At 37.0% G+C, this 218,505-nt stretch overlaps 1 protein-coding gene across 2 annotated transcripts; it reads right to left on the bottom strand.

Moving 5' to 3' along the window:
* Positions 1-10,504: 10,504 nt before the first annotated feature.
* On the bottom strand, positions 10,505-213,152 carry LOC149548155 (uncharacterized). Of its 2 annotated transcripts, XM_089792183.1 has the most exons (10): positions 212,704-213,106; positions 212,494-212,613; positions 117,232-117,321; positions 98,930-99,027; positions 12,096-12,209; positions 11,879-11,934; positions 11,446-11,645; positions 11,263-11,349; positions 10,950-11,060; positions 10,505-10,819 (listed from the first exon to the last, which is right to left on the bottom strand). In XM_089792183.1, exons 1-10 carry the CDS (start codon positions 212,869-212,871, stop codon positions 10,757-10,759), a joined length of 1,107 nt encoding a protein of 368 aa, XP_089648309.1. In that variant the 5' UTR covers positions 212,872-213,106; the 3' UTR covers positions 10,505-10,756. The 2 variants fall into 2 exon arrangements, with proteins under 2 accessions (XP_089648309.1, XP_089648310.1); XM_089792184.1 differs by lacking the exon at positions 117,232-117,321 and having other exon boundaries at positions 212,704-213,152.
* Positions 213,153-218,505: the final 5,353 nt, after the last annotated feature.

Below are 218,505 nucleotides of genomic sequence, written 5' to 3'. Positions count from 1 at the left end.
AGCCAAAGTCAAGGTCTGCGGGAAGAGCAAGGGGGCGAGGAAAGAGCATGCGCCAAGAGTGTTTCAGGGAGACACAAAGGGAGGAGTTGAGAGACCTCTACTACTCAAGGTAGAAAAGACTCTTCTTCCAGCAAAGAAAGCTACGGTAAGAGAGCCTGACCAGGGGAAATGAGGGATCCAGAGCAATGTGTGTAGAACGGAGCAAGCAATGGAAAGACTTGCAGTCATCATCAAACCACCAATTCTAAGGACATAAACTGGGGCAGAAGAGATGAGCAACAAGAGTGACCGACGAGTGATGGAGGGAGAGGGTGATCGACTCATGGATCATTGTGGAGATAAGGTCAAACATGTAGAGGCACAAGGCATGTTGATGAGGGAAGCAGTCCGAAGAAGGCACCGAAGGTGCTTGAGGAAGAGGTCAAGATCAACATTGGTGAAGGAAAAGGTGGTGCGAGTGGGTGAGGGCAAAGCTGAAGGGCAGAGGGGGTGGGGGTGTGGGTGTATGGTGGGAGAGAAAAGCGGGTTGAGTGGAGAGGCACGAAGGGTGAGACAAAGGAGGGAGTGGTTGGAAAAAGAGAAGTGACTAATGAGAGGGATGAAGGAGGTATAGACAAGGACATAGTCAATAACACTGGCCTCACCACAATGAGGCCAACAAGTAAACCAAGCTGAGTCAGCGAAGCAAGAGAGCCCATTAAAAACCACAAGAGAGGAAGATTTGCAGAGTTGAAGAAGGTGTTGGCCATACCATGTTAGTGGGCCCTCAATGTCCTTGGATGAACATTGTAGATTAAGATCATCCCTATTAAACTCAGAAATGCACATAAAGTTTGTCCGCTAATCATGAAAAGGGGCTTGAAGATTCCCGGTGCGAGCATTGAAGTCCCCTAAAATGATTAAGTTCCCTAGGGCAGAAAACCTATCAATCTAGTCACAAAGATCACCATAAGGGTCCCCCTTGGGATCATGGACTGTGTAAGGAGAGGTAACCGAAGGAAAATAACAAACCGCAATGAAAAGATCTCTAACCAACATGCCTCTAATACAGACCCACATGAACCTGGCAAGGTTGTTGGAATGCATAACGATCCTTCTACTCAGAAGGCAGTCATGGACGAGGTAGGTGACCCCACCAGATCCCCTAACACCTCCAGAAACCCTACGCTCATTACGATAAGTAAATAAGAAGTGAAATCCAGGAATCCCAAGAAGAGGGCGAGTAGGAATCTCATGAGTCTCTATAACGAGAATAATATCTACATTACCAACAACATCCATAAAAAGACCAGGAAGATACCAAGAGTACCATTACCATTCCAACAATGGACAATCAAGGAGTCCCTGCACTCCTTCCTTTCCTACACCTACCATTGTCATTTAGTCTTGGGGGCTAACCCAGAAACCCAACCAAGAGGAGGACTATTTCTAATCATTGCTTTCAGGTTATAGATAACTGCCCATTTACCCTCAAGATGGGCTGCTATGACTAGTGTTCGAATGTATTTGAGTTCAATAACCTGTGCTTTAGTGAGATCTTCATCAAGGTAGATTTTTGAAGTCAACAGGAAGAGTTTTCTACAGGCCTTTAGGACCTATAACCTATCTGATGTGTTGTGGAATTTGATGAAGAGTGTGGAATCGTACCCTATCCAAGCCCTATCAGTGAGAATCTCATGGAGCTCTAGTTGATTTTGAAGAAAGGTATACACCTTATCCACTGGGTCTGTAGTGGAAGGTGGGAGGCACAAACCTTAAGGTTAAGTTCCCTAGCCTGTCAAGCCCATTCATTTGAGAGCTTGGATTAGACAAGCTCCTCAACTCCCTTTAATGGAGGTTGAAGTTGATGTTGTTGTAGTCACTTAGAGTTACTTTTCAACATGTTATGGTAGTCTAGGAGTTCATCTTGCATGTCCTTAATGTATTTGATCTGGGCAGCCTAGATGGGGATCTCCTCATGCTATTGCTTCTGTTGTAATTCAAAGATAGAGGTATCATACTGAAAGATTTTAGTTTGGAGCTCTGAGTTCTCTATCTAAGAGCATCCATTCTCTATTTGAGGATTTTATTGTCATCTTCTAGTTTCTCTAAACTACTGGCCTTAGATTCAAGCGCAAGCACCTACTTGATTATCATGTGAGAGAGGTAGGAGAGAGAGCTGATAGTATCTGTTAGAGTTTTATTTTTGATTTCTACAACTTCTAATCGGTCAACTATCTACTAGAGACCACCAGAATCAAATGAAGGAGGATTCATTCTCTCAATTAGTCAGCGTGATACGCCTCAACTCACTGTGAATTTCCCATTGTAAATTTCCTCGTGATAACTACTACAAGCCCTTAGGATAATCGCTCAGATATCACATGCTATATTATGTCAAACAGTGCACCATTCTAAGCAATGGGTCAATTCCTTCGGCAGAGGTATTCTATCAAACAGTTGAAAAGTAATAGCAGACTATTGGTGAGGTCGTTGGACTTCCAGAGGACAACTGCTTACTTCAGCATTATGTCAAACAGTTCACACGTCCTGTCGAAGTTTTTGAGTTCTGCAACTGTCGAGGTCTCAGCTCACTAGTCAACGATAGGTAATGTTGTTGATATGCAATGCTTGTTTGTAGGGGAAATACGTATGTTGGAAGTCTTGAGGTTGACTGTAGGCAAGCATGGAGAGGGCGGCAGCAAAAGAAAGGAGGGTGAATGGCCCTACACGGACAACGACCCTGTTCACAGCTTCCTTAAGACTGCCCCAACCCGCAGTAAATATTTACAAATAGGGCTCCAACTCTCCTCCTCAGCGCATATGACTCCAAAACCAACACCTGCTCATAGCTCCAATTCTGCAAAAGTTTTTGAGTTCTGAGTCTAGCACTTGCTCATGGCCCACGACTCTTGCTCACGAAGGCAAATGGTTAGAAAGGAGGAAGTCAATAAGAGATTGCCAACTTGAAGTCAATAGGAAAAATGTATGCACTTATCTAACAGTTTTTTTAATATATAAATTGGCCCCTCCAGGGACACCTTATTAACAATCATTTTAGTGGCATTGCATGTTTAAATTCTTTATAGGTCAAGGTGAAGAAAGCATCACCTTTTTCCTCCATGTGTAGCTATAAAAACCCATGTGGACATTGAACATCACTAAGTATTATAAACCACAAATTTATTTGAGAGCGATGTTGGAGAAGTAGCAATAGAAAGAAGTGGCAACGAATGCAACACATTGAATTGGCAACCATATGACCATCATTAGACAACTAACCTGTAATTTCTTTTAAAATGAACCCTTCATTTAGAACAAATGGAACTACAAAAGGTACCTAACAATAGGATTGCCTTCAAAATTTAATGACAATTGAGTTTAATACCATAAGATTTGCAATTGACCAATTGCAAATTTAGATGTAACTAAATGGTGTTATTGTTTCATTGGTATACATCAATAAATTAACATAAATAATCTTTAATATTAAATTATATATATGGGAGATGGGTCAGTTGTCGTGAGAGTAACTTCATCAATTTGTAGTCATTGCATGGAACATTGTAGGACCTTCATTTTTCTAGAAAATGTAAAATGGACACTTAACTACCCACCACCAAGGTTTGAAGGATAGACTAATCATACAACTCATTAAAATAGCACATCTAGTCAAACGTGTCAAAAAATGACTTTTAAAAGATTCGACCAAAAGTTAATCTAAAAATTTCTAGTAATTGAACTAAAATATATAATTTGTTATTAATAGAATTGTGTATAACCATTTTTTTGCTTAGGACTTTAAGGGGGAAAATGGAAGAGGAATGAACCTATCTAAAACTTGCACGCTCTAATGGCAGAAACAAGGAGGAGAAAATGCTTCAGGAAGAGGATTTGTTGGAGATACAAATGCCCAAAGAAGTGGAGGAAGATGCAAACATGTGGGATAAGTTTGCAGTTATTGGGAGATTCATTGGCGAAAGGGTTTCGTGGGAACAAACCAAGAATTGGGTTTCTAAAAATTGGTGCAAAGCTGCCATCATTAAATTCAGGCCTAAGAATTTCTTTATTGTGATTTTCCAGAACAAAGAGTTCAGAAATTCAATTCTATCTGGCCAAATTTGGTATTTCTAACTATCACCTCTTTACATCCAACTGTGGCAATTGCTTTTCAATCCGCTCCCATTGGGTATTTACCAAAATCCCATTTGGATTTGCCTGTACAATTTGCCTCTCAAATTTTTGGGGATGTTCCACACTGGAACACATTGGTTGTTTGTTAGGAACATTATTGGAAATTGATGAGTCAATTGTTAGTAATGATTCTTACTTATATGCAAGAATCAAAATCACGACAATACAAAAAATTCCTGTAGTTATTAATCTGGTCTCAAGGGATTCTTGTTGGAAACAATCCATCAAAGTGGAGTATCAACCATTGGTTTGTATGAAATGTGGCTTAAAGAATCACTCCACAAATAGTTGCGGGATCTATGTCAAACCAGCCAAAGTGTGGAGGAAAAAGGAGAATCTAATGATTACAAAAATTGTTTCCAGAAATGAGGAAAAATCGATGGACAAGCAATCCTCTCCGCAGACCAAAATTGAGGAAAGATTGAAGGACAAGCCATCCTCTCCATAGACCAAGATGAATAGATCAACAAGAGAATGCTCATCAGGGAGGCAAGAAGTTGTGAGGGGAGAAAAAATAAGTATGGAGATCATCTCGTTGAACCAATGCACATCAGATTCAGATGTTGATTATGGTAGATGCTTAGTTGAAGATTTCATGATTGACGAATTGGATAACATTGAACCTAGGTGTATCAAACCAATTGACGAATATTCTTTTGGGAAAAGCCAAAGGAGGCAGAGGTAGAAGATTGAACAAACAATTGAGGGAGGAGAGAGTTAAGGAGAAGGGTATAGTCAATGTCATGGAATTTATGAAGAAAGCCAAGGGAGGAGGTTCCTCCCTTGGTGAGAAATGAAGATCACCTTTAGGAATGTTAGGGGTTTGGCTACCCCTAACAAAAAGCGTGTGTTTTTTAGAGCACTTTAGAGTCTGGATAGTGATATCATGCAAACTCAATTTGGATAGAGCTCTCAGCTTAATCCATTCTTGCAAAATCTGGGAAGGGTACTTTCAGGAAGCCAAAGGGGCCTCAGGTGGCATTGGATTTTAGTGGAAATCTTCTTTCATCAAAATGTCCCAATTGGAAAAACATGATAATTGGATGCTAGGTAAGGTGGAATGTCTTCAAGAAGATATCTCCTTTGTAAACTTTGAAATCTATGGTCCCATGAAAACTGAAGACAAATATGATGTGTGGAAAGAGCTCTCCTTAAAAATTGTTGGTCTAGGATCAATCAATTTCATTCTAGCAGGGGATTTCAATGCAACTTTGGCATTAGAAGAGAAGGTTGGAGGAAGTAAGAAAAATTCAAAGAATATGGATGACTTCAAGGATTTTGTTAATGATAATAAGCTAGTTGATGTGGTGACTTCAAATGCCTCTTTTACTTGGTTGAATTAGAGAGCTAATTTTACCAAATTTTTTGAAAGACTTGACAGATTTTTGATTAAATTAGGTTGGTTTGAATCAGATTTCAGGGTGGAATCGTTCATTATTCCAATGTAATTATCTGATCACTATCCAATTCAACTTAGTTTATCTTCCTCTTCAATGAAGTCCAAAAGTTGTTTCAAATTTCAAAATATGTGGTGGAGAGATGATACTTTCTTCAAAATCTAGCTGATTGGTGGAAAATCAATGATCATTTTAAGGGAACACCTAGTTTTGTTATGGTAAGAAAATTGAAGAAGATTAAGAATAGATTAAGGTATGGAACAAATTTTCCTTCAAGAATATTTTTACAAAAAATCTTAGAGTTGAATAGGAATTGGAAGAGTTGAATTCTATGGTGTTAGCCTCGGGGATGTCTAATGTAGAATTTGAAAAAGAAAAAGCATTAAAGGAGGAGCTTACGAAATTACTCCTTAGGGAAGAAATTTATTAGAGGGACAAGTCTAGAGAAACATGGATTCAAGTAGGTGATTGTAATTCTAAATTCTTTCATGCTTCTGCTAAAGCCAAAAGGGCTCAAACTAGTATCAATTGTGTCCAAGATGGTTTAGGTATGTGGCATGATAATAAGGATTCTATTGAAGAAGTGGCTATCTCCCACTTTAAAAACATTTTGGGTTCCTTAGTTGAATCACAAGCATCTACAAATTCTTCAATATTAGATGTCATTCCTAGTATTGTATAAGAGGAGGACAATGCGATGCTTATGAAGCCATTCTCTCTACAAGAAATCAAGATGGCAATTTTTGACAATCCTGCATTTAAGGTTGCAGGCTTGGATGGATTTCCAGCTGAGTTTTTCCAAAAATGTTGGGCTTTCATGGGTGAAGACATTCTTCAGGTAGTGTAATCCTTTCAGGTTAGGGGTCAATTTGTGAAAGAATTAAATAACACAATAATTGCTCTTATTCCAAAGAAAAGTGATTTGAATTCCATGGATGATTTCTGACCGATTGCTCTTTGCAACACTCTGTACAAAATTGTTGCAAAGGCAATGGTTAATAGACTAAAACCTATTCTTGGTAGAATTATATCGAAAGAGCAGCATGGTTTTGTTCTGGGCAGAGAAATCTCAGACAACATCATTTTGGCAGGGGAATCTATTCACAGCTTGAATATCAACAAGTTGCCTGGTATGATTATCAAGCTAGATGTTAGTAAAACATATGATAGAGTTCGCTAGCCTTTTCTATTGGAGCTTTTAAAAATGTTTGGTTTCTGCCTTGAATGGATTAGATGCATTCACTTATGTTTATCTACAGTTCATTTCTCAATTTTCGTTAATGGGGCCATATTTGGTTTCTTCCAAGCAACTAATGGTTTAAGGCAAGGTGATCCCCTATCTCCATTTTTATTTGTAATGACGAAAGAATCGTTGGGCCGTCTTATTAAACAAAACAATAGGATTGGATATTGGAGAGGAGTGTCTGTATCTAATTGTTTAGATCCAATCACACACTCACAATTTGCAGATGATGCAATCTTATTTGGTGAAGCTTCTATTCAGGAAGCCAAATGCATTAGATCAGTGTTGTCTTAGTATGAAATTGATTCAGGACAAGTTATGAATGCTCAAAAATCACAAGTTTTCTTTACACACACTAGCAAGAAATTAAAAGGCACAATTATTAAGATTCTAAGATATGAGGAAGGCACATTCCCAATTCAATATTTGGGAGTGCCCTTGTTCGTGGGAAATAGGATCAACAAAATATGGACAGGGATTTTTGATAAGATTTGAAACAAAATCTCTTCATGGAAAAATCGGTGGCTTTCACAAGCAAGGAGAATTACCGTGATCAAGTCTATGTTATCTGTTATTCCTATTTACTATTTATCAATTTATCAATTTATAAAGTTTTAGAGAAATATGCTTCCTCTATAGAAGGACTATTCAAAAAAAATTATGGGAAGGAGCTATACGAAGAAGAGGATACATCTCATTAATTGGGATACTGCATGCTTACCCATAGGTGATGGTGGAGCCAACTTACAAAGCATAATTAAGCAAAACACTGCTTTGGGGGCCAAGCTGGTTTGGAAAATGTATCAGAGCCTGGGAAAACCTTGGTGTAAACTAATGAATGCCAAATATTTGGATTCCAGAGATCCTGATAGAATTTTGACAGTTGAAACTCTCCTTCAGGATCATCTTTTTGGATGTTTCTTTGGGAATGTAGGTTTGTAATAACCGAGCACCTTACTTGGCAGATAGGCAATGGAAGGAAAGCTTAATTTTGGAGGGATTCTTGGTGTGGGGAAGTCCCCTTGGATTGTTTGTTGCAAGATAAGGATTGGGTTGATGATATGGAAGCAAAATATGGCAGAGGCGTGGTGGATCATATGGAACTAGACAACTCCTCTGCGAACGTCAGGTGGAAGTCTGTGGGGGTGTTAAGCTTGCTCAACAATATTCGCCTGAGAGAATAATTATCGAGCAGAATTATTTTGAGATCCAATGAGGAGGATCATTTGATATGGTGTGCTGCAATGATGAGTGTATACAAAGTAAATTTGGGTTACAAGCTCCTTAGAGGCAAACAAAATAGTTCATATGGCCCACGAAACTATGTTGGGGAAGATGGATTTTGCCAAAAGCAAGTGCTTTTTTATGGATAGTTTTACATGCTCAAATTTTAACAGGGGAGAGATTGAAGTCTATCGATTTGCTGGACCGAATTGGTGTATTTTGTGTAATGTTGATGTGGAATTGACAGATCATCTTTTGCTTTGGTGCCCTTTTGCAAAAGAATGTTGGGATTGGCTTTTATCCAAACTACAATGGCAGGGAGTTAGGAATGGGAATTTCAGGGATTTCATATTTTCATGGTCATTAAATGGTTTGCAATATAAGTGGGGTATCTTCTGGTTAGTTTGCCCATCCATGATATCTTGGCACATTTGGAAAGAGAGAAATTGATGGATTTTTAAAGATAAATTTTTGATGGTCAACCAGCTCCTAATGAAAACCCAGTCAACTATAGAAGTCATTAATTGTAGAATAGTTGGATTGAAATATAAATATTTATGTAAGTGTGATTCAGAGATGGAAAGATCTTAGAATGTCAAGCATAAAGTGGATCATTGTTTGAAAGGCACAAAGGCTGAGAGACTGGAAATGAGATGGCTAGCTCCTTCGAGGGGTTGGGTCAAATTAAATTTTGATGATGCAATCAAAGGTAACCCTGGTGTCAGTGGTATTGGGGCAGTGATCAAAAATGAAAAGGGTGAATTACTGGGAGAAATTGTCAAATATCTAAGTACTACTAATAATGTGTTTGAGATGGTTGCACTAGAAGCTGGATTGAATTGGTGTCTATCTAACAATCAGCTAAAAGTAGTAATCGAGGGAGATTCACAGGTGATCATAAATGGAATAGCTAATTCTTCACTGCAAAATTGGAAGTTGTCTAGTTGGATCCCCAAGATAAATTTTGCACTTACAAAGGTTGTCAGAATATAAAATTCAACATGTTTTCAGGGAGGGGAATTGTGTGGCAGACAAACTAACAAATCTAGGCACTGATTGTGATTCTTTTCTGAGTTTTGATAAGACCATATCTACCTTGAAGGATTTGTATGAACTAATTTGTGTAGAAGCTGACAGAACGGGGATTGGATGATCTTTTTTCGCCGACGCGGCCAGGATTTGGGTGCTTGGGCATGGGAGATAATAGAGTACGATTTGCTCTATTCTAGCTTTGTGTTATAAGAAGTGCAGTTCTAGGAGACTTGATGGGGCAAAAAATTAGGGTGTTATGGCTATATAACGTTTCACATTGATAATATATATTGACACTCGGACGTTTTCGCGAAGGAGAAGCATGGCAACTATGTTATGTATTCGTTGCAAATGCAATCAGGAGGTGGTGTTCAGGGAAACTGTGAATGAACAACTGCAACACATATTTCCTAAAGCCAATATGAGGGAAAGGGCGTCCATCATTTCAATTGTAGGGGCTAATTTTTGGTCGGACTCCCATGTTCATGATGGTAAATTGCTCCATAATCTTTTTCTGCCTATCATGAAAGTTATTGGTCAGCCTGCCTTTGTAAATGGTATGGTTCGAAGAATGATAGCAAATGAGTTGTTTGAACAGATGACTACAATATTAGATCTAATGGATGCCAGTCTTCCGAGGGGGTTGCTGAAGGCTTTATTTGCTCCAAAAAATGAAAAGAAGAAAAAAGTATGAAGAAAGCTTCGAAGATTTTCAAGAAATGTGTTGTTGAGGAAAATTACTTAGGGATTTTTTTGTCATTTTGTAATGAGAATGAGGGTATTTACTCTGTTGATGTAGTAGCTAGGTTGGCCTCTATTGGTGAGGGGATTGGATACCTCTTCCACTAAAAGCTTTGGTTTGTTTTGTTTTGGAGACTCCAGCATAAAAACTTTTGTACTTCTCTTTGGTTTTAATATAATGGGTACTGCCCCCTAGGCAGAGCTTACCTTAAAAAAAAAGAGAGAGAGAGATATTGTGTAAGGTATATCATTAATATTTGTTATATCTAACTTTTTATATCCAACACGAAAGAACAAATACTTCAACACAAATATTATGTGGTTATAAAAATAACATATGATTATATAAAATACAACCCATATCAAACACAAAGGGACCAGTAGTTGAACACTAAGACTTTTTGACAATCTCACACATTTCATGAGAAAATATAAGGCATTTATTGTATTCACCTTTTATATTTGTAATAAGGCAAATGGTTAATATGAAATACTCATATGCATATACATTTCTACCCCAATAGTTGTAGATATAAGAATAGTATTTGTGCACTAAGATAACAATATTTGTTTAAGTAACACACATATAATAAATAACTATGATATTTTATTTGAGGAAAAATGTTATTTTTTTCACTTGTTAATGTGCTTTTACTATAACATTTATAAGTTCTCGTGTGTTCAAGCATTAGTCTTTTTTTAATCAACATTTGGAATTTTTTTTATTTATATGTAGATAATTTAATTACAATTTATAGTAAAAACGTGTGGTAACATTGGATAATATGTTCACTAATGAGTGAACGACTATTGGACCCTGCAGAACTACTGGTCCCTCTCCCCTTATATTCATACCCTATTCAACAGTCAATTGGGTCATTAAGCAGAACAATGGTTGTGCGAAGTTAGAAGGCTATGCCTAATTATTAGTCAATTTGAAATGAATTCACAGTCCCAGTCCCGTGCACAAAACTTCCACCTGTAATAAAGCTGCTTCAACACATTTTCTCTGTAAGACAAAAAGGAAACAATCAAAAAATAAAAAATATAATATACTAGAGATCCAACTTCATTTTCAGTGATTCAGCCCTTAATTTCAAGGAAAAAACGACAAACAATAATTAAAAAGTCATCCACACCTCTTGATTTATAGATTCTAATGCAGATGTCGAGGAGTCTTTCAATCGCTGTTGTTTGAAATGTTGAGTATTTGCTCCCCAGGTTTTCTCAATCTCATGTTTTTCTCCTTCCTATAACAAGTATATTGTAAAATTTTGATGGAAAATAAATGGAGGTAAAAATCACCATGTCACTGGTACTCTATATGTTAGAAACAAAAATGTAAAATGGATAATGAGTTGAGAAAAATGAACCATAAATCATAAGGCTATCTGCTAAACCCACATCAAATCTTGCTAATGCAAAAAGTAGAAAATCTATTAAAAAGTTTACCATCAATTCTTCCAATTGTTGGTATAGTACTTGTTTTAATGTTTCAAGTTTATAAAGCTCGAGACTCTGATTACCAGCATGATGAGCCTAGAATTCAAGGATGGCATATAATTAATTGTAGAATTAAGTAGATAATCAATGCAATAGATCTTCCCTCTGATAAACATTTGTGCAAATACAAACCATAATGTCTAACATCCTCCCCATCCATGAAGGGTCTGCACTGCATGTTTCAATAGCCTTCATCACACAGTCGTTCAAACAGTCAATGCCATTCAAGTACTTGTAAAGAAGCATACAGCTCTGATTTATAGCTTCACTTGCTTTAGTTGGAAATTCTACATGCTGCATGTGATTTTCTTCAACCTGGATGACATTCTTGTCTGCAGTTACAGCATGGAAAACTACAATCAGACTCTACTAATTTGAAATCAATGTACAGCTTCATATAATACAATTCACAACACAAATGCCGTGGCTCTGCCATTTATCATTTCTTTAGAGTTTAATCCTGATCATTGCATAATATACTACCAAATAGTGTAAAAACTGAAATTGTCACACAAATAAATTCATGGATTCATCAGATGGTTAAAGGACAAATATTTAAGCTCACCAATCAAACATAGATGTTGCTGCTCTAGAAAAAGCTTATTGAGTACCTCCACAAGTCTGCAGCAAGAATAGAAACAAGGAATACTTATTTCTCCAAAAAGAATCTTCTTAAAGATTATGGTTATGATTTTCTTGGTAGTTACAATCACAAAATTAGAAACTATAACAAATTATTATAATTCAGAAAAATAATAGCAATAGCAAACTGAGGTACTTACTGGGGCAACGAAAGTGTACTCTGACATGTTTCACTGAATTGCAAACCAGCAAGTAAATTGAGTGCAACATGTTGTAATTTCAGAGTAATATGTCCAGGCACTTTTTCGCAGTCACTGAATGATTTTCCACCAAAAGAAATGAGGGGTCAAAAACTATACATCTGCCTAAGAAAGAAAAGATAACCTGCATAATGAAGCAATTATATCTGCCCCTAGCAAAAAAATAAAAACAATGACATCCTTTCCTATCCTATCTCTAAGTGTAAAAATTAGGCAAGAAAGATATAGATAAATCAATCAAAACCACTTTCGAAAATCACCAGAAATAGCACACAAAATGCAACAAGTCATCATTTATTGGGATTTATCATTAGGTTTTCGGGTGTAATGCTAACATGGGGAAAATCGAATTGGTGGACCAACCTCAAAAAAATGTGTATGCAGTTGGTTCAATAAAGTTGTGTGATGAGCAGAAAAATGGTCTTGAAACAGGCAATTGCTAAACACAATTAATATTTATATGGCAAAAGTATATCATTGGGGACATGCTAGGAAGCAATTGCATGGGTGGGAAAAATCTGATCATTAATAGTAACTGCATTCAGACACCTGAAATCCACACATATCCTAATTTGGTTTGCATCCTTCTTCAATGAAAAAACAATTGGGGATACCCACTCACTCGTCTGCACCCAAAATATAATGTCTACATCTACTGTTCTTTCAATCTCATCATTTTCAGTGGTAATGGCAATATCGCAAGGATCTGGGAGAAAGTTTTCAGGATTTTATTTTAACCACCACATAAATCTCAAAAATTCAATACATGCCATGGTGGAGGATGTACCTCTATAGGGATCTGCTACTAGGTTCTAAAATCTATTATTCAAATCCTCTAACATTTCCATTGAATCTCTCTTCAGAGTAGTAAGTCGCTCAACTAACAAGGTAGCATCAATTTATTGATCAGTGCTTGGTCCAACTAATCCCAATTAGTTATTGTAATGAAGCCAAGGATCAGTACAAGTCAAGCACCTTGCCTTTGACAGAAGCTGCAAGAAGTTCAGTACCAGTCAAGCACCTTGCCTTTGAATGAAGCGGAGAAGTCTAAGTGCAATTATTTTCTCTCTGATGTTATGACTGTGCAATGATTCACAATATCATGCAAATGTTCCATAGGAGTGATTGAGGCTTCTGCTGTGAAGTGTGGAAAGAAGCCCAATGCAGCATCTGGGATGGCTCCCCATACAAAAAGTTGCATGAAACAAATAAGCTGGCCTCTGGTATTCCATGCTAGAAAGTTCCTTGGTAGTTGTCAAGCTGCCATTGCTGGATTAGCTTGTTGGGTTTAAGTTTGTGGCTGCTGTATGTTTCGAGTTCTTGAAATGAATGCAGAGGTTTGCACAGGATATGTTGGTAATCTGTACTTACAGATCCCATGGTGGTTCTAGGTCGAAGGTGTTATAAGGTTTCCTTAGTGCGAGTTTCATAAACGAAGTTACTAGGTTATAAGTAAGCTGAATGGTGAAAGTCACACCTAAATTTGGCATTGTGTGGGTTTGAGCTTCAGAAGAAGGATAAAGCTTTGAAAGGTTGTGTTCAAGTCGCACTGGGCATTCCGAAAAAAATGTTGATTGGGTCTTTGGTCTTGGTCAAGATCAATGCAATCATGTGACCACCAACAATTGGAAAGACCTTCCAACGTGTGATGTCATGTCCCGTTTTCAATTAAGTTGTTTAAGATACTTATACCCTATTATTGTTTCCCTTAGGCTAAGGGGAAAAAATAGAAAAATTAATCAACATCGATATTAATATTTGAAATGGTCCAGTAACAACACAAGTAATAATATTTTTCTCTAAAGTGAGCTAAATGAAATATTTTATTAAAAAGTAGTTTTCAAACACTTTTGGAGATGATTTTGAGCAAGAAAAGAATTTAAGTTAGAAAGGTAAAAGAAGTATTGGAAGGTGAATATTCGTAATTTTGTGAATTTTAGAGAAAAAATTGCTAGTAACTTGGCTAATAATTTAAGATTTAACGCAACCTAAATCACCACATTTTTATTAAATTTAGTTCTAAAATATTTAAAATCACTCAATAATTTATTTTATTAAAAAATTTAAACTCCAAGATTCGCCACAATATTCGATACATGATTAGATTTGATTCATCTAAATATTATATGTTATCGAAGAAATTAAAATTAATTCACCAATCATTATCATAATTATTAGTTACTTTAGGGATATATTACCAATATTTAGTTTTCACTATTGATTTAAAATATAATGTAATTATCCTCGTAATTTCCATGAGATAAAATATGTTCAATTTTAATTTGTGATATTCCATGATGATTAGCTAACTTCCTATTATTATTGAGATTCACCAATATTTTCTACTCAAAAATTATGATTCCAAAATAATCGCCACTGTAAATAATATTTAAAATAAAAAATTTGAGAGATTCACCGATAAAAATAATTTGGTTTTTCAAAATAACGAAAGATTCGCCAATAATTTATATCTTTTAGACTTTTTCTGAAGGAGGGTTTCTTAAAATTACCCTGGAAAAGGGAAAAAGCATCCACTTTGTAATTGTTATTAAGCCCTTTCACAGATCTGTATTTTGCTCATCTCCACACCCAAGGATGAAAACCCTTTGGTGCAAAAATCTAGACAAAAACTCACTTATTAATTGAGGCGGTTCCCTTCAAGGCCAGATTTGTCCAGAAAGGTTGTAATATTTCAATCTACAAGTGAGATTCACAGTGAGTTTATAGATTTATTTTAATATATTTTTGGACCCCAAAGTGATTGTAGCACTTACCATACTGACTACCTATTCTTAAATCACAGCATATTAATATTGAATTTTTTGAATTCTTCATGAATTGAAAAAGTGTCATAAAAGTTACTGCCATGCATGATAGAATGAGTTCCACCTTTTTTGTAGAGTCAAAAGTTTATTATTTCAGTCACCCACTTTAATTTTCAACGTTGTTGCACTATGTATTACTTGTTTCTGCCATAAGCCTTGGAGATTGTAAGTGAGAAAATTATGTTGACTTGCCAATCAGCCTCAGCATGGTTGACCAGATGCGATCATAAATTGAAGGAAATATGTAATATCCCGAACTGTAATTCCACCCAAAACCTTTCCATTTGCTCAGAGATATTTTATCAAACGTTTTCATGTGCTCAAATAGTCCATCACATTATAGACATTTTCACAACAGTTTTCTTTCATTCTTAAGTTTGCAAGTTGGACATTTTACGTTTGCATAGGAAGTATTCATCATGACAATGAAAGTTCTAGGATCTAGAAATTATACTCTACATTCATGTCCTCCTCAACAATAACATTTTCATAGTATATAACAAATTACCAGTCAGCTGATAGCTGTAGATATAGTTGCAGGAAATACAGTTAATAATCAATTAATTCTGACCTGGAATGCAGACCTCCCCTCAATGAAAACACAGTATTGATAAAAGGTCTGAATACTGAGTTCTTCAATGCTCAGAATCAGAGGACCCTTACCAACAAAAGTCCACGCCTTGTCCAGAACTTGAACTTGGGAAGACAGCTCTGTGCATATAACTCCTGCCTATAGGAATAACGGAAATAGTGACCTCTGAATAAGAATTGGTCCCCAATAAAATATCAACTTCCAAACTCCCTCTATTATGTAACACAGGAGGAAGAAATTTATTTATTTGCTTTGATTTCTCCTTCACAGCACCAGAGACAACATAAATAAACTATGCTTTCAAATTGTTCTATGAGAATTGCATGCTAAGAAGATTTACGATTTATGATCTAGATGATGAAACGACACCAAGAAAATGGTTCACGGCAACAAATGAGCCAAGGGAAACAGTTCAATATGTATTGGGATGAAAAATTTATCCCGCAACAGTAGTTCCAACTTCCGACCTTAATGTAGCACCGCTAATATTCACAGTACAAACATTAAAATATGCTCCCGATAATTAGAAGCACAAAAATATTACTGACTACAATAACAAATATGATCTCTCGCAACAATGTTTAGGCCGGATGAAAAACCATACCCAATCCTAGGCCAATGAGAGAGCTCCCTTTGAGAAATTAATCTCCCGAGTATAGTTTGGCTAAATGTTTAACTTCATAAATTTCTGAATATCAATATTCCACCAAGATATCAAACTCATGGCATAAGCATAATCATGAACATTATCTTCTTATCGTTGATATGGCCCGAAATTTATTTGAAACTTAATCCATTTGCGAAGTCACGGGAAAGAAATATAAAATGGCAAATTATTAAATAAATCTATGGCAATTATAGACAACATAAATTTCAAACGCAATTATTCATCTTAATCGTTCCTTATTAAATAAGAATCAGCTTTTCCAGACTGCTGTAAATAACAAAATCTATGGTATTTCCAAATGTGCACATCTAAGTCTTTTATATATGGTATTTTCAGACGTGCACATCGAGTCCTTTAACTTCTATAAAATTGTCTATAGAACACGAATTTACCAATTTTCTCTAAAGTGACCACTGCTGTGCGATCACTCCACGGAGAAGAACCAGTTTCCGTCTAGCTCCTCTATCAAACTTTTGAAGGTTTTCGCCTCCAGAAATTTCTGTAAATGTTGAAACATCAACAAATTTATCAAACCTCACCAAATCACCTGAAGTTTTATAACATTCTCCTGACAATTCTTGGCTTCCCATCAGCTTATGTCTTGGCTTTCCATCAGCTTGTCTCTTGGCATTCTATTTCCTTGGCTTTTAAAGTGACTTTTATTTTATAAATACATTTGACATAAAAAGTCAATTTAATTATTCTGTTAAATAATTAATTGAATTGTCATTATATTTCAACAACTAAAATTGTATTTGACTATTTCATTAATTTTAAAAGTCCCATAGAAGGGACATTACAAAATATATAGTTCAAGCTTTTATTTAGAGCTGTCACACTCCCAATAAGGGAAAGCATGTGAAATATGGCTAATAGATAGTTGATTATCATACTTATTGAGGAGAAGCAATTCACTTTTTTGAAATTATATTTTGACCTGTTACAATATTTGAGGGTAGCTGTACGTTTTTGTGGAGATTCTAAGCCAGTTTGATATTATTCAAAAATTTTGGGCTATTGTACTCTTGAGCAGCCAGAGGCCAAACTAATGGGGTGGCAAATCTATCGCTCTTATTTAAGCTTTTAATTTTGTTTATATCTTCAGAGATAATTTCTGATAGTTGTGAAATATAAATATATACACACCAAAATAATGACATAAAAACTGATAATATACACATATTTTCACCAACACAACAACATACAAACTGATCATAATAACTAAAAAGCCACAAAATTTCAATATTGCAAAAAAATTAAACAAAAATGGAAAAAAAATACAACATTAAAACAGAAAAACAAAGAGACATTATTACATGCAAAGAACCCAGGACGAAAAATATCCAATATTAGAAAGTTGGCTCCTTATTTGTCCTAGGCTAAGCCTAAATAATGCAAGAAGCACGGAGAAAATTTGCAGATAAAAGTTCACATTGAATAGACCTATCCTCAAATTTAGAGTAACATTTAATAGCCCACAATACAGTAATCAGCAGATGAGTGCGCATACAACAGTTTGCAAATGAACAAAAGACAGAAATAGAATCACTTCATTACTAATTGAATACGGTCTTCAAAAACATTCAGTGTCTCCCTTGTATAGCTCTACGAAAGTCAAGATCTAGATCAAGGAAAGTTGGGAAGACGTCATGATTAAGAGTTGCATTGATCAAACTTGAGGCATAGGAATTTGTTGAAAAATGTGACCAAACATAGAGGTTGAGAAGGGTCAGCTAGGGCACAGTCACACAACCAAAATTTGTCAAAAAACAATGCAACAAAAAAAACCTTACCAACAGACAGAAATCTGTCTAAAATTGTTAAGTTGAGGGTTTTAAACATCATGCGAGAAGCAAAAAAAAGTGCAAGTAGAACATGATTCCAGTAGAAAATTGCCAAAAAATACAGTTGTGCAGGCAGAAAAACATGACTCTAGGACACATAATTTTGCCAGCCATCACTTATGCAAGCATGTTTCGAAAATCATGGCTAGGGCAAGACAACAAACTATAGAAGGATATTACGGTGCAGCTAGGTGTAATGTCCCCGATTTAGCAGGTCTCTGAAGTATGGTTTTGTCAATTCATCATTGCAACCCTCATGAGCTGACGATTGGATTTGGGGATCTTTGTCGAGATATTGCTATTTTTGAACTTGCTATTTTTAGTAAGTCACTCTTGGTCAGTTACTATTTTGGGTGAGCAGTTCAGGCTGGGTGATCATCTGGCTTTGATATTTGATCTCTCAATGAAATTTTGATGAAGTCATATTTATTTGGAAGAATGTTGGTTTTAATGAAATATTTAATGCCCACTTATTTATCATTGTGATTTATAATATAAAGTGTAAAAGACTTTATATTATAAAAGTTGTTTTTAAGTGAAAGGTGTGTGGGTGAAGCTAAATGGCTTAAATTGTATTATAGATATGGCTTTTTGGAGAATGGGAGAACATCTTGAATAATATATTCTCTTGCTCATATCATTTGGCTGAGGGTTTGAAGAATTTCTGAGATCTTCATTGACAATTGTGTTGAGGTAAACAATTGTCGAATTCTCCTACTGTGGCTTGGAGATTCTGATAGTGATTAATTCCTGAATTGTGGAGGTTTACGTTTTCCTTGCTGAGAGTCTATAGTGGTTTTTGGTGGTCGAATTGATACTGGAAAGTCTCCATACTTCTTAATACTGGCAGCTGTGGTTGAAAACGAAGGTAGACTCCATGAAGAGATTGGACGGCAACATCATATGAGCCCACATATCGCTCTCAGCCCTGCGTTTGAGTTGGGATGGCTGTTGAGAAGCCAACGTTAGCATTTGCTGGGCCTACGATTCATCTTAGCAGGCCGTGCTGTGGTATTTGGTAGTCACGTCTCAGCACCAGCCCCTTGCACGTCATTTTCACACTGCATTCTACATTTCCGTGGATGGCGAAAGGACAACCATTGTTTGTGGCTGGGTATTGGCTTTGAGGCGCCAACGTGAACAAGAGGGCAATTTGGTGGCACGGCTTGATAAATTTAATTGCAATCCAGGGGCCATTTTCATAATATGTATTTCTGATTTATGATTTTCCAAATAAAGTGCAAAGTATATCTATCCAGTTATAGTCTGATTTTTTATATTCTCATTTCAAACTTCTTGAAGTTGTTGATTCATTTCTACAAGGGAGAAATAAAAAAAATTAGAAAACTTTTAAACATTGCAAAACAATAAGTTGTGCATCAATATTCAAATTGGAAGCCAGCTCGGGTCTTTACACTAGGGCACAAGATTATAAGATTTTTTTTTACGTATTTTATTCTCTACCCTAAGTTGGATTTCTGGGTAAAAATTTGACCTTTGTCCAAATCAAAAATTGGATTTGAAGATGGTTTCGAGGACATCAAAAATTAAATTAAAAAATCAGATTACATTGAAACTTTATGGATCAAACCAAAAGGATTTTAGGATATTTTTTAGGGTTTTAAAGTAAAGGCCAAAACTTAGTGTTGCTGGAAGCACAGAATACTCATTGGGAAAATTATTAAATTTGATGTCATGAGATATGATTGCTGAGTATCAGATGTGATGGAATTATTTAAGGATTGAACTAGGCCTACAACCAACCCAAATAATTATGACAAGCGTCACAAAGAAGCCATATTATTACTCATGGTGTCTATATCTGACAATTTAATCCACCAAGTCCATAATCCAACAGCTGCATTTACATTATGGGAAATTCTGAAAAACAAATATCAAGTCTCTACGAAAAGAAAAGTTTTGTATCTGAAGAATTTTGTTGAACACTAACTTGCACGAGGGTGGGTGTATTAGAGCATCTTCTAAAATCATATGTTTTAGGGATTAGCTCACTGCAATCAACAAACTAGTGGATGAGAAAGATACGTTCACTCTAACCATCAATGACCTACTACCCTCCTATGAGACTTTTGTGTAATTTCTGAAGCTCGGGTGAAACTTTGACCTTTGATGATTCAAAAGATACTTGTTGCAAAAGGAACAATTATGAGAGTACACAACTTAAGCTTCTTCTAGGAGTTTAGAAAGCACACTTGTTGAACAGCCCGAAGGCACAAACTATAGTTTTATTTCTTCCACTTCACAACCATAGAGAAAAGTGTTTTACTTCTGTTGCCAAAGAATTGGGTATTCCTAAAAATGAATGCAAAAGGATAATATGATCTATCCCTCAAGCAATAGAATGAAGCGAACGTGGCAGATATTGATAAGGAAGGCTATGATGAGGAGTTTGCATTGATGGTTCTTTCAAACAATGTCAAAGTATTTCTTGGTTCTTTGATTCAGAGACATCTAGACACTTCATGTGTCAAAAGGATTGATAAGTAAAATTTATAGCTATGACAGTCATAGGACTCTATTTTGCTATATTAGAATTGCACTGAGTAGTGACAATTTTTAATTCAAAATATTACATGCGTTCTAGGTTTGAACAAAAACTTACTATTGGTCAGATTACAAAAATTCTAAATTATAATTCAATATCATGGAAAATAGTGTTTCATATGTGATGTACACCAAGATAAAACTAATTGTTCAAGGCACTCGGCCAGGTGGTATGTACAAAGCCTGTACAAACTTGATTATTCTTTGCATCCTACATTGAAGAAAAAATGATTCAATTGTAAATCTAAAGAAATCATTACAAAAGCTAATATTATGGCACCTTGAACAAATGCACCTTCCAATTCATTGTGTGTTTCAATCTATCAACCTTTGGGTGGTCCTTCTCCACCTATGCATCAATAATGTAAAAAATCAAAGGCATCTTCATTCTAGCTAAGATTCAACCCATATTGTAATGATCCGACCTACGCAACTACTCTTAACAAACTTTCTGTCAATATGGTAATCAGGTGACAGAACCTGTACACGATTCTGGAGGGCAGTGTGGTAAGATTGGAGTGATGTACAGATGCCAACTGGAGGCCGTATGGTATCTGTGAGAATGTACGGTGTGCTGGAGTTGAGGTGGTCGTACACTATGGTTGCGAAGGCCATACAGTGTATGTACGGTGGACAATGGACTCTGTACAGGGAAGAGGCACAAGGGTCGTACAGAGGAGGGAGGTGTGGCACAGTGGCCGTACGGTGGTCAAAGGGAGATGGAGGGATGGCGTACGGTGTCAAGGCCAAGTAGGTCATACGGTAAGCCGTAAAGTGAGTAGATGGAGGGTGCAAGGGAGGTACGGGGGTTTGGTGAATGGTCTGTGGAAGAGTGAAAGTCGTACGGGCTATGAGGGGGCATACGGAAATGCCTGGATACCACACGGTAGGTGTTTGAGCCACAACAATGAATGCAAACACGTTCATACAAAACACAAGTAGATCAGACACAATAATAGAAACTTGAATACAAATAATCCCTTCAATATATGTTGAAAGATGGTGCTCCGATTTGCCAGATTGAAGCAAAGTGTTACAAGCAACGGAATAGGATGAGGATTAAATCCCACCGAAACTGGATAAACCAAATAGGGAAGGTCTTTCACTTCCGAAATGGCGAACAACAGAGAACTCCAACAGGAATTCGCAGTGCAAAGAAAAATAATCCAAATTGCATAGCTAAAGACTACCTACAAGTCATGCTTAAATACCCGTCGGGAAACTTTCCAAGGGTGTACAAAGATAGCTGATGGTGACACAAAATACAGAAACAAAATAAAAATGGGTCTGAGATATGTTAAATCTGTCATGTCCCCTTTCTAGTGACATAACTTTTATCAGGGATTTGCCTATCATCGACTCTCGTAGGCAAATGATTTTGGAAAGAGAGTCATTTTATTTCCAGATGATTACATTCTTGCTCTCGGAGAATAATAATTCAGTAAGTGGGGCCTACTTGTTCTAATATTAAATTGAGATTGTACTTTTACTTTATAAAGTTATTTATTTAATTTTATAAAGATTAATAATAAAGTGCATTATAAAAGACCATTTCGGAAAACTTCCAGTAACTTCTAAACAAAGTGAATAAATAGAGGACATGGGGCACCCATTGGATAAGCGGTTTGTAGATTTGATCTCTATTATCAGTTGGAGTAGTTTGTAGACTTTTGGTCTGCAAAAATTCCTCAAGCTATCTTTGGGAACGAAAACTCCCATTGATAAGCAATTTTGAGGGTGTGGAATATCACCCGAATTATTGCACAACAGGAGGTGACATTTCAGTCATTTCATCAGATCAGAAATCTGTGGCCTGAGGCCAAACTTTGTGGTTGGATTGACAGTGAAGGAAGGAATTAACCAGTGCTGAATTGGGGAATCTGGGAAGGAAAGAGGAGATACATTAATTACCCGAACTTGGTCGAATCTGCAAGCGGACTATTACTTGGTATTTCCTATGCCCGGACAGCTTAACCACGTCAGGAATAGCATTCGTCGGGGTGGGTATTAATTCATTGGAAAATCGTAGTATGAGCCGAGGGAAGTGAAGGAACAGATCGGAGGCAAGCAGTGAAGTTTTTAAAAAAAGAAAACCCGTCCTCCCGTCCGCTCACCATCAGCCAAAGCGGAGGTCGTGACCCCCTCTTTTTAATACGGGCGTCTCCCAACAGTCCTTGGATATCATCGGATCATTTCAAGAGTATAAGGAAAAACAATATATAGCCAGAACGGAGTTATCTTCGAAAATGATTTGGGAAACGGGTTAAGATCGCGGGACATGCAACATTAAGAACCAGATCTAGGAAAGAAGGTTGCTGACAACAGATATAGCTCGAGGTACAAGGAAGTAGATTCATCTCCACCATTTTTCATCAGCGGATTACATCAGGAACAGCGTCATCCACCATGCTACGGCGAATATGGGGAGCCACAATAATTTTAGGTTCTTATTACCAATTCTATGAAAGTAAGGGCAGAATTTATTACACCAGGATTATTATTAAAAAAAAACTGTTATCAATACTGTCAAAGCTGGTAATACAAATTTCAGCAAGTCTTGGTGTTTCAGTTGTCATTGCATTTTTGGTGATAAATTATTTGAGGCATGTTAGTTTTCAGTTTTATTTTAATTGATTACTAGTAAGGTTCATTTCAAAATCAATCGGCCCATTAATAATAGTTTGATAAATGATTTATTTTATAACGAGAACATTACAGTCCTCCCATCCCAAATTTTGCTTGTCCTTAAGCAAATGCAATGCCGGGTGTTGGAGAATGTTCTCACCCTCCCACATCGCGTCATCCAATAGCAAATGTTTCCAACGCACCAAATATTCTTTCACAGTGCAGTTCTGCAGAGTCTTCTCACGTACTTCGATGATCTCAACTGGTTCCAATATGAGCTTGCCTTCTTCATTGAGTGGTGGAAGGTTTGTGGCTACCGTGACGTTTTGCCCTATGGCCTTCAAACGTGAAACACGAAAGATGTTATGAATACAACTTCCCTCTAGAAGTTCTAGCTTGTAGGTGACTTCACCAATGCGACAGACTATGCGATAGGGGCCATAAAATCGTGGCTTCAATTTTTCTTTTCCCTTTTCCTTCAATGAAGATTGTCGATATGGCTGGAGCCTGAGATAAACCAAGTCCCCTACTTTGAAACTCCTCTCCATTCGGTGTCTGTCGGCGTACATCTTTTGTTGATTCTGTGCCTGTTGCAAGTTTTCCTTCAAGTATTGTAGGATGTCTTGTCCCTCTTGAAGCCAATCCCTCGCCCTTGGTGCACGACTGTCTCCCAACATTGTGTCGATGAAGGAGAGGGGTCCGTACCCATACAGAGCTTTGAATGGTGCCATCCCGATGGACATGTGATACGTGGTGTTGTAACAATATTCTCCCAGGTGTATCCACTTGACCCACGCCCGTTGTTGTGCCAAGACATAGTTTTAAAGGTAACCTTCGAGCCACTTGTTCACAATCTCTGTTTGTCCGTCTGTCTGAGGGTGGTAACTAGTACTTGGTGAAAATTCTGTCCCTGCCAATCGAAATAGTTCTGTCCAAAAGATATTGATGAATCACCCATCTCGATCACTAACAATGTTTCGGGGTAACCCGTGCAAAGACTTCTCTAAAACACAGATCGACAACTTGTGTGGCTTGAAAATCTAAGGGGATGGCGAGGAAGTGTGCATACTTTGTCAATCTATCAACCACCACGAAAATACAATCCTTTCCGTTCACCTTGGGAAGCCCTGTTATGAAATCCATCCAGATACTTTCCCACTTATGTTCTAGAATTGGCAGAGGTTGCAGTAACTCGGAAGGTAGAGTATGTTCGGATTTGTTCTGCTAGCAGACCACACACTCTCTTACATACTGCAATACGTCTCCTTTGATTTCTTTCCATGAAAACCTCTCCCAGAGACTTCTATAAGTTTTGAGGAAGCTTGGGTGTCAAGCCAAGGGTGAGTCGTGTACTTTAAGATTTTCTGCTTCAATTTGGATTCTGGCACTAAAAATATCCGATTCTTATAGTAGATGATGTCATCTACCACTTTGTACCGATCGTCTTGGGTGTTGCCATCCATTAGCTCATAGGCAAATGTGTTTTTGGAATATTCTACCAACAAATGTGCCTTCCAGTCAGCTCAAATATGGTTTAGTGAGCAGATGGCGGGTTTCTTGGACAAGGCATCTGTAACCACATTGTTCTTTCTTTTCACATATTCAATGTCAAAATCAAAAGCCTGAACCTTGCTTGCCCATTTTTGTTGCCTCTCATTCAAGTCCCATTGCTCCAAAAGATATCTCAAACTGTTGTGATCCATACGGACGACAAACTTGGCACCCACCAGATATTGTCGAAACTTGGTTAGTGCATGTACGATGGCCAACATTTCTTTGTTGTAGATGGAATATAAGCGTTCCATTTGTGTAAGCTTCCTACTCTCATAAGCTATGGGGTGTCTATCTTGCATCAGTACTGCGCCAATGCCTTCTCTAGATGCATCGCACTCCAGAATGAATGGTTGAGTGAAATCAGGTAATGCAAGTACAGGACAAGTGTTCATTGCCTCTTTCAGTTTATCAAAAGTGAGTTGTGCCTTTTCATTCCAATGGAAAGACCCCTTCGTTGTCAGATCTGTTAAAGGTGCGCTGAGCTGAGAGAATCCTTTAACGAACCGCCGGTAATAACTGCACAGTTCGAAAAACCCTAGCAAATTTGTTAGTGATTTTGGGGGAGGCCAATCAAGGATAGTCTGAATCTTCTCCTGATGAACTTGAACTCCGTATTTACTAACAACATGCCCCAAGTACAATATTACTGTCATACCGAATTCACACTTGGATTGCTTGGCGAACAAAGACTGCTCCTCCATGATCCTTAGGACTTCATCCAGATGCTTCAGGTGCTCCTCCCATGTCCTGCTATAAATAAGATCATCAAAAAATACCGATAAGTACTTATGCAATTGTTTGTTGAAGATGTGATTCATGCATGATTGGAATATAGCAGGTGCATTTGTCAATTCGAATAGCATGGCCATAAATTCATAATGCTCGTAGTGGCAACAGAAGGCCATCTTTTCTATGTCTTCCTCCCTCATGCAAATCTGATGGTATCCGGAACGGAGATCTATTTTTGAAAAATAGACTGCGCCATGTAATTCATCCAACAACTCATCTATCCTTGGAATGGGATATCTATTCTTTATTGTTTTTTTTATCAACGCATGGTAGTCCACACACATGCGTATCGTTTCTATTAAGATAATATCTTATACTTTCTATAATAGTCAACTACTTGTCTGCAGTCCGTCTTTCAGTCTAGATAGGAATGTTTCCTATCCCGTCTCTTTTTTCTTCAGTCCAGATAGGAATGTTTCCTATCCTATCTCTAGTTTTGTTTCTAATTCCGTCTTCAGTCTACATTGTTTCTTTTAGAAACAACGTCCTTGTAATTCTTTATAAGGAACACATTTGTTCCTCTGTTAATCAATCAATCATCCGGAAATCCGTTAATCTGCCAACTCTTCTTGAATCTTGTAACAGTTTCTTCCTTCTTCTTGACTAATACTACTGATGATGCGAAGGGGCTAGAACTGGGACGGATACACCCTTTCTCCAACAGTTCCTGAATAGTCTTTTCAATCTCATCTTTGAATTTCTTGGGATGTCGATTGGGTGTAGTTATGACCGACTTGGCTCCATCTTCCAACTTGATAGTATGTTCAAACCCTCGATGAGGTGGTATGCCAAGAGGAATGTCAATGAAAACTTTATCATGTTTACTCAAAATATTCTCGAGATCATCATGGGGAGGTATTCGTTGTAATTTTATAGGTTCCGCTGAGACAAAACAATGTGCAGCCCACGCAACATCATCACGCCGAAAAATTGCCTCCATCTGATGTGCAAAAACTTCCTTCGAACCTTCATTTTCCATTTCGCGGAAAACAACCTTCTTTCCATCAACAACAAAAGTGAAGTCCATCCGTTTGAAACTCTAAGTGTATTCGTTGAGAGTCTCCATCTACTGTATGCCTAGAATAACCTCCATATCATCAAGGTCCACTATGAAGAAATTCTCAATCACCGTGTGATTTTCCATTGTGATACTTAACTGAGGAACAAGGTGTGTGCAGGGCAGGAGAGTCCCTCCGCCAACCTTGACCTAAAATCCTGCGTGTGTCTCCATAGGTAGACCTCTTCGTTTCACCAGAGAGGAGTTAATGAAGTTTACCATAGCTCCGCTATCGAGCATCACCATAACCCTCTATCCTCAAAGGGTTCCCCGTACACGAAACACTGTGCACCTCGAGCTACTGTCTAGGGCGATAGTTCCTCTATGTCGTACCAATGCTGTAATCCTTTCCGTACAATTCAAACTAACCAGGTTGGTGTCGTCGTGATGTTGATTGTCTTTGGTGAGTGTTTCTTCCTGTTCATCCTCATCATCGGACATGACCTCAATGTAGTGTATTTTCCCTTTTCCAAGGCATCTATTGCCAGGTTCCCAAGGTCCCTTGCAATTAAAACATAATTTCTTCCTTCAAAGTTCTTGTCTGGTAGCTTCATCCAATGATGGCTTCCTGGGTGGAGGTTTATTATCTTTGTCTCTCGAAAATGCCGGCAGTTTGGGGTGTGAGTAACTTCGAGAGGATGATGTCGATGATGATTCCATGCTCTATGTCTTCTTAATAGCTTCCGACAAGGTGGCAGGATTGAACCCTTTTACCCAACCTTTTAGTGGTTCTGTCAATCCGTCCATGAAGAGCACTATCCGTCTTCTTTTAGAAATGTTCGTGACCAAAACATAGAGTTTCTAAAATTCCACAATGTATTGGTCGATCGATCCAGTTTGCTTCAGCTATGCCAAATCTTTGAAATTGAGTTCCGGATCTTTACCATCAAATCGATCTATTAATCTCTCAATGAATTCCGCATAAATATTTATTTGATCATGCCCCAGTGCGATGGTGTCATAATGCCACCATTCATGCGCAACTCCCTCCAAGTGTAGCACCGCAAATTTGACTGCTTCTTCTTCTAGCATAGGATTTAGCTGGAAGTAAGTATCGGCCTTCATTACCCACGCTTGCGTAGATATGGATCCGAATCCATCAAATGTAAACAAATTTACTTTACTCAGCTTTCTTCTGAGATCATCGTTAAAATATCCTCGGTTTCCATCTCCCAAATATCTCATTCTCAGATCCGCGTAATCTTTGTAGGATATATCTTCCTCAAAATCCACATTCTTCCATTTTTCTCTCAGTTGTTCTTGGATCTCTTCAAAGGTTGGTTGTTTCCCTCCGTGTAGTGTCTAAAAAGACGGCATGGAAGGTCGAGAGCATGCTGGATGAGGGTTTGTTTTAACCAACACCGAGTTCGAGCTGTGACCATTTTGTTCTCCGGATATTTTATTGTCTGCCAACTTCTTGAGAGTCTCTTCTATGAGTTGCTAAGTATCGGTGATCTGTGCCTGATTCTTTGCGAGTTCTTTCAGTAGTGCCACGAGTTCGGCAGCTATTGGTTCCAGTTCAGCAGCCATTCTATCAACGGAATGGGTTCTTTGTCTCTTCCGACTATAAACTCTCATTCACTGTTCACAAGCTGGCAAGATCGAAGCGCTCTGATACCACTGTAATTATTCGACCTATGCAACTACTCTTAACAAATTTCTGTCGATATGGTAATCAGGTGACAGAACCCATACACGATTCTAGAGGGCAATTTGGTAAGATTGGAGTGATGTACGAATGCCAATTGGAGGCCGTACGGTATATGTGAGAATGTACGGAGTGCTGGAGTGGAGAGGCGGTTGTACACTATGGTTGTGAAGGTCATATGGTGTGTGTACGGTGGACAATGGAGTTTGTACGGTGGACAGTCCGTACAAGGAAGAGGCACAAGGGCCGTACAGAGGAGGGAGGTGTGGCATAGTGGTCGTATAGTGGTCAAAGGGAGATGGAGGGGTGGCGTATGGAGTCAACGCCAAGTATGTCGTACAGTGAGTAGATGGAGGGTGCAAGGGAGGTACAAGAGTTTGGTGAATGGTCTGTGGAAGAGTGAAGGTCATACGGGCTATGAGGGGGCCGTACAGAAATGCCTAGATACCACACGGTAGGTGTTTGAGCCACAACAATGAATGCAAATATGTTCATACAAAACACAAGTAGATCAGATACAATAATAGAACCTCGAATATGAATAATCCCTTCAATATATGCCGAAAGATGGTGCTCCGATTTGCCAGATCCAAGCGAAATGTTACAAGCGATGGAATAGGGTGAGGGTTAAATCCCATCGAAACTGGATAAACCAAATAGGGAAGGTCTTTCACTTCCGAAATGGCGAACAACAGAGAACTCCAACAAGAATTCATAGCGCAGAGAAAAATAATCCAAATTGCATACCTAAAGACTACCTACAAGCTGTGCTTAAATACCCGTTGGGAAACTTTCTGAGGGTGTACAAAGATAGCCAACGGCAACACAAACTACGTTAAAAAAATAAAAATGGGTTCGAGATATGTTAAATCAATCAGCCCATTAACAATAGTTTGATAAATGATTTATTTTATAACCGGAACATTACACATACAAAGTCTGTCTCTAGTTGGGACTTCGTCTTCATAGGTTTCTTTTATGCCTCAAAGGCCTCAATATTATTTTGAAGATAAGCTCAATAACAACTTCACCAAATTAGGGTGACCTTTGAAGAAAAACAAAGATTGATAACTCTGCGACACGGCATATTCACTATGTTCTTTTTGTGTGGCTCTAATGTGCCTACTATCATGAAGGTTTCTTGTGCAAAGTTTCTCCCCATTTCTACACATCTCAGGAAACATATTGTAATTTAATGATTGAACCTCCAAATCCTTCTACATTAGTCATTAGGGGGAGTATATACAATATATATTAGAATAAAAATGTAATGAGGTGTATTCAAACTTGAACATAATAAGTGTGATCAGCTTTAGGTTGGTAAACATTCATTAATATGGAAGTTGTAGCTCTTTAATGAGTTGGTTGTAATAGTAAATTTCTGAATTGATATAAACCAACATAGGTGATAGGTGATGCTAAAATTGCACTAAACAATGACAACAAACTTTTAATATAGAATATTTGAGCAAACATTTACTCTCGATCAGCCAAATTACTAAAACTCCTACCATTCTAGCTCAATTTCGTGAAAATAAGTACAATATTTGCAATGTAAACCAGATAAAATAATTTTTCGAGGCACTAGACCACATGGTATGCTACTATGCACAAAGACCTATCCAAGCTTGTCAAACTTGTTTCGCATGCTACATCAAATAAACTATGGCTTGATGATAAATCTGAGATCAAATAGAAGCTAGTACTGTTGTACCATTGATTGGATGTACCTTCCAATTCATGGGGTGTTCCAATGCATTGAGATTTGTGTCATTCTCCACTTTGCGTATACAATGCAAAACTAAAAGTTCATATATTTTGGCTAAGATTTAGCCCACACAAAGCTCCATTCAAATTTAGGCTGTCTCCATAAGATTCACGTATGATGCCTTAAAAGCCCCAATTTTATTTTAAAAGTCAGCTCAATTATAATTAACCAAATCAAATGTGCCACCTAGGAAGACAGATAAACCAATTGATAATTCTACAAGGAGATACATCCATTATGTTCTATTTGCATACCTTTCTCATGTACCTATTGTCATGACGGTTGCTTGTGCCAATTTTCTCCCCATGTCTACACATCTTAGGAACCATATAATTATTTAAATGACTAAACCTCCAGATCTTTCCACTTTAGTCATTAACAAGGTATGCCTAGTGAGCTTAATTATAATTCACCAAATCAAATGTCACCTACGAAGAGAAGTTGTAATGTCCTTGGTTCGATCCTTAAATATCAAAATTACTGGGTATATGTTTCGTGGTGTTAATGTTCGATGATCCTAAGAAAATGCTTTTGATATCACTTATATAATTTATCATGTTAAGGGTGTTAGGGTTGTAGCTTCAGTTGGATTGAATTGACCTAAAGACAATTCTTAAATGGTTATTGGCCAATCATCATTTAGACAAATACTCTTATATCTACTTTATATATATATATGTGTGTGTGTGTGTGTGGATATATGGTTGTATATATTATTGTTAATATATTATCTAATGATGATTAACCATAGAGACATGTCTCTTCATGAGATATGTCTCCTCTTCTCATATTTTTAAGTCATTCAAATCTGCATTTGGAACGCACAGAAGTAAATGGAAGTGTTATTACATTTGCAAAAAATGATCCACAAAACTTAACATGGTATTAAAGCGCTAGGCTGGAAATGTAGAAAATTGAAAGAGGAATTATAGAACTAGCACTAGCCCATATAGGTAGCAGGAATGAGAAATGGAAGCATAGGACAAGGAAAGATCATCCAATCAGAAATAAAAGAAGAAATTGGTTTAGCATATTATATCTGGCAGCCTAAGGAAAATTAAATATCAGATATGAGTTAAAATCACCATTGCTTACTATTAATCACCAGAATGGATAAGGGAAAAGATAAGAGGACAAAATATAATCTAGTTTCCGGCCTTCTTCAGGTTCAAGAAAATCGAACATAGGCAGAGTTAGAAGAGTTACAAAAGGTTTTGAATGAGCATTGCAAGCATTTTGGCGATGTCAATTTGTGATGGCATGGCATGGGTATTCACCATGTATGAGTTGGCTCACAATATGGCTAGTTTGAAAATGCACATCTCCTTAATGTCCACCATTTCATACCACCGACTATTCATTTGGAATGAAGTCTTCTTTTGCTGTTCTTATTATCCTGCTATTTGAGCGGAATTCTAGCTGCTTCTACTCATTGTGATTGAAGAGTTTTGAAGAGAATTGCATATGATATGATTTGACATCATGAGTGCGTTGTCTTGGCACCATGTGTATAATGATGCATATGCTGTAAATTTATGTCGTCCATTTATGGAGTTGTCGATTCATGGATAGTAACTGTCCATTCAATAAGGAGACACTTTGAGCTTTGTAATGAATTCATTTTATAGTGAGGTATAGAAGGACCAATACCATGGGGAGGACTCAATAAGGATATCAGATCACAAGAAGGACAAGAGATGCAGCGCCATCACAGTAGCATTACACATCAGTAGAGACTGACAGGCACACAGTGACCAAACCAATACCAAGTGTAATCTTTCCTATTTTTGCAGATATAAAGAGAACTTATGGATAAAAGAGGTTGTTTTGCTTTGCATCTTCATGTTGTCAAAAGTTCCTCTCGCATGTGCGAAAAGAACATTGGAGTTATAAATATTGTGGCCTTTATTGTCGTCCCATACACACCAATGAGAAGCTGGCCCACAAATGTAGTCCCTAGGGTCAACTTTTCTTCATCTATTCATGACATTTGCTGTGAGGTGGAGGCCTCCTCAAAGAAACAATAGAGGAGACTGTCGACGCGATTCAAATTGACAACAGTCATAATTCAAACTAAAGTCGATGTAGTTCAAACTAGAAGAAACGGATCCTACCCATTTTATAATCAAAGGTCGCTGAAAGTGGTGTAGGAGAGGTTTGCAAAAGTCTGAATACAACATGGAGAGGCTACTATTCTCTTTCAAATCTGGAGCTATGTTGGGAGCTACACTCAAAGACTTGGTGAAGAACTTGCAATGTTTGAAGATTTTGGCGAAGACAGTTACTTTGTAAGTTTGTAGTAGACAGTTGAGGATACAAGCAAGTTGTACATAACTTGGCTAAGCGATTTCTCAAGTCTAAACATGGAGAATTAGTTCCATTAATCCATTAAAATCGAAACATCAAAATCACAGGAAGTTGAAAATAATTAAGACGATTAATTCTATAACTGTTATTCTTTCCAAGAAACGGAAGAAAGATCCAAGTCAATGTATCTTGAGTTAATGTCTTAATTCTCTGCAGAGGCCGGAATACTTGATCTTGTCTCTATGAGCTATTTGTAAATGAACCACATATGATCCACAAAATCATGCCACCAAATAGACAGCCCACGTTGGTACTTATGGTGGCGGAAAGTGATATCCACTATGTTGAAGGTAGTTTGCATTGACTGAAGAATGAATCCCATGGTATGCAAACAAAATGAAAACCACGTGAAATGCATTGTATAGGTCTGTTTATAATTTTGAAGGGGAGATTCACATTCTCTGTGATGCATAACACTACGAACAAGGACAAAATGAGTCTCATTACGCTGCTTTTATCAGCAACCTATTGACCTGTGTGAAAATGGGAACTTTGGAACAAAAATAAAATTAAAAAATTTACGTGAAGGATTATTCAACTTCACATGTTTGCCTATAAAATACATGGAATCAATATTAGGAGGCTGCCTATATTTGTAGCAACTTATATTATCACATTAGTGACTTATGGAAATATGTAATATTTGAAGCATTGAGTATAGTAATAAGTACCACATCGAGCAAGAATTGAGCAACAGAAATATAAAATAAGTTCAGTTTACTAGTATAGTTGTCAACCATATGAAGGAGCAGCCATAATCGGTTAGGGTAGAGATTGGAAATAGTGTCAATCTTGGAATGCGTACAACACTAAAGAAAATGATTTAGAGATACGAATGTCGATTCTAACATTCTATTGTATTTGATAAGTAGTTTGAACCTTCGTTAAGGTAAGAAGAATGTTATTATCAATATGTGGATTGCAAAAGGTTTTTCAGGTTGGAATGCAGTTTATGATTGTGTTGAGTTGTTGTGATATCATAGGGTTGGTTGATTAATATTGCCACAAAGAATTGCTAAGACCGCCAAATGTTATATTGGCCAATATTGGAAGCCAAAAATTATATTTGAGAATGCTTCAATTTTCAAAATCATTGGGAATATTAATATGTTGGATGGTATTTTTCTAGTTATTACTCAGAATATAGGTATAGAACTAGAGCAAGAATGAGAGGATTGAATAGGAATATAATTATGGATATTCATCTACAAGTGGAAGCAATGTTCTTTTCAGAGCTATTGAACTAAACCATTTGATGGTTCAAATTCATTAAAAACTCCATAAAAATGAAGTATGTGGGAATTTTACATTGTGGGGTGATGAATAATTACCTTAACCAATCTTCCATTCCCATTGGAGGAATTTTTGAGTTGATGCATATGGGCTTTCATTGGAGAAATTAGTATAAGGATGTTGATGTACAGGGATGCTCTTGCAAAAAGAGAAGAATGATACATTAGGTATGCTGCCAAGGCATTAGTGCAAGACTCGATCTATGAGTTTTCGGAGAAAAATATCTTTGATGATTGGGACTATGTGAGCAGAATATCCTTCTGTAACATAGGGAGCAACTAGAGGATTTTCTTAAATTAAATGTCAAGGATCTTAATCATATTGACTCAGAGGGAATCTGACACTTCATTATAAGAAACCTTGGATGAGGAGGTCAAAAGATTGATATTAGATTCAAAAGAAGTCTAATAGTTTATCACAAGCATCTTTGGACAGAGAGCGAAGAAGCCATAACTTGAGTTTCTGAGGGAGCAGCTAGAGGACCAGACTTCCCAGGATCATTGTTCAGAGGGAGAATTTTGAGGTATGGTCCCTTGTTAATGAGTTCTTCTCTACAAAAGAAAAGTTTGAAGTGAAATTCCTTGGAATGCATTTTTCCCTATAAGAGAGAGGTTTAAGGTGAAAACCCTTGTTCCACCCTCTAGGAGCAACTATAGTGGATCCACCCTTTGACTTGGTTCATGGTGGATATCATGTGACGATCTTAACAATGGCTTGACCTATTATCATGCTAGACTACATTAAGTAGTTGTCTCGAAGTGTCGGAGATCATGATAACGAACGTATCATAATAGAATACGTTAAGTTGTTGTCCCGAAGTGTCGGAGATCATGATACTTGTTTTGATAGAGACTACATTAAGTTGATGTCCCTAAGATTATCTAATTGACTATATTCAGTTGCTGTCCTAGAGTGTATCGGAGATCAGATAACTCTAGGATATATAATAATATATTTGTTGGTAGGCATCATGATATTGGTGCTAGTGTTCATATCACATAATATGAGATTGATAAAATTGCTCAAATTCATATCACCATTTTATGAGATGATCGTATTGATCAAATCCTCCCTCGAGATCATGATGGACTTCATTAAGTTGGTTTCCTTGAGATCATGTTTGTTATCTGATAGACTACATACAATTGATGTCCCAAAGTGCCAAAGATCAAATAACTCATATCTTTCTAAGATATAACATATTCTTTTGGTAGGCATCATGGATTTGATGCTAGTGGACATTCCAAAAGAATAAGTATGATGAATATCATATGATTGATATTTCTTGTTGGATCATACTTCGGACTATATTGAAAGATAACATCTAAGTTGATGGATATATGGTGATATCCTTAAATATGTCATTCCAAGAATATCATATTGAGATGATATCTCTCTATATGCTTGAGAGCATGATGTGTTCTATAAAAATCCTCCCTAGCTAAGAGGGAGTGTTAAGGTTGTAGCTTTACTTGGATTGAATTGACCTAGAGATAATGCTTTTATGGTTAATGGTCAATCATCATTTAGACAAATTCTCTTATATCTACTTTATATATATATATATATATATATATGGTTGTATAGATTATTGCTAATATATTCTCTAATGATGAGTAACCATAGAGACATGTCTCCTTTTCTCATATTTATAAGTCATTCAAATCTGCATTTGGAGCACACAAAAATAAATGGGTGTTATTACATTTGCAGAAAACAATCCACAAAACTTAACAAATGGGTGTGTCATTAGTTTTAGTTTAATTTAATTTTTGTTGGGTAGATATTTTGCCACCGACAGATTTGGGTAAAAATTTAGTCGCAAAATAGGATGACTAGCCACAGCGTGTGAGACAGAGTCTCTCCTACCTTAAAGGGAAGGCTCCCCCTTCTCACTATTCCTTGGATCAACTCAAGGTAAGCAAGAAATTGAGAGATTTATGAACAGGGTGTTACTATTATCCTTTCTTCTTAAATTTCAAGAAAGGATCCACTTATTCATAAGGTGAAACATCGGCAAGGTGAATCTCTAATTACACTTCTATCACGAGCTGGAAACAATGATACCGATAAATTCTAAGTAACTCAAAGACTAGCCAAAACGTACCAATTTGGCTCTAAGTCTTGTTGTACTTCTATATGGTAAAATCTTTACAATTAGAGCACAAAGACTCCTAAAAGTAAGAACAATCTAACTATTTTGTGAATTAAGACGAACGCACAAGCTACAGACAAAGCTTATAGCTATGGATTTTCACAACTGTTCCTGGTCAAAGCTCGGGCTTCAATTGTTTCTTAACTCTTTTCTATCAATTCACAAGATACAATATCAATAACAAAAGATAGTACGAATCAAAGATAACTTGAATGAATTATAGACAAAGCTTACAATTCATACAAGTGACAATTTCACTTAATCAAAGTTCAATCTTAAATGCTCCTTTGTATTCACTTTCTCTCAAAATAATGCTCACACAAACAAAGTTCTACTGGCACAATTTCTCTAGAGCTCTCTTGCATAAAGATAATGATGATTTTACAATGAGGGGGGGCACTCCTTTATATAGGCAAAGAAGTTGAAAAAAAAGGGGAGGAAAAAGTGGGAGCAACTCAACCAACTTTGACCAAGTCTAGCTACAAAAACTAAAGGGTTACATGCAACTTGCATTACATCTTTTACATACACATGTAACTCGCATTACATGTAATTACACTTTTTCATGTAATGCATTTTAAACAACTATGAAATAGAAACTATACAACAATCTTAAAGATTGTTTCTTAATGCCTTGAATTTCACAATGACGTCACGCACTGTGGGAAGATCAACAATCTCCATAGTCTTTGATATGGCTTCGATTCTCACTGCATTTTCATATGCTGATTGCACAACTTTGCAATTTGCTATTGTATTATCTAACAAGTGTTTTGTCAAGGATTTATACAAAACGAACTTGTTCATTGTGTGTGAACCAAAATCTTCGGAATCTACATCAGCATTGATCTTGATTGTATATTCTGAATTGACTGAACAAAATTCAGTTTGCATTGTTGTAGGCATAGGAACATGTTGTGAAGATTCTGTCATAAAAAGTTCAAACATAGTCAAAGATGTATCAAGTTGTGAAACTTGACCACTAGTAAGAGTCGAAAAATCTTCAAACACAATTGCTAAGTGTTCATATTGATCATGTGCAGGAACACGAGGAATAGCAGATGAAATCGGAAGAGCCATGGTGTTAACTTCCGAGATTGGAATGGAGTGAGTGAAAATAGTAGAGAATGAATCTACATCATCATCAACCTCGTGCAAAAAGGGCTCTTCATGTGGAGAAGACATGCAAGCTCGTGTAGGCTTTGGAGGAGATGTGATCCTAATTTCTCCTTCATCTGAATCTTCTTTCTCGGATTCTGTTTCCAATTCTTCTTCTGATTCTGTCACTGATTCTTGAATTGGTTCAGGAACTTGGGATGATTTAGTTCCTTTTCCGCCCTTTAATTTGAATTTGAGAGTACTCTTGATATTTGAAGATGAAGCACCATCTTTCCTGGTAATTTCCAGTTGTGACTTCCTACCAGGAGGACCAAAGCTTCCACAATCCAGACCTATTTTAGGATTTACTCTTTTTAGGCCTTTATTTTTCAACCACTTGTTAGTGTTTGCTAAGATGGATTGAAACCTGTCCATAATAGATGTACATTCTTTTTGTTGCCATTGAATAGGAAAAGGGCACATTTTATCAAAACCGGCTTGATGGAATTCTGGATCAAGGATGTCGTCATCACTTTCAACTTGGAAATCTAGAGAAATTTCCAACATATTAAAATCGATTATTTGTTGCAAAGTTAACCTGCAATAATCCATCTTCATAATATCAAGCTCTGTTCTCATGTCAATCCAAATATCTTCAATGCGCTGAACATGAGTATAGGCCCTCTTTATCTGAGAGTTCATCTCTCGATAATCAAAATCAAATCTAGCCTTGAACCTCTTCAATGTAATCAATTGCAACTTTGCTTCCATATTCTTGGCTTTAGGCACAGAAACAATTGAATAATTGCCAATAGATAAAGGCCTAGCTGAGGTGATGCCAAATCCAAGCCTATGTGACGCATGCATCACACTTTGCACATCCATGAGTTGTCTGGCTAACTCCATTAGAATGATTTGATCTGTAGCATACCTAGGTAAGGCATATGGCTCTCCTTTGAAATATCCAACTCTCAAGTATGTGAAACTGGGAAATTGAAGAAAAATGCAGCCGTACTAGTTTACCTTTTCCCATGTTGCATCAGATACTCTTTTGATACACAACTGTTTGTCAAACAAACACCTGTAATGTCCAAAGAAGGCATCTTGGAATCTTTTGTAATGGTATTTACTATTAGCCAAAGTGATTTGGTCATAGTATTCCCAAACAGGTACTTGAAGACGATCACCTTTGGTAGAAAGACCCGAAAAAGATCCCATAGCAGTAGCAATGTAAACTACATAAGAATTCTTGTAAAAAGGTACTGATGTTCCTACATTACATATCTACTGATAGATCGCAGTACTGATAAGCTCTCCCCAAAAGATGTACTCTTTGTTCTCTATGATTTGAAACATAAATTTATACATCCATGGCTCAAAATCGGAAGAATCTTTAAGACCACAGATCTTGCTGAGAAGGATGATGAGATCCTTGTATTCCTGTTTAAAATTGAACCGATGAAGAGTCTTTAGCCACTTGGAAAAATTGCTTCTTTTGTTGTCTAACCAATAAAGGTTAACATACTTCTGATAGTTGCTTTTTTGTTCATTCCAGCAAGCTAATGACGATTCTTTGGTCAAATCAGCACATTCTAATTTTCGAGGAACTTTGAAGATTTGTTCAAACACTTCAGGATCAAGGCTAATGATAACCTTGCCGTCAGTATCTTTTATATTCCTTGTCTTTGGAGTGAAGCGCCGAGCACATCCGTAGACAAAATCAGGTTCTATGGCTGCCATGGGAAATGTAGAAACCAAATGGATGTTGCTTCTTTTAATACGTTTCATCTCATGCATAGCTGGAGCTTCAATCTTTTGTAGAAAATCAGCTACATCTACGTGACCAATCTTGGTGTCTAGCACGTTATCAAGAACAAACATAACTGAAGAAGGAACTGCATGAGTCAATTCTTTGTCATATTGGTATTTCATCTTGCCCTTTGATTTGGATGGCGAGGACATTTCTTGTGCTTGTACTGCAACACAAAAATCCCAAAACACAAATACATCATCAGAAGTAATCTCCATGCAAGTGAATTCCGGAGCAGTAGTGAAGATTCGAAAAGGAGTGACTTTCGAAGAGAAAGCATATGCATATGCAATGGAACGAACGGAATGTGGAATGAAATGAAATGAAAGTGTGGATATGGAAAATGAAATGAAATGGAAAGGAATGAAAATGTGCAAAGGTGAAATGCATAGGAATGTGTACAAAGTGAAAGTTGCTGATTTCAAAAGTGACTTAAAGTTTTCAAGGCTTTATTGAATGAAACATGCGTATATGTAAATGCAATATGTAATGGAAGGTGGAAAGTGAAATGAGGTGTAAGTGCGAATGAAAGGTACACTTTACGTGTATATGCGGATGTGGATGAAAGGTAACATGTAAAATATGTTATGAGGCGGAAACATGTATGGAAACATGTACTTATTCATGTAAATGCGAATGCACATATGAAGATGGAAATGAAACAATGGAGGTGAGATAATGAATTATATAGTCACTTTTGGAGGAAGAAAGAAGTCAAAGTACACGAAAAGCAAAAATGACATCCTTTTGTCTTTCAAAATATGACTTTTGATCAAAATTGGACCTTTTGGATGCAATTACACATAAGGCATTTCGTGTAATCGTGTTGTGTGAATGGAAGTGAAAAATGAGATGAATGAAAATGGAAATGGAAAATGGGATTACAAGCATGTGCGGATGGCGAATGAGATGAAAAACATGTAATCGCATTTATTCGATGAGATGTGAGATGTAATGACATGGAAACGGAATGTGAAAAAAGATAATGCTTTCGCATGTAATGAAGGAAAAACAAGTTTTTGGGAAAAAAGTTGCAACTTCTCCAAATGGAGAAAAACCGACAAACAAGCACACAAAACCAAAACAAAAGAAAAAAAGCATACCTTTGAAAACAACTCAAAACATGTCAAGATGCAATGCACTTCAAAGATGAAATTCGATTTTGGAACTTGGGGAAGAACCAAAAACATCAAAATGAAGGAGAAATTCATATTTAAAGGAAAAATACACATTCTAAGGCAAAGATTTTTACAAATGGCATACATTCAACGATTTCATGCATAAAATCAGCAAGGATAAGTATGAATTAAAATGCAAGAAAGAAGAGGTTCACTTACATGAAAAATATGTGCCAAAAATGAAAGAAAAGATGCTCTTTGTTTGAAATCTTCTTCAAAAATGGTGAGAACTTTTCAAATCTTCAAAATTTGAATGATGAAGGGCAGCAAACAAGGAGATTATTGTGCAAGATGCCAAAACGTGTCCTAGATTATCTCCTTTTTCCAACGTTTTGAAGATTGCATGTTCTTGAGATGTTTTTGCCAAAACAAGCAAAAAACATGATCTTCCAACAAAAACGATTTGATGTTTAACACCAAAATGATGATCTTCAAGCAATGTAATCAGCTAATGAGGTAAAAACGACTTGATTCCATACAAAAACGTGATCAAACTTGGCAGATTTATGAAGTTTTATGCAAACTCGTGCCCTAGATTGGAAGTTTTAAACACATTTTTGGGTGTAATAAACTGATTTTTGATAAGGGCAAAATGATCACCTCTCCAAAACGTTTTGAATGCAACTGATTTTATCCAAAGCCATGGAGAAAATCAAAAGTTATGATCAAAATCAGAGGTTTTTTGAGCAAGAACATGTTTTCTTCACATAATAGGGCATTTTTATGTTCATTACATATTTTAATACATGTTGGAAGGCAAAATCGGACCTTTTAGAGTCCATTGCATGTTTTAAAATATGTCTTGAGACATAATCTCACTTTTTGAGACTCATTGCATATTTTAAAATGTGTAACTCTAAAATCTCACTTTTTTGAGTCACTTACATATTTTATAAACATGTCTCACCTTTTTGATGCACAAGCATAAAAACTCAACTTTTCATATCATTGCATCAAAAAGGTCCACTTTTACAAGCTTTTGATGTAATGGCATGAAAAATGTCCTCAAAGTGAGTTTTTATGTGCAATATCATAAAAAGTTGCACTTTTCATAGTTTTTTTACATGTATATGCACATAAAATGTCCACTTTTAGGATTTTAAGTTATGTATTTCACTTATTTTTATAAAAATGTCAATAATATGAGTCAAAAATAACATTTATGCATCATATTAATCAATATAATTCATAAACATTAAGTTAATGTGACATTTATATAAGTATTTGATTTAAAAATTAAAAATTTTAAAAGTAACTATATAGTTCTATAGTCACTTTAAGTGAAAAATTAAAAAGCAACTCAACTTAAAATTATAACATAAAGTGCACTATAATCATTTTCACTTTAAGTTATAAATTTAAATGAAAAGTAACTTCACAACATAACAAAAAGTGAGTAAATGTTATATTTTTGAAAAAGTGAATGTCAAAATGAAAATATAACATCATTTTTTTAATTCGTGCTGATGCACCTAAAATGTCCACTTTCGAGGCACTAAAATGACCATATCTCTTGATTGACAACTTCGATCGACCCCTAGGTTAGAACGAATCGAAGGGGAAAACGAAAAGCATGACATGAGCAAATCCAAAGGACCAAAAACAAGCAAACAAAAACTCAAAAGCAAAGAACGGACTGTGAAGGCCTCAAAAATCAAGCAAAGGCTCGACAAAAAGCAAAACAAAATCAACTTGATGAAGGCCTTCAGTAAAACACTTTGATATTCGAATTGAAATGGATCAATCGATCAACATTAAGCAATTGAATATCAAATTCAAGCTTAGAGAAACGTGAAACTAGCTTGGAAAAGTTTCGTGCTGTTACCTACATTTTGTCACGACAAAATGCAGGACAACAATTTTATCATATTATTATTTATTAATATTATTAGTATTGCATAATTTATATTATATCATTTTCAATAAATTGTTATATTTGTATTATTATAAATGAAATGCATGTTTTATATAATATATACTTCAACTTATATATTTTGATTTTATACTGTAGTTTATTATTTAATCATTATCTAAAATTATATTTTTTTGTTTTATGTATTATATTTCTAATAATGATAATATTTAATTATCATTTATAATATTTATTTTATTATAACTTTATTTATTTTATATTCGGTCATTTTTATTTTGTTTTATATATTAACTATTACTAATTATCAAATCTTTACATGATATCGTCTTTAGACAATATTTCTTTGTGTCACATTTGTAATTATGCGAATATTGCCAATAGTCTCTTAAATAGGGACTATGACAATCCTCCGCTCCCAAAATTGCTTGTCCTCAAGCAATGACAATTTCATAGGTCTTTTCATGTGAGTAGTTTTATTATAGATTGTCATCGATTTTATGATTTATATCTTTAATTCATTATAGATTGTTTCAATAGAGAGCATATATAATGTAGATGCAAAGTGGATGATAGAAGACACAAAGCATACAAGGAGTATACACATTAATGCATGAAGACACGAAGAAAACAAAATGTAGATACATGAATGCATGAAGATACGGAGCATGTACGATGTAGACACATAATACATGCATTCATGATTAAACCCTACATTCTATAATTTGCAATTAGCTGAGATTAGGAAAATAATTTACAAGATTTACTTTTCCCTTTTACTTTTGATTTTGAAACCTGCAACCACAAAGTGATCATAAGTACATACATGTATATAAGTATAAACAAATTGGGTCTTGACAAATTATTCCAAGCCAATCCCATACTAAGCCCAAGAGTGGAACTTTGGCCCCCTTGGCCTCGATGGCAACTGTTAGGCATCTACAAGAGGCAACCCACTTAGCAAGATACTTGTTTTGCTTCCAAATTTATGCCTCATCCCAATCTAAGCCCAAGAATGAAGCTTTGGCCCTCTTGGCCTAAGTGGTAGGTGTTCTACTTAGATTCCTTCTAGGATCAGAGGAAGGACTACAATAGGCTTTCCCTGCTACCTGACCCTAGGCCCAAGGGAACATTCTATCCCCTTGGCCCTATGCTTCATCATTTCTAGTAGGGCTCGTTGTTCCCCCTTCCATTGCCTAACTCTAGGCCCAAGGGAAAATACTCAATCCTCTTTGGCCCCATACCTCATGAGGTGGCATACTTAGTGGGCCTCACTGTTACCCCTTATTGTTGTCATTTCCCTCCGAGGATCAATACTCCCAAGATAGTGCCTTTGTATGATGTAGCACAGTCCATTCCACTACAAGCCTTACCTTATCTTATAAAGAAATGATCTAATGTAATTGAAAATATAAATACACATAATATTGTTCATATATTAGACATATATCATTTATTATTTCATATTATTTGGGCACGTACCTTTCCTTGATCCTTTAACTATTTTTTAGCCAATCTTTGCTCCTATATACGGATCTTTGGAATGTCCCTTTCTGGGGACTACTCTTTTTACAAGATAAATCTTGATTTAAATCTTCTTGGAATGTCATTTCATAGGGAGAGTCATGTCTTCACTTTCATAGTGGGTGTCGCTTAATGGATGATAAGCCTTCTCTAAGTTCATGACCCTTGGTGTGTTTGTGGAGACCTTAAAAATTTACTTTTATTAACAAAAATGATCACTCCAATTAGTTGTTATTTTTTGAGTTCTTTTGTATTATCCTTCACTTCCTGATGTAATGAACGTGGACTAGAATCAATCACTCACCATCACTGCCTTTGATAATGCAATCACTATCAAATAATATTGTGCCTTCTCCTAACTTAATGACTAGCTGACCAGAATGACAACAATTGACGCTAATGACAATCACTGACCCATTTGTAATGTTCCTATTTAAGGATCACCTCACTCAACAATTTTGTAATGATCATCACACTGATATTCACCCTTTCTTTAAACTATTGCAATCCTTTGTATTCCATTCTTTTCATTTAACCAATTATAATATTCTTACGAATCTTGTCATAATCCTTCCATATAATCTTATGATAAATTCCTTATAAATATCATACTTCAATGAGAAGCCTCTGTAATATAGCATCTCTTCAAAATGAATAGTCATCTAAATGAATCGGAATTTTTTAGCCAAAGTTTATTTTGACTTGACAAGAAGCAAATGTAGTTACTTTTTGTAATTGCGCCCTTAATAAATCTCATCAATTGAAGGCTTAATGTTCCCAACTATGAGCTGATATATTTGTCTTCATACGTTTCATTAACCAGCTAGTTAGTTTACATTACAATACTTAATTGCTGTCTTACTTCAGTCATACCTTTTTCCTTGTAAACTAAACGTTTGGTAAGTAATAAGAAATATTATTATTAACTTCTCCTAAATCATTCACAAAGGAGTCGACCATATGCATGAATTGCAACTATCATATTTATTTGATGAATTTCTTATTTTGTAACTTACTAGTCCATAATATATCACTATTAGGGGTCAACGGTATTAGAAGCCTGATAGATATACTTGCTGCTTGTTACAACTATAACCGGCCTTTGTTAATTCTTTGGATGATTATATGATACCCCTTTTGTCATTCCTTTCTAGCTTGTATTTGTTGATTCTCCCTTAACATATACACCTTATATTTATTAATGTGGTTTCTTCACATATGCATTGACATAAGCTATTCTATAAATATATATTTGTTGCCTTCGATTTGCTGATTGGATTAGTCCTTTACTATCAATTGGATTAAGTAAAATATCCATCCAGTGACAATTGTTGATTGTGTATCGTGTTCCTCCTCATTCACTATTCTCTGTGCAATGATCGTGTGTATCTATTTGTTGTGTGAATTATCTATCCTCCATACGCATCATTGAGTTTGGAATATACTACATGTTTTTCCTCCAATTACGTGTGGATAAGTCCCTATATCTACAATTTTGAAGTGTGACTCGATCTCATCATATATATGTGTTTGCCCCAAGTCCATTGTGATCTTTGATTCAAGGTAAACTATTGTCGATTGCCAATATGTAGTCCTCTATCCTTGTTCGATGCTATAAGATGCTCAACTTGCTACTTCCTCTAGATATTATTGATTTCGTACTGATGAATAACAAGGTTCACACATATGATTGAAATTTTCCTATATTTCAGGAGGACTTCTACAATTTGGTGCCTAGGAAATTTGAATGATGTGTCTCCAAGTATCGCTACTAAGTGTATGCTTAGAGATTACAATGTCCATAAGAAGTCATTCTGGATTGAGACTACAGTTTAATAGTCAATAGCTTCATTTGATGAGGTAGACCAACGAATGACATTGCCCCTTGAAAATGTCATGGTTAGCAATAGCTAATACCCATCGTCAATGAGCTCCCAAATGTGAAGTCATGTACTTGTATCCTCAATCAGTTGTGATGATCCTTGCAAGAGGGTGCTTTGTTAAATCGCTTGTCCTCAATATCAACCTCTATTGGCTTTCTAGTGTCTAGGGACGGGACACACAACAAAGATGATGTGCAATTGCTGCTCCAACACACACTCTAGGCATGGTGTCCAAGATGTCTCTAGACCTTCTTAATCTCTACTTATTGAAGTTCATATACCTCGAGCAATGCACCTAAGATTGTTATCCCAAGCACTAATTCGGACTCAACAACAAATTCTCAAAAAGACTAAAAACCTTCATAACTAGCATTTACACCCAAAGGAGGTGCAATAGTTATGCCAATAGACATATATACGAATGACATTATCTTGTACATCCATGACATACTATAATAGGTAGACAATAGATGTGTAGTTATTTTTTCACAGTGTTAAATGCAAATTAAGATGAACATGGAAGGAATGATACTTTGGTTTTGTAGCCTCCACTTAATTCACACTGAAAGTTGCTGCAAGTAAGCTTCTTCTTTTTTCCTTAGCACTATATACATGTTACTTTGCATCTTTCTGTACCTCTCAAATGAAAACATGGATTGAATGCAGAGGTTGCTTAGTCATTTGACTCTTGACATGGTTGTAAACATTAGAACCTGCCTCTCAACCCTACCAATGTCAAGGTATGCCTTTTTAGTGCCTGCTCTTGGGATTTGCGTATTGTTATAGCCAACACCAGTGTGACTAGTATTTGTCACCAATTGCCTAGTGACATGGGAACTATCAACACAATTGTGGGGTCATTTTCATCCCATGTGGGCCTACGACAATTTTCAATTCTAGCTAAAACATACATTGGGACATCAAGCAGCCTGTAACCAAGACCGTAAACAACATGAGTTATTTCGTCAAGAGCCCCATTCATGAGGGTTGCTTCTGTCCAAATGTTTGTTGTTAGCATTATGCACTGGCCTTTGCAAAGTAAGATCTGCTTCTCTAGTTGTTCTTCATTCATTGCAATCTCTGTAGTACTCCTTGTACTTGTCACAATGATTAATGCTTCTGGGCAATTCAACAGTTATAACATTTTTCTGTTGTGAGCTTTACTACATCATTTGTAGCAAATAGGTGCATTGAGTTGTCAAATTCTTCCCTTTCCACTGATGCTATTTGTTTATCTGTGCATGCTATCAAGAGTTGTCAATCATCTTCTCTTGGCTCCACTTTCCATATGTATTGTAATATACAACAAAATTGTGTGTCTTGTACTTTCGCCTTCTTATTGAAGCACTGTCTTTAGGGTGACCATTGTCATGAACAATTGTAATACCCCCAACTGGATATTTTCCCCATTTTTAATCAAAAACACTATACAAAAATTTAACATCAAATTTGCATGTAATGATTTCCAATTCATTCTGCAAATACCAATATCCAACTGAAAATATATGTATTCTAAAAATAATATAGCTTTAAAATACCTCTACAAAACAATGCAATAACCAATCCTAAATGCAAAAACATATAGTCAAATTGGAAATAAGAGAAAAATATATTTAAGCACAAACGAGATACTCGTGTGCTATCTCCTGCCACATAATGGGTTTCCCTCCACTGCCTCCGAGTAGGGTTTATGTCCTCAAACTAGCTGAAAGTTGAAAGCTTCCTCAAATAACTCTACAAGAGAGAAAAATGAAATCTAGCATGATAATACTAAGCATGCTGAAAATGAGCTCCCTATTCCCCTTTTAAGCACAATAGGATGACTTCATGTTATTAATTCCCCTTTTTAAATTTAAGAGACATTTTATTAAAACAATTTACTCTTTAGGATTAAAATAAATATCCCATCTAACTCAGAAAGCCATGTATAATAGCTAGCTAGAAAGCTCTCAACAACACACTTAAAGTCCACTACTGCAAAGCTAGAAATACAAACCAAAACCGACTTACTATAAAGAGTAAGTATCACGAACCCCTGTTATCTTGAATCTGATCTGCCTAAAAGTGAAGATTCCTGTGTCGAAACTCATTAACCCCTGACAAAGACTTGGTTAGCTCATGTGACCATGATGGAAATGGTAAATGATGCATCAGAGGTTAATAGCTAGAAAAAAGGACATTACAGTCCTCCCTTCCCAAAGATTGTTTGCCCTAATGCAATTGGTATCTACATGCTGTAACCAAAATGCCTAGAACCCATTTCAATCTCAAGGAAGTTGCTCCACCAAGCCACTACCACTACTCTGATACAAATAACTTGTCTAGAATTGTGAAGCTGCTCATCAATTCCCTACAACAACAATGCACCAATCATACTAATACCAAGATCCTAGATCACTCCATGTCCATAATCTATTGAATCAGCGTAACATGTGCTGCTATCATATGTGGGAAAATCCTCAATCCAATTGAGAAACTCACCCCAACTGAGATCACAGGCACCAGTAGAGTCAAATAAAGGAGGGAGTTCAACATTATGCCAACCAGTTCTTTGAAACAATACTGACCGTGTGACTGATCCTCTCGAGTCCCGCAAACAAAAAGGCAATCCACCCTCCGAGCCATCGTGAATATCAATAGGCCATAAAGTTACCCCTCTAACAAGTATCCCAAACGGGATTTGTATTGAAGAAGCAAAGTAGCAAGACAGCTGGACTTGGCTTCCTCCTTCATGACGTGAAGTGTACCAAATCAAGTGTTATCATCATGCTCAACATCTGTGATGATAAAGTAACTATAGGCACTAGATAAAAGTGCTCGAGCCCTAGCTGTATGAGGAGAAAAACAAATCAATGAATACTCTGTAATATCCCCTCTAACAATAGAATCTAATTGTAATTAAATAAAAGAAAATATATTAAAATAATAATAAATATACCAAGGTAATTGAGTAATAATTATAATCAAAACAAATAAATAATATTATATGATCAATACAAATGATTACTAAAGAATTAATAAAATTATAGTAATAGATAAATAAATAATGATTAATTTATCTTACAAATAGGCAACCACGCCTTAACATATGTCATGGATTACTAAGCATCGTACCCTTCCATACAACGGGGTATAAATAGAAAATAAGTCAAATGACTTAGGCATCGAAAATGATATATGAAAATGAATATTCAAAGGGAAAATATCCATCAAATCGAAAAACATATAATCTAATAAATAGTGCAAGCATAAGAAAATAGAAAACAGTTCATCTTGTACCTCATTGGATAATATTTCATGCCACATGGGAATGACTAATTTGAAAGGGGAGTTTGCAGAAAAATATATATATTTGAAGGAATACATGTAAACAATACACATCACAATTAATTGGTAGGAGAAAAAAATACTTAACAATGCCTCTTTGTATTTAGCATACAAGGAAAGGAAGTACAGGAATATTATCCTCAAAATGTTATAAATATTATACCCCAACACATATAGAAACACCGCATACATTATTAAAGGAGAGTTAGGTGTTAAAAGAAGATAACCCATTAATTTATATCCCATACTACTACCTTATAACAAGGAGCAATAAACCCGAAAATATAGGGGCATTGCATTGTGAGGTAAGTAATATTAGAAGTTATACATTTTATTAAGTAGAAAAAGGTATCTTTATTAGGTTATGATAATATTATATGATTTTTACATATATATGACATATGAATATCAAAGTAAACATATGCATGAGAATATTATATGATTTTTACATATATATGACATGAATTTCAAAGTAAACATATGATTGAATATTTGATATTACCATATTTAAAATTTAAATGGAATAATTATTGTCATTGGATAACTAATATGAACATTTTGATTGATTAAATAATCATCTATCATAATGGACCCTAAAGGGGACATTACATACTCATCTGCACTAACCTTTCTCCTTATATGCTTCTTGGCTTTACTGTTAGCCCAGTCTCTTTCCAGATCTGATTTGTAATCAGCATTATATCCTTCTGTCAAATATTTAATGGAAGACATCTCCTGGTTGCAATCATTACCAACCTGGAAACTCAAATAGTGCAATCTTGAATATCCAACCCGTATCTATCTCAAAATGTAGATTACTATGCTCAACATTATGCTGGCTTAAAAGATTACCATCATAAGAGTGAATACCCTCACGTCTTTCCTCAAATGCTGCTACACAACTAGCTGTTCCGAAAATTGCCTCATCTACCCCATAGTCATCAACCAAGGGACATGAAGTTATAATACACGGGGACTCCTTCCAATTCCCATGTAGCTGATCCATAATTGTGTCTTTTTCAGCCGTCACCCCTGCTAAGCTTCCCATATGACTAAGTTTTGTCTTTCTTTTCATACCCCTCTATAGGCAGAAACAGATCTTCTCCCCTTCCTCACGCAATCTCATCCCTTGTTAAGGATGGTTTTAGTTTTTTCTCACATTGTTTGATGACATTAGTAACCAAGCTACAAGCATCAGAAAAGTAATGTGTTTGTTTCAAATCAGAAAATATGGTACATAAGAAATGTTGTGAATCATCATTTTACTCAATGATCAAAGATATAATGGACTGCATAAAAGATACAACATTTCGCTTGTGGTTCCTTTTAATGGCAATCAAGAACTGATGGAACATATTTGAATTAAGTCTTCACAACCAAGATCTATCATAATCACACAAGCTCTAAGCCTTGCAGCTGATACTAAATCTAAGTCTTGCAGCTGATTCTAAATTTGGACTACCTTACTAAAGGATGGATTATGAATATCGCTCGATCCTTGGAAACTTTCTATGATCAAATGGAATACCTCTTTCATTACTTCCCTGTTGTATGGATCATGTGTGCCATTATCCTCATAACATGAACAATATAGTGAGTAACTGCAAGTCTCACCTCTCTATCAGGATGTCTCAATAAAACTAGCTTAACCAAGGGAATCACATGAAGGACATTCATTTGATTACTTTAAGAAGCTAGTTGTTCTATCATAGATAAGTAGTTCTCAATCTCATCCAAATCACAAAGTAATCTATGCTTTGATTGAGGTAAATCTGCAAGTTTCCTTTCTATGTTGTAGATCTTTTCTTGAAGGACATGTTCCTTGTCCTTGACAAAAAAAAAATTGGTAGTTATCTAACATGTTTGTTTGTTGTCCCAAAAATCTGTCTGCCAATTTTTCCCTGACTGAATGCCCATGTTCTGGTGGTTTGATGTTTACGTTCTTACACCCACTGGTCTGTCTGTTGCTTGAAGTATTTTATCAAACAGCTCACATAATAACAGTGAAGGTTTTCATTTTGAACATGTTTCAGAACGATATATAATTTGGACCCAATAAGTATTGAAGAAACAACACCAACTTGAATGGATGCGCATTAGAAATTAGTGACTGTCTGAACAGAATTACTGGCTTTTATGCACATCAGAAATTAATGACTGTCTGAACAGAATTACTGGCTTTTAAGTATTGCTAACTTGACAAGCTTTTCTAGTATAGCTCGTCTTGTTCAGTTCTATGTTTGCTTCAAGACAATAGAATTCATTGTTTAATGAATTTTGCAGTTATTGAATCGTTTATAAACAGCACCAAAAATGCAAACCCAATAGGGACTGCCAGATCATGCGAGCGTTGACCATAGACTCACTGCTGACTTGGAAAAGTCTGACCCAGTTTGCCGGAATATCTATTGATAAAGGGAAAAATGGAAAATTTTATTTGAAACTCTTGCTTCCACATTCTGTGTCTCAAGAAGACATTAGACTTGTTACATCTGGCTCTTTACCCCCACACTTGAATTACAAGTGCAGCAAAGGGGTACAAACTGTCTCAACATTTAGAAAAAATTATCTGCAAGTGTCCCCTGTTTATGGACTGTATGTGAACAACAACAATGATATTTTGTTTTCTAGTTTCTGGAGGAATATATAGTTTTCGCTAATGCAGACAACCAACATTCAAACCCAAACACCATGAAAGCAATTCTCATAGCATTAGTCAGAGAAATCTCTGCAAATAAGCTAATACCCCTGTGTAATGATCCCTACTAAAAACTACTAACAACTACCAATGCTGAAGTACGGAATTTTGTCAAACACTTGGCATGCAATCTGACCTGTAGTGCTGTAGAATGAAACTGAATACGTACTATGGGAATTCTGTCAAACACTTGGCAAGCAACTGATTTGTACTGTTAAGGTTTAATACCGTACTCAAGAATTTGTTGTGCAACAAACCCACAGTAAACTAATGTAATGACAGTGCCAAAATGTAGTGATGTAAGAACCGTACCAAACAATGATGTATTTCAGGAGGGTTGCCAATTATAACATTCAGCTATTACAACTCCAATACATGAACAATGAAACTATTGAAATGTCAAGACCTCATTAATGCACTTCACATTTACTATGACATTCCAAATATATATATATGATTTCAATGAATAACAATGACTGATTTTAACACATATGCTGGATGGTTACAGTTTGTACTATGTTTTTGATCAGTAAAAACAGACTCTTATTGCTATTCGTAAGACTGAACACATTAAATTGGAACCTGGAAACTGATGCAAATCATTGTTGACGAATGCTGATGAAGAGACCCCTTCATTTTCGTGGCTGTATAGCCACGGGCCCCAAACTGGCCCAAAAACTGCACTGTACCCTGCTGCTGAACCTCACAATCTGATTTCCAGCAAGATAGCAATTACTGTAGCTGTGTCACTGTAGCTCGGCACTGTTGCGCTGTCACTGTAGCTCGACACTGTAGCGCTGTCACTGTTCACCATTCACTTTGCAAATTAGTTTTTGATTTGCAAGCACCAGATAAACCCCCAGACTGTATATTGCAATAGCGTGGAGATTGATAGCTGAGAGGGATTTCGTCTTCAAAGCCCCAGGAAGATTCTCTCCAAATTAAACAAGTGATTTCTTCAATCAACCAAAGCATACCCCCAAGGGAAGGTCTTCCACCTCTTTTATTTTGTTCTCACAAAACCCATGCCTTCGTCTTGTCAATGTGGGATAAAACATAACTCCCTTATGTAACTTATGTCTCCAATGTATTATAAAATAAAGGGGACTCTTTTATTTAAATATTTCCCACCAACTATAGTCTAAGCATTAACAAAGTTAAATATTTGAATTTAACTTTATAAAGTGACTTTATTAATGCAAAATAAATCATAAATGAATCTTTTTGTCGATTTTAAACGTTTACCATCGACATGTTGCTGCCATAGGATGTCCAATCATATCCAGAATGACTTACTATAAATAGTAAGTATGCCCAAAACTACCTCAAACCCCTCAGAGACACCTGCAACTGAAACTGTCTAGGTCAAATGGCCTCTAAGTCCCTTTGATGTCCTGGTTAGCCTATGGGACCATGGGGAAATAGGCTAACGACACATCATGCTATGAATGCTAGAAAGGGGACATTACACCCTACGAGCCAATATTAAATGATTTTTGCAAAGGATAAATTGATGCCCACAATACTCCCACCTCAAATCAAAAGCCTTGGTGATTAAGTTGCATCGATATCCACAGTGTTAGGGTTTGACAGATTCGGAACAATATAAGAATAAACAGTTATATGTAGAAACAAAAGAAGAAAACACAAAGAACATAGATAACACAGATATAATGTGGTTCGCCCAAAACCTGGGCTACATCCACCTACACAGCTTTCAACTTTTCTATTATCCAGCAAAAACGTACACCAACATTACAATGCATTATGCATCTCAGCCACTTATAACAGCATTTTAGGGCAACCTCTAAAATCGACACACAAAGCTGCATCAATGCCCACTACATTATCAGTTGCCACAATATCAAAACACAGAGCTGCATCAACTTGGTGATTGAGTTGTGTCAATATCCATGCCAATACATAGTCCAAAACACACTAATTCATGGCAGACATAGCCTTGCTATTGCAAGTCGACTAAAACCATTTAGAGATTAGTTATCCTTGAGCATTTTGTTCCAACTTAAATTCTCGCATCCGCTTGAGTCGAACAAACTGTAAATTGATGTAAATCAATTAAGCTCAATGGGATATCAATGAGTGATTATCAGGTCCGAGTATCAATCAGGTACACATGGAGTGCTGCAAAAGAAACATAAATGACCAAATGCGGTTATTCTCTGCAGCACCGTTAAATTGCCTAGAATGTCTTCCAACACATAGATAGCAACTGCTCTAAAATTAAACACTTTCTTAGACTGTAGGATTCTTTGTCCCTGAACATGGCAGAGACTGCAACTATCTGAAACAAAACTCTTAGTCTTCCATTTGGAAATTTCTCTGCAAACTCCCCATCTCCAAACTTAACAATTGTACTTATGATATTGACTAAAATCCTTTGTAATGGCTCGCACGAAAATTAAAGAAGCATACACTTCAAGAAGAAACTGAAAAAACTAACAGATATTACTCAACAATGTAAATAATTGATGTAGAAGTATTAAAGATTGATAACCACGAAAAAATGTCTTTTGATAATGTTGTCATTTCTTTTCTACTCTAGACTGTCGACTGAACCAAATTTGTTTTCTATCTTTTCCACTTGTCAAGGAACTAATTGCCCATTTGTCACAATTTGATTCTTCCTAATCTGCAATTGTCAAGCTCCAAGTCCTCACACGGGAAGAAAGAGGGAGACGACCAAAAATCTCTGATAACCAAGGGTCATTTGGAAAAAATCAAGGAGTCGCTTCCACTTTCGCAAAGGATTTCCAATCCTTCCTGCACCTTCAAGCCACTAGAAGGAATTCGATGCCCAAACTCATAATGCGAGGTTGAATAGTTCCACTTCTTCTAGTAAAAATCAAAACTATGGGAATTGATAATATATTTGATTAAAACCATTCTGCCAGATTCACTGAGGGTCCGTTTGGTTCGTGGAATTGTAGAAATCGAGATTTCTACAAATCAAGGTTTTGCAAATCTTCAATCCTATTTTTGGGATTTTACTTGAACTGTTTATTTCACTCGGAAGATGAATGGGAAGATACCTTTTTATGTGTAAGCTTGGAGTTGCAAGAAAACTCCAAAAAATAGTCCAATCTATTGTTATTATACTCCTCAAAAAGCATAACCAAGTTTTGATTTTCAATTCCTAGTTGCTAGTGGGAAGTTTGATAACCTAGTTTTGAGACAAAATTAGAAGTCTAGTATTCTAATTCCTTTTTGCCAATTTTGAAACAAATGCAAAAAATTTCAAATCTGGATTATGAAAAAGCTTATTCCCGTCATCTTCCACAAACCAAATGGGCCTGAAGTGAAGAATTAATATCCGTGATTTTATTACCTGGTATGAAAATTTGCAAGTAGCCACTTCAATAAGGTTTGCTATATATTCCTAGAACAATAAATTATTTGACTGCCCCAAACATTACTCCAGGCTGTAGGAATAGGTGAAATAATTATTAGTTCCTGTCTTTGGCAGGTAACTAATGGAATCATTAGATTTCATATTATTTTGATAGAGCACATTAATTTTTGAAAATTGCAGATATACATAGGTTTACCAAAGTTCTATAAATTTAAATGTTTTTGAAAAGTTGGAAAATATAATTTTTTTGAAATCCAATTGGCCTATGAGAAAAAAGCCAATGAGAAAAATATATTTATATAAAAACAATTATGGAATTTACCGGCAGGGTTGTTAGTGTGCATTTAATAGTATTATTAATACTATTTAATGTTATTAAATGAGCTTGATGTCCTTATTTCTCAGCATCGGCATCACAATTGCAAATTAAACAAGGAGATTTGGGCACAAATAACGCAACTCAAGTTTTTTTACAGCAGAAATTCCAAGAGTTAGCAATCTCATAACCCCCTCAGCATTAGCAGTGATCTGAAATTATCTCCTCCTCCCCACAATGACACAATTGGTATTATATTTGCAAAAGTAAAATGCCCTTTTTCTTTGTTCCTGAAACTGTTTACCCTCCACTAAATTTCTTGGGTCGGTATTTCTTCGTGGCTTTTTTATTTTTTGTTGCCATGGGGTTTTTAAATCTCAAGAAAAATTAGTCATAAAGAGACCAAGCAGATTTAATACTAAAGAAGATAGGGCAGGGGGTTGCATTTGTGCTGGAATTTACTATTGAGAGGAAGTCATCTCGAAAAGATTAGTACCAGAAATTGTTAGAGTCTTCATAGGAGGCAATTGATGGTGTTTTTGCACAATCTTTTTGTGGTTTCAAAGGGTATGCATACGATTTCTGCACAGATTTTCTTTCAACCCTTAATTGGATTTGCCAAAGCTAGGCTCGAACACAATCTAAGAAGCTGAATTTTCTGTCCGATCACCGATCTTTTTATTTAAGAATTGGTAGAAAATCCTCTACAGAACCAACTAGCCAAAAATATTTTACAGAAATCACCAGGCCACACCGTGACTTCTTCCTGATCCGGATGTGGCAAGCAACACATCTTCTGTATCAATTGAGGGCTTCGCCTTAGCTCATTATAATCATCTTCATTTGTTTTAATTTAAAATGTTGTTTTAGGAATGGGTAAAAAGGTTACAGTGGATCACAATAACTCTAGTTTGAGCCAAAGGCTGAAATTGCGTTTTTTATCTTGGTTATTGGCATGTGTAGAGTTTCTCGAGTTCTCTTTTATAACTAACATCCAAATGGGCTTTAGCTCAAAGATCTGATGGGTATCTATTTTCCAGAGTTCGACTTGCAAGGGATATTGAACCTATGAGAATGGAACTCTGGTGACTACCTTAAGAATCAAATGCCGCCAGTTGGTCTATAGGCTAGGAAGGATTGATTGTTGATTGAGTAGTGCATAGGTTCTTATGTATTCTTTTATTTGGAGCTTGATGCTAAACCTGTCTAATGTTGACGTGTCACAAACTGAGTATATTTTTTAAGAATATATTGCAAAACTGAAAAACAACTTATTTTTGCAAAAGCATAAATTCTCCAGATCATTGGTTCCTCGATTAGGTCTCTGTTTCAATTCAGTACCAATATGCTTTTTATTGTTATATTCTTCCCTGAAACGACATGATTGTTACTTTTACAGAAATTTCTACCATATAGCATTTGAAATTGAAACTACTAGAATTAAGGAGTTGTGTATGTTCCATGTTGCCGATAATGTGTCAGGTGAGCTCTTTTCCTTTCAATATTCTGCAAGATTCAGGGTACCATCTACTCAATGTGTTCATTTGTGCATGAAAATCATTTTCATTTCCATTTGAGTTAGGTTCTTTAAGTAATTTTTAATGACACTATATTTAGTACAATCCTTTATTGCAAGAACATTTAAAGCACAAAGTTGACTATGGCTATTAGAGTACTGTAAAGATGGGAACATTCCTTCTGTGTAATTTATATTATAGTTTTCAATTTATCTATCTGTCATAGCATTTCCCTTATGCTATTGTCCATATGACCATAGCTGCCACCAACATGTTTTGAATGATAGTCCCCAAATCTCTTTCCACAATCTGTAAAAATAGAGACACTGTATTTGGTCTTAGTTGCCAAATCGGGAACAGGAATAGGTTCGGGTACATGGGTACTAAACACTGGTACGACAAAAACATTTGTGGGTGTTTGGGTACATTTCTGGTAACATTCATACAAATATATATATATATATAGATAGAGAGAGAGAGAGAGAGAGAGAGAGAGAGAGAGAGACGTGCGTACACATGCATGTATGTATATGTATGTATGTATCTATATATATAGCTTAAAAATAGAATTAAACTTAGAATGTCATATACCTATACATATGCTAAACAAAACCATTGCAATTTTGAATATTGAACCATGTCATTCTAATTTAAATCCAGGTTTATGTATCAAGAAGATCAAGCCAGAATCTCATGGTAGATAAGTTCAGAGTTTCTTAATCAGCAGTCTAGGTCTTAAAAATATCTAAAAGATCAAACTAGAACACTAAACATTTCAGAATTTGAAGACACAAATCCCAGATGTGTACGCACAAGAGGTTTGTTTCAGAATCAGATTCTGGTACGTTTTCTACCCAGAAATGCCTAGAAAAGTCTCACAATTCAGCAACTTAGTATTTGGTAAAATAATTTGCTGCTGCAAATAGTAAACAACACCCTACATGACACTTCTCACATCTATTTGGTGGCAGATTAGGGTAGTTCATCAGCTTTTATCAACACGTACTAAATAAAACAATAACCAAGAACTGGATATTTGATTGTTCAGATTCATGCAGCTGAGTTGTTAATTTAGACAGATTACATCCAATTATTCACAGCCAACTGTAACAGCAATCAATCAGTCAAGCTTGCCTTCAACTCTTCATTCAATCCTCTACACTCAGTTTTCAAGGTATGCTTGCATTCATTTTTCTCTACATCTTAATTTATCACAAAATTAAGCTTTGGTTCATATTTGTAGACTTCAAATCTGAATTTAGCACTAAGCTGAAATAATGGTGGTTCATTTTAAGGTATTATCAATTGAGCACTTTGATTTTATAAATTTCTTGCTTGCTATTTAACTCACATATTTTCTTTATTTTGGTCCATGGATATTTCGACAGATTGAATGCTCTTATTTTAATTGGAACAGAGCTGATTTTATCTGCATGTTATATGCTCAAAATGTTGGCATTTGTGTCGGTCCATCCATGTTATACATGGTTCAGTGCTTCTAAACGCATATTACTTGACAAAAGAAGCACCAAACAATTGTGCATATATCTATTGTTCATCTACTACAAATATGTTTAATAAAAGTGTAAAAGTAATATCAATTTCAGATCTTACTATCTATGGAGCACAAATACTTTATGTCAAATATTTGCTTACATTTGCATTTTCAAAACATGTATGTTGTGTCAATAATTTCTCAATGCGAACATATTCACAAGCATCATGTCTCTCTATTCTTTGTTAATTATTCAAGCTAAAAGATTTTGTTTCAGCATATTGTTGGTTCCCAACACCACAGATTGGAAATCCAAGAGCCTGCCACTTCTCCAACAGGATTCCGCAATCAATTCTAGCCAACGAACGAGAATCACCTTGATTCCCCTGCACTTCAGGCTCTGCTACACCTAGGCAGGTAAACCTTCTCCTCGAACCTGATCACTTGGTTCAAAGCTTTTTTTCTATAGTAGGTTGGCAAGGACTTTGAACTCAATTAATGTGAAACTAAATGCTGAGTGTTTGAAAAGAATGGATTGTATAAGGTTTTAACAATGGATTTCAGGTTTGTAAGAAAGAAGTTATAGATTTTCTGGCTTCAAATATAAATACAATACTTCAATGATTAAAAGACCAATGCTTTAGCTTATTCGGGCAAAAAAGTCAACTAAAATGAAGATCATAACGTACAACTTTATAATGTTCTATGCACATAAACTATAAATAGTTTCATAATCAAGACACAACGGATCAAATATATATATATACGCAATTCTAAACTAGTCCAGATTGCGCTTTAACTCCTAAGATCGGGGAGACAGATTGGACACAGATTCGGAAACAATTAAATATTTCACAATATCTGCGATGATTGAGTTTAAAATGCCATAGATGACCACATCCACTTATCTGACATAAATTGTTTATGGAATTTTTTTAAAAATTATTATAAAGGACAAATCAACTACAATTTAAATCTCCATGCCTTTAATAAAAATAAAAAAACTCGTTTATTTTATTATTAATCCATATTATAAGCTCCTTGTCCCTCCATACAAATGTATATTTCTTTTATAAATGCTTCTCAATGTCGAATATGTCTTCTTATTCGTTCACCATCGCTCCTTATTTATACTTGATAAATAGAAGATGGTGACTTTTCAAAAGAATAGTCATATCTCTTTTAAGAATAAATTATATTTCTAAATGACTTTTCTCCTTAAATAATTGCTTCTTTTTATAAATTCCCCTTTTAACATAATCAAGAGGCCTTGAAATATTTTATCACTTAAAATCACCATAGTTTCAAATCTATAATAATATTTCCCGCGATATGGCCATCATATTCATATCGGATTAAAACCACGACATACACTCTCATCGCTTCTTATTCGCACGAAACCCACAATCATCGTGACTTGGTAGATAACATATAATTCATCCAAATAATTCCAAATCAATTGCTCCCGAATTTGATTGATTCTTAGTTATTATGCCCTCCACATAACCTTGAATATGTCCTTTATTTTTGTCTTCATATGCATCTCACAAATCTTACTTGGCAAGACCTTGTATCATGTGGCTTTTCTTCCTTGCGATGAGTGTATTCTAGAATGCATGCTAGTATCACAGATATTTTGAAAATAACTTAAGTATTATATATGCCACGACATCTTTGTTTGGATAAAAAGGATACTATAATAAATACCCTCAGATGAACAGGTTGTGTGCATATGACGTTAGTGTGGATATGGATATGCTGGTGTTGATGATTACCATTTTCATTGTCTCTGACCCACAGGCATTTCATACAAATTAAATATGTCATGGCTCGACGTCTTTGATTTCCTTATGAAAGTTTTTGCATCTGTTTGTTCTCCGTGGTCTAGACTAGCATACTATGTGTTTGTTCAATGCAAATATCTTAAATAATTTTATACTACCTCACTAGGTGATGATATGTCACTGATTGACTATCGTTCCTTGGTCTTCTTCTTTAGGTTAGATGTTTCATCGGGCTCCATATTATCCTTTGAAGATAGAAACATATCCTTAATCATTTTCGAAAGCTTTCCCAAGTGTGTAGAAAATCTGGCCCTTACCATAAATTCAAAACATTGAGAAGCATAAAGTTATGAAATATCCCTAAACAGATATTTCCTCGATTTCTTTCTCAAAATATATTCAAATCTTAAACATATGTAGATGTATTACGAAACACAATAGAAACCAATAGAAACTCCAATAGATATTAACTCCTTTCTCCAAATACTACTCAAGATTGAAGCATATGAAAATGCATTACATTTAACAATACAAAACCTGTAAACTCTCATAAAATCCCTCAAAACATGTTATTGCATTATACAACAGCAATACAATAACCAGCATTCAAAATCTAATCTTAAACACAGTTTTACAGTCATATTGGAACACTAAGAGAAGAACGTGTAAGCACATATGAGACACCTAAAGTGGCATCTCCACAGACAATGGGTTTGCATCCACTGTCTCCCGGCATGAGGGGCTACGTCCTCACACTGGCTAAAAGATGAAGCTTTCCGAATAACTCTCGCAAGAGAGAAACTGAAATCTAAATCTTAAATCAAGCATACCAAATGAATGAGTCTCTTCCCCTTTTATTCTCACAGCAGTGACTCTTCGACTCCCTTCCTAGCTTTTCGTCTTATCTCTCCTTGTCATTTTTAGCCCACTTTATAATATTAAATTGACCTTTTAATTTTTGAGTCCACGCTCTCAAAGTCAATTTAAGTATTATATAAATATGTCATTAACTTTTCTAATGTCACAAAAAAGGGACATTACAAATCTTCCCTCCTTGAGATTGGTTGCCCTCAAGCAATCAGTACCAAGATCCCATATGAATCTGCAAGTAGCCTTGTAGCCCAATCTAAAAACAAATCCAGCAACACTGTGAAGCAAGGTGTCAATCTGCAACCCATCCATCAACTGGATCCCTGAACCCCATACAAATCTATGAAAGATCGTTGCACCTATAGACTATACAACTCTAATTATCCTTGCATCCAGTCTCAAACTGAGTAGAACTACAACAAAATCCTCAACAAGCCATAGATACATCCTGTCAACACCTGGATCACAAACCTTGTTGTCATGACCAGCTGATATAATGAGGTAGAAATATATCCAAGGGCTATGTATAACCCAATAGATGGTGATGACCCGACCTAAAAAGATGATAGAAGAAATGAGCTGCTCAAAAGCTAAAACTAACACCACGAGCACATCAAAAACCATCCCATCATCACAAATCTAGAGAACCCCCAAGTACATAGGTGCTATGAGTAAGTATGAAGCTGAAAAGCTATTCGCTATGATTGAAACATAGCTCTTATCAATACTCCATCAAAATCTATTCAATGGCTGATGTTGGAAATCCATCCAACTCCTGTATGGGGTGAAATCGAAAACCATATTCGGACTGATCCAATGACAACCGACAGTAGTCAAATCACTACTCTCATCCTATGACCAAGATTCACTGCTAGGAACTGTACCAGGATCCCATATCTTGAATTTGGAATCATCTTCTTCATGACAATCAAAAGGAGTTCTCTCATTTATCTCAAAAAGGGGGTTATCGAAAGTCCAATCAGCATCCACTTGAAACATGGGGTTGCCTATAAGTTGAATGTGGTCTGAAACTTTGGCACTTTTTCTTTTGGGACAACTATCCAAGTCATAAGTCTGTTGGATGCTATAAAATTCCTCAATTACTTCTTGGAAAAACTCCTACCTCTGTTTACCCTCATGTTCCCGAAAATAGTTGGCGACTCTGATCTAATTTTCTGCTTCCTGAAGAGAAAACTGAGTATCATCTAATGCCTCACAAGCATACTTAAGCTCCCTGTTGAGCTCCTTAATCTCATTCCTTTCTATATTTGATTGATCAACATATATTTCAGCAACCTTAAGAATATAATCCCTATCGGAAAGCAAACATAAATAATCTGATTTCCTAATTTCAAGAGTTGTTTTGATCACCTGCAAATCAGCAACAAGCCAATCTCCTTCAACTCCCTTTTCAACCTTCCTATAGAGATCCTCAATCATCGTGTGAGTGTTGTCATAATGTACCAAAGATGCCATAACCATGTCTTTGCTAGCCTTCAATTGGTTCTTTAAGGTATGCATTTCATTATTGTCATGTTGAAGCGGTTCATCGTTTTGTACTATCATCTTAAATTATTCCTCTACATTCATGTCGTGAGCATAAAAAATATATGGTTCATCATACAAATATTCTAACGTGCTATAACCTCGTGTGCAACCAACCTCATCAACCTGCTTGTCAAAGCTAACCTCCAAATCACCAACATAGAAACTTGCACCCTATGTAACATCTTCTACAAGAGTCTGAGACGACTGCAAATCAATAGTAGTTGACTGCTCTTATTTTTCAAGACCCTCTATTAGATGACTTTGGTCTGTTGGAAACTCTTCATACACATTTTTGCACTGGTCCTTTGCAAGGAGATCCTAAACCCATTCCAAATACTTCCTTTTTGCCATATTAGTCTTATTTTATTGCTCTAGATGAAAATCCATGTAATCACTAAAAGGTAAGTTATTCTGAACTCAGGTGGGAAGTTTTTTATACTCTCTATAAATGTCGAGTATTTTTGTTCTTATATTTGTTGATTGTGGCACCAACGGTCCAAAATATTCAACTCTTTCTTCAAGATTGCTATAACCCATGAAGGGTTACCTATTGACTTGCCTTTCATCCCTTTCGTAATTACTCATAGAGACATCTTGCAAGAGAAATTTATTTGAATAATCTGACACTGGTGGCTGAAAAGGAACTGATTTTTTTATCGTTCAATGCTTAGGAAGTTGTGATAGTTGATGTTTTTCTTTTCCTACCTTCATATTTTATCACCATCATCACATTGCTGCAAACTGCTGTCATCTTTGTGAGTAAAAGTGGCTGCCAATGGAATTGAAATATTTGACAAATGTGCACTCTGCAATTTTGGCTCATGTTTGGTTAATGACTTTGTAGTCCTACTTGGTGCCCACATAAAATCCATCTGAGCATCATCCTCATTTTGACTCTTTGTCTATAGCAAAACACTTTCTCTTGGATTTGACATTGAGTCAGAAGAGCGGATTCCATTTTGCAGGATGTGGGTTTAAGCATTACCACAAGCTTTAGTTGAAAGATTCATTGCCCTTGGAGGCTCAAGAGGAAAGCCCATAGCACTATCCTCCTATTACGAATTGAATTGTTCACTCTTGCTCTTGGAGGTTGCTTGATAGACTTCAAGTGTTGGCTTTTGGCTGTATTGACTTTAAAAAACCTTCGAAAATTATAACTACTAGTAGATGCTCCTAAATTAGCACCAGTGGGTACATTATCAGGGTACACTTCTTTACTTTTTGAAGAATTCTTACTAGAAATAGTTTTTCTGCCAGATGCATTACTATTTGTGTAATTAGTCAAGTTAGAGCTCATGGATATGCTTTTCGTGGATGCAAAGAATGAACTATCGTGATGTATGTCCTCATCCAAATTAAAAGGTACGTAATCATCTTGTGGACCCTCTGCACTTTCTATAACTAGACTCTCTCTTGGTCATGTTAAGATATTCTCAAGATCACCAATAGGCCTTGCCTGAGATAATTCTTGATCTGTCTAAGCTTTCCATAAAAGATCCCACTAGTCTCTAGAAAGCTTATATAATAAACCCAACAAGATGATCCAATTTGTATAATCCGGATATTTTGCAAAAGAACCTAACACTTTTAGTTACATTCCAAAACTGAAAATCAACATCTTAACTGTTACACAATGCTCAACCATATTTCCAAAATACTACTGCAACTTAGTCACGGTAACCAACTCGAAAGTGAAATCTTCGAGAAAATAGATTATTTTGTGCATATTCCAAATGCAAAGGCCCAATTGGTGAGTTCACACGAATGCCTGCACCATAACCATAACCACTTCCAGGTTTTCCTTGAGCACCTGCTATATTACTAGGCATAGTTTGTCCTGACCCGAAATCAGTTCCATAATCCACAAAAACGACACTGTTCTCTGAATGTACACGTCTCACATTTATTCCAAGTTCCTGTAATACAACTCAGCTGCTCACAATTTCAAATTTTGATTAGTTTTCCGAATATGAAATGAAAACCATGTTATTAGAGCGTCTTCCACTTGGGAATATATATGCCAGACATTTATTAAACAAAATTTAGCGTGCTTGATGGGGCCTAATAACTTCCTGAAAGAATACTAAAACTATCATGAAATATCTCTTGCGCATGGAAACATGAAGTTGCCCCAAATATTAATTATCGTGCTTCTGGGACTTTATCTTTGCTTGCACCATTTAACATAAATCAAGACCTCCCGACATCTAAGCTGCAGTCTTTATAAAATAAGTTGCCATCTGCTACGTCCCTATTTTGTGTTTAGCTAAAGTCCAAAATTGTAGTTTCACAAGGATATCACTTGGCATTGTTTGTAACGCTCCAACAACTCACCGCTTCCTTCCTTGTCTCTCTTGGTTCGAATTTTGCCTAAGCTGGATTGCTGAGTTTGTAACATCTTTACCCAACACTATCTTGTCAGAATCTAACTACAATCTCCACTAGTTTACTTCAATATAACTTTTGTAGCTACAATAATTTCATCCGTCATGCATCACCAAAATCAGGAGTCGGCAAATTGGAAATAGCATCAAACTTCTTCTTCAGGCTAATACGAAGCCCAAGGTGTGGTAAAGATAATATGCAGATTACGAACTCTCTAAATAGATATCTATAAATGGCATTAGGATGTGAGTCTTCTACCCATATCAACTAGAAGCACCATTGGAGCCAGTCCCCTTGTCTGCTGACAAATGGTATTAGCATGTGGAAGGATGTCGGGAGTTCAGTATTGACCTATATTACTCCATCCATCTCTACGATTTCCCCACAACTCTTAGAATGGTTACTAACCGCTGTCCGGATGCTACTGCTACACCCATGCTACATGGGAGTCGAGAGTGTGGTATGGCCACTGATTACCACCCTTAACTCCTCACGGGAACCGAACTGGGCACTACCTGAGTAGCGAGATGTACAATCTGCAAGGATCCCGTTACAAACTGTTCCCCAGCTACACCTGTGTTCGACTTCGCTAGTTAACATGATTGCTAATGGCTGCGAGTTGATAGTCTGAGAGTAACGTTGCCTTAGTTGGACTTCTCACCTATCCAAAACTCTATACTCAACATCCTTCAATCCTCCTTGCTATCCTTGACGATGTACAGATTCAAAACTACTACTGCCGCACACAAGATCACCTTCTCGCAATTACTGAACTCTTAGACTTATGAAGTTATTTGCTAATTGATCAAAGAATCCGTACATACTAGTTCGTGCAATATAGACTACTCATCCAACGTATCTCTGCTGATATTATCTAGAAATTTGCTTTTCCTTCCTCATCCGGATACACTCTCACCCAAGAGACTCGACAAATTACTATCAAGACATAAGAACAAGCAAGCTTTGTAGTTGTAGGTTTTACCAATCCTTCCTGTAAGCATGAGTTATCAGATCTACCTTCTTGTGCCCCAATACTAAATAAAAGAACCTCTGATTCTTATCAGTATTCTGAATGCAAACACATTGATAATTCTAATAATGAACTTTATAAATTCATCTTTGATATCAATCTCATAGGTTGGCGGGAAAAACCAGCTCTAATACTACTATAATATCCCTAAACGGATATTTACCTAGTTTCTTTCTCATAATATATATAATCTTAAACATATGCAGATGTATTATGAAACACAATAGAAACCAGTAGAAACTCCAATAGATATTAATTCGTTCTTTCTCCAAATACTACTCAGGATTCAAGCATATGAAAATGCATTACAATTCAACAATACAAAACCCGTAAACTTTCATAAAATCCCTCAAAACATGTTATTGCATTATATAACCGCAATACAATAACCAGCATTCAAAATCCAATCTTAAACACAGTTTTACAACTAGATTGGAACACTAAGAGAAGAACCTGTAAAGCGCATATGAGACACCTGAAGTGACATCTCCACGGACAATGGGTTTGTGTCCACTATCTGCCAACACAAGGGGCTACGTCCTCACACTGGCTGAAAGTTGAAGCTTTCTGAATAACTCTTGCAAGAGAGAAGCTGAAATCTGAATCATAAATCAAGCATACCAAATTAATGAGTCTCTTCTCCTTTTATTCTCACAGCAGTGACTCTTCCAATCCCTTCCTGGCTTTTTGTCTTATCTCTCCTTCTCATTTTTAGCCCACTTTATAATATTAAATTGACCTTTTAATTTTGAGTCCAACCTCTCAAAGTCAATTTAAGTATTATATGAATATGTCGTTAACTTTTCTAATGTCCCAAAAAGGGGACATTACAAGTTAAGGGTTTTGTATTGGATGTCATAGTTGTGGTGTTGTCTGTGAAGGTCATAGTTTTACATCCATGCCAAGCATCTAGTGCAGAAATAGTAAATAATATGAAAACAAAGTCCTTATTTGCTCCAAGCTTTTTTACCAGAGCATCGAAGTCTCAAACTGTAAGTCAGTCTAGGCAATTAGTGAAGGATTGCAGTGAAGTAGTTCAGAGTGTGGTGAGAACGAATGGATCTGGTCCATTTGACACAATAATGTACTCTAATGCCAAATGAGTATTGAACAGAAATGGATGCACCCAGAATCCAACATCTGCTGTAGGGAATTTTTCTGAGTGGCTGCAAAATATGACAGTGTCAACTTTACCAATCATCAATCGATGCTACCTTAACAAGTGCAAGACCTCTTTGGTATAAATCGGGCCTCACAAACTCAAACATGAAATTTTAATCACCACATGTTTCAACAGCATGAGTAGAAAATAAAACATCAAATAGGCCTGCAGGTGTAATCTCTCAAGCAAAAAGGCAGTCTTCATCTGTTGTTCATTGATATGCCAAAACAACACTGCTGTATCTCTGCAGTATAATTTGCTGCCGTGTAGACAGAAAGTCTTTCTTACGTATCTTTGCAAATATAAATGATGAAGTGTTTGCCTCTGCTGATATCACTGTCTGTCATATCTCAACCCTTCTTCATCGCCTATACTATGTGAAACTCTTATAACTTCTTTCATTCTTTTATCATTTGCTGTTGTAAATGAAACTTCACCAAATCATGATGTAGATTGCTAACATTGTATTTTTTGTTGTACATTTTTACACATCTAATAGGTAAATGGCATCAGTGATAATACTTCATCAATCTCGAATATTATTTCACAAATGGAGACCATAAAAATTTGGACTCCATCACATACTACTAGGTTTTTAGCATAATTAATAATTCTAACATTTACTTGTAACAACTGTTGCTTACAAATTCATGATTTCTTATTCCAAAGACAAATTTCTATGTATTGCTGGTTTACTACTTTTTATGACTTGCATTTTATTAATAATTGCTGCTCTTCACAGTCTCATCATTGCTTAAAATAAATAATGCAATGTTATTCCAGTTATTTCAAACATACCCAACTACCAGCAATTTAATAAATCTCATTGTACTTGATGTTCATGTGCTTAGAACTCATGGTTACTCCGTGAAAATTTGTTCCATTCTTGATTCTCTAATTTGTTCCATTCTTGATTCTCTATTCTAACACATCACAAAAGCTACCTTGTTCTTGGTGTATTTTAAAGCTTCAAATACAATTTCTCTAGATGTTCAATTTCTGCTCACTATGTTCTCTACAACATATAAGTTCTTATCTTAAGCATAGCCCACTAATAGCAAAGAGACCACGACATTATTTGAGTTCATATATTTTCAACAGCCTTTCTGAAAATAGCTCAAGATTTTCTACTGTAACAAAGCAATTCTTTTATGATTTTCTGGAAACACCACAAATGCAACAACTTTGGCACTAGCACCCCTTGTTTCTCACACCTGACTAGTCTTCTTCCTCCACAATATTAGAGTTGTACCCGGAGTTGTACCCACTAAAATTTGTCGCTTTCACAGAAAGTCCCCTGGCGTCCAAACTCCAAAGTCTATCCACTAACTCATATGTTTATCAAGGCAAATTACAAAATGATTTCCCAATCCCATACCAATATTATTTCCTACTATACTTCCATAAACATTATTGGATCACAAGATTAATAATTCCTTTGTCTTCACTGACTTAAAATATAAAATCCTCCTAATACTTCAATACAAACACCGCTTTTGTACCTCATGCACCAGAATTAGTCAAACTCCCTGCAATAACCTTGTCAATTTGTTCACAAATGCCAAATATTGAATCTACCCAATACGATAGTAGGTTTGCTCTATGATACCATTGTAATACCCTAGTCGGATATTTTCCCCAAATTTGCTCAAACTATACAAAAATTTCACAACAGATTTGCATGCAAAGATTTCCAGTTCATTCAGCAAATACCAATATCCAGCTGAAAATATATGTATTCTGAAAATGATATTGCTTTACAATCCCACAACAAAACATGCAATAACCAATCTTAAACATAGAAACATACAATCGGATTGGTAATAAGAGAACAAATATTTAAGCACAAGTGAGATACGTGATATCTCATGTAAGACAATGGGTTTCCCTCCACTGCCTCCAAGCTCGAGGGTTTCCGTCCTCAAACTAGCTGAAAGTTGAAAGTGTAAAGTTTCAGCAAATTCTGTTATTAAATCAGACTTCAATAATCCCCTTGGGATTTTTTAGATGATCTTCTTAGTCTTTTGAATGTAGGAGGAGTTATCAGAATTTAAATGCTGTTCTGATTTTGTTTTATCTCTGCAATAAATTTGTATTGGTAGTATTCCTTGAAGGAGCAGATTTATGTTATTTGTGTGTCCTCAAACTACAATAACACCCACCCCTTATACCAAGACCAAAGGGCACGTCCCTTAAAGGAACATGACCCTCTCTAGGTTGGCCCATACATTACTTGTAGAAATTGGCACCTTAAGGGAGATAACAAAAATGTTTAACTAACATAACAATTAGTTATAGTTAGTACAAGATATGTTTACTCGCAAGGATCACCGTCCATCCTATTGCCAAGTATAGTGTCTATATTGCTTTTGCATGGTATAAGGGGAGAAGATTAAGGGGTGTGGTCTGCACTTCTCAGACCAGTATGAATATGTACTTTTCATTTTTGTCTTAAATAAATCTCTAAGAGAGAAAAAAGAAATCCAGAATAATAAAACCAAGCACGCTGAAAATGAGCTCCCTCTTCCCCTTTTAAGCATAACATGATGACTCTTCATATTCCCTCGCTTGTCTCTTCAATTTCTAATTCTCTTTTCCCTCGTAATTGTCTTTTTCCCACGTAAGAGAATAATATAACTTTATAAGATAAAGTAACTTATCAATTACCCTTTTTAATTTAAGAGTCACTTTATGAAAACAATTTAATCTTTAGACATTAAAAATAATTATCTTGTCGAACACAAAAAGCCATGTATGATAGCCTGTCGGAAATCTCTCAGCAAGATGCTCGAAGTCCAATAGTGCTAAAGTGGAAATACAAACTTGAACCTACTCTACAGAGTAAGTATTAGGAACCTGTGATGTTCCTAAGTAGGAGGGCTGAGACTAAACTTAAAGGAATTGCTTGTTGCTCATACAAGGTGTCTTGGTAGGAGTCATACGGTATGCAAGGCACAAGAGTGACCATACGAAGTCTATGCTCCAGCCATACGGTAGCAAGATGACAGCAAGGGGGTACGGTCAATGATGGCTGTACGGTGGAATGATAGTCATACAGTGGAGGGGGTCTAAGATGACTGTACGGTGGAGGAGAGGTGACGTAAGGTAGGGAAGTAGCAATCGTACGAGAGGGAGTTTAATGAGGCTGTACGGGTTGATGGGTTTAACAGCACGGTGAGGAATAGCAAGGCTGTACAGCATGGAGAGTTGTTGGACGTACGATGTGGTGAAGGAATGAAGAAGGATTGACTAGTTGGTTGTATGGATGGGGGTAGAAAGTCATATGGATGGGTTATGTCATGGAAGACGTGCTACGTGTTGCGATAGAAAATGGAGTACGGTTGAAAAGTGGTTTTCGTCTCTCAAACATAAACTTGTAGTCCCAAATTCATCAGACAAAATCTAGACAATAATGGAGATTGAATACGAATAATCCTTCAATATTAATATATGCCAAAGATGGTGCTCCGATTTGCCAGATCCAAGCAAAGTGTTGCAGGTAACGAAATAGGGTGAGGGTTAAGTCCCACCGAAACAAGATAAACCAAATAGGGAAGGTCTTTCACTTCCGAAATGGCGAACAATAAAGAACTCCAACAAGAATTCGTAGTACATAGAAAATAATCCAAAATGCATACCTACAAGCCATACTTAGCTACCCATCTGGAAAACCTTTCGAGGGTGTACAAAGATAGTCGATGGCCAAACTACCTACAGAAACAATTAAATTAAAAATGGGTCCAAGATACATTAAATCAATCAGCCCATTAACAAGGTTTAATTAAATACATTTATTTTATGACGGGAACATTACAGCCCTCCCATCCCAAAATTTGCTTGTCCTCAAGCAAATGCAAATCCGACTGTAGGAAAGCTTTTGTAATCAGCTTCTTCAGTCCCGGGTCAAGTACTACGTAGATCTTCCCAACGAAGTAAATGATGTCATCAATAATTTTGTATCTTTCATCACGTACATAACCATCCATCAACTAACATGCAAAAGTGTTCTTGGAGTACTCGACAAAGAGATGGGCCTGCCAATTATCCAAGGAATGGGGTAAGGTGTTGAATGTCGTGTTTTTACTTGCAGTGTCTGGGATCCAATCATGATTAAAAATGGCCTCCATCTTTTTGATTGTGACTTCCCTCAATCCTTTATTCGACATTCCTCGTAGCAGCACCTTCTTACCGTCCGTCTCGAATGAAAAATCCATCCTTTTGAAAATTTGGGTGTATTGGTCAAGAGTTTCCAACAACTGGATGCCCAAAATGATGTCAGTATCAACCAAATCTATGACAAAGAATTCATCTGTTAGGGTATAGTTTCCCATGGAAATTTGTAGCCATGGGATCACATGAGTGCAAGGTAACAAGATTCCTCCTGCAACCTTAACCTCAAATCCTCTATGCTCAATTGCATGCAAGCCTTTAGTAGTGACCAAAGATGAATTGATGAAATTGAGTGTGGTGCCACTATCAATCATGATTGGGACTCATTTTCTGTGAAGTGTGCCACAAACCCTGAAGATACCACTTCCAGTCGTTGTAGTTAGGGTAGCAACGGAACCCCCTTTTTTGTATCAGAGCATTTATTCTCTCCTGCTGGGTAATTTCTTCATCAATTGCTGTAGGTATTTGTCCTTTGTCATCATCAGGCACCACCTCAATGTAATGAATCTTTCCCTTCCCAAGGCAGCGATGACAAGGTCCCCATGGTTCTTTGTATGTGAAACAGAGCTTTTTCCTCTGGAGCTCTTGCCGAGAATCTTAATCAAACTGAAGTTTTTTCTAAATTGGCTCCTTGTCTGTGTCTTCTTGTGGGGATGGTATTGGTATAGCTGCGTGAGTTTTGGAGGAAGATGCGGCCATGTCACGCACCTTCTTAATAGCTTCGTTGAGTGCACACAAGTTGAACTATTTGATCCAGCCTCTCAAAGGCTCTCTCAGACCATCCATGAATAACACAATTCGATGTCTTTCAGAGATGTCTGTAACTAATACCGACAACCTTTGGAACCTAGTAATGTAGTTGTCTACCGTACCTATTTTCTTTAGCTAAGCTAGATCTTTGAAGTTTAGTTCAGGATCCTTCCCATCGAAGCAGTCAATGAATCTCTCAGTGAACTCAACATAAGATGTTACTTGGTCATGGCCAAGAGTGACCAATCAATGATGCCACCACTCATGTCCCACACCTTCGAGATGAAGTGTTGCGAATTTGATTGCTTCCTCTTCAAGCATCGGATTGAGTTGGAAATAGGTATCTGCCTTTAGAACCCATGACTATGCGGTAATGGCTCCAGATCCGTCAAATGGCGATAAGTTTACCTTTCTGATCTTTTTCTTGAGAACATCATTGAAATAACCGAAATTTCCCCCGCCGGAATATCTCATTCTTAGATCAACATAGTCTTTGTAAGATATATCACCTTCCATTTTTGCATTCCGCCAATCTTCCTGAAGTTTTTCTTGTATTTCCTAAAAAGTGGGCTCTCTTTCTTTGCGTGGTGCTTCCCTCCTTGAAAGGAAGATGGGTACCGAGGGTCGAGAGCAAGAGGGTTGAAAGTTTTCCCTTCCTGAAACCGAGTCGTCGCTAAGCCCATTTTGTTCTCTTGATGTCTTTCCCTCGGATAATTTTTGTAGTGTTTCCTACATCAGCCTTTGGGTTTCGTTGATTTGTATTTGGTTTCTTTTGAGCTCTCTTAAAAGATTCATAAGTTCTACCATAGGATCCTGATGATTTTCCATTCTATCAATAGGGTTATTTCGCCTTCTCCCTCGAGTATAAACTTGCATTCACTTCCACACGTAGGCAGGATCAAAAGCTCTGATACTACTGTGATGTACCTAAGTACGGAGGGCAAAGACTTAACTGAAATGAACTGCTTGATGCTCGTACAAGGTGTCTCGGTAGGAGTCGTACGGTATGTAAGGCATAGGAGTGACTGTACGGAGTTTATGCTCCGGCCGTATGATAGCAAGATGACAGCAAGGGGGTACGGTCAATGATGGTCGTACAGTGGAATCATAGTCGCACGGTGGAGAATGATGACAGTACGGTGGAGGAGGGATCACGTACAATAGGGAAGTAGCAATCATACAAGAGGGAGTTTAATGAGGCCGTACGTGTTGATGTGTAACCGTATGGTGAGGAATAGAAAGGTCATATAGTATGGAGAGTTGTTGGTTGTACGATGTGGTGAAGGTGTGAAGAGGGATTGACTAGCTCGCCGTACAGATGGGTTATGGCATGGAAGATGTGTGTTGCAGACAGCAAATGGAGTACGGTTGGAAAGTGGTTTCCATCTCTCAAACATAAACTTGTAGTCCCAAATTCATTAGATAAAATCTAGACAATATTGAATACGAATAATCCTTCAATATTAATATATGCCAAAGATGGTGCTCCGATTTGCCAGATCCGAGCGAAGTGCTGCAAGCGATGGAATAGGGTGAGGGTTAAGTCCCACCGAAGCAAGATAAACCAAATAGAGAAGGCCTTTCACTTTCGAAATGGCGAACAATAGAGAACTCCAAGAGGAATTCGCAATACATAGAAAACAATAAAAAATGCATACCTAACTACTACCTACAAGTTGTGCTTAAATACCCGTTAGGAAAACCTTCCGAGGGTGTACAAAGATAGCCGACTGCCAAACTACCTACGGAAACAATTAAATTAAAAATAGGTCCAAGATATATTAAATCAATCAACCCATTAACAAGGTTTAATTAAATACATTTACTCTATGACAGGAACATTACAGAACCCCTACTATCTTGACTCTAATCTGCCTAAAAGTGAGGATGCCTATGTTAAAACATTCATTGACCCCCAAAAAAGACTTGGTTAGTTCACGAGACCGTGATGGAAAAGGATAACAATACATCAGAGTTTAATGGCTAGAAAAGGGGACATTACAACTATTCCCATAATATTCTAGTAGTTGATTGTGTTGTGTAGATAAAGCTTATCCACCATAGATGGTAATTGTGTGAGGTCATGACAAGGATTATTGAGGCTCCTCCATAGTACATGTGTGGACAGTGCGGAAATGCCTGTCTTGGTCTATTGTCTATTTGTAGCAGTAGCTTTGACCCTATGAAGCTTAGTTTGTCGATTAAGATGTATCTAATATCCTTCAATTCTTCTTGAAATTTTATCAATGCGTTCCCTTGTAATACTTGCATTGGGGACTGAGTGTATTGTTGATGCATGTATGTTGAATGCGGATACCCCTGTAGATGCCAACGTGATCATTTGGTTTGTTCTTCCCAAAAACTCATTGTTTAGTGCATTCCATATGCAAGATATTAAGTAAGACTTTCTTGTGCTAGTTCCTTGGATGATTGAGGAGTTGGGAAAGGGATGTTTACTGTGGTCTGAAATTATTTTGAGTGCAAACTCTTGATCTGTTTCATACCTTGGAGTTTCAAAGTCAAACAAAATGTGTCCACCTTGCCTAGATGCTTTCTTTGTATTTATGAAGTATGATGCAATCTCATGCAAGTGTTGAGGTATTGCATTATGATCCCATGTTATATTCTAATCGAACTCACGCTTGCCAATGTGATCATTTGGTTTGTTCTTCCCAAAAACTCATTGTTTAGTGCATTCCATATGCGAGCTATTAAGTAAGACTTTTGTGTGCTGCTTGTTCCTTGGATGATTGTAGTAGTTGGGAAAAGGGATGCTTATTGTGGTCTGAAATTATTTTGAATGCAACTTCCTGCTTTGTTTCATACCTTGGAGTTTCAAAGTTAGACAAAATGTGTCCACCTTGCCTAGATGCTTTCTTTGTATTTATGAAATGCGATGCAATCTCATGCAAGTGTTGAGGTATTGCATTATGATCCCATGTTATATTCTGATCGAACTCACGCTTGCCAAGCATATCAAGCTCAACTATTCCATTGTCATTTGGAGGTCCCATTTGTGAAAACAACTGCCATTAATGTTTATTAAAAAACTGACCTTGTAAAATAAATATTAAATATTACATTTGAAATGATTACTCAATGGTATTTATTTTGACCATTCAAAATATGTAGATAACAGACTCCATTTGGCCTATAACTCGATCCGCCTAGGCCAAATACCTCCAAGATCCCTTTGAATTCCTAGTTAGCCCTCAAGACTGATGCAGGAGCATCCAGTGGTGTAAGGGCAATCCTATATCACCCAAAAATATGCTTAGTGTTAGTTTTTGTTTAATGTGTTTTCATTTCTAGATACCAATTTGGGTCAAATTAAGATTCCAACTCTCATAGTTCCACTATTGGTTTTCTAGGTTAGAGTTTTTGAGCACCTTGGAATACGTGCCAATGTAGAAAATAGGTTATTTTGTGATTGAGCCATAATGATAATGAGTTAGAGGGTGTAAGTTGGAGGGATGATTATACTTGTAATTTAAAGCACTCCAGAAAAAGAATCAGGTCAGAAGGCTTTACAGTTTGAAAGTTATTGCAATTTTAAGTTGCCTGGAGACCTAAGAGCACTTCAAAGTCAGATTTGAGGCACTAAACGACCTTGTACAGGCCCAAAAAATGGGGGATGAGCAAAGTTGTCCATAGGGCCATAGAGCACTTGGAGAGCTTTCCAAAAATGTAAACGGTTCATCAATCGAAGTCCTAGATCAAAAGTTATGCCTCCCGGAAGTTGGACTACCATTTCTGGATTCTTCTAATTTTACACCAACTTCTGATGTGGTTTTTAGAACCTTCTATTTTGGCGGTGGATGCCAAATGGCATATTCTAAAATGTATTCCTAACCCTAAACCAAATTTGGTTTACTTAAAGGACATTTCTGGCATTGTAAAGGCAATTTTTGGTGGAGTTTGGGAGAAGGTACTGTGAGAATGGTTTTCTCTAGAATCTGATAACATTGTAAGCCCATAGAGCATGTTGTGGAGTCTACTATTGTTGTACTAAATGTAATAGCATATCACTTTTGATAATAATAGTCCCTTTTTCCTATTGTGTTCATTTTCTCTTGGATTGTGCCCCCATCAAGTGGTATCAGAGCAGGTCTTCCTGAGTGTGTAGACAGAGCGCCGACTGTGAGGCAGTTTGCACTAGGACCGTGTGGTTGTGGGTTTTGATACAAGAAGATGCTTCCACGAAGGGAGCGTGGTGGAAGGGCCGAAGTTGTTACTCCTGAGGTTAGAGCCCTCCAGAGAAAAGTCCAAGCATTGTAGGAGGAGATCTGTAGAGGGATGAATGTTGCCATTTGCGATGAAAGTGAGGAAGAAATTGAAAAAGGAAATATTGGCCAAGAAAGGGAAGGAGACAAAGAAGTCCTAAACCAGGCAGAGGAGAGGCATCTTAGGACCATTGTCAAGCTTGAAAAAAGACCTAAAATTGATGTCGGCATGTTTTCGGAAAATCTAAACCCGAATGAGTTGATCGATTGGATCAATAAGCTGGAGGAATATTTTGAGCATGAGGATATCAAGGATCTTAATAGGGTTAAGTTTGTGAAAGCCAAAATGAAAGGCCATGCCAAAATATGGTGGCAAGAGAATCAGTTGGAAAGAAATAGAAGACGAAAGGAGAAAATCACAAGATGGGATCGCATGGTGGACAAACTAAAGAAGTAGTTCATTCCTGTTGATTACCAACTTGATTTGTTCAAAAAAATGCAAGGGTTAAAGCAAGCGGAAAAATCTGTCCAGGAATACAGAGAGGAATTTTACCAAGTCCTTAATAGGGCAGAGTATGCAAAAGCAAACAGGGAGAAGGTTGCCTATTACCTTAGTGGGTTAAGACCTAGCATTCAGGAGGAGTTAATTCTGGTAGAATGACTAGCATTGAAGAGGCATACTAGTTTGCCTTGCAAGTTGAGGAGAAGCTAAACAAAAAGTTTGATGGAAGGCAAAGAGGGCGCAGTCAAGGAGGAAGGGGCGGTGGCAGGTCATTTGGAGGCCGAAATGAAAACTAGAAGAAAAGTGAAGATGTGCGTACTAGCCAAAATCAGAGGAACGAGGGTTTCAACCACTCCCGTGATCAAAACTTTGGAGATCAAAGAGGAAGAAGTAGAGGACGTGAACAAGGTTCAGGAAGAGGAGGCTTCCGTGGTACCTGTTTTCATTGCAATGAAGAAGATCATCGTCATTTGAATGCCCTCAGCGCCAAGGAAGGACAGCTAGGAGAGCTAATGGTCAAGCAAGGGTTGCTCATGTAGATGATGATGCACAGTCATCACATTCAGAGGATGCAGAAAGAGGAGAAGTTCTAGTTAATGAAAGGGTCTTACTGAGCGGTGAGACTGAACCTAGACAAAGGAGGAGTTTGTTTCATACCAGGTGCAAGTGCGAGGGTAAATGTTGTGATGTGATTGTTGATGGTGGAAGCACTGACAACTTGGTGTCAGAGGAGATGGTCTCAAAGCTAAAGCTCAAGAGGGAGAAACACCCCCAACCCTATCGGATTGCTTGGGTGCAGGATGATCATAAGGTCCTGGTTACTGAGTAATGTTTGGTAAAGTTCAAGATTGGGAATTACCATCACGAGGCTCTCTGTGACATCATTCCAATGGATGTTTGTCATTTATTGTTGGGAAGGCCGTGGCAGTTTGATAGGCATGCTATACATGATGGTCATGCAAATACATACTCTCTGACAAAGGATGGAGTTCGCCACAAATTGAATCCTCGGATAAAAGGGGGTGAAAAGGTATGCAGTAGTGCTAGGGTATGTCTTGTTGATGGAAGAAAATTTTTGGATGGCATGAAACATCAGCATATGAGTTACGCTTTAATTCCTAGAAAAGATAAGGAAGGTAGTAATGAAATTCCACTTGAAGTTTCTGGTCTATTAAGTGAGTATGGAGATGTCATCTCTGATAATGTTCTAGAAGGGTTGCCACCAATAAGGCAAATCGGTCATCAAATAGATTTAGTCCCTAGAGCTAGTTTGCGTAACAAGGCTGCTCATAGGATGACTCCTACTGAGACTGGGGAGCTAAACAGACAAGTTCAAGAGCTGTTGAGGAAATGTTTGATTCGAGAGAGCCTGAGTCCATGTGCAGTACCTGCAGTGCTAGCACCAAAGAAGGATGGAGAGTGGAGAATGTGTACAAACTCTCGAGCTATAAATAGAATACCATCAAATATCAATTTCCTTTGCCAAGAATGGATGATCTTATGGACTGTTTGAGTGGAGCTCAGTACTTCACAAAGATAGATCTCAAGAGTGGTTATCACCAAATATGGATACGAGAGGCAGATGAGTGGAAAACTTCATTCAAGACCAACGAGGGTCTATATGAGTGGTTAGTCATGCTCTTTGGACTAACCAATGCGCCAAGCACCTTCATGCGGCTTATGAATGAGGTACTAAAGAAATTTTTGGGAAAATTTGTTATTGTCTATCTGTATGATATTTTGATTTTCAGTAAGTCTTTGGATGAACATTTATTGCACATTCGTAGTGTCCTTGAAAGGTTGAGGGAAGAGAAATTGTTAATTAATTTGAAGAAGTGTAGCTTTGTCAAAAAGGAGTTATTCTACTTAGGGTTTGTTGTATTAGCTGAGGGTCTCAAAATGGACCCAGAGAAGGTGAAGGTCATCTTGGAATGGCCTACTCCAAGGTCTGCCACTGAGGTGAGGTCATTGCATGGTCTGGCTAGTTTTTACAGGAAGTTCATCAAGAATTTCAGTAGTATATGTGCACCCCTAACTGAAACAATGAGGGGGGATAGAAAAGAGTTCAAGTGGACTACAGGAGCTGCAAGGAGTTTTGAGTTGCTGACGAAGAAGGTGACAAAGCAACCTATGTTGGCACTTCTCGATTTCAACAAAGCATTCCAAGTGGATTGTGATGCTAGTGGCAGTGCTATTGGGGCTGTGTTGAGCCAAGAAGGTAAGCCTATTGCCTATTTCAGTGAAAAATTGAATGATGCAAAGAAGTATTCGGTTTATGATCAGGAGTTTTATGCAATAGTTCGAGCCTTAAAGAAATGGAAGCATTGTTTGTTGCCAAAAGAATTTGTCTTGTATACTAATCACCAAGCATTGCAGTACCTAAATAGCCAAGGTAAATTGAATCAAAGACATTTGAAATGGGTAGAGTTCATGCAAAGCTATACATTTGTGTTGAAATATAGAAGAAAAAGGTCTAATAGGGTTGCTGATGCATTAAGTAGGAGACAGTTGTTGCTGACAGTAATGCAGGTTGAAGTGGTTGGGTTTGATAAACTCAAGAATCTGTACCCTGAGGATCCTGACTTTGCAGAGGCTTGGAAGGTTTGTAAAGAACCTGTTACTCTAGCCAGGACCAAGTGGCTAGATTACATGATTCAGGATGGTACGTTGTTCAAGGGAAATCAATTGTGTATTCCAAGGAGTTCCATGACAGAAAACTTGATCAAAGAGAAGCACAATGCAAGGATGGCATGACACTTTGGTTGAGATAAGACCATTGCCATTATTAGAGAACATTATTTTTGGCCTCAATTGTAACAAGATGTAAAGAAGTTTGTGCGGAGTTGTCAAGTATGTCAAATAGCCAAAGGATTTAGTCACAATATTGGACTCTATCAGCCTTTTCCTGTTCCATCAAAGCCTTGGGAGGACATAAGTATGGATTTTGTTCTTGGATTGCCAAGGACACAAAGGGGTAATGACTCAGTATTTGTGGTGGTTGATAGGTTCTCCAAGATGGCACATTTCATTTCATGCCACAAAATTGATGATGCGGTGCATATTGCAGATTTGTTTTTTAGAGAGGTGGTGAGGCTACGTGGTCTCCCAAAAAGTATTGTTTCTGACAGAGATACTAAATTTGTTTGGTATTTCTGGAGGATTTTGTAGAAGAAGTTGAAGACAGAATTGAAGTTTAGTTCTACACATCATCTGTAGACTAATGGACAAATAGAAGTAGTGAATAGAAGTCTAGGCAATTTGTTGAGGTGTTTAGTAGGAGATAAACCCCAAGGGATGGAATTTGATTCTACCACAAGCAGAGTTTGCTTACAATAATTCTGTAAATAGGAGTACTGATAGATCACCATTCCAAATTGTGTATGGGAGTAGTCCAAGGACTGCACTAGAGCTGAGGAAGATGGAGCAAGGGGAGAGGACAAGTGTTGAGGCAGAAGACTTTGTTGAACATGTCAAGAACCTACATGAGGAGGTACATGCACATATTACCAAGACGAACCTACAGTATAAGGCTAGAGCAGATCAAAAGAGGAGACATAAGGAGTTCCAAGTTGGGGATTTGGTTATGGTATACTTGAGGAAGGAACGATTTCTAGTGAGTACCTGCAATAAGCTGAAGATGAAGAAATTTGGCCCCTGCAAAATTTTGAAGAAACATGATTCAGGGAATGCATATGAAGTGGAGTTACCAAATGGGATTCACATTTCTCCTATTTTCAATAGTGCTGACTTAACAGAATATCATGATGATGGTGCAAATGAGGAGTTGATGCTAGAGCCATGTCCAATTCCTACTTCTGCGAAGGAAGAGATTGAAGAAATTTTGGATACTCGTGTGGGCCAGAGTACCAGAAACAGGCTGTATGAAGAATACCTGGTGAAGTGGAAAGGACGACCAATAGAAGACTCAACTTGGATATCTGCAATGGAGGTTGCCCATTTGGGTTTTCCTCTACCAACTTTAAAGTCACAGGATCACTTTTCAATCTACCCTGAGTGTCTGATGCAAGAGAATCCAATGGTGTAAGGGCAATCCTGTATCACCCAAAAATATACTTAGTGTTAGTTTCTGTTTAATGTGTTTTCATTTCTGGATACCAATTTGGGTCAAATTAAGATTCCAACTCTCATAGCTCCACTATTGGTTTTCTGGGTTAGAGTTTTTGAGCACCTTGGGATACGTGTCAATGTAGAAAATAGGTTATTTTATAATTGAGCCATAATTATGAGTTAGAGGGTGTAAGTTGGAGGGATGATTATACTTGTAATTTAAAGCACTCAAGAAAAAGAATAGGTCAAAACGCTTTACGGTTTGAAAGTAATTGCAATTTTTAAGTTGCCTAGAGACCTCCTAAGAGCACTTCAAAGTCAGATTTGAGGCACTAAACGGCCTCATATGGGCCCGAAAAATGGAGGACAGCAAAGCTGGTCCATAGGGCTATAGAGCACTTGGAGAGCTTTCCGGAAATGTAAACGGTTCGTCAATCGAAGTCCCGGATCAAAAGTTATGCCTCCCGGAAGTTGGACTACCATTTCTGGATTCTTCTAATTTAACACCAACTTCTGACATGTTTTCTAGAACCTTCTGTTTTGGCGGTGGATGCCAAATGGCATTTTCTAAAATGTATTCCTAACCCTAAACCTAATTTGGTTTACTTAAGGACATTTCTGGCATTGTAAAGGCAGTTTTTGGTGGAGTTTGGGAGAAGGTACTGTGAGAAGAGTTTTCTCCAGAATCTGATAACATTGTAAGCCCGTAGGGCATGTCGTGGAGTCTATTATTGTTGTACTGAATGTAATAGCATATCACTTCTAATAATAATATTCCCCTTTTCCTGTTATGTTCATTTTGTCTTGGATTGTGCCCCCATCAAAGACCATATTAGAACGAGCTAACGACTAGTCTCATCGTGACAACTCAAGAAGGGGGCATTACAGAGTACCTTCAGTCTTGTGCTCTAACCTTCAAGAAAATAAAAAAGTACTACTTTTCTTGACAATATTATATTCGCATGCAAATGATAATTATATAGTGCTATAAGTAGCAATCCAATTCATTTATTTTTTCAAGAGTAGATTAGACCAAGAAGCTTCCCTTGCAAATTCGGAAACAAGGACTTCTCACACACCATTCCTATTTGAGTACTATTAAAAACGACAACTTAAAGTGCTATAAAATATCAAGATAATTTGAAGCATAATTTTATGAGAACAATTACAAGCACCAATTGTGTTGATGATCAACATGATGAAGGTTCCATACATTCATCTATGGTTTAAAGCATATTTACCAACCTAGAAACCATTTTTAATTTCTCTATCTATGCATCAGATAGATAATCATGGTGCCACTATACTAGCATAGCATTTTGTTTGGGGTAGATGGGCTTGCAACAAGTTTATCTAGAACAGCCTAAATGCTTGGTCTCTGACAGAGATTAAAAATTTGCCTAATACTTGGCTAACTTTGCACAACTAACTAGTATTTTTTCTCACCACACCACATCAAAACTACCAAGTTTATCTAGAACAGCCTAAGTGCTTGGTCTGTGACAGAGATTAAAAATTTGCCTAACACTTGGCTGACTTCGCACAACTAACTAGTATTTTTTTTCTCACCACAGCACATCAAAACTACCGGTGAGCCAAGTCTGAGTCAACCAAACACTCAAAGATTATTATCAATGACTTGGTCAAATTTTCCATTATGACACACAAGTTCATGTCACAAACTTAGCTACAAGATTACATGATTTTCACTGTTTTAGTCCATGTTTGGATATTCTATGCTTTTATTCTGTTCAGTGCAAGGCAGCTTCCACATCCGCATGATGAACTCGCTGAAAGAAGGGACTAGAAGATTTTTAAGGTGCCTTCAAAGATTCAATCCAATATGCATCCATTTCTTTCCTATTTTTAATTTTGAGATATTACAAAATCTAAAAACCTATGGAAACTTTTTTCCATTACCCCCACCCTACACTCATCTCCTTACATTTTTCTCTTAGAAATGTTTCACTTTACAATAACGTTTTTAAAATAAATTGAAAATCCTACTATTTATTTTCTATGTTAAAATCAACAATGTCAAGTTCCACGCAAATGGTATAAAAAACCTTACATGGAAGTATAGGGCATTAGGTGCTATCAATGGCTAAGCTTGCTATAATGCTTACGATCTTTTTATGACGAGGAATTAATTGATAAAAAACCACCTTGCTAAAATGCTTGTACATGAAATGGAAGCATGCATTAAAATGTACGAAGAGTATAAAAGAGAAATCAATGGCCTACTTCCCAATTATGATATGAAAAACATCAAGAAGACGAGGGCAAAGGAAGATATGACTGTAGTGATAAATGCCACTCTGATTTCACCTAAAAAATTCTTTGCTGCTCCAAACATTATTCATCAACTTTCCTCTACTAGTGAATCTCCTAAGAGTTCTACTTCTAGCCATCTTCCTTGATCAATACTAAATTGCCTTATTCCACACAATTTCATAGGAGCAAAAACTTCACTTGAAGCTTCTGATGGAGCCTTAAAATTCAAAAAATTTAGGCATCCATTTGGACATATTTTATGAGTATCAGCCTTCATGATTAAAATCCATTTCTGCAATGCATCTGAAGATGATGACGATCATGTTCACAAACTGATGGAGTTATGTAAAGATGGAGAGCTCTTTGATCAGATATTGAAGTCAAAAAGATAAGTGCTAATGTTAATCTGATGCAGCCGGCCTGTTCATTAGTCAAAGGAAATTTTAGCATATGTTGTGCAAAGTCAGGATTGAAGGACTTACTTAGATCATGAATCCACTCTATAATGTCATATGGGTACATTTTAAATGGCGACCAGAGACAGAAGTTTGCTGAGAGAAAGATTTGAAGCATATCTAACTTTGGATAGTTGTATATCCTGAGCATCAACAGTAATACTTTCTGACTTTTGCTACCAGTCAATATGAAGGTAATAATGATGTAAATAACAGTCAGAGATAGAGCATGTGAGTGGAGTAACAAGTGGGCCTTGTTTAAGATTCTTCTGGCAATTAATTGTTGAAGTTCCTGAAGTCTGTTATTCAGATATGGAGATCAGATGTCAATACTGGTCATATAATATTAGAAATACAGGAATACAAAGCAAGGCACTAATGTTTACATAAAAAGTTATGGCATCAGATCTTACCTTACGTTATAAAGGTCATCAGGACAGAAGTATCGATACTAGCTTGCAGTGCTAAGCATGGTTTCCAGATTTTGATGGAGAGCAAATATCATTATGAGCAGTGATTACTGGAGACATTATTAAGCAGCATAAATACAATACCATTGTCGACAACCAGTAATTTGATTCTCCAGGTCACACATGGGGTATATATGTCATAATCAAATATTAATGTAAATCTTTAACTTCTTGATTTGTCCCCAAAGAAAGGTGAACACATTCATTTGAACTTCAAATCTTTGAATGTACCTGACAATTTTTGCGAGACCAATAGTTATAAACGGCAGAGGTAAGGTTAACTGCCATATGGAGAAATGGAAGCCAAACATCCATAGTTATGTTCTCTGAGTGAGTTGCACCAGTGAGGGAGCGAGGAATTTGAGCCATGAAAGTATTCAATACTCCATCTACAACCATGGCAGTCATCTGGAACTCAAGATTAGAACATGAACACAAGAGGTTGGTAACACAATTCCAGCCCAGGCAGATCATCTGCGACATGTTTGCTGGTATAGGGACCTTTGCTACTCCTGCAGCATAGACAGGTTACATTGTATATGCAAATGATTTGAATCCAAACAGCATGAACTATTTGCACATCAATGCAGAACAAAATAAGAGAAGGAGATGTTCTTGGATGCAGCCTGTTTGTTCATTGGTTAAAGGAAAATTTACCATATACCATGGAGCAGCTTAAGTTCTTAACAGATTTATGGATAGCGAGGTCAGCACCGAAGTAGTTTTTAAAAACACTAATCCATCTTACAAGGCTGATAATATTTTGGATGCCAATCATGGAGCTTAGTTTTGAGCCTAGGTCCATGGTCGAGGAGATACAACTAGAGCACACGAATGTTTCCAAGATATCAATTTGTGGAAATTGTTGTCCTTTCCTTAAGACTTTTGTTCTTTGAGACAATATGTATTAAAGGAGTTTGAAACCCTGCCGGCGATATTAAAGACAATAGAAGTTGAAAGCTGTGATGTCCTCAACGACATAAGAGGTGTCCGTGGCCTGAGGAAGCTTCAGCATCTGTGAATATATGGATCTAGAGAGTTAGATTGCCTTCAATGTTTTGCATAGTTAGTGTCTCTACAAACCTTTGTACTGATAGGTAGCACGACAGGCAGCAAGATGAAGAAAGTAGAAGGATTTGAAAATACAATATCACTGGAGGCATTCCATATATATGACAGTCCAGAACTATACGGCTTTCTGAGTCTTAGAGTTAATTTCGCTTAAGGAATTTGATTTGCATATGTGCCGCAAATCGGAGAAGCCAGAAGGTTTAGAAGATATACAATCATTTGAAATGATGCCCAGGCTGGCCTCCCAATTCAAGAACAATCATCTACAGATGCACAGTATTTGCTGTAGGTCTAAGAAGATATTCGATGAGAATAAAGACTAGCCTATGCAGATATGAAAACACTAAATCACTAATGTCTTCACGGTTTATAGAGTAAAGAATTGAAGCATAACTGCAGATTATCTTCTACCTTAATAAAATAGTATTAGTAAATTTGTAGGATTAATTATTTTATGAAGGGACACAATGGTTTGGGGAACCTTTCCGTCTTTCTTACTTGGTTATAAATAGGAGATGTAAAAATCAAAACGGGGGACAATATTCATTTTTGATATTTTAAAATTTTACCTATCCTATGCTCAATGATATATATATATATATATTTTGATCGATAAACGGCCAAGGCCTTGGATCATATATTAAATAAAGATAAAAACAAACTACAAAGAGTTACTCCGTTCAAACGGACACTGGTAGGAAAGAACGGAGAAGAAAACCTCCAGTCTTGCCCGGGACTAATGTCCTATATTATTACATTTCCATAGGGGCATACCCCGGATCTCATAAGTAACATGAATTTACGTAAAATTATATAAGAATTACATAAAAATCACATGGGCATTCCCATGAAAATCTGTCTCCGATTAGTATCCTTCTGTCTAAATTGGAAGATCCAATGTCAAAAACCTGTCTAGAGACTCTTACTTCAAGAAACAGGGATTGTTAATAGAACAAAGAGAAATTTCAATAAAAACCATAATAAAAACATATATATCCTGATAAAACCTTGAATATATATATATATATATATATATATATATATATATATATATATTTTATATTTGTTTTAACATTCTACTGATCATGATCTATCATAGTTTATTAATCATATTTATAAATTATTTAACCCTTTGCTTAAGCTAAGTTGAGAAATTGATCTAACATGAGTGTTCTATGATCACCGAGCTAAGACAAATGTCATTACTCTTAAATCTCTTATAAGTCATGGTTCGATCTTAATGTCAGTCTTTGAGTCTACACATTAACCTACTTCTACCTCATATACCTTCCTAACTGTAAATTATAAATGAAAATCCAGCCCCTCAGAGCTATCGACACAGTCAAAATTGATCTTTATGTAATGGATAGAATATAATTCCTGGTCACTAGGCAATACCCCTAATATATTATAATCAATTCTATTTACTGAGGAGATCTTACTGGTAATCTCCAATTCTTATGGAGTTATTATTATCAATTTGGAACCAAGATAGAGTAACAGTCAAAGAAGGAAGCCCGAGAAAACAAAATGTTAAAAAATAAATTGATGCAACCCAACAATTATTTATATTAAAATTATCCAAACTTTCAAATATCATAATCTTCCTGATACATCTACAAACCTTATTAATAATTAACGAAACAACCCTACTAATATATCTAGTCAAAGCCGGTAACATGAGTTCTACATCATTGTATACCAGCCCGACACACTTGGATCTAATAAGGAACGAAAACCAAAATCTTGAACAAAGGAAATATCATATAATGACACTTTGAAGCGATTCTAGGACACACCATCAAGGTTCCCATCTATACTAGTAACGATCAAATTCCTCAGTAACTTAAAAGAAAAATACCATTTCTTGAAGACACATCCCATATCTGAAATTCAAATACCACTGACAGAGCAATCCCTAAATTGATATCGTTCTAATCAGTCACTATATTCTTAAATCTCTTCCTAAAATTATCTAATTAAGCAAGGCTACAAATCTGATCCCTTCAAAACACCAAAACCATATGGAAATATATTTCTATTATCAAATTTACATTTCATTACAAAGAGGTCACAGATTTACAGTACCATGCTAATTACAAAACATTCTATATTGTCAAAGATTTACAAAAATAGAACAATATATTGCTATAACAGAGATCGACAAACACCCTGTATTATACGAATATAAGAACCCTATACAAACTGTAAGCTTACTATAAGAGCCCTAATATCTAGGGACAAAACAAAAGTCTAGTGCTAGAGACCAAAAATTGTGAACAGATTCTACTATTTCCATGAAACCATAATCACCTCTGGGACAGAGTCTGGATCATCCATGACCATATTAGGAGGGAGCACATAATCAACTCTTAGTCTGCTCGATTTTTTCGTGTTGAGAATGCAAAATTCCAAGGCGTTGAGGTCGTTGAATACTACTCCCGGGCTCACATAAGCTTTAAACATCTTGATGTACTTGACTACCCACTCCATGTTCTCTGCTACCCTAATTCCACGCCAGCCCAGAAGGAAATTGACACTTGCTTCCATTCGTGGCCAAGCCCTAAAAAAGGCCAGATTATCCCTAACCGTAAAACACTGTCGTCGAGGGGCCGTCCTTAACTCCTCCGCACCCAAGGGGAGACCCATGTATTTCTCAGGGTACGGGATTCTGCCCTTGTCATCAATACTGAAAACCGCCTTCTCTAACCCTCATCTCCATACAGGGTTAAAAATGTCTACACAGAGCCTAACAATCTCTTCTCTGTCAATCTTCGCCCTCACCATAACCCCAATTAATGATCCAATTATCGAACTGTTAGTTCTCCAGGTCGCCCTATAGTCAAACACATCCTCCCCTATCGCCCTACTCACGGCAAAACACGTCATATCATCTGCATTTCTCAGGAGACGACTCCATCTCTCTGGTGTTGCCTTCCCGAGAAAGGCCATCGTCTTGTTCTCTGTCGTATGGTAGACATTAACATTAGATTCCATCTTGACAACAGGCAAACACACAGAGTTAGTAATCAAAGACTATCACTCTCAATCAGTAATCCCTCTCAACATACATTTCTATTTAGCAAAGGAAAACCATCATGATTCGACCTCTCCTATGTGTCCTTTAATCAAAGGCTTCGATTTGGTGATGACCTCAGCCACTCACACTTAGCATTGAGTATTTGATCACATATTGTAGAGCCTTAACTTTATGAGCCAGGTGGCATATTCCGAACCCTCTCCATCCTAATCTTATAATCATAACTTGTTATGATATCTTCCAAGGATCTAAGTTAGTAATAATAGCAATTAACAAGATCTTGATCTGGATGACAGTTGGAAAGCACGAAATAGCTAGACTAAAGAGATGGTAAGTTAGGATAAAGATCAATTTGATTAATCTCTATACCTTAATGCTTTAGATAAGCCTTATGCGATTCATACTGAGTGTAGTCTCTATACTAAACCAGTCCGGTTCCTAAGGGGGAACAATTAGGAAAGGAATCGGGTTTTTTCCTCCATAACTGCAATAGGAACACTAATCTAGGAGACTTTGAATGGAAAAATCTCTGGTTATTAGTGTAAATATCAATAAAGCTACATACTAATATTATCTTTATTAATATAGGTAATTAAGAACTGATGATAAGGGTTTAAAAGATAAACTTTCAAATATCTTTTTTTTTCTTATCCTTCTTTCAGTCAATTTCTTGCGTATTTTGTTATTAGATATTATATTTAAATATATATAATTTGAGTATTTTCAAATATAAATATAGGATATATCTAAGAATACTAAATTTATATATACAAATATATATATATATATCTATATATATATATATATATATATATAGATTTTATGCGTATGCATACTTAAGTATTTATGCATTTATAAGAGTATATATATTTATAAAAGAATAAATGAATGAAAAAATAAGAAAAACTCTCTAGGAAACTACAGCAGGGAAGGAGGCTCAAAGTTGTATATCAAGAGCGATTCTCCATCAGCACCCCTATTGGCAAGTCCATCAGCCAACTTATTGCCTTCTCGGTAAATGTGTTTGATCAGGACATCCTCAAAAGTTTCCAATAATAGCAACACTTCTTGGAGTTTAGAATTCAAGGCCCAATTAGGAGTCTTTTTTTTCCTAATAGCATTCAGGACTATTTGAGAGTCGCCTTCTATGACGATTTTAGATAGACCTAAATTATGACAAAGTTGCAGACCTTTCTCCAATGCTTCAAATTCTACCATATTATTTGAAACCGGAGGAAGAGGAGATGCTAACTTTGCTATCCACCAACTATCTTCATCATTGATGATACAGCCAACACCAGCTATACCGGGGTTCCCTCTTGCAGCACCATCAAAATTCAGTTTATGCCATCCTGGAGGAGGAGGAACCCATTTGCAGTTGGCCCTTGCCTCCTTATTGCTGGCTGCATAAACTAGTGGAGGATTGATCAGATTGGTCCATTGTTTCTTCATCATTCCATCCCAAAAGGAGAAAGAACCTTCTTCATGAGAGGAATTCCTTAGGTAAGAATTGATAACTTCTGTAATAGATACTTCGAATTTTATCAGAAAACTATCTAGATTTCGCTCTTTATTTTTTAAAATACGATGATTCCTTTCTTTCCATAGTTCCCAAACCACTATGGATGGGCAAATATTCCAAAGTTTGCTATATACCCTGTGAACCAAATGTGTAGGCTAGGAACAAAGGAGCCCCTTAAGGGAATTCTGAAAAGGGGTTGACCACTTAAGTCTGTATTTAATCCATTCCCAGCAATTTTGAGCGAAAGGACAATTTAGGAAGAGATGGTCTACATCTTCATTGCTCTGTTTACACATGACACACCAGTTAGGGCCCATGATACCATATCTGGCTAATCTGTTCGCAGTTAGAGCTCTGTTTTGAAGGGCAATCCATAAAAAGAAACCTGCCTTGGGTAGACATCTAGGATCCCAACATAATTTTAAAGGGATCTCCACATAGTTCCACTGCTGTGATTGAATAATAGATAGATACCCAAGCTTCACACTATAACAACCATCCTTTGAACCAGCCCAGATGAGGTTATCCGACCTTTCAGATTGTTTAATTTTCCTATTTGAAATGATCTTTTCAAAGGCTGCAACTGAATCCGGATCAAAATCTAAATCCTCGATAGAGCGCCATCTCCATCGCAATTACCCATCCACCATCTCTTTAACTTTATAATCTTTAACCTTATTGCCCCATAATGTTTTCAACTTAGAAATAAGTTTTTTTAGGTTGGGGGATGAATGGATGGGGGGTAGTCCATCCCAAGAATCTTCCCAGAACAAAGCTTTATTCCCTGCCGCCACATCCCAAGTTAGAAATTTGCTAATAATTCCCCGGCATTTTGTCATGAAATTCCAACACACCAACCCTTTGGGTAATTTTTCCATCCTGAACACCAATTCCGGGTCTGTTGGGTCTAGATATTTATAATATAATATTTTGGCCCATTTTTGTTCATTTTCTTGATATAACCTCCATACTAGTTTAGCTCCCAAAGCCTCATTTTGCCATTGTGGTTTCTTAATACCTAAACCCCCCACTCCTTGGGTTTGCATAAATTGTCCCACTTAATGAGAGCAAGTTTCTTGTCACTTTCCTTATCCTTCCATAGGAAATTTCTAAGTTTTGATTCAAAATTCTTGGACATCCAATTATTGAGAGGAAGACATGCCATGGGAAAAATTGGAGTGGCTGATAGGACTGCTCGGATCTTGGTGATCTTCCCAGCCTTAGAGAGCCACTTATTCTTCCAGCTACCAATCTGCTTATCCACCTTATCGATCGTATTCATCCAAACTTTGGTGTACCTCGAATCCTTCTCCAGGGAGATACCTAAATATTTGCATGGGAACTTTCCTTTATTGTAACCCATAATTCTGCATATCCTATTTTCCATATCAAGAGAGGTATTCAAAAAGAAAATTTCAGATTTTTCTTCGTTAACCTTCTGACCTAAAGCATTCATATATTGCTGAAGTATGCTTTTAAAACCCAAAGCCTCTTGGACAGAGCTCTTGCCAGGTAAAATGGTATCGTCTGCATACTGTTGACGTGTAATATTAGGAAGATTCCTTGTAACTGAGATACCAGAGATCCTTCTTTCCTTATAAGCGAAGGAGACTGCTCTCCCGAAAGCTTCAGCCATTAGAATGAAGAGAGAGGGAGATAGTGGATCTCCCTGTCTAATACCCCTGGAGATATCGAAAAAACCTTTAGGCATCCCATTAATGAGAACTGAAATCTTCGGGGTTGAAATAAACTTGAATATTAGGTTTATCCATTGTTGCGAAAAGCCAAACGCTTCTAAGACTTTACAGAGAAAATGCCAATCAACCATGTCATAAGCCTTTTGTATATCTAACTTCATAAGCATACATGCTTCTTTATCTATGGAAGCTGAGTGGATGACTTCCTGAATAATGATTATACCATCCAAAATAGATCTTCCTAGAACAAAACCTGTCTGTTCTTCAGAAATCAATTTCTGCATGATGACCTTGAGTCTATTGGCTATAACTTTTGAAAATATTTTATATATAGTATTGCAAAGAGCTATAGGCCGAAAATCTCCAGGATGATCCAGACAATCCTTCTTGGGGATAAGAGTAAAGAAGGAATAGTTGATTTCAGCCAACAAGGATCCACCATTCCTTGATGCTTCAATTGCTCTCCATAAATCTTCCCCTAGAATATCCCAACATTTTTGAAAAAAGAAGGCTTGAAACCCGTCAGGGCCTGGAGATTTATCTGGACTCATATTAAAGACCACTGTCCTTACCTCTTCCAGAGTTATTGGTCTATTTAGGATTTTGTTGTCTTCTACAGTGACCAGTTTTGGAATAAATTTGAGCATTCGGGACTGTGCCTCCCTGTTAGACCCTTCATAATTATTAAGTAAATTCTTAAAATGAGAGACTATTGTGTCTGCTATTTCAAGTGGGTTTTCTGTACGTAAACCCTGCGGAGTTGAGATACTAGTGATTTTCTTTAAAAATCGGTTCTGTATAGTTGAATTATTAAAAAACTTTGTATTTCGATCTCCCTCATCCAACCATTTCTCTCTAGATTTTTGTCTCCAGAAGGTTTCTTCTTTGGATAAGATAGCTTCCTGTTTCATGAGTTCTTTTTCTAAAGTATATTTCTCATAATTCATACCATATTTTATAATTTCCTGATTTAGATTTGCCAGTTTTTCTTCAGTTTCCAATTTTTCTTTAAAAATATTGTTTAAGTGTTCTCTGTTCCACCTCAAAATATTTTCTTTCAGCAATTTAAGCTTGGAAACAAACACGAACATTTTGGACCCAGCGAATTTTGCTTGAGTCCACCATGTCTTAACCAATTTCAAAAATCTCGGATCTTGAAACCACATCTTCTCACACTTAAAAGGATTTCTGGGAGGTTTAGATGGTTCTGAAATCTCTAAACAAACAGGGAAATGATCTGATCCTGCAAAAGGCAGAATGGAGGATTGAAAATCCTTATTGTAAGAAGAGAGATTACCTACAATAAAGAATCTATCTAACTTTTTCACAATGTAGTCCTTATCCTTCCTTCTATTATTCCACGTAAATATTCCATTACTTGATGGGATTTCTAACAGCCTAAGTTTATCAATCCAGATTTTGAATTCTATAGATGCAAGTGACAGGTGTTTAGTTCCCCCTACTTTGTCATCTAAACTCAGAATTGTATTAAAATCACCTCCTAATATAATCGGACTATCTTTGTGCTTTGAAATAACCGTACTTAATTTGTCCCAAATAGTTTTTTTCCTTATTATGCTGTTAGGACCATATACATTGATAAGAATGAATTTCATGTCTGATTTTAGACTCTGTATACTGACACACAGCCAATTATTATTATTTACTAGATAGGTTAGACTTACTTTCCTTGAGTTCCAAATAATTCCTAAACCACCCGAAGCACCCATTGCCTCTATAAAGATTGAATCCCACAGTCACAGTCCCCACGTTTTGCTGATTTTAGCTCCTTCTACCTTATTAAGTTTTGTCTCTTGAATTAAAATAATTTCTGAGTTAAAGTTTTTTAAATATTGTTTGATTAACCTTTTTTTACTAGGGGCATTAAGTCCCCTAGCATTCCAAGATGTTATCATCATACTGCCTTAGGAAGGCACTTCCCCTTCCTCATGTTGAGAAGCTCATCAATTTTCCTCTGTTCTCTAGCTAGGCCTTCAGTTTCACGTAGTTCCTTCAATGATCTCCTACCCCTTTTTCCTTTAGGCTTACCGTAATTTGGAAAGATTAGACCTTCCTGATTCATTTGTATGCCAAGCTCTTGCTGAAATATACCCAGTTCTTGTTCTGTTAAGGCAAAGCCTTCCTCTGTTTTGTCAAATTCTTCCATTTCCAATTCCTTGCAAATCTGACTCCTAAGACTGTCCTCCTCAAATTCTTTGTTCGCTATTGCTGTCGACTCTCCCATGTTTGTCCTATCCATTTCCTGCTTGTCTTTTGACTTTGTACCACTCTGTTTGACTTGCTTCATTTCACGTTCCTTCAACTGGATCTCTAAAATATCCCTCTGGAGATCCTCAACTGTATAATCATCTCCTCCTAATTTAAGAATTTTTTGGATCAGCTCCTCTTTTTGAGAGGTAGTACTCTTATCTAGGTTATCAAAGTCAAAGACTTGAATAAGCTCCTCTGATAACTGCTCAAGATTTTTATCTTCAAACTTTGACACTCCAGTCTCTAGTGTAGATTCTAGATACTCATTTAAAAAGTGCTGAAGGATTTTAATAATAGAGACTTCAGAGCTCTTGCCTTTATTCCATATTGTTGACTGAATTTCCATTGGGGTGAAAGGCGAGGAGGGTTGTCCATCTGGAGTTTGCCAGAATTTTGAAGTTTTCCTGGCTCCTTCAAGTTGCTGATAGGATGACTCTTCTTCAGGGGTTAAATCAGAATTCAGCTGCTGAGTTTCCTGTATTTCTGTTCTTGAAACTGCTTTTTCCATCCTATCCTTGGGTGAAGAAAAAAGCATATCATTTTCTACTTCCCTTATGTCTTTATGATTCAATGATTCTGTAGTTCTATTATGTATCCCTCCTTGTCGTTCGTTTTCCTTATTCTCATCAAGCTCCATCTGATACTTATACAAAGAAGACCCCTCTATAGTATATGTTTCCCAATGACTCTCTTCATTTCCATCTTCCATATTATCGCTTCCTTTGTACTCTGCAAGAACCTTAAGTATTTCTGTGTCTTGCTCTGGACTTTGGTTTATGATCTTTGTAGGCATTGTGACACTCCTCACTGGGGCATCTTTGTCTTCGGTTACCAATTGTTCTGCTGAGGGATTAGAATTACAAGTCTCTATATCATGCTCAGTTGCAACCTTTCTCTTTTTCCTTTTCTGTCTTTTTGAGTGAGATCCCTTCAAAACCAGCTCTGTATCCTCTTTAGGAATAGACACTATAATGGATTTAAGTCTTCTATTCTTAGGTAATTTCTTATCTGAATCTTTTGTTTCTTTCCTTTCTTTCTGATCAGCCTAAATTTGGAATTCTGTAGGGGGGATCTGTTCTTCCAGCTTTTTGTTCTTCATTGCTCTCAACCAAGAGAATTGTTTGCTAATATCCGAGGTAAGGGGAAGGATCTTAGGCATGATTTTATGATATTTATCAAATTTTAATATGTTTACTATTCTTTTTTTATATGTCTGAAACTTAATATCATAAGATGTTTTACTAGTTATAAATTTTTTGTTAAATTCCACTAGGTGATTAAGCTTAACATTGATTAACACTTTAACATTATTACAGTAGTAGAAAGAAGCATCAATGCCTCTGACCTCTCCTACCTCCGACCCTATGGCTTTAATGACATCTTCATGGCAAAGCTCCGGAGGGAGGGATGTCAGGACAAACCAAGAGGGCATCTTGCAATCTATATTTTCTAATTTAAAATTATGTGTCCAATCTGTAAATTTAACACAGTGACCATTAAAAAACCATTGTAGTGATAGTAAAAACTCTTTTTTGATAGACTCATTTAAGCATTGTAGATATAGTGTACTATCTGAGAAAGTGGAAATACTTACCTGGTTTTCGCACAAATCCTCCAGCCAGTCGAGTAACAGAGGGAAATCATCCTGTGGACCATTCCATATAGCAAAAAGGCCTCCCTTTGAGCATTTATCCCAAGCGGATTCAATAGCCTTGCTTGAAATTTTGGCCGGATCCTCCTTTGTGTAGCACAGAGATGCCCTAGGCGATGGACTAGGGTTCACAGGATTGAATGAATCTTTGATTCTTCGATGAGGGGGAATATAAGATCCTGGAGAAGCAGATTTAGGAGAGAGATTTCTTGCCTGGGTTGAAACCGATTGGTATGAATCTGGTGCCATAGCCTTGTATTTCTTGGGGTGGGCATATCTTGTGAGGTTGAAGATGCGAATTTGATTGTCCAATTGTTCTACCATAAAAAACTGATGATTCGGACTTTTGTTCGCCTTAGATCGGATCAAGGGGTTCTGTGAGAGAGGGTTTTGGACATAATTCCTATGGTCTTCATTTTCTCTGTTACGTCGCTGGCTGCGAGTATCCTCTGTATCATTTTAAAATATTTCAAACCTATTCGCTGTTTTTACTGAATATCTCTTATCGGATGTGTTTTGTGGTTTTTTTTGCTGCCAATTCGTGTCTTCTATTGTTGAAGTCTTCTGCCAATTCGGCCCAAAACCGTTTGATTTTGCATACTTTCACAGGCTTTTCCTTTGAGACTTCGCGGCAAATCGGGAGATCGGCATTATTCGCAATATCAGAGCAGAGCGTAATTTAATAGATGAATATCTTATATATTTTTATTCTTTTATTGATAAAGAAATGATTTTTTGAACTAAGCCTGTGGATGGTGGATTATCGAATAAATTCTTATGCGATTCTAGAGTTGAACTGTATTGGATGGATCATCCGTAAGGAGTGTCTCCAATACAATTTTATTTCTGGATCAGTAAGAAATATCTATTTGATTTATTTGCATTAGAGTTTTAAATTATTATTAAGTTGTGTCCTTTATAAATGTTTTTTATTAATTTCTATAAATATTTTAATATTCGGATAAGTGGACTGGGTCATTATTGCATTTTAAATTTGATAGACATAGATATTGTGAAATATTTAATTGTTTCCCTATTTATGTCTAGTTTGTCTCCATAGGGGTTAAAGTGCATCCTAGACTAGTTTAAAATTGCATTTGTATAATTGATCCATTGCCTCTAAATTGTTAAAATTGTTTACAGTTTAAATATATTAGACTTTATAAAGTTGTATGTGTCAACTTATAATATTGACTCTGATTGCCCATTTAATTAAGCACTGGTTTTTTATTCTTGATTCATAATCCATATGCTGGCAACTGTTTCATTTTTTTCCATTGAGGAAATAATATATTCATTTGTTGCAATCATCTATAATAATCACTTTTATTTTAAAAACTCTCATATATTCTTTTATTATTCTTAATTCATAATTCACAAATTTGAAGTTTTCTATAATTCTTGCCATTAGGAAAACTTTCATTGTATTTGTGTTTTAACCGATTTGTTTTAAGCATCTTGGATATAAGGTTGTTGTCCAGGATCAGGTACACCCGCCTTGGTTTTGCAGAGCCAGAAGTGCAGGGGATTTGGATCGCATCGATCAATCCTGTCAAGTTGGCCTTAACCAGTTGGATATCCCAGCATTGAGCAGGCAAGGCTTGTAGGATTCCAATCTACAGTTTTGGGAACCAACAGCTACCACTTGGAATAAATCAAAATCACCATGATGCTAGGATGGCAATGGAAAAATTTTGGGTACTTCAATAATTTACCCTTCCATGTGGCAAATAATCCATATTAGGAAGGACCACGGAATGCATTAATAGTTGCTAGTAAAATATTTGAGTTTGACATTGCTACAAGAAGCTATAAAAAATCACAACTTGTAGTTCATAATCAAAAGGGCTATAAAATCTTATCATATGAATGGAAAGGTGGATGGAATACAACTCTCCTTAACTTTTTAGTCGCTTCTAATGGCACATTGGTGTTCTTGAAGTTCATAAATGTCTCGCATTAATTTGAAAATGTTCAGATTTTGTGCAATCTATTGGACAGGGTGATCTAGGAGGTGGGGTTAAGAATGTTGTCCAAATTATAACAGCCAATGCAATAGCATGTGTATTTTCTAAGAGACTTCATATGGAGAGGCGTCCTACCATTTCTTGGATTCCTTGTGTGGTGCAAAGTTTTTATTTAATGCTAGAAGACACTGGAACATTAGATGGGTCCAAAGGGTGGTTGACTTTGCTAATCAGTTTATCTAATTTATCTACAACTATATTTGATTCCTTCCTCTGATGAAATACCACACAAATGGCAAGGAGCTTGTGAAAGAAAGAGTGACACAATTTTCCACCCATTTCCTTTCTTTGCAAAACATTGTTACTGCAATTCCTTCTGTCAACCGAATGTCTGTATCCAATGTTTCATTTTTTGGGTGAGAAATCCTTTTGATCAATGTTCTACAATTGGTGGATAGAGATCATATGCTGATGAGTTACAACTATGAGATCATTCAGTGCCTTGTTGATCACATATGGACAGACTGACACCACTAGCTGATACATGCATTGACCTACTACTCGAACCCACTGTTCTTTGATACATTTAAATCTGATGAGGAAGTCATGGAAGACACTATTACATGCATTGACAAGATGTTTCATATAATGAGATGAGAGATTTAAAAAATTGATGAGATGCAAGGTTGCAAAGAAGAGGATCTTTTCTTTACCTCAAGTAATTCTATGGAAGATTAAACAGCAGCCAGACAAAACAACCAAACTTTTTTTCAGCTTTATACTAAAGTTTGGACTCACTCTATATTTTGCGCTCAATAATTATAGCTTTTTTACTCTTTTTGTAGCTTTGTGATCAGAGAATTATAGTGTTGACGCACTAAATCTTCAAAGACTAGCTATCCATGTTTTCTCCCAACTTGGCAGTGCTTCTTGATGTGAAAGAAAATGCATCTTATTTGTAAGTATTCACATGAAGAAGAGAAATAGGTTGATTCAAGAGCACCTCCATGACCTTGTCTTTCTTTGTAAATCCTAGATTGTAAAAGCAATAATAGTGAAGGTTTAGAGTCCTCCTAGTGATGTCATCAAACTGAATGACATCAATCCTTTTTCTGGTTGGACCATCAAAGAAGAATAATGTAATGCCATGCTTACTGATGAAGAGCTAGTTAAATTGGATTTAAATTTTGAGCTTTTAAGAGTGTTTGAATTATGACAACTTGATAAAAAAACATGGGTTTCATGTTCTTATTTTCTTGTGGGTAATTTTTTTTTTAAAAATTGCTGCATTTTGCCAAGTCTCGGTCATATTTTTGGATTGTTGAGTCCATGTTTTCAATCTGTCGTCTATAATAAACAAAATAATATAGATACAACCGAAAACATAATGATTCAGACCTATTCAAAGCATGTGGGGATTCATTACCGGGTATTTGATATACAGTACATTCTGGCCGGTCGAAAGCCACATATCACTAGACAGATGATTAAGATAATATTTTGACAGTCATTGATCAACAAATGATTATGAAGTTTTGAAACATACTTCAGATAGGAAATAAACGCATTTTAGTATATATCCACAAATGACAAAGAATGGGCCAGTGTAACATAAAATGTGTGCATTTATAATAGTAAATGCTGGGATAAAAGTTTGCTAAGTTGAACAACTGTTGTGTAATGAAAACTTACGAAATGTACACATAACAAGAGCATAAACCTAAAGCAATTAACCCTTGACCCATAAGAAATAAACAAGTGCAAGTAGTCTTGTTTGATCATACATGAATGAAATGCTAGTGTCAAGAAGAATGGTGGTACAAATAAAAAAGTTCAAGAGTTTTGTCATCCAAAAAAGATAGAAAAAACGTCATCAAAACTCCTTTTTGTTAGATTGATCATTGTATACATCTCAGCAATGTTTTCTTTCTATTAGTCTATTCAATTTCTTAAAAAAACTTTTATCATGATCCATTAAAGAATAAAAATGAAGAACTCTCAATCATATGATGCAGACTTTGGCACTTACCAAGCTTGAATGAGCTCACATATTTCTTTCTTAGAAACTGTTTTTAGTTGACATGAATGGCAGGCAATATCTTCAGAACTAGAAGAAATACTCTCAACCTGCAATGCCAGGATCAGATATAAAACATAGAAAAAAAACGATTACTCATCAATAAAAGAATAGAAATTCATAAGAATTCAGCCACATTAAGAACTGATGTCTGGGCCTTCAATAATTAAGCATAAATGTAGATAATGAAGCCATCAGAAGTGAAATTTTGAGGAAAATAAAAACTAAACAATTAGTACATACAGATAGGAGAAAGAAAACATATAAAATTAATAATAATAATAATAAATAGATAGTTAAAAAGTGTTATTGGGTCATAGCCATAGACAACTCAGAAATTGGAAAAGAAGAATGCAAAATACATATCAATAATGATAATCTTGGCATGTGTCAACCTTAAACATAATGTTCAAATGTAAAGGACAATCTGAAACAATATAGGTCACATTCAGAGATAATTATGTGACAAAGATTAAGAATTTACAAAAATATACAAAAACCCCCCGCAAAGGAACCTGCTGTGAATAAAGAATGCAAACTGATAGAGAATTTCATGCAAATGCAACCACATGTAACCAGGAGACATCCAATAGCAGAAATAATCTTTTGGGGAAAAATTTGGCAAACCAAAAAGTATAAAGATCTTTCTAAAACATAAGGAAGAAACAGATAATCAAAAAAGGTAGAAAAATGTAACAAAACAAAGGGAAAAATCTTCTTTTTTTAACTTGACATTCTAGCAGCATGGAAATATATAGAGAAAGTAAAAACAAGAATAGAGATCTAGGGTGGCAGCCCCTAGTACAGTCAAGAGGCAATACCTTTCGTAGGGTCTCATTGACAACCAATTATGTAGAGGGGTAATTCCCCACAACAGGGTCTAGGGGCAACAAGTTACAATGCCACATTCACAAGCATGCTATATGTAGAAGCTACCTCATCTAAAGAGACTTTAGGCAAGGTATGCAACAAAAACATTTAAGTAAACACACATAGAGATCCCAATAACTGATAGATATCTGGGAGTGGAGACTCCAAGGAGTTTGAGGTGTAGCACCCATCATGGGGGTCCACAAGAAATGCCCCAAAAAGATCAAGGATCAATGTCCTTGAAATGTTCCCTATGACAAATAACAAGGGTCCAAAGACATAAAAAACTGTTAAAGGTCTTAAACACTGGGGACATTGGGAATTTGAAAGTATTGGAGGATATTAAGCTCATCGTAGTGGAGATTTTCTTGAAGCCAATTAACAAATTTAGGGTGAATAGAAATATAGCTTCCATATTTATGGCATGGCTTTTGGAAGCTAAGGAGGACAAACTTTCTACTAAATTCCTAATGCTCGAGTTAGTTAAGGCTCAATGTAAACTTTATATGCAGCTTGTGTTGGATATGGTGTTAGGGGTATCGGGCCTTCATTAAAGTGGAGCTCGTGGTTGAAACTAACATTGCCATACAATGGCCCATGCGAGCAAGTGAGGAGGTGATGAGTGAAATGGATCTGTTGAAAGAGATTGTTGGTGCGTTGTGGCCACTAGAGTAAATTCAAACCCTACTACTGGCTACTGTTTACCATACAGGGTAAACAGATATTTATTGCATTCAGAGACCAGATTATGACACAGAACAAGATAGGACTTTATTCATTTAAGCGGAATGTACAATCACGAGTACAACTATATTGATGATCAATAGTTCAATAGGACGATATACATATATATCCCAAAGGGGCAACTCAACCGTCGCACAACCTTTCAGGTACTAATTAATCTCGTCGGCTTTGTTATACTTTTGTCGATAACATCATTCCCCCTCAAAAAGAAGAGTTGTCTCCGGACAACAAAATGAAGACCACTAAGCACATCAAAATATGACTAGGCAGGAAAGTGCAACTATGCTCGTAACTCGTCCACCTACTGGGTCCTTGTCTTAAGATCTGCCTCAGCCTACCTCTGAATCTCTAAAGCTTTCTTCATCATCTCTACTATATTCCTCAGCTCCACCTCTTTTGCTTCTAACTCCTTATGTAGCCTATTGTTTGCTTGCTTTGCTTCTTCAAGCTAAGATAGGAATTTTGCCTTCTCTGATTCCTTTTCCTGTTGAGTTGCCTCCCACTGGGCAATGAGTGCTATACATTCTGACTCTCAAGATGATTGTTGTGTAGCCAAACTTGCTTCTACTTCCGATAATTGGGTAGCTTTCTCTTCCCAAGCCCTCTCTGTTGCTACCTAATCTGTCTAACTCTTTCCTAGAGCATGGTAGGCATTTTGATACACCTGCACTATCTGTCGAGTGAGGTTCTCCACTCGACTCTCTACTGCTGGCTCTCTCGCAATCCACTCCTGTCACATCTTTGGAGTCTGTTTATTAGGCCACCCTCATGCCTCAAAGCATACTTAAAAGGCAATTGGGCAACCGACTCGCATAAAGGATAGAACATGCTCTAGCTCTTTCACAACTATCTCTAGTGCGCATCTCTATGTAGAAATCACCACTTCACGACCTTGAGTCACCATATCAACTAAGTATGTCTCCACATCTTCCCCCATGTCTATCGATGATCCCAATATGGGCTGCTCCTGTGTGCCCATCGCTATCTCAACTACTTCTAACATCCCCCTGTTAGTGCTCTCTATTGGAGGTGGAGGTGGTAGCTCATTTGTACTCGTGGGGTGACTCACCTCCTCTTGCAGAACTATAGGGTCCACCTCCTAGGACACTTCCCTCATAAGCGAGAGAATACTGGATGGTCACACTACTGGCATGATGTTAAACCTCTAACTCAAATAAGCACTCAATTCTTGTGTTGTTCTTTCCCTACTAGTATCCTCACTAGCTGGCCTGGCCAATAATGCAGCATCTATGGTTACTAAGCGTCTAAACCAACTACGTTCAATCAGACCTGTGGTGCCCTCTGACTCTCAGGTGCCTCCTCTTGCGCAGGTAACTCTGTCACCTCTTCTGGTAAGGTTGTAGGTGGTGATGGATGAGACTCTATCTGTGATGTAACCACTGTCTCCGGAACAACTGTAGGCTCCAGAATCCCTACTGGTACTGGCTAGGCTGCTACTATAATTGAGGTCATGACTATGGGCTGCCTAAACTGTCCACAGCCAAGAATGTGCATACCTACACGAGCCAAATGAGATGTCGCGGAGAGGGCAAGCCGCAGATATAGTAGTGGTGTCACGGTGATAACTTTGACCTCCTTGTCATCCTCCATACTTGTATCTTTAGATAACGTGTCCAACTTGCCGCTATATGTGTTCCCGTATTCTAAGGCTGCATCCTGTCTAAGTCGCTTATGTCCAACCGTGGCCTTTTGCCCGCATGGTGTCTAAATGCTTCCACTGCATAATGGGGGGCTCACTTGGAGCGAGTGGGCCAAGCTTGACCTCCAGCCTGTCAATCGGAATCATTCGTGTTGTAGCATCAACGAACAGTCCAATAGCGCAATGGGGCATATAAAATGTCTTATGTTGCAATGTCATGAATTCATACATGCATTCTACAAGTACTATTGCCAATCATACACCTTCCTATTCATGATTTCATTCATCATCACTAACTGTAGAAAAGAAAAATCTGACACGCAACTCAATACCAAGAGCCTACTCTTAACCAAGTCCATCAGGCAGGGCCACTCTCCCTCTTGAATGTTGGATTTTATCAATCGTCTGCCTTTAGAAGTGTCCATCAACGCTTCTTCTTCTGACTAAGATAGTTTGTCACACACCAGCTCTATAGGCACACCTTGCCTCCCGACTCAATTTCTTGGGTTTGCCATCAATCTTCCTACCTCCCTGTGGATCTACGAGTATACCAAATACCCTTGCGAAGTCTGCTACCCTGAAAGAAATTACCAGGTCCTACCCTAGGTATGAAAATGAGCTTGTTCTGGAAAACTTGTCATAAGTGTCTATCATCATGCATAGTGAAAGATCCCTGATGGATCTCTTCTGCTAATCTACTATAAATTTATATTTTTAAATTTGATTTCCCTATTTATTAAAATTTTCTTGCAGAGCTAGACAGAAGTTGCAGAAGGGTTTGATTGTTTTGTATTTTTGAAGATTTTCAATAAGTAATAATAGAAGAACAATAACATGAACCAGTTCTGAAAATGTATTCCGAATATATTTAAAACAAAATCGCTTCAAGCAGATTTCCCTGAACATACGGCTAATAAGTAACCGGATGAAGATTTATAATCATATCCAAATGAATACAACCAAGGACAAAGCCAACCTGAAGGCGTGAATGAGAAATATGAGCCCAGAAAGAAGTTACGGCCAAATTCCAACTCTTCAAGTGCTGCACATGGGAAAGAATATGGCTGCCCGGTGCAGCCTTACAGCTGCAAAGTGTCCACACATGGATAAAATGTCCAAACCCCAGCTAAAACTCTGACTCAATACTACATTCCCTTGAAGGAACAATGCACAATCTCCAAGATGCTTCTAACTGCTAAGAATCATGACCACTGTTTTGGGGGCTACGTCCCAAACAAGTAAAGCAAGAGGGTTTGGTGTCCCAAATGCTGAAAGCTCAATCAGAGCCCAAAATCCAAATCCAAAATGTAATATGTCAATAATGCCTTCGAACTTTGTCTTCATCTCCTTATAACCCACCAAACTTAGCTCAAACCCTAAAAGTGTCTCCATGTGGCGTTGGGTTATGAAATAATATATTTCTCATTTTTAAAGTGGTCAAGTATCAAGAAAATGACCTTTTTCCCAATAGAAAGAAATTCGTTCACCAAAATGCTTTGAGTCAAAAGAGAAATATTTAGAAAAGTTCAAGACCTTTCCAGCGACCTATTACACCAAGGGATAAGCAATCCAAATGAGGCCAAAAACCCCTTATTACTCCAAAATGGCTATAACTTAGCCTTATTTAATTATTAAACGCTAACTTAGGAAATATTAAAAATATAACCCAAATAGCCACAAAATGCCCAATTGACATCACAAACCATAAAATCATCTTGTCACTTGTCTGTGACTGAAGTTGGAAATCAAGAATCCATCGGCAATCTCATCCCTAAAATCTAAGGATGCTCCTAAAATTTAGGAAACAAGCCCTATCCTTCTGAAACTGAACCCAAAGAGTAATCTCATGGAGACCCAACCTTGGGCAAGATCATACCTCCTAAAAAGTAGGAACTGCCTCCTAAAAACAAGGAACGTCTCCCAACTGATCAATAACTACCAGAACATCAAGTCCCCAATACTGAATAACCATACTGGGTCTCTATCCAACCCTGTCAGCCTATAAGACCCCATAATAAGCTGACTCACATGTCTCTGCTAAACTGAGCTAAAAGAGGGGACATGACACGTAGAAAGCCCTCATACTCTCGAATGTAGGAGACCGGCATTCGGATTGCCCATTCCACCTGTGCCTTTCTTATATTATTTTTTACCGCGTGATCATTGAGGGTATCTTGCCATCATTTCCTGCACTCCAACCCATGCAGACCTTCAAATGGTACGTTCTGAGGCATGAGATGCACTGTTGCAGCTGTCTGCGCTTGTTGTTTGCCCTTCCTTTTGCTCGAGATTGTGCCTCCTGCAACACATACACCTGAGGGTAATGTCTTCACATTCTTATTCATCCTCTTACTAGTGGCCGAATCTTCTTCCAATTTATTTTTCCAAGCTCTCTTCCTAGCCGACTCCATAACTGTCTCCACTTTCATTTTTTTCTTTGCAAGAAAACGGTTAGGCTTTTTGCTTAAAAATAGCTCCTCACAACTCCTTCATACAACTCCTTTATTTCTTATTGCTCCTTCCCAACAAATTTGTATTGTGTAGTTCAATGGCATGTAACAGCTCCTTATACGTTTGTATTTTCTTTTCAACCTTCACTCATATGGTCGTACAATGTCCCATTGTTGTATATCTTGTTATACTTGTAAGTGTCTCCCAAATTCTATACGGTGTGTATTCCCTTGTGGCCGTACGACTACTTTCCTATGGTGTTCTCAATACTGTACGATCTCACCAATCCATGCCAACCCACACGTACGGTGTTTTCTCTTGCGTTGGCATGTGCTTATACCACACGGCGGCCCGTGTTGCTTGTCTTAATGTCGTACAGCCATACGACAGGTGTTTTCCCTCACTGTGTACTTAAGGTTGCATGGTGTCTTCTTTCTTCATGTGGTTATATACCAAGGCCGTACGGTGGCTTCCTTGCTCCCAAGTCCATGCGGTGTTGCCTCCTATCTTGATTTGGCCATATGGTACAATCATGTTTTCCCGCTCTATGTCTTGGTTGTAATGTGGTTTTTGCTTATCCTTTGTTGTTGTACAATGTGCCTTCTTAGCCTTGCGGTGTCCGTTTCCGAAAGATGGGATGGGAATGCCAATCCTCTAACTCTTTATATTGCTTACGTCTCATTCTTAAGATACTTTCGTCTAATGTGATGATTTAATAATACATATTTAACCTTTGCTCTCCCTATGCCTATATATCCTACTATATTATCTGTTATATTCCACTTTTTCTTCTACGCCCATCTGCCCTTTTCTTATTCTCTCCATATTTTTATTATTAACTATTTATTTATCTATTTAGTATTATTATTTATTTATTATAATTATTATTAAATATTCACATTCTCCCTAAATCATTTGTCCGGGTATCATCACCTTCCCAGGCTTCATTCCTCTGATGATAAATTTTTTACTATGAACCATTTATTGGGTCGACTACTTCTCCTCCAACGTCCACAACTTGAGCTCTTCGTTATCGCCAACTTCATGGATCTTATATGACCCAACCCACTTCACCTTGAATTTACCAGGTTTGATCTCATTGCACCCATTATATTTCAATACTAGTTGGTCTAGCATGAATTTGTTTTGTTTCAAATGTTTGTCGTGCCAAACCTTGCGCCTAAGCTATGAAATCTTTGTGCCCATTATGCTTGTAGTCTTTGTTTGTCAAGCTTATTTAGGTTGTATAGCCTCTCCTTGAGACTCTCCATGTCTCCCAACTTGTTCTCAATTGCTATTCAAAAGCTTGGTACCATAAACTATACTAGTACCATGACCTGCTGACCATACATTAACTGGAATGGGGTGTGTCCCATGGGGACTTTGTAGGAGGTATGGTATGCCCATAATGTTGATGGCAACTTCTCTTCCCAATCTTCGCCTTCAACACCGCAAGATTTATAAATCACTGTAACTAAGATTTTGTTTGTTGATTTTGCCTACCCATTTGCTCTCGGGTAGTACGGGCTCGAAAGGGAATGATAGATTTTAAATTCTGTCATGAGCAGTCTAATGAAATGGTTGACAAAGTGCCTCAGTCGCTTGTCAGCCGGGCTGGGATGTCATACCTTGTAATGATTTGTTCATAAATTAATTTTGCCATCCTCAGTGCAGAGTTGTTTGGTAAGGCTCGTGCCTCTACCCACTTTGTGAGGTACTCCGTTGCTATGACAATGTATTGACATCTACGAGCTCTGCTCACCTTCAGTGGTCCAACAAAGTCCAGACCCCACCGTTTGAAAAGTTCCTATGCTTGCGGAGGGTTCAAGGGCATAAAATCCCTCTTTAGTGACTTCCTGACTCTCTGACATGTATCACATCCAACAACCCACTCTGACGTCGTTGTGCACAGTAGGCTGCCATAGCCCTACAAGAAGCATCTTCCACACAGTTGTGTCTGGTCCCATATGCCTACCTGTTGGACCTTTGTGTGCCTCTTTTAATACTCTCGGTATTTCATCCTCAAGAACGCATCGCTGCAAGATTTGGTCAGGTCTCATTTTGTATAGTAACCCGTTAATCAACTGAAATGTTCGACTTCTCGGTATGAGTTTCCTTCTCTCGTTTGGTTGCATTTCTCTTAAGAACTGACCCATTGAAAGGTACTCTCCGATACTTGGGTACCAACATGGAAGTACAACGATTTGAAACAAATGTGCATCCGGAAAGTCATCATTGTCTCCCTCAAATGGTTCCCTTGACTTCATTATAGAAAGGTGATCTACACTCACGTGGCTTTTTCCAGGATGTAAAACAATCTTAAACGTGAACTCTTATAGGAGAAGTAACCATCTACTTATCCATCCTTGAATGATTGGTTTATTCACCAAATATAGCAACGCCTGATGGTCTACGTAAAACACAAACGGGTTTGCCAATAAGTAGTGCCTGAACTTCTATACAACATACACCATTCCGAGAGCTTCCCTCTCGGTCGTGCTATAGTTCTTTTCTACTTTTGACACGAGTCTACTTGCAAAGTAAACCGGGTGGTCTAATCCATGATCACTTATCTAAGGGAGTGTTGCTCCAATTGTGAAATTTGATGCATCAACATGTATGTGGTACTCCTTGTCCCAGTTTGGGTAAGCCGAGATAGGTGTTGTGACGAATCGTGTTTTCAGCTCCTGAAAAGCTTCATCCTGTTTTGCTTCCCACTTGTAGGGTTCCCCTTGCAAATCAGTCTATCAAGAGGGTAAGACACTTTGGCAAAAACTTTAATGAACCTCCTGTAGTACCCGATGTGTCCCAGGAATGATTTCACTTCAATCACGTCCATCGAAGGTGGCATCTCCAATATTACTCAAACCTTATCCGGGTCTGTCTTCAAGCCTGCCTTACACACGATGTCTCCCAATAGTTTTCCTTGGGGCACCATGAATCTACACTTCTTAGGATTTAGTGCTAGTCGTGCACGTCTACAACTCTCCATACACTCCTTGAGTGTGGTCAGGTATTTTGTCCTCTATGCTGAAAACCAAACAATCGTCCAAGAAAGCCTTCAAGTTACCTACTGACATCTTGTCAAAGATGTGCAGGATGAGATCCTTTGAAATGTTGTCGGGGCATTGCACAGACCGAACGACATCCGGTTGTAGTTGTAAACTCCATCTTCCACTACAAAGATTGTTTTCAACTTGTCCTCCTCGGCGATGGATATTTGATTGTAGCCAAAGAATCCATCCATAAACGAGTATATTTCATGCCCGACAACTTCCTCCAAAACACTATCAGTGAATGGTATTGGGAATGGATACTTAATTGTTACTACATTCAAACAATGAAAATTCACGCATATTCTTATTTGAGTGGTATCCTTTTATAGTGAGATTACAATTGGAGACACCCACTCACTTGTTTGTACTCGAAAGATAATCCCTGCATCAAGCATTCGGTTAATCTCATCCTCGACCCATGCAACGTAGTTTTTATTCATCCAGTATGGTCGCTTCCATACGGGCAATGCTCCTTGTATCAGTGAGATCCGGTGGACACACAATTCTAGTGGCACTCCCTTTAGGTCTTTGTACATCCATGCAAAAACATCCTTGTATTCCATGAATATTTTGAATGTTGTCAATTTCCATACAGGATTCGAGTCATCTCCCACAAAAATGTTTTTTGGGTTGGCATCATCCCCTAATTTCACAGTCTTCACCGTAGGTTCTTCATATTTAATGGGTTTCTCTTCGCTGAATGTGTCCGCAGGTGTTTCATCTATCGATGCGTTTCCTTCCTTGAATTCTCTGTATTTTGTCAGAAACTCATTCTTTTCATCCTCCTTATTTTCTTCTTCCACCCCTAACATGTGACAACTTGGGAAGAGTTCATAGTCCTCCATTTGTCAATGGAGTAGGCAATTCAATGAGTTTAAGTAGTCGTCGTTGGATCCTCCTCCTAGTTTCAGAATTCCTTCTTCATTGGGTTCCATCCTTTTCTTTCCTTTGTCGTCTCCTTCGCTTTCAGAGTTTGACGAGGACGCTATGTCTTCTCCCACCATTTGGTGTGTACGTCAATTATGAACCTACGACCCCCTCTTTCCATCGAAAGAGTGTTCCTTTTCCAGTCATGTTTTACCTTTTCCTGTACAAGCCATTCCCTTCTGAGGATGGCGTCATAACCCTTCCTTTTTAGCGGAAAGACCACAAAGTCGAGTAGAAAGGATTGTGTCCCAATTGCTATAGTCTACGCCATTACAGCCCCAAGGGGTTTGATTCCATGTTGGTCGATGCTAAGCAATTGGAATGTAGGCGGCCATAGGGTCAGTTGTCCTAACTTCTTCCATGTTTCCTCCAGTAATACATTTATGCCAGACTCATTGTCCATAATGGTATCCATCAAGCTGGTTTCGAGAATACTCATCTCTACCACAATCGGGTGTCAACCAGTGTTCAATGCAAATAACATTAGGTCTTTCATGAGGGCTTCACTTACACCGTGTGTATTCTTCCTTGGCTCATTCATCTTTGGGGATGGTGTCATAGGAACCTCAACATGCATTACCTATCGTATAATGTTTTGTTCTACCTGGGTCCTCCTTGAGGTACCCGCAATCCCATTCATTTGCATTCTTTCGACCATCGTCTCCTTTTCCATTTCTATTTTTGCTTGGTGCATCCTTCTCATCTCCTCTTCAAGATCTAGATATGTCGCCTTTTAAGCTTGTATGTAGGTGATTATTAATACTTCTTCCTTGCTTCTTTCTATAATCAATAGGTTCACCCCGGGCTTGGGTTATTTCAAGTCTTCGTGGTCTCCATGGCCACACCATCTGCACAATAGCTGCGGTGTTCCCTTCGTGGTACAATCTCTTGGGAAGTAGCCTCATAGATTGCATGTGTGGCATTGTATCATTGACCGTCCAATTGGATCATATTGTATCTGGCTGCAACCCCCTTATTGTTGTTATTGTTGCCGCCTCCTCTTCCACGCCGGTTGTTGTTTCAATACCCTCCTGAAGTTGCCATGTCATTGCTTGTATTTGTTCTAGCAACTCCCGAAGTAGACACTACTTGCATCAGTAGCACTTGCTGGTGACCTTTTGTTTTCATATTGAACGGACATTCTCTAGTGGAATGTTTGGCAATTTGGTAGATATCGCAAAACTAGTTCTTGGGGCAAGTGCCCTTTGTATGGCCTTCCTCCTTGCAGCTCGTACACCATAGTTCCCCATCTATTTTTTTCTTCCTGATTTTTAATTCTTTCATCATACGCAGCATATCTTTTTGTAATGCTCAAATCTTTTTATTCGATTCTTCATCACTGCTTTCGGAGGATGAGTCTTCCGAGTCAAAAGATCTTTTTCCCTATTTTGTGTTCACTTTCTAAATCCATTGCCCAATTATATGCATCAATGTACAATGTCGGAGGTACTATTTTCATCTTTTTCAGAAGTGTTGGTCCTAGCCCTTTGACAAACAATCGTTTCTTCAACCCATCAACTGGTGGGCTTTCCATCTTTCCCACCAACTCTTTCAATCTCCTTGCGTATCTGTGGACTGTCTTATTCTTCCCTTGCTTTGTATTGTAGATTTCCGCTACAATCTCATTGTCATCCCTTAGTAGTTAGAATTCTGCTGTAAATTCTTTCTTCAGTTCCGCTCATGTGACCACCTTCGTTTGGTCAATGTTTGAAAACCAATCGATTGCTACGCCTCTTAGGGTAGTTGGAAATAGACGGATCCAGTCATCCTCGTCCATTACACCATTTGCAGTCCATATCATTTCACACGTTTTACAATGTCAAATTGGGTCGATCGTCTTGTCACCAGTAAATTTAGGCAGTTTCTCCTTCCGCCTTGTCATCGTTAGCTTCTAATTTATTCCGCTCGACTTTTGTGCTTGTTGCACACCTCTATTGTTCTGCACATGCATGTTGTTCTGCGTATCTACGTTCTACACAACCGCGTTACTTTATACAACTGCGTTGGTCTGTACCGGTGTGATGAGTTATTCTAACAACCAAGTTGTACGATTATCAAATTATATCCATTCATCTGGTGTGTCGAGGAAGAAGAGTTCACCCCACGCTCATGCTCCTTCGGCACTTCGAGTTGTGTTGGTTCCTTCTCTTCTGTCCGAATTCTTTACCCTTGGCATATACAACTCTGAGAATTCCTCCCTCGGTTCTTCAATCAACCTCAATCTTTGGAATTCTTCCCTTGTCTCTTCTATCAGCTCCTCTCATGGACGGTTAGGCGAATGTACTCTGTCGGTCAGTGCTCCCGTAGCACCAAGGTCACCTTCAATGATGCCCCCTCAGTACCCATCAGCGAGCTGTTGAAGTCTATACCTTCATTCTGCTTGTTGTGTGTGAATTAATGCTTCATGTGTTGTGAGTACATCATTTTCTTTTCTTTTATTTCGATCCTTATTAAATAAATTCGGCATCAATCTTCAAAATACATCTTTGATACCAAGTTCGATAGGCAACGGCGCCAAATGTTTATCGTAGAGGGTAAACGGATATTTATTGCATTGGGAGACCAGATTATGACGTAGAACAAGATAGTACTTTATTCATATAAGCAGAGTGTGCAATTACGAGTACAACTATATTGATGAACCATAGTTCAATATGACGATATACATATATAACCCCCGAAGGGGCAACTCAACCATTGCACAACCTTTCGGGTACTAACTAATCCCATTGGCTTTGTTATACTTTTGCCGATAACAGTTATGGCATTAAAGGAGCATAAGGCAAAGGAGCTAGAGATGGATAACAAGGTTGGTCTAAGTCACTAGTAAGATTAGGTTGGTGGTGGGGTAGCAAATCTTGTTTTGTTGAACCCCACTTTGTATGTTTTTGTCTTCCATTCATGAGGAAACCTTTGTAACTCAGTGCAACCCCCTTAGCGCCACATTTATATATCAAAAAAAAATCAAATAATTATAATTAAAAATATATATTTATAATAATAATTAATTAAATATATAATGTATCAAATAAAAATATATATTAATAAAAATTTAATATTATAATACTATATAAATATGATTCATTAAATGGGATGTGCTCAAAATTTAGAGACAAAACCCAAGTTTGCCACATGAAAACCCCACTAAAATCTTTTAAAAAGCCAATCGAAATGCATTAAAAAAAATTGGATTTTTTAGGTGGAGAAATTTTCCTAGTTCACTACACAAAAGAATCAACTAAGATCTAAGAAAAAGCCCATTGAAATGCACTAAGAAATGTTGGAATGATGTGCAACTATTATTGCACTAGAAAGAACCCTAAAATTGTTTTTAAAATAACCAAAAATCGGGATAAAACTAATCAGAATCATGACTTATCATATTTTTCTTTCTCCTTTCCATTTTTACTAATTGCTTCATAGTCCAAGCACTCACAATTGTGAAAAGCTATCATTCAGATCAAATATAATATGACGAAATCAGGTTGATTGATTTCATAGAATAATATTTACTAATTGTACAAGAAGCTTGAGGTTTCATTTAATATTTAATAAAATACATTATTCAAAGTCTTTACTTGGTTTTAAATGTAATGGTTCCTAAAACCACAGATTGGAAATCTAAGAGCTTACTAATTCTCCAACGGGATTCCACAATCAATTCTGGCCAACGAACAGGAATAATTTTAATTCCCTCGCACTGTAGGCTTCACTACACCTAGGTAGGTAAACCTTCACTTCGAACATGATCACCTAGCTCAAAACTTTTATATAGCGAATTTAGACTTGCTGAGTTCTTTGGCTGGCAAGGTCCTTGAACTCGATCAAAATAAAATTGAATGAATGACTGAATGTTTTATATAGAATTTAACAATTGGGTTGATGCTTGCAAGAAAAAAATATGTAGATGTATAACTTCAACTATAAATCCAAATAATTGAACTTCAATAATTTAAAAGACCAGTGCCTTTTCTTATTCGGGTAATAGAGTCGACTAGAATAAAGATTATTACTTACAACTCTATGAGACTATTTCATCAAAAATATCATCAATTACTCCTGACCTTTGCAATAGATAATTTTTTAGAAGCAATTCTATGTTAGCCAAAAGGAATTTAACTTCTTAGGTAGGAAGCCCGATTAGCTAGAGACGTACAAACTTTATACGTTTCACATTATTCCCTATTTGTTGAACACGGAATGCAGAAAATACCCAATGCAAAAATAAAGCATTATGAGAACAATTCAATAATTTATTTATTGGTCATAAAGGACAAATCCACATTCTAATTGCAATCTCTTTGCCTCCAATAAAAATAAACATAAAAAAGGCCTTTTATTTTATTATTAAAATAAAATATTTGAATTTACATGACAAGGCATCTTTTATAATTTGCAACCCTCCTTACAAAGCCTTTTTATTATTTCTCCTTGTATTTTCTCTGATTATGTCTTGTTCCTCCCTTATGTTCTTATTTATATCTTCTAATATAAAAGAATATGACTTTTCAAAGTCAAAGGTCATATCTTTCCCTTTTTAAACAAATTAAACAACATTTATAATCGTGCTTGTGTTTTCCAATCAAATTAAAATAATATGACTTGTCTTAGGGCTTTTATAGGGCTTCCTCAAATAAACTGACACATTTTATCAATACTTCATAATTTCTTCTATCTGCATCATATGACGGATTTTGACCATGTTTATCTTTGTCATATATAAGGATTTGGTGAATGTCTTTGTGTCCCGTAAAGGCTAATCTTGCTCTCATTGCATTTACCACTAACCAGTGGCCATTACGATGTTGTCAAGATGGAAAGGCAAGTTGGGCGTGATTTTAATAACAATATACTTCCTCACACCTGTGGCTTCCTGACTTCTCTATGATTTTTGCTTTGTCCATGGCGTGCGATAATAGATGTTCCTCATGTTGTAAAACATCAAGGCTTTGGTTCTTTGAATCTCAATCCGTGATTGTAGTTCAAACTTCTAATAATGTCGTCTTTGCATGCTCATGTAATACTTTGACATCCACCGTATATGTATATTCAATCCTCTGCTAACGCCGCATATCCCAATCATTATTGTTAGCCATCGCTTCTTATTAATCTCCATCATTTCCTTCCGCTAAGTCTAAGTTTGGTGCAGATATTGTAACGTCCTTGCAAGCTCTTCACATATGATGTGCAGACTTTTCTTATCATAGCCTTTAGTGGTATCTTAACAGTGTAACAAATGAATTTTCTTAACTAAAAAGATTGAGCTACATTTTGAATTAAGAACAGATATGAAAACAATACTTCAACCAATTTACCGAAGTGAACATCTTTAATTCCATTTCATGTGAAATTAACTGAATTAACATTCAACTAAAATAACAACCAACTAAAATAATTGATTTCTATCATAATTACAAAAAGAACTTAAAACATTATATGATTAATTCTATGATATTCGATATTCACAAGAGAAAGTAAATGTATAGTACAGGATGGTAGAATGTCATGTCCCGAAATTTTGATGTAATTTTTTTAATTTAATTAATTAATTAACTGGTCCCAGAATTTAAATAATATAAGGACCTTTAATTAGTTAATTTAATTAATTAATATGTGGCCCAAGATAATATTTGTATGTGTGGTTCCGACTGATTTAGTATATCTCAGACCCATTTTTATATTAGTGTTTGTTGGTAAGTGTTGCCGTCGGCTATCTTTGTACACCCTCAGAAACGTTTTCCCCGACGGGCATTTAAGCATGGGTTGTATGTAGTCGTAGGTATGCAATTTGGATTATTTTCTCTGTACTACGAATTGCTGTTGGGATTCTCTATTCGCCATTTTGGAAGTGAAAGATCTTCCCTATTTGGTCATCTTGGTTTTGGTGGGAATCAACCCTCACCCTATTTCGTTGCCTATAATACTTCGCTCGAATCTGGCAAGTCAGTGCATCATTTTACGGCATATATTAATGAAAGTTTCCTATGTTCCAATCTCTATTCTTGCTGGTTTGTTTCAATATTGTACTGGCATTGTTGGTATCTCTAGCAAATACAATCACTTGTACGGATGTATCTGAGTACGACCTGAATATTTGGCTAAACAAATCCATTCATCCCTCACGGCATTACACCCTCCGTACCCTTTCCACACCCTTGCTTCCATCGTACAATCTGCTTCTTGCACCATATGGTCTTCTTGCCCATCATATAGCCTTGCACCATACGACCCACCCTCACCTTTCTACTGTACAGCATCCCTAACATGTGGCATCCTCCCACCTCGTCCATATGGACACTAAGATCGTACGGCCCTACTATTGCCTTCTGTCATTGTACAAAACCAAAAGCCTTGCATCCTACCATATGTCCATCACCTACTGACCTCCACACACCGTACAACACTACCATACGGATTCACAATCACCCCCACACCTCCATATAGTTTCATCCAAGGCATGTACGGCCATTTTGCCCACCGTACGCACCACAGTCTTTCCATTCATTTCTCTGGTGTCATACCTTGTAGTTAACATTTTGGGTCGAATTCAAAGGTGGAACATTACAATGGTATCAGAGTAGAAACTGTTCGGGAGCATCTCCGAAACATTCAGGAACATTATCGAAACTGTTCAAGAACATTACAGTGGTATCAAAGCAAAAACCGTTCGGGAGCATGTTCGAAACTTTTGGAAACATTACCAAAACTGTTCGGGACATTACAAAATCTAACTAGAAACTCTCGTAATGGTTGTGCAAGCCTCGGCTTTCAAATAAAAGGAGAAGCATTAGCTTAGGCTTAACCTCCCAACCACAGACCATATCAATCCCCACACAATCTTTTGATAAGAAAGGCTCTCCCTACCGTAGGGCTAGGCTTGGGGCACTATTAGTCCATCCATCTAAGCAATACTGGTATTTAGAATGTCTGCTCAATAAAAGACGGGCATGTTTGATTAAATGGCGCCACCAACCTCATGTGATCTGTAGAAGACAAGCATGTCTTTAATGACTTGGGCCAAGGTTTTTGGATGGGTTCCTAATACTCGATCACCACCGCTCGACTTAACAACAAGGTAATTAGATGGACATGCTTGAGCTATTGATTAGTTCTTTAAAAGAAATAAAATTATCATATCAATTTTGATTCCTGTTTCTTGTTGTTGCAGAACTTCCTTTTCACCTCTTTACCCTCTTTCTTGGCCAACCAGCCGGGTGAGTTCTAGGTGTCCAGTCATAGAGGATATCAATTCATTTGCCGAAACTCTGCTGATCGAAAATAATATTTTAGTACTGGTATGAAGTCATCCTTAAGACTCAAGGCCTACTCATAAGAAGTTTTAGAGGATTATAATTCAGACTTGAAAGACAAGCAGATTCGAGATGGAAATCGTAGCATGACAAATGTATTCAGTTCAGACAAATTTTTTCATTCTTGCATTCTCTCATCTTGATGATGGATCACAGAGTGTGATCTGAAATGTTGATGCTAAAAAAACGAACACAATCAAATCCAAAAGCAAAAGATAAAAAAGTCTAATGGATTGTGAAAATCTAATCAGATTGATGGGTAGATAACTTGATGTGCTTGATCGAATGAACTATTCAATAGACTTACTTTACTTCACAGCCAAGCATTGCTCATTGAAAATCTTTCAAACTATTTTGCATCTATATTTTTAGATGTAGTACATATACCAAAATAAAGAATAGAAAAACTATTCACATAATCTAAACAATGAAGGAATGGATCTTGATTAATTCCGAACGGCCGACTCTCAAAAGTCTGATTTACTAATGCGGATTTCAAATTGCAGAGATCCTCTAATCACAAGAAGAGTAGCTCAGTTTCACTCCAATCTCAACCATAAGAATAAGGAAAAGAAATGAGAAGAGGGAATGGGAAAGGACAACAATATCGATGCCTGCTACCAGACATACTCTAGACTTTTTATATAATGAGAACAATATAGGAGGCTCAAATAAAAGTCGTGGCTCTTAATAGCAGTTACAAGAAGATTATCGGCTTCTTAGTTCACTGATTCAAAAGAACGAAAAATGCAAAGTGTATTCCTCGTCTCTTATAGAGACTTATAATTATAAGAAAAAGAAATCGAAGGACTCCTTATGAAAAGAATAATTTATAATTTTATACATATATATATTTGCACATATATATGTTATTTTTGAATGGTGTCATCATATTATTATTGTGTCCAAGGTTATGCCTATTAGGATAAGCATATCTATATACATGCATAATTGGGAGATTATTTTATCTTCATATCCTCTCAATGTATATATATATAGTATGTTAATAGAGATGAGCTTGAATAATTTAATACTATGGTGGCACCATACTTCTATACTTATGTGCGCGCGTGTGCACACACACACACATATACAATGAAATGTTGAGAATGCCAGCATAAACCATTTCAAGGTATGTATTTTGATTATGTTTAAATATTTAATGTTTTATCGATTGTCCAAATAGCTCATGCGTGTCCAATGTATGTACCCAGTTATGCAGTCGCTAGGTCATACCTGTCGATCGAATAAATGGACTAAGATAGTACCCCATTCCGTAGATGCCATTAAGCAATGCTTCCCCTCTTTGTCTGCTCCTGCAACCACCTGTGCAACATTTTCCGCAATAATAACAAGTTCCCATGATAAATCCATATCAACATATAACATAGATAGTAGCAAAGAAATTAGTTAATTACTATCATTCAAAAAACAAGCAACTGCTAACTACCATCATCAACATATGACAAGTAACAGCTAACTACCATCATCAATAAATGACCATACATAATAATTGATAACAACCAAATTCATATGAAACAACGGTTACATATAACTACCCTTTTCATATGAACAGGGAAAAACAATGGTTTTTTACTAATCATCTCAACAGCTATAATAAGTTTTTAAATAGGTCAAAATTTTGGGATGTAACAAACGACATGTGCCCTCCTTATTATACAACCAATTTGATTGCCATAGTATTATCAAATCCATTCTTCAATATTGATACCACATATATGTTCTGAAGAGGTTAGTCAGCAACATACAAATAACACAAGCTTGTGATGTTTGAATGTTGAATTAGAAGAAACTGAACAAGTGAGCACCAAAATGCTTTCAGATATCTAGAGATGCATCCATTAGTTGATATACAAAGCTACAATTTGCTAGTGGATTCATACTCTGGCATTTTCTAATGGATTCACTATTTCCTCTTAATCTGCGATTACTATCCTATGCAATATTACTTTTCTAGTCCGTAAACACCATAGGAATTAATCTTTTTTCCTAATTTCTTTATACGCTAAGTTCATTGCTTCTGATTTTGTCTTTATCAGCATCCTTTATGTCGCTGAACATATTGGAGGAGTCATCGTTTTCAAATATGAGTGCAAGAAGATATAACGTTTGCACTTCCAAATTGTAATTTTGCAACAGCCTCATCTTGCAATTGGAGGGAAAGGCGCAAAATACTGCAGGAAAGATGACCGTAGATGTCTATTGCTATGATATAAATACTAGTCTTATCCTGAACAGAAGAATATTCACCTGATATATATATATAGGGTCAAGCATAGTAAGACCAAAACCACTTCCAACTATAAGGCCTTTCACAAGTCCACAGATCCATCTATCATTTTCCTTTGCAACGTACATTAAATTGAAATCAATTTTGGCATGGAGCAACTTTTGTCTATTCAACAAAAAACTCTGATGACCATTTGGTGTTGTCATAGAAAGTTAACTCTAAAGCTATTGCCTGAATTTTAAAGATAACGTTGTTTGTTTCATTATAATTATTTCCATGTTTCTCTAAAACACATGACAAATGATGGACTTTATCCTTTATAGTATCAGAATCAAAATAGCTTTCATCTTGGCTAACATTGCTGGTATCAAATATATTTCAATTAACTTGAAAGATTGTGTTAATACCTATGTTCTTCCTTCTGCCTTGAAATATTCTTTTGTATCCTAGACAATAATTTAAAAATTCCCATGCTATGTTTGACTTCAGATACTTTTGTATCATGCATTTATGAACCGATTTCCTTTTCCACATTCTCCTGGTCATGACCATTAGTTGTTTTAAAGCACATTGTTTAAATATAAGTAGTGGGTAAGATCTAAAGATTATCCCTTTGGCCTAGTTTTTGGGACTCTAAATTTTGCCAAAATTTTAGAGTTTTATCAATGGCTCTTTTTGGGGATGTATGCTCCATGTGAGCATAGCGAGATCTTAGTTATCTCTAAAGAAGCAAACCATATGCAACCTGTTGCAAGGTGAAATTTGGTGGCCCAGGGCCCCCCAAAAGTGAACATTAATTATTTCTCTATCAAAAACTTTATTTTCATCACATAATAGTGCACACCTCTTGGAGACATTATCCTCAGTTGTATCACCATTTGCACTTATTGACACATTGTTTCTCATTGTACGATCATGATACTTCTTACCTCTTGATCTGCTTTGAAATTGATTTGATAATTTATAGTTCCCTTTACGCATAGCTCCAAAACTTTTCATCAACCTCACTTGTGGTAATTTGAAAACATTTTTACTTTGTGATTCATCTTGTGATCTTATGTCTTTGAGCCCAAAAAATGTCCTACCTTCTTCAACCTATGGATTTGAGAACATAGGAGTCTCATGTGTGTATATTTTGTCAGGAGCCTCTAATAGTTTGCTGCATGAGGGGTTTGGAATAATTTTGAAGTCATTTTGGAATGCATTTTCTTCTTCTTCCTGTATGTTCACATTCTCCTCAAAGTCTAGAAATGTATAATTGCCATACTCTTCATTCCCCTCTGCTAGTCCATCATATGTGGGATATGGAAATGCTTTGAGATAGTATCCAAGTAGATCTCTTTCTATACTTTGACCACAATGTACATCTTCAACGAATATGTATGTTAAGAATGTAGCTTCATGGGATTGAAGCATTCGCAATGATGGACGAACACATATATATAAATGTAAGGTTGTCACACACACACACATTAGCATTAATGTCTTTCATTTATGTTCAAATATCCTCAACTAATCTGAATCGGCAGATTCAGTATATCGGCATTCACATTGATTTTGGTTAAGAGGAGTCACAATTATGAATGGGTGTGACTCCCCGTGACAATTTCCACAAAGGAAGTCACAACCATTCATGATCGTGACCCCCCAGCATTATACTTATATCTCTGATGGCTGTGGGAGAATACAATCAATCACCTAGGCATTGTACCTCTTCCAGCAATCATCGATCTCAAGACATTTAGCCTGTACTTCATTGATCCTCTATGATAGCAAAAGAATTAGATAATCGTCTGATCTATCTTATCAGCAAACAAAAGGAAAGGTGTTATGAGAATCACAAGAAAACATTGCTAATTGTTCTTCGAAGGTACAGATTATTCTCTAGAAAAGATCTACAATTAACATGGTATCAGAGCCTAACTAGAGAAAAATCGGAAATCAGATCTTTGCCTTATAGAAATCAAACTCACATTCAAATCAAAATGGTAAACGGAATCAAAGTAGAAGATCAATTGGAAGGGGCTACAAACTTCTCCTCATGGAAAATTTGAATCATAGCCTAACTTGAAGAACTCAAATTAGTGTCTTTTATAGAAAAAGACATTAAGATGCCTGAAAAAGAATCAGAAAAAATAACTTGGAAAAGACGAAACAATAAAGCTAAGAAGATCATAACTGATGTTGTAAGGGATCACATACTTCCTTCCATAGCAAGATTGAAAACAACATATGAAGTGTTTAAAATTATAAAAGATACATTTATAATAAACAATGCCAGCAGAATACTGACATTAAAACATCAACTCCTAAACATAAAAATAAACAAAGGAGAATCAATGAAAAATTATATCTTAAGAATCTTTGAGATAAGAAACCAACTTGCCACAATTGGAAATAATGCAGATGACAAGGAACTTACTCTAATTTCTCTAAGAGGCATACCTATATCATGGGAACCTTTCATTCAATGTGTAAGTCGTCCCTCTCTTCCAAAGTTTGATCAACTCAGGAATGAGTGTTTAAGAAGAATCTCAGTTAATCTCTACACAAATCAAGAAGGAGAGATTCAAGCCTTACTAACAACAAAGGGAAGAAGAGGAAAATCAAATCTAAAACAGGAAATAATTCTCAATACCACAAAGAAAAGGATCTATCCAAAGTTCAATGCTGCCGATGTGATAAATTTGGTCACACCCGAAGAGATTATCCGAAAAGAAAGAAAATTCAAGCTACCATATCAAAATCTCATAAAGTAGAAAATCCTCTATTCTATGTAGCATTGTCAATTGAATTAAATGCAAGTAATAATATCTAGATAATAGATAGTGGAGCTTCAAGACACATAATCGGGTTCAGAAATCAGTTTGAAACATTCAAAGAGTATTGCACAGAAGTCACAATTGGATATAATTCTACTCATCCAATAAAAGGAATTGGGACTTGCTCCTTACAACTAAAATCGGGAGTGTACTATTTGTACCAGGGATAAAAAGAAACCTAATTTCCATTTCTGGCCTAGCAGACCAAGGATACCGTGTCTCCTTAAATGAAGATAAAGTGTTACTATAGACTAAAAAGTCTAACATTAAAAACGTCATCAACATAGGATCAAGAAATGGAAGCTTGTACAAATTAAACATTAAAGCAAAATATCAAGCACTAAATCATGCAATTTATAATTCAAATGAACTCTGGCATAGAAGATTAGGGCACCTTGGCTTTAGTGCTCCGCCTACCATAGGGAAAATCACTACAGGTATACCTAATCTCAAAACTGATCATGTTAGAATTTGTAAAGGGTGTGCTCTAGGAAAAAACAAGAAAAAAAAAAGAAAGGATACTTTCCTTTAAGTAAATACAAGTCGAAATTTGCATTATAACTTGTTCACACTGATTTGTGTGGACCCATGTAAACACCTTCACTCGGGGGGTTATTATACTATGTAACCTTCATTGATGATTACCCTAGGAAAACTTGGATATACTTCCTAAAACTTAAAGAATCAAATGAAGTCTTACAAAAATTCAAAGAATTTAAAGCTCTAGTGGAAAACTACACTGGAAAGAAAATAAAAACATTAAGATCAAATAGTGGAGGTGAATACATATCTGACATCTTTAAAGAATTTTGTATTTCTGTTGGGATTAAGAGGGAGACTACGGTACCTTATAATCCTCAACAAAATGGGGTTGCAGAAAGGAAAAAGAGAACTATTATAGAAGCAGAAAAATCTATGATTCATGATCAAAATCTCCCTATATCTTTTTGGGCCAAAGCAATAAGTGCAATAGTTTACATTCAAAATAGAAGCCCTCATGTAACATTAGAAAATATAACTCATCTAAGAATTTTTGGTTATCCAATCTACATTCACATTCCCAAAGAGAAAAGCTCTAAACTTGAACCTTCCGGAAAGAAAGGAATATTCGTTGACTACAGTGAAACAACTAAGGGATACAAAGTATATATACCAGGACAAAAGTCTGTTGAAATCAGCAGGGATGTTCAGTTTGATGAAGAAATTGCTTTCAAAAAATCTTTAAATAAAGAAGATGAGGAAATGGAGAATCAAAGGGAGCTCATTACAAAAGATGATTAGAACACTGAGAATCAAAGGGAGAACACAATAGAAGATAATCAAACTGGAAATCTGAGAGAAAGTCTTTCCGAAGACAGAGAGACACCTACAACTATTGCTGAGAATGATGAAGCTTTAAACCACAAGAAAAGACCACTATGGGCAAGGAAAATGATTGAAGAAAACAATGTGGAACCAGATGAGATCTCTAAAGAAAATAAGAAAACAAGAAATCAAAAATGTTATGTTGCCTTATTGATAGAATTCACAAAAACAGAACCAACTAATTTAGAGGATGCCTTAAAATGCCAAGCATGGAAAGATGCAATGGTAGAGGAATATCAACCTATTCTAAAGAATGATGTCTAGGATATTGTTCCTAGACCTAAAGATAAAATTAGTTGTATCTTCAAAATGGTTGTTTAAAATCAAATATGCACCTGATGGATGCATTATAAAGCACAAAGCAAGATTTGTTGCAGGGGGTTTTTCTCAAAAGGTCGGAATTGATTATGAAGAAACCTTCGCTCCAGTTGCACGTTATACTTCTGTAAGAACGATAACTGTTATTGTTGCATTCAAAGGATGGAAAATACATCAAATGGATGTAAAGACAGTCTTCTTGAACGGCGTCATTGAAGAAGAAGTATATATAGAACAACCAGAAGGATTTACTACACATGATCAGAAACATTACATATGTAAACTAAAGAAAGCTCTCTATGGGTTGAAGCAAGCTCCCAGGGCTTGGTATGAGAGAACAGACAACTATCTTCTCAAATTGGGGTACTCTAAGAATGAAGTTGATTCCAATATATACTACAAAATATCTAATAATGACATGTTGATACTCATTCTTTATGTTGATGACTTATTGATAATAGGTGCAGATCGTCTCATAGCCAAATGTAAACAGGATCTCATAGCTGAATTTGACATGAAGGATCTAGGTCTTCTACATTATTTTTGGGGTCTAGAAGTACAACAGAAGGGAAATCACATCTTCCTAAATCAAGAAAAGTACACTACAGATATATTGACCGAATTTGGGATGATGGATTGTAAGCCACTATTTACTCCAATGGAAACTAATCTTCATAAACTTAAGATTGAAGCAGCAGACTCAGAATCAATAGATCCTACTCAATATCAACAAATTGTTGGCTCTCTTATGTATTTAGTAAACACTTGACCAGATCTCTGCTATGCTACAAATGTGTTAAGTCACTTCATGTGTGAGCCCAAGAAGATTCATCGAACAGCAGCAAAGCATATTCTAAGGTATCTTCAAGGAACAATTGGACTAGGGCTAAAGTATGAGAAAACTCAGCTACAACTTCAAGGGTATACTGATTCAGACTAGGCAGGTGATTCTATTGATTGCAAGAGTACAACTGGATGATGTTTTAGTCTTGGTTCGGCTATGATATCTTGGTTCAGCAGAAAACAATCAGCAGCTGCTCAAAGCTCTATGGAAGCAGAGCATATGGCAGCCTCCACAGGAGCATGCAAAGCAATATGGCTAAGGAAACTCTTATATGGACTATTTGGAAAATTGTTGGACTCCACTATAGTTCATTGTAACAATCAAAGTTGCATTAAACTATCAGTTAACCCAGTGTTTCATAATAGGTCCAAGTACATAGAGATTCCTTATCATTATATAAAAAATATGGTCGACAAAAATGTTATTAAGCTGATATACATCAGCACTGAAGAACAAAAGGCTGACATCTTCACTAAACCTCTTGGTAGGTTCAAATTTGAATACTTCGGGAACAAACTCGATATGATCAAAATGTAATTCAATATTTTTGTAAAGTTATCATTGAATATGTAATAAAATCAATATTGCAATATTGTGGATATGTTGTGGCAAGAAAGGCAATGATCTTTCATGTAGTTGAGGTCACTATAGTAAGGTGACGATCTTAACAATAGTTTGGCCTGTTGTTATGTGTCTACTAATGAATGAAACACATAATGATAGATGTATCAAGGTTGATTACATTGGGGGTCAAAACCCAGAAATGTATTGAAAATCTTAATATGGTAATGATCACTGCATTTAAATCCAGAATGGATATGAATCATGATAATGGTTGATTCAAATGCATTACTAGGAAGTATGCACTCAATCCTCCTTGTTCTAAGAGGGAGTATTAAGAATATAGCTTCATCGGATTGAAGCATTCATAATGATGGACGAAAACACATATATATATATGTTGTCACATACATACATACATTTATATATGTGTGTGTGTGTGTGTGTGTGTGTGTATTAGAATTAATGTCTTTCATTTATGTTCAAATATCATTAACTAATCTGAATCGGCAAATTCAGTATCTCGGCATTCACATTAATTGTGATTAAGAGGAGTCACAATTATGAATGGCTATGACTCCCCGTGACAAATTCCATGAGGGAAGTCACAACCATTCATGATCGTGACCCCCCAACATTATACTTATATCTCCAATGGCTGTGGGAGAATACAATCAATCACCAATGCATTGTATCTCTTCCAGCAGTCATTGATCTCAAGACATTCAGCCTGCATTTCATCGATCCTCTATAATAGCAAAAGAATTAGATAATCATCTGATCTATCTTATTAGCAAACAAAAGGAAAGGTGTTAAGAGAATCACAAGAAGACATTGCTAACTGTTCTTTGAAGGTACAAATTATTCTCTTGAAAAGATCTACAATTAACAATGTCATCCTCCTGAGAACTATATGCTCCTTCTAGTTCATTGGCTTCCTTCTCATGAAAATAATATGGATTTGTCATGATGAATGGCTTTCTTGTTCATTGAATATTTCATAGGACACATTTATTGTCTCTTCAATTCATTTCTCCTTGTGTATTGGAAGAAAGTTTTGACCACTTTTGTCAACATGTTTTTGTTACAAATGTAAATGGCGGAAAATTTGAATGAATTAATCAGAGATCAAACTGATCTATATATACAAAGAGGAGAGTCGAATAGAATAGAAACATTCTATTCTAAACTATACTAAATATTAGAAACATTCTAATATTTACAGAGATATAATAAGATACAATAGTGAGCATTAAAAGGAAACATGAAGGTTATTTTAATACCCCCCCTTAATGCTCAATCTATTTACTACACCAATAGATCCCCTGAATTTAACAAACTTGTCAGGACCAAGGGGTTTAGTGAAAATATATGCTGATTGCTCTGAGGTAGGAACATAGCGTAACTGAATAGATCCATCTTCTACTAATTGTCAGATGTAATGGCAATGAAGCTCGATGTGCTTGGTTCGTTCATGAAACACTGGGTTCTTGGCAAGTTTGAGTACGCCCTGATTGTCTGAAAACAAAGAAGTCGGACCTACTTGAGGAATATGCATATCTGCAAGCATCTGTCGGAGCCAAACTGCTTCACAAGCTGCCTTGACAGGTCCTCTATATTCTGCTTTTGTAGAGGAAAGTGCATGTGCCTGTTGCTTCTTACTGGTCCAAGTAACTGTTGTAGATCCAATACTAAACACATAGCCAGAAGTAGATTTCCTATCATCAACTGAGCCGGCCCAATCGGAATCAGTGAATCCACTGAGCTAAGGAGTAGTACTCCTTGTGTAAAGAAGACCATAATCTGAAGTACCATGTACATAGCGTAACACACGTTTCGCTGCAATCCAATGATCAGTCTTGGGGTTTGTCATGAACCGTGAGATGTAGTTGACTGCAAAATTGAGATCAGGTCTAGTAGTAGTAAGGTAGATGAGACTACCTACTAGCTACCTGAAGAGTGTTTCATCTACAGGAGGAGAAACAGATTGTGCGGACAATTTCAGACCAGTCTCCATAGGAGTGGAGGCAGATTTGCAATCCTGCATTCGAAACCTATCAAGCAAACTTCTGGCATACTTGGACTGAGACAAAAAAATGCTGTTGTCAGTCTGCCAAACCTCAATACCTAAACAATAATGAAGCAATCTGAGATCTGTCATATCAAAAGTTCTGCATAGATCCTGTTTGATTGCTGAAGTCAAATGTTTAGAATTTCCAGTAATGATCAAATCATCCACATAGACAACAAGAAAAAGAATATCATTACCAGAGTGTTTAATATACAGATTACTGTCTGACGGACTACGCTGAAATCCTTGAGTAACCAAGTAATGATCAATCTTTATGTACCAAGCCCTAGGGGCCTGTTTAAGACCATAGAGGGCCTTCTGGAGTCTACATACTTTGTGTTTTGAACCAGCAACCTTAAAACCTGGGGGCTGCGTCATGTAGACTTCTTCCTGTAATTCACCATTGAGAAAGGCGCTCTTCACATCCATCTGATGAACTTTCCAACCATACTGAGCTGCAATTGCAAGAAGAATGCGAATAGTGCTCATTTTGGCTGTCGGTGCAAATGTCTCCTCATAATCAATGCCTTCGCGCTGGGTGAATCCTCGAGCAACAAGTCTAGCTTTGTATTTTTCCAAAGTACCATCTGCATGGTACTTGACCTTATAGACCCATTTACAGCTAATGGGTTTCTTCCTAGGAGGAAGATCTGAAAGAACCCAAGTGTGGTTCTTTTGAAGACTCTAAAGCTCAGAATCCATTGCTTGTTCCCATTCTGGAATTCCTTTGGCCTCTGCATATATCTGGGGCTCAGGGATACTGTGGATGTTGGCCATAAGAGCTATATTAACTGTGTTGTGCTGAAGGCTCTTATTTCTGAAGGTTCTACCCTCAATGAGTTCATCAGGACGAAGATCACTAAGCGTTTGAGCCCACCATTTTGGTGGAAGAGTCGAGGAGCTAATATCAGATTCTGTCGGAATAGCTAGAGAAGCAGGAGCAGGAGTTGTATTATCTGGAAGTGACTGAGGTGGTGTATCAGTAGCATCAGATGACTCATATAAAATAGAAGAACCTAAGTCAGAGATTGCTGAAGGCTGAATCTCGGAATGTGGTGGGGAGTCAAAGAGCGGAAATGGTCCAAATTCCTCATCAAACACAACATCACGACTGAAGATTAAACGATCAGTATTTACATCAATCAGTCTGCAGGCCTTATGTGTGTGACTGTATCCTGTAAACATAAGTTTCTGGCTTTTGGAATCCAACTTAGTGCGTTTGGCATCAGGAATCCATACATATGCCAGAGAGCCAAAAACTTTCAAATGGTTGATCCTAGGTTTGCGACCAGACCAGGCTTCCTCAGGAGTCTTATGATTAACTGCAAGGGTGGGTGACCGGTTAAGAAAGTAGACAGATGTGGATACTGCTTCTGCCCAATATTTTCTGGGAACATTTCTATGTTCTAGCATAGCCCTAGCCATTTCTGTGATGGTACGGTTTCGACGCTCTACAACACCATTTTGCTGAGGGGTGTGAGGTGTGGTGAACTGATGTCTAATGCCATGAGTAGTACAGAAGGCAGAGAAAGCAGAAGAACAGAATTCCCCCCCATTATCAGTCCTAAGAGTACGGATGGAGGAACCAGATTCTTTTTCTACTAGAGCTTTAAACTGCTGAAATACAAGAAAGGCATCTGATTTTTGCTTAAGAAAATATACCCACATTTTGCGACTGAAATCATCCACAAAGAGTAAAAAATACCTGTTCCCAGTAATAGAAGGAGTATTCATAGGACCACATATATCAGCATGGACTAGCTGGAGTACTCTATATGCCCGCCATGTTTCACCATTCTTAAATGGTGTCCTATGTTGCTTCCCTGCTTGGCAAGCTCCGCAAACGCGATGGTTCTGGGTCTGAATATTAGGTAGGCCATGGACTAAATTATCTCGAGCAAGTTGTGCTAGATATTGAATGTTCAGATGACCGTATCGCTGATGCCAGAGACTGCTGAGAGCGGATGATTCGGCGATGAAGGCATGCTTAAGGGAATCGCCTGAATCTACAAGCCTATAAATACCATGATCCTCAAGACCGGAAGCAAGGGTAGTGCGAGAAGCATGATCAATAATCGAACACTTATTTCCACTGAAAACGACATCCAACTGAGGGGAGTGCTTTATAATCTGACTAACAGACAGAAGATTATGTTTCATGCCAGGAACATAACATACATTGAGAAACATGAGTTTTCTTCCTCCAGTCTGAATCTGAACATTGCCCTTGCCGACAATATTGTATTCTTCACCGCCTCCAAAGATTACTAAGTCAGAATAGGGAGTGAATTCAACAAACCAATCACGCCTATGAGTGAAATGTCGGGAGGCACCAGAATCGATGTACCAGGCAGAAGATTTCACATGATTTGCAGGTATGCTGGCCATAAAGGCATGGTAGATAGATTCTTTCTGCTCTAAGTGTTGGGTAGCATTGGCGTACTGTTTAATTGAGTCCGACTTCTGATGCTGCTGATACAGATGCTTATAATATGTGAATATTTCAAATGGCACAAACTTCGAGGTGAGAAAATGAAAGACCCAAAAAAATTGGAGTACCCAGAAAAGAGCTCGAAAAACCCAAAAATAAAGTGTTGTCGAAATTCGGATCCGCTGGCTCGAAAATTGAGGCACAAAAAACGAGGCACCCACAAAAATCTGATGAAGACCCATTTGAGATTTCAAAAAATCCACCAAGAATATGTGATCAAAAAATTTTTGGAGGTCAAAACACTAGGGTTTCGAGCAAAAACCTAGTCGGCACCTTCGAAGGTCAGATTTGCAGGAAAAATGGCAGATATAGGCAGATTTTGGAACAAGCGGATTTGAGATAGACGGATCCAGGCAGATAAGGGCGGATTGAACACGTTTTCACTCACACAAAATGCCGAGTTGCAAAAAAACGGCGAGTTGCAGAAAAACGACGGTAGAAACCCGCAATTTGTAGAAGATCAGACATGAGCCAAAGAAACTTGCGATTTAAAAAACGTGAACTCGGGATTTGCAGAATGAATTTCAGATTTCTCAGAATAGAAACCCTAGACGGGTTGTAGAGAAAATGGCAGAAATAATTTCGAAATTTAGAGCAGATAATTTTGAAAGAAATTATAAACTATTCAAAACCATTTGAAGCAATAGCTCTAATACCATGTTACAAATGTAAATGGCGAAAAATTTGAATGAATTAATCAGAGATCAAACTGATCTATATATACAAAGAGGAGAGTCAAATAGAATAGAAACATTCTATTCTAGACTATACTAAATATTAGAAACATTCTAATATTTACAGAGATATAATAAGATACAATAGTGAGCATTAAAAGGAAACATGAAGGTTATTTTAATAGTTTTTGGTATTCCACGTCCAACAAACTCGAAATATCTTCCATGCTGAGACAACCCTCTTCCTCATTTTTACATTCACCGGTATTTGTTGTCATACAAGTCTCACCGTGGGTGGATTCTTTTTCAATTTGGCTCAAAACTTCTTCTACACCTGAATTTGAAACATCATTTGATTCTTGTTTCCCTTTGGCATTTCTTTCTTCATTTTCATCAACTTCTTTTAATACCTCAAGAAGAAGCTTCAAATCAGGGTCATCTAGCGAGATTCCCAATTCTTTGACCTTTCTTATGAATTATTTTCATGAAAGTATAATGTCTGCAATTATCCTCTAATACATTTTTACCATCCTCATGAATAAGTGTGCAAAAGACTCCCCTTCAAATCTCTCCAAACTGAAAAAGTCATCAAGTAGAGACATGTTAGGATCTTCTTCCATGTTGCAGCTTTGGTCTTCATATGGTTCGTAACACATGTTATCTTCCTCACTTGTATCATGAAATTCATATAGGAACCATTGTTCAAATTCTTTCCAAGATGAGATACTTCGTGTAGGTAATGATTCATATGCTTGTCTAGCATTGTATTTTAACATCCTAATGAATAGCTTCATCATCTGATCTTCTGCACAAATCTCAAGATCTTTTGAAAATGTATAAAATGCATCCAAATGTTGAAGTTTTGTTCATCCCATTCTCCATGGAACTTTGGTACAAGTTGTGAAAGTTTCAGGAACAACTTGTTAGGCTTAAGATCAAAATTTCTGAAATCCAATGGCCTAATGCTATCTAGACTAAAAGGGTTTCTTTGAAATGATTGATACATTTGAAAAAAACTATCTACGATTTCAATCTAAGTCTTCTCCCTTAGCAGAGCTACCAACTGAAATTTTATTGAATAGAGTCGCAACCTCTTTAGAGGAATGTATTGATTTGTTGATCCTCTAGGTTCACACTTCTAGCAGAGTACGCTTCCAAACAAACTGAATACAACTACTTTTTTATTCTGATCTGTGAAATCTGAAATTCTAGGTAAATTCACAATGTATATTGTAAGCAATTCTCCCTAGTAGAGTTGCCAATCTATTGGTATTGAGTGACTTGAATGGGGAGAACAGAATTTTTAAAAATATTTGTAAATTAAACTAGGTAAACTTTCAAAGTATTTGATGGATAGTTCCCCAGCAGTGTCGCCAATCTATTGGTTCCCAAACCATAGATTTGAAATCCAAGAGCTTGCCAATTCTACAAGAAGATTTCACAATCAGTTCGAGCCAACGAACGGGAATAATTTTGATTCCCTTGCACTATAGGCTTCGCTACACCTAGGCGGGTAAACCTTCACTTCAAACCTAATCACCTTGCTAAAGCTTTTATATAGAGAATTTGGACTTGGTGAGTTCTTTGACTGGCAAGGTCCTTGAACTCAATCAAAATAAAATTGAATGAATGACTGAATGTTTTATATAGAATTTAACAATTGTGTTAATGCTTGCAAGAAGGAAATATGTAGATTTCTGACTTCAACTATAAATCCAAATAATTGAACTTCAATGATTTAAAAGACCAGTGCCTTTTCTTATTCGTGCAATAGAGTCAACTATAATGAAGATTATTACGTACAACTCTCTCAGAAATATTTCATCAAAAATATCATCAATTACTCCTGAGCTATGCAACAGATAATATTTTATATGCAATTCTATGTTAGCTAAAAGGGATTTAACTTCATAGATTGGAAGTTTGATTAGCCAGAGACACAAAAACTTTATATGTTTCACACTATTCCCTGTTTGTTGAACACAAAATTCGGAAAACATCCAATGTGAAAATAAAGCCTTATCAGAACAATTCGATAATTTCTTTATTGATCATAAGGGACGAATCCACATTCTATTTGCAATCTCTTTGCCTCCAATAAAAATGAACAAAAAAGGGCCTTTTATTTTATTATTGAAATAAAATATTTGAATTTATATTACAAGCCATGTTTTATAATTTGCAACACTCCTTACAAAGTTGTTTTATTATTTCTCCTTGTATCTTCTCTGATTATGTCTTGTTCCTCCCTTATGTTCTTATTTATATCTTCTAATACAAAACAAAATGACTTTTCAAAGTCAAAGGTCATATATTTTCCTTTTTAAACAAATTAAACAACATTTATAATCACGCTTTTGTTTGTTGATCAAACTAAACAAGTTTTATTATATAGTCAAGAGTTGATTATTGTTAATCTGCTATAATACGACTCGTCTCAGGGCTTGTATAGGGCTTCCTCAAATAAATTATCGCATTTTATCAATACTTCATAGTTTCTTCTATCTACATCATATGATGGATTTTGACCATGTTTATCCTTGTCGTATCTAGGGATTTGCCGAATGTCTGTGTCCCATAAAGACTAATCTTGATCTCATCGCATTTACCATTGACACTAGGCCTTAATGGTGTCAAGATGGGAAGACAGGCTGGACGTGATTTTAATAACAATATACTTCCTCACACCTGCGGCTTCCTGACTTCTCCACAATTTCTGCTTTGTCCATGACGTGCGATAACAGATGTTCCTCATGTTGTAAAACGTCGAGGCTTTGGCTCTTTGAATCTCAATCTGCAATTGTAGTTCAAAATTCCAATAGTGTCGTCTTTGCATGTTCATGTAATACTTTGACCTCCACTTTATATGTATATATTCAATCTTTTGCTAACGCCGCATGTTGCAGTCATTATTGTTAGCCATCACTTCTTATTAATCTCCATCATTTCCTTTCATGCCTTCCGCTAAGTTTAAGTTTGGTGCAGTTTGGTGCAGATATTGCCAACATCCTTGCAAGCTCTTCATGTATGATGTAGACTTTTCTTATCATAGCCTTTAGTGGTGTCTTAACACCATGTGCCCTCCTTATTATATGATCAATTTGATTGCCATATTATTATCAAATCCATTCTTCAATATCGATACCACATATATGTTTTGAAGAGGTTGGTCGGCAACGTACAAATGTCATGAGCCTGTGATGTTTGAATGCTCAATTAGAAGAAACTGAACAAGTGAGCACCACAATGGTTTCAGATATCCAGAGACGTGTCATCAGTTGATATACAAAGCTACAGTTTGCAAGTGGATTCATACTCTGGCATTTTCTAATGGATTCACTGTTTCCTCTTTAGCTGCGATTATTATCCTGTGCAATATTACTTTTCTAGTCCATAAACACCATAGGAATTAATGTTTTTTCCTAATGTCTTTATATGCTAAGTTCATTGCTACTGATTTTGTCTTTATTAGCATCCTTAATATCACTGAACATATTGGACGAGTCATCGTTTTCAAATATGAGTGCAAGAAGATATAATGTTTGCACTTCCAAATTGTAATTCTGCGACAACCTCATCTCACAACTGTAGGGAAAGGCGCAAAATACTGAAGGAAAGATGACCGTAGATGGCTATTTTTATGATATAAATACTAGTCTTATTCTGAACACAAGAATATTCGCCCGATATATCTACAGCGTCAAGCATAGTAAGACCAGAACCACTTCAAATTGTAAGGCCTTTCACAAGTCCACGGATCCATCTATCATTTTCCTTTGCAGCATATATTGAATTGAAATCCATTTTGGCATGGAGCCACTTCTGTCTATTCAAGAAAAAACTCTGATTACCATTTGGTGCTTTCATAGAAGGTTAACTTTGGAGCTACTGCCTGAATTTCAATGATAAAGTTGTTTATTTCATTATAATCATTTCCATGTTTCTATGAAGCAAGTGAGAAATGATGGACTTCATCCTTTATAGTATCAGAATCAGAATAGTTTTCTTCTTGGCTAACATCATTGGTGTCAAATATATTTCATTTAACTTGAAAGATTGCATTAATACCTATGTTCTTCCTTCTTCCCTGAACTACTCTTTTGTATCATAGACAATAATTTGGAAAATTCCCATGACATGTTTGACTTCAGGTGCTTCTGTATCATGCATAAATGAACCAGCTTCCTAGCTTCCTCTTCCACATTCTACTAATCATGACCTTTAGTATTTTTGAAGCATATAATTTAAGTATAAGTAGTGGGTAAGATCTAAAGATTATCCCTTTGGCCTGGTTTTTGGGACTCTAAATTTTGCCAAAGTTTTAGAGTTCCATCAAAATGCTCATGTAATTAAGGCATGATCATAATCCCAACTTTTAAACTGCATAATACAAATCTATGAGAGATATTACCTATCATTCGATGAATGGTAGTTTCATGGGGTTAATCTTTTGTAGTCATTATAAAAATCGATCAAAACATGCCCTGTTATATATGAATGAATAAAGTTGACTCACTCTTTCCAATCTTTTTTTCTCATTATATAATTTTATTTTTTTGATAGAGTATCAAAGCTCAAGGTTGTGATTCTTTGGGATTAGCATTTGGTAGATAGACTAAAATTTGCAACTTCAAGGCAGTGATAACTTTGCTGAATTTTACACAGGATAATAAAGTGATAGGGTGATGATTTGTAGTTTCCAATGCTAGAAAAAAGAGAAAAAGAATAAGAGCTGAGAATATAATATAACATAGCATAATAAAGGTGACAAAACAAGTAGATAAAAGGTCAATGTCAATATCATATTGCCAAGAATGTATATCAAATGATACAAAGGCAGTCCAGAAATTTGATAATATTTTGATGATATTTTTGAGGAACACAGGTTTTGTCAAACAAGAACAAGGAAATGAACATGAAATGAAAACTATCTGTAATGACCCCCAAGAGGAAAGGGTAGACAATTGATGGTGTTTCTCAATTTTGAATAAATAAATAAATTATTTTTGTTTTGACAATTATTGATCAATATAATAATGGTTGAACTCCTTATTTTTAACTTAATCCTGAAATAATTATTATTTTGGTTATCACAAATTATTATTAATATATATATATATAATATCAAATCAAACAATTATTATTCCAAATATATATTATTATACAAAATAATCAAATATAAATATTAAGAAATATACTTATATCAAACTATTAGATAACCATACTTAATAATCAGATCAATTACAAGGTTGGATAGTCACGACCCATATATTTGGTCATGACTACCGGATACTCAAACATCTTATTTATCTGAAACTAAAACCATGGGAAGGGGCATCGAACATGGGAAAAAGAATTACTTGCAAACTAGAGAAGTCGATAAGTAGAGGATTACAATAAGCGATCTAGCAATCCTACCCAACAGACACCATTCTTCAACATGAGTTATGTGTCAAAAAGGAAGCACTGGAGCTAAGTTCATAATGTCTGATAAAAGCATACATACCTTTGCCAACAATCAAGGACAATCTGCTAAGAAGTATAAGCACGGTTTGGACCACCTTTTTGATAGAGGAATGATAACTGTTCCATACTAAGCCAAATTGGGGAGGTGATGGTAGTGTAAGACCAACAACCGACTAGCACCAAAGTCATTGGATTTCAGAGCCTCTACGTCAAATTGCGCAGGAAGTATCAGAATAAGAGAGTAATATTCGTATAGAATTCAACGATTCTGGACATAGCACTCAACGTGAGAAGAATTAATTGATAACATCATCCCAATACCCAATCGAAGCATATAACCAATCAATCAGATAAACTTTGGCCTCTCAGGCCAACGCTGTTTTCTTTTTGTGATAGAAACCTTGTGGAGCATTGTTAATTAAAATTGGAATACATATATTATTGGACAAATCGCTGAGAAGACAATTACTGAAGGAAACCAAACATTGATTCAAATACCAAACCAGTATTCTCAGTCCAAGAAAGGTTGCAGGAGGAAACAATAGAAGCTCCAACAACAAGAGGAATTCCCTCATTGGCAATTAAGGAAAAGGTCTAAGGACCTTTGAAGGGCTTTAACAGTGACCTTGTAATTTCACATTAGAGCAAGGCAGGGATTAAATATCCCTGAAACGTCAGTATATTGAAAGAATTAGTCATATGCATATGATAGGATGAATGTATGCATGGTAATTCATATGGCTTAGGCAAAGAGGAATCTCTCCTAAGAAGGATGGATGTATATGATCAATCATCCATAAGGCTTATTCTAACAAATGGTATTTCAGACAGTTTAAACAGAGAACTTCCAACATTCATAAATATACAACTGAAAATCCTTTTCACATAACATTAACTGCCTTTAACAATTAACTGAAATAACCATAACCTTATCAATGTTCATCTGAAAATAACTAGTTTAATGATCAACTGATAATTGTATTTATGATCAACTGAAATAACTGGATTAACGATTAACTAACCATAATTGTATTCTTGGTTAACTGAATTAACTAGATTAACGATTAGCTAAATATAACTGTATTCATGATCAACTGAAGTAACTAGATTAACGATTAGCTAAACATAACTATATTCATGATCAACTGAAGTAACTAGATTAACGATTAACTAAACATAATTGTATTCATGATCAACTGAAATAACTAATTTAACAATCAACTATACTTTCTTCATACAAGTAAATGATTATCAAGGAAGAAGGGAAAAACATACAAGTATCATTCTGGAGGATCTTTAGCTAGTTGTACAAACCTCGACTTTGGTGAGAGGAGACGCATTGACATAGGCTTAACCTCCCAACCTCGGACCATACTTATCCCCACACATTCTATTAAATTAGAAAGGCCCTCCCTACCTTGAGATCGGACTTGGGATGTTCTTAGTCCAGCCACCTGAGCATCCTGGTGTTTAGAATATATGCACATTTATAGAATGGACATGCTTACATAACTGGCGCTACTGACATCAAGTGATCATTAAATGGCAAGCATGCCTATAAACTACCTTGGCCAAGGATTTCCGATGGGCTCAACGACACGATCACCACCGCTCGACTTGACAACAGGTCTCATTACAGGGATGAGCATGAGCTATTAAGTATATTTCATTTAAGTTATTCATGTCTGATTTCTCTTCTGTTTTTTTGCAGATTTATTCCACCTCTTCACCTTTCATGGCTACACAGCGAGTGATTCCCGAGTGTTTGAAAGATTATGAGCATTATGCCCTTTGCACCTCTTCACCATTTCATGGCTTCACTGCCGGTGAATCCCAGGTGTTTTGAAAAATTATGAGCATTCTTCTCTTGATATCTTTCATTAGGATTTGTGACAAAATAAAACTTGTTCTTGAGATCAGCAACATTCATGTAGGTTCTTATTACATTTAGAAACTCTTCCTTAAGAGATACTATTCAACTTCTTTTATGATGATTCTGGATACAATGAAAGTAAGAAGAAAATTCATTATAAAACACAAGGATTATTCAACAAGTTAAGTAATATGATTATAGATATAAAGAAAAAGAGGTTACTATTCCTAGCTGACTACTATAGAAATTGAATTTAAAAACTTTGGAAGGGTAACTCATGACCTGATAAGAATTCGATATTGTTTTGAAAAACTTGCAATCTGATCAATTCCCTCCAGTTGCTTGAGACGTCACTTTCAGTGCATAGTAACTTCTAAATCTTAGCCAGAAAAAGGGTAGAAAATGTTATGTTTGATCAAAGCTTAATAATCGATATGCAAGGTATCGACGGGAGTATTTATTGGGTAATGAGATGAAGTCAGGTGTTGTGGAGGCAAGGAGATTTGAAAACAAGCAGCAGATTGAAATCGGGACTGTGGGATATGGAATAATAATGTGTCTGACTCCTTTCACGGCTTCCATATAAAGGAACAAGCCGTGACTTCTTGGCTTCTACCGGTTTAAAATATTATGTGCCATTTCAAATTTCCAAGTGTTAAATCAATTGATAAGAAATGGAAAAATAAAAGGTTGGAAGAAAGAGTTGGAAAGATTATAATTTCAACTATTATTATATATATATTTACATACATTCGTGTAAGTTTATCAATGGGGTGACATCATTTTATTAAGTTATTATAATATAATGGTGCCATTTCATTTTTATATTTATATGTACGAATATATATATATATATATATATATATATATATTATAATAATGTGATGAAAGATAAATTAAAATCCCTTGAGGCATGCTTTTATATTTTAATTAGATTATTTTATGTTTTCTTAGATTATTTTCTTAATAGCTCATGCGGGTCCCACAAATGTATCCTGTGTTCAAGTCGTTGTGTCCTTTCCAAAGAAGTTTAAGGTCATACCTGCCAATCTTGATGATTGTACCTGCCAATCTTGATGATTGAACTAAGCGAGCATTCCATTCCGATGATCCTGTTTAGCAATGCTTCCCCCCTCTTCATCTTCTCCTGCAATCACCCATTAAACACTTTTGCCATAATAACAATTCTATAACAAAAGCACTGTTTGAGCAGGAATCCTTGCCTAATGTGAAAAGCATGAGATATAATATTAGTTAGAGATATAAAATATAATTCATGCAATATTAATATTTTAATATTAGTTCTAGATATTTTATATATTTGTTTTAGAATTTGTTTTAAAAGATAAACGATTTTGTATTATAAAATATATTTGATTACAGTTATGTATGAATATTAAGTTATTTTTTATGAATTTATAAATATATTAAAGTTAGGTTTATAAAAATATTGTTAATCATATGATTAACACTTATATATCAAGGCCTCATATGATAAGAAAATAAGATTTAAATCACTTAAACATAACTTTGGCATAGTAGAGAAATATAAATTTTCTTAAAATAAAAACATTCACAACTTAAATAAAATAGAAAACCTTTTGTATCAATTGATGAGCTAAAGGTGGAGACAACCTACCCAATAACAAATGTCATTTCTTTGGTACTTATACTTCCGTCAATGAGCCATGTATTAAATTAGTCTAAGCTTTCAAAAATAATAACATATCAATATATTAGTCTAGTATTATAAATATAATAATATTTTGATATTGATATGTTAATTTTTATATTTCGCTTAATGAAAAGCAAAGCATAAATAATTTCCCTTATAATAAAAATGTATATTAGTATAATTTTAATTTTAAAAATATTGATCTAAATTCAAAACTATTTTTTAATCATCATTTGTTAATTTTTATATTTCACTTAATGAAAAGCAAAGCATAAATTTTTCCCTTAAAATAAAAATGTATATTAGCTAAATTCAAAACTATTTTTATAATCACCACAATAAGAATGTTAGATTTCAGGATCGCTGCTGCAAATGTACTAAGCATTGCCTATAATAAGGTATATATTTTCCATATGCAACATCCTCTCATTTATATTGAGTATGGGTGAATGAATAGACATGTCTATTCAATAAATAGATAATTAATAATACAAACTTAATTATGTTATATATATATATATATATATATATATATATATATATATATATATATATATATATATATATAAGCTTATATCTCACATAATATTATATCTCATATATAATTATATGAATAACCATAAAGTTATCCGACAGAAGCTACCAAACATTAACACTCCCTCTTAGCAAGGGAGGATAAACACAAAACAAATATTACACCATTGGTAATATAAGGATATCTCAGACGTTTTCCACAATTTAATATTGCATACAATATCAAGAGTATTGATCTCCAGAATATCAACATATAATATTCATCAATTACTCAAACGAGGGTAAGATATCACATTTGATATCAAGAGTCTTGATCTCCCAGAATATCAACATCCGATATTCATCAAGTACTCAAAAAAAAAAAAATTAGATATCAGATTTGATATCAAGAGTATTGGCCTCCTAGAATATTAATGATTTTTACCACTTACTCAAAACGTTTAGATATCACATTTGAGATCAAGAGTATTGGCCTCCCAGAATATCAATGATATTCACCACTTACTCAAAACGTTTTAGATACCACATTTGATATCAAGAGTATTGGCCTCCCAGAATATCAATGATATTCACCAAGTACTCTAAGAGTAATGGCCTCCTAGAATGTTGAGATACAAGACATTCACCATTTACTCAATTTATTTGATCTCATAATACAAGTTTATTGTAAGATCATTACCTTACAACTTCTCCAATTACAAGTGACATCATTTGGAAGTCATCACTTCCTCGTTATGTACACAGGGGGTAGGCCCATATAAATGTCACATGGTCACAGTCCTCTTAACTGTGACAATTTTTTTTAAACATTAGAAAAACCGTCTTAGCATGATCTACTCCCTCTTAATCAATAAGATCGGGTTCACTGAAGGTTAACCAAATAGCATCCTTAGTCTTCTCCCTCGGAATCTTAATGTCCCTCTTTTTCCTGCAAGAACATTCTCAGAGGAAAAGATCAAGGCAAATAGCTCTTGTAAATAAAATTAAGGGAGAGACTACATTTATTAAATAAAATACTTAAGGATGATAAATACTTATCAATTTAATAATGTCAAATTTATCAAATCTCTTTATTAGATAAGACTATATTAATGATATAACAACCTTATGTAACTTATTTCATAAGAATGTGAAAAGAAAACTTTAATATGGTTCCTTACCAAATTAAAATTCTCACCCTACTAATCATTCAAAGCAGGACTGGAAATGTGTTCACTTTGGAAAAACGATAGGAATAGGGATAGTCTAGGGTGCAAAAATTGAGATTGTTGATGAGTGTCATCCATTCCTATTCCTCACGAGTTTTCCCAGCAAATGTATTAACAACTAATGTCTTTCTTTTGTTTTGGTTCAAACTTCATATTGAATTTATAACTTGATGGCATATTTGTGTTTTTATCGTATTGCATATTGAAAAAATTTGTGAGTACGGTTCAATGATTATGCCTGCATCACTCCCACACACTTTTCTTTCCAACAGACATCAACCTGGAGATATCATTGCCACTATTTTCTGAACTTTATATCATTGCGATCACAGATGATCCTGAGTTCGCGTTAGTTATCTTAGGATGTAATATGTCTGCAAATATAGATTGTACCTTAACCATGTCACAAATTCACGGACTCTGAAATTGATTCGTCACACACGATGGTCACGAAGAAAAGTGTAATCTGGTCCCAACGAACAATTTAACATCCTCATCTGTGATCCCACGCGAAAAACTCGCCTACCTGATCTTCATGATTACCACAAAACATAAGGATCAATCTCAGTGGGAGACATTGAAGCTACACATTCCAATGGGTAGTGACATTGGGTGCAACTAAAATTCCAACACAGAGACCATCAAATCTGCCTTGGCACGAAGGCATCAAATATACACATTATGCATGCCTGCGGTGAATTGGAGTCGGTTCATCCTTAAGAAGTATAGAACACCCACATCTATTTATAGTGGTTCCAGATCATTCAATTCTTCCCAGTGCTATCCCCTCTCACACGACTAGCATTTTTTTTATTTTATTTTTCTTCGTCTTTACTCTCGAGATCCACACATAAATATGACAATACTCAATATAAAGAGGAGATATCATTTCATGTGTGATTTAAATATTAGATCGAAGGAATAAGGATTTGCGTAGCATCATTATCAACTTATATAATCAGCAAATTTCTCCAACCTGCTCTAATACCATATTAGAATTCAGGATCGTTGCTACAAATGTACTAAGCATTGCTTGTAATAAGGTATATATTTTCCATATGCAACATCCTCTCATTTATATTGAACATGGGTGAATGAATAGACATGTGTATTCAATAAATAGATAATTAATAATACAAACTTAATTATGTTATATATATATATATATATATATATATATATATATATATATATATATATATATATAATAAGCTTATATCTCACATAATATTATATCTCATATATAATTATATGAATAACCATAGAGTTATCCGACAGAAGCTACCAAACATTAACAAAGAATATATTTAATAAAATTAATGCATATTTTTGGATTTCATTCTCTTTTTATGAATAGAAAAAATTGAAATATATTAGGCTTCATTGTCTTAGTATTTATTATTACAAAAAATTAAACTTTCCCAAAATTAAATATATGATGTCTTAATTTGATTATTACAAGTGAAGAGCAACATTAAACACATAATTAATACATGGGACCGCTTGCAATTATGAAACAAATTAAAAAAAACAATAGTTCATGTTATCTAATACTACTACTGTTCCATACAAGAAAGAAAATAGAGTAATTATTGTCGCCTTGTTGCCGCCTTGCTATCAATGACTACAGATAGCATAGCACAACCATTTGACAAATGTTCAAATATTTTTTATGGTACAGTAAATGCATATTTATGGTACAGTAAACGCATGTGTTAATAGATGGCTCCTCTCATATCAACTACTCCACCATTAATGAAATTGTACAATGCCAAAGGTGCATGGTGAAGGATCCAGATAGCTAGGAGTGTGAATGACCAGTATTAAATATGATGCTGTCAACTCTCTTTTTTTTCTCATTTTTTGAAGTAGAAAAATAGCATAAACCCCCAGCAAAATTGCAACAGACCAATTGGAAAAAAGTAATAAATGACCATAAATTAATTTAAAAATAAAAAGTTTGATAAACTTTAGAATTTGATTTTTTAGGATGTTGCACATATTAATTGTGGGGGTCTAATGAAAACATTAGTTCCTTGCCTATAAATAGGCAGGGACTAATAATTTCATATAAACATTTTAAAAGACTTTAAATTATTAATCATAATTTCAAATGAAGCAACTGCTAATCATTTATTAATAGTTAATGGTTAACAACCATCTTCATTAACAGTTAATACAACATCTATAAATAACTACCTATAATCACTATGATCATGAAAAAAAAAATCCGTTAAATCCAATGGTTATGAACAAGTTTTAAAACTAGGTCAAAATTTTGGGATGTAACACTTATCAAGAAGGAAAACTGTGAGATGATGTCACTTAGTGGAGAGTTGTTCCAATATAGGAGCCCCAGGAGGTACTCCCCCAAGAGTTAAGTGTTGGATCATGACCCCTCTTTAAGAAGGAAACACTAATTGGGAAATAGGATCTACGTTAAGACTTCTTGTAAGTAAAATATTTAATAATGCTTTATCATAATTGTAGGAGAACTAACACTACTGCGGATTTATTAGCCAAGAGATCCTGAAATTCTTTCAATCTAGTGACAAGGGACATTACGGTTGTTGGGTGGATATTTTGCAATCGACAACTTTGGGTAAAAATTCAGTCGCAAAATAGGATGACCAGCCACAGCGTGTGAGACAGAGTCTCTCCTACCTTAAAGGGAAGGCTCCCCCTTTTCACCATTCCTTGGATCAACTCAAGGTAAGCAGGAAGTCGAGAGATCTTAAACAAGGTGTTACTAATATCCTTTCTTCTTAACTTTCAAGAAAGGATCCACTTACTCGTAGAACGAATAATGGGCAAGGTAAATCTCTAACTACACTTCTATCAAGAGCTGGAAACAGTAATACCGATAAATCTTCACTAACTCAAAGGCTAGCTAAAACATACCGGTTTGGCTCTAAGTCCGGTCGTACTTCTATATGGTAAAAGTTTTACAATTAGGGCACAAAGACTCCTAAAAGTAAGAACAATCTAACTATTTTGCGAATTAAGATGAAAATACAAGCCATAGACAAAGTTTCTAGCTATGGATTTTCACAATTGTTCTTGGTTAAAGCTCGGGCTTCAATTGTTTCTTAACTCTCTATGCTCTTTTATTGAACACACAATAATAACATGAATCAAGACAATAGGCACAAATTATAGTCAAAGCTTCTAATTTGTTCTATCACAATTGCTTTTAGTCAAAGCTTCGAATACAATTGCTTTTATTCACTTTTCTCCCAAATTTGTACTACACAATCAAAGTTATGCTTGCACAAATGTGGCAGAGCTTTCTTGCATACAACAAAAGATAATTTTTACAATGAGAGGGCACTCCTTTATATAGGCAAAGAAGTTGAGAAAAAGGGGGAGGAAAAAGTGGGAGCAACTCAACCAACTTTGACCAAGTCTAACTACAAGAGAAAATATAGGGTTACATGCAACTGCACGTGCAACTCACATTACATCTTTTACATACATATGTAACTCGCATTACATGTAATTACACTTTTTCATGTAATGCATCTTCTCCAACTACAAACATGAAAGAGGAAGAAAGAAGACAAAAGAAAAAAGAACAATTCTGAAAGGCCTTGTACTTGACGATGCAATCTTATATGATAACAGGATTGGAAGTTCCTGTACCTTGTACTGCTGCATTCACGTTGATAACCATAGTGTTGCGTCTTTTGACAACCTCTAGCTCTCTTTGATGAATTGTCCATTATCATGTGGAAACTTGATGTGATCCATCTTTTCTCGCTCAAGTTGTCGTGAATTCTCCTTTGTAGATCAGCACAAACTAGAGTCTTTGACACTTTGAAAACCTTCTTGACGATATTCGGATGTACACTCGAAACAACTTTCCATCAGCACCTTTAACTCTTTTTCTTTTCTTTTTTTTGAAGTGCTTGGTGCATGGGAATGCGTGTAAATGGAGATTGCCGATTTTCAAAAAGTGACTTGGGCTTTCAAGATGTCACTGCACAGAAAATGGATTACATGTAAATGCAACATGTAACGGAAGGTGGAGGGTGAAATGAGATGCAAGTGTGAGTGAAAGATACGCTTCACATGCATATGCGGATGAAGGCTAAGATAGAAAGCATGAAAAGATACAGAAACATGTATTTGCTCATGGAGGTGTGAATGCATATGGAAAGAAGAAAATGACATCTTTTTGACTTTACAAAAAGTGACTTTTAGTCAAAATCGGATCTTTTAGATGCAATTACATATAAGACATTTCATGTAATCATGTCGTGCGAATGGAAATGAAAGGTGAGATGGGTGAAAACGGAAGTGAAAAATGGGATTACATGCATATGTGGATGGCGAATGGGATGAAAAACATGTAATCACATTTCATTGTGTAAGAGATGAAGTGTTGTGACATGGAAATGGAAAGTGGAGTGAAGTGAAACATGCTCAAGTTCTTGGGAAAGAACTTGCAATTTCTTCCAAATGGAGAAAAAACCAAAATGCAAACAAGCAAAACATAAAAACAAAGACAAAATAAACACATGCTTTTGGCAAAATACTCAAACATGTCAACAAGGAAACCACTTCAACATGCAAATTCGAATTTGGAGTTTGGGGAAATTCCAAAAGTGTGAAAATGAGAGTTTTCATCCTTTTTAAAGGCAAAATGCACTTTTCATGGCATATATATGGACAAATGGGCAATTTCAAGCTAAAATATGCATGGAAATAGCAAGATAAACACAAATTAAAATAGCGAGAAAGAAAGAGTCCACTTGCATGAAGATTAAGTGCCAAAAATGAAAGAGAGAGTCAAAATAGCAAGTTTTATAGTCTTAAGACCAATTCTCCCTTAAATTTGGATTTTCAAACAATCTTTTGACTTTTTTCGCACTTCCATGTAATGGACATTCAATGGTCGGATTTGACATGAAAGTGCTAAATAAATGGTCTCCAAAAACAATATCATGCATTTAAAACTCAAAAACAATCCCTTTTGATCAAATGTATGTGTTGAAAATGCAATTTTTGGAGTTCTTTTGAACAAAAACATGACTTTTTAATTCAAAAATTTGGGTCGTTTTTGCAAAAACGTGGCTAAAAACTACATGTTTTTGAGTCATTTTTGACTTGTGAATGCAAAAACGACTTCCCCAAATGGATATACATGGATCCAAATGCAAAAAAGTTGCTTTAAAACACATAAAAGCAGATTAACGGCATTCTAAGCAAAAACGTGTTTCTCCAAGCAAAAACGATTTGGTGTTTTAACACCAAAATAATGATCACAATGTAATGGAATCAGCAAATAAGGTCAAAACGATTTGATTCTAAACAAAAACATGTTCGAAATTTGAAGATTTATGGATTTTTTGTGCAAAATTGTGCCCTAGCTTGGGAGTTTTGAACACATTTTTGGGTGCAATAAACTGATTTTTGATGAGGGCAAAATGATCACCTCTCCAAAACGTTTTGAATGCAACTAATTTCATCCAAATCCATGGAGAAAATCAAAAGTTATGATCAAAATAGGAGGTTTTTGGAGCAAGAACATGTTTTCTTCACATAATAGGACATTTTTATGTTCATTACATATTTTAAAACATGTTGGAAGGCAAAAGAGGACCTTTTAGAGTCCATTACATGTTTTAAAATATGTCTTGAGACATAATCTCACTTTTTGAAGCTCATTACATATTTTAAAATGTGCAAGTCTCCAAAATCTCACTTTTTGGAGTCACTTACATATTTTATAAACATATCTCACCTTTTTTATGCACAAGCATAAAAACTCAACTTTTCATGTCATTGCATCAAAAAGGTCCACTTTTACAAGCATTTGATGTAATGGCATAAAAAAAGTCTTCAAAATGAGTTTTTATATGCATTAGTATGAAAAGTTTTCACTTTTCATAGTTTTTTACATACATGTGCACATAAAATGTCCACTTTTAGGCTTTTAAGTTATGCATTTCACTTATTTTTATAAAAATGTCAACAATATGGGTCAAAAATAACATTTATGCATCATATTAATCAATATAATAAATAAACATTATATTAAAGTGACATTTATATAAGTATTTGATTTAAAAATCAAAAATTTAAAAAGTAAGTATATAGTTCTATAGTCACTTTAAGTGAAAAATTAAAAAGTAACTCAACTTAAAATTAAAACATAAAGTGTACTATAGTCAATAGTCACTTTAAGTTATAAATTTTAATGAAAAGTAACTTCAAAACATAACAAAAAGTGAGTAAAATGTTATATTTTCAAAAAGTGAATGTCAAAATGAAAATATATCATATTTTTAATTCGTGTTGTTGCACCTAAAATGTCCATATTTGAGGCACTAAAATTGTTAGTGTAGTTTTTTATTTTTCCTATTTTGCTAGGTTTTTCCTACACTTTTTAATAATCTCGCTTAGGTTAATAAAGCATGTCTTATTAGGTGAATGGTTGTAAGGTGTCACCTTCCTACATGTGAGCATCCATTAGCTATCTTGGGAAGATACTTTGCTATCTTTAGTCCGATAGATGGTTGCTCCTCATTGGTTGGTGTTGCCACCTCCTCCCTCTTCCTAACCTATATAAGCATGCTACCTGGCTTGTATTTGCATCTCTTGTTTTTGCATCCTCTTAATGCTATTTTGCTTCCAGCATTTGCATTACTCTCTTGGAGACTAACTCTATGATGCTATTTTGATTTTGTATCATTTGCATTCATAGTTTAGATATTTACTCTTTGCACTAGTTTTCTGGGTTGTTAATCTTTTCAGATTCTAACATGGTATCAGAGTTTTTCTATGTGCAAGAGTAGATTTTAGTTTCCTTATTTGAGAGATTCGAGGGGGGCAAATAAACTTTATTGTAGTTTTTTGAAAAACGAAGTATGCTCTTCTCTTGCATCTTTGGATGATCCTGAGAATCAGAAAAGTTTTGACAAAAACAGTTTTTCTCTGGAGTTTCAATCTCAAATCTGACAACCAACTTGCATATTTGGAGTTTTCAATCAGTTTTGCAGGTTCCAGCGTGCCATTGATGGACTTAAGAAGTTGATCCAGCATTTGCATGTTACATTTTGGTTGCTGGGGTCGTTTTTTTATTTTTGGAGCCGTTTTTTACTATTAAAGGCGTCTGATTTACACTACAGCAACATCTTCTGTACATCAGCAAGAAAAACGCTTTATGGGTTTTGTTCACAGCCCCGAAAAACCATCTGGGTATCTTTTAGATTTTACATGCAAGCTGTATATTTTTCAGAATCGAGCATGCAAAGCTACAGCCATACCCCTCTCCGTTGGCAGTCGCAGATTTGAATGCAGTTTTCAAATGTCTCGTTCTTGCTCATACGGACTTCGATTTTGATGATTCTTATTATGAACTTGGCTATTTTTTTGTGCTCTATCCACTAGTGGAGTTGTTTTTTGATTTTCATGCATGAATTCTTCAAAAATTGCAGATTCTCAGTCGTGACTGTGCACAGTTCTCGTTTTGGAAACTTCAAAGGATCATAACTTTCTCATACGACCTCGTATCAAGGCGATTCTTTTTTTGAAAGTGCATGATTTTTTGAGTAGATCGCAGTGGTGCTATTTGTTTCCTTGATTATTGTGCCCAAGTTTCACTTTTAGCATATGCTCTTCATGAGGGTTTGTAATGCATTGAAATCAAGACCACTAAGTATCTCTTTCTAGTGGTAGTTGTAAATGCACTAAAATAAAGTGCCAAATCATATTTCTTTGGGGGGGTTCTTTGATCGAGTAAAAAAGGGGGGGGGCATTGTCGTGGCTGGGTTCTCTTCTTTTTAGCATTTCTTTGCATTTCTTCATCATGGATCAAACAAATATGCCCATCCTAACTCCATACAATTACTTTAAGTGGAAATCACGCATGATAATTCACTTAAGGAAAGTTGGATTAAATAGGATAACTATGGGACTTGAAACTGAACCTGCTAAAGATGAAGACAAGCCTAAGTGGTTTAACAAATGTGATGAGGCATATGGAACATTGTGTTTGTCTATTTCTCCTGACTTGCTATTTCACATTGAGTCTTTGGATACACCAAATGAAGTATGGACAAAGCTAGAAACATTATTTGGCACACAAGATTCAATGAGGGGTCATATGTTGGAAAATGAATTAATTAGTTTGAGTCCAGGCAATTTCAACACAATCCAAGATTTCTTCACCAAATTGAAATCACTAAGGTTGCAGTTAAAACAATGTGGAATTGAAAAGAAAGATGAACAACTGATTCTCAGTATTCTCTCTAAGCTAAGTTCAGAATATTTTGTGTTTGTCTCTACCTTCTATGCTACTAAGGGTGCACTTGGTACTCAATTCACCATGCCATCTCTAGATGATTTTGCTGTCAATCTCACTCGAGAACAGGACAAGCTAATCCAGATGGGCACTCTTAAGTCCTCTAAGTCACATGCCTTAGCAACCAACCAAGGCACAAAAGAACAAAAAGGACAAAGTAGTAACAACAATAGTAAGGATGAGAAACAGAATAATAGTGAGGAAAAGAAGGATCAGATACCAATTGCTTCAAAAGCAACTATTGATACCTCATCCTCTAAGGGCGATAAGTCTAAGAAAGAAAAGGTTAAATGTGCCTATTGTAAAAGACCCGGTCATGATGAACATAAATGTTTGAAGAAACAAATTGATCACTTGACATACATTCTTGAGAAGAATAATATTAGTGTTCTTGAGTCTATCAAACAAAGTTCTAATGAAGAGTCTAACAAGGCAAAAGAAAACAACAAGGGGAAAGGAAAAGGCAAAGCTCTTGTTGCAGTTGCTTCCTCACCATCCACTTGGGTTCTTGCTTCGGGTGCTTCGCACCACATGGCTTCATCTAAGGAAGAACTTGCATCCTTGGAGCCATGTACTATGCCTTCTATTTTGATGGGTGATGACACTCCTATTGAGGTGTGTGGGAGAGGGTCTGTTGATGTGGGGGATGGCACATTCCATGATGTTCTTTGTGTACCCTCATTATCAACTAATCTCCTATCAATATACCAAATCACTCACACAGGTTTAGGCAAGCAGGTTGAGTTCACTCCTGATTCAATGGAGATACATGAGTTTCATAGTGATTCTGTAGTTGCAGTTGGGAGAGCAAATCATCAGTCACGGCTCTATCTGTTTTCTCACTTTGTTCCTGATCCTCCTTCATCTGTTTTGCTCACTCACTCTAATGATGTGAGTAAATTATGGCATAAGCGGTTTGGCCATCTTAACTTCCGCTATTTGCATCAACTCAACCAGCAGAGCATGGTCACAGGGTTGCCTTCGGTTCAATTCTCAGGAGGTGTTTGCCAAGGTTGCATTCTTGGTAAGCATCCTAAGGAAAAGTTTGACAAAAGTAAGGCATGGAGAGCTTCACAGATACTAGAGTTAGTTCACGGTGATTTGGCTGGTCCATTTCAACATCCTTCTTTCAGCAGTGCCCGATATGTCCTCACATTCATTGATGACCTTTCTCGATATACATGGGTGTACTTTCTCAAACAGAAGTCAGAGGTATTTGATCATTTTCAAGACTTCAAAAAATTTGTGGAAAAGCAATCTGGGAAAGCCATCAAGGTTTTGCGCACAGACAATGGTGGTGAGTATGTCAACCATCGGTTTGAAAGATTTTGCACTTCAGAGGGGATTGATTTACAGCATTCAGTTCCATACAATCCTCAGCAAAATGGTGTTGCAAAACGGAAGAATAGATCCTTGAAGGAAATGGCAAACTATATGATTCACTCTAGATCTCTTGCACCACAGTATTGGGCAGAAGCCATTAACTGTGCTTGTTATATCCAGAACCGTGTTCCTCACCGAGCCTTGAAGGGAGTTACTCCTTTTGAAGCTTGGAGCGGTCGAAAACCATCAGTTAAGCACTTTTGAGTTTTTGGCTCCCCTGCATGGCCCCACATTCCTACAGAGAAACGTAAGGCCTTGGATCCACAAAGAAGACCTTGCATATTTGTAGGTTATCCTGATGGTGTGAAGGGTTATCGGTTGCTCCACCCTACTACACATGAGTTATTCATTGAGAGGAGTGTTCAGTTTGAGGAGGGATCTTCAAGCTCACTTTCTATCACTTCTCCAACTCCTTCTACCTTGACATTAGAGTCACTTGGAATACATGATAGATCTTCTGATGAGTCAGATTCACCTGAACAGTCTTCTACCTCTACTTTTGATGCAGAAAGTGATTCAGAGAACTCACCTCCTTCCTCTCCTAGTCATCATTCAGAGGTTAATGATTCCCCTCCAGATTCTCCATCTTCTTGCCCACTTTGGGCTAGACAGACCTTGCAGTCTGCAGGTCATTGGGTTGGGGATCCATCAGACACCAGGCGAACTCGTTCACAATTCCAGGATGCTCCACATGTCTTCATTGCTACTGCCTTAGATCCACAGTCCTTTCATGAGGCTTCTGGTATTTCTGAGTGGGATACAGCTATGCAGGAAGAGTATAGTTCCTTGATGAGGAACCACACTTGGGATCTTGTCCCTCTTCCTAAAGGAAGAAAACTTGTTCGATGTAAGTGGATCTATCGGACAAAATTTGCAGCAGATGGGTCAGTTGACAAACACAAGGCTCGCTTGGTCACCAAAGGATTCTCCCAGGTTCCTGGGATTGACTACTCTGAGACTTTTGCGCCAGTTGCCCGAATGAATTCCATTCGCATTGTTCTTGCCATTGCTGCAGCTAATCGTTGGGAAGTACATCAGATGGATGTGAAGAGTGCTTTTCTTCATGGTGACCTTCATGAGGAGATCTACATGGAGCAGCCACAGGGCTTCCTTCAGGATTCTTCACTTGTGTGTCGTCTTCAAAAGTCTCTCTATGGCCTCAAACAGGCTCCTCGGGCCTGGTATGCCAAGATGGACTCCTTCCTTCTATCAGTTGGGTTCACTCGGTGCCATTCTGATCCTAATGTGTACATTTTGCAACAGGGTGATTCACTTCTATTTTTGGTTTTGTATGTTGATGACTTGCTGATCACAAGAAGTTCTTCACCCACCATTAAGGCTGTCAAAGTGGCCCTTCAGGACAGTTTTTTGATGACTGACTTGGGCTTGTTGCATTACTTTCTCGGGATTGAGATCCTTCAGTCTCCTTCTGGGATCACCATCACACAATCCAAGTATGCTCTAGATTTACTCTCGAGGTTTCATATGGCTGACTGTAAGCCTGCTCCGACTCCCTTCCTTTCTGGAGTCAAACTTGAGGCTCAATGTTCTTCTCCACTTGTTGATGGCACTTTGTACCGCCAACTTGTTGGGAGTCTCATTTATCTGACTCATACGAGACCTGACATCTCCTATGCTGTAGGCATGGTCTCTCGATTCATGCAGGAGCCCCATGAGTTACACTGGAAAGCAGCCAAGCGGATCCTTCACTACATTCAAGGTTCTCATAGTTTTGGGATTCACTACGCAGCAGGTATTGAGCTTGATTTGGTGGGCTACGTAGATTCAGATTGGGCAGGTGATTCTGAGGATCGCAAGTCTACTTCAGGGTATAGCTTCTCACTTGGGTCAGGTCCTGTTTGTTGGTCGAGCAAAAAGCAATCTGCTATTGCTCTGTCTTCTACTGAGGCTGAGTATCGGGGGGCTGTAAATGCCGCCACTGAGGCCATTTGGATTCAACATCTTCTCACTGAGTTTGGTATCCAGATCAGACGGCCATCAGTCATATTTTGTGACAACCAGAGTGCCATTCAGATCTCACGGAATCCAGTTCATCATCAACGGACCAAACACATAGAGGTCCACATGCACTACATCCGGGAGCTCATCCATGGTCATGTCATTGACCTTCGCTATTGTCTGACTTCCGAGCAAGTTGCTGATATCTTCACCAAACCCTTCACTGAGAGCAAGTTCCTTCATTTGCGAGCTTTGTTGGGGGTGCGGGATGCTTCATCTTTTGGGGGGGCCTCTTCCTCTCACTCGGAGTCCTGACTTTTTGTGGGGGGGTTTCTGTTCTCTCTCTCTTTTGAGAAATCTTATGTACATGGGTACCTCATCAGGCTTGACTTGTCGGGACCCATTTCTACATCCACCTAAGCTTCACTTATGGGGGGGTGTTAGTGTAGTTTTTTATTTTTCCTATTTTGCTAGGTTTTTCCTACACTTTTTAATAATCTCGCTTAGGTTAATAAAGCATGTCTTATTAGGTGAATGGTTGTGAGGTGTCACCTTCCTACATGTGAGCATCCATTAGCTATCTTGGGAAGATACTTTGCTATCTTTAGTCTGATAGATGGTTGCTCCTCATTGGTTGGTGTTGCCACCTTCTCCCTCTTCCTAGCCTATATAAGCATGCTACCTGGCTTGTATTTGCATCTCTTGTTTTTGCATCCTCTTAATGCTATTTTGCTTCCAGCATTTGCATTACTCTCTTGGAGACTAACTCTATGATGCTATTTTGATTTTGTATCATTTGCATTCATAGTTTATATATTTACTCTTTGCACTAGTTTTCTGGGTTGTTAATCTTTTCAGATTCTAACAAAACTGACCATATCTCTTGACTGACAACTCTAGGTTACACCAAATCGAAAGAGAAAACGAAAGGCATGACATGAGCAAATCCAAAGGACTAAAAACAAGCAATCGCAAACTCAAAAACAAAAAACGGACTGTGAAGGCTTCAAAAATCAAGCAAAGGCTCGACAGAAAGCAAAACGAAAAAGACTTGACGAAGGCCTTCAGTAAAAGGATTCATTTTATCAATTGGTACTGATTGGTTGATCAATACTAACCAATTAAATAAACGAACTAAACTCAGAGAAATGCAAAACTAAGCTTGAAAAAGTCTCGTACTGTTACCTACATTTTGTGGTGACAAAATGCAGGACAACGACGGTGATAGCAGAGCGTAATCCTGCCATCCTGTGAAGAATAATTCATGCAAACTTACGAAAGGAGAACAAAGAAGACCACCATGAACGAAATGGCCAATGAACTAAGGACTTTCATGGAACAAACAAACCAAACCCTTATGAGTCAAAACAAAAGGTTAGATAAATCGAACCAAGCCCTTCTAAAGGCTTTACAAAATATAGGGAGCTCCATTAATAACCTCAAGAATAACTCTTCCCATGGGAGGGATATAAGTTCAAATGAACCAAACATTAACGAGAAATCATCTTCGCAAATTCCAAGACCACCTTTCTTGCCAGGGGAAGAAATACCAATGGAAGAGGAGGGAATAGACCAGCACACCAATAGCACTGTAGACAATGCAAGAGCCTATGCAAGCCTTGAACCTGAAATTAGGGAACTTATAACATTCGTTGAATTTTGTGAAGGTCAAAAACATGAGGCCCTAACAAGAACAATTATATAAACCAAGATCTTAAACACAAAGTTAACAAAGTGATACTACCAAATTTTGATGGATCAAGAAAAATGACAGCGCGTGCTTGGCTCCAAAAGTTAAATACTTATTTTACTCTTAGCCCGATGATCGGAGAAGATGCTCTCCAATTCGCCATGCTCCACTTAGAAGGAACTGCACATGAATGGTGGCACGATCTTCTCTCCCTAGGCCATCAAAACATAACTTCCTACCATGAATTCTCTCAAAAGCTTATTAAACGGTTTGATCAAGTTCAACACAAATAGTATTTTAGAGAACTAAACCATCTAAAACAACACCAAACAGTAGAGGATTTTGCATATGATTTCCAAAAACTTTCAGTCATGGTTCCCGACCTATCCCAAAGAAGGCTTACATACTTATTTGTAGGTGATCTAAAAGATTCTATCAAAAACATATTGAACCCTTTAGAACCTCAATCGGTGGAGGAACTCATCCAAAAGGCTAGGAACATGGAAACTAATACATCCAAGGAAAGATTTAGAACTTACCCTCCTAAAACTCCAAATAAGCATGAAGGATCAAAAAAGGAAAATAAAGATAAAACATGTTGTTTTTGTAAAGAACAATGGAGCCCAGGGCACCAATGTCAAGGAAGAGAAGTACTTTAAAATAGGGATGAATTATCTAGGAAAGGGTTGTGTTTTAAATGGAAAGAACCCTAGGCACACACCAATGTAAAAGAGGAAAATTACATAGAATGGAAGAAACAAGTAAGGATGAAGCACCAAATAAAAAAAGGAAGGTGGATGAAAAAGAATTTGGGACACTAGTAGTAGTTACTCAAGAATGTAGAAAAAGATCTTTTCGCTTTAAAGGTACATTAAAAGGACAACGGTTAATTGCATTAATAGACTCAGGAGCCTCCCACAACTTCATCAGCAAAGACCTAGTAGCAAGGAAAAGGCTAAAAACTCATGAATTCAAAGGCTTCAAAGTGATAATGGGCAATGGTACCATTGATCAGCATGGAGGTCATTCCTCAATTAGAAATCACTTTAAGTAACCACACCATAAAAGCAGAATTCTTTGTTGTGAAACTACAAAATGATATTATCCTTAGAATGCCTTGGATTGACTCCTTAGGGCATTTCACTATAGATAACCCAAATTTGGAAGTATGTTTCAAACATGAGGGGAAAGAGATAACATTAAAAGGGTTACCTAATGGATCCCCGAGAGTAGTTTCTTGCAATAGGATAGAACACATCCTTAGACATGATCAAGGGGAATGGGTAGTTGAATGTATGATTGTTGATAAATCAACCAATGATGAACTTATGAGATACACAAATATTCGCCCCATCCCGATGAAACACAAAAAGATCTTTGAAGATATCCCACCAGGTTTACCACCAAAAAGGGGTTTTGAACATTCCATAGAATTAGAAGGAGCCAAACCAATCATAACAACTCCTTACCAACATCCACATAATTAAAAAGAGGAAATTGAAAGGATTATTAAGGAATTAGTGGAAATGGGGCAAATTCAACCAAGTAGAAGCCCATTTGCCTCTTCAGTAGTACTCGTCAAGAAAAAAGATGGAACTATGAGAATGTGCATTGATTATAGAACCTTAAACAAGAAAACTATCACGAATAGATATTCAATCCCAAGAATAGATGAATTCATGGACGAATTACATGGTGCTCGATATTTTTCAAAAATTGATTTAAGATCTGGATATCACCAAATCAAAATGAGGAAGGAAAATATCCCAAAAACAGCATTTAGATGTCATTATGGGCATTTCAAATTCCTAGTACTTCCATTTGGCCTCACAAATGCCCTGACCACTTTCCAATCATGCATGAATCATATTTTTAGGAAGCAATTAAGGAAGTTTATTCTTATATTCTTTGATGATATACTCATTTATAGTAAAACTTGGGAAGAACATTTGCAACATATCGAAGAAGTCCTAAATATTTTAGAAATGGAGTCATTATATGCATAGATCTCAAAATGTGAGTTCAGATTAAATGAGATTCTTTACTCGGGACATAAGATTAATGAGCCAACAAATTGTAATACCACTGCACTGGATAATGAAGCCACAGATAACAGTTTCAAAAAGACTCCCTTCCTAGTCAACGAAGGTCTCCTATCATAAATAATATAGCTTGCTGCGAGTGACTTCCTTCCACCAAGCGTTGATTTTCCTCAGTCTCGTCAAGCATTGTTCTTCCTGACAAGATCCCACACACTACGTTTGACATCCAGCACACACAAAAATATATTCTTTAGTCCTGCGATATGAAAAAGACTTAGATTTCTACATTTTTAAAGCTTTGCTGCTATGCTAAAACCCACGGAAAATAATTTATTCGGTGTGACGGGTATACAAATTTCCTCTGATAATATTTTTCCCTAGCTTGTATGTTCCATTGACGTTACCCTTCAAATATTTTTGACCCTCGAAGCCGGAAACACCAATTCACCACAACTATCTCATTATTGGTAGGTACTACAACAATCTATCAGCAAAAATATCACTTCACAAGCACATGATTATTTTTGTTCTTGTCCTAGAAACATTAGAAGTGTTACTTTGCACCAAGTAAAGATTCTTAAAATCCAGTTTCCAAACACAATAAAATTCAGCTTCCATTTCATGCCAGAGAATCATGTTCATTTTATATGCAACAAATACAATTGATTGTCACATATTGCACTCCCAACAACATGTGGGGAATGCAGCAATGACTAGAAGAACGATTTTATACTACAGCTGAGATGTTTCCCTATTCACCACAAATGCTCTAAGGTGCTCTGTTATCATATGCAAATTACATTCTTGTCCCAACTCGACAGCAGGTTCCCACGTCAATACAATAGCATTGAAATCATCCCATCTTCTCCTAAAATTCTTACCACCATCCATAGTAGGTTCCCTCTCGTGGTCTTCATTATGTTGAAGCTGGATTAATAAACCCTCAACTTCTTCAATGTTGATCTGCATTTCTTGAGCTAACTCTTCCTCCTTGTTACTCTCACAAGTGTGACCAAGTGACCAAAAATGTCTACAACTAAAACAAATCTACTCTTTCCTCATTTATTTCTTGCTCATTTTCAAAGGACTAGTTGCCTGTATGCCTGCTGATCTGAGCTTGTGCTCTATCATAAGTTCCTTAAGCATGTCTAGTTTATGTTTGATTATTTCCTCCATAAGTTCATAAGCCATGGGTGAGACTCTATCCTCCTCCCTCCATATCGCCAGCAACTTTGATTTTAATTGCTTACATACATCATCATCCTCATCTAGAGTTAAGACATGATTGTTTTTATGCAAGTTTTCATCTTATCTGGATGATATCTCCTTACTTCCCTTAAGAAACATTGAAACATTCATAGCACCATTCGTTCACAATTGAGATCCAATATGATGATAAAAAATCTGGCCTCTTCCATGAGTTCCAAGGTCTTAGCCCATCTACCAAAGGTAGGGCTGGTGACATCATGAAATCCACATAAACTGTCCACAATTAGTAGTAGAACCTTCTTCAGGATGCTATCATTATACGGAGCAGTAGGAGCTGTTATTCTGATGATATCGCTGAGACAAGTAGCAACCATTAATCTCACCTCTTCACATGAACGCTCCATTAACCTGTGTTGGACTAAGGCAATCATGGAAGGTTGTAATTGCCAGTTTAAGAGCCTCCAATCAGAGAAATCCACTTTGGCTAAACAAGAACTCAACTCTTCCAACTCGGTAAGGACACCATCCATACAATGCATAAACTCCAATTGCTATCCCATGATGTACAACGTGTTCCCTATTTCCTTTTCCTTTTGCAAATCCCTTAGCTGCTCATGATTAAAGTTCTCGTTGAATTCTTTCAAAAAGACTTCACATTTCAAATTTTCCATGACACCTCTTTTTTTGTTCCTGAATCTGTGGGAATCCCTGTTATATGACTACAACAAGAATTTGCTGAAAGTGAATTTTCTGATACATGTTGCAATTGACAATTTGTCAAGCAGTTTGCATACAGTTTGAATTGGAACTTTGAATGATTTAACCCCAAATGATATTGGCCTAGTTTTGTCCAAAGGTACTGCTAGGAAACCTTTCACAGATCCAGTCACGTTCAGAAATGCTCTCTCAACTGCTGCAAACAAGTTTAGGTAATAACAACAACCAATCCAATGATCAATGTGTTCCTTCATTTTCAGTTGTAAACAAACTTTAAACAAGTCACCTTAAACTTGAATTATTCTCCCAATAATATAGAGCAGTTTTTACTCATGCAGCAATCATCCTTCTCAGAAATAAATTGCTCAGAAATTTAAGATTACTCCAACTGGTGATTATGCAACCTTGTTTTGGAATAGTGCATTTGGAAGAAGACTTCACAAATTTAATAGATAATAACAAAAACAAAGATATCCAATATCATGCACAATCTTCAATCAGAGATATTTTGCTCAAACAATACAATTCATAGCTTCTCCAACACTCAGAAAACACCCAGTGACTCCAGTTACCAAAAAAGGTAATAGTAATTATTCCTCAGCAATATATCAAATTTTGCTCACAATTCCTTCCCACGCATAGTAGTCTTACCTCACTATCGTATTGCTTTCCATGATTTCACTCAAGTCACTAATGTCTACACAATACGGTATCCTTCTAGTGTACATATTGAGATTTGGTTTTACACGACACCCAAATTTTCTTCCGCTGTGTAACTTCCGGCAAGGGCTGTCAAGATTCTAGTAACTGGTATTATTGACCTGCGGTGTAATGTATTCCCCACTGAGTTGTGTCCCCTTAGAAGTTGTTACTGGCTTCTTCCTCAGTCTTGTCTTATTTAGTGTGAGTGAAAAGTGTTGAATGTAACGCCCTACTGTCACTATCTACCCATTAACAATTGACATCACCAACAGAACTCAGTATTCTTCAACCCAACTTCACACAAGGAGCACATACACGATATTCTGGAAATTGCAGACAACATATATCTTCATCAAATACACCTTCACTTGTATACAGGAATAACTACTAAACATATCGTTCATATGTTTTCATGACAGTTTTCAAGTGTTTTACAGTCTCAACAGAATGCACATAAAGAAGAAATATCAGTTTGATTTACTCCAACATGAACTTCATTACTGGAGTTGTGCATTATTCCACATCACATGCAATAGCCATACGTTCAAGTCCTCTTTTCACTTGTAACCATCAGTTCTATCTATCCGAGCATCAGAGCTCTGTGCCTGCAGACACTAGTCGTTACATGTCCCCAATTCCCCAATATGCTTGTTGCTTGTCGCTTGAGGCTCCAAATTTATAAATAAACTTCCTGTGATATTTTTCTCTCTTTCAAATGGCTCTGAGATGATCCTACCAATTAAGGAAATTGCAACGTCAACTGCCAGAAGGAATGCTAAAGGTTGCCTCCCAAGTGTTTGATTCTTTACGAAACATATATATCAAACTCAAATGTTTTGTTTACCGTGCAGGTAAAGTAAATGAACTCATACAGAAAGTAACAGCAGAACAGTAGCATAATATTCGCAATAGTAAGTGAATGATGATTTACAATGATCCCAGACGGGATATAAATATTACCGCCGAACCTTCCCGAAGGAGTCCGTCGGTCGCAAATATTTTATCCGTTACAATTATTTACCGCCGGACCGTCGGCTACAAAACACTGTCGGACCGTCGGCTACAGAAACCTTGCCGGAACCAGCCAGTCGACTAACACCATCCCCCCCCAAAAAAAACAGTCGTCTCCTGACGACTCACAAAATTAGGAGACAACTTACATACTACAGAAAAAACTAGAGAGAAGGGGGCGTCCCAGAAGTGTGTTGCTGGCGACGTAACTCATACACCTGCTCTGTCCTGATACGGAGATCTGTCTGGATCTGAGAGTTCACTTCGACGGCCTCCTTTAGAAGAAGTGCCGCGTCCATGGCCTGCGTCCTGGCTAACTGCATCTCATACTCAGCCGCATCCTTATCTCGAACCGCTACCTCCATACTTTGCTTAGCCAAGTCCTTCTCCTGCACCGCGGCTGCCAAATCTGCCAGTAGTGTTGTCCGCTCTGTGGCCCATGCTGCCTGCTGGGCGGTCAAGTCGGTGGCTAGTTTTTGTCTAGCCTCAGTTTCAGCTGCCAATGACTGCTCTGCTGCAACTCTGTTCGCCTCCGCACGCTGACGACCGTAGTAAACATCTTTGTACAGTCCCACAATCTCATGCGCCAGCTTCATCATAGGAGTGTCAATGGGTCCCAATTCCGGCTCCGTGGCCCAATCTGCCAGCATCTCCTCTGTCTCCGTTGCCGGCCAGCCCCTATCTATAAAGCAAGTCTCAAATCGTCGAGGGCAAATCCCACGGATATATGCTCTGATCAAGTGCCATTCCCTCCGCCGAGTCAGGGCCTGAATTGCCACATCGTGGCCCTTCTTTAATGCAGATTTCATAGTCTTGAGGTAATCCCGACACCTGTCTTCATCTTACCCATAGTCCTCCTTGGCGAAAGCCTCCAATGACCATTCAGCATCACTGTGTCCCCCCTCGTCAGTGGGAGCCATGCCCACATCCGGTGCTGCCGTCTGTGTTGTTGGCGCAACCACTGCATGTGGCATTCCCTCCTCCTGAGGCTGGGGTTCCGCCGGCCATGTTTCGAAATGCCCAGGAGACTGAATGGAGGGACCCCACTTCGCCGGAGTGAGTCCGAACTGCTGCCTCAGAAACTCACTAGCTCTATCCATCACCTCCGGTTATTCGACCCGTGCAAGCTCCATATTCATCTTCTGTACTGGCTGGGCTGACTCGGCCTCTGCTAAAAAGGATGATGAAACGGTGACCACTGCGTCACAATCAATGACCTCCAACCGAACCTGCGGCTCAGACTGTGGTAGTGGTGGCTCTACGACAGTGACATCCGTTGGTGCAGCTGGAACCACTTCTGCTACAGCCGTCGGCAGTGGCTCGGCAACTATCTGTGGGACGGTATCCGGTACTGTGTGCGGAACCACCTCAGCCACTGTCCGCTGGAGGAGTCATAAGAACTGGGGCATGGCGCTGACCAAAGGCCGGAATGACCGTCGAAGAGGTAGTCAAGTGCGCTGAGGTTGACAGCTGAGGCGGGGTAAAGAATGTAGGCCCACCACCTGCTGTCTCTCCGTCAACTTCAGCCGATGTGCTCTCCTCTTCTTCCCCAGATTCAGCCCCGTCACTCATTGAAGTGCCCTCCCGCCCGCTATCTGTTTCTCCGGAAAGGGCCAATTCGCGGAGTACTTTCCTGTGTCCAGCAGCTGACCCTCCTGTATCCAGGTGTCGCCAGTAGAATATGGGAGGCTCCCCGTCTGCCAACTTGCCCCGTGGAGGAGCCTCAAAGCCATCCATAGGGATCTGATTAGTTGCTGCCTCTAAAAACAACCCGATGGCATGGTGCGGCATAAAAAATGTTCGGTGCTGAAGCGTCATGAATTCTTCCATTCTGTCGGCAAGCACTAAGGCCCAATCATAGACCACTCCCTGCATGATACCATTCATAAACACAATCTGTGGCAGTGCGATATCTGAAGCTCGAGTGGCACCTGTCAACCTGCTCTTGATGACGTCCATGATACAACGCCAATGGCCCTCTCGAATAAAGTCCCTGCGAAGCCCTCTGCACTTTGTCCCCTGAACTACTGCCTCCTTCTCCATGGGTGTAAGGTCCCTGCATACTAGGGCTATCCAATGCTCCTTCCGTTCCTGCGACAGTTTATGATTCTTTATTTCCACTTTCTTCCCGTCGGGGCCAGGAATGCCGAAGACCCTGGTGAAATCTCTCGGTTTAAAGGACACCGTCATCCGCTGCTTTTTGTACAAGAATGTACTTGTTCTGCTCTGGACACTATATGTCTCTATCATGGTGCGCAATACTGATTCAAACATCCGAATGGAAAAGATGGGAAGCTGAATAGCCCAATGTACCTGTGCCCGCATCAAAATCTGTTTAATTTGGTCTACCTCCGGGGTCTCCTGCCACCACTTCCGGCATTCGCTTCCACTAAGACTCTCAAACTGGATGGTGAGATAAGTGAGTTCTTCCTTGGTCTTCTGTTTCTTGCTACTGGAACCGGAGGGGCCTGCAACTCGAATTCCCGATGCCAGAACTCTTGAAGTCTTCTCCATATTTGCCAACTGACTCTTCCACGGCTTCCGCTTGCCCGCTGACTCCATGCCAAAAATGATTTATTCTTCCTATTGCCGACTTCTTAAATTTCCCGCAGAAACACTCTGACTGACGGCGGAGGTTGAAGTTTTCTCCCGCGGCGATTCTCTCTTCTATCTGCGGCGTTGAAGTTTCTCCTGCGGCCGCAGTCCTCTGAGGCCTTAATATCCGTCTCAGAAACTTTGAAGTTATTACTTACTGGCAATGATGAGATCTGTTGGTAACTTTCTCCTCTTCTTGCTGAGTTTTAGACTCATTTTTCTTGCATAGCAGAAAATTCCTTGTTCCCAAAGCTCCAATCATTTGGCATGGTTCCAAAGCTTGACCATAGTCGTTGTTAGCACAATGTAGCTTGAACTGCTTGACGTTATGCCAAAAAAACGGCAAACGGCCCTCGCGAGCATAGGATTTGAGGGCGGTTTCTATTAATTTCTGCACTGGATCATCACAACTCGCCAGAACCTCAAGGGGCCAGCACTGCCCAATACATTTATGGTCACCAGTAGACGGTTAACCTCATTGCCCTTCACCTGAGTCTTCTTGAGCATGGAAGCAATTGGCGACTTCTGAAATTGACGAGGATCACTGCCTGTCTACAGATGGAAGAACTGATCTTGGTAACGCAATATTGATTCTAGGCAAATCGAAATGTGTATGTAGAACAGCGGTGGCCGCACGGCTTCTCACGGCATGTAGCTCTGTCAATACCATCCGACGTAGGAGCAGAGGTTTTTAATATCGAAATGTTCTCCCATCACCAACGCCATGGAAAGTGTTTCTCTCAGGCGACGGCAACTTCCGTGGAAGTCTTTCGCCCGCGGACAGGCAGTCGCCTGCGGGACTTCCTTCCCGCGGGACTTCCAGTCCGCGGGGTCTGCGGGGCCTGCGGGACTCTCAGGCCACGGAACGAACCTTTTTTTTTTTCAATTTTTTGTTTTTTTGTTTTTCTTGACAAATGGAATACATTAATCAACAGCAGTACCTTTGAGTGACGTCATCGCCAGGGAATGCTGTACTGATGACAAGGAAGAATTCAACGCCGGCGAGTACTTCCTTACACGATATGGTTTCAACTTGGATCCGTTAACTGGCTGAGTTATCTCCTGTCCGTCCAAGGTTGCCAATTTCATTGTCCCCGTGTCACCAATTTCTCGGATCTGATATGGTCCAATCCATCGCACTTTGAATTTGCCCGGCTTGATTTCGTTACGGCCATCATACTTCAGTACTAACTATCCTGTCTGGAATCTACTATGTCTCAGATGCTTGTCATGCCAGAGTTTGCGTCTGTTCTGTGCCACTTTTGTTGCCCACTGTGCCAACAACCGTTTCTCCTCCAGTTTATTCAAATTAGTCAATCGCTCTTGTAGACTTCCGTCATCATCCAGTTTGTTTTCCAACGCTATTCGAAGACTTGGAATCATGAATTCTGCGGGGACCACTGCTTCTTGTCCAAACATTAACTGGAATGGTGTGTACCCGGTCGTCACTTTGTATGCCGTGCGGTACGCCCAGAGAGCAGCAGGTAAGTTCTCTTCCCAATCCGCTCCTTCCACCGCGCAGGATTTGTAGATGATGGATACCAAAATTTTATTGGTGGCTTCTGGCTGCCCGTTTGCTCTTGGATAGTATGGACTTGACAGCGAATGATAAATCTTGAACTGAGTAGTGAGCAGTCGAATAACATGATTAACGAAATGACCTCCCCTATCACTTGTTAATTGTAATGGAATTCCATACCTTGTGATGATCTGTTCATAAATAAACTTCGCGGTACTAACGGCCGAGTTATCCGGTAACGCACGGGCCTCCACCCACTTGGTCAGGTACTCCGTTGCAACAATGATGTAGCGACACCGTCGAGTCGTGCTCACCCTCAGTGGTCCAACGAAATCTAGTCCCCATCGCTCAAAAAGTTCCTGCGCATGAGAGGGTTGAAGTGGCATGAAATCTCTCTTCAGCGGTTTCCCAGTCCGTTGGCAAGTGTCACATCCGACAACCCATTCCCGTGCATCATTGTACACCATTGGCCACCAAAGTCCTGCAAGCAATATCTTTCGTGCAGTGGTGTCAAGCCCCATGTGGCCTCCTGCGGGACCCTCATGGGCTTCTTTTAACACCTGCGGTATCTCTTCTTCTAGCACACATCGTCGAAGAATGTGATCCGGCCCCATTTTGTAGAGCAACCATTGATTAATTGAAATGTACGACTCCTGATTATCAATTTGCGTCTATCATTTGGTGAAATCCCCGTGGGATATTGTCCTGTTGATAGGTATTCACCAATACTCTTGTACCATTCCGGCAGTATCCCAATCTGAAACAGCTGTGCATCAGGAAAGTCGTCATTCACACCATCCGCTGGTTCCCCCGTTTTGATTCGTGACAGGTGGTCGGCACTGACGTGTTTCTTTCCTGGCCGGACAATGATTTTGAAAATAAATTCTTGCAACAGTAGCAACCATCGGCTGATCCTCCCTTGGATGACGGGTTTGTTAATCAGGTACAACAAGGCCTGGTGATCAACATAAAACACAAACGGTGTAGCAAGCAAATAATGGCGAAATTTTTGTACGGCATAAACCATTCCCAAAGCTTCTCTTTCAGTCGTGCTGTAGTTTTGCTTGGCCTTTGATAACAACCGGCTGGCAAAGTATATTGGATGATCCAATCCGTGATTACCAATCTGTGCCAGGGTTGCGCCGATCGCATAATTAGAGGCATCCACATGAACATGAAATTCTTTATTCCAATCCGGATATGCCAGGATGGGTGCCGTAGCCATTCATACCTTTAGCCCTTCAAATGCCTCATCCTGCTCTTTCTCCCATCTAAATGCTTCTTCCTTGCATGTTAGCTTATCTAACGGCTAGGACACCTTGGCAAAGTTTTTAATAAATCTCCGGTAATAACCAATGTGTCCGAGAAAAGATTTTACCTCCGTGACATTAGTGGATGGCTGCATTTCTAGAATGACTCTCACTTTGTCGGGATCCGTCTTTAATCCTTCCTTACAGACAATGTGTCCGAGCAGTCTGCCATGTGGAACCATGAATTGGCACTTCTTGGGGTTCAATGCTAGCCGGGCTCTGCGACATCTCTCCATACATTCACCAAGTGCTGCCAGGTGTCCGTCTTCTGCGCTGAATATTGACCAATCATCCAAGAAGGCCTTGAAATTTCCCACAGACATCTTGTCAAAGATATGCAACACAATCCGTTGGAATGTAGCCGGTGCATTACACAACCCAAAAGGCATCCGATTGTACGCGTAGACCCCATCTTCAACAACAAACGTCGTCTTCAACTTATCTTCCTCCGCTATAGAAATCTGATTATATCCGGAAAACCCGTCCATGAACGAGTATATTTCATGTCTCGCGACCTCCTCCAGAATGCTATCTGTGAATGGAATTGGAAAAGGATCTTTGATTGTTACTGCATTCAGGCATCTGAAATCAACGCATATCCGAATCTGAATAGTATCCTTCTTTAAGGAAATGACTATTGGTGACACCCATTCGCTGGTCTGTACTTTGAAGATAATGCCAGCGTCCAGCATCCAGTTGATTTCCTCCGTAACGCGTGCGACATAGTTCTTATTCATCCTGTAGGGTCGCTTCCGTACAGGGACAGCTCCATCCATCAGCAGAATGCGATGCACACATAATTCCGGCGGTACTCCTTTGAGGTCCTTGTATGTCCATGCAAACACATCCTTGTAGTCCATAAATATCTTAAATGCCGCGGCTTTGAGTACTGGATCCCAATTATCTCCCACTAGGATGTTCTTCGGTTCTGCCTTGTCCCCTAGATTCATCGTTTGCAGTGTAGCTTCATTATACTTGATCGGTTCTCCTTCACCGAATACATGAGCGGGTGCCTCCCCCTCCTTAACTTCAGTAAACTCCTTCGGATATTCGTTCTCAATTGACAGAACATTGCAACTCGGAAATAATTCATAGTCCTCCAGTTGCCAGTGGTATAAACCGTTGACGGAATCCAAGTCGTCATCCGTTATTCCCCCGTCCAATCGGAGGACGCCCTCTTGATCTGGTTCCATCCGTCGTCTCCCTCCGTCCTCCTCGCCCTCAGAATCGGATGACAAGGCCTCTTCCCCTACCATTTGGGTATGCAGATCGATGACGAATCGACGGCCTTTACTTTCAAGGGATAAAGTGTTCTTCTTCCAATTGTGTCGGGCTCTTGCTTCTATAAGCCAACCGCGGCCTAGGATGGCGTCATAACCTTTCTTTTTCAATGGAATCACCACGAAATCCATCAGAAACGGCTGGGTGCCAATGGTTACCGGTTGTGCCATGAGAATACCCAGTGGTTTAATACCATGTTGATCAGCGGTTAGTAGCTGAAAACTTGGAGGCCATAATGTTGGCTGTCCAAGTTTCCTCCAAGTTTCTTCTGGCAATACATTCACGCCGGACCCTCCATCCACTATGGTGTCCGTGAGAACATGTCCAAGTATCCCCATTTCAACAACTACAGGGTGTCGTCCTGATGTCAGTGCCAACAACATCTGGTCTTCTCCTCCCGTAACAATTTCCTTTTCTTTCCGTCGACTTGGTTCTCCTGGTGGCTTTTCCTTCTCAAGGCTTGCTTCCCCTGTCATATTTGAAAAAGCAGATCGAAGTTGGGGCATGGTGAGAAGCAAATCACTTACCTTTACTTGCACCTCTGTTTGCAAAATTTGGCGTATTATGTTTTGTTCGGCAGAATTCCTTGCTGAGGTGGCGGCAGTGGTCGGAGGTGTTACTGCTTGAGATACTTTGCCAACCTCTGCCCGTGCTGCCGCAAACTTCTTTTTTTCTTCGGCGGGGTCTGGATATCCTTTTGCTTGTTACCGCGTAATGGCCAGAACTTCTTCTTCATTGGTTCCAACCGTGATCAAGTTCACTCCGGATTTTGGGCATTTTGAGTCATCGTGATCGCCGGGTCTGCACCATCGGCACAATAGGTGAGGTGTATTTGCTGTTGGACATTCTCGCGCAAAATGTCCCCACAAGTTACATGCTTGGCACTGAATAATTGGTCGTCTGTTTGCATCATACTGAATTCGGCTTCTGCTCGTATTGGTGTTGTTATTGTTGTTGTTATTCTGTCCACGCCGATTATTTCTGTATCCTCCAGATGTAGCGCCTGCGTTGGTGTTTTCGTTACCCCTTGACGGGGAAGCCTCCTGTGTGAGAAGCACCTGTGAAGATCCTCTTGTTTTCATGTTAAAGGGACAGTCCTTTGTCGAATGGCCCATGATCTGACAGATGTCACAGAATTGGTTCTTCGGACATGATCCCTTAGTATGATCGTCGGTCTTACATTCCGTGCACCACAGTTCACTACTTTTTGGCTCCTTCTGCATATTTTTAAACTCCTTCATCATTCGAACCATATCCTTTTGTAAGGCACGAACCTTTTTGCTACTACCTTCGTCGTCGCTGCTATCATCTTTATCAGATTCGTCATTATCAGAGTCAGAGGAGCTAGTTTTCTTCTTCTTTGTCTTGTTCGCACTTTCAAGGTCCAGTGCTCTGTTATAAGCATCCACATATGATGACGGTGGCACGATTTTCATTTTTCTCCGTAACTGCCAGCGTAGGCCGTCCACAAACCACCTTTTCTGCAATCCGTCCGCCGGCTTGCTTTCCATTTTGTTTATTAAATCTTTTAATCTCCTGGCATAGACGCGGACAGTTTCGTGCTTCCCTTGCTTGGTATTGAAAATTTCCGCTACAATTTCATTATCATCCCGCAAGAGTTTAAATTCGGCCAAGAACTCCTTTTTAATGTTATCCCATGTATCCAGCTTCTGCGGATCCATATCCGAAAACCAATCAATCGCGACACCCCGTAGGGTTGCCGGGAATTGCTTGGCCCATTCATCGGCATCTGTGATTCCATTTGCCCGCCAGATCGTCTCACATGTCTTACAATGTCGGAGGGGGTCGGCTGTACCATCGCCTTCAAATTTTGGTAATTTTTCTTTGGGTCCCGCCATAACTCTGGAGGTTTGCACTCCTACAGTGGTCGGCACTCCTACACCGGCAATCTGTACTCCCACACCGGCGGACTGGTCTCCCACACCAGAGGTTTGCACTCCCACACCGGCGGTCTACACTCCTACACCGGAGGTGTCGACAGCTGCGAACCTTGGTGAAGACGGAGGATCCTCTGAAATTGTTTCCCGCGGAAGTCTATCTTGGACGAAGAGGTCACTCCACACTCGTGCTCCGTAGGCACCGTGAGCCGTGCGAGTTGATGCTCTCCCGTCTGAATTTTCTTCCCTCGGCGAACACAAATTCAAGAACTCCTCCCGTGCTTCTTCCACCAATTCCACCCGCTGCCGAGTCTCCTCCAACAATTCCTCCGCACTTTGGTTTCCGTCGGCAATCCTCTGAAATCTTCTTCGGCGTTCAGCTTGCTGTGCTAGAATTAAATTCTCTTGCGCAATACGGATTCCATCTTTTCCCTTCACCTTATTCCGATCCTTGTTAAGCTGATTTGGCATTAATCTTCATTCCTCCCACCTTCCAGATTCATAAGGCAACGGTGCCAAATGTTTACCGTACAGGTAAAGTAAATGAACGCATACAGAAAGTAACAGCAGAACAGTAGCATAATATTCGCAATAGTAAGTGAATGATGATTTACAATGATCCCAGACGGGATATAAATACTACCGCCGAACCTTCCCGAAGGAGTCCGTCGGCCGCAAATATTTTATCCGTTACAATTATTTACTGCCGGACCGTTGGCTACAGAAACCTTGCCGGAACCAGCCAGTCGGCTAACATGTTTTTCATGCAACATCTCCAGAAGACAACACTCACTATATTCCCAATTCGTAATTTCCAACATATCTATCCAATACAATTAAATTGCATGAGGCGTATGATGCCGATAAACTTGGCAAAGATTGCTTTGACGACAATGCTACTAATTCTAGCCTTGGTTCAATATCTGTTACTGTTATTAGCGATTCACCTTTCCAAGTTTCTCAGCCAAACAACCCTGCAAAAGTCCTCAAGCAGATTAGAGTATTGGAAAATAACCAATCTATAGCCTCCCAAGCAAAAAGCAATTCGAAATGCACATAAGCACACCAAATATGCAACGCAGTAGACTTATTTTCTGTCCAAAGTTAACCTTTAAATCTTCGTAAGAGATATATCACACCAATATTGAATAGCGTGACCATAGACTTCTTCAGAAATATGGAATCGCTCTTCCAATACCTCAAGCAACAATAAACTGTGTGCTTCAATTCTTCCTTAGCTTTTGATTAACGCACATGCTGCTTAGTCGGTTCCCGCATTAAAAATTGCCAAATTTATGGCAGAATAATTAAATTCCAATATATAAAACATTCAGGCATGATAATTTGTTTTTATTCCTTCTTGTGATGCTAAGTTCCTTCGAGAGCCATGATACACTGCCAGGGACCTTGCAAGTCTTGACCAATATTAAAGAAGAGGAGCGGAATGTTTATTCCCAGACTACCACTGAACTGCTGCAATCAATAGGATATTCAATATCCATCTTGTTGTAATATTATTCAGTCCGTCTGCATTAACCACAAAAATTCCACCTTCTCGGTGAGAAGACTGCAGATACCAATTCCCTACTACACTGCCACAGGCATATTGTAACCACACACCACTTCAGCGGAGAAATATTAAAATGTACTCCCTATCAACTTAAACTTCATTCACAATAGCTGAAATTTTTCCCTTTCAATGATGCACAGAATATTAAGTTTGTCGCTTACAATATATTCACCACACTTAAAGTCTTCAATATATTTTCCGATATCAAGTGTGACGAGAGTGATTAAGATAGTTGTTGCATATTTCAAAGGCACTAATCTCCAGTGCTTAGCCGTTCCCCTTCCAGCAAATAAGCTCTTTGTGTAGAAGAACGAACAACAATATTAAAAATAAAGCTTTTTCTTCTCCAATTTTGATAAAAAAATTAGAATTGCAAATATCTGTCTCAAATAAAATTTCTGATGAAACCCTTGCCAAAGTATATCACGGTAGTTTACACCAAGGTGTGTGTCTCAAAAATAAATAATCCTTTCAGGCTGACTGCTGAAATCTTTCTAACTAGACTTCACAGGATGGCGGGATGTTTTGGCTCTAATACCATTGCAATGTCCCAGTAGGATATTATTTCCAAATTTTCTCAAAATAATTTTCAGAACATAAGAAATAAATGATGCAATGTAAACCAGCAATATAACCAGTAAATTCTCATTAAAATGCCTCAGAATGTGTTATTGCATTATACATCAGCAATACAATAACCATATTTCAAATCCAACCTTAAATACAAAAAATATAGTCAAATTGAAAATAACAATAAAATGCACCTGTAATCCAAAGTGTGAATTCTGATACGAATCCACCACAAAGATGAATCGGGGCTACATCCAATCCACCCAAAAAGAGCCCGAAAGTTTCTGTCCTCGGGATCCTCAAAAAGAGAAAGCTAGCAGCTTCCCAAAGTTCTCCTAAGAGAAACCAGAAAATAAGTCTCCAATCCAAGCATGCCCAAAATGAGTCTCCCTTCCTTCTTTTAACGCATCAAGTTGTGACTCTTTAGTTTCCACTTCTTTGTCTTTCACCATCTTCTTCTTTTGTCACATTATAACCCCCTTTATAATATTAAATTGACCCATTTTATGAACTTGTTTGAAACTATCATAAGCCAAATTTAATATTATATAAATTTAACTTCAGAATTCCTATTGTCCCAAAAAGGGGACATTAAAGGTATTTTCACCAACTACCTAATACAACCAATAAATCTCATACACATTGTTTTCAGATTGCAAATCTCAAGTGAATGATATCTATAGGAAATAACAATAATAAGTCCATCCAAATAGAAGCCTCTTGACTTAGTGTGTACATATCCTCATTTACATTTTTGTCAAAGACATTGTCTTTTGTGTTGTCCTGTATTTTGTCACCACAAAATGTAGGTAAAAGTATGAAACTTTTTCAACTTAGTTTCACCTTTCTCGAAGATTAATTTATTATTTAATTGGCTAACATTGATCAATAAATCGACTCATATAATGAACTCTATTTTGATTTATTAACTCCAATTCATATTAAGTTGCTTTTTAAATTTTTCACTTAGCGACTTTATTAACTATATAGTTTGATTTATTTTTTGAGTTAATTTATGTTTTAATTCACAACATCTAAGTTAATATTACTTTTTGAATGATATTTGCAAATGATATATTAAAATATATAGTGTAAATATTATTTTTGACCAATTAAGTGATATTTCCTCAAAAATCAATTAAACATGTCCTTAATTGATCATTTAAGTTGTGTAAAAGCAACTTTCAACCCACTTACATGTTTCCATGCAATGGACCTCCAAGAGTGCATTTTGCACTAAAAATACATGTAATGGACTTCCTAGAGTCCATTTTGCATAAAAAACCTCCTTTACATGTAATCCACTTTTCATGTAATTACATCTTGAGTCCACATTTTGGCTTTCCAAGGTCAAAATTGTCAAATGCATTTTGCATGTTGCATATTTTTAAAATATGTAATGATCTGCCATTGTCTTTAATTTGTTCTCTGAGATAAACCTTTGTTTTCTAAATCCCATTACAAGAACACTCCCTATTCTGATACTAATTTTTTGAACTCCCTTTTTGCCAATTCAGCTGCAAATCTCAGACTTGTAAAGGAGCAGCTGATTAAGTCATTCACCTCCAATATAAGTAATTTGCATAAATCTGCACTGCTTACAATTTCCAAGATTAATGACACGTTCTCGTTCTCTAAACTTCATAGAACGGTTTGTATTGTATGTTATGCAGGTCTGAGCTGTTCGATCTATGTTTGTAAGCTCTGTATTTTTTGTGTTACACAAGTAAAAACCGCAACAAATTCTAACCTTAAAATTAGTATCATAAACCTCACAAACATAGCATTGACATTTCAACAAACACTTGACTAGTCATTACATTCAGAATTTAGCATTCAATCTTCAGAGGCATCATGTAAAACAGTTTGTCTATGGTCTACACAAGATTTCCTTGATTGCAAAGACAAGATTTTCAAACGTTTCCAGTCTTGCACTATGTTTGCGACAAATAGGGTCCAATGCATATGACCAGCATTTTTGGCAAGAGAAAGAAACATCTTAAGTACTAACAAAATATTGTAGATTTATAACAGAACTGAAATATAAGTTCTCACCTTATTGTTAGATTCCAAACTTACAAGGGGATCTTCTATAGGAAGAAGTATAAGAGCAGCACAGCACAAGACTCAGTGATTTCATACCAAGAACCCAGCTAATTAAAGTACCAATCAGCAGTGATGAATGCACAGAATAATTGATTTTGGACCTGTTGTCAATCAGGATTGTTCCTATAGCAAGATGCAGAATCTAGCCATCCTGTTGAAACATGGAAACTCTCTCGGGTGGTGGGTTGTCCTAAAACGAGAGATGAATCTCCGGAAGCCAGGCCGGTTCCTAAATAGTGATCACCTAAAACCTAAATTATATGCGGGATAAGGGATGAGAAGTGAATGAAAAATAATGAATACTAACCTAAATGAGGTGATACACCGATGATTTTGAATGTAACTTTAATCAAATCAACACAAATTATGCAAGACACAATTGAATCACAATACTCAGACAAACACGCAACTACAAAAGTGATTCTATGCAAGGACTCGGAATCTTCTGCTTTGAAAGGAAAACCTAGGCTTTACCAATTTTTTGCAAAAAGAATAATGGACACAAACAAAGACATGTAATCACACATATCAAGATTCAAACCTACAATAAGGAATATAACTTAAATGAAGGACGAACACAACATAAAAATAAAGAATCCACACTATTGCACGAGAATCAATGAGAAGGAACTACTGAATCTATATAACCAATGCTAAAAAACCTCTCCTACAAATTGCTCTTACAATCAACTCAAAATTTGCAATGCACAAAAATATGAATCCGAAAGAAGATCCCTCATAATAAGGTGAATGTACAATAAATAGAGCTCATAACCCTAATTTGGATTTCAAGATCACGCCTAGAAAAAATAAGTCAAAATTGATACAAACTATGAAGAAGTCCCTTGAAAACTACTCTCAACCACCTATCCAATAGATAGATAACTGGAAAACTGCTTCTAGCTCCTCAAAATCATGCATAAAACCCTAACTCGGATTTCAAAATCAACCCAAAAATATATCACATAAAACTCATCAAAAATATGCAAAGTATGCATAAAATAGGCTTCCATAACAAACTGCATGCAAAATTGGCCTTAACTGCTCCATATATTGCCAAAAATAGCACTAAAATGCTCAGTCACTGCATGGGAAACTCAAACTGCCCTTAGCCTCCAAAAATAGCTCCATATTTGACTCCACAGTTTAGAGTTCGACTTGTGAGTACAAAAATAGCCACTAAACTTTTCCCCTTGCATTTAGGCATTAAAAAAAATTGAAACTCAGCTTAACTCCCTTTTTAATAATTTTTATTGCATTTAACTTAACATTAACAAATTGATTTATAAATATCAACTTATTAACGTTAATTACATGATTGATGCAAATAATAATTATTATTTTATTTATTTTATTTTGTCCAAAGTATAAACTATTAATCAATTAATTTCATAATAATTCTTATCTCTATATTTTAGAACAAAATAAAACCTAAAACTATTTACTAACATAAAAACCTTCAATGAGTATAGTTTTAATATGTTTAATAAATAATTTTAAGTTCCCCTTCTAAGGGCAGACCCGAAATCATATGAAATGAAGCTTAAGGGGTTTTTAAAAGGCAAAACAAAACTATTTCCTTCATTTCGAATACTCTGATTTTTGGAAGGGCAAAATAGAGGGTTGAAACCCTAGCCGCCAATGGAGAAGTTTCTAGCTTTTTTCTGCGATTTTCTCCTTGCTTTGGATGCCATTTTCTTGATCTTTTGGTCTCTTGCTGGTTATGGACGCCATATTTGCTCCTTGTGTGAGTTTCTTCATTTCATGACTTCCTTGTTGGTGATGGCAAGCTTGCTTCATTTCGTGGGTTGGATCGATTTTGATTCTGCTATTTATATCATGAATGCTGGGTTTTGATTTTTGAGAGTTTCATTGGACACCATGAGGGTTATTTATCTTCTACTGATTTCTGCTAGCCGTGGACGCTGTGATTTTTGACTCTATCTTCATGCTATTTTATGTGGCTGTTGGGTTTTCATGGGTTTATGTGCTAGTTCTGGACATGAGTTTCTTTCATGGCCGGATGTCGTGATTTTGTCTCCTTCTCATGGCTTTTGGATGCCATACTTGCTGTCCATGGGTTTGTGGCATGAGATATGATGGACACCATGTCTTCTATACCTTACTACAGCTTGTATGGTTGTCATTTTTGCTGGTGTATTTGGTTTAATGGCTCCATTTCTTCATCTGTTGTTGATGCTGTGAGGATTATTCCTCCATACTGTGGCTTCATCTTCAGGACTGCTGGTGTGAACTCCATTTCTGATGCCTAGTTACAGCCGTGAGTTCCTTATGTAATATCCTCCCCTGATTTGAACTTTGACTTGTAGAAATTTAACTTAAGGAATATTGTCAAACACTTTGTATGCAAACTCATAAAGCTGATTTCCTCAATAAATTGCTTTCCAATGAGTAGATTTACGAACAACTATGAAGTGACATTAAAATGCATAATACACATCATAACATTTTCACAAACACTTGGCACACATTCAACAGTATATGAAAAATCTGGAAACTCTTTCAATCTGCTGATAAAAGGGTGATTTTTAAATGTAGATGTGCACTTACAGCTGCCTTAAAGGCTGCAACAACTATTCAGACTTGTATTCAACAATTATTATGCAAAGTATCAAAATTTGACAGAAAAAACCTAGAATTAGTTGCCGTAGTATTTTGCAGATGTAGTCGACAGCCCTCCAAACTTCTAATCAGCCGGAAAAACAAGTAAACTTGATACCAACACTGTCCACGTCGTACTGTAGCAAAATACTGTTCATGCCGACTATAGCAAAATACTGTTCATGCGGCACTATAGCAATAACTAACTTCAGATCTGCACCTCAAACCCTTGTAAATTTCTTTATGCGAACGCCCCAAATGAAACCCAGTGTGTTTCCTAAAGTGAAAACACCCTTGATCCTCCTGACTGTGTCTTCCAACAGCGAAGAGAATGCTAGCAAAGAGGGCTTCCATCCTCCAAGCCCGATAATCAGATATCCAGCAACATAACATTAATCTTCATCCAAGCATACAAAAAAAAAGCTCTTCCATTTCTTTTATAGTGTTCTCACAAGAGCTCAATCTTTCGTTTTCTCAATGTGGGATAAAACATAACTCCCTTTATGTACCTTATGTCTCCAATGTGTTATAAAAATAAAGGGAACTCTTTTAATTTAAATATTTCTCACAAACTATAGTCTATGCATTAATAAAGTTAAATATTTAAATTTAACTTTATAAAATGGCTTTATCAATGCATAACAAATCTTATCAATTATAAATAAGTTTTCCTGTCGATTTTAAACAATTACCATCGACATACCACTGTGACTGAATGTCCGGCCATGTCCAAGATGACTTACTATAAATAGTAAGTATGCCCAAAGTTGCCCCAGAACCCCTCAAAAAGACCTGCAACTGAAACTGTCTAGGCCAAATGGCCTCTAAGCCCCTTTAATGTCCTAGTTAGCCTACGGGACTGTGGGGAAATAGGCTAACGACAACATCATGCTATGAATGCTAGAAAGGGGACATTACAGTCCGCCCTTCCCAAAATTGCTTGTCCTCAAGCAATTTCAGCTCTGGATGCTGCAATATCTGCTCATTTTCCCAAGTAGCATCCTCAACAGGTAGGTTCCTCCACTTCACTAGATAGTCCCTGATAGTCCTCCTGCGAAGCACCCTCTCCCTGGAGTCAAGTATGGCCTCGGGAACCAAGATAAGCTTTCCCTCATCATCAAGAGGTGGCAATACTATTTAAGGCACCACATTGTGACCCAATGCCTTCTTAAGGCGTGACACATGGAACACATTATGCACTTTACTGTCTGCAGGCAACTCCAACTCATAAGCTACTTCGCCCACTCTCCTGATTACTTTGAACGGTCCATAGTAGCGTGGTTTCAATTTCTCTGCTCCACTCTTCTTGAGAGAGGACTGTCTATACGGTTGTAACATGAGGTACACCATATCTCCCACCTCAAAAGACCTCTCAACTCTGTGTTGATCAGCATATTGCTTCTGCTGATTTTGTGCTTTTTGCAAATTTTCCTTCAAGGATCGCATAATGTCCTGGCACTCCTGCAAAGTATCCTTGGCCTTAGGCACCCTGCTGTCCCCAAATAACAAATCCAAAAAATTAGGAGCATCATACCCGTACAGTGCCATAAAAGGGGACATTTGAATAGACATATGGAAAGAGGTATTATAGCAGTACTCCCCTAGATGTAGCCACTTCACTCAAGCCTTCTGCTCTCCTGCAATGTAGTTTCGAAGGTACCCCTCAACCCATTTGTTCACTATCTCTGTCTGCCCATCAGTTTGGGGGTGGTAGCTGGTACTCGGAGTGAGCTCTGTTCCACCTAACCTAAACAACTCCTGCCAAAAGTGGCTCATAAATCTGCTGTCTCTGTCACTGACTATGCTCCGTGGTATCCCATGTAGTCTGAATACCTCTCGAAAAAATAGTTCTGCTATTTGTGCTGCTGAATATGTAGACAAAATTGCAAAGAGATGTGCAAATTTCGTCAATCTGTCTACCACAACAAAGATACAATCCCGACCCTGTGCCTTGGGGAGGCCTGTGATAAAATCCATGGAAATGCTATCCCACTTCTTCTCTGGTATGGGTAGGGGTTGTAGTAAACCACCCGGAAAAGAATGTTCCTGTTTGTTCTGCTGACACACAGGGCATTCCCTCACAAACTGAAGCACCTCTGATTTGAGTCCTTTCCAAGTGAAGCGCTCTCTCACCTACCGATATGTCTTAAAGAATCCGGGATGTCCTGCCATTGGTGAATCATGAAATGCCCTCAAAATCTTCTGCTTCATAGCAAACCCGGGTACTAAATAAATCCTTTCCTTGTAGATGATCAGATCATTTACGACAGTGTATCGACTATCTTGAATAGCTCCCTCAATAATGCTAGATGCCCAACTATCCTTAGCATATTCTGCCAAGATCATCTCTCTCCAATCATCCATGACTATCCCAACAGCAAGCAAATGAGGCCTTCTAGATAAAGCATCTGCAACAATATTTTTCTTCCCTTTGACATAGGCTATGTCGAAATCATAGGCCTGTAATTTACTCACCCATTTTTGTTGCCTGTCATTAAGGTCCTTCTGTCCAAGGAAATGTTTCAAGCTATTATGATCTGTTTTTACTGTGAACCAGCTTCCCACTAAGTACTGCCTGAACTTAGCTAGCGCATGCATGATTGCTAGCATTTCTTTGTCGTAGATGTTGTAGGTTCTCTCCACACCTCGTAATTTTCTACTCTCATATGCGATGGGATGTTTGTCTTGCATGAGAACAGCTCCTATGCCCTCTCCCGAGGCATCACACTGCAGCTCAAAGGGCCTGGTGAAATTTGGAATGGCTAAAACAGGACATGTACTCATCAGCTCCTTAAACCTGTCAAAACAATCCTGAGCCCTCTCTGACCACTTGAAACTATCTTTCCGTGTCAAATCTGTAAGTGGTGCTGCTATCTATGAAAATCCCTTCACAAATCTGCGGTAGAACCCACAAAGCCCAAGAAATCCCTTGAGTTGTGAAGTGTTCCTCGGTGGTGGCCAATCCAGAATGGCCCTGATCTTGTCTGGGTCAACCCGAACACTTCCTGCACTAATAATATGCCCTAGATAGAGCAACTCTGTCATCCCAAACTCACATTTACTCATCTTGGCATATAATGACTCCCTCTCTAGAATACTGAGCACTATATCAATATGCTTCAAATGTTCCTCCCAAGTACGGCTGTATATCAGTATATCATCAAAAAATATCAACACAAACTTCCTCAACTGATCTCTGAAAACTCTATTCATACAGGATTGGAAAGTGGCAGGGGCATTTGTCAACCCAAAGGGCATGACTAAGAACTCAATATGTCCATAGTGGCATCTAAAAGCTGTCTTCTCCACATCCACCTCTCTAACCCGTATCTGATGGTAGCCAAATCTCAAATCAATCTTGGAGAAGTAGCATGCACCATGCAATTCATCAATAAGCTCATCGATGCGCGGGATAGGGTACCGGTTCTTGATTGTCTTCTTGTTTAGCTCCCTATAATCAATGCACATCCTCATTGTACCATCCTTCTTCTTCACCAATACTACTGAAGAAGCGAAAGGACTTTTGCTTGGCCGTATGTGCCCCATGTCAATCAACTCCTTAATTGCCTTTTAAATTTCATCCTTACATCTCTTCGGATGGCAGTAAGGTGTGATGATAACTGGCTTAGCCCCTTCCTCTAATTCAATAACATGCTCGATTCTCCTATCCGGGGGTCTCCCTGGAGGTATCTCACCAAACACCTTAGTATGTTTGGTTATTATTTTTTGTACATCAGGTGGATACTCTTGTTTATGCTGCTCTGTCATCTCAGGCATTACTCTAAACTCTGCCGCCCACTACACCTGATCATGTCTAAAGAAACTCTGCATCCGCTTGAGTGACACCACTCGAAGTCTCCCATCTGACAAACCTCTGAGCACTATCTTCTTACCATTTGCCTCAAACCTCATTTCCATTTTCTCAAGGTTAAATGTAAACTCTACCAGAGACTTCATCCAGTTCATTCCAAGCACCATATCCTGATCACCAATGTTGACCACAAAGAAATCTCCTGTCATGTCATAAGCTCCCAAACGAAGCTGCAAGTTGGAGATTTTCTTGGTACATTCAATTTTGAAGCCATCGGCAACCATCACCTTAAATCCCCTATGCTCCTCTGTATGTAGCCCTCTGCATGTCACAAACTTCTCATCAATGAAGTTATGTGTCGTCCCTGTATCAATGAGTGCCACAACTCTCTGTCCATCCAAGGTTCCCCTAACTCTGAAAGTGACGGCCTCTTGTATACTTGACAACTGAGCTATCGTGCTATCACCGCGTGCTTCCTCCTATGAAGAACTATCATCATCTCCATCTGATTCGGATGACTGCTCTGAATCTCCATCTACTGACTCTTCGGCTGAAAAGTACTCCATCTGCTTAGCTTTTGCTTTCAGTGGACACTTATGTGACAAATCCCAAGGCTCCCTGCAATGAAAACAAAGCTTCTTCTTCCTGAGATCATTAAGTGTCTCATTGTCCAACCTCTTACTTTCCTCCTTAGCTGGCTGAACCTCTTTATGAAAAGGTTTCCTATCCTTATCTTTCCTTGAAGGGAAACTCTTTGCCTGGAATTTATTTTTTGAAGATGAAGAGGAATCCATGTCACAAGCTTTCTTAATGGCTTCCTACAAAGTGGGAGGGTTGAGAGCTTTAATCCACCCTCTCAACGGATCAGCTAACCCATCCATAAATAGAACTAGTATCCTCCGTTCAGATACATCTGTTACTAACACTACAAGTTTTTGAAACTCTGAAATGTATGTTTCCAATGATCCCCACTGTTTAAGCTGAGCTAACTTCTTGAAATGGAGTTCTGTATCCTTCCTATCAAAACATTCAATCAGCCTCTCTGTAAACTCCACATATGAGGTAATGTGTGCATGTCCCATAGTGACCATACCATGATGACACCACTCGTGTGCTAACCCATCCAGATGAATTGCTGCGTACTTAATAGCTTCTTCCTCGGGCATAGGGTTCAATTGAAAGTATGTGTCAAGCTTTTGAACCCAAGCTCTTGCTGTAGACTTTCCTGAGCCATCATAATATGGTAACTCAAGTCTCCCTACTTTCTTCCGTAGCTCATAGCTCTGGTTCCTGTCATGTCCACGTGGCATATGTTTCATCCGCACATCCATATACTCCCTAAAGGTAATTGCAGCAGTAAAATCTGGCCCTCCGGCTTCCCAATCTCTCCTCAACTGGTCCTGTATATCAGTAATCTGGGGCTCTAGTACAAGCTGCTCTGGAGCTCTAGGAGGAAATATAGGAATCATGGGCCTTGAACTCACTATCCTAGCTCGCTGGGGTGCATGACCGAAATTGTTCCCAACTTGTTCATCTCCATTATGTGTCCCATCCTGATCATTTCCATTCTGATTGTTACCATTTTGATTATTTCCTCCACCCATGTTAGCATTCAACCCCATTTGACGAGCCATCATCTGCATCATAAGATCCAATCTCTGATTCTGTTCCTGTGCCCTTTGTTCTGCTACTCGCTGACCCTGTACCAAGGTCTCTAATAACTGTAAGAATCTTTCCTCTCCAGGCTCTGGACAGGCATTCCCGCCTCCACCTAATCTTGTATTCCTGTCATCTCGGTCACCCATATTGCTATCTTGATCAAAGAATACCTCCACTGTGTCTATATGACTGGATTCTATACCCCCCTGTACGGATGAACTAGACTGTTTGCTTTGCAGGTCTGAACTCCTACTTTGTCTTGCTCTGGTATTGCGGAAATTATAAGGCCCCTGTCGCATGCTCAAACATAAATGCTCTGATTTTAGTGTTTTGACATTTCATCAAACACTTTCCCCTCTATCCGCCAGTTCCAAATTTCCTATAAGACCTCCACAGGATGGCAGGACTTATAGCTCTGATACCACTGTAATATCCTCCCCTGATTTGAACTTTGACTTGTAGAAATTTAACTTAAGGAATATTGTCAAACACTTTGTATGCAAACTCATAAAGCTGATTTCCTCAATAAATTGCTTTCCAATGAGTAGATTTACGAACAACTATGAAGTGACATTAAAATGCATAATACACATCATAACATTTTCACAAACACTTGGCACACATTCAACAGTATATGAAAAATCTGGAAACTCTTTCAATCTGCTGATAAAAGGGTGATTTTTAAATGTAGATGTGCACTTACAGCTGCCTTAAAGGCTGCAACAACTATTCAGACTTGTATTCAACAATTATTATGCAAAGTATCAAAATTTGACAGAAAAAACCTGGAATTAGTTGCCGTAGTATTTTGCAGATGTAGTCGGCAGCCCTCCAAACTTCTAATCAGCCGAAAAAACAAGTAAACTTGATACCAACACTGTTCACGCCGTACTGTAGCAAAATACTGTTCATGCCGACTGTAGCAAAATACTGTTCATGCGGCACTATAGCAATAACTAACTTCAGATCTGCACCTCAAACCCTTGTAAATTTCTTTATGCGAACGCCCCAAATGAAACCCAGTGTATTTCTTGAATTGAAAACACCCTTGATCCTCCTGACTGTGTCTTCCAACAGCGAAGAGAATGCTAGCAAAGAGGGATTTTGTCCTCCAAGCCCGATAATCAGATATCCAGCAACATAACATTAATCTTCATCCAAGCATACAAAAAAAAAGCTCTTCCATTTCTTTTATAGTGTTCTCACAAGAGCTCAATCCTTCGTTTTCTCAATGTGGGATAAAACATAACTCCCTTTATGTACCTTATGTCTCCAATGTGTTATAAAAATAAAGGGAACTCTTTTAATTTAAATATTTCTCACAAACTCTAGTCTATGCATTAATAAAGTTAAATATTTAAATTTAACTTTATAAAATGGCTTTATCAATGCATAACAAATCTTATCAATTATAAATAAGTTTTCCTGTCGATTTTAAACAATTACCATCGACATACCACTGTGACTGAATGTCCGGCCATGTCCAAGATGACTTACTATAAATAGTAAGTATGCCCAAAGTTGCCCCAGAACCCCTCAGAAAGACCTGCAACTGAAACTGTCTAGGCCAAATGGCCTCTAAGCCCCTTTAATGTCCTAGTTAGCCTACGGGACTGTGGGGAAATAGGCTAACGACAACATCATGCTATGAATGCTAGAAAGGGGACATTACACCTTACTCCATTTTCACTATTATTTCATGGCTAGATGGACGTATGCTTCTATGAAGCTGTATCTTCATCATTTTCCAGATTTGGGTTTATTGCATGAGCTATGATGTTTGTATCTGCAGTATTTTTATGGAGTTACAATTTGTATTTCTTTTATTGCTGTAGCATGATCATTACTTCATGGAATTTCTTGCTGAGCTGTTATATTTTGTGGCTCTCATTCTCCATTATTGTTTTAGCTTGTAGCTTTGCTCTTTTTATCTTTTCTTTGCAGTCGTGACTGTTGATCCATATTTCTGTGGTATTTGATTTTTTGCTGTAGCTGAAATACTAATATTCCTTCCTTCAACTTTTGCAATATAAAATAACCTTCTGGTATAGTTGTACCTGCTATGATTTAACTTGATAGTTGAGAAGTGTTTTTTTCATCCGTGCCATGTTCTGTTGGTGTATATGCCATTAGTATCTGCCGTGATTGCTTTCTTAGTCCAGCAAAATGAATTTCAAGAAGTTTTCTTATCCATGAAATCTGTCCCAAACTGTGTAACATGATATTTATTTTCTGTACATACACTTTTTCCCTTGACAAATGCTTGTGAAATCACAGATTGCAGTCCTTAATGATATTTCAGATTTAATCATTAATAAACGAACGTTAATTACTCTATATATCTGAAACATCTATGGCAATAATAAAGAAACACTTAAGACTTATTGCATTAATTGTTGTAGCTTTATTCAGTTTCATTACATATCTCAAACTTTTCCATAAAATCCCTATTGTTTGACACATTTTTACTTCCTGCCTGTATACTTGTAAAGATAAAATTCCTTCAGGTCGTAGACTAAGAACTCCATATGCCCTCCATGATTTGACTGAAAAGTATTACACCTGTAATGTATGTATGTCCCTTTGACAATCTCCTCGTGTCTACAACCTTCTACTATAGTTCAACTAAAAGGTCCCATACGTGTAATTTACATATGCCCCCTCAATAGTCTCCCCATGTCATTAGTCTTCGCCTCAACATGATTTGACCAAAAGGTTTCATGCTTGTAATTTATGTGTGTCCCTTCAATAGCCTCCTCAGTCCTTCAGTCTTGGCCTCTACATATTTCAGTCGAAAGGCTTCATGTGTGTAATTTATGCAAGATCTTTCAACAACCTCAAACTTCATACTTGTATCTGCACATCAAACAAACTCATTAGCATAAAAACCTGTTTTGCTTTCAGATATCTCTCTTGCCTTCATATCTTTTAATATAGTTATCTGAATAACCATGTTGTAGGTGTGATGTTCCCACCTTCCTCTATGATCAGAATAAGACAATGGGGTAATGGACTTTGGGCTCCGATACGGATTTGAAGGATGGTATCGAAGAATGATGGCTCAAATAAGTCCATACGAAGGTTACAGGAAGTCGTACGGAAATCAAGATGTCTGGTCGTATGCTAGACAAGGCAGTCCGTACGAAGTTGGAAAGAGTCTATTGGATGTACGGTGCAAACCAACAAGACCGTACAGGATAGTCTGGAGGGAAGTACGGTAGACCCCTCATGTATGGTCTTACGGATGTTATAGAAGGTCGTCCAATGTATATAGAAGGTCGTACGATGATTTCAGTAGACCATACGAAAAATACAAAGAGAGGATTAGAACGGGTGGTCGTACATTATAATGGTGGCAACTATGGAGACCAAAAAGAGCCGTACGAAAGGCAGTATGTGAGCGACAGATGGATTACGGAAGGGAACGACACAAATCTGCAACTTAATTATTAATTCCAAATATAACAAGAATGGAGAATTGAGTACAAGAAACTTCATTTACTATTTTCCAAAAGATGTTGCTCCGATTTGCCAGATCCGAGTGAAGTAATACATGCAACAACGGAATAAAGTGAGGGTCGAATCCCACCAAAACCGCACGAGCCAAATAGGGAAGATCTTTCACTTCTGAAATGGCGAATGATCCAAAACTCCAGCAAGAATTTGTAGTACGTAAAAAATAATTCCCAAAAAAAATCCTACAGACTACCTACAAGTCGTGCTTAAATACCCATCTGAAAACTTTTCGAGGGTGTACAAAGATAGCCGACGGCGACACAAACTACAGAAACAAAAAATAAAAATGGGTCCGAGATACATTAAATGAATCGGCCCGTTACAAAAGTTTGATTTATTATTTATTTTATAACGAGAACATTACAGTCCTCCCGTCCCAAAATTTTCTTGTCCTCAAGAAAATGCAAACCTGGTTCTAAGAAACCTTCCGTAATCAGCTCCTTCAGTTCCGAGTCAAGCACTAAATAGATCTTCCCGTCGAAGTAAATGATGTCATCAATAACCTTGTATCTTTCATCATGTACATAACCATCCATCAATTCACATGCAAAAGTGTTCTTCGAATACTCGGCCAATAGATGAGCCTACCACTTATCCAAGCAATGCAATGAGGTGTTGACTATCTTGTTTTTACTTGCAGCACCTAGGACCAAATCCTGTTTAAAAATTGCCTCCATTTTCTTGATTGTGACTTCCCTCGATCCTTTATTTGACATTCCTCTTAGCAACACCTACTTGCCATCTGTCTAGAATGAAAAGTCCATCCTTTTGAAATTTTGAGTGTACTGGTCAAGAGTTTCCAACCACTGGATGCCCAAAATGATATTAGTATCAACCAAATCTATGACAAAAAAATCATCTGCTAGGGTATAGTTTCCCATGGAAATTTGTAGCTATGGGATCACATGAGTGCAAGGTAACAAGGTTCCTCCTGCAACCTTAACCTCAAATCCTCCGTGCTCAACTGCATGCAGGCCTTTACTAGTGACCAAAAATGAATTGATGAAATTGAGTGTGGCACCACTATCAATCATGATTGGGACTCGTTTTCCATGAAGTGTGCCGCGAACTCTAAAGATACCACCTCCAGTCGGTGTAGTGAGGATAGCAATGGAACCCCCTTTTTGTATCAGGGCATTTATTCTCTCCTGCTAGGTAATTTCTTCGTCAGTTGCTGCAGGTATTTGTTCTTCGTCGTCATTAGGCATCACCTCAATGTAATGAATCTTTCCCTTCCCGAGGCAGCAATGACCAACACCCCATGGTTCTTTGCACGTGAAACAGAGCTTTTTCCTTCGGAGTTCTTGCCGAGAATCTTCATCAAACTGAGGTTTTTCCTGAATTGGCTCCTTGTCTTTGCCTTCTTGTGGGGATGGTACTGGTGTAACTGCGTTAGTTTTGGAGGAAGATGCGGCCATGTCACGCACCTTCTTAATAGCTTCATTGAGTGTACCCGGGTTGAACCCTTTGATCCAGCCTCTCAAAGGCTCTCTCAGCCCATCCATGAATAACACAATTCAACGTCTTTTAGTTTGTGACTAATACTAACAGCCTTTGGAACTCAGTGACATAGTTGTCTACCGTGCCCATTTGCTTTAGCTGAGCTAGATCTTTGAAGTTTAGCCCAGGGTCCTTCCCATTGAAACGATCAATGAGTCTCTCAGTAAACTCAACATAAGAGGTCACTTGGTCGTGATCGAGAGTGACCAGTCCATGATGCCACCACTCATGCGCCACTCCTTCCAGATGAAGTGCTACGAACTTGATTGCTTCCTCTTCGAGCATTGGATTGAGTTGGAAATAGGTATCTGCCTTTAGGACCCACGATTGTGCCGTAATGATTCCAGATCTATCAAATGGCGATAAGTTCACCTTTCCGATCTTTCTCCTAAGATCATCATTAAAATAACCATGATTTCCTCTGCCAGAATATCTCATTCTTAGATCAACATAGTCTCTGTAAGATATATCTCCTTCCATATTTGCGTTCCGCCAATCTTCCTTAAGTTTTTCTTGCATTTCCTCAAAAGTGGCCTCTCTTCCTTTGTGTGGTGCTTTCGTCCTTGGAAGGAAGATGGGTATCGAGGGTCGAGAGCAAGAAGGTTGAAAGTTTGTCCTTCCGAAAACAAAATCGTCGCTACGCCCATTTTGTTCCCCTGTTGTCTTTCCCTCGGCCAAGTTTTGTAGAGTTTCCTGCATAAGCCTTTGGGTTTCGTTGATTTGCATTTGATTTCTATTCAGCTCTCTTAAAAGATTCATGAGTCCTGTCATAGGATCCTGATGATCTGCCATTCTATCAATAGGGTCATTTTGTCTTTTCCTCCGAATATAAACTTGCATTCACTTCCACAGGCAAGCAAGATCAAAAGCTCTGATACCACTATGATGTTCCCGCCTTCCTCTGTGATCAAAATAAGACAATGGGGTAATGGACTTTGGGCTCCGGTACGGATTTGAAGGATGGTATCGGAGAATGATGGCTCAGATAAGTCCATATGGAAGTTACAGGAAGCCGTATAGCAATCAAGATGTCTGGTCGTACGCTAGACAAGGCAGTCCATACGGAGTTGGAAAGAGTATTGGATGTACGGTGCAAACTAACAAGACCGTATGGGATAGTCTAGAGGGAAGTACGGTGGACCCCTCATGTATGGCCGTACGGATGTTATAGAAGGTCGTATGGTGATTTCAGTAGACCATACAAAAAATACAAAGAGAGGATTAGAACGGGTGGCCATATGTTGTAATGGTGGCGACTATGGAGACCACAAAGAGCCGTACGAAAGGCAATATGTGAGCGACAAATGGGTTACGGAAGGGAACGACACAGATCTGCAACTTAATTATTAATTCCAAATATAACAAGAATGGAGAATTGAGCACAAGAAACTTCAATTACTATTTGCCGAAAGATGTTGCTCTGATTTGCCAGATCCGAGCAATGTAATACATGCAACAACAGAATAGGGTGAGGGTTGAATCCCACCGAAACCGCACAAGCCAAATAGAGAAGATCTTTCACTTCCGAAATGGCGAATGATCCAGAACTCTAGTAGGAATTCGCAGTACATAGAAAATAATCCCCAAAAAAACATCCTATAGACTACCTACAAGTCGTGCTTAAATACCTGTTAGGAAACTTTCCAAGGGTGTACAAAGATAGCCGACAACAACACAAACTACGGAAACAAGAAATAAAAATGGGTCCGAGATACATTAAATCAATCGGCCCGTTACAAAAGTTTGATTTATTATTTATTTTGTAATGGGAACATTACAGTAGGAACAGTAGTGTAGAGATAATTGGAAAGATTTCCATTGCTTAGTTCATATGAACTGACCCTCCTCTTCTTTCATTTTTGCAGGGCTATTCCCAGATGGAGATGCGGGCTTAATCCTTCAACATCCAGAACAACAAGTCTTCCATTCAAGCAATGGAGACCTTTCCCTTTATCTTATCAATACTTTTTTGTTTATACAATGTGTTTATTCAAATATTATGTTATGAGCTGAGAATGTTTGTGTGGTATCTGAATGCATTGTATTAAGTACTGTGTAAATTTTGAACACTTTGTACCTTATCAAAACAATTTTGAATATTTCAATAGAATGTATTGTTCTTGTACTTGTATCTCAAATAAAAGTGATCAATTTTTCTTGTTTACTGATTTTTGTACTTTACTTTTTGCATCCATTTCATTCTGTAATATGTATGCTCAACAACTTAAAACACCTAGCCTAGTATAAAGGCAAGCATAACATAGCAATTTAAGAGGTATATTAAATTGGTAACAGGACCTACGCAATCTAGAAATTGAATCCGTTTGAAGTCCAAGAGCCCAAGCAAATGTTTGGCATAAGAGTCAAACTTGAACACATACCCCAGAACAGTATTCACAAGGAAGTAAATAGGCGTATAAAACTACGTGCAAGAAATAGCATTCTCAAGATACCATCTTACACCATATCGACAATAGCTACTGATGAAAGCCATTCATGTCTCATCTTAAGCCACAATTTAGCCACTTTCACATGTCCTCAATCCCATTGTAATATTCCACTTCTATCTCATTCCATACCATTTTACAATTTTATGTTGCATATGATTTAATATTAAAAAGTAATATCTAATTCACTTTTTAGGTAAAATATATGAATAATAAATATTAGACTGCATTTACTAATATTCACTTTTATTTATTATGTTGAGAGAACATATCATGCAGCAACGCCCTGTGACTATGGGAGCATTTTACAACACTTTAATTCTGATCGTGAAATTATTTATTCATAAAATAATTTGGTTATATAGTTCTAACTTCTAACCAATTAATATTTAGTTTTAATTTAGTGGAGGATATCTCCTCATGTTGCAACTAATATTCTACTTTATCTTGTCCTTTATTTTAGGATCGTACATTTTCTCCACCATTTTAGGTTCCTCTATTTTAGGATCCTATATTGTTTCCTTCATTTAGTTGGGTGATTTATTTACAAAAAAAAAACCAATTAAATGTCAGCCACAAAATAATAGAAAAGTGGCGTGAAAATAGAAGCAAATTGCTAGAAAATAGGTGCAGGAGAAAACCATATGAATAATGTTAAAAAATCAAGGCAACATGAGAATAGAATTAGTTTAAAATTTGTTATATGCCTTCATAATAGGCAATATCATAAGGAAAAAGGAAGGAAGACTTGTATCATTTTTAATAATAAAATACGATTATTTCTTCTGATCAAACCAGCATAGAAAAGCTTCTATTTCTTCTGCCATGCACACCAGGAGCAAGGGTCACTCCTTTGGGAAGCTCGGTGATCTTTATTATATTTGTGTGTTATTTCTTTTTTAAATTTATTTAATAATAATAGACTTTAATATTTAAATGCAGTGTGATATTTATTATTTTGTGTATGTTATTTCTTTTTAATCTGATTTAATTATGATAGCTTTTAATATAGTGTAGTTTATATTTTAGTATTTTCAGTAAAGTTTAGTTTAATGGGAGATTTTGCAATTTTCATTAATGCTCAATTTGGTGAGGTGTGTTTTCATTTTCATTAGTATGTTATTGTTGTTACTATCATAATTCTTATTGTAGGATTAGAATAGTGTAATGTCCCCATTTTAGCAAGGTTCCAATAGCTTGGCAATGTCAATTCATCATCACATCTCTTGTGAGCTAAAAGTTAGATTTGAGGGTCTCCGTTCTGTGACTTTCTATTTATAATAAGTCAATTATGGGTGGTTATTCAATTGAGGCACCTAGTGATTGGCATCTTCAGTGATTGATTGAGTCATTTAATGGAGCTACATATTATAAATTATTTATTGAGACTATCTTAATGAATAACTTTATCATTATGATGTTATAATTTGAAAGTGTGTGAATGAAGCATCTTTAATGAAAAGTGTGAGGAAGAAGATATACTTCATTTTGTATTATAAAAGAGACACCGTGAAGAAAATTGAACTATTCCTTTGCCATTTGATTTTATTTCATTTTGTGATCTGATGAGGGTTTCAATATTGGTTTCTTGTGAGGACTGATTCCTCCATCTACTTGTTGGGTGGATATTTTGCACCCGACAATTTGCTCAAATCCAATTACAAAATAGGTAAACCAGCCACAACATATAAAACAAACTCTCTCCTACCTTAAAGGGAAGGCTCCCCCTTTTCACCATTTCTTAGATCAATTCAAGGTAAGCAAGAAGTTGAGAGATTTTTGTAAAAGGTGTTATCAATATTCTTTCCTCTTAGCCTTCAGGAAAGAATCCACTTACCCGCGGAGCGAGTAATGGGCAAGATGAAATCTCTAACTACACTTCTATCCAATAGCTGAAAATGACAATACTAATAAACAAACACTAACTCAAAAGCTGATTGAAAGCATATTGGATTGGCTCTAAGTCCTATTTTAATCTTAAGAATAACCTCTACCATTGGGGCGCAAAGACTTCCAAAAGTATGGAATTCTAACTATTTTTGTGAATTGAGACGGCAATACAAGCTACAGTCAAAGCTTCTAGTCTATGTATTCCCACGACCGCTCTCAGTCAAAGCTTCAGCTCCAATTGCTTCTTAGCTCACTATGATCCATGATTGAACACACAATAATAACATGAATCAAAGACAATAGGCACAAATTACAATCAAAGCTTCTAATTAGTGCTATCACAATTGCTTCCACTGGAAGCTTTGAATCCAATTGCTTCCTTTATTCATTTTTTTCCCAAATTGGTACTACACAATCAAAGTTATGCTTGGACAAGTTTGGCAGAGTGTAATATCCCCATTTTTAGCAAGTTCTTATAGTTCGCTTGGTCAATTCACCATCCCAACCCTCTTGAGTTGATAGTGGGATTTGAGGGACTCAATTGTGGGGTTATAGTCTTTCTAGCAGCCTAGGTGTATTTTGGCTCCGTTTGAGGGACTTACTATTTATAGTAAGTCAAACTGTTGGTTCCGATGAACTCAGTTGAGTTAGAGTTGAGTGATGCTCTCATTTTTTAATTTGGGTTTCCAATTTGGGCTCCAAGAATCTTGGAGGGAGTGTATATTTATAGTAAGTCACCCCATCAGGTTCATTAATCATCTTTCTTCATCAAGATCACTCTAGTGTTGCCAAATTTCAATTTTGATGCTTCTTCAGTTGTTTTCGCAAGACGGGTGAATTTTATTATTATTCATTTAAATATATTGAGGTTGTTATTTTTGTTGGTGTTTAATGTTGGTCACCTCGATATCATAACTCGTTGGAACCGGGTTGAAAATTTCTAAATCGTGGGCACAAGAAACAATGGCCTTGTGTATCAGAATATTATGTTATGGTGGAAAAGGTTATTTTTTGAAGCCAAAAGCAATTAATAAAATATATTATATTGGCACTTTATTATATTTATTCTATGGACGAAGCTTCTTAAGTAAAGTTCATTTAGGAAACTTGTGTCATTTGGAGATTATAAATATGAGACCATTTGATGGGAAAGGCATCCGATTGAATATTATTTTTCTTTGTTGTTTTTATGGCACTTTTGAATTTTTAAATTTTTGTGCCCTTCCTGAAGTATAAGGGTTTAGGATCTGTAGCTGAAGTATTGTAGATTCAATTCTGAAAATTATTCTGAGATTGCTTGGAAAATTGTGCTCGGGTATACAATTTGTCATTTTACCTACTGTATTTAATTGTTGCTAAGGAGAAGTTTATTTTTTCTTGCTACTGTAGGTTGTCCTAGAAATTATGAAGGGATTCTCTGGAATTGTTATATCAAATTGTGTGCAAGTTAATTTGGAGTTGTTTGACCGCCCATTTATATCTCTTGTTGGACGTTGTTTTCTATCTGCACTTTGGGAGCAACGTTCTTCATATCTGCAGCTGCATTTGTTTGTTGAAGAATTCTTTCGCTGCTAACAATCTATATTTCAGAGGGTTTCAAGGCACTTTTTACATGTAAGTTCATATATTATAACTTCTATTTTTTTTGGGTATTGTTGGCTTAGATAATAGGGAATATTTTATCAACTGGGTTGTTGGTATTTTGTGAAAATACTCTATATCTAAGTTGATATTAAAATCTAGAATTTTCAGCTGTATATTCCCTTTGTAATATCCAAATATTTGAGTTGAAATTATTATTACAATATCTTCTATTTTGTTGCTATATTGTTGTATAAAAAATTGTAAAACCTCTAAAAACAAAAAAAGTAATCAATTCTTCAGCATAGATTATTTGAGAGCCAGCAGAGCTTTTTACAGTAGTATCAAATTGGTTTCCTGCCATCCTGTGGAGTAGGAAAAAAATTATTATTTAAGATCCGCTGTTGTATTTGGAGCAAAGTAACGAGAATTGGAATCAGCAAAGCCGAATCGAATCGCGAATCGGCCATGAATCGGCCACATATCGACCATGAATCGGCCACATATCGGCCATGAATCAACAAATTTAAAAAACCCTTGAAATTTAGTAACGTATTTCATAAACCTTTTATCGTTGATTCAATTCACTAATTCACAAAAAAACAGTTGGCTTGAATCGAATCGTTGAATCGCGTGAAACGCCGTGATTCTCGTCACTATGATTTGGAGTTACCAGCACTAACTTTTTCCAGCTATAGACAGATACAAGAGGCCTAGTAGTTTCGGGAGCTAGCATAGTGAAGAAGCTAGCAGGAAAATAAATGCCTTGAGAGAGAGTATAGAAAGACTTAGTCTTCATTAGTAGAGGTTAGCAGAGAGACTATCAGATCTTGAGGTGGTTGACAGGGCAGTGAGTTGTATGGTTTCCACCTTTAGAAGGTTGGTGGGAAGGAGGCTTGAGTTTTCTTCGACAAGTGTCCATGATGCAGATGTACCTATATTTAGTATGACAGCTACTAGTCCTATCTGCAGTTTTGATGATGGACTTATTTCACAGGGACATGTGGTTGTGTCAGTGGCAGTGGAGGATAGCAGCACTAAGCTTCAACAGGTTGAGGCTCCCAAATTTGTTACTGCAGTTAGTGTAGAGACAATTTATGTAGTTGTTACCACTGATACTTCAGTCTCTCGAGGAGGGGGTTATTATTCGAGATTTGTATGTCAGTTGTCGTAGTGATGCTCCAGTACAAGCAGTTGTTTCCTCAGGTAGGACCAATGCATGTATGGAGTCACCCAACTGTGATAATGGTGATTTGGGTGTTACAGTGGAGTCAGTAGATGTGGGTTCGTACTCTAACATTATTGATTCACAGTCTGACATCAAGTCGTGTGCGGAGTCAGGTATCAGCAGTTGAGGCTTTATTAGGAGATGTCGATGCAGACAGTATGGACACATCTGATGATTCATTTGATGAGGCTATAAGTTGCACTAGGTATGATACCCCTTGCCAGTTATTGGGTGATGACTCTGTTGGTTCTCAAAACCGCAGATTGGAATCCTACGGGCTTTGCCTACTCGATGTTGGGATATCCAACCAATTCAGGCCAACTTGACGGAATTGAACAATGCGGTCCGAGTTCCCTACACTTATGGCTCTGCAAAACCAAGGCAAGTATACCTGATCTAGGACAATAACCTTAAATCCAAGACGCTTATAGCAAATTGATTAGAATGTGAATATATTGAAAGTTTTCCTAACGGCAAGAATTATAGAAAACTTCAAATTTGCAAATTACAAGTTAAGAATAAAAGTGAATGATTGTATAAATGTGATAATGTTTTAAATAAAGAATAATTATAGATTAATGCAACAAATGAATATATTAATTCCTCAAAGGAGAAAAAATGAAACAGTTGCCAGCATATGGATGATGAATAAAGAGCAATATAAAGACCAATGCTTAATTAAATGGGCAATCAGAGTCAATATTATTAGTTGAAACGTACAACTTTATAAAATTCAATGTATTAAACTATAAATAATTTTAACAATTTAGATGCGACAGATCAATTATACAAACGCAATTTTAAACTAGCCAAGAATGCGCTTTAACTCCTGTGATATGGAGACAAACTAGACATAAATATAGAAACAAAAAAAAAATTCACAATATCTATGTTTACCAAGTTTAAAATGCAATAATGACCCAGTCCACTTATCGGAATTTTAAAATATTTATAAAGAACACAACTTAATAATAATTTAAAACTCCAAAATTTAAAATACATAATAATGCCAGAAATAAAATAACAATAAAGACACTCCTTATAGATGATCAATCTATTGCGAATTTATCCGGATCGCATATAAATTTGCTTGGTAATTCAATCCACGAGCCTTGTTCAATAACTCATTTCATCGCTAATTGGAGAATATAATACATCATAGGTGCATCATAATATGTAAAAATTTTAGAATAAATATGAAGTGCATTGTCCATTTGCTTTCAATCTCTCATTTATAGAGACCGATGGGTCATATGGTTATTTCCAAATGACACACCGCTTCAAAACAAATAAATTAATACTTGTTTACATAGCGTGAGCTTCTAATTTACAATTTGGTATTATTGTAAGGGATTGAAACCAACACTTCCCGACTATCCTCATATACTCCGAACAACAATAAAATCATGAGCAATGATTTACGTGACCTTCGAATCTCTCCAGTTTTGAAATGCATAGACGTCAATCAAGATCTGCATTCAAGGTATCAGGTGACTTAAATCGTTCTAGAACAATCCGCCACATTCCCTGATATATTTCTTCTAACATTCAGAAGGGTTTTGTAAGTTGTACTTCTGGATGCCCATGCTTGCGTTGTCGAGCATGGTGATCAACCATCTAAATAATGCTTGAGTCACTCCTCTCTGACACACTACAGACCTGTATAAAACACAAACCATCGTCAAGTGAAAAAAAATGATTGATAATAAACATTATGATTCCACCGCTTGATGGTATCGAAAATTGAAAGGGTATGATGGCATCTCAATTTTTTGCCATTAGCTCTAAATTTTTGGTTTTGTATTCACTAAGCCTCTGAATCCATCGGTTTTTCCTTGCTAACACATCCTTCTCCAAGACGACTTGGATTCTATGTCTCCAATCCTTCAACGTTATCGGGCATTTTGCAAAGCACATGCTGATTCACCCACATTTTTTTGTGCATGTATAGACACTAAATTGATCGCAATTATCAAGGTGTCGGGCTAGGTATGTAATGTCATGGCTTTATTGATGGTGGGGTCTCCCAACAATTTGAATATAAGCTCTGAAAAAATGCTTGGTATAAACAAGAGAACTACAGTTGCTGAAAGTATCACAGTAGATTGTTGTATGTAAATGCCAAGCATATGGAATTGCCTGTCCACAAAATGTTCCTAGAGCAATTCCCATTCCTAGCTGGCCTCCTGGAATTGGTAAAACTAGAGACAATGAAATGTCTGATGATACTTAGTCTGTAGGCCTTGGGACAATAATTTTTAGCAACAATGATTTCTGTCTCTTACTCTAGTCTCAAACTTTACAAATGTCTCAATAAATTGATGAAGATATGATGCCCCTGTTTATTCCTGAACTACTCCAGAAGAGAGTAATAATCTTTTAATCTATCTTTTTCCTCAATCACAATAGAGTTTCTTTCTTCCTCCAAATCTTTTATACATTTCTGGAGATTAGGAAGTGCATGATCAGATTGGCACTAATAGAATGATTGTCTTAATAAAACCTCTGGATCACTATCTTCACAACGTATTGGATTCAAGGTCAGTTGTAGCTCAAATGTAATGCATTATTCAAAGGATCAACACTACTTTTAACCATCATTTTTTCTGTAAAAGGTTCCAGTTTCTTATCAATCATAAAAATGCAAATGCCATGTTTATCAAGTCCTAACAAGCATTAGATTAGGACTTGGTCTGAAGTCCTTAGGACGAGATATTTCCTTGAAGAGTACATATATTTCACTGACTGAGTAAACCGTATCTCCAATATGCTGACCTCTATATGCTGTAGAATATTTTTCCATTTGCTAAGTGTATCCATGCATCACTATTTCTATGTAAACATTATGCAAGCTGCAGATGCTTCACTCACCATTGCCAATAGTATTATTTCAATTTATATTCATAGTATTTCAACAAGTTGGGCAAATTGAAGGTAATTTCCACTTCATTCAAATAGTGAGTTTGGCTCCTTGTACTTTTAATATTGGTAATGGTTACCTTAACAATCTTGTTCATGCTTATAAATCCTTTGATATCATCAATTTTCAACATCATTCCACAAATTGAGACCTAAATTTTAGGCTCCATCAGACTCCAAGGAGGTTTTGGACAAGTCCCAAGATCAGGATTTACAAGGATTTTCTATTGAGGAAGTAGAGTCAAGCACAGAGCGTGATACAGTGAGGGCTTATGCTTCTTCAGAGAAGGTGTTGGTTGAGGTACCAAGTAGTTATACCTTGATTGCAAATGTGTGTGAGGACGGTAGCACACATGTAATGAGCAATCTAGTTGTGAGCAACTCTAATTCAATTTCCTATCACAGTGCAGTTAGTGAAACAGAGAGCTTGCATAAGAGGCAGGGTTCCAGAGGCATTATGTGACCAATCAGCTAAAGGTGAGTGATAGTGACATTTCTTCAGCTTTTGAGCATTATGATGGATTCGTCAAATGTTAAGCGGATATGGTTGTGGTGCTCCTATGTCAGATGAGCACGATGATAGTAGAGACAGGGTTCTAGAGGCATTATGTGACCAATCAGCTGAAGGTGAGTGATAGTGACATTTCTTCAGCTTTTGAGCATTATGATGGATTCGTCAGATGTTAAGCGCATATGGTTGTGGTGCTCCTATGTCAGATGAGCACGATGATAGTACTCTTTCTCTAGCAGAGATTCATGCGATTCAAGAGGCTGACAAGATCTTGAAGCATAACTATTTGCAGTTAGTTGCTGACAGGGGCTTGAGGTGACTGTGGACTCTTTTCAATGTACTCAATTGGCTCTTTAAGAGTCACAGTCACAGTTGGATGAGGTTACCGTGGAGTTGGAGCAAGTACAGTTGACACCAACCCTAGATACTTTTTAGTTGTATATTGTGGTTGGTGGTGAGATTACTTCTATGGTCGGGGATGAGGGGCATTATGATGTAGCAATCACATCTACCCAGGATATGGGTGCAGTAGGTACAAAGGAGGTGAGAGCATCAGTTGAGGACTGCAGTGTGATTCTTGATATGCCACATTTTCAAAAGGATCATCTATGAGTAGCAAGGGAGCAAGTTGATGCTTCCACATATAATTTCTACTACACAAAGTCTTTCATGGAGTATCTTTTGGAGAGTTCAGATGTAGGGGAGGATTCATACAGAGTGTCTAAGGGTACTCTCATCCAAGGCTCTCTTGCTATTTGGAGGTTGGTGTAGAGACTTTGTATACCATGCTTCCCCAAAGGGATTTTGTGGTTGGGTTTGCTGAGACAATTGACCAGGATCCTGCCTGACCAATAGTTCAGAGTCAGAGATTGGAGTCGTCTCCTGATTCCCAGTTTGATATTGATGAGCTCTTGACAAAGATTAGGAGTTTTTATCGGCATTACATTGTGAAGTGTGCTCATCACTTCTCTTTTGACCCATAGGTAGAGGATTTAGTTTCACGTCAGTGTGGGCCGGCTCCAGTTTCATACCATCCATTATGGGATGGGTTAGTGCTATCTTTTGTAGATAGGATCGAAAGCTGTAAGTTAGACCACTTGCAGTATCCACACACCCAGGACAGTTTATCTGAACTTAGAGTTGATGATAGTGATTCAGGTACTTATGGTCATTATCGTCTCCACAGTGTAGTTGAGTGTGAGTGTCAGTTTGATGGGGACTCAGGTGTGGACAAAGTTAGTATTTCGGTTGGGTTGAGTTCCGATGGTTGTTGCTTTCATCAGCGCCTAGAGTCAATTTTCAAATGATTCTGACGTTGATATCTATTATTTGGGTGTTGGTGCTACAGAAGTTGCTTGTACAAAGCAGGGATAGTACATAATTCTACCCTTGGGATCCAGGTGGATTGTGATGTTCATTTTGCTTGGGGCAAGCAATCAAGGAAGGAGGATTGTAATGTCCCTTTTTTAGCAGGTTCCTACAGTTGGCTTGGTCAATTCACCATCACGACCCTTATGAGCTGACAGTGGGATTTGAGGGTCTCAGTTGTGGGGTTATAGGCTTTCCAACAATCTATGGTGTTTTAGCTTCATTTGAGGGAGTTACTATTTATAATAAGTCAAATTATTGGTTCCGATGAGCTCAATTGAGTTAGAGGAGTTGAGTGATGTTCTCAGTTTTTATTTTAGGCTTCTGATTTGGGCTCCAAGAATCTTGGATGGAGCATCTATTTATAGTAAGTCACCCCATCAGGTTCATTCATCGTCTTTCTTCATCAGAATCACTCTGGTGTTGTTAGATTTTGATTCTGATGCTTCTTTAGTTGTTTTCACAAGGCGGGTGAATTATTATTATTATTCGTCTAAATATGTTCAGGTTGTTATTTTTGTTGGTGTTTAATGTTGGTCACCTCGATATCATAGCTCATTGGAACCAGGTTAAAAAAAATTAAATCGTGGGCACAAGAAACAATGGCCTTGTGTGTCAAAATATTATGTTATAGTGGAAAAAGTCATCTTTTGGAGCCAAAAACAATCAATAAATTATATTATAACAGCACTTTATTATATTTTAAAGTTGTGTGGAGGCAGCTTCTTAAGTGAAGTTCATTTGGGAAACCTGTGTCATTTGGAGATTATAAATATGAGAACATTTGATGGGAAAGGTTGCTAGAGGTTGTCTTGGAATTTGTGAAGGGATTCACTGGAATTGTTATATCAAATTGTGTGTTGGTTAATTTGGAGTTGGTTGAGCGCCCATTTATATTTGTTGTTGAGTCTTATTTTCTATCTGCACTTTGGGAGCAACGTGCTCCATATCCACGGCTGCATTTGTTTGTTGAAGAATTCTTCCCCTGCTGACAATCTTCATTTCAGAGAGTTTCAAGGCACATTTTACGTGTAAGTTCATAGATTGTAACTTCTAATTTTTCAAGGTGTTGTTGATTTAGATAATAGGAAATATTTTATCAACTACGTTGTTGGTATTTTGTGAAAATACTCAGTATCTAAGGTTATTTTAAAATCTAGAGTTTTTAGTTGTATATTCTCTATGTAATATCGAAATATTTGAGTTGAAATTATTATTGCAATATCTTCTATTTTTCTGCTATATTGTTGTATCAAAAATTGCAAAACCTCAAAGAACAAAAAGAGAAATCAATTCTTCAGCATAGATTATTTGAGAGCCAGCAAGGCTTTTTACACAGAGCTTTCTTGCATACAACAAAAGATGATATTTACAATGAGGGGGCACTTCTTAAATAGGAAAAGAAGTGAGAAAATGGAGGAAAAAGTGGAAGCAACTCAACCACCCTGAGCCAATCTAACTAGGAAAGAAGAATTATTGGATTACATATTTGAAAGACATGTAATCGGATTACATGCATTTGAGTTACATGCAATCCATCTTCTGCATCTACAAAGAAGGAAAACACTTGAAGAAAATGTTGAACTATTGATTCTAAATGAATCAATCCTATAGACTATCAACAAAAGCTTTGTACTTCGTGATGATCACAAGATCGGGGATCCCTGTATTCTGCACCACTACATTCTCTTTGATGAGTTTCTAGTTGTCATTTGAAAACTTAATGAGATCAAGCTTTTTCTCATTCAAGTTGTCATGCATTCTCTGACACTTTGAAAACCTTCTTGATGGTGTCCAGATGTAAACTCAGAATAACTTGCTATCAGCATATTTAACTCTTTTTTTCTTTTTTGAACCAAAGTACTTGGCGCATTCCCACACGAACTCAGGTTCTCGGACAACCATTGGGAAAATGGAGACCAAACAAATTACTGCTTCTTTTGATTCGAAGCACGCTTCTTTACTGGATGTCTTCATTCTTTGAAGAAGTTCTAACATATCTTAAAAGTTCGTTATAACATGAAGATGAGAACATATTCCAATGAGATTGGATCCATGAAAACTTTGGGATTTGGAGTATGGATAACGGGTCTATGAATGAACAAGGTGTTTGGAGTATTGATTTGATACTCATGAAACACATATGATGGTTGAAAATGAACCAGAATGTATATGTATTTGGATGGAAAGAGCCAAAGTTGGACTTAAAAGGATCGATTCAAGCTTCTCGATTTTTTTGAATCGTTGAATCAGATCAGCGATTTCATTGCCATGAATCGTCGATTCAACAATTATCCAGAAAATAGCTAAAATTGCCTACATGAATCGCAAGAAATCGGCTCATGCGGATTGATAAAAAGTCATGTCAAGTCAAATGTTTGGGCCCATAACCCCAAAACTTCAGAATATTGCCATCTGTATTCTAACTCAACCAAGAAGCGCTTCTGAATGTGAGCGCAGTTGGTCCATGTTCAAGCATATCCACTCGAAGAGGCAAAATAAGTTCTCTATGCAAAGGTTGAATGATCTTGTCTTTGTTCATTATAACCTCCATCTAAAGATCATACAGATTTTGAGCACTGACTCCTCCCCAATCATTTTGGAGGAGATTGATCCAAAATCAAAGTAGCTCATTGAGGTTGTGTAGTCGATCTTCACTGAGGCAAACCATGAGTGGGTTGACTACGTAGATAGAAAGACTAAGGCTGTGGCCATGGCAGAGGAGGTGGCTAAAGCACGTTCAGGCACTGGCAGATGCATATGCACACACACAAACAAAGGCCCTAGTCATGTTGTTCATGAGCCCATCTTACATGCGGAGGCTATGGCTCAACAGTCCTCTAGGACCTACCTTAGATGCCTTTATAGAAGGCAGACAGGATACTCAAAAGTTGAGGCTGAGGCTGCGATCGAGCTTGAGGATGATGATGAGGCTTGAAATAGAGCCTTGTTTTTTCATTTTGTTTACAAATACTGATAGACATACGTTTCATGGATCTTCATCTTACATACATCGTGAGCCCATCTTACATGCAGGGGCTATGGCTCAACAATCCTCTAGGACCTACCTTAGATGCCTTTGTAAAAGGCAGACAGGATACTCAAAGGCTGAGGTGGAGGCTGAGGCTGCGATCAAGCTTGAGGATGATGATGAGGCTTGACATAGGGCCTTGGTTTTTCATTTTGTTTACAGATACTGATAGACACACGTTTCATGGATCTTCATCTTACATACATTTATGATTTGATGTCTTATGGATCTTCATCTTACATAGATTCTATGATTCGACTCATTATGATTCTATGATTTCTATTTACTTCAGCTACAATTTACATTTTACGAATAATGTAAGTGATAGATTTATCATTTATCTTCCTTGTTTATGTATGTTAGCTTCTATTTAATGATGTTATAGTGTGTTTAAGTTATATTCAATAAAGGGTGCATGAAATAAATTTTAAATCCTTAAACTCTCTAAATTTCAAGGGTTTTTAATTTGCCAATTCATGGCTAATTCGATTCCGATTCATAGCCGATTCGCAATTCGATTCGGCCTTCCTGATTCCGATTCTCGTTACTTTGATATGCATTGACATGGAAAGATGAAAGGTGAAAGGATGTGGATGCACTTGCATTCTTGGGTAGGATTCTTCAACTTTCTTCCAAAAAAAGAAACCAAAGCAAGCAAGCAAGCAAACAAGCAAAACAAAAACATACCTCTTGCTTTGACTCAAACTTTGACAACTTCAAAATGTTCTTCTACATGCAATTTCATGTTTGGATTTAGGAGGATTTTCAAGCTTTTGTAATGAGAAGATTTCAACTTATTTAGAGAAAAATTGCACAATACATGGCATGCCTTTGAACAAATGGACAAAGATGAGCCAAAACATGCAATATAATAGCAAAGCAAATAAGAAACATAAGGAAAGTTGAAATTTTCTACTTACTTGGAGCTCAATGGGTCAAAGTGGAGGAAAGAGAAGTTGAAATGAACAAGTCTTCTCCAAAATCAAGTCTCCAAGTGCAAATGCATGCAACAACTAAGAGCCTTTGAAAAATTCAAACTTTCAATGCAAGACCAAGAAGATTGTTGCAATTTTCTTTATTTCCCACTTTTTTTGTACAAATCGGATTTAGGAAGCCCAATAACATGGGTGTTTTGACTTGCACTCTCCTAAATGTGGTCTCCAAACTTACATGCAAAAAGTTTTTGCAAAATACATGTATTTGGGAGTTTTGGATGCAAAATTGTGCCCTAAAAATGCAATAAATTGAGGCGTTTTTGCTTGCTTTGATGAAAAATGTGGATTCCAAATGCATTTACATGCATTAAAACTCCAAAATGCCTCCTCCAGCTGCAAATACATGGGCTGAAAATGCAATTTTTTGGGTGTTTTTGGTCAAAACGTGGCTTTGAAATGCATATATATTGGTTGTTTTTGACTTGTGAGTGCAAAAACGTCTTCCCCAAATGCTAAAACATGGATCCAAACGCTAAAACATGGCTCTCTAATGCAAAAACATGGATGAAAATCCAATTTTCTGGGCGTTTTTAGTGAAAACGTGGCCAAAAAATGAAAGTACTTCAGTCGTTTTTGACTCAGGAAAGCAAAAAGGGTTCCTCAAATGTATTTGCATGAGTTGGAATGGTGAAATCGGACCCTATAGATGCTTTTATATGTAAATAATGCATTCATATGATGGCTGGAAGTGCAAATTGCACTCTCATGGAGACATTGCATGTAATGTTTGACATGCATGTGCTGAGTGCATATCGCACTCTTCCAGCCCTCTTACATATTTTAAATATGCATAAAATGATATGTCTTAAGTGTTTTTGGCTTTGGAGAACAAAAACGGGGTCTTGGAGGGTGATTACATAAGTTTTGAATGCAAAATCAGATTCTCCAAGACAAATTACATATAAAATTCATTGGTTGGAAATGCATTTACATGTATTAAAGTGCAAAATCGCACTCTCCATAGGGCATTACAAGTAACATGTTTGGCTGGAAGTGCATTTACATGCAAATTGTGGTCTTCAAGCCTCATTGCATATTTAAAAATACACTTTTTTATTTTCCCAAGTCCACAACTTGGCTCCTAGAGAAAATCACACTCTCCAAGTGCTATTACATGTGGCATATTTTGCACGTAAAGGGAACTTTTCATATAGATCGGACTCTTGGAAGTCCATTACATATTTAAAATGACTTGCCTTAGCATTCTTTTCCATTCAAGTGCAAAATCACACTCTATAGATGCAATTGCATGTTTTATTTTTTGCTTCAAGTGAATTTGCATGTGTTGAAAATATGCTTTGACTTTACATGCATTTGGGTTAGACAAGGTAAATCTCATTCTCTAGATGTAATTGCATCTAACACATTTCAAAAAAAGACATGTTATTGAGTTGCACAACTTAAGTGATCTATTTAGCACATGTCTAATTGATTATTGAGCAAATATCACTTAAAGGGGTCAAAGATAATACTTACACTATATTTTATATATCATATGCAAATATTATTCAACAAGTAATATTTAACTTAAATGTTTTAAAATAAAACATAAAGTAAAACTGAACATCAAATTAGAACTATATAGTGATAGTCACTTAAGAGAAAATTTAAAATGCAACTCAACATGAAAATATAACAAAAAATGCACTAAAGTCACTTAAGTGATAAATTTAAGCGGTAAAGTAACTTAAAAACATAACATAAAGTTACTTTAAGTTATATTTTTTCAAAAAGTGAATGTCAACATTAATATAGAACATTAATATTTCAAATATGTGATTGTGCTTGGAGAGTCCACTTTTTGGGCACTTAAATGGTCATATCTTTTGACTACTGAGTTTGATTAAGCCCTAAGATATATTGAATCGAAGGGAAAACCAAAAGCAAGAGATTGGAGAAAACAAAAAGACTAAAAGAAACTAAACACACACTCAAAAATGCAAGAAGCACATTGAAGGCTTCAAAAATCAAGCATAGGCTTAATAAAATGAAAAACGAAAAGGACTTGATGAAAGCCTTCAGTAAAAGGATTCATTATCCAAATTGACGTAAATTGGTTGATCAATGTTGGCGAATTAAATAATGAATTATCTCAAAGAAATGTGAAACTAAGTTGAAAAAATTTCGTACTATTACCTGCATTTTGTGGTGAAAAAATGCAGGACAACACTGTCATTGCACTTTGAGCCATTGAAATACATGGAGAATCGTGTTTTGAAATGCAGAAGATAATCTCTGCATGCTAGTTGGTGAATCGGAGCTGAAGTATACCAATTTTGAGGCTTTATTGCTGCAATAAATACCAGAGGGTTTATTGTTTAAATGCCATTCATCCCAGCCTTCATTTCTGTTTGAATTTTCTGTTGCTTTGAAGCTGGTTAACACCTGCAAATTGGCGTTTCGGGTCTGCAATTACACTTACACCCTGTACAGCTAAATTGAGGGTATTTTCGTGAGTTATTCAGGAGTAGCGGTTGTATGTTTTGGAGTTGTGTTTGGGGTCTGTTAAGGCCAGTGTTACCACTGCTAGCCACATGTTGAAAGTACCCAAAATTTGGCATGGAGTTGTGAGACATGGCTGTGACATATATATGATGCCAACATAAAATTCAGGTTCCTTGTTTAATTTGCTTATTCATGAGAATCGTTTGTAATAATTTGCAAGTGTTATTATTGCAAATCGATAGATTTATGCTAGCATTGTTAGTAGTTCTTTTCCGGCTATTTGTTTCAGCATTCATATATATTTGAAAATTTAAAAGAACATATATATTGCAAAAACCAACAAAAAAATTGTAGACTTTCAAAAAACAAAAAAACATATTCTTCAGCATTGCTATAGTGTGAGCCAGCAGGGCTCTTACAAATAGAAGAATTAAATTATATTTTAATTAATGCAATTTTTTTGTTTTCTTAGATGCGTTTCATCCCCACTTATGTCGTGACTCTCACCCCTTCGACAGTAATATAGCCATGATACCTATAACAAGTTCATGCCCCAGATTGACATGTATAGAACAAAACGAAATTCATTATAAAGCGTTAAATCTTTCCTACTTGTTGCCCCAATTTTGGTCTATCATTTTGGCACTGTTAAAAGGGAGAGGAGTCGAAGGTTTACTAGCTCGGTATGTTGAGTTAGTACCAATAAATTAGGAAGAAAGCTTGCATGAATGTCGACCTCGCATGAGAGATTACTCCTAAAATACCTTGCTTAAGTCATACAGATGCATTGCTTGATTGCAAGTAGATCTTAGAAGCTAGTTCACCTATATATATATATATATATGTATAGCACAAAAAAAATGTTGAAAATGTTGCATTTACAAGGTAGTTTAAATGCATCAATTTTGGGTGAAAATGCTTTTAAAATGAACAATCCAAAGGGAATACAAGACCCTTACTTTTGAATTTAAAAACTAAAAAGGAAATTGTTCGGGAAATCATGTCAAACCAAGGTGACATTTATCTACACCCTCTATCTCATGAATGCAACATACATTATTCTAATCTTCCATTACCATTATCGCATGCATCTACAAGTATTATTCCTATAGATGAGCAAGAACACATAATTGATGAATTTTTAGGATGATGAATTTTTGAAACTGAATCATTTGATGAAAATTTGACCACTTTTTGTTCTCTTTGTGTAAGAACCCCAACAAGTTCCAACTCTAACAAACACTGGATTTGTTTCAATTTTGGATGTTTGAAATTTTGTCATACACTTGTTATGAAACCTCTATCTTGTTGTCTTTGTTTTCAGATTGTTTTTGCTTACTTCGAATAGTTTCAAATGAAGTTTGAATGCTTGCAAAAGAGTATTAAGATATCTAAGAAAAGAACTAAAATGCAAATGCATACATATGATTTCTATGTGTAAAATGTGCACCTACAGTCAATTGACATTTCGTTATACATTTGGCATGCAAACTAACATGCTGATATTAAGAAATATAGATATGAACGTTAAATCAAACATAAGGCATTCGATTTAATACTTCTTATTGCTCGCAAACTCCAGGGCAATACTGATATGAATTTAGCTAGGACTCTTAGCTTTTCAATGAATTTCCAAACAATGCCACAATCTGATATAAATGATCATCTATAGCAGTACCCAAAGCAATTGATACAATAACGCAAATGAACTTGACAAGATTGAAGAACCAGGTATAAATAGTTTGCCTATGCTTGGAGTAGATGGGCAACTTTAGATGCAATCAAACAAAACCCTTTTAAATTCAACCCAGTCCCCAGCATGAGCTGCTGCTATTCTGGAATATTAGCTTCAATAATAAATTAATAACAGCTGTGAACCCTGCTTTCCACCAAAAATCATTCCCATGTCTCACAAGATGTGCCCAGATTCCCTCATGCAATAATAAACCTTCTTGACCAAAATCGTGACCACCAGCTAGCCACCTAGTAACTGAAAATGCAAACTGAAACTATGAAATGCAATATCGTCTCAATTTGATCAATGGTGGCCTCCAAACCTGGTATATACTTATTACCTTTCCAATTCAATGCACATTGATGGCTCTGAATGAGCCATCCACTGTCACAATTCACTGGCATCAATCTGCCAATTCAAAGTGCAAAACATCTTGGCAGAATTTTCAGCTCTACAAGATCAGAATTTGAAAACCCTTGGCTCTCACAATTCACCAAAAGCAATTGTACAATAGAATGATTTTCACCTTGCATTAAATGCATTTATAACTTTCAAACCCAATTGACCAGTAGCCTCTTGAGTACTCCTACCATAATTTTGCTTTTGTTGCACTTGCTTTTAATGTATTTGAAATATAATATATAATAATATTTCCCTCCATTTTGTGCACAACAAAATAACAGAGTTTATTTTAATGATCACTTATATCTCTCACATATGTACTTTATAATTTGACTTTATGATCATTAAATTACTCCTTTTAGTGTCAATTGCCCACCCCCCACTTAAATAAAAACTTTATATTATAAATTTAACCATTAATATTATAATTGATTCCTTAGGCTTGAGTCCAAATTGTGAACTGATGAATCTGCCGATACATATCTCTATTTTAGCCTGAAATTATATGGATATTACAATAGTCTGAAGGATGGATAGAAATCAGTTTGCATGAATATTGTTTGCTTAAATTTATGTGGCATATTTGGAAAATTCTGAAACAAATATTCTAGCAGGATATTTCAAGCTATAGCAGAGAAAGTGAAAGTGAAAAAATCTAAGTAGAAGAGTAGAAGGATGGAAAGAAAGAGTTGTGTAACAAGCTTGTGGTAGTGGCAGATGGAATAGCTGTTGGGGATGAAGCCTTTCTAAAATTGAGGGTAGAGGAGGATGCTTGTAGTGCCTCTCATGTTGTCATTCTGCTACAGTGTTCCATTTTATTCTTGGAGATACTTGAGATACTCTAGTGATGACCATTATGTTATTATTTCATATGTGGATGACATTTACTTTATAGTTCAGCATCTAGATATTGCTATATGATGGTTTATGCATTATATACCTTATTTTGTGTTATGTATCTGATGGATTATGTTGTTTAGATATTTGGATTCATCTTGGAAATATGCTGTGGTACATTAGATTCATTTTGATGTATTGTTTACTGTTTTACCTACTTGATGTGAGTGTTGTGGACATTTGAGATGTCAAGTTATGGAGTCTATGCATAGACGGTTTGGTAGATATGTTCTAAATGGATATCTATGCTGATTATACATGTTGCTTCAGCTTTGATATTTGTACCGTTGCACTTGACGGGTTGTGTAAAGTGTGCAGGACTTCTAGCTTTGACAACAACATTGGGGATAGTGATTTGACCATTCTCTTGAGCCAATGTTGTCTCCGGTATGGGCAACATATCCCTCTTTTTATAGATTAGATTACCTTCTGGTTCTCAGAGTTAACCCAGTTTTCCTTGTGTTCAGACAAGCCATCTAGATTTTGTTCATGTTTCTAAATTTGCTTAGGATCTCTGCGTTTATGTCTCTGTGGGCTTTCTACTTGATTTAACACTTTTGGTTTTCGGCCAGTTGGCCGTGTATGGATTTTCCAAGTCTTTTGGATCATTCGAATTTTTGTTATTTTCGGGTCTTAATTAAATAAATATTATTTTTTATTTATTTATTTATTTTATTTTAAATTATTTAATTCATTATTTTGTTTTAGTGAGTAGATGGTTTATTCATCTACGTTGTTCTGACGGCAGGATCCAACTCATTCATCTTCAATCACTTATGAATGTTTTGGCGGATTCAAGTAATGGGTTTTGATCATAGTTTAAAAAATTAGCAAAATATTGCCAGTCTCGCGATATTTTGCAAAAGAAACATGCCAACGATTATATTGCACAAGATATCGACACCGAATTTTCCAAAAATCACAATGATTTTTCCAGCAAATATCGTGCTAAAAGCCGAAAATATTAGTAAAAAAACGTTGAAAAACTTTATCGTTTTTAGGTTTATAAGCTTACTATTTTAAAATGCGACTTTTCATTTTCCATAAGTCTTTAGTTGCGATAACAGAGAGTGGACGACCATTTTTGTGTGACAAAGGCTTAGGCGACGACCCCATCAATGTTATGTTTTCTGTATTGGGACTCGGCATCAACAATGTGGACTTGTGGAGTGCGTCGGCTCTCCATTTCCCTGTTAAGCATCGACCAATAGCACTAAAAATTAGTACAGTATCCAATGTAGTTTTTACATTACATATTATAGGTATTTCAGTATTTGTATGTTCATATTATTTTTACTTATCACTATTTATATTCCAATTAAAATGCAAATTGTATATACTAGTTAAATTTATAATTGTAAATTTTATTTATTTTATAATTTTTAGTAGTTATCATTGATCAATTTATAACTACTATCAATATTTATAATGATTACATTTTATAATTATCCACAGTCAATATTTATAAATATAATTTCAATTTTTTATGTTTTTTATAGTTATTATTGTTTAGTTACCAATAAATATTTCGGTAACATGGTAACTATAAAAAAATTATTAATAAAATTTATTTTGTAATAAAATAAATTATTATTTATAAATTTATATAGTTTACACATGAATATATAAATAATACATATAGATTTATTAGATTCAATTCATTAATTTTTATAGGTTTATGACTGTACTAAATTGTTATAAGTTATTATATCAATATGCATTCTAATTATAAAGTTTTCTTTGTTAGGTTCTTATTGTCAACCTATTTCATCACATAATAGCAGGTGGTAGAGAGAAGGATGCATTATTGAACTTAAAATGTATTCAAAAGTTGTAGTTTAATGGAGTTTGACTATTATATGTATTGAACTTATTTATATTCAGATATTGTACTTGTTTTTTGGTATATAATTCTATCATTATGTTAATCTACTAAGTTTTAGTTGCTATGAATTATTATTTAACTCAAAACTTTGATTAATGTGGATATCTCAAATCCTTATATATTTTCAAATGTTCGATAAAAGTGTTGATTTATTGCCAAGTTTTTTCCCGATTTTTTTGTCGATTCCGAGTTTTTCTAAAATTTTGGAATGGCCGAGATATTGCCAATACCAAGTTTTTAAACTATGGTTTTGATAAAGTTTCTAATTTTTGGAAATTATATTAAATTACCCTAAATTCTATCCTTTTGGGCAAATTTTTTCTCTATAAAGCAAAATTTTGCCTCTGTAAATTTCATTCATGCATACTTGGTCGATTTTTATCTTGGGGAGCAAATTTGGAGGTTTTTGAAACCCTATTCTCGTGGATTACTATTTAGCTAGATCTGGGAGTTCTACCCGACAGAATTCAACAAGGTTTGTTGCATAGTGTTAGTAGTGCGTAGGTCATTGTTTCCCGAGCTTCTTGGTAGATTCGGCAGCATGCTTGTTTATCTGCCTCTTTTCTTCAGTTTCTTGGAGTTGCTCGTTTGTTTGTGAGATAGGGTTTGTGATTAAAATTCTGTTTTGAAGGTTTTCGTTTCAGTTCTTGCTTGATTAGGCTTAGGGTATGTGGATCTATGTCCATACCTATTTTTGTTTCAGTGGGTTATCCCGGTTGGGATTCCACATGCATTTTTCTTGTTTTTGAGGGTTTTAAATGCAAGTTTTTGAACAGAAATGTTGACCTTTTTTTGGGTTTTTCTGAAAGTAAAATTTTATTGGATTTATGCTTGTTTGAACCAATTTTCTCAATGGGTTTTCAATCTTAAAGTTTTCAGTTAAATTTTGGTTTTGGGCAGAATTTTACTTTGCTGAAATTTTTAGTGTTGTCCAGATTTTGGACGTTTTAAGCACTAGATTGAGTTAGAGTTGGTTAATTGTTTGGTTACCCAATCCGCTCTCTTTCATCTTTTTCTTTCACCCTTGAGTCTTTGCGTTCTCATCCAACCCTAGTTCTATATTCGTGAGCATAGTGTGCCCTGTCACATGCACGGTCCTTTATACGTGCCTACCAAATCTTAAGAGATTCTTACCACCGTGACGTGCTCTGGTGAGTGTTGTTTTATCATAAGGGTTGGGGTGGGGATTTGCACGTCTTCGGACACTCATCACTTGGTGAGATAGTTGGGTATGTATGGGTAAAGATGCGGAGTGGCTTTTGTTGCAAGAACTAGCATGAAGTGGTTGGGATGACTGCATACATGAGGTTGTTACTTAACAAGATCAAACTAAATAATATATGGTTACTTAATCAACACACAATATATTTGGGATGTTCGGATCATCGTTTGACGTGTTACCATGCCCAAGGATGTTTGGATCGTCGTTTGGCATATTACCGTGCCCACATTCCACTACAGCCCCATCATAGTATCTTTAGAGGTTTTGACCAAGACCCGATCTATTGCATTGTCTCAGATTGTTTTCAGTCCTTGTTAATGCTTGGCATGCGTGTGTGTCATATGTGACTGTTCTCTATTTGGTCGGATCTCTATCCCTTCAGCATGCAGTTATCTTCATCACTGCATTGGACAGACGTATAGGTTTTCCTTGGTGTTGTTTGTTCACTTGACACCTTGTGCTTAGGCACTGTGAGTTCTCTCGTGATTATTGCTTATCTACTTGGTTGCATGTGGTTTCTTGCTTGGTAGATGTTGTTTGTTCTACATGATGCACTAGTTGAGAGGTGTCGTAGCTGTATGTTTTATTATGTTGTATGTTACACCATAGTGATTTTGTACACACACTTCCATAGATGTTTTTGTATTATTGTAGTCTATTAGACCTTTAGGATTTTTGATTACTGCATTAGTACAGTGGGAATTCCAGCTTAGGGCCACAGATTGGGTGGTATGGAATATCCTATGCGCGGGGGCTAGCTGAGAACCTGGTGTCTTATGAAAATGTGACTGTGTTGGGAGGAAATGAGCACTTAGATAGGTTGTGTGGATTGCCTATTAGTTCATGTTATATATCATTGCGATGTTATTTCAGTACTATTGAATGTGCTCAAATTGGTTAATAAATGCACACGTGTAGATGTTGAGATTAGATGTTTTACTTCAGTGATTTAGTCATGTTAGTTATATCTTGGATGTATTTATGCTTATGAGTTTCTTAGCCTTGTCATTATTATTCCAGTACTCCCCGGTGTGGAGGTTAATGTTTCAGTATTCCTTTATGCTCATAGTGATGTTTAGTCATTCGTCATTTCAGCATGTTTAGGAATTAATGTTGTGTTTGTAAATGAATCTCGTAATCTTATGTTAGAGATGAAATGAACAATACAAGTTAAGCACACTTAGATGGTTTATATTTTGGTAATTGAGTGTGCTTGTAAGTAATGATGCTTGGGATTCTTGGAATGATTATATGTTGTTAGTCTTCCGTTGCTTATGTTATCGCATATTGATGTTATCGTACTTTACTTCAACAAAAAAATATATATGTTGGACTTGTTTAATCCTTGTTTTCCAAGGATCGCAGGGCAGGGCATTAAAATGCTCCTCTTTCATTTTCTGAGCCTCCAGAGTTTAATAAGATCCCACCTAAGTTATCTTTCTTTTGTACGGGTTCTTGTCATCTCCATCCTCCCCAACAGTTTTCTATGAAGTTGGATAGCTTTACCTACAGAACTTAATCAAATTGTTTGTGCTTGGACTTTCCCTTTATCCCCCATCTCCTCAAGCCCGTGAAGCTCCTGATATGTCATGAATATCACAACCTCCATGCTAGCTCTATTAGGTATCTGCATTAAAGATAACTAGAGGTTATGCTGCTCACCTAAGCTGTTTCAATTTGTGGTTGGATATGCAGAACGGTCTTTTGCCTTTGTGTGCACTAGTATCTCTCAAAGCACCAGGAAACTTTCAGAATAAAGTAAAACTTGAACGAGCATGGATCCTAAGTTATCTTTGCGTTCAGAAAGGGAGCCTATAATAGCTTTCTCGACAGCAAACACCGGCTTATGAATTGATTACGAAGAAGCCCTCAAACAAGATTTTTAGGCTGTTCCATGGATCCCATCTTTACGGTGCTCTTCAAAAGTTTCTATATTACTGTGGTCTTGAGAGTGCATATTGAAAGGAACCTAAGCTCGATGACTTTTCATTTCCCAGTGATTGGAACTCCATCATATCTAGACAAGAAATTCTCTATTAAATCTCTGCAACATGCCATTGAATGTTTTTCTTCGGAAATGTCTCCACATTCATAAGGTTGCTTTGTAATAGTGCAGTTTCCTTGTTTTGTCCATCTGCTTCTTAAGCAGTTTATTTATGCCCGACCATACAGATATTTAAAAACATGACATTTCCAGTCCATGATAACGAGTAAAAAGATTTTGGTGAAATTAAATATTTTGGACAGCACACCCAAATTAAAAGTTTACACTCAGCAACGTTTGTAACTTATTGAACAATGCCATGTGAGGATGAATTGAAGCCGAAAAAAGCTTACTGATTTCTCGCATTATATGTATTATAGAAGGAAAAGAAAACTCAAAAGAAGGCAGTTACTTAGGAGCAAATGTTGAAGGTGGTCAAGACAGGACCGGTCAAAGCGGCACAGCATTTTTATCATTGACCGGGTTTTTTTCATAATTCTAGTGTTTCGGGGGAGAAGGGAAGAAGACCACCCGTTTATAATGCGGGTTATACATCTTTTCTTTTCGCCGTTTTACTCGAAAAACAATTCAATTCTGCCATTTCCTTTGCAAAGTTTTTCATTTTTTTAAGCAGCCGTATTTACTTTCGAGTTTTAACACACTGTAATTTAATTTGAACTAGAATTTTCAGCTTATTGTATCAATGCCGTCTAAATGGAATGGAAAATACATTCTCTCTTTACATTAATATTTTCAGAGATTCTTGTAATACATTGAATATTATATGAAATGAGAGCAATAACTCCCAGGCAAGGGTGAAGGAATACTTGTGAAAATTCTAACACAAAGGGATTAGAATTGTCAAACGAAAGAATCAGCTTTTCCATTCCAGTGCAGTCCTCCTCTTCCTGCTGCTGCTGCTTCATGACAAGTCCCACACGTAATGCCTAAAACCCAAATCACAAGCAGGCATCAACGTGTCAAAGCCGAGAAAGGAACAAATTAGCGATGGACATATATACCGAGTGCAGACGTACCAGTCGAGCTGGATGAGGGAGTGCCACTGTTGTAGCAAACAAGAGGGTTCCTCCTCTTTCATCAATATCAAAGGAAGCGAATCCCTCAAATATCCACCTAATGTTCTCGCAACCCTTCCATGGTTGAATCCAACGTTTCTGAGTGTTCAACCAAGCAAACCTTTCCATCTACTTATCTTGCACTGGCATTTCCCTGTCATACAGCAGAACCCAAATTCCAAACCGGTTCGTCGCTCCCTCTAAAAGTTGTTCAGAAGTATGAAGATGCAGGGTGGTGGCTTTGGGCATGGCCAGTATGCTCTATATGCAGACCTTAGATTCAAGATTTGATCTTTACCTGTTTCAATATTTTAAAATTAAAAACAGGAAACGAGAGAGTTGACGCCTATGTCTGTATTACCACCAACCCTTTTTTCCAATTAAGCCAGATAAAAAGTTTCAAAAAGCATAGTACATGTAGACAGTTGATGGTGTTTTAATTTTCTTGGTTGGTGGTTGGTCTATTTGTGCAAAAAGTACTAATTTTGAGATGAGCAGTTACATTTTTTTACCACCTTGCACTATGTGAGTTCGTTCTACAAAGAGCTCCGTAAATGGAGGAAAACCAAAAGTTCGACATGCAGATTAGGAACTATAGATGTGTGAAGTTAGCATGGGCGGCTACTAGGTCATTTACCCTATGTGCTCTTGAAAAAAGAGGTCACGAGTGAGGTGAGGCAAGAAGCTTCATTTGTAGCATAGTTTGATAATTTTGTTATTGTTCTACCCATAAAGAAACTAAAAAACACAGCGCATTTATATTGAATTAAATGTAAGTATTTAGATAGTGTTGAGTTCAAATTTTCTTCAACACAAAAAATATAGATTAAATATTATAAAATTTGAATTATTTAAAAGTTTGTGTTATTATACAATTGATAATATTTTGTATATTTGACTGAATTTAATTGAAAATTTTTTAAAATAGAAATTCAAAATGGTTCCTCATATTCTATAGGTTGTTTCTTTTGCAAAGGAATGTGGGGATTAGATACTTCAACATATGTGTATAGATGTTTTTTGTTCATACATCTAGTGAATGTTGCGCCCTCAAACATTGGAATGAATTAATGAAGAATTTTGATGATGTCTACACGACCCGATATTATAAGGGACCATGAGGCACCAAACTACTTTATTTTTAAATTACTTTCCATTTTGGTTCTTTGATTATGAACCTTGAGCTTTTGTGCCTTATTATGCCCTAAACTTTTCATGGATGCAACTAAAATATATAGTAGGTGAGATTGTCAAGATATAGTCTTATTGTAGCAAATATCAATATCAAACCCTCTTATATGGTGCAAGTTATTGGGTGGCTGAAATAGATAAGAAAAATAGACATGATAGACTATATGAAATGAAGTTGCCAAAAACAATTTCACCCACGAACAAATAAAATGAAGTTGCCAAAAAAATTGGCAACCACCTTTATTCAAATAGAGATGTTTGAACGATTCAAACCTTAAGGACTTTGTTTGAATCCTCTTGTTTGAATGAAGGGTTTCCCTCACATTATTTTTAAAATGATATATAACTCCAAAAGGATAGTTAAATTGTCATCTTCACTCTTGACAATGATCTAGAAGCCTCTAAAGGAAACCCATGAGGAAGATTTTGAATGAGGAAGCTTATGTACCTACTAAAGGATTTGATCAAAATAAATCCACAAAGCCTTCGAATACTTGCATGCAAAAAACCTTTCACAGAAGAAAAATATGAGAGGAGGCAAGGGTTTTGCTTTAAAAAATATGTTAATGTATTCTCAGAAAAGGAGGAGATAAAAAACAATTACAAAAGTTCAACCTTAAAGGTGAACGAAACCCTAAAGCCTAAGAAAGCTAGGTTGCACATTAATAATTAATTAAAGAATTAATTATTAATGCACCTAAGAGAGAGCTTAAGCACTAAAGAGTAATAACTTAACTAATTAAATCAAAATGATTTAAGTAGTAAGGAAACAAAATATTACTCTAACAGCTAACCTAGTACAACTATGAAAGTAGGAAATGGGTCCTGGCAATAAGGTTTGATCAGGTACCCAATACAAGGAAACCTCTGTAAACCGGAGACAAAGGAGAAAACTCAATGGGAAAAACTCCTCTCCAAAAAGAGATGAAAAAATAACAAAAATAAAATGGCTCAAGAGACTCTCTCAAAACCATAAGTACAACCAGCCCCCCCACCCCCTCCCCGAGAGAGAGAGAGAGAGATGAGACACCAAAGCCCCCCCAAAATGATGGAGCCCCTATAGAAATGAACCAAACAATGGAAATCCAATGTGGAAGAAACAAGGGCACCGAACAAGGAAACCATTGAATGACTAGAAGGCCTAACAGATGCTCAAAGGAGAAAACATGAGGATCATGAAAGGGAATCCCCAATGCAAGTGTGCTGACACTGTCATGAAAGAGGAGATGAATGTCCTCTATAGAATCTATAACAAGTGCACCTAGAGGCTTGATGAATGGAGCTGGAGGGTCTAACAAAGTGGAAGTAGAATCCTACTGAAGAGAAAAAAACCTCAACGGGATGTGGTGTGGTAGTCAAAACAGCAATCTCAGGAACAATACAAAGGTTCACATGTCCTGACTGCACCACATGATGCTCTTTCAAAAGAGAAGTGTTGTGCTTCGACAATGGAGATGGTGGACCAAAGTGCAAAAAAGTGTAGAGATGGGTGGTATGATCTATCGTCCCTGCAGCAATAAGGCCTCTTGTTTTACTATCTCGAATGAAGACTAAATTTGTTGTGAACTCAACTGTCTTCCCTAATCCACTACGTGTAATATAATAAATGGAGAGAAGGTTTGCAGACAGAGATGGAACATACAATACATCATTGAATGCGCCACCCTGAATGCCAACTAAACCTTTCCTACAAACTATTAAGGCAGTGTTATTCCCCATGAGAATATGAGGAATGGGAGAAGCCTCAATAGTAGAGAAGACCCCTTGAGAAGATGGCATATGGTGAGAAGCACTTGAATCCAATATCCAAGGGACCTAGGAGGGGATGCAATGGAAGCCCGTAATGCATGACCCTATCCAAAATCCAGTGTAAATGTTGAAGAGATGGAAGAAGACTGAAAGGCAAACCCTTGTGAGGTAGAATAGGATGGAGATGAAATAGTTCTCTTCTGAAGAAGAGCTTGCAAATCTACAATATGTTTCTCATAGCCATCAAATCTCTTCTAAAAAAAATGTGACTCATCATGAGGTCCCTTCCGACAGTAGGAATAGGTAGGAGTCTCATTCTTTTTCTCCTTCTTAGAAGAAGACAATGAACCAGTAGAGTGCTGAGAAGAGGAATTTGATATCTGCTTCGGCTTCTGTGTATCTGAAGGTGACTTGGCAAGCAATGCCTGTGATTGTGAAGCTGTAAGTGAATCCATCTGGGTGAGCTTAGACTACTCATGAATTAACCTATCACAGAATGTCTCAAAAGAGGGCATAATATGTCGTGCACCTAGAGTATCCATAGTGGAGTAGAAGGTAGAAGTGAAAATTTGATAAGGACCTTGAAGCTTTGAGAGTATTAGAAAGATACACTCATCTGACTTTTTCTTTCTATAAAATAGATTGAAGAGACTTGAATTCCATCAAGAAGTCCTCAATGCTAGTGAATGATTCAAGAACCAAGGAGGTGAACTCTACATCCATCTATAGAACCCTTAACTGATTCATTGTACCAAACAAGGCACGAAAAACTTGTCCCACATAGCTATGGGTGTAGTCAAACCATCCAGGTGAAACAGTAACCCATTTGAAATATTCATTACAATGAGGCCCATTGCCTCATCCATCTTATTGTGTTGCATAAGAACCTCATAGGGCCTTTGTAGAACTGGCTGAGTCGCATCAAGGCATGACCATAACCCATTTGCCATAAGTAATCTAGTCATCTGTCCTTTCCAAGTATGGTAGTTGTGAGGTGTAAGGCAGGTGACATAAGAGTTTTCCATTGACAGAAGAAGACAAGAGTAGAAGGGTCGATTCTGAAGTAAAATATAGAAAGGAAAATGCACCCCCCACAATGTAATGAATTGAACCCAACTTACAAACTGATTGCGTAAAGGAGAGAAGAGAAAAAAAGCTTCAGATATGAATAAAAAATACTTGGTACCAAATATTGGTGAAAAGACTAAAAATCTGGAAAGTGCTCGAGAAGAGCTTTCTAGAGCTTTTTTTGGAATGAAAAATAAAGTTATAATGAAGAAGTTATGCCCCCCAAAAGATAGAAGCCATCAATAGCCTTCAAGCACCAAAATAGGTATCAATCTGGAAAAAAAAATCCAAAAATTCCTTCTCCATCATCTCTGTCTCGGAATTGGCTTTCCGACCCTTCTTTCGGATCAGAAAAATACCCCTGTATGCTCAAGTTATTGCAAAAAAAATTGATAGGGCCCTTGAAAGAAGAGAAATTATTTTTCAAAAAAAAAATTTAAAAAAAAAATTTAAATCATCACCAGAGTGGTGGCGGACCAAAGCAAGGGCGGTGAGGAGGCAAAGCTCAGGTGGTGCGGCACCAAGGTGAAGCAGTGTAGGCAGAGCAGCTCGTTGGCGGTGCTCAGGCAGAGTTTGGCTATTGGCGCTAAAAAAGCAGAAACCGGCACGGGAAAAAGGGTTGTTGGCTGTTGCATTGTCGAAAAGAAAAAATGCGTATAGGAGGTTGTACGGTCTTCCTGGCATTTCTTTTTGCATCCCAGACCAACATTGTCCAAAATAGACAAACTTTATATGAAAATGGGGGTTTTGATGCCTTTTGAATCCATGTGTGATGTCTGTTTGGCCTCAAGCAGCTTTGAAAAATAGTAAACCCCCTATTTTCTTAGAAAATACTCGAAAAACTCTAGATCTATTATGTTAAACCCTCATTCTCTATTTTCTCTAAATAACGAACAAGTTGCAACAAATCTGGCTCTAATAATATGAAAGATTTGATCAAAACAAATCCACAAAGCCTTTGAATACCTGCATGCAAAAAACTTGTCACAAAAGAAAAAGATGATAGGAGGCGACAGTTTTGCTTTGAAAAATATGCTAATGTATTCTCAAAAATGGAAGAGATAAAAAACAATTACAAGAGTTCAACCTTAAAGGTGAACAAAACCCTAAAGCCTAAGAAAGCTAGGTTGCACATTAATAATTTATAAATGAATTAATTATTAATGCACCTAAGAGAAAGCTTAAGCACTAAAGAGTAATAACTTAACTAATTAAATCAAAATGATTTAAGTAGTAACGAAACAAAATATTACTCTAATACCTACTACATCAACCACCACCTACTAGGTGCACAAAATTATTCATATCCTATTCTATTGCACATGCTCTTCCTTGTTTAAATTTATTATGGATTTAGACCTCTTTCATCTATGATTATTGTATTCTTATATTTATTGCAAATTTATTTAATTAGCATAAATAATTTAACTTATAAGATAAACAAAAAGTAATCTTATTATTGCCCATGAAATCCTAGGTGTATGACTTAGAATGTAAGATGAATCATCACAAGATTAGATCACTTAGAATGTGAAAACCTAGATTGAGAATCCATTGATTGTTTTTAACTTGTGATGTACTAGTCAAAGTGGTTAGCCCTATACAAATTAAATGTGTAAGAAAATATATTTCCATGATAACACCAACAAGATGGAAAGAAATTAAAAGATTTACATGAGGTAGCAACACAATTTCTTATGACATGAATTATCACAATCCATTCCACCTATCCTTTAGACACCTTATTTTCCCTTA

This window comes from Cupressus sempervirens, chromosome 7, assembly GCF_028749045.1.
Source record: "Cupressus sempervirens isolate cs-2001-9-10 chromosome 7, ASM2874904v1, whole genome shotgun sequence".
Lineage (NCBI taxonomy): Eukaryota > Viridiplantae > Streptophyta > Pinopsida > Cupressales > Cupressaceae > Cupressus > Cupressus sempervirens.
Note: the sequence above shows the minus strand (reverse complement) of the source record. Positions and strands in the feature narration are given on the sequence as shown.

Bases quoted from the DNA above. Each gene is read 5' to 3' on its own strand.
- LOC149548155 (XM_089792183.1), bottom strand. From the start codon at position 212,871: ATGGAAAGGTTTGCTTGGTTGAACACTCAGAAACGTTGGATTCAACCA. The intron at 212,614-212,703 runs GTACGTCTGCAC...TTTGGGTTTTAG, and splicing joins TCCCTCATCCAGCTCGACTG to GCATTACGTGTGGGACTTGT. The intron at 11,646-11,878 runs GTGAGCTTAAAT...CTGTAACTGCAG, and splicing joins GCAACATCTATGTTTGATTG to ACAAGAATGTCATCCAGGTT.